General features: G+C 35.5%; 9 protein-coding genes and 2 long non-coding RNA genes across 37 annotated transcripts; 4 read left to right on the top strand and 7 right to left on the bottom strand.

The window, feature by feature from the left end:
- Positions 1-22,807: 22,807 nt before the first annotated feature.
- Positions 22,808-128,244, bottom strand: LOC100644011. The gene is made up of 25 exons (XM_048404770.1): positions 127,822-128,244; positions 125,489-127,323; positions 124,219-125,243; positions 116,954-124,153; positions 53,408-53,461; positions 40,717-43,350; positions 39,355-39,629; positions 38,407-38,754; positions 37,637-37,957; positions 36,882-37,229; positions 36,412-36,718; positions 35,360-36,000; positions 34,656-35,033; positions 33,672-34,508; positions 31,361-33,349; positions 30,821-31,107; positions 29,890-30,436; positions 29,171-29,455; positions 28,807-29,047; positions 28,289-28,632; positions 27,909-28,200; positions 27,237-27,551; positions 26,531-26,808; positions 25,591-25,998; positions 22,808-25,192 (listed from the first exon to the last, which is right to left on the bottom strand). Exons 4-25 carry the CDS (start codon positions 117,045-117,047, stop codon positions 25,157-25,159), a joined length of 11,259 nt encoding a protein of 3,752 aa, XP_048260727.1. The 5' UTR covers positions 117,048-124,153; positions 124,219-125,243; positions 125,489-127,323; positions 127,822-128,244; the 3' UTR covers positions 22,808-25,156.
- Positions 128,245-128,549: 305 nt separating this feature from the next.
- On the bottom strand, positions 128,550-129,443 carry LOC100649688 (translation machinery-associated protein 16). The gene is made up of 4 exons (XM_012308203.3): positions 129,361-129,443; positions 129,103-129,243; positions 128,867-129,015; positions 128,550-128,800 (listed from the first exon to the last, which is right to left on the bottom strand). Exons 1-4 carry the CDS (start codon positions 129,441-129,443, stop codon positions 128,550-128,552), a joined length of 624 nt encoding a protein of 207 aa, XP_012163593.2.
- A 455-nt stretch (positions 129,444-129,898) lies between these two features.
- Positions 129,899-131,938, top strand: LOC100644126. The gene is made up of 5 exons (XM_012308342.3): positions 129,899-130,186; positions 131,158-131,264; positions 131,438-131,536; positions 131,613-131,729; positions 131,809-131,938. Exons 1-5 carry the CDS (start codon positions 129,899-129,901, stop codon positions 131,936-131,938), a joined length of 741 nt encoding a protein of 246 aa, XP_012163732.2.
- A 418-nt stretch (positions 131,939-132,356) lies between these two features.
- On the bottom strand, positions 132,357-143,656 carry LOC100644249. Its single transcript, XM_003395213.4, has 9 exons — positions 143,432-143,656; positions 142,949-143,133; positions 141,637-141,821; positions 139,795-140,184; positions 136,292-136,459; positions 135,031-135,257; positions 134,219-134,421; positions 133,873-134,138; positions 132,357-133,422 (listed from the first exon to the last, which is right to left on the bottom strand). Exons 1-9 carry the CDS (start codon positions 143,580-143,582, stop codon positions 132,774-132,776), a joined length of 2,424 nt encoding a protein of 807 aa, XP_003395261.4. The 5' UTR covers positions 143,583-143,656; the 3' UTR covers positions 132,357-132,773.
- A 5,175-nt stretch (positions 143,657-148,831) lies between these two features.
- On the top strand, positions 148,832-169,553 carry npve (acyl-CoA delta-9 desaturase). Its single transcript, NM_001280889.2, is given in 6 exon segments — positions 148,832-149,080; positions 166,101-166,324; positions 167,565-167,695; positions 168,149-168,354; positions 168,649-168,834; positions 169,005-169,553. Coding segments are annotated over 5 exon segments (1,056 nt in total). The 5' UTR covers positions 148,832-149,080; positions 166,101-166,113; the 3' UTR covers positions 169,327-169,553.
- LOC110119241 lies at positions 153,459-157,655 on the bottom strand. Its single transcript, XR_007223901.1, has 2 exons — positions 156,678-157,655; positions 153,459-156,389 (listed from the first exon to the last, which is right to left on the bottom strand). It is a non-coding gene; the product is annotated as an uncharacterized LOC110119241 (long non-coding RNA).
- Positions 169,405-175,798, bottom strand: LOC100650033 (acyl-CoA Delta(11) desaturase-like). 2 transcript variants are annotated; one of them, XM_012307794.3, is made up of 6 exons: positions 175,638-175,798; positions 175,146-175,288; positions 174,755-174,885; positions 174,382-174,587; positions 173,884-174,066; positions 169,405-173,361 (listed from the first exon to the last, which is right to left on the bottom strand). In XM_012307794.3, the coding sequence occupies exons 1-6, from the start codon at positions 175,745-175,747 to the stop codon at positions 173,052-173,054; spliced, it is 1,083 nt and encodes a 360-aa protein (XP_012163184.2). In that variant the 5' UTR covers positions 175,748-175,798; the 3' UTR covers positions 169,405-173,051.
- A 2,044-nt stretch (positions 175,799-177,842) lies between these two features.
- Positions 177,843-191,928, bottom strand: LOC100649922 (acyl-CoA Delta(11) desaturase-like). Of its 9 annotated transcripts, XM_048404759.1 has the most exons (11): positions 191,058-191,928; positions 190,711-190,931; positions 190,533-190,640; positions 190,245-190,427; positions 190,070-190,135; positions 189,905-189,983; positions 182,907-183,316; positions 179,885-180,015; positions 179,402-179,607; positions 179,108-179,293; positions 177,843-178,444 (listed from the first exon to the last, which is right to left on the bottom strand). In XM_048404759.1, the coding sequence occupies exons 7-11, from the start codon at positions 183,172-183,174 to the stop codon at positions 178,129-178,131; spliced, it is 1,107 nt and encodes a 368-aa protein (XP_048260716.1). In that variant the 5' UTR covers positions 183,175-183,316; positions 189,905-189,983; positions 190,070-190,135; positions 190,245-190,427; positions 190,533-190,640; positions 190,711-190,931; positions 191,058-191,928; the 3' UTR covers positions 177,843-178,128.
- On the bottom strand, positions 180,242-181,850 carry LOC110119242. Its single transcript, XR_002307658.2, has 2 exons — positions 181,657-181,850; positions 180,242-181,189 (listed from the first exon to the last, which is right to left on the bottom strand). It is a non-coding gene; the product is annotated as an uncharacterized LOC110119242 (long non-coding RNA).
- A 4,741-nt stretch (positions 191,929-196,669) lies between the features above and the next one.
- LOC100650274 (acyl-CoA Delta(11) desaturase-like) lies at positions 196,670-224,032 on the top strand. Of its 5 annotated transcripts, none has more exons than XM_048404764.1 (7): positions 196,670-196,783; positions 216,022-216,287; positions 218,121-218,251; positions 218,694-218,899; positions 219,587-219,769; positions 220,203-220,439; positions 220,786-224,032. In XM_048404764.1, exons 2-7 carry the CDS (start codon positions 216,032-216,034, stop codon positions 220,904-220,906), a joined length of 1,134 nt encoding a protein of 377 aa, XP_048260721.1. In that variant the 5' UTR covers positions 196,670-196,783; positions 216,022-216,031; the 3' UTR covers positions 220,907-224,032.
- A 1,282-nt stretch (positions 224,033-225,314) lies between these two features.
- On the top strand, positions 225,315-233,228 carry LOC100650479 (glutamyl aminopeptidase). 14 transcript variants are annotated; one of them, XM_048405408.1, is made up of 14 exons: positions 225,315-225,659; positions 225,882-225,984; positions 227,140-227,232; positions 227,693-227,778; positions 227,855-227,955; positions 228,169-228,303; positions 228,378-228,676; positions 228,745-228,830; positions 228,920-229,047; positions 229,136-229,342; positions 229,475-229,569; positions 229,673-229,839; positions 229,971-230,103; positions 230,344-233,228. In XM_048405408.1, the coding sequence occupies exons 3-14, from the start codon at positions 227,147-227,149 to the stop codon at positions 230,717-230,719; spliced, it is 1,899 nt and encodes a 632-aa protein (XP_048261365.1). In that variant the 5' UTR covers positions 225,315-225,659; positions 225,882-225,984; positions 227,140-227,146; the 3' UTR covers positions 230,720-233,228. The 14 variants fall into 14 exon arrangements, with proteins under 14 accessions (XP_048261365.1, XP_048261364.1, XP_012163594.2 ...); XM_048405407.1 differs by having other exon boundaries at positions 225,882-226,043; XM_048405412.1 differs by lacking the exons at positions 225,315-225,659; positions 225,882-225,984 and adding exons at positions 226,704-226,858; positions 227,346-227,408.
- Positions 233,229-244,498: the final 11,270 nt, after the last annotated feature.

Below are 244,498 nucleotides of genomic sequence, written 5' to 3'. Positions count from 1 at the left end.
GCGATGTCGACGGACAGAGAAGGACGGAGAACGCGTGTCAGCTCGACAACTCAACTAGCACCAGCCGTCCCTGACTCCCACCTCGGGGCTCTTTCTCCACTCCAGCCTCCCGTACCCTTCGACCGCGAAGGCGTACGAGGCGGAGATCCAAGGGGAAGGGAGAGAGTGCGTGGGTGACACGCGGGGGAACACGAAACTATTCCAGAGGGAGAGACTATCCATCAGAGCACGGATAGAAGGGCCCGTGCCCACGGTGATGGCTACGATTAGCGAGGTCCGTGTCCTCTGCGTTCAGTGACGGAAAGAGTTTTGGAAGGATGAGTCCTTTTTTTTCTTTTTTAGCAGATAAAGACAAGTCTCCTGGGTGGATTTAGAAGTGGCGTGGGGATAATTTGAGTTACAAGGAGAATTAATTGCGGTAAAAGCGGTTGATTTCCGAGGTTTAATTAGAAGCAATGAAAAGGGGTTGCTGAATGAATTTTGGAACGAGAAGAACAAGAAGATGGTACGAGAAGAACAGAGAAGTAGGTGAGGATAATTGAAGTTGAAGCGATTGGTTTCTGAGGATTGATTAAGGGAATGAGAAGAAGCGCTGCATAAATTTTGGAGTGGAATGAGATTGTTCAAGAAGCTTCGAATAGAGATATGAATATACACTATGTAGTATACACCATTATACACTATCTTTTAATATTGATTATTGTTGAATCCGAAGGTGTTCTATCAATGCAATGATCTGTCTACTAGTATCTACTACTAATATTGAAGAACTACACATGTCTTATCCACTTTTACGGCATCCACTTCAAGCTACAATCACACGATCGAAAGCAACTTTTACTACTCGTTAATATGTCAACAAAATTCAATTTACAATTTGCTATGTAATCAATTAAATTGCATACGTATCTTCACGAGAGCAATTAAACATTCGATTGCTTCATAATACAATTTCTCACAATTTAACGCAACATAAATTGATGTTTGCTGTAGAAAAGAAGTTTCCATGCGTAAGATGCCCGTTTGTTACACATGTGCTTTGCAACGAGTCCGAGGAAACACGAAACCGGCGCAGTCGAAAATGCGAGGAAAGACAGGACACATACCGTTGACAGTAGGCAGTTTAGGTTTCAAAGAATTCGTGTCGTCGGCCAGTCACATTTCTCCACGCTTTTCGGATTCACGCGCTGGAAAAGATCGTTTCCAGGGTAGGAAAAAATATTTGGCCGGCTGTTCCTGTGAAACTTCTTACCTACCGGAAGCTAAACACTCGATGACCATTTGTGTTTATCGTCCTAGAGAAAGTTCAACATTTTTGCACATGTTTTTAGTTTCATTTATTTTAATAGTAACATAATTCATATCTACTCCAACGTTATACTTGCGAATAACAATTTAGTACCACTGCCTCACTATATTCTCAAAGTAACTACAAACCTAAGTAAATAGCATTCAGTGATCTCAAAGCTGAATCATTCAAACCACCCCCGATGCATTGTACCAACACCAAAATACTCAAACATAATTTTATTCGACTAACTATCTCAAGGACCTACAGTAGCACTTGAATTCCTCTTTCTTAGGTCACACTCATCCCTTCCATCGTAAATTTCAAGGAGCAGAAAGACGCTTGATCGCAATCCCTTGACATTCAAATTAACCGTTTCCACTATAATCGGCCATTAGAGTAGAACCAGGTTGTTTCATTTCATTCGACGGTGACGCAGCCCCCGGAGGAAGCCATCATCGTCGAGCAGTATCATCATCAGGGCGAGCGGCGCAATTAGGGCGGCGAGGATTTTAGCGAAACGAGCCGCTCTAAACGCGTTGCTCGTCTTTCAACGATCTACCCGGTTGAAGGAACACGAGACACGGTGGCAAGAGAGCGCAAGAGCTGTCGTTTTCGTGCGTTGATTGGCCGGTCGTTTCAGGATAATTAGGTCCCTGGAACGGGATCAGCTCTGGGTGGGTGAGGTCCTGGCAAAATCAACAAAATAATAAGAGTCCACGGGTGTTTGCCAGAGACGCGAACGTGACGCGTTCTCGCTGATGAAGAGATGTATCTGAACGAGAGAATTACGACGCGACGATTGGTCAAGGGGATGAGGTTCTCTCTGATTCAACTCTTCTCTCTGATGACTCTATACAGGGTTCAATCGTTTCGTTGATTGTTGGACTTCTGTCGAAGGTAGATGGTTAGGTTGATCAAAGTTGTTAATTTTGGGTGATCGTGAGTTTGAAGTGATATTCGGAGCAAATATTAACAGCAATTTTGGTAGAATTTTGGTATGTCAGGGACGAATCCATAATTGATAACTTTGATAGAAATTGATGTGTATCGATAATTTTCGAGAAATAAACTGTTCAAAATTTGGATTCAGTCGGAGATAAATATTGAGACGATTTAGCATCTTGAGAAGCTTTTGTACATTTACTGGTTATGTCGATAGAAACATAAATTTGCATAAATATTCGCAGTTTGGTCACCGCATTTATAGCAACTGTAACTCTCACGAAATCAGTAAACCATTTCGTTGCGTTTCATCTTCATATTATACCAACTTCACCAAGGATAAAAATATACACGTGTGTATATCATTTCCAGAAAGGCTACCAATTCTACAGACACTACACAATCGACTCAAACCTTCCCATACGCGTCTACAATCCTCCGATAAAGAACACACAAAGAAACCTATCCAACAACATGCTCCGACATATTCCTCCGATTTCCTGGTACGTTAACTCGTCTACAGTCGACTAGAACTCGTACAAATCGGTAGATCGCGCCAGAACACGTATCCTCATCGATAGCTGGAACAACCCTGCGGATGGTAGAGTCGCGGTTGTCCAGCAGATCGAATCGATCCCCCTTGAGTGAATCGCTGTTGCAGCTATGGCAAAAAGCGGTTGCCTCGCTTCATGCGGTAGCCGTGTAACGCAGTGTAAACAAAAAAGAACGCGTGTTACATGTTCTATCCGAGTGTACGAGTGAGTTGGCAACAACGCCGCTCGTTACGTCGGACGCCAACAGCCATCCTCCTTCCGTTTTCATCCTTGGATCTCCTTTTGCGCGAGCTTCCAGTATTCCACGTCAGCGGCTATCCAACTCGAGACACGCTTTTACCAGGCGAGAGGATATCGCTTGGTGTTGGCATCGATCGTCGAGTCATTGATAGAACATGGTACATCGACGAGGACGGTGAAAGCTTCTGATTGATATCTTTCTTACCGCGGGACAGGGATAAGCAAGCGATCCCTCGCTTGACTAATCGCTGCCTTCTTGCCGGATCGCTCGACAGTCAGCCTATCTAGGAAATGTTTCGTTTAACTGGATTCTAATATCGATCTGATGTCACGTAACAGGAAGACTCGAGCGTGACCAGAAATCTGAATAATTTCAAGGGTGTGTTATTGAGAGAACTTGGCGCCAGTGTGACGTTGGATTTTGGTTTTATCTTTTTTCGGGTTTCTTTGATTCCCGATGGGATACGCTATCGGTAGAGAATTTTGAATCGATGCTAATTTTTGTATTAATTTGAAGCTAATGCCATGGATACGTAAAAAGTTTATAAAAAGAACTTTCACATCGATGAAGCTTTGTACAGTATTTTAAAAAGTTTTCTGAACCATCAAAATTTTAAGATAACTCTTTCTTTTTTAATTCTTCAATTCTGCGTAATACTACTGTCAAAAGATTGGTTAGAATTGTAAGAAGCAAATAAAATGTTGTTTCATAGAAGAAAATCTCAAGATATCTGCTTGACTGGTTAAAAATTTAAAAACCCACGAAATCTCAAAAATATTAGGTAAATTGTAAAGGAAAACAATTTTCTATTTCCAAATAGTTGAGTGTAAATAATTAATAATTTTATGTTTTAAACCTTCCATTTCGAACCAATTTCCTAAAAAGTTTACTTTCCTTGGCCATTATGAAATTCGTCTGACAAACTGGACACGCTATATCTTTGAATACTTCTAAGATAAAAATAGAGTAAATACATGATTGATTCTGAGAATCAGTCGCTACAAAACATGATCCCCATTAAATACACGTCGATAAACTCTTCGACAAGAGTGACTTAATTAGACGACGAAATTACGTTAAAAAAAAAGATTCTCATTATCCACGATCTCAGGTGATCAGAGAGCCATCCTAGCTAGGGTGCTGACTGCAGAAAGGGAGGACTGGAACCCTTTAGCCTGACTGTTCGGTGGTGGGAGAGTGGGCCGGGTCAATGATGAGACTCCTTATGGGGGGCCTTACCAGGTACCTGTTGGTCAGGTGGGCCCCACTATTGCCCCATAGCCTTCTCATCTCTTTCCATCTACCAAACAAACCTACGTTTCATCCTTTTCTCTCTTCTTCTCCTCGTCAATCCCTTGGTACACCATCTCCTTTTGTTCCGATCCAGGCACTGGACCATCGCGAGGATTATTCTTCGGATCCGCTTTGATCTTTCGGCACTGTTGCTTCTCATCCAAGAAGGGGCCCCCGATGGAAGTTCCTGGAGTCGCGCGAACAGTGATTTCTCAATGCGTTGATTCCTCTACCGGTGTTCCCTTTGAAGTAACACGGCTCGTACGGCCGCTTTATGGCTCTGAATAATAATGACGAATGTTTAATGAGAGGAAATGAAGTTGTTGCTCTTAACAGGATGATCGGTTTGGTAATCATCAGGCGTTTGGGTTCTGTTTCATCGTACATCCCCGATCATAAGTATCAGGAAATTTGCAGAAAGTTGGAAAATTTCGTTCTATATTTTTGAAACACTGTCGCGTGTGATGAGAATACAAGAAAAACTTTGATGTGTTTTATCTTCCATTTTTTATAAAAAAAAAAAAGAACAATTTTAACCCTCTGTGGGCAAGCTGAGTCGCTTATGTTTACGCTTAATTCTCGAAAATTAGACAAAATTTTGGGGTATTTATCGAAGTCTATACTACGTTAGGCAATTGGCCTTTAAGTCAGTCACTAGAGAAAAGTTCTGTAGAAAACATAAAAATTCGCTGCGAAGAAATTTACGGGTGTTCTGAGCGCTAAACGACATGTCAGAGCGACTACACTCTTTACGCAGAACGTTTGTTCTCCTGAACTTGAGATATCATAAATTACCTCCTTTATTACTGAACAAAATACTTGGTGTAAAAGTACATGCGAAGATCGAACAGTTTTTCTCCCTTAAAAGAAACATTCTCGTTCCTCGTAAACTCAAATCGTCTGGCTCAAATGAACGTGTAACATCAACATCTAAACCGTAATCTTCCTGCTGTGTTGGCTGGTTGCGTTTCATCCGGGTGATTGCAAAAATAGAAGAGACCGTTTCGTAACTTCTGGCCACGGTGCAACTCGGGTTCCCGCGAGTACAAACGAGCTGGGCTGGAATTCATTATCGTTAATCACTTCGATCCTCGACCCCCTCAACGAGCCATCGTCATCAGCTCGTACATCTCCGGAAAGCCGTGGTTGTCTCGGTCTCGGTAGTCCAGAACGCTCATAAAAGCGGCCAAAGGTTTCACGCGAGAAACGGAACCCGAGGATCTCTTCGCGAGTGATAGAGAAGAAGAAAGAAAAGAAGAAGAGGATGAAGCTTGTAAAAAGAGAAACAGCGAGAAGGAGAGAGCGAAGGAGAGCAGCAGGCCGCAATTCGTGACTTCCCAGAAAGGTGGAGGAGAGCCTCCGGGGCCTGGAGCAGCTCCCCCGTGGTTCTAGCTCATTAACCGTCATCCTTCCCTCTACCCTGCCCTCATCATCCTCTTCTGCACGTCGTTGGCGTGACGGCGGGCCTCTCGAAGACGTGCGTGTGCGTCTGTACGCGCTCATCAGGTAAGAAAGAAGCCGCCTGTGCCGACACGCGGGGCGCTAGGCGCTGGGTCAGTTAGTTAGCGAGGGAAGAGGGGATCGAAAGGGGCCTTACGCGAGTCGTAGTGGGGAATCGATACGTATGGTGGGGCGCGTAGTCACGTGATGGGACTAATGCCACTGGAGACGAGCGCGTGGTAGGGGAAACGGGCCCCGTTACCCCCTCTACTCAGAAAAGTTGGCCGCAACGAACGATCTCGTCGCTTTAAACCGGTGTGCGTCCGTCTGACGAGATAATTTGTTCCTCGTTTCCTGGGATTTCGTGAGCGGTAGACGGCAACGACTGTGTCCAGAGGCCTGCGAAACGAGGCTGGTCAACCTGCGATTGGCCATTCGACTGGACTTTCGTCGATGCGCCGAAATTTCCTTTCTCGATACGATGATTATACTTTGATACATGGAAATCTTCGGTTTTCGGCTAATTGTACGGCTAACCGACTCGAATTACGGTTTAACTTCATTCCATGTTATCCGACGAAGGCTTTTAAAGAGAAGTCAAGACACAGGGTGCAACGACGATCCTTTTTCGATCGTTACGAGTCCCTGGACACGTTCATCCGTGGGAAAACGAGAACTCGGTGACTTTCGGATTTCTCCTTTTTACGGTCGTTACGATAACTCAGCGTCGTTAAAGAATACGTTATCTGGCAACCTGCCTCGATTTTCTAAGGAAGATATACGAGCTGGGGAATTGGAGTGCGGCATCTGTGTACAACGTTCCTGCATGCGTTGTAAATCTGATTCGAATCCTCTGATCCGGGACGGATTAAGATAAACTTATGGTTGTATTAGATACCAATCAATCAAGTTTCAAGTATATCCGAAAAATTCTAAATTCTACTCCTCTAGAATGCTGTACTATATCTTCAACATAAAAAACTCTTGGTGCAGTGTACAAAGACTCCTACCAGAAAATACATCGATATCTCATTGTCAATCTAAAACTTTCAGTATTCAAGAAAATCCTGAAAAATAATCTAAAATTCATCAAAGGGAACCAGTTTGCCTTCTTGACATGTTCTTACAACAAAAATCAATAATGATGAATCACCCTTTGATAGTTTGACCCTTCGAGCATTGAGCTATTTACGAAAATTGACTTTTGTAAAACTTCGGAAGATGAAAGTAGAGTTCAGGAAGTCTAACCGATTCGTTAAAATTCTTAAAATTTCCAACGACTTTTGCGTCTGAGAATGCGAGCCTTCGTCTTCCATGGCGAAAGACGAAGTCAGGTGCCTCGCAGAAAAGAAGAAGAAGAAAAGGCAGAAAGGGAGAGGAAGCACAGCAAGAGGATTGGACCAGAGGTGGCGCGAGGCAGACAGGTTGGTCCGTTCGCCACCCGGGGGCGCCCCAAGGTGGCCGGTGCTCGCACGCCGTGGTGCGGATGAAGATGGAGCGAATAGGGTGTCAAGAGCGCGACAAGGAAGACAAGAGATTCGAAAAGACCCGAAGAAACATGGTGGCCTCGCCCCACGCGAAGACCTCCCGAACACAAGGGCCCGAGAGACTTTGGCTCCTTCGTTCGACAAGTTTATCGATGATGCCTGGCGAAATTCTGCCTCGCAAGTTCGGTGTAACTTCCGTTGTCGAGAATCTCATCTTTTTGTAGCAGAGTCTTGCATGAATTACTGTATCGTCTATTGAAGGGAAGGTCATATTATTTATTACGAGCTTCGTCGGCACATTAAGGACCAACATCGTGTTTCATTTACAATTTTTCTTCGGTATTTATATCACGAAATTTTCATATTTATTTGCTCTTTATTTTATATTTGATTATGGTCATGTAAGAGGATTCAAAAAGGGGGGGTTGATAGGTACCTTTTAGTCAGTATTTCTTCTTCTATTTTAAATCCGGAATTTTATGAGGATCGATTAAATTAAGACATTTATAGTTCTGTGATAAATATGTGTGAATTCTTCTTACATCATAAGAATATTTTTAGGTATTTCATTTGTGAAATGAATTTTTACGAAATGTCTGTTATTTTAATACGTTTCAGTTTGTTTGTTTATGTTTATTTGTTTGTATGTTTATGTTTGTATGTTTATCAATAACATCGCATCTATGGAATCCTTATGCATTTGATCCTCCTTGATCCTTAATGAATTAAAGAACTAGACAAGTTTTCGCTATAAAGCTACGTTAACTAAAAAATAGTGAAATAGAAAGAAGTAGGTTAAGTCAAGTTGATCCGTTGAATTATGGGTGTGTATTGAAAATGTAAAGATGAAGATGAGAGAATCGTTGGATGGATAAGGTTGAGTAAGTTCGAAGCAGAGCGTCCATCTTGATCGCAGGAATTCCTGTTCGGGTTAAAAAGGCAACGCGTCAAGTGGAAACACGAGAAATCGGTGGATTCGTTCTAGTCGATACGGATTATCTCGGCCGTGGACAGAAAAATCCACCTGTCTTTTATTTATGTATCCTTCTTCTCGTGGCTGACGCAAACATCTTTGTCGGCCGTCCCAAGATATTGCCGTGGTCCTATTTACGTCCTATCCTCGGCAATCCGACCGCAACGCTAATCTCGTCCTTATTTCGCCCACGACCGTCCACGAGCATCTTTTTCTCGATCGTTTTGGCCTAGAATCCTAAAACTCTATTCACACCGCTCGTTTTCCTTAGGTCTTTACCGACAGGATGTCAAACAATTGCTGTTCTACGGAGTCAAAGCTAAACCTTATACTTTTATATTTTTGTCAAACTTTAATCTTTTTATACTTTTACTTAAACATAATAAGATTCAACATCATTCTCGTGCTAGAAATGAATATCACTCGTCATCACAAAATTACCGATTAAGAGATTGCAATGCCTTAACTGGATCTATTTTATTCATTGAGAGCAAAGTAATGAATATTTTGTTACCAAACGATTAATAAATTAATGAAGTTGTAATACTGTTATAATTTAGGCTGTAATTCGATTTAATTCTATCCTAGAATAACAGAAATGAATATTCACTTTGCATACTTGCATTAGCAAGTATATTTTTCATCCACTTTAATGGTCAATAATTCTAGCACTAAGTCATAGCTAAATTAAGAGACGTGGCATTATTATGCGGCAGTTGCGTAAAACTCGGTCGAAGTCGGGTCCAAAGAGGTTCGAGGGGGGTGAACAGTGTGGAGTAGGCCTTAATCTTGCGATGGACGTGGCGCGGGGCCCCCACCGCGCGTGTATGTCCTCTAATCATGGCTGGAAAGGCCGCCGCGGTCCAGGATAGAGACGTTCCACGGCCTAATTGCTATATATATGCCAAGAGGGGGCCTCCCGACTCGGTCTCGCTCAGTTATTCTCGGGCCCACGGTGTTATTAAACCCTCGGGGCCCTGGCCCCACCTTCCTCCACGTGGAAACGCATGCTGCGCATCCGCCGAATATCCGACACGGACGAAAAACCGCGTCGAAATTAGAGATTCGTGCGTCGACCACAAACGAGTGTGGAGGAAGTTTCTGTTTCTCTGATTGTTTCCAAGCCCAAGGTTTTTCTTGAAGAATTTTTCAACCGACAGTGGTGATCGCATATAGATGAAAAATTAGTGAAAAGATTTAGAGACGATATTATTATTTAGAGTCGATGCAATTAAGTTTTCGCCAGATTTTTGTATACTTGTATCACATGACGAACAGAATGTAATATTAATATACAAGGATAAAAGAAATCTGTTAGAGGCTAGTGAAAATTCGTAACGCGTGAGCGATACGAGCCAGCAGAAATCAAAATGTTGTAGGATTGAAAATGTACGATTAAAGTGTATATAGTACGCTGTTTAATATATCGTTTCTACAGCGACGTTACGAAATTTATCAAGAATTTGCATATGTATAAAGTACAATAACACAAGAGTACCAACTTATTGGACTATAACCAATTAAACGGTTTATTTCATTAATTTTTGGCTGAATTTGTAACATGTTATGACTTTATAGAAAGTTATATTTTTAACTTTTCAAAAGAATTATAATTGACTACACATTTTCTCATTAATTCCCTAAGATGTTTAAATTAGTAACAGATACGCTCGATCATATTGTCCACACGATTCATATAACACCCATCAATCATGTACCCAAATTTCCCACCCAGCACCTATACTTTATGAAAAAAGGAAGGAAACAAACGAAACATAGAAACAACGGCATTTGCATAACCGCACAAACTATCCTAAGCATTTCCGACGGTACAAATGAACATGACTAATATTCGATACGAACAGGGTCCCGGGGCACGGTCCGCGGTTACAACTCGGGGCACGCTGTTCGACGTGTAACAGGTTTCGAATCCGACTTGTAGCTCCGAAGAAGTGTCGCGCGTGGAGGAAAGCCGGTAATAAACTTATAATGGGTCTGCCCGCTAGATTTACAGCCCCATTTACCACGTTCCTCAATCCTCTGTCTTTCGTCCTTCTTCTTCTGTTTGCCATTGTTTCCCTTTTTTACCGTGGAGCCACGGCCTCTTCCAGTTTCTTCATTTCTTCCCGCGTTACAAAACGAAACTATTCGCACCGTAAGAAAAGGAAACTGAACGCTGACCGCATAAACCGTGAAGAAGAAAAAAAAAACGAAGTACAGAAGAACGGCACAGTGAAAAGTCTGCAGGGGGCGTCCTTCGTTCGACGTCCATGAGATTTCACTTCCACGCGACGAAAATCGTCGAATCGCAATTTATGACGGTACTTGTCGCTTTTCAAGACAAATCTTCTCACGACGTGCGATTCCCTGAAGAGGATGCTGGGTATCTTCGCCAGCTACGAGCTATCTGACCGACCGATCTGCACGCTGCAAGCTGAGATACGTCCAATGCGACCGATCTCTACCTCTGTCCTGCTTACGCTCGAATGGCTGGCACGAGGTCGCCTGGACACGGGGTAACCGGGGAGCTGGTAAGGGAGAATTTACCACCGAGGTGTCGAGAGTTAGTAGCTTGCTCCCAAACGAGATCTCGAGATAAGCTCGTCCACGAATTAGCGAGAATCGGAGGAGGAGGCTACTAGCAGAACGAGAGAGACGTTTCGAGTCTCAAGAAAGTCACACTTTCAGAGGGATCCGCTGGCTGCACGACGGACTTCCAGACACGGAAAGCTCGCCTCCGGAGTGGAATCCGAGGACGCCTTTAAGCGCTCGTCGATCGACATTTTTATTGGTGTGGATTGTAGCTGGTTCTTCTTTCAGTTGTACACTTTGTTCAGGTTTATGGGAAGTTTAATGCGTGTGATGTGCTTGGGATGTTTCGAGTTTTATATCGGGGCAGGTTAGTGTCGATATCTTTCAGAAGGAATGTTTTCAGTACTGTGATGTGGTTGATCCACTTTGATTTTTCATCAAATCGGACGAGCAGCCTCTTTTTTTACAAAGAATCTTGAAGGTTTCGTCTTTAAAGGTGCGAAAGTTTTATCTTTCTCTCGTACTTTAAATGTGTGGATGTGAATATCAGAATAGCTTTAGGTATAGCAAGATTCAACAAGATACAAGAGCTAGCTTGATCTTGTCAATGTTAAAATATAATATTGCAAGGGCTGATTAGAAACCTACAAATTTTCACGCATATTTAAATTGAAGACTTCTAAAGATTGACATCTATACCTGACCAAAAATTCTCATATGTTTAAGAACATGTAACTAAGAACCCTGAAAAATCCAGAAATATTAATTATGAATTCTCAGAATCCTAATGAGTATTCGACTGTGTGCGAATTCTCGGAAACTCAGAAACGTGCTTACTTACGAAATACCTCAGGAACCCAATACTCGATCTAAAAATCTTTGAAAACCTGCCATCTCTCAACTACCTTTCTCAAAAATTCTCATAATTTTGATCTTTCGCAACCATCGGTGAAACTATCGATACCAATCGAAATCCATCATCGTTTCCTCGAAATACAACGTTTCTTGCTCCGAAAGAGTCCTGCTTTCCTCCATGTTCCGCGTAAACGTCGTCAGCGGTTTCCTTTAGCTGTGAGAAAGGAGCAGAGGGAGGAAGGACGAACGACGGCAGATGCGCGGCCGGTGAAGCAGCCATCGTTCTCGATTTCTTGTTTGCTTCATGGCGAATCAGAAGGGCCGCGCAGCGAGTCCAAGTCCGATCGGGGCCGCCTCATTGTTTTTCCACGGCTGAGGCCCCTCTCGCGGCCTTTATGAACGTCGAAGGGCCCCACGACTCCCAGGAGCGTAAGAAGCCTCAGGGGCGATGCCGAGTTTCGCAAGTCACCCGTTGGTAGTTGGTAGCCTCTTTGTCTTCGCGTTTGCTCTGTTTGCCGTTCGTTCGCGCCGGTCACATCACGGAAAAAAGCAAAATTGATTCTTCCGAGGCTTTCTCGTCGTTCGTTCTACCTTGAACCATCTAATTCGAAACGCCAAGCGATCATTCTTGCGGGAATGTGTTAATCACAGATTCCTCTGATTATTTCACGTAAATTGTGTTCCACCACCCCCCTTAAGAGTGAATGATTCCGTAATGAGAAGATTCAAGGTGGAGATATTCAACTCTACAAGAAAGGGAGGAAAATTTCAACCCTAGAAGTGGTTAAATCGTAGCTTCGAAAATGCTGAACATATAAACGTTGAATTTATGCTAATACCACACGCACGAATAAAAATATCATGTACTCGTTTCAGAGTCCGTAGCGTAGTCTCGATTATTTGCATACTTGTTTATCGATAGATAAAATCGAACACTTCAAAAATTCTTCCAAAATTGCAACAGAATTGCAAGATAGCATTACGATTCTCGCTACAACGTCATGATTAACCGCAAACCCAAGAACAGAGCGTCGAATCTCCCATAGTTATTTTTCACCTGAAGCTTCCCCTTCACCACCGCCAACGATCTTCAGGAACTCGTAAGCAGAATTCTTCCCGGAATGCTGGTATTTCACTTGGAGCGCATTCGTTCCAATAGCTTGCTCCTCTTTCCGGGGCAGCAACCCCCGCGCGCCCTGTCCTGCAGAAGAGAACGTAATTAGCGCCAGTTCGATCCTTTGTGTTATTCACCGGGCGTCGAGAACAAGATGATTACTGGCTCTCCACGGGTCCCTGCCAGGCGTTGCCTGCCTGTTCGAAAATGAAAAATCGCGTCCGTGCTCTCCTTCTTCCCTCTACCCTGTCTTCGTCACGCTGTTGACCGCTTCTTTTGTACGCTGTCCCGCCCCGGCCCCCTACGAATTCGCTCATTTTAGATGTTTCTGAACACCTTCAGCAATTGATGAGAGAAAAATCCACAGAACCACCAGGAAACAAAGGGAAATCTTGGAGGAGCAGAAGTAATCATGGACCGTAATTGAGGTATATAGGGTGAGATGGTGGATGTTAGCTAAGGGGTGAGGAATTTCAAGGCTTTCTTTAAAAGATGATATCGTGTGTATATTTAAGGTTGTTCATGGGGAAGTTTTATTGCCTTTTTGGTAAGGGATTGGTGGTTCTTTTTGGGGATTTTAAGATAGTGGTTGTCGTAAAGTATAAAAGTGGTAGGAAGAGATATTGGAATTGTTTAAGGATTACTATAAATAGCCAATAAATATCAATATCAAAAGGTAAGTTAAGTCGAGGAAATTTGCCTACACATGCAGAATGTTAATACGTTTTAAATATAAACAACTAACGATGTTGCACATTAAAATTCCAACGTACAGAACGATTAACAAACGATTCGATATTTTAAACTGCGCATGTATTTCATCCTTGAAATCACCAGAAATAATTTCCTACGTCACGACCCTTTTCTAGATCCAAATAATAAAAGACTAGCCCAAGATACAAATAACAGTTTGACACTTCTTTAATCATCCTCAAACAGCGTTCAATTACCACAAACCTAAAAGGAATTTGAAACCCACAGCTTGAAAACGATCGTATACTATTGTAAGAGAGTTAGACATGCAATGATGGCGTATAAATCGTGAAAGAGGATGTTTCCCTGCGAAGCGTGTCACGGCTGAAAATTCCTCGATTTCCCAGCCACGTTCGATACACCGGCTCCCTTTATTGCGACACGTTCCGGAGATTTAGGAATGCCGCGTGGAAAATAGATGCCGGGTTGATGCGCCGGGAAACGTGTTTCTCGAATAGCAGGCCACCGTAGAAAATCGAATTTCATCGTCTGTTTGTTATTTTCGCGGCAGGCTGAAACGTTAATGACCGTCGAGGCGAAGACGTGTCGATGTACGATCGTCCGAAAAGCGCCGACTCTGTGGCGAATCGATGCACGCCGCCTCAAACTCATAAACTGACGCCTCGAAAGCAACTTTTGTTGCCGTTTGATGATCTACTATTGACCAGCTGGTATCGGTTTCGTCGTTGTTTCCGATCGTTTCGATCATCCGCGAGTGTCTCAGATGAATGAATCGGTTATTTAGCGTTATTCACGATGATCGATGAGGCTAGTTACACATTTTATATTTCTTTATATTGATAGAATTTGCAAGATGTTCACGTTCAAGGAAACGAATTAGTTCTATGTCATTTGCGATGGTCGATGAAATTTTTTTTTAATTTGATGTCTCTTTCGTGGATCAATGGAATCTGTGTTATATAATTTTATTAGTGAAATTTTGCAATTTCGTTCAACGGTCGTTGATCTGTCTGACCTGAATTTACGTGGCTCGTATACGTTTCACATAATTATTCAAGAATTATCGTACAAGTTTCTCTCAAACTTTCATAACCTTTAATTTGTACCTTGCAAACGTATTTAACTTGAGACATATGCAACGAACGTTTTAAATAAACCTTCTTCGCACTCTATAGGGATGATTAATCGTTCGACAGTTTCCGTTACTTATTAAATTCGATCTTACTCCATTTCGAAATATCCAATCGTATTTTTGTCTCGTCCATACCCATATCTCACGTCGTTTTCTCGTTGTCAGTATGGTTGCACAACGTGCTCTTTCCAGGGTTGCACAACCAGTCAACACGTCGATAATGAAGTCGTTGTATCAAAGGATAAAGTGCGGCCGTAACGAACTGTAAATGCGAGAGTCTTGAAATTCCAACAACTCCAAACTCGTAAAAGCCTAAGATGTCTCACCGTCGCGATATTCAGTGGACCAAAATCGAAATAATCGTAGCTCGATTTTGATTTTATTGTTCGACGACATCATTAATCTCTAAGTAATATAAATGAAAATAATAATTCCCCCCAAAATCGATAGTGGATTAGTAAAAATCTTTCGTACATCAAACTCTAATCGCTTGAAAATTGACACATGCATTCATTGTACACTCTTGTTTATTAATATTTGATAAAGGGTGTTTGTTACACCTTAATTATGAAAAATTTGATATGTATAATTTTGATTCCCAATTTAAAAATTTCTTTCTTTCTTTAAGAAGCGATTTAAGAAGACGACTCAAACCATCTTGCACTTTTGACTCTTCTGTGTTAAAAAGGTATTACATTGCACCATAATTTTTTTCTACTACAAACTGTTATACTGCATGCCTTTTATTTTTTTGGTAAAATCCACCCATAATTGCGATTTGCCTGAAAAGTGGATTTCTGATCATTTACTTTACACGGCTTCGGCGCTGTTTACTGAAACATCCATTAAAACATCATTTTCAAAATTAAACATCATTAAAAATAAATAAATCAATATTTAAGACATTTAAACCCCAAAGCCAGGCAATAGAGAAAATTCTAATAAAGATTTGTTAAACAGACGATTACACGCAGATTGTATGTATTTTTTTATCTTTATCTCGAGCCCTCGTTCAAATATCTAGCGAATATGGACAATAAACGTGATCCACGAATTTTGATGTTCGTCCCGAATCCTCACTCAAATGTCTCGCTATGGATCGATTCGAGAAAAAGGATATGGAAAGAATCTAAATGTAACAATTAACTTTGAATCGTGCAGGAGGATTCAGATGTCAAGTACAAAGATTAAAATACTCGAAACTAAAATTTTCTCGAAATAAAACATTCCTTCTTCCAATTAGACGAGAAAATGTATTAAAAACGCAACAACAACGCAAATAAATAAAATTGGAATTTTTTCTCAAACAATCCTCGATTATTCGCAAAATCTCACCACTCATAGGCATCGTTCACGGTTGTTACTTCGTTCCAGGCACACAAGCGGCCATTAACAACGTTACAAGGTGACAGGCATTCCAATTGAAAGGCGACGAACGAGACAAACCGCTCCAATAGCCATTCCGAATTCCTCCAGCTCTCTAATATCCCTTTTTCGAGAGGCCGTGTAATTTCAGCGTCGAATTCGAATGGCGTGTCGCGAACGAACCGTGAGACGACAGCCGCGATTGTCGCGCTCATCGTTCACGCTGAATCCTGTCCATGAAACGCCGAATACCGTGCATCGGACCGTGACACCCGTTACACGTAATTTCCCTTGCAAAAATGATGAATCGCTCCAACGAACTCGCGCGAGCGCCGGAGTAGTCTCGCGGCGTGTTCAGTTCGCGACGATGAAAGCCAGGCAAACCTCCGTGGCAAATGACAGGATCCGTCCGGCTAATGTTCCGTCATTGTGTCACTCATCACCTTGACGTTCGGTGCCTGTTCACGGTGACGGCTTGCAAATCGCAAGCGCCCCGGCAAGCGTCACGCTTGTTAGCAAACTGGGAAATCGGGGAAAGTCGACAGGTGTTGGGTATATGTGCGTTTAAGTGTAAATGGGAAGAATTCGATGAAAAGGGGAAGGGATAGAGACTCGATGTTTGGAATGGAGGTGAGGGATTTGAGGATAAAAGAGCGTTCGATGGAAGATGCAGATAAATTTGAAATTTTCTAAATTCCTTTCGATTCAGGTAAGGAAGCAATCATAAATAAGTGGAACAATGCTGTGGATATTACAGAACAGTATTAAGGTTAACGTATGTTCTTCCATTTATCTGTATTTATGTCCTCGTTTCATAAACATAGAAATACATAAAATGTATTATAACAAAGAACGAGTGAATGTCACGTATTTAGAATAGAAACGTGAATATAAGAGGTGATTTGTCGTTCCTTTTAGTAAAATACTTCTGATATAAATTAACCTTTTGTAGTTAGAATTCCTTTACTATTAGATCACGATGCTTTAATACAATTCAACGAAAGAAAAAGTCCGATACAATAATCTAATTAGTAAAAATATGACAGTGAAATACGAATAAAAAAGAATGTTGAAAATGTAGACACGGGGTACGTGATTGCCAGGTTACAAGGGTTTTTAAGCCTCGTTGAGGATTGTGAAACAAGAACGCACATATAAATGACAAATTACTGCTCGGAACTTGTTTCTTTCTTTTTAATAAAGTAATCCTTCTGATATAAACACAGTCCTCCTTAATACTTCATGCGTGTCCCAAAAGATAAAAAGTAACACAGAAAACGAGGGATATTATGTTATGATGTAGAAAAGAAATTCATTAGCGAACCGTGCACGATCGATTTGAATTTTGCAATATGGCATTACCCGCAATTTACAGTAACGAGACCAATATATATATATAGGATGCATAAAGGACGCAGAAGACGTTGTCGAATATTATAGAGTGCCGCGAAATAAAACCTGAAAGAAACTGGCTGCTCAAAATCGAGACGAGTCTATTAGCTGGAAAGTACCGCGTCATCTCTTCGTCTTCAAAGAACTTCCCGGATCCCTCATTATCGTTAACGATTTCCGGCAGTCAAAGCCTTCCAACAATGCCACTACCCGGGAATTTTCTAAGATTTTCCGAACAAAGAGCAAGAAACAATTTCCTTGGAACCGTCGCCCGCGTCGTCGGTCGATCGTCAGAGTTTTCAGCGCCAACAGCTCATCAATTCTTTCCACGGCCAGGGAAAAAGGTATCAAAAAGTCGTTCGCTCGATCTCCGGATGAAATTGCTCCCCTCTATCGGCATTCCCCTCTTAACAGCACGGTGACTTCACAGTTTTGTAATGAGCTGCAATTGCCTCGCAAGTGGGAACATTGGTTACATTGTTTCTTACTCGTTTCTTACCCTTTTGCACGGTATTCTTGCAATATTTTTGTTTCGTTTTGTTAGAGAAAAATGACCGTAAGTCCGTTTTAATGTAACGTCTTATTAGACAATCCAACTGGTTGGATAGCATGCATGTAGGTAGCGTTTCGATTAACTTGTCAAGTCTTTTTTATTCTTTCGGAATAAATGTCTGGACAAGAATGTATTAAATGTTCATTTAACGACGAGGAATTTAAACTATGAAATTGATTATTGTAATGTATATAATAGCAATGTGCAAGAATAGAGAATTTCGTAGAATACGAATTAATTCTTTCGAAGCAATTTCAAATTTTAATTCTTGTAAAATCATAGAAAAATTCTAGCGAGGATCTCAAACGAACCTCTTTACGTATTTCTATTTTATAATATTTTAAAAATGATTAAATAATAATCATTCCAAAAAAAAAAATTAAATAACCTTATCAGTCTGCCACAACATAGCAAAACCGTAAATGTAACACAAGAACGCAACTTTTTCAACACTTTAGAATTGATTAAATAATGATCGTAACTATGATCTATAAACTCCCCAAAATGACCATAACTTCATTGATCTATTGCTCAATCCCCAAAACATCAGAAATCTCGTTCAAACACCGTATCCACGAAAAGCTCCTAGCTAAACTAGCTTTTCTAAAAAAGAAAAAATCCACTAAAACCATAAAAAAAGATGAAAAAGGAAAAATTCTATACAAAGAGCAAATCGTGTCACAGAGGGTTCACCCAACGTCGATGAACGCCTTACTCAGCAAAGACCAGACAACACACACGAGCAGAACGAGCCAAAAATGACGACATTCTTCACGTTCGAATATTCTGTGAAATCCTTTTCACGCGTCTCTGTTCCGCGCGAGCTGCACGAGGGGCAGGTAATTCTGCGGGGGTGAAGAGAGCCGTGGGCTATCGTCGGATGGCACTGTGTTCTGCTCCATAGATCACGGCCAGCTTTCTTTTTCGTTCCCCTTTCAGGAAGCGGCACAATGCTAGCTTCGCCGGTATTATACGAGGTCGTAGCCGACAATGGACGCGAACTTGCCCATTGTACCGGTCGATTCCGAACCTGGAGCCAGGCCAGAGCGGCCCTCCCTTTTCCTCGGTCGTGTTACCGACGAGATGTCTTCATTAGCGCGACCTGCGTGTCGTTCTGCACAGTTACGTAGACGCCGTGCGATTTAGGAGAGATGTTAAGTGCTTCTTGGAGAACGTGAGGTAACTTCTGCGAAGTTCATAGCGTGGGCATGTGGAGTTTTGAGTTTCAGTGTTATAGGGAAAAAAGGTTTTGTAAAATAAAGATTCTGACAGAATGTATTATTGGTACGTTTTTGGCGTGATTTGTGTGCAGATTGAATTAGGGAATGGTTGGAGGTTTTCTCCAATTCAATTAAAAGAATGAGTGACTTCTACAATTCGTAAACTGTACTATTTAAATATTTTCTTCTTTCTACTTTCACCTTGTCTTTTTTCGCAGTGAATTTAACATTGTAGCATTTTGCATCTTAGCGTACCTAACTGTTAGATTCGTGAATTATCTCCTATGTAGATATGACACATAGTTAGAAAATGTAGCATAATTAGTTGTAATATTCAATAAATAACATGTCAGTTGATGAAGACTCAGCCTACATTATTTTCCTTCGAACTTGATACCGATCATATTACTCCCATAAGTTTCCCTTAACTCCTCACTTTTCCATGCTAACTTTGCTCTAAAATTAACGACTTTTCCTTTATCTGCAAACGTTGTCCTATAATACCTTTCTTCCAACCCTCAACGATCATCGTTCCATCAAAAGTCCCCAGAGTCCAGAGTCCCATGAGAAACCCGTTCACGCGTCCTCATCGAGATCTCAACGATCTTTCAAAGCAACGTGGCTCCCTCGACACAGGTAGCCAAGAGGAATTTCCACGCCGGTTGAGCGGTTCGATCGCGGTGGAACGCTTTTATGATGGCAATCGATTCAACGCGAGGATAGAGAAAGAGGCAGAGGTCTGAACGATCGTGAATAAATCGTTGGTTGGAGGCTGTGATCGTGGCTGGTTTACAAACAATACAGCAAGCACGCAGCTTGGTCCACAATGGCGATGAGGATTCACGCGTGGATCGCAATAATTCCAGCGTGTAGCCAGGCCACGTGATAGGTGGTAACTGGTAACTGGTACCTGGTGATTTGTAACTGGTAGCCAGCGGTGCCCGACTAATCCCACAAAGAGCGCCGACCTTTGAAATTTCTGGACAATTTATCTCGTGGCATGCAGCATGCGCGCGAGCGCCTTCCTTCTGCTGCCATTGTGACAGGCAATCGGAAACGAACCCGCTATTTGAGGATCGGTTTTTCTTTCCTTCTTGTTACAAATATTGATGGTACGTATGGATCGCTTTTTAACGAAAAATAGAAGAAATTTTATAATTGTTATTTAGTTCTTGCCTAGGCTGGGTATTTTAAATTGTCCTATGAGTTTTGTTTAAATCTTTTCTATAAATTTCAATAGAATTCTTGCCTTTTTTTCAGTAATGACAAAGAATATGGAAAATGTTTTACTAAACGATGACTCCTCTTGTTTCCCTTTTCTTCTCTCATTCTTAATTCTCTCCTTCTCTTTCATTCTTACCCTTCTTTCCCTCTTACCACTCTTCATTCCTCACATTTCCCCATTCCTTCTTGCTTTGTTAAGTATGCTCTTGGCATTTCTCACTATTACGACAACTACCTAAGACTTCTAAGCGGGAACACATCCTTTGTACGGATTACGTAATCATTATCTACCAATAAACCGAAGAAAAATGAAGGTGTTAGGAAACGAGTTTAAAAAATATATGTGAATCCAACTAAATCGGAGAAAAGCCATGCACTTGTAATGATAAGTTAAACCAGACCCTCTATAGATCAAACCTGTTCCTGGATCCACAAATTGGAATTCTCAAAAACTCGGTTACAAATTTCTTTCACGGTTCCCAGGAGAGCATGGCGCACGAGAACTACTCTCGACTGATCTCTCGAGGGACTACTCGTATTTTCCTTCGATGAAATCTTATCTGAAAGATCGGAGAGGAGTGGACCGTCGAGAGAGCGAGAGAGGAAGGGAAACGTGGCACCGAGAAATCGGCGGGGGTCCATGGTCAGAAACACGAGGCTCGAGGGTTCCAATTTCTCCGGGCGCGCGCAACGTGTCGCAAAAACGCGTCGAGGCCGACTATTCCGGGGAAAAAAGGCCACTGTGTCTTCTCTCTCTCGCATCGGACCAGTATCCACGGTTGTTTATGCTTCGCTTTTGCTACAAAATTTGTCACAAAGAAGATTCAATGAGAACTTGAGAACTTATAATTGGATTTGAATCGTTCCGTGATAAAGTGCTTTTAATTTAGATTTCAGCATCGAATTAAACATAGCGGAACGAACATTTTATTGATCTACTTCTCTAAAATGTATATCACTCATCATCGTCATCGTCATCATCGCCACATACAGAAGATCCTATCTAAAAGTATCTCGAACCACTCATCACATTCCTTCACATGTCACCATGTATCTTATCACGGATAATAAAACGGCGCTTAAAATAACTCCAATTCGTTCTTGTGTAAACACTTTTCATTATTGACAATAAAATTTCCATCTCAAACAATTGATCATACTCCTTTACATTTTACCATATTCATCTCGCTACAGATATTACAGCAGCCTTAGAAATAAATCTTTTGCACGTTATCTACAGATTATCTCGATTAACACTACAACCACTAAAAGGTCAAAATGGCCAATCATCAGTAATCTTTCAGAAATTGTCTAGATTTACAACCACGATTCTTCACAAAACATATTCTTCTTCCATTATATGCATTTGTATACATCTACCATTTCTAATTTCTTCGCTATAAGCTTCATACCTTCATCATCAGTAGCCTTAGCTTCAAATCCTATCCAATGAGCAACCTCATCCACCAACACATCGAAATCTACTTACTCTTAACCCTATCTACCTCTAAAACCATCAGAAATCCTCTCAAGATAGCGCGGGAAGGCATCAGGCTACGCCACTGAAACGAGGACAACTTGATTCTCGCGCGGACAAAAAGCGGGGACGTGCGGCGGTCCGCGTTTCTCGATTCGTCGCGGCGCGAGCCGTGGCCTGCAAGCTAAAACGAGCCTAATCCGCAAAACAAACCGATCGTGGTCCACGACGGGCAGTTCGGGGCCCCTGTTCCACGGGCCCGCGAACAACCGTACGCGACGAAAGGGCCGATTCGTCGAAGGGGCCCGCTCCGGACGACGAGCGGCGACTACCGCAAATGACTTTATTTATACCGTCGCCCCTTATTAGGCACTCCCCTGAGCCGTGGCCGTGTAAGGTTGTCGGAAGGTAATTTCGCCGGTATCGGGGGCTTCTTTTGTCGGACTCGGCTTTTTGCACCGACCCCCACGTCCACCGGTCTGAAATTACTACCGACCAGAGGCGTGCAAGTTTTTCGAGAGCGAGCGTTACGTGAACACGCCGCGCCCTGTGCAACACTCGGCATGTGTCGTTGTTGCTTGTTGTGTTACTTGGCTGGTTGCGTTTCGTTGGAAAAGTACCTCGTAATGGAGATCGGTTCTTCTGCACGTTCCTATGGGGTTGCAACTGGATGGACGTTTGGTGGATTCTAAGGATGTCGTAGAGGTTGGATGTGCGGAGGTTTGATACTGTGGTGAAGGTTGAGGAGCTGGTTACAAATTTATCTACAAAGTTTGTGCACAGTTAGAAATGAGGAACAAACGGATTTAGGGAATTTTATGTGACACGTGTATAGGTCAGAATGCTGCGTCAGAGATGTTATGAATCTTTGATCGTTTGTCAAACCTTGTAGTAACATTTTGTTACTTGATAAGCTGTAATTGATAAGATTCTTCTGAATTGATGGAGAGATCTTTGACGTTAGTGCGAACAGTGATAAGTTTGCTGATTCCTCTCGATTCTATCGCACCGAGTGCTGCTCCTAATTGATAATTCATTGTTAGTTTCTACGCTTTCAATGGATCATTTGTATTATTCACTTTTATTAAAATTACAAAGAAGTATACAGATTCTAAGTATACAAAAATTACAATAACATTAAGTAGAAGAGGTTCTTCTTGAGACGGTATGTACAACAGAATATATTTATATGCATTATTATATTATATTATATTATGTATATTATATATATATAGATCAAATATCTATGCGTACACATGTGGTATGTATAAAAGAGTAGTTTCATTTTGGACGTAGAAAAAGGACGAGTTAGTTAGTTTCGTGCGATAATACAAGGTACGAGCTTCGTTCGTTCGTCTTCGTTTACGAAACGATCACCGACGTATGTATATTTTATTTCATTTGGTTAACACGCGCAGTTTTACGACACTGAAAGAAAATAAAAAAAAAAAGAAGGAGTCAGACACATAGAAAGTATTATCGTTAATGATACACCTGTCCTCCGCTTAATACATCCGCTTACGCTATCTATTGAGCTAAAGAAAGTAAAAATCAAGTTAAATGCACGTGCGGCTGCGTTATGCAACACGTTCTGCTCGCTCTTCCTCGAGTCTGGTTTAGCGACGTTGCTGCGGCTTCGTCACAATCAATACATAATTAACGAACATTTCATTCACATTTCACGCGTTCAAAATTCCATTGATTCTTTTTTATCCCATTTTGATTCGTCCGATACATCTCGAGCACATTTGGTAAGGAATGATTGACATTAACAGGTAGTACAATCAAGGAGATTGCAGATTGGTTGAATTTACAATTAAAATTTTCCTTTTTCATTTAAAGGATTAATTAAATTGTTGAAATGTTCATTGGTAAAATTGCGATTGTTATCGTCACAAGTTCCTGCGTACAAGCTACGTTCTATAGAATTTTTTTTTTAAATACAGTCTGTACTCATAGTCAATGAGGCTTCTAAATGATACAATTTTCGAGGATATTGTAAAGGTATGAATCGCTATGAATTTACCGCGCCCCGACGTACGAATTTGTAAACTGACGAAGCCGGGCAACATGACAGGACCCGCCAGAAAATAGACTAAACAAACAAACAATAACAACAATTAATAATAATGTCCGCCTCCGCGGCGATCGGCGCCGTTCGCACGACTTATGACACTGTATTGAGTCACGCGTCGATTCGCGTGCAGCGTTTATCGAGGACTGTAAAACGCTTATAGAAAATTCGATTATGACATCGAGAAATATCATTTTTATTCGTATTCATAATTCAAATAATCTCGTTATTCGTCGCAAGAAAAAGTAACATTATTTTATACTTAAAAAACCTTGCTATAAATCTATTTCAAAGAGCATCATATTCAAAAGTTGGCGAATATCTAATGACTTATAAACGAGATTACATATATTATTCATACAAATAAGTACATGTAAAAAAATATATATGAATATACCGCCAATTAGACTGCAGATGTTTATGCAGTTATGGGAAATTACAAAAATCCAAAGCAAAATAACAATAAATTGTATAAAAATCAGCAATCTACTGATAGTAAATAAATAGGGTTACCGAAGATATCTCTCGACGATAATCAAATTTCCGAAACGACATGATCGAGTACTCGGCGACCAGTTAAAAAAAGAAAAAGTATAAGAAACGAGGATAAAAAAAAAATGAAAACGACAGTGGGAAAGGCGAGGGACAATTTCCCTCGCGACCCTTCCCAATCATTGGTTGTATTTTGGCACGGGAATGAGTAACCAGCGCGTCTCTTTGAATCTGACAAAGCTACGTTCGCGTTTGATCGAACTTGATATCTTTTTCTCAAATCCCGCCGACGGCAAAGAGAGCGCCTTCTGAAACGTTTCTACGTATCTAAAATCTTTGAACGAATAGATAAATAAATAGAGGAAAGCGTTGCTTATAAATTTGTCTTCTTCTTGATCAAATTTCTTTTTAATCACTTTGGTTTATCGCTAAGATCGTTATTTTATTGTTAACAATATAAATATATTTATATGTGCTTTTTTGAGACGCTTCCCCTTCAATAAATATCGTATTAATTTAATAAAATAGACGATTAAAGCTTCCGAACAAAAGGATTAAAAATATGTTTCTAATTTGTTTGCATCGATTAAATTAAAATAACTTGTTCGATTTCGACCTTTGTTTTAACGTACTTAAGCTTCGACGTTTTTCGACATAGTTGCATCGTTGAAGAAATTTGTTTCATGTTTTATCTGTTCGATTCGCGAACTTGTGGAGGCTACCGTCCAGCGGTCACATCCACAACCTCCCGTCGACCGGATTTCCTTTATTACTTGTACGATCTTCGGTGTCTAGAGGGAGTCGAAGTTCGATTCTCGATCGCTGGTCTGGAAGAATCGTACTTTATGATTAGGACCATTTCCTAATTAAATATAGCAAAGATAGTACTTTTATACGATTACTTTTTGACTAGTTGCATTATACTGCAGCAACTATAGCAGAAACTGCAAAAAGTTTAAAATGAATATCTTTACGTCTTTTAATCAATCATTACAAAAATGAAATAAAACATTTCTAATCAAAATAAAATTGTTGCCTCTGAACAAAACTTATCTGTAAAAATCTATATCAATTGGCCGCAAATTAATTAATATTTAGCAGATATTTTTTTTTTTATGTTTTATGCTGATAGATATGATAACTACACAAACATTGAACATAGGAAACAGTTAACGAAAACAACGTAGAAATTTTAAGTGGAGCTCGAATTTCGCTCGTAACTCACCTTGTCCGGGCTATAAAGAGGCGGATGCTGCGCCGGAAGTCTCAGCGTGCTTCCCAGATCCCTCTCGGCCATTGTGTGCCCCTCGCTGGCACTGTCTCTAGTGTCTCTGTTGTCTCTGGCGTCCTTAACGCTGTTTCTTCTGGCATCGGCGACTTTCGTAGGCGGTTGGATCGTCGTTTCACCGCAAGATCTGGCGAGAGTCGAGCCAGCCTCGCCTAAATCAAGCCTCAACAGCTTCGTCGGTGCTTGGATGGTCGTCTCGCCACAGGAACGCGCCAACGTCGAGCACAGATCGCCCTGGAGATCCCCGGTTCGCAGCACTTTCGTCGCTGTTTCAACCGTGGTCTCGCCACAGGAGCGAGCTAACGTCGAGTCTGCGTCCATTTGTCGAGTTACCGTTGCGGATACCTAACGTACAAAATAATCAGATTTTTATACGAGAATTATACGAATATATACATTTCAGGAATAGCTATGAACGCTTGGCAGTACTTTACGGTGCGATTTTGTAACTAGTAGATTTTGAAACTTTGTTTGATTGATCATTTTATAAGTAGCTTCGGAATTGATTATATCGTAAGTAAGCTTTCATACTTTCTAAATTACAGCTACTTTGTATTTGTAGCGCTCCCCCCTCCCCCCTCCGTTATATTGTACTGTTTTTTATTTCTCAATATCAGCTTCAAGATCGTAAATTGTAAAGTATGAAATTTTCAACGAATCATTGCATTCCGAGAAATATACGTTTGTATACGTTAAAAAATGAAAATTATATATGAAAAAGAAAATTATTCATTTCAAAACCATATACAAAATGTAACATATAAAATAAAAAACATTTGTTAAAGGAAAGAGATGAATCATTTTTTTCAGATATTATTTAATGTTAATTTCCTGAAGGAAGATTCGCTGTTAAATAATAATTAATAACAGAACACACCTGAAAACCAGCGCTAACAAGGGCGCCACTCGGTGCAGCCGGCGTTCTGACGATCTGCACATCAGAATCCTTGCAATCTTTCGCGCTGGATACGCTCTGCTTCCTGTTTCCGGTGTTATGCGTGCCGCTTTCAAGGTAATTGAGCAGCTTGTGCTCTTCTGTCGAGAACGTGCTCATACCGGATTTGTAATTCTGCGGAGACTGGGGTGCTGATCGATATTTGGCGCGCGGGATCATCACTGTCAACGAACGATCTCGTTGTTCGTCGTTCATTGTCACTGTAGCAATTCGATAATACAAAATTGAAATGCCTTAATATTATATAAAGATGGTCTTCGTTCATTTATTATTATTGACAAAATATACTGTAAGATAACAACAAAAATTTCCACTGTTCTAATGTGTCTTTACCCAACGATTTTTTAACATAATATTTTACTTCTTTCTCCTTGAATATTCTTAAATAACTTTAAATTTTTTCTTTTTCTTTAATTCTTAGATACCATAACTCACAATTTCTTTTTTCTTGAAGCGTCTTAAATAATTTATAAATAAGTTCTCCAACAATTCTAAATTTTCTCTCCGTTAAAAATTCTCGTGTTCCTTGGAATAAATAAATTCCGAATATAATATTCCGAAAAAAATATTCCGAATCTTTGATCAATTTTTCATGAATTCAATATAATTTTTAAAACAAAAAGCCTACCTGATGCAGGTACCATGGTAGCTTTTCTTGGTGGATGCCTGGGTTTAGTACTGATCTTTCGAGCAGGCCTCTTTGTCGGTGGCAAGGGTGCGATCATCTGTGGGGGTGGTGGGAGAACGTGCGGCACGTGGTGTGGAATAGCTAAGTCTGTCACACTACCCTCGCTACTGGTGTCCCCGCCCGTTCCAGGAATCATAGCCCTTCTGTCGCCAGTTCTTCGTTTCCGACTCGGCTGACGGAAACATGCCATACCGACACAAACCGCCAGAAGGCCCAGTAATATTGCACCCGTTGTAACAAGAGCTATCAGGAGCACTGCAACCAGATTTACGATTAAGTGTTGCATTGGAAAACTTCGTGAAATATATACAAATAATTTCCACGCTACTTTTTGAAATAATTCCAATTAGATAATGTATAATTTCATAATGTAAAGATAAGGTATAGATCAGTATTTCATTATCATATTAACGTTCATCTTTTCCTTATGTCAATTCGACACCTTACTATCGATGTTAACTGTCTTATTATTTCTTTAAAATAATTTTTATTTGCGGAGATCGTTTTTAATCTACATTTTATTATTAATTGGGCTACGGAAGATCTTATGGTTTAACGTATGGACGCTTTTTCTAGTTTTCCTATAGTTTAGATTTGAGTAAGCAAATTTACCTTTCAGATTAACTTGACACCGCTGACCACTGTGCCAGGGGAAGCACTCGCAAACCTCTTGACCATTGGTGTTCGTAACGCAGTGTCCTTTGTTGTTACAACTAGGGCAACCTAAGGGCGCTTGAGAGCAGAATCTTCCAGGATACGCGGGGTTTTCAGACAAATCTGCCCAACCCTCTTTACAAGAACACTGATAAGAACCTCGTAGATTGAAACAGGCTGCGTTTGGCGAGCAATCGTGATGTGGTCCTCCTTCTTCTGTCGCGCATTCGTCGAAATCAATTGCCTCAATCTGAAATAAAATGTGCTTTCTTTATTTACGAAAATTTCAGGTCTCCTCCTCGATTGATAATTTTTTTGCTTAGAAAAACGAAACTTACGACGTCAAGATTTTTCAAGGCATAAACCTCAGTGCCTCCTAAGCTATAATTGCTACCAATAAGATACTTTCGAAGAACTTCTTTTAGTCTCGTTTCATTAGCGTTGTCGCTGAGCTGAACGTGAAACTCCACTTTCGTTGGGTCAGGCGAGAAACCAGCTATTTTCAATCCTCTGTAGACATCTCTGAGATCACTCTGCATCAGAGTTCTATCTAGGGCGTCTTTAGTAGGACCTAACAGTTTTCTGAAAGCTGTCGACGTCGAATCGTTCATGCCGGCTTCGTATATTACTGGTTCGTGTCCAATACGGTCCAAGCCAACTCGTAACGTGTAAGTGTAAGTGGCTATAATTACATATTAAAAGAGTATAAAAATAAAGAAACAATTGCCAAATATTTTTTAGAAATCCTAGTAATATTTTCAAATCCTTTATCAATACATTTTTCAAATTCTACAACATCAGCTATACGACTTAATTTAATTAATTTAACTTAATAAATTCAAATGTAATAACTCACGTTTGCAAGGTCGATCAGGGAACATTCTAGCGAAGCCCGGACGGCAAACGCATCGCATTTCACCTCCAACTTCCGCGCATATTTCAGACCTAGACGCTCTACATTCTGGTGTACACTGATTGACAATAGGTTGAAGCGATACCACGGGTGCTCCAAGAACTCCACCAGCCAGAACTCTATGAACTTCGTTTCCAGTTGGATCTTGTTCGTCTCTCGAAATATCACCGTATTCAGCCTCAACCTGAGAAAAATTAATACTTTTGTAATATGACTTCATATAATTTTTTTAATGTAATCATTAAATACAAATTAAATGGATTACATAATACATTACGAAATAATTAAAATGTATTTTTACATTTACCTCTTCAGCACCAGGTGCCGGTGGCTTCTGATCGCTCATCACCACAAAGATGGAATCATTGTCGACTACGTTTTCATAGGATGATGGTATTCTAGTTACTACCGATTGCAAGATCGTTGATGTGACCGTGGATATTACACTGGTTGGACGCAATAATGTTTCCGTTACTGTTTCCACAGTGGTCGATGTCAATGTGTGGGTGAGCAGTAATGTTCGAGTTGTAGGCGGTGAACCCAATACAGATGTTTCCGTCCTCGTTACTGTTGACGTCTGGAATCGTGTCACCTGTGTGATAAACGATTGTAACGCTAACTGAAGCACAGTAACTTTTCTTATAATTTTTCTTCTCTTTTTACTGTAGACAGATTTACTTTTTAAATATTATCAATGAGGCAAAAGGTATAGCGAAATGCCTTAGAAAATAGATGAAATAGACAAGACTAATTTTCGAGAAATCCACTGACCTCTCGAGTGATATTTTCTTTTCCTGTTTCTAATATTTCAAAACAGACAGGACACGCATCTCCAAAGTTAAATTACTATAGTATCAAGTACGCTATATAGATATAACAAATAAATTAAACAGTAAACTGAAAACAACCATGAACAATCATTTTCCCTGAGTATCTATAACGGCTCGTGTTCTTTAACAAACATATAAAATAAATATAAATTACCCTCTATCACAGTTCAAAGTATCAAAATTTGATCCAACTCACCTCTTTAGGCTTCATACGCGTGGTCGTCGTTGTCCTATTAGCAGCCTCGCGTGTCACGTTGCTAACATCCTTCGTCATCTTGATCACCGACTCATTTCTCCTGTCAATATTTCCGGACAACGTACTCGTTACCTTCGTTATCGAACTGTCAACCCTGGTCACAACACTAGGCAATTCCTTCGATGTGGTTTCGTTCTTTCGTTTGCGTTCTGTCGCCGACGAAACGACCACCTTTGAAGCTTCGTTTTTCGTCATTGTAGGTCGTGACTCTTTCTTCTGACTCGTGCTGACCACGTGGTGAGTCAAACTTTCCGTAGCTTCTACCTTTGTCGATGGTAGAACATTATCGTGACTGGATTCCAAAAATACTGGATGCTCCGGACGTTTTACAGGGTTTCGAGGAATATCAAAGTTATGAGATCGAGTTGGTTCCACGTCTCTGGTTGTCGAGGATCGGCTTGGTTGTATATGGTCTACTTGCAATGGTCTTAGCTTCGTTGGGATTACCAGGTTCGTCGTTAGCATTGGTGTTGGTTGTACCGATATTCTACGAGATTTTATCATAATTGGAGGATGCATAAACGTTCAAAAGCTTCGAACTAGTAAGTATCCTATAAAACTTAACAGAACTCAATATCGACTATTCAAAACCTCATGGGACCCAAAAGTTTGAAAGAAGGTTGTCTTAAAATTTTGCCATCTTAGAAAACTTATCGAAACAAAGAAAATAAAAATGTTTAAAAACGAATTTAGAATAGTAAATCCGATTTTGAATAATGTGACAATATTTGAGCCGAAAACACGTTGAAAACTTAACTATGTTAAATTTGATCAATAATTAGATTTGAAAATAGTAGCGTACATACTTTTGTTAGATAAACTGTACATATATAAATTTTCAATGGAAATTGACAATAAAATACAAAAATACCTAGATACTGGTCTCGTGTCAAATGGTCGCACGGTATAAATGCTAACGTGCTCCGTCATCCTGGTTTCCACTGGCCTAAGAATCTCAGGCACGTCTACCACCACTGGGAGATCGACAGTGCCGTGTATGATCGGTATCTTCGATTCGATATCCTGAACCACTGGTATGTGGGATGTTGCGACGGCTGTCGCGATTTGAATCGATCCAGACACCGCCACCGCTGGCCTCACCGTGGCAATTTCAAGTGGTTTGGTAGTTTGAGTTACTGGTGGTGGAGGTACCATATCCTAAAAAGTATAAAATTTACAATAAATCCTCAGAAATAATAAAAAAGAAAAAAAAAAAGAAAAAAGAAAAATAAGAAGAGAAAAAACTATCAAATTCAAAATATTGTTTTTCAGATCATTTATTTATAACTCTAATCATCATCATAACTTTGAGATTTGGACGATTTTTGATCTGCAATTCCCAGTCGAAAAGAACCGAGTTAGAAAGACTCAAAAATTTCAAAAACCCAATAATAAACTATTTAAACTTCACCTGAGACAGCAATTCCACTATGAAAGGCCTAGCAAGAGAAGGTCTTGGACTAGGAGGCACCATGCTAACGCTAGGTAAAGGTGCAACAGAAGACTCCTTCAGTGGAATATATTTAGGCGGAGGTTTCAACCCAGATTCGTTGACATTTGCAAACGGGAATCTATCTTCCGTGGGACCACTGGTCGTCGTAATATCAACTGGTGGAGGTGATAATCCAACTACATCCCTCGAAGTTATAGGTGGTGGTTTCAAATCCTCTTCTTCATTCTTATTCGATTGATTCAACCCAATAACAGGTCTTAATGGCGGAGGCATCATGTCCCTAGAAGGCACGCTCATTCCTTCCATACTACTCAACATATCCCCAGTAGACGTCTCAATAGGTCTAACTCTAATTTTGCTCTCATGATTCATAGAATCATCCTTATTCGCATCTGAAGCCGCGAAATTCGTCTGATAAGAACCATCTACCTTTTCCACGTTCTTCTTCTTATCGTTAGAACTACTCGTGATTAACATACTTGGTGGTCGCTCAGTTTGCGTTTTGCTATCAACTTCTTCGCCCATAGCCTCCACAGGCATGGAGAACCTAATATTGGGCCTAGTTTCAACTTTGTTAGCTGTTGAGATAGTAATTGGTCCAGGTACTTGAGGCTTAGGCTTGGTGATAATATGAGGATACTCAGGATGAATTCTGGTTCCTGAATACTCCTGTTGATTCACCACAGGACGAGTCTTTTCCAAACTTACTTTAACGCTCTCAGTGCTCGTCTGAGGATACTGATCTTCTATTTTCTGAGAAATAGAACTGTTTCTAAAATGATTCTTCATAATTTCACCCTTGTTAATTAGAATCTCCTGTTTATCAGGTCTTTGGTCTCTAATCTTCATTCCCCCATCCCAATTAAGATCCATGAAACCTCCTAACTGGAAGTGACTCTGATTCAAGTTACCTGCATGACTCAAACTATTATTTACAAATGGTTCCAGGCTTCCTGGCTTGCCTTCGTTGGATTGTTTCACTTGATCCGGTCTAGCTTCTGAAGTTTGACTTACAATTTCTGGTCCAGGATATAGTACAGGCCTGGTTTCCACTTTGTTAATTATAGATGGTCGAGGATATGGTCTCTTAGGTTTATTTGATTCAGGGACAAATTGAGGAATGATCGCTGGTGGTTTTAAATCTATGGTATCGTCGTGTTCACGACTTGGTAGAGTCGATGTCTGTTCGTTCTGATTTTGATTCTTGTGGCTGATTGGAGATATTTTGCTTCCATAATATGTCGATGGTACACCTTGTACTATGTCGTATTCAGGCTTGTTCTCTTTCCATTTGTAACCATAATTCGATTCTTCGTGGCCACTGTATACGCCAAACGGTTTTCCTTGAACTACTGGTGTTTCATGAAGCTTAGTATTGTAATAATTAGGGCCATATGGTATTTGAGATTGTGTATTCATTTCATTTTTATGAGAAAATGGAGAGCCCGGATTTATCCAAAATGGTTTTTCTTTCTGATCTTGTTGGAAATCAATTTCTCCAGCTGGTTTTTCAATCACTGTATTACCAGAGGCTACATTTCCGTAGGAATTTTTTATATTGGATGTTACATTGTTATGTTGATTAACGAAAGACGTGCCTTTTTCGGTTTCATTGTATTTTTGAATCTCCTTGACTCGATTGTGATAGTTTATTGGTTCTGAGGCACCGATTTCTGAATCTAACGTCTTCTCTGTTTGCGTACCGCTATGCCAGATTTCTGCTGCTTTATTATCTTGATTAGGTGGAGCCTGATCGAAGTTTTGAACTTGCGTATTTGTTGTAACTGGTCTGTTATCTTGCTTTATTTTAGGATTCGAAGGATTGTGATATTCTACTGCTCCCGTGGGCACGTGTTCTTGTGTCCTTTCAGTTTGAGGTCTCAGTTGTTCTATGTTTGATGGCCTCTTCTCAGGATAAAAGTGAGGCGGTCTGTCTTGAAGATCAATCTGTTGGAAGAATGGAAGAATTGTAAAATTGACTGTCTCTGTACAACCTGTTTAATGTTTATCTAATATTGGTGTTAATACAAATAACACATTTAAAAATAGAAGAAATAAAACTAAAAAATACCAAGATATCGAAATAGCTATGTATGGAAGTATCAAAATATTGAAATGATCAAGACACTGAAATTTCGAAATATTAAAATATTGTTCTTTTCAAATATCTCAATACCCAAATATTAGATATCCAAATGAACAAATATCCTAATATCCAAATACCAAAATGTCTAAATATCTAAGTAAAAATAACATAAAATTCATTTACGTGAGGACGAGATCCGAACGAAGGCTGTCTCTCAGTTGCCACGTCCTTCACCGCATCTCCAGGCGTCGGAGTGGTCATCCTCGGTGGTTCATGGTAAATTTGAGGATTACTGACTGGCCGGTGAGGAAGCACAAATGTATTCTGTGTCTTTGTCGGAGGCCTCTGAGGTCCGCTGTAAACTGGTTTCCTAATACCCGGCCTTTCCGGGTAAATCGGCCTATCCAAAGGACGACTAGTCGTCGATCTCAACGGTGGACGTGGTCTCAACCTGTTATTCATCAGAATTCGCGGTGGTTTCTTGTCCGCCTTCCAATTGGAATTCAAGACGATCTCGTTTCCCGAGTCTGGCTTAGGCAATAAGATATATCGATGGGAATTGTCCGATGAACTCGACATTTCTGTCCTTCTGGGTGGAGTTCCGGATTCTACAGGTTTTGGAATTTTTGGAAATTGTCCGCGTGACGGTATATGATTGTTGGAGTGCATGTGAGGATGAATAGGAGGATAAGGAACGCTTTGTGGGCGAACGTTTATAGTTTCTGGTCTGTGATGGACCAGAATTTCAGTGTGTACGTGTCCTTGGCCGCCGAGGACACCAGAATGGTCAGGATGTTTAATCAAATGTACGTCTGATGGCATCTTTTCTGGTCTGTTTAAAGGAGCTTCTAATTTGTCTTGTGGTCTTTCATAATCGAAACGACCTGGCGATAAGGGGATGGTTGCTGGACGATTGGAAGGGTGTTTTTCTGGTAACCCCTTGAAACTGTGAAGTGGCGATGGCGGAACCATATAATCTGCTGGGTCCTTTCCATTGGAATATTGAGGCAGGTCCTCTACCTGAATACAATTAATGTTTCTAAATTAAATTTCGAACTAATTGAATAAAATTTGTATTTTATTAAAGAATTATTCAATTAAGCACTTCAATATGAAATTTAAAGCGGAAGAGTCGAAAAAGTAAACACTATGTTGCGAGTGACTTACTCTTTGGATTCCAACAAATCCCAAACCAACTTCTGATTCAGGATATGGAGATGGATCGTCGAAATATTGTCCACTGATGTGTGGCTCGCTGGTGTCACCGAATATCAGTGCCTGAGTACCACCTTGAGGAATTACCACGTTAGCAACCTGACTGGGTTGAATATTTACTAATAAAGGTTGTCCCGTTGATCTGTCGATGACGTGTGGTACTTGATGAACTATAGGTTCCGCTGGTGTCGGTTTGGATTCCGAAGATTGAATGACAACAGGAGCATCAGGGAGCAAAGGATCTTTCTGAGCCCACGGTAATCGTTTCTGATCTTCAGATGGAACAGTGGGCCAAGGTTTCTCTATTGGAGATATTCCTGAGTCGATTTTCTGGAATGTTTGTAATAATGCAAAATTTTAAAACACTGATAGCGTTCATAGCTATATTAAACCACAATTTATAATTATATCATGGAAGTTAACTGAAAAGTTAAGTATCGAAGAATATTTTTTAAACTTCCTTTATATCAATATTCACAATGATCCAATATTTATTTACCTGAAACTTCGAACTTCTCTAATATTTTATATTATCAAAACCATATTTGATCCAAAATAATTCTTTTATTATTCCGGAAAGAGAAACCTAACCATAAAATGGCTCACGTATCACACTAAAAATTCCAAAATCGAGGAACTGAAAGATCCATATGTACCTGATCAAATTGTGGATGTAATGGAAGGAGCTTTAAAGGATCCTTAGCACTCCACGGTCGCCTAGATTTCTCAGGACTCCATTCCGGCTCCTTAGGATTTGAATTTGGATTTGCATACTGTTCCACGTTAGGTCTATCAGGTGGCTTTAACAAAGGATCATTTTCCAGTACATCTTGCTTAGAACCTATTCTCTTTGGCGGAGACGCTTGAACTGGAAGTAGCTTCTGAGGTTGTTTCGATATCAATGTAGGATTCGCATCGATAGGTATGGAAACCGGAATTTTCAAATGTTCTTCGTAAATCTGATGCGCAGGATATATCTGTATTTGTGGACCTTTGTGAGCTTGAAGAATCTGCTGAGACTGAGCATCGTCTCGATCGTTCTCCACGACTTCGAGAACTGGATGAACTGGAATGTTGGGGACTGGTAACGGCGGCGGTTTCATTCCAATGTGTTCTTCGTCCTCTAAGAACGTTTGAGGTGGTCTGGGTGCCATTTTCCCTGGTTTTCCTATGATTACGTCGCTGTTCGCAGTGATTACTTCGCCCGGGGAAATTGGAATTCCATCTGCCAGGCTGGATGCAACTTTGTGACGGATTTCAGCGATGTAATTGTGGTTAAGGTTCGCTAGATGTGTACCTTGAAAAGGATGTTATGATCATTAATGTGTTTATTAGCCTATTAGCCCATTATCTGATAATTGTATAATCAAGTGGTTGATATTTTTTAAAAATTAGATAAGGAAGTTGTTAATTCATTCTTTTTATTACTAAACATTTTTATATTATTAAACAATCGGAAAATATTTTTTGTGAAAACTAACATCATTTTTATTGGACTACTACTATTTTATCGCATGCTCTATTTACTATCTATCCTTAGAAATATTACCATACACGTTTTCTTTCAACAATCTGAACTGTTATGAAAGCAGAAGTTTTGTAGTATAAAAATAGTAAACATTTTAATAGAGTCACACTTGTTTGCAAATTTCACATTATTAACAAACTCTAACCATAATAAAAATTTTTACAAAAGTATAATAATTACCTATATTTTGACTCTCAGCCGCTTCGATGTCTCCATCAGCGAACTCAGCGACTGGTATATAAATGGGGGATCTTTGCGTGGTCACTTCCTGTGTCTCCACCTGTGGCATCGAATCGTTTCTTCGCGTAGCTGTTGTTTTTCCTTGTAGTAAACCAGCCATCGCCGTAATCACTGGTCCTAGAGCCGACAAACTATTGATTCCCAAAGACCCTAGGCTTAGAAGATTGCTCACTTGAAGATCACTCGTGTTCTGACTCGCAGGCTTTTTGTTCTGTCCAGACTCTGCAGAAACTGTTACGTTGTTCTCCTACAAATAGAACAATAGAGTTATTTTATTATCTCTGATAACATAATAAATTTAATAATCTAAAAATAATATAAAATTTAAAAAACTTTTTTAGTATTCATAAATTCGTATTTCAGATATTCATCACAAATTATTCATCACAAATTATTCATCTATTAATTACTTGATTAATCTGTTCAACTGGCTTCAAACTTGGCTCATTGGCAGCTGGAGAAGATTCAGTAGATATGAAGCTGGCGGAAATCGATTCATTGTTCTGGATCTCCACCGAGGAGGTCGCTTCCTGGAAGCCAGTGCTCGAAGTAGGATCGATCTGGTCTTCTTCGTCAAAAAATATGATTGTTGATCCAGTGACCACGTTTTTCACCGGATCTGAATGATGAGCAGTTGTTAACAAAGCGTTCATATAGCCAGCGTCTAGCAAACTCGGTGCTATCGATTCTGTCACTACGTTCTCTACGATGTGCGATCTCGAAGACACTGTTGTTGAAGTTTCTCCATCTGGTCCAGCCTGAAATTGAACAAAGATTTTCAAAGTCAAGACCTATCCTAGACCACAATAGTACATATGACTATTTGCATTAATCGTTTCGCATCTAAACATCAATTAACGTTTATTAACATTACCAATACGATGGCGAATTAAAAATCCTTTAACTCAATAATGTTCTATATTCATACTTCTAATATTTTCTATCATTTCATCTGATCCATAAATAAATAGGTTTTAAGGATTGAAAACCGAATAAATATCAAGCATACTATATGTATATCCTATATAGATATAAAAATTCATAAATTATATCTCGGTCGTTGAAACAAAAATTATTATCTTCTATAATTTAATTATGCCTTTTCTTATTATAAATTCTATCAGGAATTTACAATTTTTCCTAATAGATTCACTAATGAATTTACCTGAAGCAAAGTTGTGAAGTATGTAAACGTGGTCAGATACGTCTTCGTCGCAAAAATTTGAATAGGTTCTGGAGTAGGATTCACCGTGGCTGTCTTCGTGGTCTTCTTAGCAGGTGCTTTCTCCAACACAACGTCAGTTGATGTCGCTACGTTCGTACGGACCACGGTGCTACCTTTCTCCAGGAAGGTATTATAATAAGTGTAGGTAATGTAGTATGTTTTCATGAGGTCTGTCATGTTTTCCTCTGTACTGTCTAGCGCCGTTAACGTGGTCGTGACGCTGGTTGGACGAGGAGGCGGTGCAGATTCTGTTACTATGAGCTGAAAGAAATATTAACATTCATTATTCACTGTTGCTAAAATACAGTTAATCCGCAATTACCTTACGAAAATCATAAAACGAAGCGTCACAAGGATTTTTATTAAGGGAAAGACAAAATGTCATATTATTTATTATTAATTTAAATAAATACAAAAATTTCCCTTTCCCCTACAATCATTAATAATACCTACGTAAGAATATCTTACTCATCAAAAGAACCTAATGCTACAGTGATCACTAATCAAAATGCAAATTATATTTGCATCTGTTCTAATTTCAAAGCATTCTTATTGAAATACACAAAAATTAAAATGTGGGAATTACAAGTAGATCGTTGAATCGACGAGCCACATGCGTCAGTAGTATTAAATACATTAAAAATCCTACATACTCGTCGAATGAGTTCGTTGTAAAATCTTTGTAAAGCCATCTATCATTTTCCACGAACCTGAGTAATTGTATCGCTGGTGGTTTCTATTCTGGTACGTCCATCTTCCATGAAAGTCTTTTCCAGCATCCTGGTGCTGAGATACGTGTTCGTTTCCGGTCGAGGCGCTTCTGATGGTTCAAGGATCATGTCTAAATAATGTTGCGGTGCAGTGACCGTGTTTGTGATTACTTTCGTGCTGCTTTCCAACGCGTCATTTATATTAGAATGATCGGTGTTTAATGTTAAATAGGTATAAGTGGTTTTGAAGACTTCTGTGCGTAATGTTGGGGATGCTTCTAATGTTACCGCGGCGGTTTCAGATCCCGGCTTCCTGTGACGTTCTTCGGTCGCTGTATTCGCTATCACCTGCAGGAATTTATTAGTGATACGAATGATTATTCTGTTTTATCGATTGTTTCAATGTGTATAAGCTGGCATGGAAATGAAATGTAAACGTAAAAGAATTTGTAGCTGATTTTGGTATTGGAGTCGTATAGTGTCAATGGTGTAAAAGATAGATTTGTATTAACATAATATTACGTTATTGAAGTTTTAAAGAAAATATCGAAGTTACATGAAATTTATTAGATTTTTTAGAAATTTTCCCCATTTCCAAACGTATGGTATTCTTTGATTCGTATATAATCAGAGTATTTAACGACTGGAATATTTTTTGTAGTAGTGGTAAAGTTATTCCTGGTATTGAAAAGAATCAAGAAAGGTTAACTGTAAACTGGGCGCTAGAGAAGAATAAAAAGGACGAATAGAATTAAAAAGAACCTGAAAAAATTCATTCCTTTAAGAAAGATCAACGCCTGAAGACAAGAAAAATACAGATAAAAAGAATTAAAATTAAAAAACGTCTCATATTCGAAGAATAAGTAACCAAGATTCAAAGCCAGAAAAGGCGTGGGAATGTAATGAAATAAAAAAGTGAAGAACGTCCAACAAAATTTGTATTTCTACCTGCTGCTCCGTCGAAACGATAGTTGTCCCGTCTTTCGTAATGGTAGTAAGGTACGTGAAGGTGGTGGTACATGTCTTAGTGACAAATTCATTGGGTTTATCTTGTGGAAGCATCATGACGACAGCATCGGACAATGTCAGCGTAGGCTGTGGCACCGAGTTCTCCCATCGTAACGCTGGCGTTGGTCCAGCAACGATCACTTCGACTCCGTTTGACATGACACGCGTGGCTAGGTTTAACCTTCGCCCTTCTTCATCTTTTCCTTCGTGCTCTCCTGTCGTTACAATTCCACGATCAAAAGATTACGATGTGATAAATGAATATCAAAACTTCCACTTTGGCAATGTAAAATTATTATTTAATTACTTATACAATAGAAATAAATACATCTGAAATAAACGTGAAATAACAGAAGATTTACAAGAGAGTATATATACGCCTGAATAATTATGCTCTTCACGGCGGATCTGTTGACTGGCAACGGTTATTCAGGCGTTAGAACATAGACGGTCACTGTACACGATTAAAACGTATTTTAGAAGAAACAAAAAATATACAGAATAGACTACAGGAATAAAACAAACGATAAGGAATTGTAGTATGTACAAGATCAGACTTCATTTACAAGTATGTACAGTTCACTCAAGAGTTCTATTGTACAGAAAACAATTTAGATTGCCATAAGCCAATCCAAGTGAGACTCGGAAGAGCGTCTGTACAGTCTCGAACGTGCTAGGCGCGCGAGAAAAGATATCATATTAGTTTAAAGAAGAATATTATTTTTTACATCGATCGGCTAGTGTCCTGAACAAATTGTTCTTCAAATATTATCAGTTCTATGATTTCAGAATTTATTCAATTCGATTATCTCATTGTTACATCATATACTTTTGCTATTTCTATACATATACATTTTTTGTAATTAATACATTGCCAATATTTTACAAAATACCTTTCATTTACATTATATTATACAAAAACTTTTTCTACTTCTATATAATTTCAAAAATCAATTTTTTATAGTGACTTTCGAAAAATCACAGTCACGATTTTCACTTAAAATTTATACATACATCCAAAAATCTTTCAATTCTCTTTAATTGGCAATGCGTTAAATACAGATTTTAGAAAAATCATATTCATGATCTTTACTTTCGATTTCTGCGCACCACTATTCTTCATTACATCGGTAACGCATCAACGATTCTTAAAAAAAAAGTGGGAAGAGAAAATAGGAAAAAATAGAAAAGAAATTTTTGAAAGATCGCAAAAATAGTTCTAAAAATACTACGAATCAGTTCAGGACACTGGAAGATCGTGGATAGAGAAGGCTTATCGCAGAGCTAGTTGTAGCTACTCACCAACAGCGGGCACCGGGCTATACACAGACGAAACGGCGTGCGCTGACGACTCCACGGTAGGAGTGACAGTCACCGTGACGGGCACCGTCAATGTAAGCGTCGTCACTCTCGGTCGGACCGTCGTCGAGGACGTCACTTTCGTCTCCAGTCCATTCAGTTGCGTCACTACGTATGTATACGTCCTCAGTCTCGTCGATGTCACCACTGTCTCTGTATAATAAACGCTCGTGCTCGGTTCTAAGTCTGGTGTTTCGGACTTGGTCTCGTGCTCCACGTGAACCGGTTTCGATGGCAGTATCTCAGGGAAATCTGGCCTCGACAGGGACAAATAAAGATCGTCGGCTAATCCTGCTTCGATTTCTTCGGGGGTCGGTGACGAGATCGACGTCGTTACCGAATCAATGCTGGAAGTCGTCTCGAGAACCATCGAGGTCCTCTTCGAGTCTGGCAACGACGTATATTCGACTCCTAGGGGAATCACGCTTGGGATCTCGGAGTTATCCAAGTAGCTAAGGGTACTGGAGTCGTACGATGTCGATTGGGACGTTTCTAAAGGCAGGACGCTGGTGAAATCGGGGTACTCGTCGAAGAAAATTGTCGTAGCAGACGAGATGATTTCGGTAATCGATGGTATGGGCTGCACTGTCAGGTTCTCTTCATTTTCCTCGAGTTTTGGTGTGGTTTCTGGAACCTGGTTCAGGGTAGTGATATCTATTATGTCTGGGAAAGATCTTTCAGTTTCTGGTCTTGAACTTGGGTCGAGTGTTATACTAGGGTGGCTATCGGGAATTTGTGTGTCTTTCTTGGGTACATTTTCAATTTTGGGAATATCTTCAATTTTGGGAATGTCTTCGACTTTGGGAGAGTCTTCGTGTTTGGTTTGAATCATCGTGACTTGGGGTTCGATCTCTTTGTTAACAGGATCTTCAGAGTCTTTTGATATAGACTCCTTGGGATCAATTTCTATTATGGTGGTATTTGATTTTGTGTCTTTCTCCAGGGAATCTTCACTGTCTTTCAGTGAAATGTCTTCAAGTTCGGGTGAAATAGTTGTAACGTGAGTTTCAATATCTTTTTCGAGTGATTCTTCGTTTGAAGAATTTTCAGATTCCGATTTAAATTCACTAGGCAGCGAAGGGTGTTCAGCGCTAGTATGTTCTTCTTCTTTATTAATTATTGTAATCTCTTTATCAGAAACTGTAGTTGTCTGTACTTCTTCAGGAACACTAATCACTGTCGTTTCTTCCATAAATGTCGTAGTCTCTATCATTTCTGTCGTTGTACGGTCTTCTTCCCCATCCTCTTTCTCATTTTCATTAATCTCAGGATAAACAGTCGTTCCAACATCTTCTGATTTTTCTTCCAAACTTATCTGCGTCGTAGTAATTTCTTCTCCCTCTTCTATTGACTTTTCAGTTGTCAAAGACTCAGATTTCTCTTCTTCTTTCAAATCAGTTGACTCTGTACTCTCGTGATCAGCGACACTATGTGAAACTTCTTCGGGCTTTTCTGACGTTGGTTCCTCTTTCTCTAACAAATCAGGAGCTGTAGACATGCTTGAAGTATCATCTTTATCCAAACCATCCTCAATTTTCGTAGATTTAACTGTCGTTAGAATATCTTCATTCTCAGAATCATTCTTCCCACTTTCAGTCGTGGTATCGGTATATTCATCTTCGTATTCTTCATACTCATCGTCAGACGCAGGGAGGAAGAAATTATCAGTGATAATAACAGGTGAACTCACACTACTATCTTCTATAACCTTCGGTTCAGTCTCCTCGGTCTTAGTTTCAATCTCATCTGGCTTCTTATCAATTATATTAAGATGTTCCTTTAACTCAGGCGTGTCTGTCGAACTAACATCCTCCTTACTTTCAATCTCAACCTCATCTGGTTTCTTATCGATTATATTAGGAGGTTCCTTTAACTCAGGGATATCTGTTGAACTAACATCCTCCTTACTTTCAATCTCAACCTCGTCCGGTTTGCTATCGATAACATCGGGCGGTTCCTTTAACTCAGGCGTGGCAGTCGAAGTAACATCATCTTCATTCACCTCTTCTTCACCTTCATCCTCCTCGGAGAACTCTTCATCGTATTCAGAAGATGGGGCAGTGAAGAATCCAGTCGTGATAATAGCGAAACTGGGCGTAGGTTGCAGCGGTCTAACAGCGACCAATTTTTTTCTAGTGATTCTTACTCTTCTCTCGCTGCTCGCAGGCGAAACGGTAGTCGACGCAATTTTTCTACGTCTAGTAATAGTCACTTTATGTCTTCCAATCTCTGGTTTTACACTATCAGATTCCAAATCATTGTGAATGGTATTAGCTAATCCCAAAGACCTCACTCTAGTCACCACGATCCTCCTCGGTGTATGACTCGCCATAGTCAATTGATTCTGGGTGGGATTTTCGATCTTGGACGAAAAAGGACGCAATCTTCTGACTACCGTTAGCTTATGCTGCCTTCCACTCTTTCTGACCACAGGGACGCGAATTCTGACGCGTTTTCTGGGCGTTTCCTCGAGGTAATCGTCGTTAATCTCTGGAGCGAGATTTCTAGCGTTCTCTCGGGGCGATTTGCTAGCGAAGTCGCTGGTTAGTCGGTAGAAGTCGTCGTGGTAGTAGTCATCTGAAAAGGCGACGTGTCTCTCGCTTGCGTGCACGCACTTGTAATCCTTTGCCATGGAGTACATTCAGGACATGTGTGTGTGAGTTACAGCAAATGTAGGGCAGCCGTGAGCAACAGGCGGGGGTTTCGTCTCGAGTGTTAGGCGAGTCATCCGAGGTGGGGTTAAACAACAAGACAGATCATCGTGTGTCAGACATATCCCACCCTTGTTCGTTTTCGTGCACTTAGTAGAGCCGGGTGTTATCGATCTATCACGCGATCCACGGGCAAAATCGCGTCGATCCGACAAATACCAGAGACAAAGAGAGTACCATGCGTCACGTGTAGACTTTATCGCGTGTGGGCGCGCGTGCGGCGGCGGATTCGAGGCTGTATTAGTAGACTGGACCAGTGGAGGACCATATCAAAGGATAGAATCGGAGGGAAGATAAAAAGAAGAAAGATTGGGGAAGAGCGAACAGGGCGTGAGATGGGCATGAAGAGAATGATGGATCATTGTCGATCAACCGAAGCTGCGAGCTTTATTTTTCTTCTTTCACGAAGGACTTCCTTTCTTCCGTGAACAATCCTCCGGAAGAATTCGATCTATGGTACATCATATGTATATCGTGAGTGTTGTGGAATTCCTGCACGAAAATGCGCACAAAATACGAACCCGAGAAAGGTTCATCAAAGGTCATCAGCTTCGGTCTAGGTGGGATTCTCATAATGGATCTCGTAGATGGGCTTACATATTAATTAATCGAATGACAACAGTTAAAAGTAGAAAAAGGGAAGGATTATCTAAAGTGTGTGTATTTGAGGGTTAGGTGTGGATGGACGTGGAAATGTGCCGTCCTACGTCACCCACTACGCTCTCGAGACTTTGTGTCGGCGCATGCGCTTCTAGCGAGTCCACACTTCCCGCCAGAACCGTGATGTCTTCCGATCCCTCGTGCAACGACGGTGGGATCGAGGGTCGAACCTCAACAACTAAATCCTCCCCGGTGTCTCGTCGTCTTCGAGACGTGTCGCTTACTTTCACGGTGCTCAAAACAGTACTGAACTCCCCTGGCCGTCTCCCAGAAACGTATAACGTTACTACACTAGATTCTTCTCTAGCCGCACTGGAATGATCCTCTTTCCTATCGTTCGCTTTACCGCGACCACTTCTAGACCTGGAAGGCTTCTGATACTCCTGAACGTCATCTTCTTCGTCGGAATACTCATAATTATCGTGTTTATAATCCAAGTCAGCTGGCTGGTGCCTTCTCTCCACCTCTCCAGGCAAAGTATTGCTCTGAGTGAATGGAGGAGCAGCGAACAAAGGGTCCAGCAAAGGATTAGCATTCTTTTGTGGTTGAGGCTGCTGAAGTAACAGTAACAATGAGTTCAAATTCGCCGCTGGCAACGCTGCAGTAGGCGTAACCACCACTGTATCCGTAATGAACTCTGTAGCAGTCACCACATCTGTCGAAGTATCCACCAAGGTCGTTAGAATCTCCTTGCCTCGGAAAGTGAGTGGGATCACGGTACTCTGCTGCTTAGTGATCGTAGTAACGTACGAAGTCGTACGCGTATTATACTGAGTAGATGGTGTACCTTGAGACTGCAGCAGAGGATTTGCCTGACCTAATTGACCGAGGAGCAACTGCGATAGAAGGATGTTCGCGAGAGGCGCATTTCCAGGGAGAGAAGGTTGCACCGTGGAGACCACGTTCTCTACAGAATAGACTGTGGTGGGTACAATTACGGATTGAGAGGCTCTACGACCACCTAATGTGGTTAATGTGTGGGAGACACGAGTGGTGGGCGTCTCGTGGAGTAGGAATCGGGTTACTTCGGTCTGACCTTGAGGATTGGTACCGGTTACCTCACTAACAATCACCACTAACGGCTTGCCGTCTCCACCTGTCACTGTACTATACTGCGATGGACTTAAAATCTCTGTACTGGGTTGTGCCGTTATTATGTTCCTGTGCTCTGTGATACCATTGTTCACCACGGGAATAGTGACTTCCGTGGGCACGTAATGAGTCACTGTGATCGTTCCATCGAAGTCAGGATACACGGTAGGTGCTTCTCGGATATCTTCTAGAGATCCTCTTGATCTACTAGAAGAACCTCTTCTGCTGCTATTTCTATTGGGGGATCTATTCGAGGAAGTGCGACTAGAAGGAGGTGTTCGTCTTGTACTGGTATTCTCTGACGATTTATTGGAACCGTTTCGTAATCGTGGAGGCCTTACTCGATCTGAATTAGTAGTAGTAGTCGATCGTCCATTTGTCCTGGAATTTGAAGAACTAGGTCTTTTGTAATTCGTCCTGGTAGAAGAAGATCCATCTTTTTCTCTTAAAGTAAACTGTCTACCATTATTTGAAGTTGAAGAAGGTTTTATTCTGGAGGCAACGTTTCTGTCTCCATTATTGGTTTGTTTAGACCTATTCCTATTTTTATTTTGACTCGACTCTGTAGACTCTGCAGATGTTTTCTCAGGATTATTAGACTTGGACGTTGGTCTAGTCGCTGTAAGAGACCTTGCACGATTGTTGTACCGAGCAATAGGTTTGGAACTAGACTTGGAAGTCTCCTCTTTGCTAGACACGTTTTCGCTAGCATCAGATTTTTCTTCGGACTTCGACGAGCTCTGACTAGGTCTTCTAAATCGACTGGTCAAAGATCTCAACTGACTCGCCTGTCGACGTATTCTTCGTCCTCTGTTAAACGGCCTGATCTGTACAGTGGGTCTGGCAGATTTTCCAGACCGACGATTGATTCTATCTTCATGCTCAGATCCTTCGTAATCATTGTCAGCTATTTCTTCCACAGGCTCATCCTCCAAATTCTCTTCTCCTTCTTCTTCTAGATCTTCGTTTGGTTCTATCTGTTCCTCGATAGGTAGTTCCGGCTTTCTCCCAAGTAGGCCTCGAGGCGGAAATAACCCCGTGCCACCCTGTCTTGGTCTAGTTGAAATTGGAGAATTTCCCCTTCCATTGGTTCTCGTATTAGTCACTTTAGGAACAGTCGGCGAAGTGGCTCTATTTAAATTTCCATTTCTCCGAGTAGTCGTTGGCGGTCTCGGCGTAGTACCAGATCTGCCGGAATTATTCAAGTTAATAGGTCTACGGAATCTGAGTAAGGGATTCGTGGATCTTCTCGAGGATTCTGTGGTCGTCTGCAAAGGTGTCGTCACGGTCTCTCCATCCTCTATATCCTCTGTATAAGGTGTCTCCTCGGTCACCAACGTAGTCGTAGTGAATTCATTAGCATCGTTTTCTTGGTCGTCGTGTTTAACCGTAGCCTGACCTCTTGACAAGGTCGACGAAGGTCTGATTGGAGATCTATATCTAGTAGAGACTCCAGGATAAGCTGAGCTTGAGGCACGAGATGCAACTCTGGCTGAAGATCCTCTAATCGACGTAGGTCCTCTTCTGTTTCCTTGGAAAACAGAGGATGGAGATATTCTGGATTGGGCTCTGCCTCTGGTACTTCCAGTTATAGTTGATGCATAACTACTAGCTGTATTTGGTGAACCCCTTCTTCCTGAGAACCTCCTAGAACCGGACTGAGACAACGTAGAAGAATATGGACCTATTGGTGAACTGACTCGACCTCTAGAAGATGCGAATCTATTTCCTTTCCCAGCCAAGGTCGCAGTTATTGTGGGTGTTATGTCTGTTCTGGTAATCGTCGTTGCACCCTGGGCACCTTTTCTTTTGGGATTAAACGTGGGTCTGTTTCTGGAGGCGAATGGTCTGATCACTGGAGTGAAAGTTCTTTTTCTAGTAGAAAAGGTCAGTCTAGATTTCTTCTTGGAACTTTGTCCATCTTCCCCTTCTTCATCCTCTTCTTCACTCTCTTCATTCTGTTCTGAGTCTTCATCTTGTTCTGGGGATTCCGTCGTTGGGTCTTCCGATAAGGAAGATTGAATGACAGCAGGCGAAGGTGAGATTTCTGCGATTTGAGTTGGTTTGCCAGGTGGCAGAGTGGAAGTAGGCGCGATGTTTGCCGTTGGAGTCGAAGATAGAAAACTGGATGTGCTTTCTATGATCTGAGCGTATCTACCTTCGATACTGGTACCAATCACCTTAGATTGATAGAATGTCGTAGTTCCATTATTCGCGATTTGACCTTGAATTAGTCTGACCAAACCAGTTCTGTGACCTTGAGTAGGTAAAATAGTCGCTTTTCTCTCTTCGTTAATCTTCGTACTCGAAGTACTTTCGATAACCTTCGCATAAAGGCCATCAAACAAAGTTCCAATCTGCTTCGTCGTAAAATAAATAGTAGTAATCTCATCGGCGTCTACCACGATACCCTTGTTCATCGATAAAATTCCTGTTGGTAGGACTGGAGTAACTACGGACGAAGGCAGAGGCGGTGTCTCTACTTTTGTCGAGCTTTCTACAATCTGAGCGTACAATCCATTAATATATGTACCATGAACATCAGTCATAAAATGAGTAGTGGTTCCATCATTTACTTGACTTGATCTGATCGTCGAGATTAAACCAATTTTTGGAAGTTCAGTAGGTTTTGCGGGAATGACTGGTTTTTCGTCGGTGGCTAAAGTTTGTTTAAACACTGATCCATCAATTGCTCTTCCTGTTGCCACTTGTGAAGTTGCAAGGATATCAGGAACAGAGACACTAGTGACAGTCTCCAATCTGCTATTCAAAATAGTCTCATTACCAATGTAAGAAGTTGTGAAATATGTGTAAGTAGTATAATAAGTGGTAGGTTCAGGTGAAATTGTAGTTGATTGTAGAACATTCTCAGAAGATGAAGTAGTAATATCTTTGGAACTTGTAGTTTCTGATTCCTCAGCTTTCGAATTTTCAATAGGAACGGCGACTGAGGGCGTCACTTCATTGTCGGCAGTGATTTTGGATTCTTTTTCGCTAGATTGGCTGTCTTCTATGTTTGCCGTCGTTGGTCTGTAAGTCATAATCACGCCTAACTCTACGGTAGGCGTAGGTGCTACACCCGGTGTCATAACATTGCTGACAGTCTCTTCTCGACTGGTAGTGACAGTGTCGCCTCCTCTGTAGAACGTGGTCCAATAAGTGAACGTCGTGAAATACGTAACTGGCAGTGTACTCGTTTCTTCAGGGATCACAGCTGTTGGTCTAATTGTCTCTGTGACTACATTTGTAACTGTTTCTAGACGGCTAACTATGTTAGATTCGTCACCTTTGTACATCGTTGTAAAATATGTAAAGGTAGTATAACTTGTTTGAAGTAGGAGAGTTGGTGCTGGTTCTACGTCGTGATGATTAGATTCTGAAAGCTCCTGGTCTTCAGGAACTGCGTTTCTTTTATCCATCACGTCTAGAACGGTGCCACTTCCAGCACTGGAGGAAGATACGACATCAGTGATCATAGAACCCAAGATTTCGCCTTCCATTGGTGGATTTGGCGTCACTTGCGCGTTCACTTCGAAACCGCGAAACAAATTTTCTGTAGTCGATTGTTCTTCCAAAGTGTCTGAATCCTCTGTCGTAGTTTCTTTAGTTACAGGCGCATTTGTGGTTTCCTCAGTTTTACTGTTTCCTTGTTGTTGTACCTTTTTGGCAAGAAGGAGCGCTTCTTCTTGAGACTTCTGCCTCTGAATGGCTTCCAAATAGGCCAAGATCTCCGGTGGAACGGCTGGTTTATTGGCTGGTTCCTCTCTGGGTGTAGTTGGTCGCTCTGTTTCTTGAATAATAGGCACCACAGCTGTTGGTTGAATGGTCTCAGTGACTACATTGGTAAACACCTCTGTCCTTGTTTCAATCTCTGTTTCATCATCAACAAAGATTGTGGTAAAGTAAGTGTATGTTGTATAATAAGTTTTGATCTGTTCCTTTACTTCTTGAGTGGGTAAGGCTGGAGTTGGACTTGGTTCAATGTCAGGTATCGTGTGTTTGGTGTCTTCAAATTCCTTAACAGTTGTTCCCGGTTCTGTTGGAATATTCTGATCAGTAGTAGTATCTTGTTCTTGCAACGTGGTAAGAATGTCTTCTGTCGTTTGTTCCATAGTCGTTGGATACTTTTCAGTCCCTTCTTCATGTTCAACAGTAGTCGAAGGCAAAATTTTATCCGAAATTTTGGTTGGTAATATCAAACTGGATTCATCCTTCTCAAACAATCCAGCAACCACTGCAGACACTCCATTAGGTCCAACAGTCTGAGTAATCACATTTGTTTCAACGACTTCTCTACTAGAAATACTCGAAGTGCTTTCCTGGAAGTACGTCGTCAGATAAGTATACGTAGTGTACAAGGTCTTGAATATCAGCTCTATCTCTTCGTCCTGCTTCGTTGTTTGCTCTTCTTCCAAGGCAGTAATCGAAATAGGAGTTGTCCTTGTCGTCACAGGTTCAGGCAACGTCGTTTGAAGAATCGGAGACGCAGTTTCGCTAGGCAGAATCAACTCTGTCAGGTAAGTAACGTCGGAAGACACTACTTCATTAGAAATAACGGAAGTTGTAGTTTCATCGCCTTTCGGTACGAAGAAAGTAGTGAAGTAGGTGAACGTCTTGTACACTGTGGAAGGAAGTAGCCTGGTAGCTAAAGTAATCTTACCTTCTTGTTCAAATTCGTTCTCCTTGTGATTCTGATGACCAAGATCGTTCTTCGAGCTGCCACCTTTGATACTACGACCTTGAGGGTCCCCAGGAACAATATCATTAGGAATTTCATCATCTAACGTTGGAGCAGCCGATTCCGTGGTACCAAGAACTCTTCTAGCACTCTCCAAAATATCTTTCAAGGTCGTTAATACGCTATCAGTGGTGTCTTTAATTGGAGTGGTCAGTTCGTTCATTTCTGGAAGAGATTCCTCGCTCGTAGCAATTACCCTTGGTGTAGTACCAGTAGTTATTTCTAATGTAGTGTCCTGTTCATGTTCAGGCTCTTCAGTAGCAGTCGTTCCATAATCTACGGTAGTATCTTCGGCATCGTAAGTCGCAGTGGCTTCGTCAGGGAAAAAGTACACGTTCGACGACGTATGTATAATCTGAGCGTAATTTGTACCAATATATGTTCCATAAATTAAACTCTTATAGTGAGTGGTAGTGCCATCAAGGGAAGTAGTAGAGTCTACAACTTTTAGAAGTCCTGTAGGGTTTAACGAGCCAGTTTCAACATCTGGTATTAAAAGAAGGGGGTCCGTAGATGTTGTTGAAGATTCTACTTCGAAATCTTCGGTGACACTTGGCTGAATATTAGCTCTATTAATAGCGTCTAACAAAGGATCGCCTGTTTCGCTTTTTGAATCAGATTTACGTCCAGGATGTTGCTTGGTCCTCTCTTGACCAGTGACCACGCTGGTTGGCCTGATCTTTACTACTGCGATTCCGTCGTCAGGTCTCAAGGTCGCGTCTCCTTTGATCGTAGTAGCTGGGCGACCGACTGGAGCTGGTGACGTACTTGGAGAGAAAACTATGACAGTTTCTCCCACAGTCGTAGTGAATTCAGCGAAACCATGGTACGTTACAGTAGCCAGAGGCTTTATGTCTAATTTCTTGGGCGTAGAAGGAGCTTTTGGCTGAGGTTTAAAGATTTTAGGCGCTCGAGGTCTGAAACTCTTAGGTTGATCGTCTTCAAAATTGTTCGCGACATATTCATGAGTAACAGTGTACGTAGGAAGATTATCCGCTGGCCTGACCTTAGCAGGTTTGAATCTCTGCGAATCTGACCCCAATTCTCTTCTGCTAAATATATCATTCTCCCTAGATAACTCGTCCAATTTCGTTGACGATTTTCCTTCATTACTTTGATTCCCAGAATCTCCCTCCTGATTTTCTTCTAATTTAGATTCTTCGATATCCCTTAATGCTTTGATGGGTGCGTTGTCGAGAGCCACTTTCAGCTGCCAATCGTTGTCAGAGGATCTCGAGGGATAAACCACATAAGGTGTAGGTGAATCTGGTGCTGGTTCCTTATCGTAGAATACTCTGCTAGACGTAGATAATATCCTAGCATACAGACGACCGTTGTCCAACGTGGTACCGAGTACCTGAGTAGCGAACTCCGTGCTGGCTCCATCTTGGACGAAGGTTCGAGCGGTTTTCGTTAATAGACCGACCGGAGGAATGGATTTACCGGGTCGAGCCGAGACTAGGAGGACCGTGGTAACACCTGAGGACGATCATCGAGTATGGAACGAGTCAGGAGGATTTTAGGATCATTCAGAAACACCGGGGTCAATCGCCGCACGAGGAGCACGTATTTCGGTGACCGTTATAATTGATCGATTATCCATGTATAATTGTATTAATAGAGAACAAGAGAATAGTCCAAGTCATGTGGTAAATTCGTTTAAGTCATTTAACAGTCGCAATTACCGTCAGTATTAATTGGTTTCAGTTCAGCCAATCGGTTTTTCATTCGTTCATATGTGTACATATATATAGTTATATAAATATATTTGTTGGTTTGTTTGGTTTGATTATTTGTATTTTTAGTTTTAGATAATGTAGGTCGTCGGAGAGACGGAGTGGCGGGCGGACGTTGGAGGCAGACGGCATCCAGTTGTTGAGAAGAGTTGAAGAGGCGAGGAGCAGGCGGGAGCAGTAACAGAAACAGAAAAAAAAGAGACAGACGATCTTAGTGGACGAGTCATCCTGTTGGTATATAGACTATAGAGAGCAACCTGCTACGTCCCCGTTTCTCTACCCTCTGTCCACGAGTATCGATTTCCGATCGTCGCACTGTTCACGGACCCGAATCATATCGTTTCGTTTCGTTCCGTTTCGTGCTACCGGAAACGGGACTCCGTGAATTAATGCGCGCAAGGAAACGACGATAAGAGGCGCGCCAGACGTTCAAAAGTTGTCCAGTATCGGTATTATGTATATATAATATAATATGTACAGCTCGAGGGACTTGAAAGGGAGTTACAGAGGATCTGTGTTTTGCTCGGTCACAATGAAGCCGTGTCTAATTCGTGCTCGATTTATGGGTCCGTGCGAACCGTGAAATGAATTTCACGTTTCGTATAGTGAAAGTTTCTTCTATGTATCTATAATCGTGTTCATTGTTGATATACTTGTCTCATTTTTGTTTATTGTTTGGTTTTATTCTTTCTTTTCTCGAATCGTTTTGTTAGATTGATTATCAAATCCCTCGAGACTATATACAGTCTGTAATACGAGTTCCTGGACGCGATATTTCTTTGTGGAAAATAATTCTGTTTGTAAGAAGCTCTAAGTAAATTTAAGATATGTCTTAGAAGATAATATGTTTTCAATAGTGGTTCGACTGCCTCAAATTTTCTGTGAAAAATTATAAATTGTTGCAATTCTAGCGTTCGATGATTCGCCATGATTGGACAGTAATAAATTGCTGAAAGCCACCGTAATTTCATATTCTATCTTCGTATTCTAGAAAGATAACTTTACGCGACGCGTACTGTAATAACAATAACTCGGGAAATAATTTTACCTGGTTCGATAGAAACTGAGCAACAGGCTAGTCATTTTGTTAAATTACTTTTAATCTGTCTAAAGCTTTTTACGAAAGCACTTAATTTTCACAAAGAGATATTGCATCTTCGATCTTGTGTGACAAACTGTATTTTCTGTGAGTCGTTGGTCAGCGATTTTGAGCCCATTTACCCACGGAAACGTAACGCAAGGTGGCATGTACGTGAGAGAAGGGAATAAAGTAGAATTAAAGACAAAGTATTACAAAAAAAAAGAAAAAAAAAAAGAAAAATAAAGAAAAGACACATAGACAGATAGAAACATGTATGTATTTCGAAATAAGTATAACTTTTGATTATGTACACGGCCGCACCTCGCGTCGACACGCACAATGCAAGTTTTTAGAGATAGGACGATCGGTTTTAACTGTGAGAAGAGAAAGGCCAGACAGCGGAGACGAGAGAGGAAAGCGAAAGAGAGAATCGTTGTTGCCGATAGAATTACGCTCGAACGTGGTACTCGTCGCGAATAATGTAACTATCGAATAATAAGGTTGATGAAATGTATTAATTTCAGGCTACGAAATCTGTATTCGAGCGAAATTCTATTGGAGAAAACAGACATGAGTTGGATGCAAGACAGGCACGCTGAGAGGGTGAAACGCTCACCTTGCAGATCCCTTTCTATCCTAGATGCTCTCACTTCTGATAGCGATTCTACATCTGTAAATAAACAATTTCTTGATTATTTTCATGAGAAATAAGTTTTTGTATTTAATATTACAATTTATCTTTATTATATTGTATCATACGTATTATGTTGATTGCTTTTAAAGAGATTCGAGTCTTCGTGTAAATTCGTACAAATTTTAGTAATGCTACACTTATTTTGGCAGCATTACAGAGATTTTAGGTATACTATATTTATTATTACGATCAGAATATGACAATTTTGTTTTCTGTAACAGATTACCCGATTCTGAAAAGTTTACGCGTTTGATATATTCATCAAGAACACTTAATAGCACCCGTAGGAAAGGAAGCGGTGGGTGGTGAATGATGATGTTTGCTCGAGAAATTATGTTTGATCAACCTAACGTTCAATCGATGTCACGTTGTTAAACGCGCAGAAACGAGCAATTACGCGTCACATACATTTCGTAATAAAAAATACATATACGTAAATGTTGAACAATCGGCAAATAAAACATGAATATGCAAAATTAGTGTATTAAAATCAAAGAAATATCGTAATTTAATATTATCTTCTATTCATTTCTTGCTCTATTCTATTTACGCAATTGTAAGAAAACGCAAGAAAAACTAATAATCTCGTAAACGGAAGACAATGGTCGTACGGTGTCGACTTAATGCCATTGAAGTGTCGTTCTTGGAAAACAACCGACGGCAAAGTGTACCGGTTGTTTTAGACTAAGACCTCGAATTGCACGATGCCGGTAAGTAAGTAAACCAGCCAACAGACAAAGATTAGACGACGTCCAAGCATGTGTTGAACGAAGACTAAAGATCAAATCGGGAATCGTTGTATAAGGCATATACTGTATCCGTATGGGAATGAGAGGAGAAGAGGTCCCAGGCTTCGACGATGCTGAAGATGTCGTCCAGAGGCCGCGACGTACAGTTATCTGACCGACTCCTTTCTTCTTCTCGCGAGAATATTTCCCCTTCCGTCTCGGCTCGTGCCACGTGCACACCGGCTAAATCTACTGGAAACCTTCGCACGCGCGACGTACCGCACCAGGCTTTTCCACTTGGTCGTTTTGTTTTACATAAACGCATCGATATACTGTCGAGGAAAATAGGTCAGTATAGATGTTCATTATGAAACTGAAAGTAAATTCTTTTGATCCATTTCTTCTCTTCTTCTTTCTGACTGTGTCGATGAAAGTGAAGTATACAGTTTGGTATACGCAAAAATCGTTTAACGACAAGTAATCGAATTATTGGCAAACTTTTGTAGAATTTGAGTATGGACGCAAGATTTTGTGAATACAGAATTTTTAAACAAAAAGATCACAAAATAGTAGATAATCTACTTTACTGTACCACTCATATTGGCTGATTGTCAAACCCTGTGTTGAATCAAAAATATGAAATCGAAATTAATCGAGGTTCCTATCAAAAAATCTTGCAACCTGGCAATTCCAAATTCTAATATCTTAAATTAGAAATCCTAAATCGCTATTACAAAAATTTGCAACCAAGAAATGATTCGAAATCTTAATATTCATCGAAAATTCGATCGAAAGCGATTCGAAATTTCACCGCCATTGTTTCGAACATTCTTGGACCAAACGAGTCGAGGAAAAATCCAGACAGTCGGCTTGTTTTTCATCGTCGTGTCGTGGTACACCTGCAGGATCCAACGTCATCTGAGATCAAGCGGATTCTTTCCACGCTGGTGTTTCATTCATTCGATATACTCGATTTGCCGAGTTCACCGATTTCGCAGAATTTCGTTGGTCTTGAATGGCTATAGTCGCGACAAGGCCTGTCCTACTACCTCTCTCACCTGTTCCATTGGATCGCCGTTAACTTTTAGCGCTATTTGAATCGCTGTTACATCACTGTTAAGTAGGATCAGTCGGGGAATTTGTTCGTCGAGGCAGGATTTATGGCTGGCAATTTCATGCAGATATAATTTCTTGGATTATCGAGTTTCTGATACTTTCCGGATTCTTGTAACGGATGTAGAAACGAAACTTGACGATTTTCGAAGAATTATTGAATGTTCAGCTTCGTTTGAAACAAAATGAATTCTCTTATTAGAGAGATAATCGATTAATTATTGATTTCGAAAGATCCTGGAGATATATTATGAAATTTCCTAGTGGTTTCATGAAAACTCTGCTGCAATCGGCTTGAAAAATTCCTCGTTGTTCGTTGTAATGCGGATTAAATTGCTATCTAATTAATAATTAGCGAATTCGTCAGATACACGTCGTTTTAATTTAATTATCGATGCACGTAAAAACTTGATATATGAACATTGCATCTTTTACAGATAAACAAAGACAAAGATTTAAATATCATGTTATCTACGTACATGTCGTTGTAAAATTAAATAATATTAAAAATGAATAAAACTCGATTCTACATATGTTAATATCGTTCGAGCAAACAATATGGCTAGCCGATTCTTTCTGATCGACGATAACAATTGTTTCACTGAAACTTTTTCTCCAAGCGCTTTGAGCGGTTTGCATTTATACTCGAGCTCCTTTATTACAACGTTACAATGTCCACAATATTACGGTAAACAGAGCGTGTAAGCTATCCTTCGGTATTACGGCACATGATTACGAAACCCTGGCTACTGACGATACGTATTTGTCGAACGAGATCGATCAGTGATTTCTTTAATTGCCAACTACTCGATTCTTAACGATCTCCGCGAATTCATTCGGCCGATACTTCACGAAACCATTGGTATAACGATGAAAACGATTTCATAGTTAGTTAGTTCTCTAGAAAACTGTATAAGAATGAATTCTATGGAAATAAAATAATAAAAAGATTATATTTATACGAAAAATGATAATACATTCTACTGCGATCTATTATTATTGCCCATTTATGTATGCTTATGCGATTACAAAGGATAATTACTCTAGATTACCACATTAATTCGCCTGGTTGCTTCCTTACAGCGTTAATGAGAAGACCACGTTTCAATATTACTTTTCATGCGATTTGAATACTTCTATCATTTGCTGCATTATGCTTTCTTATATACTAACCCACTAAAGCATTCTCTATATGAATATTCATAAATAAATTGTTTGTTTCGATTGTGTCGAACATTGCCTACATTTCCTTTAATTATAATTTTAATGATACGATTAATCTTATGAAAGTACTAATTTCTCCGAAAATCCAGAGAACTTTTTATCTTTCGAAGCAAAAATGTATGTAATTCCACGATACTTGATACTTCCAATTTGATGCTGAGATCGTTCTAAAGGAAACTGTTACGGTTTCGACACAGGTAACAAACTTTCTTCGCTTTGTTCATGAGACGCGCATTTCCTTCATGAAGAATCGATGAGCATGATCGTTGTCGATCATTGAGCAACAGCATGGCCCCCTTGGCAGCGACTGCGAAACGGACCCAGTTGGCCTGAGGCCAGATCGTCGGAGAAAGAAGGGCGACACGAAGTCGACCAGCTGACCCAATGCACCTGGACGAGGATGACCTCGAACCATGAGAGTACGTCGATCTCGATCGATGGACTACCAAGAAGTGGCCACCGGTTGGATAACCGGATGTCATCTCGTTCGGTCATCGTCAATTTTTGACCGTTGGCTTATCATCAATTTGGCGCAATGAACAGTTAAATAAAGAAAGAATAGATGAATAAGGTTTCTTTCTTTTGACAAAGTTCTATAGAATTCAAAGAATTAAGAAACGGAACCTAAGAATTAAGAAACTTGAGGTAAAAAGAAGAGCGTACTTATCGTCTTACCTTTACAAGCGAATTTCGCTGCTGGAAATCAACGCTAATCAAATGACAAATTCCACCTCTTTTGATTTCGCAGTTACTAAAAACATGGAGCTACTTTGAGATTAATGTTGATTTTTGTGAAGATAGAAACACTTATTTTCATCGCGCTGCTTTAATTGTAATCATCCATGTATGGTATATTACGAGACAGTATCTACAACATTAACAACCTTCGTCAGAGAATATGACATGAGCCATTTAATTACAATCCCTTAATGATTCGCGATAAAAAGAACTTTAGACTCCAAGGTATATGAAATACGATGTAGATTAAGAAACAAGTGAAATATCATAACTAAAGGATAACATTCGTTCGCAATAATGTTCGTTATACCTTTCTGAAATGGTTCAATGAATCATTTTTATATCCTTCAAAAGATTGAATACTATTGAAACCGACGAAATAGAGAGATCAAAATCCAAAGAACCACATCTGCTATATACAAGCACGCTCTCGATTACGCGATTGCAGTTGCATACGCGGGCGTCTCCTTGAGCTGCTTTTTCACCGAAGCAAGAGAAGAGAAATCCCTCTGGAATTCCACGACTTTCGCAATATGCAATTCGTCCATTGATATCCTATGTATCGAAGAGAGACGCGGATCTCTTTTCCTCCGATTTCTGAATCGTACTTGCGATCGTTTTTAGACTTATTCGCACTAGATTCTTCCAATACACGACAGGGATAATAAACGACGAAAACGTAACGGCTTGGGGACGTTATAATGGATCCTCCTAGGAATCCAATGTTCCAGGTGAACGCGTGAACGCTTCACCACGTTTCTTCCGCATCGCGGAGATTCACAAAGACGAGATAAAATTGGAGCGTGCAAATCGAAAGAGAGATCGCGAATTTTTCAAATTTATCGTCATTTGTCTCAGTGGGAGAATTACATGGTAGGTGAAAAAGTATTTAAGCAATAGGACTGTAGGAGTCAATTAGTAAACGTTAATAGAAAAGATGTTCAGAGAGTAGATTTCAGAAAAAAGTAATTACCCGAAGGAAAGCGGAGATTGGACAGCAAAGTTCAATTGTAAGAAATAAATCTTCTGAAGAAAAATATTGAACTGGCGAAAAAGTGGGATATCTCTGTTCTGGAGCAACGATAAAGAACAATTGCTAGAAAATAATTTTATAGTTGCTGTATTTGTACGATAATTAAGTAACGAGGTAAATTTTTCACAACGTTAAAAACTAGACAATATACGTAATACATTTGAGTTAGCTTGTCTTATTAAAAGAATTAGTCATTTCTGTGGCCAGTAACGCATGTTATCTAACACCTTTCAATTTTTCACTTATGTCATTGATCTACTAAAACTACGATACGTATACGTTACGTATACACCAATATATTATCTTCTCAATACGGATTAATTCTCACACTACACGTTGACATTTACAAAGTATATTACATTATAGAGTACTGCGAGTATTAATCCACGTTCGTGACCCGAATACGTTTCTGATCTCTTTATAAGGATCGCGCAGAAAAGTGTATCACGAACGATGCGGCCATTAATTAAGACATAAATCCATCAAATTGCGAAGGAACGTACAATTTTCCAATTTCAAAGGAGACTCGGGTTCGTTTTTTCTCAGAGACCAGTTATCACAGGCTTCGTTGAACGCATTTTACCACTTATACCAAAAGAATAGATCTTGGCAAACACGAGCATAGAACATAGAACCCAAAGAATTAAAATGACGAAAAGAGAACGAGTGGATATTTCACGAAAGTAGAAACAGATTTGAATCTCAGAATTAAATTTAAAACATGGAAACGGACTACTTAAATTTGTCGCAAACAGTGTCTAGAAATACTTCATGGAAGCGTGTTCCTTTTTATTTCTGTTTTATATTAATCCAGCTTCATGTCACGATCTAACAAGTGTCGTGGTCTGTTGTACGTCTCGAATGAATTTTCTGGACAGGAACGCGAGTTGATCGTGAGCATAGGTAGCATCGGACGTGACCGCGCATACGCTGTGCACGTCCGTTTCGAGTGCGAAGTCGCCGACACGCTGACCCTGAGGAAAACGTGTCGCAAGTTTCAACAATCTCACCGACGACGTAACCCACTTGGCGATCGAAAACGCGAGATCTCACTTTCCGCCGTGGGCGAAACTGCTTACCCACTATTCCCGTAAAACACCTATTCGATGTTTTAATAGCTGTGTATTTCGATGAATCGTCTATTGCTTTTAATTTCCATTAATTTCCTATTTCGTTTCTGTTAGCTTCTAATAACGAAACAACATGTTTAATGTTGAGACAGGCAATGGAATATTAGAGGTATTTTGAAAGAAACTGACGACTGAAGCGTTTATAAATATACTTTGAAGTTTACAGAGGTTACGGAAGCTTCGTGGTTAAAGCTTGTGGCATGCTGGCTGCTATTGGATTATTAGATGTTTTTTATTTTTGCTGTTTTAACATTTATAAATTATTATCGAGTCATTGATTTTTCTGCTGTTCTTATGTTATTATTGCTGCATATTTGGCGATTATTACATCTGTATATAGCATTTTTTAGTGTTAAAATTACCAAATCTAGGGATATAATGAATTTGAGCCTATAGTGGTTGTAGAGAAAAACTTCTCAACATTAAAAATTTTATTATTCATGTTTGCTCGTTAGGAAATGCAAAGATAATTTGCATAATTTAAATTAAAGGAACTAAGTATATCGCAGTATGTAATATAAATATTTCAATCACTACAAACTGTAAAACATTTATAGTTTATTATTTATACAAATACAAAACTATGAAATCCAAGTGAACAAAGATATTGTATTTCGAAAAATTCGTTCATTATAAGAACATCAAAATCCAGAATACAATGATATAAATTGATCGGAAAAGAAAAAAATTGCAAATGAAATGTAGCTGTAACTCAACATTGGCCTTAATGAGTTCGATTATAAGAATCTTGTAGATAGATTGTTAGGATTTAGGATGATGCTTCGTTGCGAAAGTTGATTAAACACGCATCAAACAGCAAACCAGGAAAAGGGCAACCTAACAGGATTCGATTTACTCTTTCGAAACTGAACGCTATAGTTGAATGCACGAATTAAATACTGACACAGCATTGGCTTAACTACTTGTACTTGCACATATGTATGTATAATATGTTAGTTAACTAACTCCGGATAGTTCTTCGCGAGCGTAAAGCCATCTTTGAAGACTTGTCCACGCGTGTGCGTTTAATCATGTCAGGATGATGATCGCTCTCACTTGCTCAATAAGTTTTCGCAATCGAAACATCATGTACATTCGTTCGTCACCATGTTTAGCGATTGTAAGGGTGGTTTTGACGCGAAAGGATACGTTTTAACGCTTTTTCTCCTTTTCTTTCGTGATAAAATACCTTGTTCGTCGCGTGACATAATCGTGACGTGAGCAACAGAGATAATTCAAGCGTTAAGCTTCGAGTTTTTAGCGACTGACGTGGAAAAGGTCAGTCCGGTTTTCTTATATAATGGACACTTGGACGGTTTGAAACGTGATTTTCTACAACTCCTTTAAGATGTTGATAGAATGACAATTTTATACCATGTGTTAGAGGAAATATTAACAAATTATAAGTATTATAGGAAGTATTAATGAATTATAAGTTTCTCTTCTTGCATCAGTTTTCTTTGATAGAAATCTTTTTTAAGTTTCTTCCCATCCTTCTCTATCCTTAATAAATATAAACGATTCTCTCGAATATCGATATACAAATGCAATATTCATCATTGACAATTGATCTCCTTGTACATCGACAGCTCGCGTATCATTTGTCAACGTATCATTAATTTATGATTTATTAAGTAGGTTATTATATTCTTGAATACTAATGGAAACAAAGACAAGGCACAAGACTGTCATTTATTTCTATCAAGCAATGATCATTTATGACAGTTTAATAACGATTTAATTTTCCAACCAAATTGAGTAAATCTATTTATAAAGGCAGCTTGGTACCGAAACCAATTCATCTAAAACTCTTTAGCAATAGCTTACTACTGTAGGAAAATTGTCTCCATTTATTTAAAAACAATTTACCACTAACCGAGTCGTGTTAGTACATATCTGCTTTAGAACAGTTTATTACCAATTTATATTTACTAACTTGATATTATAGAAGGAATAGGAAGAACCTTATGACCTTATTATTGAACCAAAATGTTTAAATATGTTTAAGAATATTTTACTACCACTTAAATCGACTAAATCGAACAAAACTTCGATATTAAAAAATTTCTTTTATCTTCCCCACGAGTTAACAAACAGAGGATTGTTTTCGACTTACAACAAGAATTTCCCATGTTCACGGAAATGGAGAACCATGTCGCGGGACGGAAGAGGATCGTCGAACGAGGAATACATTTGTTTTGCATGCTTAACCGTCAAAGAACGTGAAATCCTGTGCATCCAACGTACGGAGCTGGTTCGACGGAGAAAGTGTTCGATCGTGGGAACCGGTAACAGCGCTATCAACGCGGCACATTAATTTCTTCCAGAATTGTCTCTGAACATTTTTTCGCTGAAACTTTGTACGCTGAAACCATTTCCATTCTTCGCCATCTTCATTAATTCTGTGTCATATAAATTAAGTTTAAGGAAAGAAACTAAATTTCCAATTCTTCTAATTCACAATTTTCATTAACCATACCGCTATATAAATTAGATTTAAGAAAGTACAAAATAAATTTCAAACGTTTATAACGCACAGTTATCATTCGCTTCTTCCACTAAACATCGATTTAAAAGTTAATTAATTAATGCAATTAATTAAGAATGCAAACACATAACTCAATTTGGAATAAATTGAGATTAACTGTCATTTATTATGTCTAGATTTCCTCCTAATTAACTGCGAAAACCCAGCGTTCTTTGATAACTGCAAAGAAACATCTAGTTTGCTGTAATTTTATTCGTTTACTTCCTTATATTCCGTATTATAATCCATACATTAAGAGTTAAAAGAAAAATTCGCCTTGAAAGGATTAAAAAAGTCTTATTTACTACAATCTTCCTATTTTTCTGCGCCTACCAACAGTCGACAATTTTTATCGTGAACTTGTAATCCACACTTACACAGTTCAACAACCTCGTAATACATCGAACAGTTCGGTAAATTCCATGAACTGCCAAAAAAACCTTCCAAGTGGTTAATTGTATCTGTGATTCACGCTTTATCGAGGATTATTAATCTCGTTGGTTTTACGAGATAAGCACGTGTACGTCGCGGAAACCTACCTCAATATATCGGTCTTGCGAACGCGCGACGCGATTCGATCACCGCTTACGATATCTCGATCGGTGGCTTTCACAGCCGTTCAACCAGGAGGAACGGAGATCAAAACGATACATTATCAGGCTCCCGAGTCGGAACAAGGATCCGCTGGATTGGCTCGAGCCACACGCGAACTGGAGTAGCGAGCAATACCGTTAAAAGCAGTCCTCGTGTCTGCGATTACCTTTTACTCCTCTTTCTGACTTCCTTTTTCTGGTCAGGGACGCCGACCACGACTGCAGCAATTATCGCGAGACCTGGACCTCATTCAGGGCACTGGATTATATTCGAGACTGCTTGGTACGTAGAGAAGTTGGCATTGGCGCGAGGAAGTTAAAAATTTTGGTAGAATTTTGTCGGAAATATTGAAGAAGTTTGGCATTGGCATGATAAAATTATTTCTACACATTTGCTTCATATTATTCGCAGACTGCTATTACACGCTGTCAAAAAATCCACGAGTTCACCACCAATAAAAATCTTCGTAAAGAAACTAAATTAGAATCATAGAGGAAATTTCAAAAATTCTTATCAATATCACAATTATATTTCTAGGATTAAAAGTTGGAATATTTTCTCTTGGTTAAAATATCGTTAGTGAAATTATATGCATTTCGAAAATTATATAACCTAACTTGACGTAACCTAAACCTTTTTATAGTTACCTGTAAGGAAATGTTTTCAATAGAAGATTAATGCTCTCTAATGATTTTCAAATACTTTCCTGCTCCGCCCCCTTCCAAAAATAAGGAAAAATATCGCACATTGCAAGTAAAAACACGTGTACTCGTCGTATGATTAAAAATGCGGTTTTCTCGTTTTTCAAGTGACATTTCCGACTACAGGAGAAATGAAATAACACCTAGTCCGTATGGTAATTCTGAAAGTCGCTGGAACCGATTGGAAACGGATACGAGATTAGAGGGGAGAACGACCCTGGCGCTGCTCGCTGTCACGTTTCGACCTTAAGAAACAAACGACAGTGTCTCTCGGTTCAACCGCTATATTTTATTACTAAAATGAAGCCAACAACGAAAGCCGAGGTTCACGGACCTTGTTGCGCGCCAATTGCATACGCGAGACTCGAGTAATCGCCAGTGGAAACGAACGTTTCCTCGATTATGCGTTCCGTGATTCACATTTGCCGCGGTAAAGATAGTGCTTGCATCTCTTCCGTGGAAAACGTACTGTGTCTTCCTGATGTTATTGCAAATTAGAGAAAGCACACACACGCATCAGGAAACTGTAGAATACCAGGCGATTTGATTGGAACGTGCGTTCCCTCTTGAGATGAAATAGGAAAAATTCGCGACAAATTGCAAATAACTTAATAAGAATTATGCTTCTACGATGATACAATTTTTCCCACGTATAATTATGCAAGTACCGTACGCGCTTTCACTTTCCATTTAGTAACATTTGCGTGATTTATGTAACAAATATATTTTTCTTTAGTCTAGTTTGGGTTTCAATACAGAATCGCTGTAGTATTCCAACAAAAACTGGTCTACGTAAAATATTTTCATGCAATTACTTTAGGTCCCTGGCACAAATTTAACGTAAGATATTTGATATTTGAGTACGGAATTCAGTACCATATTGAAACTCGATGAAGTAGGAATTTGAGTACGAAATAATCTTACTAGCGTTTTAAAAATTTGGCGATGTAAAATATTTGAACACAGAATATGATACTGTACCAACCATTGAGTATAATATTTTAACCATTTATATTTTTATCCCAATTCTCTGCCAAAACTTTGGCTATACAAAGCATCAGAATAGACAAAACCTTAGTACTCTAGATCAAGAATCTATCAAAGCAAATCGACAAATTTCATATCATATTGAACAAAAATCAAGACACCTGTATTCTCTTCAACGCTGAAAAGTCAGACGGTAACCACGCGAAGGTAGCAATATCTGAGAACCACGGCAAGAAGGAGCTGTGCACGAAGCATGACCACCGCCACGTGACCTGTCGGACGCACGTGACCGACAGCGTGTCAGAGAGTCAGACAAACGGATAGACAGACAGATACACGCAGTATACTCGATCGCGCAACCACCGCTTCTTGCATCTTTCGACTGACCAACGATTTGCGTCACAACGTGTTGCAGATGGAGACAACCTAAATACAATCTTACTCGTTATTAGGTCAGCGACAGACACAACCGCTCACAATATATTTAATGAATTTCTACGTTCGTCTTGGTTTCGATCGATCGCGATACCAGAGGACCCGATGTGACGTTATTGGAGCGAAACAGAACACGTTGTAGTTTGCAGCTAGTAGATAAATGCGTCACAGAAAAATATGGGATGCAGATTGAAGTTGAAGATTTCAACTTCTAGTTCCACAAGGTGTCGCAATGACAAGGAAGTGATATTTGAATATTTAGAATACTCCAAATAGTATCCAAGTTGCGATACGAGATCACTGAAACGTTCATAGAAAATCGAGCAAATCGCTGTCCTGCTTCATAAATCCATCGGTCGTATCATCGATCCACCTGCGTCAGGTTCGAGTCGATCGACGGAGGATACGCTTCTCCTTCGAGTTTTCGCGGCGAAAGGCGTCTCGGCCTTGACTGTTTTGAAAAAGCGCCGCGAGTCACCCAGGCGGCACGCGGTTTTCAACGAGTCTCTATCGAGATCCTCCTGCGGCTAAATGGAAAACCGGTGTGAAAAGATCGTTCTGCAAGGGTGAATCTTTTTGCGTGGAAATCCGCGATAACAAGCAGATCATCCAGCGATGGAAAGTTCTGATATCACCTTTGATAACCATCCAACGAAGGTCTGGGGTGACAGATACTTTCATATTTTCAGGCTTAATTGTCGAAATCTGACATTGAATCATGTTGTAAAGGTCGAATCATTTCCGTACTCGCTACTTTTTTTTTTTTAATGCGACGTATTTCGTGTATTCCTTCATAGATTTGAAGAAGCATAAGATTCGAATGAAAAGAGGAAAAAAGGCAGTAAAAGAGGAAATATCAAACGAAATTTGATAGCAAAATCGTTATCAGAAAATTGTAAGCAGCGTTGTCAATATTGGATTTACACATATCTTTGACAATTTTTGACATTAATTCAAAATCCATCGCTACAGGTAGATTTAATATTACGTTGATAACAAAACATTTATAAAAAACCTTTTCCTCAATTTTGTTCGTATATTATGCTTTTGCAATTTGTTCAGAAAAATGAGAAGCATCCTATAAACATACCGTTACGTATCCTTCTTCAAATTTCCTCATCTATATTACAACTTCTGAGCAGAAGCAATTGAAACAGAACATTTTCAATCTATTTCCATCTGTCCCGATGAAATGAGATTTTAACGAAAAAAGCTACTTAACTCAAGATCAAACTACTCTTACAACACATTACCTGTTACTTCTGAGTCATTCTATTTTCCGTATGATTTATACTAACCGTAGACCGTGCTAACGAGCCACCTTGCTGCAATTGCCACTATCTCGGCAAATAATTTCGTTCTCAAACATCGGCAAGAACTGTCAATCGACGCGGTAGCCGTGTCACGCCAAACACACGACCGCGTGTTTGCCGTTTCCGTTCTCCATTCGAATTCCTCGGACAGCGATCTCGTTTGAATCGTTTCGTGAGCATCCGCTCTCCCGATTCCGCAATCCTTCTCAGACCACCTGCGATCTGTTTCATACAATTTCCGCTGCGAACACCGTCGTTTTCATTTTCATTTGTTACCATTTCACGCATTATAATTTTTGTAAAATACGAAGAAAGAAAATTACCACAGAGAATTATGGATTATTCTTATTAATAATTCGTCTTTGAACCTAGTAATAAATTATAGTAATTAATAACTATAACATATAAATATCACAATAATAGAACAAACGTCGTGACATATTTTAATTTAATGTATCGATAAATATATCATACTAAAGATAATTTCAACGTTTAATTGAATTTTATATGAAACGTAAAGATATTTTAATTTGTCCTCCAAAAATTTAAGTTTGATTCATAAATTAATTGTCCTCGTAAATCGATTCAGTTCTTTCCATTAAAGATTCGAAAAATGGTCTTTTTATTAATATCACAGCATGCATTTTATATGTTTTCAATTCACGAATCGTATACAGAATTTTATAAGCTTTTCTGTATCAAATTTTATGGGAAAAAACGTTTAGTGTCATTAGAAATTAGAGTATGTGAATAAAAAAATAGGCGATCAAGAATTCAAAACAAAATTTCTAGAACAAAAGGCAATTAATTTCCGCGACAATTAACTATCAATTTACCCAAATTATCACACGTGTATCCAATTAGCAATATCTTGTTAACATTCATGAATTTAAAACAAGACAAGATACTAGTATCAACAAGATTCTGTTATTCTTTTCACCATCCGGAGCGCAATGCTTGATATACGATCGTTAGAGACGATCAACAACGATCCCCTAAGGATAAATCGTTATTCTCTTCGAAGCGGAGATCGAGAACATCGATTCATAGACTCGTAGTTAGGATGTCGGGCAATTATCGGCCGATTCTCGTGTGTAGCTGGTATGTATAATCCGGTTGATCGAAATAATTGGATGGCGATCACGAGAGGTCCGGCATAGATCGGTCGCACAGCTTGATCTCGATACGCGAAACTTTCGAGATAAACTGGTTCCCCGTACGCAGTTCGGAATTTGTCCCCGATACATCTCATTAGCTTCGAGCATCCTATCCTGAGATATCGATAACGAACAGCTTTGCATTCCGCCGTTTAAACGAAACGCGCCGTTTCTCGTGCAATTTCGCATACCATTTCGCTAGACGAGTAATGCGATTTACTATATCAAGGTAATTCGATTTACTACATGAGGATAGTTCTAGGAAATTTTAACAGTTAAGAGATACTTGATTCGAGATAGTTAAGAGTGTTGAACTGAACCATTGTTATGGAGGGTACTTTTGATTTGTAGAACATAGAGAAAGAAGTATTAACAATAGAGCAAACTATTTTAGCCTGGCCTGGCGTTTAACACTATTCTGCGGATCTATTATTCCGAGGCAAACTAGTTTTTTAAATGTAGAATCCAGAAAACAAAGAACCGTAACAGTTTGATAGAAGAAAATGTAGAAATATGCATGCTATAAGCTTTTATGCGAATTACAGTTATCTGGAATATTCTGGTTTTTTAAATTTGTTTTCTTTAGTCTACTAGATCCTCTAACCTGTATGTGTATATTACTGCATTGTACTTATTATACTGGGAAAATTATGTAGCGAAAACTGGGTAATAGAATTGTGCAGAATTTATGTGAATTTAGTGATTTCATAGCATTCGGTGCAATATTATATCGATCAATAGATTTAATTCGATCCGCTACCGATCATGCTTTAATTGCGAGCATTGGAGAAAATCAGTGAAAGTTAACAAGCCTTTCTATCTTTCAACATACTAATCCTGAACAAGGGAACCACTTTTAGATTTCTTATAAACCTGTCGGATATACAACAATGAAACGTGACAATAGTCGCGTAACAATTATCACACTTTCGAAAATCTTAAAAAACAAGCTAAAAAGCAACACAATAGAAAACAAAAACACGAATCGTAGTAAGATGGAGCTAAAAAAACTTTTATACACTATTAAGAAATCTTTTCAGTTAAGAAACTCTCTAAGTAACCGATTGTTCAAATAACAGCAGGCAGAAGAAATCAAGAAACGGAATGTACACGCATTCCTTATGCACTATTCGACTAGTTACTTACACCAAGTCTGTTAATTACTCTATCAACAAAGAAAGTTCACGAAGCATCCACAAAGAATTCACGAAAGCAGCAGAGATCGAATGCAGCATCCAAAAGAAAGTATTGAACGAATCATGAATCATTCATATCGAACTTTTACTTCGAAATTTTATTAATTTCTGCAATTTTATGTATTATTAATTAATATTTAATATTGCACATACATAGATTGTCAGAATGATAATCGGAATGATAATGATGTTTGGCTATGAAAAATAAAACGATATATTTAAAACAATACAAAGGCATAACTCTTCTCTTCACTTATTATGATCTGATCATAAAAGCAAATACCACTTCAATAAATAAATCAGCTCCTCTTTAGCGCGGTATGTCTTATATCTTGTTTGCCCTGTTTTGCTGTTTACAACAGCAATTTTATTGCGATTAAACGTGAAATCTTGGCCGTTGGAGGAAAGACGTCCAGCAAGCAGACCGTACAATTTATTAGAAGCTTAAAGACGATGTGATCCGTGTAAAATTTTTCACGTGTCATTAGCCACGACGGAAGGAGGTGCAGATAGCGCGACTACGTGCACGCAATAATTCCGCTATCTTGGGATAAATTATGAAGAAAACGATTCGTTTAAAAGATAGGAAAGAAAGTAGGATCGTGGGTGCGACGATTCCGATCGAAGTTCCGGATTCTAGTGAAATCTTTTGGACTACTTAATTATTATACGATTCTGTTTTCTCCTGCGCCATACTATGTTGATAGCATATAATAGTTGTCGATTTTACATAGAATTAGGTTCAACTGATAATTCACATTCAGATAAATTAATTTGTCTGTTTCACTTAATAGATTAAGATATTCTAAATAATTAAGATGTAATATTTAAAAACAACATGGCAACAGAGATTTAAAACACTGCGATTCCTCGTAAAAAGAAATTGCTTTACATTTTTTTAAAGTTGTGTTCTTGAAAGCTAGGAACAATGGAACCATAATTGAACTAATAAATCACGAAAAACTGAAACGCAGAATCTGCTTCATCTATTGATCTATTCTATCAAGTATCAAATACTTCCAATACAAGACCAAAACAGCGAAACAAACAATAATTAAAGAAACTCTGCGATAATTGGTATTTGGTACAAAATGAAGGTTTCACGGTATTTCATCGCAAGTATCAAAAATACAACGCATCGTCTATGACATCACAAGATCTAACGTTTCCGTGGACTATCTTGCAAACCATTACAAACTGGTCTGACAAAGTAACAGACCGTGAACGTCTCTCGCTGAATCTCCTAGCCACATTTCTTTCTTCTTTTCTTTCGACTCGCTATATTCGATTCGTGCACCCGTTGCATCGTGTCCAGTTCTTTCTCATTCTTTTTCCTCTTTCCCATTTTCCTGTTCTTCTTCTTACCCGCTCTTTTTTCGTCACTGATCGCCACATGAAAAATCGATTCACGGACCGTTACGCATTCGGCTCAGAGAGACCCCAGCTGAGAAATGACTGTTACGGGGCGGCGAGCGCGCATCCGCCTCGAAATAGGAAGCCTCGTAGGACGCACAATGAAACAATGAGACTGTTACGTGCAAGGAAGGAAAGACGAGGAGCCCCGTGCCCTCGAAAGATCCCCTTTCGTTCATTCGCGAGTACATCGGTGAAACTTCTCACTATACTGTGAATTTTAGCATTTATGGGAACTTTTAAGGTGCGAAAGCCTACGAAATGTATGTAATATACAAAAATGTATTTCTTGTAAAATATATGTTCATAACGATAAACCTTGCTATTCTTCTTTTACATTATATCTTCTATTACATCATATATCTTGCATTTCGATTTCTTTCATACGAAAATTTCATATACACCCTCTATCTTGTCGAAAACTGTACGACATACTTTTACGTATAAAGTAATCTGCTAAATGATTTACGTATTCGTCTACATCCTACGTAGGACACTCAATTTTTAAATCCTATAAGATACTTAAGACCTACACTTGCTTCCTTAAAATATACGAAACATACAAACGAATTCTAGCATGTCGTTCAGTACTGTACGATCATGTAATTGTGCATTGTTCCAAACGACATTATTCTCTTTGTCCTACATCATGTTCGAGATTTAGTTAGAAGGAACGATTTGACAAAATGATTTTGTCCTTGGCCGGTTCATCGTGGTTTCTACGGTCCCTGTGATTTTCAGCGGCTCGATACTTTCGAAACAATAGCCGACGTTCGATTTGATCTTCGTCGAAAGATGCCGGACGAGGCGTTAATAATCGTTGGCCATTCATCCTCGTTTTTCAGCATCCTCACAGGGAATTAGAAAGTGAGTAGCCGATATTTGGGTCATACGGGGCCATTAATTGTTGCCACGGTTCGGATGAGTAACCTCGGTTCAGTTTACGAACCGATGCCTCTAATTATTAATTGCACGTTTTGTAAGTATATCCTGCAACGCGTTCAACCGTCTCGAATAATTGACATAAGCTTCTGTACTGCGGATGGCTATTAGTTGTCGAGGCTGTTATTAATTTTGCAAATGAAGCAACGATGAAAAAGTGACTTCGCAACTTTGTCAGAGAATTTGACAGACTTGTATTGAAAAGGATGTTTCCATGCTTGAACTGGTGAAGAAGTGTTTTACCTTTTGTTCATTCCCTTTACCATTGAATAATATATCGTTATGGCTGATCTGATGTTAGGTTTTATATTGATTAGTATAGTGTACACGTAACAGTTAATTTATTTTCTATCTTTTATCATCTTTCTTTGAATAAATTTCTCTGTTCCATTAGTTATATTTTAAAACAATTTGACATGCCTAAATATTCTGCGAAATTCCATTGTTTCAATCCAAGGCAATTAATTTTCACCCTATTAATTCTCAATTAATTTCTCGGCATTCGAAGTAGGCTACGGAGGCTATCATTACCGATACGGATATAAAAGTATATGCATATAGGTGCTTATTGCACGTTCGATGAAAGTATACGGATCTCGCTTGGTGCAGAGAGAGGAAAACACTTTCACATTTGTGTCGTTCGACAATACAAACCATTTATTCGGAGGACCTGTTACTTCCAATAAAATCCATTTCATTTCTGTTACAACTTCCAACAATAGTAATTCTAAACTATATAATGAATCTATTTCTCGATTCGTTGAATTTTTAAAACATAAAATTGATTAGGTTTCAAGGCTTATTAACCTGTTAATGGCAAACCAGATAATAGAGTATTTGCGATTCCTTATATAAGTATAGGAATAACATCGCCGACGAGACTATGCAAATTGCTTAAAAATTCTTGTCTTTAATAGTGTTGCGTGGATGTTTCTTGATGTACTGTTACACGAGGACTTCCTTTGCAGGTGCTTGTAACGCGGACGTACTCCTGGGGAAAGTTTTCGTGTCTGCAAGGTGCAATATAGGCCGTGAATATTTATGCACCTGGTTGTCTTTGTTAATAGAAGGGATAGGTGCTGCATTGCCAGGTAGAAAGTATTTTGTCGCTTTTCATTTGAATAGATTACAATTTCATTTATTCACCAAAATTGAATAACGATTTCTCCTAATCCGAGAATTAATTAAGTTTCTTCGTTGAGTAGAAACTGTTTGTCGATAAATATTATTTTAGCAATTTCACAAGTAAATAAAGTAGAAAAAGTGGTTATGCAAAAATATGACTATATGATCATAATCTGTCAAGTCATTAATATTCCTTTCATACGGCGTCATCCGCAAAATGTTCTATTACAATGTTAATTATGCGAATCTGTAATTTGAACAACTTGCTAATAAACTGCCATATCACGAATGACACGCATCAATAATATCTGTGTTTTTTCGTACAGCCTTGTCATTTATCTATACTACGTATATTTATACTTAAAAACATTCCATTGCTGAAGTTAAAAAGTAATTAGTATTCCATAATATACGTATGTATATTATGTATGTATGTATGTATTCCATAATATACGTATATATTCCCTAATAAACAATAATCTATATATATATATTATACAATTTAGAATGAACATCAAAGAAATGATTATATACTAGCCTATAAACTACAACCACGATGATTCTCTGTAATTAACGAACGAGATAAACTTATGTAAAAGAACTTGGTTAAAGCAACCCATAAAATTCTTGAACACACCTTTTCTATCTGACTACAACTTTCCTCATCCACTTTTTCATCCATTCCTTAGCACCATTTAATCTAATTGACGTATCTTATTATTCAATTATTTACTGATTGTAACGAACAACCGAGTTCGCAATATAATTAGTATATTCTCGTATTAAGTGAAGACCGCAGGAGCAAAATATAAGCTACGTAACTATAGTTTTATAGAATAATTCTTGCCGATCCATTTCTACAAGGCTTATACCTTTGGCCCTAACAAATCGTTCCCATTTCCAATTATATTATATTAAACTATTTCACCTTGATAGTCGAACAGCACAAAAATTAGAAAATAACAAAAAATGGAGTTATCGTATTTTTTCAACGTAATTTTAAATTCCACCGAACGACGACTCGATGAGTAAGAAACACAGTACACGCGTTACAGATACTCCAAACGTGACCAACTTTGCGATTCGGATGAGCAGGGCCACGTGGTCCCACGGGGCCCTATGTGGGCCGTGTGTTCCACCGAAATTCTCAGATCGCCTCGGGCCCATAACGGGCCGGCACACTGACTCCTTCTCCAACGACCACGCTTCTTCGTAATTGGCCAATGCAAATCACCATACCGACTACCCACTCGTACACTTAATCGACCCCTTTGTGCTTGTTCGTTGCTGCTACAGTCACAAGTTGCAATTTGCATCGAATTTATTATGTGTCCCCGGTGCGTGTTCTCTTTCGTTCGGTCTTACTTTCGAACGCCGACTACCTCCTCCTCGTCTGGCTATCTCGCATTCCCCACGGTCTTCCAGTGGCACAGATCTCTTTAGATCTATCGGGTTATCTATCAGCCGCTGTTTCCTTTCGAGGATTTGTATTTACTCTGATTTATGGTGACTAGTATCCGCGACGTTTCTATGGGGAGAATGTTAGAAAGCGCAGCTTTCTGGGATTTGACCACCATGAAGAAATGCAACTTGTGTTGCAAGCAATGAAAATTGACAATTTTTAAGCGGAAGAAGATGGGAACGGTTGATTATGATTTTTAGTTATATTATCGTAACGTATCATACCGTATTCAAAGTTTTACGAATTGTTTGTGAGTGTTTTTAGAAAATTCAAGACACAAAAATCTATATAAATAGGTATATCTCGTAAGTTAAAAATATTAGAATGAAAACAGTAGATGCAGTAACTCTTTTCGTATTAATTATATTCACAGAACGTGAACAGTGACTTGCTAAATCTCGATTTAGATTTGCTAAATCTTTTAATAAGGAGCTACAAAAAAATACAAACTGCTGCGTCAGTTTTTAGTAATTATACTTTTAAAAAATAAATAGAATATTAAAACATAGGTGTTTCATGTTTTTTATATAATTACATTCTTGAGATATAATTGATAAAATATTCAAAGTTACTTCCTTTTAGTTTGTTTTCTGGAAGATTCTAAAAAGTAACAAAACATTTAAGAAATCAATGTTTGATATTTCATGGCTTAGATAAGTAAAATAAGGATAACTAAGTTTGTAAATGAACATACTCAGTGAAAAACATTGCAGAGTAATTATTTATCGATTAAAATAGGCTTCAACAAGGTCGATGAATCGGAATATTTTTTATAGACCATGAATCCCGGTATAAGGATCGTGATCTGATTTTCGTGACAGCTTTCTCCTTGAAGCGCAATGCTCATCGTAGAATCGAAAGCAAAATTACCGTCTCGAAATTGAAGAGACTGGCATTCGACACTTGCGAGTGACGATGCCTGAAACGTGACTAATTTCGCCAGAGAGAACTACGATAATAGTATTCACGCACGACTAAATTGTTCTATGTTTCGTGTTAACGATCCATCATTGAAATTTTGCTTTACGACGCGAAAGATAATAAATCTGATAATGAGGTACATCATCATTAGAAAAATCATAAAATTTAAATGGTGATAAGATTGGCATTTGAAAATCCTTGTAATATACATGAAACGTTATTAAATTTTTCTACACAATGTAAAGTACAATATTTTATAGAGACAAATCAAAAACTTTAAATGAAATTTGAAGACGTCGTATAAAACGTAATATTATCGTATTAATTGAAAAATTATCCCTATTTTACACAGAGATTTCAAAGATTTTATATATATTGCAAAATCACACTTTATGGAGAAGAATTCGGAAATTGTCAAAAATCTAAAACTTGGCATTCGAGCTAGAGATTTCTTAACAGCAATCGAATATTCAAGTACGTCGTCACGCATGGAAAAATAGAAAAACGACCGAGAATGTAAAAAGGATAGAATCACACTAGTATGCAGAACGGTGCTGGAATGTGGCATGGTATTTCAATGCATAACAAAAACCAGTGGATAAGTCGTTTGCACGCTAGCCAGGGAAAGATTTATCGCGGTGACGTTCACGGCTCGCGAGAATCGCCCAAGTACGTAGGTGTCCCTGAAGAGAAGACTCTATGCGTTATGTGGCGGTGGTAAAGGAATGGAGAAAGGTAATTTATATCGAAAGAGCAATGATGGCACGTGTATAACACGAAGACATCATAATAGTTGTTTGGTCATATGGAAAAGTTGCGAAGAATTTTTCATTAATTAGTCGATATCTACAGTATAAATACACATATTTCTGCTGTACGTACATATATAATTACACGTATAATTAGACAGAATACGTTTACGAAGATTTTAATTATAGTATATTAACTCAGGCATATCTGAATTTTGTTTAAGAAATTTTTCTAAATAAGGAAGGGAGAATAATAGACATATCTAGGTTAATAGAAAACTAAATTGTGGAGAAAGGAATTTTGTTTCTCCTTGAAACAATTATGCTTATTCTTGAGAGAAATATAATCGATAATTCGAGTGAAAGAGATATCAAATCGCCACGGATACACTATTTTCCTTAGGTAACCGGACTTTTCCACGATCTTAACGCGGAGTATGGGAAAGGAATAGGCGTCTGTAGCTTTCGTTCCCAAGAAGAAACACTTGCCTTCTCTTTAGTGACCGATACCAAGATATTTTCCGCGCGAAAACTCTCAGAACCAGATATGACTCACCATGAATCACTAATTGTAGACACTTCTGACTCTGATAGACCATTTGCGACAAATCATATTATTATCATACACCATTAAATAGCAAACTATTCTACTTTCAAATATGATCAAAATTACTATTCCAATTGATACGTCCCTCTATAACTACACTACAAAATTTTCTTGTAATGAGGATAAAAATATCGGATGTCGCAGAATACGCAAGGATAATCTTCGCACCTAAATAATCTCGGGCTAGAAAAAAAGGAAAGGATGAATGTAACCATACGATGGTACTTTGCATACCAAATAACTTTTTGTCAAAAAATATTTCTCTTATTCCTATGATTATGTAACAAATATTTAAAATAACAATTCTCATCGATCTACTTTATATATTCATAATTCCTTATTTAAGCACACAAGTAATATCACAAATAAAAAAAATTTTTCCTTTCGAAACAATCACATACATATCGCTTCAAATATTTCACAAAATCATCATTGAAATCACCATGTGAAGAACTAAAATAAATTCCAACGATTATGATGTTACATATAACTAACTCCAAAACATCGAAAATAAGGAATGATAACGTTTCGTGATCTGTAAAAATGCGATGCCATTGAAACGGCACCGCGAGTTTGCACGTCCCGGTGTGTTCGAGGGTATGAACGTAGAAAGGCGCGGTATTTGTGCTAGTAGGTCGTTTATGGACCAAGCCCATAGAAGTTCCTTGGCTTGAGCGGGATCTCGTAATGACGTAGCACCGATCATGTTACCGAGGCCGAAGGAACCGAAAGTCTTCGATTTACGTAGCTTCGACCTTCCCCATAATAGATTTCATCTTGATGATCCACATGTGCTTCCTCCTCGCTTCTATCGTTCTGTGTATCCTTTTAATACACGATCAACGAGATTTTGGGTCACGTTCCTTTGTCTCGATACTGTGATGCTTATACTTTCACGTTTCTTTGCTGTGTGATTAGATGTGTGAGGTAGAAATTGGCATGGTTTTACCAATGATGGAGAGGAATCGGTTGATTTGGTTTATCAAGATGTTTTATAGCGTCCAGTGACTTTAATGGGTATTGAATGGAATTTTTTATTGTGATAGAAGTGAGAGTCGTAGATATCGTGAAATCGATAATTGTTCGGTTTAATTTATGCGATGGTATCTCGTTTCTTCTTTACAAATTATTGACTATAATATAGAAAATATAACATGTTAGATAGACACATCTAATGTGAACGTCTTCTTGCGCAATGTATCAATCTGCAAATGACAAATTGTAGATGTCTATTTCAGAAACAGCTTTTAGAATTCTACGATTACATATCGAATAAGACCATATAATTTCTTAACTCTGCTTGTATACTTTCTTTCTGTTATATAAAAGAACTTATATTAATACTGATAATTTGTAACTTGAAACTTGTAGCTTGTAAAACCTCGCTAATAAGATTAGTTCGATTATTCATGCAAGAAGAATGATCATGTTACAGAATTATTTTTCTATGAAGTAAAATTGAACAACAATTATCAATGAACTAAAGATCTTTGAAAATCCCATCGACGTACGCTATCTACTATCTACCCACTCTCTTGCGATGTTAGACCTTTAGCTTACTCTCACTCTTCAACACGTCTGTACTCAACCTCATCCACTGAAAGTAAATTTTAAAGTATACCTCTTCGTAAACGTATAATCCATAGATGATTATCAACTTTAGCTTTACAAAACTCCACTATCCACAAAATAACAATAATCACTTGCTTTCCATTCTTGTTAACATTAATTTTTCACCTATCTGATCCACGTCTCTAATCTATCAAATTATACACGTATATAACAATGTTTCGCCGGAAAGTAAATTACAATATTCACGCCAAAGATTTTTACCATCTTAGGTTAATATACTATCGCCTTTTTATTTTCCGTCTGCTGGTATTCGCGTGCACGGGAAACGCAGCGAGCATAAAGAACGGCGGATCCACGCGAATTCGCGTAACTCGCATCAATTTAGCGGAGTGAACTCGCTTTAATTAGAAATCGACACGGTCGTCGGCCTCGCCGGCACTCGATTTCATTATCATAACATCCCGCGGTCGTTCATACCGATCGCGCACACGCGACCTGGCATCTCCAAGTGAAAACGCTTTCTACCGATCGAACCAATCAAATTCCACCGGATCGAAAGGAGTCTTCGTCGGCCGACCATGTCTACCTATTTATCGTTCCTACTTCTCTCTTTAGTCTCTCTTTATTTTCTCGTTAGAGGCTATATGTACCGTCATTTCTTTATAAAGAACCAAAGGAAGACATGTATTTTCCATATGTAGCACGAAATTTCCATTTCTTTGGGAGATGTTAATAGAGAGAGGGATCGGTGAAGATTCTTATGTGTTGAGTGAAAGAAAATAGAATTTTTCTAGATATTTTTTAAATCAACATTAAGATTCCTTTCTTTTTTTCTGAGTATTTTGAAAGTAAAGTAGAAAATTAAATTGAATCAATCTTTGTCGATTGACAATATTGACTTATTTATGGTCTCTGTATCTCTTTTTATTGGCTCGTTAGAAGAACTACATCTTCTTTTGTTTCTTTATTAATAGAGCGTTCGAACATAGAAATCTCTATTTCTTTGAGAGATTCCAACGTAAGAAAATTGGAAAAGACTTTTTGATTGATAGAATATCGAGGTTTCTCAAATGCTTAGATTTCGATCATCGTAAAGATTGCCTCTTTTGTCAGTCTTTTGGTATCAAACAAAATAGCGATCAATCATTTTACATTACATCAATTTATATTACATTAACGTGAAGCTACTTTAAAACGACAGTTAAAAACTGACTGGTTAAAACATGGATGAAACGTAAAAATAGAAATTGAATTACTTCGAACCTCGTAAAATTCAGGTCTAACGGGACTTCACCTACTCGTAAGACACGAAGTCTCTTAAATTAAACGTCTCTTAAATCCTCTAGCAATGTAAACATATGGGCAACGTTCCTTGTTAAGAGTACGTTGACAATCGATCACTAAAAGATAGAGAGCGAAGGATGCGCACGATAGTTTCTCTTACCATAAACGTGTCAAAGGTTGTGGCTACTTTCTCATCGGGATGAATTTAATCCTTGCGCGCATGTAATCTAGTGTACACGTTAACTTGGAAATAAGTGAGCGGATGCCTTGTTCGAGATCGTGCTGACTGATCAGACCTCGATTCCTCGGCACGGAATCTCGATGTGACCCACTGTGGGTGCAAAACCACTCGTGTACCCTCTTTTTAGCTTCGTTAGTCGATGAAATTAAAAGATTCATGCCACTATATGCATGCGTGTATGCATAAATTCACGAAGCTCGGTTTCTACGGTAAATCACTGACACTTAAGGTTCCATGCAAAGCACGACAATCTTTGAAGAAATTATCGAATCCCATCTCTTGATTTATCATTTCTTTTTCGTCCTTAGAAGCTATCATCGAAGGAAATTACGTTCATTCGTCACTGTTGGTAAAATTTTACAGTGGTTGTAAATTGGACAAAGATTTGTGTAACAGACGTATTAAATACGTTTATATTCCAAAATTAAAATCTGAAGGTTCGATATCAAAACATCGTAAAAAATTTGGCTTCAACGATTTGTGGTGGCACTCGACAACAAATACCGCCACTCGACACTAACTAGCAACGGACACGGTAGCGAAATGGTTAGCGCTCTAGGACTGTCCTGTTTTTGCTACCAGGTTTTCAGGACAGAGATAGAAAGAAGAAAAAACAATATTGTATATAAGCACCGCTCTACAGCGACTTAAATTTAAGTTACAATTGTAAACCTAAGAAATGTAATTCCGACACACAAAATATTGCATGGCTATGTTGTACCGTCACGTATCGGCACTTTTACCTGAACTACCCCACAACAGAATTCATTGTTTATTATGGACCACACATATGTAATATTTACACACATACTGGTCAATAAACGCTATAAAAAAAAAAGCGCTCTAGGTTTCGAACGTTCGGGACCAGGGTTCGATTCCCGGCGCCCGTATTCTTGTTTTTCTTCCACGCATCAAAAATAGAAGAATAATAGCAGTACCCCAACAGCGACATCTACAGCCGGCAACTACAATTATCACGGATAACACATATCACCTCTTCATCGCGAGTCTGACTCGCTAAAGTACCGGAAAGGGTTAAAGCAGAAACCAAAATTAGAACTGAAACTGAACTTTCTCTCAAATACATTTTCATCGCAAACAATATTTCAAGCGTGAAAACTACCACAGAATCCAATAATGCAGTAGCAACCTTTTATACTTCTAATTCCCAAGATGTAATCAAGACCTCCAAGTCGAGCAGCATCTCATTAAAAAAGAATCACATTTCTTTCAGAAATTTCTCGTCACTCTCCACACTTTCTGATTTTCCAACCGTCAAATTCTGCTCGTAAAGGAATCTCTGTCACGAGGAGGAGGACAACTTCTCATCTTCTCGATGTAAGTCAAAATACGGTTGCTTTCACGAGACGCTTTCTCGGCTTCGGATCTGTGCACGGCCCGTTCTCTAGGAAGCGAAGATCTCCGTGCTGAATCCTCGGAGAAAAGGACACGCGGTCGAAGCCAGTCTAGTTGCGTAAGCGGCTATCGGTTTCACTTGCGATGCAATTTATCGTGTACGCAAGTGCACGATAATTTGTCGAGGGCAATGTCTCTTCCTTTTTCCACGCAGAAAATAAGAGATGAAAACCAGTCAGATCGTTAAGAAATCATCGTTCGAATGACTAAGAATCGCGAAATTTTGCTAATTTTAATATGCTGATAAATTGAAATGTAAATTGACTGAAATATACAATTCATACTGCAATATTGGACATTTGTTTGTTTTGATTAAAAATAAAACATAAGAAAATGATTTATTCGGAAATTACCTTGCAATTAAAAGACAGATGAATTCGTCAGTGATAGTCAGACGCTACAAGTAGCTGCGCTTCAAATGTAAGATAATTAGATGCATAGTATTTTTTTCCAGGAAAATCAACATTCTCTATTATTGCTTCGATGCTATGGAAGCTAAAGGTAAATAAAGACTCGAAATCTCGGTTATACAATCGTTGCGCAGAGTCAATGGAGTGGGTGAGGTCGGGGCATGATTCTCCGATCATTTCCTTCGCCTCGTTCCAGCTCTGTGTGAAGGGAAACAAACGAACTTTAACGTGAGAATCTTAGAAACTCTGAATGTAGCACAGACTCTAGAATTTATGACGAAACTCGAAAGTAAAATTTTCCAATTTATAATTTTGTTTGCACACAACGAACACATTTCATAATTATATCATATACATAACCAAGATTTCGAAGTAGAAGAACCATTCAGCTATATCAGCTATAGTTTATTCGGCCATTCAATGATAATTAGCATTCTATATCTTATGGCATGATAATATATGTATATTGTACAAGTACATAAAACAATTCGAAAAAGATCTTTTGCTTTCTTTGGTATTTAGAGCATTCAAGCTGTACGGATCCGAATATACAGATAGAGGAATCTCGAGCTCTCGCGACTGCCTCGCCCACGAAATCGAGTTCGCAACAACACGAGTTGGCATTCGTGACGAATGCTTAAGCGAGTATTCACCGTTTACCGATGCAGGGGAGATCGGCTGGATGCCAGGGAAATATCAATGCTTGTCAAACGTTGAATTCGGAATATTCGATGATGGCGGGGCGAAGAAAATTGTAGCGCAACAGACGACGCTCCTTCGTCTTTCGCGAGTTGACACCACGAGTTTCTTAATGGCAAATGCGACGCGCAAAGAGAGACAATTGCCTCGATGATAATGGCTGTCGCGTGCGTTTTCGAAAGAGAAATTTAAACTTGAGAAAGGTATAAATTCTTCTATGAATTTCTGTATGATATACGCACGACTCCGATTATTAAAAACCAGCTAAAATATCAGATATTTCCTATGCAATTTTGCAATAAAGAAATTCAATGTATCACACGAAAGAATAAGGCTGGATGAATCGTTAGGCGTCTTTTCTTCGGCGAATTTTAATTTGCTAGCAACGATGATGATGAACCAAGGGAAAGCACCAGAGTTACGTCACAACGTGGACGTGCATCCACGCAGTTTCCCAGACACTTTCTACGCAATCTTTCGCCCCGAACCTGGTGGTTTCGCATCATTAAGAGGCTATGTAAAAGACAAGTGAAGCAATGAGAAATTAAATACGAGCGAAATAATCGTCTCTGATGCGAATGTTTGATATTCCATTTACGAGATCGTCCGTGGCTTAAGGAGTAACGAATTATGATAATTGCGTATAATAACGTTGCTAATCGCACATTAGTCGAATCATATTGTTATGCGGAATATTTAACAATCCTTACCTATTATAGTAACACTAATATTAAGCAAAAGTACTTTCCTAATTTCGTAATCGTTCTTTTTATTTGAAGAAGAATTATAAGAGAAATCATACTAGAAAATCGTTTAGAAATATGAATAAATTTTCGTTAGAAACTATCGAAACTCAGTTTAATTTACAATATGCGTATACAAGGTGCGACGTTCGTCTTCATAGAATTTTGATTAACGATTTGAGTATTGCGAGGCCCTGTCACGAGGGATTCTCAAGTGATGAAACAAGAAATTTGTCACGTTGCCCCTGTGAACCGTGCTTTACGAAATTCAACGACGAAGCGCGAGAATACGAATAAGAATGGATATCTAAAGTATACCGAGCGTCATCTGAAGTAATTCTACGACAACTTTAATTAATGACTTTCGTGGCTAATCGCAATCTAGCTTTTTATGCCAACTACGCAATTATACCAGCGGTGGTTCTTTGCTATTCTGAAACGCAACTTTACCTTCCAGGCTAATTGCGGGGAGGTGGGGCCCGTCCATTCCACGTGTCGTTAATTAAGGGGATTGTACGATGTTTAATTGATTCAGATCTATTTCGAATAACTCAAGATCTGATGGATAAAATCTTTGAGGATTCGTCCAAGTGGAAGTTCTTATAAATCTATGAATTTTGATGGATTGAATTTGTATTTAACATTTAGTATTTTTATCGTTTAAACTAAATTAAAGTTGTCCACTTCTTTGTTCATAGAATTTGGTATTTAGGTTTCTTAAACGAGAAAGATGAAGCCGATTATCGTTGATTTCAAAATTCGGTATCCAAATTTGGATTCCATTAACGATATACTTAATTATCTAAATCTCCAGCGTTTACGATCTCCTATCCAAGAATTTAAATGTTTACGTGTACCATCTAGACCTTCTATGGAGTCAGCTCACGCAACACCATAGTTCGAGTTATTCACGAGACAAACGAGAAAAAAATACGCAATATCACCTGGAAAATTTTGTTACCTTTGGATCTTTTATGTCCACAATGATCAAATGATATTATATAATAAAACATTTAAATGTTTGCAGGTATACAGAGTTCTATTAAAATTTAACTTTCTTCAACTAAAAATTTTGCCACTCGTACTACTTTTTCGTTGAGATTCTCGATTAAATGCCATTAGAGTTCAGAGATTAAGTAGAAACGAGAGAATCGTACAGAGAGATCAAGAATTCCTTGGTTCTGTAAATAGCTAAAAATAATCGCGTCAGCTGCGAATGCGATCCACGAAGACGATTACGGTAAATTATTCCAACCAGTCGGATTCTACGTTCGTGGATTTACGTGTTGCCACTGGCATGCGTTTCGAAAGTGCAAGTGCACGTGCCTGAGGATGCGCCTCACGTTGCTACGTCCCTGCCACTGACATTTTCGCCGCGGACACGCGAAACACCAACGCAACAGACTCTGACTCATGTGCATCGGAGTTTGCATACGCATGAATTACGTGGAACCATGGGAATTCTTGCATGTCCTCGAAATTCTCTTTTTATTTGTTTAACTAATCGCGGACAAAATAATTGTAAGCTAAAGTTTCGTTTAAATTAATCGAATTGTCTATATCGGGTGACTTTATCAATGTTATCCCATTGTCTCACTTAACTTGAAATGCTCCTTTAAATGTCAAGCGAGGTTCAAGATCTTTTAACTACAACTTAACTTGAAAGGAACGATAGTTGCTAAACGATATAACGTGCGTTTACTTTCATCTTTATTGATATCGGATACTAAAATCGAATCGACTTTAGATACGCGTCATTTTAAATATCCACTTTGTATTAATACGTATAGTGGTTTCACGCTACTTGAATATAAATGAGCGATCTAAAGTCAAGTAACCCGAATAATAAAAAATATAAAAATATCAAAGATATCAAGTCAGGAAATTAATACTATTCGCATATTCACTATTGATGGAGTAGTTCTAAGTTTCTTGAATTCGAACGATTTCAAGCCACGTAACTTCGCCAAACTAACTAAATCAGACTTACGACTACAGTTCAGAATTCAAGCAGCTTAACTTTGTATCGCTTGAGTTCGAAGCGCAAATCGTGTAAAATCCAACGCGATTTCTATAGAAATTCCATGTTTCACAATTCTGCATTTCTAACGTCGTTGCTTTTCGATTCGATTCATTGCAGCCGTTTCCTAAGCAGGAACGTCGCTAAATATACGATCACGATCAGAATGCCGTTCGTTCCACGAATGGAATTATCACGAATTGAATTACCTCGAATCGATGAGATTTGTCATATCGGATACAAGAGATATAAAACACTTTCGATTCAAAAACTTGCCTCCGGCCGAGGGAGACGGTTGGAATGTGTAGAAATTACGCAACTTTTTCATCTCACTGTTTCTACTGACAAAACTGCTTAATCTTATTTAATCGACTGATAGCTGTTTAAATAAAATAAAACTTTAACAGTTTAATATAACGCAGAACGTACTCAGAACCTATTCGAAACACACTGAAACCACTGACTTCAATCTGCATTGGTAAACATTACTTAACATTCTGGAAACACATATTGCGATCTCTTGTGCCTGCCCATCTAATTTCACATTTTCCTGAATAATAAATACCGCGTAGTTCGAAACAATAATATTTTCACGAAACGACTATCGAATTTTTCACGGTCGCGCATAAAATGGTCGCGTAAAACATGCCTAGACTTTCAAGCAGTACGTTAAATAGAAAATTGATGAAAATTGGATAAACATGCTGTCGTAATAACAGAGAGTCGATGGTTGAACAGTGAGCATTATCGTTGCTTTGGTACTCACCTATTGAACTCGAATCATCGACAATGAAACAGAACGGTACTCACCTGAAACAAGAAAAAAACGAAAATACTGTAATTATTTGCTAACATGCAGTTCGTTCTACGATTGCTGTTTCGTATCTACGTGTGATGTGTGTTTCTGGTAAAGCCGTAATCGTAGAAATGCACAGTAGCGATTCTAAACTTAAAATAACTGACATTACGTAGCTGTGAATGCATTTAGCGGTAATACTTGTGTATGTTTATAGTGAAACGATGATGTTGTACTATATGTTTGGTTATAATGAAAATTAAGATAAATTTAGATCGAGTTTAAGTTACAGAAATTCATAGATATTAAAGGATGTATGAAAATATTACAGGCGATTAGAACGATGCAAATTTTCATTAATAAAGTAGAACGCGCTGCTCACTGAATGGAGAAATGAACAGCCGAGTTTTATAGGATTCTAAATCGTTCATTAATCCTTCTATATAAGGCTTTAAATAACGTTTCAGACTAATTATTATCGACTACTCGTGAAGCAGCCCATGATTCTTTCACTTTGAATGTAACTTTAAATTTACCATTTTTAATTATCACACATATTGCTTCAATATACAAAGTTAAGCTATAAAAGTCTATCAAATGTTCTACACAACATTTTTTCCTAAGTAGAGTGTTTTCAAGGGCAATAAACGATTATTTCAATAAGTATTCCATGTAATTTTAATAACTAAAAATACTTCAAAATAGCAACCTAATTTATTAGATTATTATTAATTTATTAAATTAAAATTATTATTAATTTAAAAATTAAATTATTTTTTAATCAAAATAAGAACCATCTTAATCGAGTCTACTATAACTGAGCACATAATTTAGATATTCACTCGATGTTAGCTTACTTCAATTCAATTTTTATTTAACTTTTACGAACACAAAACTTGTCTAATTCGAACGAGATTGAAACGACATTTATTATGCAACAAGCTAAGTAGAATGTTTCGGAAGACTCGGGAGGAAAACAAAAGGAAGCGGCAGTGAAACTAAAACAGGAGGTTGCATCGAGACACGATGCGTCGAGTACACGCTATGCGTGCAATTTCGTTCGCGTGTAAAGCCGTGTTTACACGGTTCGAGGAACACACTTGCGGCAGCATCTCGCAGATCTTATCGAATCCACCGTGTTTCGTGCAACGCGATCGTTTCTATCAATGTCCATGCTCCCCAAGGGAAAGTCCATTATCGACTTTTCGTTTCGATAGAATTTTCGATTAAGTAATTTTTCAACTCGATAGAAAGTCCAATTCCTTTCGTAATTTGTAATTACTATCAACTATCATTTCCACAAGAACGATTCTACTACTAGATTTCATTTATAATTTATGTTGAAATTTATAATTTCTAACAAGAACAAATCGTCTACTAGAAAATTAGGATTTAGCTGGTAGCGAGTGAAAGACCAGTGATGATTGAAATACCTCAAATTAACACATTCGTTAATTACCAGTCAGGGATGAACATATTTGAATTTCAGCTTCAAAGCAGATGTTATGATCATTACGAATCGCTCTCTGTGATCTATATGGTAAAACAAATCTAAGCATCATGCGTGTAATTCACCTTCCGCGTGGAAGGATGTAGAACCTCGTTTGCAGGAGGGAACGCAACGCGGCAGCCTTTCCGGAAACTCTTCACGCGACTGGGAACGATGATTACACGTCGCTGTAAAACAACTACTTTGCGGAAGTTGCAGCGCTACGATGAACGCAAACAAATTGTACTTAACAACCGACCGCTGTTTGCTCTTGATCCTTGAACCTGATGCCACATGCGCGACGTCCTTTTTACTTTTCTTTTCCCCCTTGTCAGTTTAGTATTAAGCAAGCTTCGTTGAAATTTTTAATTACTAGTATTATCATGAAACTAGAAATGTGAATCAAACGATTACTAAACGATCACTGGTTGATTATTATCTGTTAAAGTAGATAGCTTCGTAACATTTTCATTAATTTAATCACTATCGTTTGTGTAGGCAAATTGAACAATTATCTTGCTTGAACATCTTGTTTTTTTAAGGAAGTGTATAACTGTAGCAAAGAAAATGGGGAAAGATCACATCGTTCCTTATGTAAGTGAGTTCCAAAACAACAAAGGAAAATACTATTATTCACGCGATTTCTCAAGAGAACAATACGCGTCATTTTGTACGGATAACACACTCTCACCACCAAAAGTTCGTCAAAAAGGGAAATAATATTTCTATCAAAGTGCACTATGAGAAACTTTCTTCAAACTCTCTGCGACTCGTCTACTGATTTAAACAACTTCATAGTCACTTCAAGGCACGTGAAATTTTTACAATAGGAATGATTCCTTCAAATTACATATCTCAAAAAGAATCCAGCCAAATTATACACGAAATATTCCAGGATTCAAGCAGCTTCGATTCACATGAAATACATACTTTAATAGAATTTGTCCCAGATCAGACACCATTTCGCAAGAAGTTCAACCAAAGTCCACCAAATCTTGAAAAATTCAAACATCTTCAAACATCTTCAAACATCTTCAAACATCTTCAAACATACACCAATTCGTATAAAATTCATGCGATGAAAGAATTTCTTCCCGATCACATTCTCATAGAATTGTAAGTTCTATGGAATCCATAACGATTCAAGCAACTTCATATACACTTCGATCCACGTGGAGTCGGTACAACGAAAGAAAATCAAAGAAACCAGAGTAACTGGCGATTTCGAGCGCGTGGTCGATTCACGGCCGACGCGCGGGAATGGTCATTGCACAGTGGCAACGATAATTGCCCTCCGCGCAGTCCGTGACGATCAATGGGCCCGGTTTCGTGAAGGATCCCACGGTGCACGCCGCGCCGGGACACCATGCTACGACCACTCATTACGGTGTTTTTCAGCGAAGAGGAGCCCGTCTTCGCTACGTAACCGTTATTATTTACTCAGTCGCTCGCTACTTTCATCCTTATGCAACCAGCCTAGATCCTATCTGCCTTCCTCTCCAACCTCTCCGTCTCTCTTCTACGCCTCCTCCAGCAAGCATTGCGAAATCGACACTCGGCTGAGAACACGCGGAGCTTCGTACGATCCGATTCTCGATCAAAGATCGAACGGTCGAAACTTATAAGCCTTTGCTCGTATAACTTAAATACTATATATACGACAAATTATATTTCCAATTTTTTCAGTTTTTTCTATCGCTTGATTCTCAGGAGATATCGTCGGATTTGGAAATTTTTAATTTCAATTTTAAACTTCAAATCACGAATATTTATACAATTTTATCGTCGCTAAAAATAAAGAGGGGACACGTGTAACGAACTACAAGTTAAACATCTCTGTTTTCTACTTAATTATTCTTCACTTCGTTAGTCAAACCGTCTGAGCGAACACGCCACGAGAGGATTACACAACTTAGTGCAACGTTAAACATCTCGCGCAATGTTCCTTTTTTCCCTGCAGTAGTATCAAGATAAATGACGCGACCATCGTATGGAGTATAATCATAGGAGAAATAGTCATCACTGTATCGTTGAAAAATCTTGCAGAAGTAAACTGAACGTTAATAACTGCTCCAACGTTGACGGATAAGATTCGAAATAATTGAAGCGATTAATAGAAAAGCGGTATAACTACATATTTTTCCCCCTCTATCTTTGATACTTTACTCTTAAAACTTATCGTAGTCTGACACATTTATCCATTAAAATAGATGAGTCGGATGGTTCATAAAAATTAATCTTAATTAACAACATAAATATATACATGACATATCAAGAACCTTTTTACATCGATCTGTTTTACGATAATGATTAAACGATTCGACCGACCGACTTTGACGTAACGCGATTTTTTTTTCTATTCTATGGTCACGTTAAATGCCACACGATCTGTAGCGTTAGATTCGGTGGTTACCGATCGCCTTTCCTGTTTCTTATCCTGTCTATTCTGGGTAAGTTCTAGTTCCTTGACATGCGTTTATGCCAGTAATGTGAACGCCTACGCGGCTGTTACTCACTTTCCGATAGCCGTGAGAAGGGCGACGCACTTTTGCGATGCTTTCACTGACGCTTAAGTCAATCTACCTTTCAACTCATTGAAACATATTGAAAATAATTTCTGAAATAATAATTGGATATATGGTTTTTATTTCACAGCTGTTTTTTCTTTTTATCATTCTTGTAATCACTTTGACTTTCTTTTCGGTGGATTATTTTAGTATATTCTCCATTTTGCGTAAGAAGCGTCGTATAAGTGGTAAAAATATAAATACAAAAATATAAAGATTTATTAAACAACTAGTATTTCTTTTTATTGAAATAATCCGATAATAAAAAAAATTTAGTCACATAATGGATATTTATTGATGCTATATATATAAAAAATCATAGAATCAAATAGATAAATATCCAAGTTCAATAAGCTTTTATATGAATTGGACGTATTTTATAAAATGTCCTTCCTTATAAAAGTGGAGAATGTAAGATATGAAAAATTAAAAAAAAAAAAAAAGAAACAATTATATCATACTCGGTGAGATTTACATCACATAAGATGAAGTAAAATATTTTTCATCTAATCGCGATTCCAACGCAAAACATGTAAATTGCACCAATGCGAATGATCAAGATCCTCCATTTGACGATTGTATAGTAGCATTGCAATCGCTCCATCACGATAGTCTGTCTTTTTCTTCAACGTCGTTCCTAGTTTTCTCGTCGAGCCATGTTGCAGAGGTGGCTAGGTGGCCGAGTTTAGATATTTTTTACGAGAACACGGCGACTCGTAGACGTCCTATCGCAGACGAGCGTATGTACTGTTAGCTGAATCTGGGATACGCGAAGTAGATGTTCATCGTCACGGCTGTCTCCATCATCACACTCAAATACGATGGTGACCGATCTCAAACGATTATAATATCACGATATAATATTAACATCACGTTCTATCGAATCTCCTGTTTCTAATTTTTTCTTTTTTAATAACTGAAGAATGTTGACTGTGTGCTTCTTTATTTAATCCTCTAATTTTGTAAATTATAGAAAGAGAGCGAATTATTCCTTCCCTCTTTAGGAATAGCAACTCTGCCCTGTTCAATCATCTAACTTAAATAGATAGTGAATTATTTCTTTTTCGTTTAAATTAAAAGATTTTCAATATTTAATATCGATATAAATTAATATTTTCAATTCCGTATCAACCAGGTTTGTTTGGTTAAAAAATCCAGCATATTTAGTCAGTTGAGCGGCTTTTGGTTTTCTCAAATCGACAACAGGTTTCCATTCCTACCAGCAGTACTGACGACAATAAAAAAGGCGCCAAAATGTTAACCACTTTCTAGAGCAGAGACGAGGCACATGTTATACGACAAATTGGTTAACCGAAATGCGTTCAACCACATTATGTTCCTTTCCCACACAACGGCAAGCGCACATAATCATACACGTTGATGCGTTAATTTCATATTTACAATTCGTTCGTCTGAAAGCTGAGGATGAGCGACGATTCACACGAGTTGCAACAATAACATCGCCTAGTTTCAACGCTTGTCTCCCCCGATTCATACTTCGTGCATACGACGCTGCTAGAACAAGTTGATTACATAATAGTAGTTGAAGTGACTTATTGATAACCATCTTTGAGCTCATCATTGTTAAAAAGATTGAGATAGGAAGTAAAACAGGATGATTTTGAAAAAAAAAGAACATTGAATTGAAAGAATCACTGATTATCCATCTGCGATGGAAGTTTTAACCTTAATTGGATGCACGATATTGTTGAGAATATTGTTTTATAAGCAACAGAAAGACAATTTGTAGAAAACTTAAGAAATACTGAAGAATTACTAAAAAATTTAAAGAGGCAAGAAGAAGAAAAAGAAGAAGAAGAAAGATTGAAACTCATATGTTTCCCATCTTCTCAAAGGAGGATCTTACGTCATTTCAAAGTACTACGAAATATTCATAAATGCATTAATATTCATAACTTCCCAAAATTTCGAAGCTGTTATTCTAAAATTTTCTTTAAGATATTAAATCTTTTTGTTTGTCAAATATAAAACTAAATTAGAATATAAGCATTTGAAAACCGTAAAAAACCGAATTTCCTTCTTTATGATACTCTTATATCAAGTTATGAATATTTTTACTCTCGAAACTGATGTCACAAGTTAAATTAGAAAGTAATATTTCTCATCAATTCTATCCGCCATCCAAATCTAGTTTTCAACCAACGAGTTAGACACGTAATCCATAAATTTATGAGAGAAATCACTGCATTCTCCGTCAAGTTCTTCGTTCTTCATGGCCAATTAGCGACAAGGTTACAGGAATTGATTCGCCATCGAATGAAAGTCTCTGAAGGGATCATCGAATCGTCACGGGCAGCAGCGTTGTTCCGCGTTGAAAACTCTCGTTTTTCTTTCTCTTCCTCGCCTTCGATTGTTTTCCACGGCTTCACGAGCTAACGACAGGTTCCATGGTTCCGCGTAAGCATTACCGTTATAAACGTGACGATTGTCACGGTACAGGTTGACATTCCGCCTCGTGCCGTTATATAAAAGCGTGATAATGGAAATCTCTCCACACAGACGCGCGTTCGATTCAGTGAAACTATTCCTTACGACTATAACATTTTTTTAATTCGTTTCTGGAACATAAACTGTGAACATAAACTGTGTGAACGATCAATGAAAAAAAGTATATGAGCAGTCATTACATTTCGATGGTTTAAACTTTCACCGATTTGTAATACTTGTTTGCTGTGACAGGGTATCAGATTTTAAGAGACGATATTAACGTCGACTGAATTGCAAAAATTGACGTGAAAAAGACTATGATTTAATATTATAGCGGAAGAAGAGTATTTTTACATTTTTCATTTTACAATCAGAGATTATGAAGTATAAAATGAATTTTCAACGTTGATATGGCTCTAATCTTTCTTGATTCTATTTTTTTTTTCTTTTTTTTTCAAGACAATGACAGAAAAAGGAATCTAGTCTTCGAAACTATACTATGGAATGCATCCTTAACTAAAAACAATATTTAAGTAAAATTTACTTGTATATTTCCTAAGCTTACTAACAATAAATACTAACTAATACTTCATGAATTTATATTGACACTAAAAAAAAAAAATGGTTTTTATTTCATCTAGATAAAACCACCTATTGCAAATATGGGAGACTCTGAAGTTGTTCATGGTTCCCGAGGGATAATGAATGGATCGGTGTAGTACGATGTGGGAAACTGGATCACACGCGATCGTAGATAAAAGAAGTAGGTACTTCTGCGTACACACGCGATACGATTTACTCGAGGGATGTGTGAAAAAAAGCGCTGACAGACGGCTACCAATAGGTTCTAGGTGATAAAAGTTGTCCCCCGTTATATTGTCTGGCTGAGCACGACTGAACACACTACTAGCATAATTTTTGTCCGCAGCTTTAACCTTTCCCAAGCAAGGACTCCGTAAAATACCTGGGCATGACCCTGGACAGGAGGCTAACTTGGAAAAAACATATCTCAGAGAAATCAAAGCAATTAAGGGAAAAACTAAGAAAACTCTATTGGCTCACGGGCCGACGCTCCAAACTAAACATACAGAACAAAATAACCCTCCACAAGGCCGTAATAAAACCTGTCTGGACCTACGGAATCCAACTATGGGGAACAGCAAGTAATTCCAACATTGAAATACTCCAACGCTTCCAATCGAAAACGCTAAGATCCCTATTAAATGCACCCTGGTATGTTACCAACGAAACAATCCACCGTGACCTCAAGATACCTACAGTCAAAGATGAAATACACAAGTTCAGAAGCAGATATAACACAAGAGTCAACAACCACCACAACCCACTAGTCACCCAACTACTGGACACGACGGACCAGATCCGCAGACTAAAAAGAAAATACCCTCTAGATTAAATCCTTAGTTTCTACTAGAACCAACAATATAAAACTATTATAATCCATGCCATTGTATCACGTCAAACTAAGTTACTGAAAATTCTCAACGAGAATTAATTGTAAATATTCTAATAAATAAAAAAAAAGCTTTAACCTTCCTTTTACCTTCCTACCTTTTACTATCCTAGTGTCGCTTGCAATTTTAAGAATTCAACATAGGATAATTAAATTGATAACGATTGAAATCAAAACTAAAGCAACTATGAAATTAATAGTAAACAAGTACAAAATCGTAATGGCATCTCATAATCATAAACGAAGTAAATTCTATGACTAACTTTAATCAAAATCCTATTACCTAAGTGAACCAATTACGTGTGTATGAAATTGTGTATGACGATGCAATGAAATTAAAGACTGTTATCAATTACAAATTGTAAGTCTGCCCTTTCGTAAGGAAGTGAAAGAAAAGTTTCTGTAATACTTTTCTATCGTATTGTACATTCGGTAGGTCGGGCGTTTGAGGCATTTCTCAATAAAAATAAAAATAATTCAGAGGTAATAAGTTCAAGAGTAAAATCTCAGTCTTTATTTTACAAATTCGTCTCTAAAGACATGGAAATATTTCTAAAATGGAAAATTCCTAACTCAAGAGTGTTGTACACGTCAAAAGCATGATTTACAGAAAAAAGCAATAACTGGTTGAAACGGATAGCCGACTTTCAGTTGTAGCACGTATGGAATTATCGAGCGGCACGCTCTCGTATACCGAGGGAAACCGGAACATAAAATCCAAGAAATCCTAGCCCGTTTCCCCTAATGATAATTAGCGGCGGGAACGCAATGATACTAGCCTAATACTTAGCTAACGCGAGCATGTTGCACGATGTAACGCCCGCGGTGAAATTATCGCGATAATAAAACCCGCATCCGCGACCTAAGAGAATTCTACGAGCGCATGGAAACTCTTGCTTTGCCCGACACCGTTTCCGAGACTGGGTCAACAGGAAATTTTAAGCAATGTGTTACAACAAATTGCCGTACAATCGATACAAAATTACACAGTTAGTAAATTCTTCGCTAAATATCTGTGTATCCCACCACGTGATTAACCGAATAAACTCGAGCTACTTTCGTCTTTCTACAAAAATATGTACGTGTCGTTCGTTCGAATGATGGATTATACAAATCACGATATTACGAGTGGAATAATTGAGCAAAAAGCGACTAGTTCAGGAAAGTAAATTACAGATATGGAATACAAATTTTATATAGGAATTCATTTGCGATATAAGATATAAATAAATGGTTTTATTAACTGATAAAATTCCAAAAGATAGGAATAAATGTGATTGAGGGAATATCAAGAATTGATTTCATTTTTCAAGAGGCGATCACGTTCTTCTCGTTAAGATTAATCTGTGTCTGACTATAAAATTCTATTTGGCTATGTCTACTGTGACGCAAACGGTTCATATTATCGAAGTTCACCGATTCTCTCCGCATTTTTATCCAAATGAAATTACAAATAAAATAAAATTCCAAAAGATAGGAATAAATGTGAGGGAATATTAAGAATTGATTTCATTTTTCAAGAGGCGATCACGTTCTTCTCGTGAAGATTAGTCTGTGTCTGACTATAAAATTCTACTTGTCTGTGTCTACTGTGACGCAAACGGTTCATATTATCGAAGTTCATCGATTCTCTCCGCGTTTTTATCCAAATGAAATTACAAATAAAATAAAATTCCAAAAGATAGGAATAAATGTGAGGGAATATTAGGAATTGATTTCATTTTTCAAGAGGCGATCACGTTCTTCTCGTGAAGATTAGTCTGTGTCTGACTATAAAATTCTATTTGTCTGTGTCTACTGTGGCACAGACGGTTCATATTACCGAAGCTCACCGATTCTCTCCGTGTTTTTATTCAAATGATAGAAATTCGTATACAATTACTCGGATTCAATTGGCAGGAATTTATTTAATTGGCTGCTAATTAAAATTTCGTTCCAGTAAATGAGGTTCTACTAGATAGTTACGTATAATATTTTCACGGTTTTTACACGCGTCTTAAAAAAAGATTTCTACATGAATTATTTCAAAAAATCATTCACATCCTTAAGAGCATGATGTTGTTAACTTACAACATTTTTGTAACGAATTATCAATTTATCATTTTGATCGCTTTCACAATTCTAATGTCGACGAGTTTAAATGATATACGTTGTGGATAATCCACAATAATGTGGATTAACTAAACCGCGATGGACCAAATTAAAGGTTAAAAATGCCAATCGTCGATTAAAGATTCCTTTCAAAAATTAAAAAATTTATCTCATAAGAGTCAATTCACGTTAATGTAGTTATAAAATCCATGCTATTTGCATAAATTTCTTTCTAGTAGGGCCGGGTTAGGCAGGTCGAACATTTTTCACCAGTAGAAATTGCTCGCCGTTTGCCAAAAAAAAAATGTTGTGAGCTGGTTCGATGTGATAAATGAAACGCGACGCGGACCGGTTTCCCCGTTGACTCCGTTTCGAAAGCAGCGTCGTCGCGTCGGGACGCGTACACCAAACGGATTCTGGATCGGTTCACTGTGTTACTGTGACGTTCGCCAGCGCATGTGGAATCGATTGTTCGGAATACCGATCAACGCGCGTGCCTCGTGAGTCGATGAGAGTACGCACGATTTTTGCATCGCGATTGGGTCAGTAGAATTCGAGAATTTAGAACAAAATGCCGACGCTGTGATGATTCACTTGAAAGTATTATACGGCTTGTCACGTTAAGTATTCGGTATATTTGATATAAAACTATACATATAGGTATAAAAAAGAAAAAATGGCTCGAAATTTTTGTTCAATTCATATTCCTTATTTGTTACTGTTATAATCACCTAATCGCTTGAGATTAAAATGGAATCTAAAGTGAACGATTATATTTTCAAAACTGGATATAAATAATATTTTTGAGGCCAACTGTATTATCATTGTTTCGAAAAAGTAATAATACAACTACAGCAACAAATGATTTTTCAACAAGTAAAAAGAGAAAGTAAGTTTTAATGAAAATAACGTTTGCTGATGTTCAGAACGAAACATTTCCTGGCGTATTTTGACTTTAATGCAATTATGGAACCAATGAATATTCCTTTGATTGTATTAAGCTTCTGCAAGTTCTATCGTACTAATTCTATCAGAATACTTTGCTAAGACATTACCAAGCCTTCCAACCTTCCGAAAATGGAAAGGAATCTGTCAATCTCGTTATTCGATTCTTTAGAGTACCAGATAAAATCGAAGGCAGCAACATTGAAGTTTACGATATTTCTCCGGTTTCTGAAGGTCCCAAACCGAATCTCGGTTTATTATTAACTGGACCGTAATTGCGATACAGCTGAGGTAGTGCATAATGGTATCGTCTATAAACGAATAATGTTGAAAATTTCCGTTCCGGTAAAATATTTAATTATACAGTTGCCCGTTAGAATCTGTGTAGAAACTGATTTTATCTTAAAGTGTATACTTTGAAAAGTTTTGATGTTATTAAAATTATAGACTGTATAGATCATTAAAAAATTAAGCAAAATAATCCTACGGAATATGAGAAATTAGGATACGCACAGTCGCAAGAAATTGATATGTATTTCATGGAATTAACGATGAATATCTTATACATTGCATTCATATGCATTTTAAAATTTTCTAAACACGAACTCGTACCTAGCTAATCTAACTGGTCATTTTTTGTACCTACAATCGTCAATTAATTTAAAAGGCATAAAATAACGGTGAGCATACAGGATTACGTAATACACTTAAAACGTAGAAAAGCAGCCATGCGGTGGCTCTAATTGCGGTCGCAATGGGTCGAGTGTAAAAACGTGCATTGAAATCTACGTTCCGGGAACTAGCTCGGCAGAAGCCGTTCCAACTCCCGTTTTCCCTAGTTTTCCACGTTTTTCGATAAACAAACAACGCTTTTTACAAACTACATTTGTCTAGCAATTTTCTATCCTTTATTACTTTCCCAAAAATATAGAGATAAATGCATCACGACGATTCGACTAAGACGTTCAATTTCTTTCTCATTATTCTGTTGCTCTTCAGGTTAAACTACCCAATTACATAACTCTGTTCTTATTCCTACAGATGATACAGGCTATTGTTACATTTATCTATACTCCTAACTTTTTAACTTTCTAATATAAACGAAACATTATAAATCGTCGATTCAGAATCTTAAAACATTCTGTCCAAAAAATTTTCTCAAATATGAACAAGAATTTCTTCTAAGCAGTATGTGTAGATAGCGAAAAGGGTCGGAAATTTAAAAGAACAAAACCGCAAATACAGGTGGAGAGGTAACTAAGTACTGTAACGATTATCTAGCGACGATCAGAGTTGCTCGAAACACCCACCTTGCCTAGATAACCGCTTGCTGTGTAATGGACAATGGTAACAACTGCATCGCGGGGGCAACGATGCGCCGCCAGAAAAACAAACGGTGGGTTTGATGTTGAAGGCGCGAAAGTACGTGGGTTGGCAAATATGCCGGCGTGTCAAAGTACACCCACGCGAATTTCCACGTGGAACGTCACGCTAGGTATTTCCACGTAGGAACGCGTAAGTAAACGGTTTTCTCTATGCGTTTTGTTCTAACGTGTACAGGTATGTTCAAAGCATCGGCGACTAATAATTTTATCGTAAGTCGATTCTAAGGCGGTAAGACACAGAATTTTATAAAATGAATACGAACACCGTAAGAATATTATTTGTCTTAATTTTGTATAACTACATACATTTTCAGCAAACATTACTGTTAAATATCTTCTCGTTGCATCCTTCTCAACAGATTCACGATCACGTAACCATTTGTTTTTTTAGCGAAGAACCGCATAGATCATGGAAATTTAAAGAACGAACAATCAGTCCTTGAGTATGTGATTTTTAAAGATCGAGATAATTAATGTACATATTTTATGTAAATATAACACTGTCAATTGAATTGCTATGTGGTGTTTCTCTTCCTATATCTGGAAAGAATTCTCAAGGGACAATCTGCTATTATTTTAAACAAAATACGAAAGAAACGTTCATTTTGCTTCAAAATCAAAAACTTGTAAATAATCATATTTGTTAGTGAAGATAGTAACTTTTACCGCTCGTTCAAAATAACTCACAGTCAGGTGATCTTTCTAGTGTTAGTAAAGCATAATACATATAGATATAATGCTTCCTCTTTGCATATGTTTCATCACGCTTCATGCAAATAAGAATTTCTTAAGCATAAAGTTTCATGCCACGATGAATCTAAGATAGGACGGGCAAAAATCTTTATCGTTTCACGAACCAAATGTTCATTTTAACTCTCAGAAACGGTGGACAGTCGATTGTTGGAAATAAAATGAAATCGGAGAAGAGATAATAGTGGCTTGTCTGTCTGTGGTGCACGAGAATGCGGGCAAATAGGGGTTTCTTCGCTGTACCGTGAAAATTCCGAGCATACCGTTAGAAATTTTCGAGCGATAGAGAAGTCTCGTGATGGCTGATATACAGCTAATAACGCCGTTCGTTCCATATCTGCAGCCCATCGTAAATAAAAAAGGAGAACGTGGCGTTAGGAAGTTTCTCGAGGAAACTATACATATGCGTCCAAGTTTAATTACAAGAAAAAAAGTTCTTTTGCGTTTTATTTATTACTCTATTCGTTAATGATTACTTATTTCTTCTTAAGATCGTTAAATAAGTATTTCTGAATATCGTTAAATATTAATTCCTAGATAGTCTAGTCTAATAGAAATCCATGCTCTGTGACTAAACAATTACAATATAGTCGTATCGTTGAAACGATCGAAATCTGAAACTCGATCGGTAAATAATACTGTAAAAATGTATAACATTGACGCTAATAGAAGAGAAAAATTGAACGTTAATCCTGACAATGACATAGGCCCATTCATTTGATTCTAGTTTCTAAATTGAACCGAAATACGCGTTTAATTTAATGAGCTACCTATTATTCCACGATTTCTTTAACGAGTATTTCTAACAATACACAGACGTGCTATACCAAGATAATTAAATAATATCAGGTACATTAGAATTAATAATTAGATCAGGGTAATTCAACTTGTCAACGTCAATTTTTCCACCGTCATCAAATTCAACTTCTAAAAGCCAACCACTTTTTACGAACTACTTGAAAGATTACAAAATGCTCGTGTTGCATGTCATAGTAACACGAACCACCAACTTGTTGCAAACCAGACACTTATGTCATCCAGCGGAAATTGAGCGAGTCGAAAAAGAAATAATTGCCTTCGCGTTACACGGTCGTGTACACGATCGGTCTCTTATACAGTTTAATTAATCGTCTTCCGTGATCACCCGCGAATATTACAGTTAGTCGGTCGTTAAAGCACGTGCCAAGACGTACTGTCAAGTCGCCTACATGTTAGTCAAATTGGAACATCATCCGAGGGCCAATGTTAGTATGTCAACACGTGTACAAGTAATTCAACGAAGAAACTACAATATAGTTATAATAATTTTGATAAAAATTAAAAATTCTTAGCGACACATTTTTCGAGATTTGATTGATTTTTTCTAAAATATAAAAATTTTGGATATGTTTGTCATACTTTTTCATGTACCTTTAATTCTGATTTCTTTGCTACAAGTCTTATATTATAGAAATAAAAATTTATATTAAGCATCACTTACGACAGTAATTATAATAATAGAAACTGAATTCGTAGTTATAGGTTTCACGATCAGAGGAAAGTTAAAGGTTTCGCAAAACAATTTAATGTTATCAATCTACATAATTAACAAATAATAAGCCGCGTACATAAATATACAATTATTATCAGTGAATCTAATATTAATTACAAAGCGAAAAACACAAGTTGCAAACTTTCTACTATCGCTTTAGGCGGCCACAGGCTCGCGAATCCTTCAGCCTCACGAATTAAAGTTCAACGATCTCGTTCGCTACAATTTTCGCGTTCCCAAGATTTCCTTCGCTGCGCCGTTTGATCGCACCATTGCCCGCATATGACAAACAACTTTCTACGTTTCTTGCGTAACGCAGCATGTACACTGTATCACCTCCTCCTTTTTATCTCGAAATTTCAATTCACCAACTCTAATGAAAAGGAAGGATCATAAACAAAGAAGAATTGTGCTATTTCTCACGATCTAGGATCCGAAGAAGAGGGGATATTTCTAAAAATATTATAGGCGTCTTCTCCCAATCGTCTTAAAATCTCCATCCATCAACTATAACGAGAAGAGAGGATCATAAAGAAGGATCGTGCTGTTAATTGCGATCTAGGGCTCAAAGAAGGGAGCATTATTTCTAAAAAAATATTCTAGATGTCCTCTCTTATTCATCTCACCAACATTATAAAATTTCAATTAATCAATTCTAATGAGCAGAAAGGATCGGAAAGAAGGATCGTGTTTCTTGTCGTGATTTCGAGATCCAAGAATAATGAATATTTCTAAAAAATGATCGATAACCGGATATAAGTATACGCGTGTTACTGATCCGTGACACGAGGTTCGCTATACACTTGTCGGAGAGTTCAAATACTATTCCGCATTCCACACGGATTGCATACTTTCGTCATTTTGCACCGTGGACGACGATCGTGCGTGACGCCACTTATCATTTTCTTCATTTCGTTCGTCGTTAATCACAATCGTCAATCTGTTAACTGGAAAGAAGTAGTCAACTTAATAATTTAATTATTTTCACTCCGGGGTCTTTTAATGGTAATATATTTTGCTTGAGGATCCTCTGTTTTTTAACGCGTCGATAACTTGAATAATAATCTATTTCCTTTGCATAATTTATTTCTCGGACGTTTCAATGCATCGACATTTTGCACTTCATAATTTATTTTCTCAAGATCCTTCGACCTTTTTTGCATCGGAACTTTTAATGCAGTAATTAATTAATTTTCTCAGAAATTCTTTAGCTTCTAATTTTTATTGTATCAATATCGTGGATATAAAAATTTGCTTTTTTTTTACAAAATTTTAATTATACATTTAAAAAGACATTTCCTAATCAAACATTGACGATGAATTAACAAAAATCAACTTTAGAATATTGGATGTAAGTTAACTGTCACCTCTACACGAATTAAGAAATTGATACATTAAAACTTGGATATCACTACCTTCGTTAAAGTTCATGATAAATGTACACGTTGTTTAACAATGAAACTTGCATGATAAATATGTAACAACAAATTCTTAAGGTAGACAGCATATCGAATGAGAATAAAGTTCGAGAGGGGATAGGAATTTCAGGGTTGCATCACAACTGTGGGGAAAATATGAAAATTCTCGAACGCAAGTTGCTAATCTATGATCGCAGGAATGGAAGGACGTCTATTATAATTACAAAGTGGCTGATCTTTACGAGCCGGTTGCTGCACCGATCGTTTGTCTTACTTTCTTCTTACGTAAAAATATCGTTGACGTTTGCAGCGGTTCGATACCGCGGATCGATAATGTCTTCCGTGTTCGAACACCGTCAGCAGATATGTTAGTTTAATTAGAGATGAGCTAAGCCACTCTTAAGAGAAGCGACAAAAACTTACGATCTATTCGACGAGTGCTTTCACGCTTCCATAAAGATGCAATGTTTCAGATAAATCTTCAAGATAGATATGTAGATAGAGATAAGTAAAAAAGATGCGTATTTTAATGTAATCTAATCTTCATACTTTGAACGTTGATAATGGTAAAAGGTTCACAGTCTGTTATGTCAATATTTCGTGTAGAAAAAACATGTAGAGGTTTCAGATAATTAATTTGAAAATGAATATAAAAATACTTAGAGAATGAACCAGTTCTTGCCTTAAAATGTAGAACATATGCAAATAAAATGTATGTACATTTCTGTCCATGTTCTATCAAACAAAAATTATTATTCTTTTACAACTAGCTAATAAATCTAAGAAGTATCGTAAAAAATCGACGATACAACCAATCTTATGTCAATAAATATTTTTGGAATATACAAAAGGCTGACCAAAACATATACTTAATTCCTAGCTTGCCACATTTCCCTCCATAATCTTCAAACTAAATCAACTTTCATACCTTCCTATCTTCATCCCGAAGAATCACAACGTCAAGTGTTAAAAAAGAAGAGGCTGTCAGTCGTCCGATTAATATATGCATATAATAAAATTCCTTTCGTCTGAATCGCCACTGACGTCACTGTTGAACATCAACGATAATGAACTTACTATTACCATCCATTGACGCAACTCGAAATAAAATGAGAAAAGAAAATTGCATCGTCAATGCCAAAGATTCTCACTTGGAAGAGGTCTTGATACTCAACAGGAAGGTGGAGGCGGAAGAAGAAAGATGACAGCGGATGACGAAGGCCTTGTTAAAGCGATAAACGACGTCGACGACGTCCCAGAACGAAGGACATCGGCCTATTGATTCCATTGTCCATCGACAGATCGTTAAAACAACGAGAGACTACGAGCAACGGTATTACGCATACGCGGATGTGAAATCTCGATGATCATCCCAGTCAGGATGGTTCAAAAACAGTAATCTATCCAAGGATGACGCACTCTTCTTCTTGGCCACAGCCTTGTCGTCGATCGACTATCGATGCGTGGGTCATGGCCGATTATTTGTTGCGTAGCCAGAGTAACAGGAAGATGACAGGTATCGACAGGTGGTTGAGTTCAACGATAGCCGCAGGAAGCGGATTTCTAAATTTACAAGATACGCCAAGAGGATATCGAAACTAGAGGATATCGGGACTAAAGGATATCCTTCATCGAGAATATTATTGCATTCTTTGGAAAATTCGTAATTGAGCATCGATCGATTATAGTATTTAATTTGATTGATTCGAAGAGATTAATCGATAATAATCGCGAATGGTTTAACCGATTGATAAAATTCATGACGAAGAGAATCCCATTAAATCGTTGAATGAAAATTTAATCGTCGATAGCGATTTCTTGGGAAGTTTGAAGATGCAAGTATAAGCAGAATATGTAAGTATAACGTACGTATTTCTCTACGATCTTTCTACACAACGCAATATCATAAATTCTAGCAAAATTTTATAGCTTCCGAAGCTCTACATTGCGACATAGATTCTGGATAATTGCAACAAGATTTGTCATAATTAGCGTAGAGGAATATCGAAAGAAAAAACATGGGAAATTATGGGTAATGAAACTCTAAGAAGAATATTGAAATCATCAAATAAATTAGAGCTAATTTTATGTTAGGTTTTATGAGAAATTGTGGCGAAATTCGTGTTACAGAATCTTGAGATAATAGTGGTCGGTACAGAGAAATAATCGACAAATTACAAAGTACACGAGAAGAATGCAAAGATTGAAGCCAGATGTAGGTAGCATCTCGAGAAATCGTGGTAATATAACTTTTACGGTTGTTCGCAATACGATCTCCTCATTTATCGTTTGCAGAATCTTGAAAACTTGAGGAATTCTAGAATTCTGGTATGAAATTTATATCGACAGCGCCTGTCCATACTCGAGACAGTAATCGTACAGGAGTAAATGGAATTCTGAAACCTGATGCACAGGATGTTGTCTATGCTGGATATAACAGTCTTTAGCTACAAAGTTATGAGAACGAGACTAGCGTTACATTAGGATATACAGCACGCCATACACAGGAATAGATAACTTGGAGAAAGAAATCCCCTACAATTCCAAAAAATTGAAAGATATAAAGAAGGTTCTAAGAGATAAAAAAATTTCCAAAAATATAAAAAAAGACATTCGAAATATAATTTCAGATGACTAATATAATAAAGATAATCAGATATCGTATAACCTGACAAAAAAATATCACTAAGAAATTTAGCTCGAAATGAAGGATAAGCTGAGTAATATTAAGGATTCGCCGTGTAACATTAGAAGAAACGGATATTCCCGAAAAATCCGTGACACAGTCTCGTTCAGGCTCCACTTTACGACGATTTTGTCCCATTCAGTTCTCCCATTCAACACGATATTGTCCAGGAAAAGTATAGTGAAATCAGCCAAGACATTATAAAGGAGTACCTCGAGAATTTCAGAAAGCTGATCTTCGGATTACTGGCTACTTTTGGAAGAATTCGCCAATAACAGGATGACCAAGTGTCATTATACTCCTTTTTAGAATTTAAAGAATTTCGATACCTGCTAGAATTTTATGTGATTCGAGCATTGCGATAAATCATATGTTATCGCCGATTATCTTTTCCTTTTAAGATTAAAATTTTTTTTAATTTATTTGCAATAGAGTTCTTTATCGGGTTCCGCGTGGCCATTAAGCTACATTCGCATGGAGCTCCTTTTCCTTCATCGCCATACGCAGAACACGACTGGATCACGGATAAATTTAGAACACCGTGGCGACATCGAACACTTTATATTTTCAGGTTATATACGACAGGAAAGATTCGACGAAACAAATGACGAATACGATTTGTGGACGACGTGGGAAGTTTTAACCGTCCATATCAAGTCTCATAGAAAGGCTACGCGTCCGCTACATCCAATTACCATATTTATTGCAATCCTATAAAAAATAATAACAAGATTTACAAATTTCTCTTCATTCCAATTCCGATAAAAATGAGAAAATTTGTAGAAAATAGAACGTAGATTTTTCATTATCTAACACTGATGGATGACGACATGCATCGTTGAATATCAGTCAAACTTCTTTTCATAAAAAGTTTAGAAATAAACTTTTGTATATAAAAACACTAATATGAAATGAGAAATTTATAGAAAGTTGATCAATATGGTTTCCGAGAAGCTAAAATATAAAACTGGCCAACTGTGACCGGATTTTTCCTGATTCTGCGTTCACGCACGATTATATCCGAGTTCGTTTGCTATTATCTAACCAATGGTTGTGAAATTGAATTATAGAGAATTCCTGCGTCACGAGATTCTTGCGAACCGCTTGGATTTCTTTTCTTACGCGTACTTTCTCCGTCGACGAGAAAAGAATCTTGCGCTCTCCGTCCACATCTCTCTCTCTCTCTCTCTCTCTCTCAATTTCAATGCTTGTTAATATTCTGACATCTTCAAAGGAGAGAGTGTTCAATAACCGATCGGCCATCGTTTTTTGCCAAACAGCAAAAGATTCGAAGCGATCGGGCCATCGTTCGAGAAATATCGAGCTCGTGTCCGCTAGTTTCCTGTTTTTTCGTTCGTTGTTTCATTCGTAACTTTCTTTGACCGTCTTGTGCAAACGTATCGCGTTCGGTTGTTAAACGTTATTCGATCAGCTTCCGTATAAGAAAGAACTCGACTGACTCGAAACCTGATGTTGTTTCGTTACTTTCTGCAGTGTTTCGTATGGGTATTATTGCACAGAGTATGGTACAATGGAAAAAGAGATTTTCTACATACAAATATGCATTGAACATTTGCAATAAGGTATTTTTGAAGCTTCACTTTCCAGCAAATCGGAATCAAACCATCGGAAGCAAAGTTCTTGACTGAACATGTTCATGATTGATTCACAATTGTTAAAAATTTAAATAATTTCTTGTAATGTGGAACAATACTCGAAAATATACAGACGATGGGAATTGCAGTCCGTCGATTTTTTTTAATTTAAAAATCCATCCAACTTTTTAATGGATCTGGCCGATAAAAATATTGCGAAAAGTTATTGAAAAAAATATAACAATTATATACAATTACTCACAACTTCGTTTCATACAATACATATCTCTTTCCAACGGTGAAATTTGTCCAAAGATAGGTTGAGATTTCTGAAATGACCTAATAGTCTGAAAATCCTCGTTAAAAATCAACGTAACATACCTAAGTTTCGAATTCTATGCAAACGGAATAGGCTTTTCGAGGTCGTGGCCATTGAGGAGCTGTTGTAAAATCAAAATTCACTTCGAGTCGTGGATCTTCGAGGCCGTGCGGCACACGCGAAACACGTAAATAGGTTTCTAGCTTATGGGGGATTTTTTACGCAAACTGGTTTAGTGACAGGGGTTCGTAAGGCTGAATCAGATCGATCATTGATGTTGCGACACACTGTTAAGGTAAATTACGAAATTCGTACTGTGTGATAGTCATACTCTGTGTCATAACACTGTCTGTCGTCGTAAATTAATCGTCTGAGAACAAACAGACGTTCGACATTAAACAGAAACCTTTATCTGATTGGGCGAGGATCGACAGATCGATCTACATCTCTTGTCAAGTAGAAATAGCAATTCGATTGCTCGAACGAGTGTTCGAAAAGAAAGTTTATCGAACGAGTCAAATATACTTTAAATTGGATATAAATTTAAATTGGGGAAAAAGCAATTGAATTTTATCACAGCAAAGCTTTTTGCTCTATAGTAAAAATCAAATACTGTTATAGCTCTTTATAGCAATACGAAAAAAAGAAGATGGTATCAATGAATTTCGATCGAACTGGGATACGAAATATTATTCTCGGAAGAAAATCTTTCCAACCAAAAAGAATATTTTTAAAAAATCACTTCGCTTCTGAAATAGAAAAATATTTATATATAATATTTCTCAAGACACAATGTCATTTCTCTTCCGTTCTAAATTCAACTTAAACATTACTGTTTATCGTTAATTTATCGTTCTAACTGTCTAAATAAAAGAATATCATTTAGTTTATATTCGTTAGCCATAAATAGGATTAAATTGAAATCAGATAAATAATAACACAATAAACAAATGGGGACAAAAACGAAATAGAATGAAATTTTGCTTAAAAAGGACACCGACTTTGTTTACACACCTAATATAAAATACGCATATAAAAGAAGTGAAAAAAAAGGGGAACACGGATCTAATCATCGCAAAAAGATACATTTTTCCAGTCCCCTGTCCTTAATTTCCATCGGACACCGTGAACTTGAATTCCTGTCCCAGACAAGAAGCGTTCCACTCTCGTGTCGCCATTCAAAGACGAGGAAGCAGAGCTTTGCCAGTGATGTCACGTAACGACCCGTTAGGAGGAGGGCCTTTTGTTTAACACGGTTGCATAAGATTATGCAAAAATCTGGGTCACTGATCGAGCGAAACCAATCTGGATCGAGCATGGCGCTGGCAGCCCTGTTATTACGACGCATCCGTCATCACGGCGATACCTTTGTTTAGCCTGCAAATATGCACGACACGTATCGATAGTCCGTTAACGTTGATCGCCTCTCGATCCGTTCTCCAGCAAATTTCATCATAAATTTGTTTCGGCCTGTCGTACTACTGCTTTGATCGCTAATAGAAAAAAGAACAATGGATCGATGAAAGTACGAAAAATTCGCACGCGAAACGGTGAACGCGGAAGTGGAACGATGCGAATGACCGCGTGGAAAATTAGCTTCGATCGAAGATATTTGGATCGTTTGGATTTGGTAACATTGTGAGGAGCTGATTGAAATGTTCGTGATTTTTTTGGAAGGAAAGCAATGCATTTAAATGGAGAAAATGCTGTATAATTTTGATTTCTGTAGACTTTTTAAAAAATTTCCAAAGATTAGCAGTTCTTCGTTGAAATATCGACTCTTTTACTGAGAATTTATTTGTATAACAATTTTAGCGTTCTTTTGCAATAAAACTTTATGAAATCAAAAATTATGTGACCTTTCTTTCCCTACTTTTATCGTTGGTAGTATTGCAACGGCAGCTTACTTTTACAACTAAAGAAAGCTTCTTAAATTCACAAGAAACAAATAAGATCTCGATTGAGTCAGCAAAACAGTTTCTTGAAAGTTTGTAGCTCATCAAACCAAATCATACAGGGGCGAGTAATAGAGAAAAGGAGAAAGAGGAAGCACCCAGAAACGTGTTTTTCTTGGCCGAGCCCACGGATGAGTTCACGTTCGTGAAATTAGGACCTGGTCCGAGCACTCGATACCAGGGAATGCAAACTTTCATCGCCCGCAGCATTCGGACGATGGGAGAGTGATATTCACGTGTCCACTTTCATGAATCCAGTCCCCGCGTGGCACATTTTTTCATGCACACGAGACTGTCTTTCTTCCAAATAAAATACGTTCTTTGACTAAGAGAATCTTATCCTTTATGAAGCATAACGTACTTCATGATATGTTAATTTTCACTGCACGTAGTAAAAACTACATTCAACAAAATAAGATTATCACACGAATCATCTGTGTTGCAAATTTCTCCTCACTGAAGATATAAATACATATTTCGAGTTCATTCGAAAACCAGTCTATTCTAAATCGACGAGATAAATCCAAGATTCTCATAGTTAACAAAACCGTGTAATTATAAACGATGTTTAAATATGAAGAACTTAAAGTTTAATAGAAAAATAATAATGGCAATTAATAATTACAATTTTTAGAAAAGACGTATTCTTTCTCCGTTAATAAAATAACATTATAAGTTATAACAATCTTAGGATAAAAAGGGGATTTTAAGGAGAAGAGCATCGTTAAATTATAAATAAATATATCTAAATTTCTTACAACATGGATGAACTTTTCAGAGTCTAAATTGGCATAAAGTATTCTACAAAGAAAAAGGAAATTTGGATGTACTTCCACTTTCCCTGCGACACTCTCAATGGAATCGACCCGTAACGAGAGCAAAAAGCATCATCGAGGTTATCGTGGCTGGGAAACCAGCGGGAAATGTCGATTAACGTCATCGAAGTAAGGACGCCGATTCACGATGACCGTGACATGAAGCGTCCCTTTCGAATTCTCGTCCTTGATCAAGTCTGAAATCTGTCTTACTGTTACTCCACTAGTTATATTCAACTTGCTCGCATTTTAAATACAATTCTCGCCGTGTTCTGTTCGATGGCCTTCCAATGCACTCGCTGTCCTTTCATTCCTCCTGTCCTTTCTAACAGGAGGTTGTTGCTCGAACCAACCGATCCTGATCTTTCTTTTTTTTTTTTTATGGCCAAGATATTTAATTCCTTTAAAATTAAAGTGCTCACAAAAAATGGACTTTCCGGAAAATGTTAATTTTTGACATTTTTAATCATAGATCAATTGTATTTAAATTCTTATTTAAGGAAAATTCAATTTCTTCGAGAGGAGAATATTCGTTAATTCCGAACATTTTGTAGAATTCTAAGTGTCGAAATCTTTATACGAAAATTGACAAAATTTAATTTTAATTTAAACGAAAATCTTATCGCTCACCGAAGAATTGGAAAATCAACTTCAAATCATTCTTCGAAAATTTCTCTGAGATGTATGAGATTACTGACTTATAGGTAACGTGTTCTCGTAACATTGACAATGCAACAAGATGAAATACAGCTGACGTTTTCACGGCCAACATTTCGCCAAGAAGAATGCGATTGGTACAAATGGCAGAAACTGCCTTAACGCTTCTAATTGGCTTCGTGTCGAGAGCTCATGCAGCGCGTCGTCGTGATCCTTTGGAGAAAACGGGGCTACCTGATATTTCGTCGTGGTTTCACTTCGATCGGTTCTGCAGTATTTACAACGTGGCTCTTAACTTTCAATTAATCGAAATATCTCATCCTTTCCATGTCAAAATTTCCAGACATCCAATTTTTATATCGAATAACATCGATAATAAAATATACTGCTCTGTTAATAACGAACTGGTTAATAAGGAGCTAAATAAAACAAACGTTTAATTATATTACCATTACCGTAATATATTATTGTTATGCACCGTCATAATTGCACCTTGCTGCTCCATAATATGTGTATTTCTGTAGATCGTATCCTCTTACATAGGCAATTCAAAGCTATAACGCAAATGCCACGAAAATGTCGCTGCACTGTCTCTTGGCCAATCGAACTTTGCGTGCAACACCGTTAAATGAGCTGGGTGGGTTACCAGAGTGACACTTAGACAGTTAGAAAGACAAAGAATTTGACATTTAATTCCCAGGAAGTAAAGCAAAAATAGTAAGACGCAAGAAAAACATGCGTGCTAATAATTATGACTTTGTCAAAAAAAACCTAAAATTTTATTATTCTTTTTGCTCTAAATTTATATCTAGTTCTCTGAAATTTATACAGGATGACCGGTTTTAATCTGTAAATGCAAATCACTCGTACATTATGTGTTGTCTAAAAAAAAATAGTGTTAGGTAAGAAGTGGACGCATTTTGTAGACGCGTTTGTCTACAAAAAAAGCTACTTCACACCTTATCTGAACTATTTTCTTATGCGACACATACTTTAGAGGTAATTTACGTTTGCGCCGGTTAAAACTGGCCAACCTCTAGAATAAACGTGTTTCGTTTCATAGCCACAAAAACGCTGGCACACGTCACGAAATCCTGCAAGAAGAAAGCTAAAGAGAAGAATTTTTCAAAGAAATAGGTCCAAGTAATTTTCAACAACCTCGACAAACATCACGAATATTCTGAAGAAAGAGAATTCATCCACTGTACAAAAATACCTAAAAAGATGTTATTAATTATCTAAAGAACAAAGGCACCCCATTATTCAAAATGTTCTAGAAGCTTAAGGAGTTGAAAAAAGACTATGTCTAAGTCTATAAAATTATACATTGCTTTAAAACAATTACTTATTTTCCAGAAGTTTCGAGGGTTACCACGAGTATTCTGAAGAAAGCTCCAGCACCAAATTTCCATCATATTAAAGGGGAATTTTTCTACATTGCCTAAAAAAGAAAGTCGAGCTAGTTTCCAAAGAGGATCATGTTTACCGGATTACTGAAAGGGACAAAAATCTAGTCGTAGCGTAACGTTCGAGTTCCTGGCGGTGTGCGTAAGCGGCACATTCTTGCAGAGACTTAAACGCGTCTCCGCTCCGTTTCGCGGCACGGCAGCTCGGCAAATTAAACGGCACTGAAAAAAGGAGTGTCTCCCATAGATGGTTGGCCGGACAATTGCGCAAAACGGACAGAAGCGGCATTTCTCGCGAGTACCGAGCCATCGTTCGGTTTTTTCCCCTTCGGGTGGAGAAAGTTCTCGCGCCAAACCGAGCATATAAAGGGGAGAGAAAAGCGTTTAAATACTGTTGCAACGGTAAGCTTACCATTTCCAATCTTCTCTCCAAACAAAGGAGTCTTTTCTTTCAGATTTGTTCGTCTTTCTTTTCGTCGTCTCGTTCTTTTTGCCAGAGAATACTCAATTCGGTGAAATTAATGACACGTTTTGTGTATTTGAAGATCTGTTTTCTATTTCTTTAGTATCGAAGAAGATTTAAGTGGATTGTTGAATAATTTTACGGGTTTTTTAATGTTTTAAAAGATATATATGTATATTATTGGACGAGGTGAAAGGAATTGATAATGTCTCAAGTTGCGAAATGAATTTTTAATGAAACTTAATCTTTAATTTGTAATTTAGACGAGATATGACTGACTTAATAGTTTCTTTCAAATATATATATAGTTGAACTAATTCAAATACAAACTTTTCTTGTATGCTACTTCAATTTACCAATAGAACTGTGTTGCGTAGAATTGAAACTAGTCAAAGCTCAATGTCTCTACACTTAGAAAAAAAATCGTATTTATTACATCTTAAGTTGTAATTCTCTGCGTTAATTCTGATATCATGTTACCTTAATTAGCTTGAATAAACGGAATTCGTATGAACGGATTAAATTTGTTAATAAATATGCTTTCTCTGTCTCTCCAAGAGATATCTGAGACATTTTCTAGTTAACTGTAACTTTCAAACAAGGATATTTATCATTTTCTGTGTCCATCACCAATATAATATTCTTCAATTGGTTTACTTTCCAGAGAATTTCCCAATGATCGAAACTGATCGAATGATCAGGAAAGGTAGACTAAACTCACTTTTCTTGCAGTCTGCGACCGAGATTTCCACTTACATTAATATGCAATCGGAGCTTTCCCCGTGGTTTATTCCAATAGAAGAACGCTAGGCTTTCCCATGATCGGTAAAAAGGAGGCGCCCAGCGATTTTCATTAACCCTAAATAATATTCGTTTGCGACGAGAATCGAGCTTCTCATAGTTTCTCACATCGATTCTATCATCTTTTTTTAAATAAAAATCGTATTCACGATATAAGTACGATATTTTGTATATAACTAACATCATGATAGATCTTTTCCAACAAAAATTGATTTTATTAGGAACATTTTTAATTGTTTATCATTTGTATCATTACGAAATTATCATAAAAGTAAACGCTCAAAAAGTATCGTCTAAAACGTTCGCGTTCTAGAAATCAAATTCTTCACAGATTTGTACATTTCTTTAAAACTCTTTATAGAATTTAATAATATTTAACTCTTCGTAGGCAAACTTGATCGTTTGTACCCAAGCCTGATTTCTTTACTCCCCTACGTTTTCACAAAACCTGAGAAAGTTCTACGATATCTGACTCATACAACCTTCCGTCAAGTCAAATGTTTTAACCTTTTTTCAATAAAAATGAAAATCCAGTGGGATGAAATTCCCAGGTGAAATTACGCTAATTCCCTTACAGACGATTAGAAGTGTGCAACTTATCATTCACCACCATTTACTACGTTTTCCATCTGTTATCACAGAAAGTAGAAGCGAAACAGGAAATGTCCTAGACTTGACGATGCGAACCAAAATCCAAGAATCCGTCGTCAGTTACTTCATAAAATCTAACTCTTAGGAACGGTTGCACCATAAGCAACAAAATCAGGATGGAAAACGAGGTTCGCGCGCGGAACAGAGGCGGCTAGTTGCATTATTCGTGGCATTTTTATCGACGCCGGTTGGCCTTGCGGACATTACCTCCGTGTTCCATTCACTACTGCAAAACAGGAGAGATCGTCGCTCGAGTCGAAGATCTCTGCTAACGAGCCACGATTCCTGCTGGCTCGTTCGTCTTCGCGGTGAAAGAGTCGTCCGCGGCTCGCGATTCTCTGATATACGATGATCCTCTTGTCTAGGTTTGCGTGTGTAAAAGGATTCCGCGTCAAGCCTGCTAAAGCCCGTGCTAACGGCGATCTTATCGCCAACACAGTTTGTTTTCCACCACGCATTAGATCTTTCTCAGTTGATTATATTCTGGGAAACTTATGGATGGCGTTAAACCTTTGAACTTGGAGACTGAAGTAGGTTGATCATTGTAAAGCAACAAGTTGGCTATTAATATCCCTTTCTGTTGTTGAGAAAGATTCTCCAATTACAGAAACGAAAAGTTGAATTTAATACAATGCTTAATGGATAATAATATGTCTAAAATGTTAGAAATCGTTGACCTAACGAAAGATTTTTGATTGAAGAATCGAAGAAGTTAAGTTAACCCGTCGATGAGAGTAAACGATCTCGCAATGTTTGAGTTTGCACTTGTACTGACTTCGCAATCGATGTATCTTGATGTTTGAAACCTGAGTAACACGAATTTTTCACAGTTTTTAAGTAAATTTCATAGTCGGATCTCGAAACCACGAACTATGTATTTCATAAAATTCCTACTTTCAAAAACACCTTTCAAATAATAACAATATTCATATTAATCATACGATTATATCTAGTTTTCAAGGGGATTAGCATACATCAACCATTAACCAACCGCAATTTCCAACTGTAACCACCCTATCAAACATCTCTTCAAATCATATACGTAAAATCCGTGAAAGGAAAAAGCATTACTCTCGATTGAAACTCGTTGCACACAAACACAGAATTTCCTGGATCGTTTCATTCTTTAGTTGCCTGGTTTCACCGCCAACAAGATACAACGGAAGATAGAGCCACGACGGAAGGACTAATTCGCACCACGTCGCTTCCGAGACGTTCAATTAGAGATGGCGGTGAGCAACGTATCTCGTAGTTTGTTTTTCTGATTCTACAGGTAGTTCGTTTCGCCGGTGAACGTCGAGTCATCGTTCGTTATTCCGTTCTTGAATTAATTGAGGAATTACGTGAGCTGACTCGTGCTGGCAAATGATTACATGCATATTTAATCAAGATCCGAGCAAAGTAGTCTGTTCTCATCAGTGGGCACCAACCGCGAAATCATTCGCGAGTCTTTCAAAGAAAGCATTTTCAAGAAAGGAAATTTTTTTACTAGAGCTGTAGCAACGTTCATAAAATCTGTGAATGCCCCGTTAAATGAAGAAACCAGTTGAATTTTTGGAAACCAGTTGAATGTTTGGAAACTAGTTGGATTTTTGGAGACCTGTCTCATCGGAACTGTTTATGGCATTTCATTAAGTTGTTGGTATTTCTATAGTGGATAGTTTTCATAAGAGAATGTGTCAGTAACATATGGTAGACAGGTAGTTAATAATGCTACCTCTGATAAGTCAAGGACATATGACTGGTAAGTGAGGAATTTGGAATTTCTAGTCACTGCTCTATGTAAAAATTCGATTCGGTTTAATAACTTAGCAGATGATACGATTGATAACAATGCTACAAAACAATATAAAATAATAAATTTAGAATCTCTGATCACTATTCCTCCCCTATTAAGAAAATTCCATAGAATTCGACCACTCGCTATATATTATACCCTCTCTTCTTATTATCATTCTCTTCGAAAATCTGTTAAAATTTTCAACTAAAACACTATTCTAACCATCTGTAATATCCTCGTTTAACTTCCAAAGAAACGAAAACGCTTCCTTCTAGCGCGAATATTCCGTACTAAACTCACGACCGTAAACGAAGAGTGCGTCATAACATTAAACATCCCGCGCATTTCTGCAGGTTCGTTTCGATTAACGATAAGAATCTTAAAGACGTTATCGAACGATCTACACCGGCTCTAGACGTCTGATCGATGATGGACGGTAGCGTGCGCGCATGGCATCGTCGATCTTGTATTCGATCGAGGAATCGAACAAGCGGATACCAGAGTAGAACGCGCGCGACTGAGCGCCATAAGCCGCTTGAACCGTTATACCGTTCGTAACACACAAAGTATCGGCATTATTTTCTAATGTAGTAGTTCGCAGGTCCTAATTTCTCTCGAGTTTTAATGCATCGGCCTCGCGAAGATCGGTTTCGTTCGCCGCTGTTTCCGTTCTGTTTTCATGTGGAACGATCATTCATCGGCTACGTCGATAGAGATTGTTCGTCTTTGATACGGGTTAATTAATGTAACTGGGACGCTTGTCTGTCTTTAATCAAGTGGGAATATTTTGGAAGGTTCTTGTGTTGAGACTGTTTTGTTGTTGACACGTGTGCCGGCCATGGGAAATTGATATAGTATTTTTTATACGTAACAATAAGTAACAAGATCTTTTACAGGTAGCAATTTATAGTCTTCGAAATGAATATTTTAAGAAATTCTTGCACGCCGTAGTCTAAAAATGTTCTAGTATAAATTTGATACTTAATGAGAGGATTTCTAGGTCGTTTAAAAAATACTTTATTCATTCGCATTTAATTCATTGATGAAGTAATCTTTTGACTTATTCTAGCGCGTTTCTTACGTTTTATTTCGCGTTGAAACGTAGAAACGTTTGTCTGTACGGAACGTTTTCGACGAGGTATTGCTTCATCGTCTTTCTACTTATTTTCTGGATCATTTGGGTCACAAGAATTTACGCGACGTATTGTTACGTCGCGCACACCGTTACGCGGTTTGCAACACCTCCGACCGCAGTATTATCTCTTTAATGTATTCCTTAGCTCTTAACGTTAATTCCATTGAACTTATGCAATGTGTTCCTCAAAATTACCTTCATTCACTAATTCCTACAGATGAGACCGCCCGCTGTCCCCTTATCAATCTCCATCTAACACTTGTTCTTGTCTTCTTTCCCACGAATATATTCAATTATTCCTCGATTCTTGCACAGAATTTTTAATATTTTTGAATATCTTATTCTATCTTCTCGCTACGCTCTTACTCTAACTCTGTTCGCTTCTTCGTTCGTATAAGCAGCTGATCAACGTTGTAATAAACATAATATAAACATAACATAATAAACATAATAGGATAAAATATAACGCAATTATATAACACTGATAACAAATATAGTACCGTTTTCATTGCAAAATGACTAACTGTAAATTCATCAAGGAAAACAGTGTGAATTTCGTATACATTCGTTATATCTTATTATATCTATGTGAATATCTCGGAGAAGATATAGAACCAAAGAAGCACAAATCGACATCCAAATTTCCATAAACCTTACTGTGAATACACGACGCACTTCCTAGTATCTATACAAAAAATCTGTAGTGTTCTAACGAATATGTCATATGACAACCTAATAATTGAATCGATGCAGCTTATGGATCAATACTAAGAAACGTGTTAAATTATTTCCCTCTACTTGTTGCTCTATTTTTCTTAACAGCGAATATCTTAACAATAAAGACACGCAAGGCGGCTGATAATTCTTGGCCTCGTCTTAAACATAGGAAAACAGTTGCACGTACACATGGTACGCGAACAATTCCTCGTTGGTGAGAGCTACAGCTACGATAGAGTCGTGTAAAAGTGGATGTCCTATTAATGGGAAGACAACCGCGTTATATCGACTTGCACGCGGAAGAACAGCTGTCACAACGAAGGAATTGTTGTTCGACCAGCTAGCTTCCTATTCGTCATGTTTCTTCAACGTGGAACACGACCAAAATCGTGGTACCCGTGCGACGAAATTCTTCCTACATCGCGGAATTGCACAACGCGTTCCGCGACAAGTATTTTCTCCCTTCTCGAGGCGACGAATTAGAAAGTGTTTAACGCGTTTCCAACCACGACTGGCTTGCACGATGCAAATGTCGTCGTTTGCATAAGCGCAATGAGGCTCGGGAAAACTCTGCCAAACAAGCTTGCGCTACCAAACGTTTTTCGTTTCATGAAACTTCGATTCGACGATTCGATAGTCACGCAACTTCATGTATTCTCTCTGTTTTCAGTGGTATGGAAATTTTGTAAGATAATTTAAATATGACTGTTCAAATATTACAGAAGTGATAAATTTCGTAAAATACTAAACTTGCCTTTACTGTTCCTCGAAATGGAATAGCAATCTTGAACTGAAAACGGCGTACGACATTGGTATTTAAAATTAGTAATATAAAAAATAGAAATTTAAGTTAAAAGTTTCATGAATTTGAAAGAATTCTATTGTAAATTTCCAAGGCTTCGTAGCTACGCATACTAAAATATTTTAATGTTTGGAGAAACAGATTCGCAGATTCAAAGACTCTACCCACAGTTTCTTCAAATTGAAGATTTTGTCACTGGTAGCACAATGTATCACTTCATCGTCCGAGTCCCTCATTTTCGAAGACGCACTACAACGCATAGAAGATTCTCAAAGTGTAGAACAGCGAATACGACACCAAAACAAGAGAACTCACCCTCAGATCGCGTTTCCACGGCGGCGAAGAGTAACACAGCCGCCAGCAGCAGCAGCAGTTTCGTGAACCAGAGCCTCCACATGTCTTTGCCCATCTGTTTCCCCGCTGGCAGGGAGCTGCGCTGCACGAAATTACCAACAGAAGATGTACACTCTCATGTAAATCGGTCCGATACGAACAACGTTAGCCCGTTACATCAGCACCAAAATCGTCGACGTTCTTATCTTACACACTTCGAATTATTCTCACCTTCGACGTGACCGAATAAAAAAGATCTTTCGAAAAATGTAACCAAAATCTACACGGACGGAAAGACGAAACGTTAAACAAACGAAGGACAAACCGATTGGACGATGAACTAAATTTCTTTTCTGTTATTTGAACAACGAAAAAATATTGTTTAAAATCGTCGACGAGTCTCTTTTTCCTTTAATCACAGTCTATCCACGGAGATACGAAGAGGAAAAATTTGTCCACCTAGTCACCAGACAGAGCAGTTAACGAGAGCTCTGGTACTCGACGAGCAGAGCAGCCGACCGATTGACCTTTCTCCGGGTGCGTAACTTTGTCTGTGTCCCGGTGAGGACTGAAGGGGAAGCAAGGCCCACCGCCGGCTGTTGGGAACCGGAGAAAGGTGTATCGAGAGAGAGGCCAGAGGCGAGCCGGTAAGGCCCCTTCTTCTATCGCTTCTCTTCCCCTTCTCTCAATCACAGATTATACACGTTTCTCTCTTCTATCACTGGATCGTGAAGATTATACATATATATGGATACCATTTAAATAAAAACCTTACTAAGTTATTAACTTTTGTTGAGTAATATAACTTCCGAATGAATTGAATCAGCGAGAATTGAGTAAGAATGAATAAAATTCGTCGCTATAGGAGCTCTATGAAAGAAGGGTGGATTATACACACGATTATGTATGTTTCTTTCTTCCATTAATAAGATCTTAGGCATTTTATAGGAAACATTTAGATAAAATATTTAGAATATAATTATTTGGATAATATTACTCTTGGCGCGTAATTTAGCTTTTCTTCGAATTGAGTTTATAGCAATGAAATTTGTCGATCTACGATTTAACAATACGATTTGAAGGCGTCGTCAACCAAACCAATAAAGTATTTTTCGAAAGTACTTCCTAGCTACTTTTATTTCGGCTAAAATTTTCTCGGATGTGCTGTGGGTCAAGTTCTTTCTTAATCTCATTATCGTCATCTTCTTCATGGCGAGAAGAACCGTTTGTCGCATTATTCTTTCCTCCTTGCTAGATTGTTATTGTCATTGTAATTGCGCGAGCGCATGTATATTTGCGCCAACTTACAGTCGACTACGACGCGGCCTTGCATACTATCTCTTTGAAGTATCCTTGTCTTGGAAGGATGACAGTAGAAGTAGGTAGGAGTTTGGGGACGGAGAAAGAGTGGGAGGAATGAGGATTTGAGGGAGAATCAAGAGGATTTGTATCGTGTGGGGGTGTAATTATTGGACGACGAAAATGGGTATAATGGGATTGAAGATACATAATTAAAGAAATGTGCGTTCGCTATGAAAATTGAAATGTTGAAAAATGTGTAAATGATAGAAATTATTAGGTTGTAACATACATTCGTCCTATTTTTATATTTACCATATAAACGAAGAAGGCAAGAGGAATTTATATTACAATCCAGCCTTCGTGGATTGAAGAAATGATAAGAAGGATAAGGGCAATGGAAAAATTGGGAACTGGGAAAACACAGAGACAGCGTAATTAAAAGGATATACAAATATTGGAATCGAAACTTAATAGCCGTGGAATTGGAAACTATAAAAGCGTGAAAATGGTATAATGTTGAAAAGTGAACAATTTGAAGTACACAAAAATCAGAGATATTTCGTACAAAATTTTGCTAAGAGTTTCTTAACGAAAGACCAGAATCAAAAAGAATTCCAAAAAAGATCTGTGTACGATTAAAGACTAAAACATCACGTAGCTAAGTACTATGGAAAATATTCCGGAAGAAAGGTGCTCGATTAATTCGTGCAGCGAGATTCGTTCTTTTTCGTCTCTTTCGCGACTCACCCGTCGTTCCACTCAGTCATCCAGTTAGCCATTTTCGAGCTGTATTACAGGACCACCCGTTATGTGGTAATTCAAGCCGGTGCACTAGTGTGATACGTCGGCACAGCTGTTACATTCGCTTTAATTTGCTTGTCAAACCTCTGTTTTGCTAATTGAAAAACCCATTCCTGATCATTTTCCATGACGATAAACCGCAAGCTCGCCATTGTCTGTTGCTGAATTGTTAAGAAGATGATAGGCAACGAGCATGAATAGTAGTCGTTTTGGTTCCTTCGACGATAGTACTCTCAGAGATCCAATTTAAAGATTGAACCATGTGTTGATTATGTTTGAGCATTTTATCTATTTGATTTATACAATACCTAACTTATTGATCTTTTAATTTTAAGATGTATATATACTTGTAAGTCTGGTGATTATAGAATATGAGTGTTTGATAGATGAATATTTCTCTACGAAATAAATATGAAAGAATATTATAGTCCTCAACATACTTTACTATTTAGACAGCCATATAGAATTCAACAAAAATTACTTTCAAAAATAACGGATCTTCGATTTACTTTTTCTAAAAGAGAAAAGTAATTTATGCAGAAACGAAGACCCACCTGTGAGGTATCCCTTTCAAGCGTCGAAGTTTCATGTAAAATGTTTGGTCGAAGTTTCATGTAAAATGTTCGGTCGAAGATTTCACTATAAACTGTTCGAGTGAATAAAGATTCATCGAAAAAACGAATTTAAATTTGAAGTAAGAAACGATACTGAAGAAGGCATTTGTGATATTTTATCGAAGAAATGGAAAAGATATTTAATAGCTTTTTTAATTTTTTAATTTTTCTCACCTTAGGAATGCTATTTATTACAAAAGGAATGCTATTGGCTTGGACATTAAAGTAGATGATACATTAATTGACTAATAGGTACTCCACTTTCTAAAGATTATTCGATAATACCAATAAACCACAATAAAAGCCAGATTATAAAAGGCTATATTTACCAAGAAATTCCATTGAACTCATTGTTCGAATCTTTTGAATACAATTTCTTTATTCATAGATCTTCTATTTTCTAATACGTCGTGTCATTTAAAAAAGAAATTTGTACTTAAAAGAACAATTTTAATTAAGCATTTTACAATTATACAAATTACTGATTCAAAAGTGGCTGATTTAAAGCGTTTAGATTTCCGAAAATCGAAACATCTTTTTCACCTCAACAGAATCACTAAATTTACCTGCTACGCTTTTTAAATATCAAAATATCCTTCTGAATCACCAAAATCCCAATACACGACCGATTAAAAACCTCAGTTTCCTTCTGAACCAACGAAATGATTATAAAAATTCGAACAAAAACATCGAAATCAATAAAACAAAACCTAAGTTTCGATACACCCTACTTCCTACGACCTTGCCGCCCACGAAGCAGAGAAATATCCCATTTCCTACGAATCGCTCGACGCGGTTTTAGGAACATCCTGTACGCGTTCAAGATTCTATCTCTTGGAACGCTCCTGTTAAAGTCAACCTTGCTTCGAGTCTCCCGATAAGGTGGTCCACCTGTTGACCGGGCTGAACTGAATGAACTCGACGGTGAAACGGGCACGTTCTTCTTGAAGGAAGCTGTAAGATAGTGGCACGACTCCCTCGAGGTGGGAGGTTCGTATTATAGGTGGCGACCCGGGGGACCTACATTCACGAGCTAAGTCTTCTTCTCCTTCCAGCTGTCTGGCTCGTCTCCGCTGAGATATTCGTGTCGATGTCGGTTGACTCGCTTACCAACCGATTCTCGAATTCCGTCGCCGAGATTCCACTGGAGAAATTACTCCCTTCCTTCGCCTCTTTCTCTTTTCCGCGTTCCTTTTTTTTCTCTCCTCTTCCCATTTGCTTCTTTCTTTGCATCTTGCGGAGGAGCCGCCGGTCACGCTTATAGACCGCGAAATTGAACGACGATGGCGGAGAAAATGAGCCCCGAGAGAGATCTACAAGAGTCGATTAACGCCTTATCGACGGGGCGCTTTTATCATGAACGATGGTTTTGTTCGAATTATCGTTCTACTTGTACATTATACTCTAATGTTTAAACTGCTTTCAAACTTTTTTAACGACCATATAAACTGTTAAGGCATAGAATTATTGCGACACATGAGCGATTATGTATTTCCTGTTCTAACCAATAGCGAAATGAGTATACATCAAATCGATATAAAATAATTTTTCTTAAGTTCTACAACACAGTTATTGCAGCGCATAGTCATCTTAATCCACAGTGAAAGGATTAATCCTCGGACGACGAAGGTTCTGACAATTGTGATAGCTACATATATACAACAGACGTTTCACGTTCACTTTCTAAGCTACATTTAGGTGTCAGTATTTTATCACACTGGACTAAATGAAGTGGGATCTTTGATAAGCACCTTAACGACGAATAACGTGGAAGTAAAGCTTGAATCAGGATATGTGGTATCCTCTAAATTTTATAACTTTTATTATTTGGTTATATAATTTTCTCTACTTAATTATTTACTTATATAATTTATTATTTATGTTGCATAATTTACTTTTAACATTCTTTGTTTTCCTGCATTTATGTTCGTATTTGCCATGAACATCCTCATTCTAGCCATCAAATTCGTAGCCTAGTCACGTATTCACCCTTGCGGTGGCTAGAAAGAGGTTCATAACGATGCAGAGGATTTATTTATTGAATTACCTTCATTGTTAAAGCATGTTGCCAGGAAACAAAATTTAAGATTCGTTAATTGATTCACTAAATAATTCCTTAATTCGTGGTTCAAATATTTGTCTTATTCCATAGATTGCGGAGACGTGAATTGTAACCCAACTAAAAATACACATTACGATATAAATCAAGATTAGCAATGTATTAGTAAGAACGTGTACATGTTAATAACTGAAAATTGTCAATGTTAAATTTCCAACAATACATAATTCATCAGAGCTATTTCATTTATATTATTTCGAACAAATTGCAAAATTTATGAGGCATAATTTTACTACTCAATAAAGCCATTCGTTCACAATTTGACCCCAATCAACGAACCACTGCATCGCGAATACTCTCAGTAAATCTTAACCGCATCAACATCTGCATAAACAAACTCATCTTTTCTCTCATCAATAGTTTGAATTTCACGCCCTATGTACGCGTTTTCCATCGCCTCGTCATTTTTCCGCATGGATGGACGAAGGAAGACAAAAGTCAAAAAGTCACAGCTAGACAACGAACTTTCTAATTCGACAGCAGCGGCCCGTCAAACAAGTGGGAGGATTAGCGTCGAGTATAATTGAGAATGCAAGGACGTCGGGAGATCGTAAAGCTCAAGCGAGCGTAAAAATGGCCGATGTGGTAAATTCGATGCTATCTGAGTACTACTTGCCGAATAGGAATCGAAACGCGATTACGATGGAATCGTAGATAGTAAGAAACGTCTGAATGATAATTTCGAAACAATTGACAAATCAACGATACTTTAGAGATTCAAGTCACTTCGAATATGGTTCAATAAAGGACCAAGATTCAGTATAGAACCTTGGAGACCTGGATAATTTATGAATTTCCAGCTTCGGTAGGTCATCAGTGAAGCGTTATTTAACAAGCACTCCACCCATTTACTTCGATACCAAATGCCAATCATCCTCAGATATTGTAGTTCCATTTGTAACTAATGGCAACGCAAATGAATTTCTAGTTACAGTTCATGTAATCGGTAAACTGAAGATTCTATCTGACATCTCGCGAATTTTTAGCTTTCTGTTAACAAACCGAACGAAAGTTTGGGAAGTTGACGGTAATTGGAAATTCCGATCGATAAGTTGAAGATTTTTATGAATATAATTAAAGAAATAATATCTAAGTAAAGATTTGTTTCACCCTCTCAATTTTTTAACGAATACTTCACTTTGAATATTTTGGGCATTTTTTAATATACTGATCAATATTGAATATCCAAATACGTGAAAATGATAATAGGTATATTCTCATCCTTATTGTAATTATTCCATGACCTATATACTATATTTTCAGAATTATGAATTTGAAGAACTGCACTATCCGGATATCGTCAATTTGCAGAAATATTTAAGAGCTTGTCGCATACTCCTGTAATCAATGACCTACTATGTCGCCTTAATCTCTTCCTGAAATTCTACCGGTTCGGTCGATCGAATTAATGTTAACTTAGCTAAAAGACCTCGTTAGATTTGTCGTATTTTCGCTTAATTTGCAACGAGCCATGGATTGGACGCTGCACTCGTGAGACGAATTCGATTAGACGCGTGGTAATTGAGAACAGTGGGCAGAGTGAAAGTTAATTAACTTACGAACGAATTTGGAATGTAAATCGTAGCAATTACTAACTATCCTTTAAAAGGTAATAATAAATAAATTTTGACTACATAATTATGTAAAACTAATCGCGATCGCAGCCAATCAGCTCATATTATCATTTACTACACAATTCATAATTGTATTATGGTACATTAAATATTAATATGATTATCCGCATCTCACCGTGTGGGGGTTGCTGCAAATGGAGACTCACCTAAAACTAAAAATTGAATTAGATCTTAAGATAATCATGTAAATAAAAATTACATTAAATCATAAACTAATCGTATAATTCTATGTGAGACTCTTTTTCCTATTTTCATTTCAAGTGTAATTTTACACTTCTATTACCATTTTTAATTTCAAAATGACCTATCTATCACACACATACAGGGATACAGTGCTTCCTACATTATTAGGTTTTCTATTTAGTATCTACCTGAGTCTGAGTTGGGGCTTTAATTTGAGAATGATCAAGTTAACCACAGATCTCATTCATAAAATTAATTCACAAATGCCTTACCTAACAGTAAAAATTAAATTTCAACTTCTTACCTGATTACAAATCTAATTTAACCAGTCTCTCAAACATTCAAAGATCTTCATGAATCCTATCTACATAAATATCTGAATATAATAAATAAAATTGAAGAGGAAATATTGCGTTGAAGTACAGAATGAATATATCTTTCACAACTGAACACGTTGATCTTGAATATGTTGAATATGTTGATTGTACCATGAGAGAGTATTTTCTTTCCATTGGTCCCGTAGAGGTTCCTGAAATAAACTTAAATTGAAATTAATTTCATCAAAACTTTAAATTTTTTGTCGTCTCTACTTACATAAAAATTATACAATTTCTGTACAAGTTCTACCTATTAGAAGTCTAAAGATTTCATTTCATAGACTTTCACCTACAACCAATTTGAACAATTTCTCTGTAAACTCTGAGCATCAGACATCTAAATGTTTATTCATAGAATACTACCTAGATACAAATTTGAAGATTTATTTATGGATTCTATCTACCTCACAAGCTAAAGGTTTGTTGATGGATCCTACCTAACAATTTAAAACTTTGTTTGTGGGCCCTGCCTACCTAAAAATCTGAAAATTTATTTATGGATCCTACCTGTCTAAAAATCTAAAAATTTTTAAAACATTTTGTATATCTAAACATTTAAATATCTGCCATTACAACTTCAAATATTTTATGCATTACGTGACTTCCTTCTAACGCAACATGGCGCTCTTTTTCTAAGCGTTAAGGGGTATTCTAGTCTACAAATTTGAAAAAATCGAAAAATTTTTTTTCATATTTCCAAAGTTTAGACATTCAAGAATATGCCCTTAAAGGATTTTTCAAAATTTCAATTATTTTTATGAGTTACAGCAATTTTTGTGACGCGGCATCTGCTCAGGTCCGACAATGTTATATTACAGACAATTTACGAATAATGAAACAAAATGAAAAAGTTATTTGAATTTCTTATTCAAATGAAATAGAATCGAGAGAATCTATGTTAAATTTATGTTAAACAGTCTATTCAATTTCTTCGGAAACATAATTTAATATATTCGAAAGAAAAAAGTAATTTCCTTAATCTTGCATTTTTCATCTTGGTATCCTTAATAAACTGTGAATTTAGAATTTGTTATATTAGATATTAATTACATTAATATAATGAAATACTTATAAGAAATGGAGTTAATTTAATAATGAATAAATATTACCACCTTTTGACGAAAAGTTATCAAATTTATCATTAATCACCATGGCGTCCTTTTCACTTTCATCCCGTCCTTTCGAATTTCGCAGCATCCCTCTAATACATCACAGCTTCCCTCGGAATCAAATAATAGTAATCTGCACAAAAAAACAGCAAGATATTAAAACAAATGTATAAAAAGAATAAATTATTTGAAAATAAAACAATGATCATGGTCAAATTGTGTTTCGAAAACTCACTGTACGAGCTACCGGCAAATGGAACAACCAAAAAGACAGTTGAAGAAACAAAGGTAATTAAATAATAGATTACGACGAAGTATTGAAGAAAAACGTACAAAAAGTAAAAATAGTGTGAGTTTGAACGGTAGAAAAATGTTTACCAAAGTGCCAAAGCCACCTGTCGCGAAATGACATGGATGGATATACGTCTAGTCCCTCTGATTGTCCACGCTAAACTGACACCCCGCACCGCGATTTACCCAACGAGTTTGGGTTGGGGAGGAGTAGGAATGTAGAGTTGTCGGCTATTCGTACATACACAAATAGGACTCGTCAAATTCCTGGAACACCTACACTAAAGGATGTGTTTTCAGTAATAGACATATTATGTTTCAAAACAAGAAACAATACGTTAAGCTGAGCAGTGAGATGAAAGTAAAAGGTATAGAGAGTAAACACAAATGATCAAATATCATTTTTATGAATAAAAATGAATTTGAAACGAAGATATCTGCGCTTATACGTTGTCACTTGATTAAACAAAATTGATTAATAGATAAAAAGTTGGAAAGATAAAATTTTTTCAAACATAACGTGTAATAGAATACTATAAAATATTGATAGCAATGCCCTTAGGCGATTCCATTATCAAAGCACGCCTTTGAAAACGTAAAAGTGAATCTAATAATAAAATATTAAATTATAAAAAAATTACGTAGCAAACACTGACTCTAAGATCGTATTGCGCCCGGTCACAAAAAATTTCCGAAAGTAAAACTACATTAACAGAAAAGGATGGGGGAAGTGAGCGTTTTTTTGGAAAATACTGTTGTTTCTAATTAATTTATTCATCAATAAAGAATATATTACGGAAATAAAATATATTTGAAATATTATTTGTGCTTTGTAAGATATTTCCTAATATTGACAAGTATTTATAAAGATTCTAAATGTAATACAATCTATCTGAAAGAATTGTACTGCGTATGTTCGTTTCTTACACATAAACTACATTTATTTCATAATTATTCGAAAATGCTTGCGACAGACCAAAATTCTATACGTAAACATATCCAAGGATAAGGCGATAACAGTGTGAAAGAGCCGCGATTATTAATGAATCGAAACGTGTTTGCACGTGTCTGGTACTGTAAAGCTCTCGTGGAAACAAGAAGTTGTTGACAAAGATTTAGTGACGCTGCGATGTTCTCGTCAAGAATTTACAATTCATATAATATATGAAATATTTCAATTTTTATTTTAATTTCAATTGAGAATGTCTTAATTATTTTATCGAATTGTTCAAAACTCTATTTTGTAATACAGATCGAGGAAAAAAATTATTTAAAATAAAAAAAACGTTGAAAATATTTGAACTCTTTCTAAAAAGTAATGATATTTTGTTTAATCACGTCTAGTTCCACGTTAGTATTCTTACAAGAAATCATAGAATTACGTATAATTTAGTCGTATTACGTTAAATATTGCATGCCTATGTGTGTATATATATATATATATATATATATATATATATATATGATTGTCATATCATAAATGTGCGTATCATAAAACAAACGTTACTAAACGTTACTGTATGAAAAACGTTAAAGTGAAATAATAGTCGAACCTATATTCTATTTCAAAAGTTTATGATACAAGCTATCGGTAATGAAAACGATCAGACTACCAATGGAGGAAAACAGAAAAAAGTTCAAAAAATTGTATAAACTTTTGTTAATAATATCTAATAAATAACTAAATAGGTAGGCATTGATTCAACAAACCTAATAATAATGTATGTAATGTAATAACAGCAATTGAAGTACTAAGAAATTCAGATTATACGCTTCGAACGGCGATACATCTTAACGATTCGCTCTTCGACAGTAGAATGGCGGTATTCCGTCAAAAGTGAACCTAGCCGATTTTGGATTGGCTGAGACGGCGAGGCTTCGTTTCTATACAATGCGCGCGAGAAATTGAAATACCAAACACCCTAAAAATTTTTATATTTTGCAAACTGATGAACTAGACATTTTCATGATTTTAAAATGCGAATTTTAAGTATTATGTGAGGACAGATAATTACCGAATTACAAATTGCTGTTACAGGTGAAATATAAAAAATTTTATGCTTATTCGTACTATGTAACAATCCATATACGTAATCTTTTTACTTACTATTCTATTACTACTAATATAAAATAAAATTAAAATATAGTCCATCAAATCTAATATATCCACCATGAAATAAGGTTATGGTCATATAGATAATTTCTAAAATTTTCTAACAAAGAAAAGTTACTGTATGATGCATTAAATCCATATACTAAGATTAATCTTTGGAAAGCGAAAGTAATCTAACCTAAAAACTACTAAATTTGAAACGTATACGATACGTTAAAATTTTTAAGTTTCAGGCTTCAGATATTTAATCTAAATTAGAGATATATTAGTAAAACATAAAATGAGATATATATATATATATACTTACGTTATAATTTTTAAACACATTCGTATTTTTAAACATCATTAAATAAATTTCTAAATAACTAAGAATATACTGCTTCTTATTAAATAGTTACGAATTGTTTTTATTAACGAGAAGCTATTAAGTGATGGTTGACAAGTTGTATCGATATACCACAAGTTGACGAAGTATACCAATAATAATTTAACAAAACAAATTCTTCACCGCGAGCTTCGAGAGAAATTCCTTGGAATTGCAGTTGTTGCAACAAACGCAGCTGCAATTATAACATGCGACATAAGTTCACTCTTTTATATACTAAGCTATTTGATTAATTCTAAGCATGTAAATAATTTAAAAAATTTGTTAAATCGTATATTTATCATTAGTACTATTGATTTTCTTACCATTTTGAAATATAAAACTTTTAGAATAATTACTATATCTTCGTTCTTAAATAATGAAGTAACTAGCGGAAAAAATGAAAAAAAGGCAAAGAAACGATGCAAAATATTCATGACGTGCACGTGATTCATTTACATGTTTCAGTTTTATTGAGTATTTCACAATCAAACAGCTTCTTTTCTCTTCTATCGTACTCTTGTACCCTGTGACATGACTGATTTTTTGTTGGAGATAAGAGCAAGACGAAATGCAGTCTCTAGCATTTTGCAAACAAAAAAGGACGAAACTGTTCGCTTTTCTTCTTTTTAAATAGAGGTGAAGGTAAAAAAGACGTGTATCTACAGAATTTATTCTATTTTCATTACACATTCTGTCGATTGATTATTTTCATTTGATTCAATTGACTTACTTAATAAATTCTTCTCGTTTACAGGCATAGCTAATATTGGATAGTCTGGCATTCTTTCTTTTAGCACTAACGCTTTGTTTAAATCATTCTTACCAAACCTTATAAATTTAAAATTATTGATATACTGTAATTCATTATTCCAATTCATTAACATTTTACACTGAGTTGCATTTAAAATATCAGGAATTTCTGAAAAATAAAGGAGGGTTTGTATATCAGCATATATTAAAAATAAATTTGACAGTAATTCTTTACCTATCCCACATGTATCATATTCTTCTTGTTCTCTCTCCTTGGTTATTCTAATTATATTTTCCCTGCTGGCATGTTGTCTACTCCTATTGTTACCTATAGATCTTTTAATAGCAATTTGTTCCATTTCTTCATCATTTCTTGCTATGTACCTTTGGATCAAACATAGGACTATAACTAATCAAATCTTTAATGCACAATCTCTGTATCATCATGTACATACACCTTGTTTTACCTACGTTTCTAACAAACTTGCAGTTAACTCTGGAGTATAGGGACACACACCTGGAATCATATTGTTTCTGATCCACAACATTTTTTCTCCTATTAAATTCTGTTTTATCAAGCGGGACATTTTCCCTTTCTGTCTATTTGATATTCTGAAACAAAACACATTGACCATTTCCTTCATTAGTACACAAGAGTATTATATAATCATATAAAATAAATAAAATGTACATAATAAAATCATATAATTTAATAGTAATTCTATTTACTTTTTGACTTTTTTCGTAATAGCGATAGACTTTCTACTATTTGGATGTATCATTTTCTTTGACTTCAGAAACTCTTTTCTCATTGCTGTGGCCTATAAAAAAAAAATAACACACTCAAATAGTCTTTCTAAGATAATTTATTTTGTATACGTATAAATTGGTAAAAATATTACCATGGTTGTGAATTGTTTCGATTATCCTAACCTTCAAAACTCCAACTTAAGCTATGCGTTTACTCAAGGTATAATCTTGCGCAGGCGAATCGTTGATAGCAACTACGGCGACGCCTATCGAGAGTAGAAGTAATATCGAAGTATACCTTACCATGACATTTCCGGGCCAACAAACTTCAAAATTTGTTTCTTCTGTTTCAAGATATTCTTAGCTATTTTTTTTAAATCTTATAATGGTAACCTATTTTAAAATGTGTAATCTTTGATAAATGCATATTAGTAAAATTTCATATGAAGAAAGTTTTTTGGGAATCTGTATCATATCCAGTGAGCAGAAAACGGAGACGTGACGGAAGTCGACGACAATGGAGATAAAAGTTTTTATCGTAATATTGCTTTTATTGATTTTAACCTCAGATGGAACGGGCTTCGGCAGAAAGCGATCCGCCAAATGTCAAAAAGGCAACGAGCAGACTTTAAGTAGAAACGAGCAGAATTCAACATCCGATTATTATTATTACTGTGACCCAACAGAGTTTGGAGTAGTACAAAAGATTCCGTATTTGCGTTCTTGTTCACCATGCGACATGATAGAAATCGATTTCTCTTCTGCTTGTATCAGATGCGGGATGTGCCTTGCCATTGCTGAAAAGGTTGATCCTTTTTCACCGGTTTCGATTATCCTAGTTCTCTCTATTCGCGTATTTTTTAAATACAAATATAGATGTTTTACAATTATTTATTTTGTTAATGATATCATTTAACGAATTCTTTGAGAAGTTCGCAAGGGAATCCACACATAAATGATATTTAAAATGTTTATAGTAGTTCTGAAGTAAAGAAAAGCGATATGAATTTGAAATGATGAATCATTTCAATGATTTTATTATTCCCACTTTAGATATAACACAGGGGAACTTTATAATTTTTAAATCTCTTTGATTTTATATATCTTTCTACATTTATTTTTCTTTTTGCATATTTGCATGTTACCTTAATCGCTATCTACATGTTATTTTAGTTGCATTTATTTTGCATCGGAAATGGCTGTCCCGTGTTTCGTCAATAATTTGTCTTGTTTCTCTTGCATTTCTAAAAGTAATATTGGCATAAATGAACTTTTGACTCCAAGAGACAACATTGCTTTTTTCCGACTTTTTTTTTAGTTTACAAGAGTTCAAAGTTACATATAGGCCTTTTAACATTTTCTTACTTTTTTGCTACTTAATATCTTCAAAAACACGTAAACATCCGCAGGCTATTTCTCACTTTATTCGATTATATACATACTTTCACTACACATACAAAAGTACATTTACACAAACATCCTTTCGTAAGTTTGCTATTTAATCAATTTAATTCAAACAGAATCGATATTTGTCCAAACCCAGCGTTTTATTATTTAAGAGACATTCACGATAAATAATTATCTTCCAATTTAGTCAAATACACAATAGAAATTAATATTGATTATCAAAAACACTAGAAACTCTCGTTCACGAATAAAAGCAGAAATACATAACAAAACCTTGGAATAAATGGGTATCAATTGCATAATGAATTACATTATATTTGCAACAGATTGATAGAAAAACTCCTGAAATATCGTATCTATACCTTTTAGATAAATCAAACATTGCTGGATGTTCACGAAGCGTTACCTAACGCGTGTTTAAATGACACTGAGATCGAAGTTCTGTTGAGGACCATATGTGATTATTCTTTTCAATTGTAAATATCCGATGAGTAAAGTAATCTTTATGTATATACATACAAGAATGTACAAAATATCAAAACTAAAGTACTCATTAATACTATAACATATATGAATTCCCATTTTTCATAAAAACACATAGCTTACAAATAAGAAAAGAAAGGAACATATATTTATGATTTTTTGATAGCTATGGTCTTCGCGAACTAGACGGAAAAAGGTACATTTCTGATAAATTACCTGGTTCTATCATGGTATCCACGTCAGCCGATGGACTTTGGGGAGAGAAGTCTGTATACAAAGATATTTTGTGCGTGTATTCTATTTTCTTACGACGGCTTCTTTTGATACCGGATTTTATTTAGATTCAGAGATCTTTGCCATTATTATCTCGATGAAATCGGAGAAGTCTCATTGTACGAACAATGGCAGCGATGTAACAACGATGAAAAACTTCACGACTTGTCGAACATTATGTGCCGGTAATAAGAAAAATGAAATATCTGGCCTTAATAACAAAATATTATTGAAAAACTTTTTCACCTGTTTACGTCATTTCAGAAACGTGCACGGTATATTACGAGATTGTAAGAGCATGCAGGATACGGAAAAATACGAATCCCCGTTTAAGACTTATTACGCAAAAGTAAAAATCACCGCAACTTACGATAAATACGGCAAACATGATTGAGAGTAATATTTCTAAAACTTTTTATTCTGCACAGCAAATAAATACAATATATTTGTAATTATGCCACTAAGAGATCGTTATATCGTAACTCATTATAGCTGTATTTGTAATATTTATTTATTCAAATAAATAAGAGTTATATTTCTTACAAGGTATACATAAATATAAAAAAACATAAACAAATATCTAAACGCTTAATCAATGCATAATTCATTTTTTTTGATCTTGAACATAAATTTCAAAAACGTACGATATGTTACATCAAAGATACATTCTATAAATTCATGCAAATGATAAAATCTTTCAACTGGAAATTCCAGCGTATTATAACATAAACATTTTCTTCTAACGTCATTCAGTGTTTTTTACCAAACGGGCAAATTATAATATTAGAAGTAAATGATAATTTACGACTCGATTAGATTGTAATAAGAAATTATATTGCACACACATACAGAATATACTGAATAATTAATATTTCTTTTACCCAGCTTAAAGGACACAGCAGAAAAAACACTTATGCGAAATCAACATTAGATATTTAGTTTCCAGATTAACCTATATCTTGAAACGTTGTACAAATACTACCTGAAGAATGTCTACAAAGAAGCTATAGTATATCGACTATCCAGATAACTCTACGTTCTTGCCAAAACAATTCGCCTCTTCGTCGACAATTTTAGCCGCACAGAAACCATTTAAAGATTGATCAAGCGCATTAAAGTTACACGATTGATTTCGAACAGAAACGAGGCTCTAATATATTGATACTAAAATTATGACACTTATGACAATTATGACTCGTGAATTCCTTGATACATAACGTCCTTTCTTGTCATTGATGAAAAGGAAAGACCGTGTTATCCTTAGATCTACTCTTCTGACTTCTGCCAAGCCTGGTTCTTGGCAATCCCGAAAACGGGCTCCAATTCGTTCGCTTGAAATTGCTACGTCTCCTCCAGTTGAAAAATTTCGGCTCGAAACGAGGTCGATTGATGTCTTCATCCGAATGCACATAGCGTTCCTGGTTATAATTCCTTTGTCTAATTTGTTCTCGCGATTCTTGCGTGGAATCGGAAGGATTCGCTGCTACGCATTCGTTGTTTATCGTTAAATTCGATCGCGAATCACGATCGAGAGAAAAATCATTTCGACGATCGTCCCGGAAATGCAAATGCGATAAATGAGGAAAATGAGAGAAACGAGGTAAATGTGGCAGATGTGGCAAGTGAGAGGGCATTAGGCGATGTTGACGCATTCCACGAACGATCGTTTCCTTCATTTGTCGCCTCTTGTGCCAAATTCTCTCGACGATCCCGATAGAAACGGCCGATACGCCTCCAGCGATCAAGATGAAGAAAGCGGAATAAACATCGGCCAGCCTGGCACTGTGAAATGTGGTCGGCGATTTGCATCGAGGCATCTCTGGCAGCATTTGTTCTGTTATCCTGTTCAGGACGCCTCGTTCTCGTATTTTCAAAATGCTAGAAAACATATGGTTGATTAATGTTTCCATTGACTGAGAAGCTCTATGTGAAATTCGTTTAGCAATTCTTTCGTTTTTTTTTCTTTTTCTTTCTGAACGCCGTTGGACGTGAGAATATTGACAATAAATAAAATACATTTATGAGACTTGACGGAAAAGTGGCGTATAATTTGTAAGATATTTTAAAATCACACTTCCATTTACTTCCTCGTGACATGCCCTTGATCAAAGCAGACGAGATTTCTCAATTTAGGTATTTTTAGCTTCACTGACGGTTTATCCAACATAAATACTTCTTATTCATACCACTTTTCCACCGAGCCCTTCGACTTTAAGAAAGAATAGAAAATAAATAAAATATAAGTCTAAGGTCGTATTACTATATCGAATACGATTCTCATTCTCCCTCTAAAATTGAAATACGATATTTTTTTAACATTTCACGTACTTTAAATTAATAATTTTTTTATAAGGACAAGAATTAGCCATTGGTAGAGCCACCATTGTGAATGTTTGTGGAAGAGGTAATTCTTTTAGAGTACATCGTTCTTGAATCAGTGTAGACCTGAGGGCGCGTCGTGCGAGAGTTGCACTTACGAAGAAGCCATAATGGCCTTTCACGGCCTTTGTAAGACCAGAAGTAGTATCCAATTTAGATTCCCGATTGTTATACGCTCTTATATACAACTGTCGAAGATTGCTATCATTCACGTTCTGTGAAATAAACAGGAGAATATTTCGATGGTGAAAAATTTGATATATTACATTTTTATTTGTTTTTTAAATAAACTTACTCTAATGTATTCATCATCGGTGATGCTGTATCCCAATTTGAAATTGTGCGACAAAATATCGGTAATAGATTTGATACCACTAGCCTGCACCGATAAGATCGAAGTGATGAAACCAGCATAAGCATTGTACGTTACTAAGGCGAACATTAGACTGAATAATAATATTGTCTTCCCTGATGGATTTCGCGGTGTCCATGGAGTACCTGCAATTGGAATTCGTTAAATTCATGAAAAATTAATTAAAACGAGTCGATTCTTAAGAATGAAATAATCATTGAGAAGACAAACGTTACGACATCTTATTTCATCCCTTCTTTCTTCCTACAAACTTGTAACTTGCGTGATTATATGAATATTCAAAAACGTGTCACTGTAGAAGTCAGAGAACTGTCTGTACGAATTAACTTTTGACTAGTGTGTTCTGAGTCAAATGATTTACAAGCATAACATTATTCATGACATTTTTTATTCTTTCCGCTAGATTATTGCGCTGTTTTTGATAACCTTACAAGATATACTTTAATAATTAATTCTCTACTTATTGCTTATTAGCGGATTTATCCATGCAAAACAATTTGTAGGAAAATAAACGCAATTCTCCATAATATATGTATTATACTTATACAATAACTTACAGATATGCAGAAAGAAATTTGAACGCTCGATAAACAAGTATGAATATTTAGTAGGATCATCTCTCGTCACTATGTATGCGTGTAAACGTGTTACTAAAAATTTTTAACTAAAAATTGATAAAATACTCTTTTAAGAAATTCCTAATTGCCCTTTTGAAAAAATTTAAGGGATATAACCTTGCATGCACATTATGCTGATACACCAAAGCGCAGCCTCCCCTATTCCAACGCGTTTAGCTTCTTCATTGTGTAAAATAGTTTTCGCTGTGTAAATGATCAACCCCATCGCTACTAGTATGGCGAAATAAGTAGATGCGACACAACTCAGTAAACAGTTATTAAACGGTTGGCGAAATATGTCCCTCATGGTACCAGTTTCCAGTGGATGATAGTAAACATTCCTCCTATGTAAAAATATTCATCGTGTAGAACATAGATCATTCGTTTAATAAAAAATACATTTCATTATACAGTTTAAATAGGTTTCTATATAAAATCTTGTTTATGTGTTTTATGGACAAAAATAAGATAAATCTCACAAACATCTTACTTAAAATTCGTTTAAAAAATATGAAGTGTGACCTAAGAAGATCTATTTTTTCTTCTTTACATTAATTAGTTTCTGTGAGTATTTGTTAAAGACGAAGAAACCAACATTTTTATTAATTAGGCGGGTAGTTCAACATAAGATAAAGAACAAAATAAAAGTGACGAACAGATAATAACTTTTAACTTGAAGAAAATGAAACAAGCTAATGTACAGATTAAACTACGTGTGATGTTATACATTGCTAAACGTAAATTTATCAGCCAATCACAGTGCACTAGTTTTTTACATTATATAATCGCGCGATCCATTCTCATCTTTCTTGAAATTATGTACATAATATGAATAAATGGTGCGGCTTCGTTTATTTTTCATTTAAAGAAATATATTTAATAAATTACATTTTTACTAAAATTCGTGGTATCTAATAGTAGACGACTAAAGGTGAAGTGTTCAAAAATTTTTTTGCTTGATACATCAACTAGAGCAACTTTAAATTTATCAAGTAGAATTCACCAAGTTATTTATGTAGATGCTCGCATATATTGTTACACTTCGAAGTGTTATCCCACCTTTCTTCGTATAATATCGACATACCGTAGTATCAATTTATTCGACAAATCAAACATTAATTCAACAGACGTAACTTATATTGACACATAATTTATATTATAATAAAACCTTCCTTTTAACATTTCCTTCGAATTATATATTTTTGTTACTGCTTCATAACAAAACATTCAAGAACCTTTGTCCATATCAAGCTTTCGTATTTTTAATAATAAAAGGCTACAGCAAAATTTATAAACCTAGGAGACACCCTGTACGTTCTCGAAAAATCTGTTAGTCACTATTATCGGATAATTTAGATATTATAAAATATTTTCTTACATATAACGAATTAGGGGATGACTAAAGGACATTTCAGCTTGTCGTTCTTTGTTGACGGTAATATATCCTAGACCAATGTCCACGTCACCAGTGACGACATCTCCGAGCAGATTATTCCACATTTTATTATTCAAGGTACCTAACTTCTCGTGTGGCACCAGCTCTATGCTGAAAATATGGCATTCTATTAGTTATTTATCCATTCCTTTTTAATTGCAAAGTAATAAAAAAAAAGAGATAAATATACTCTATAAAAATATTGCACGCTATGTTCAAAAATATGTTTACTCATCTGAATTTTTTGCTCACATTGAGAAAACACAACAAAAAAACTGCAAAAGAGTTATTTTCCTGATACGATTTCATACATATTTATATAGCTACTTGTCAATATTCCACGTGTTTGCTTCTACGTCAGAATTATACTTATTTTGGCATTAGAATATGAATTGAATGAGGAATTATTGAATGTTTATACATCTTTCATAAATTAATGACCTATCCTTTCCCAATTTTTATAATCCAGTCATTCAGTAGTCACCAGTAGTATGGTTCGCATATTTAATATTTATCTGTATATTTAAAAAATTGTGCGTGTAGCATAAAATTAGAGGGACAAATTCTAGAAATGTTTACATTATTTCAATCTTTTTTATACGTACAAGGAAAATGTTAACTATCTCGCTATTACACATTACCACATACACGGGTACACATTACTTATTGATTAATATATATCTATGTATTCTTCGTGTGATAGAATTTGAAACAATTATTATGTCCTAAGACTGTATACAGGCAATGCGTAGCAGACCCATGAGGCATCTACTGTAAAATAGACTGTTATATTGTTAACCTTGCCTTCTGTTTTTGTATATGGTTTGTTTTTACCGATAACTTAGACTCTTTCTTTCTTCGTTTCTACATTCTACAATCGCCACAAGCTCTCCCAACGAAAGAATATCTTCCTGACGACACTGTCGCAGCTCGCTTTTCGAGTAGCTGTTTACTCGGATAGAAAAGCTTGAGAGAATTTTGAGTCGCGTCTTACAACATAACACAAGAAATATATAATTCCTCATTTGTTCGTTACAAAAATTATATTGTGCGTGGTCCACGTTGATCGTGAGCAATGATCTCGCCCTACTGTATCCTATTCCCATGAAAAACAAAGAAAACAAATACAAAAGCAGTATCTTACATACATTTTTCCTTGTCTTTGGTATGTCAGGTTTTACGAAACAAAAGTTCAGATATTTACTAAACTAATGGTTTTTCGACATAAATAGGTTAATAACTTTTTACAGGAGATATAAAGACGGATTGGTTAACATATTAAAAAATATATAAACATATTAAGAAAATTAAGGCCGATCTTTATATATTCTCTACGTTTCTATCTACGCGAAATCTATTGACATCAAATTATACCACTTTCAAAACCATTTAATTTTTAATCGAAATATTTTCTGGCGAATGAAGATTGTTTGTATTATATATCCATGATTTGTCAGTCAGCCTGCATATATAAACATAAAATATTTAATGTTAAGGAACAAATCCGATAAATTCTATCAACATTTATAAATGACATTGCTGTTCATAGTCCAATTAATAGCTACTTTGCACTTTACAGAAAAAGAGTAATCGATATGAAGAACTGTGGGAACGTAGCGATAAATTACGAGGATAACTGATCGTCGTTAAAAATAACTGATGGGTCGTTAAAAATAATTAATTTGTCTAAAACTTAAAATAGAAAATTTCAACAAAAATGATCGATCAAGGCGTGTGTCACTATTTTCGTCAAATATAAAGCGTGCTGTTTTCGGAGAGACATAAAAAACTATAGACCTCTGCTTTAAAATTATGAATCACTTAACTCGAAATGTGGCTAATCTTGTAAAGAAGGAAACTGCAGAATTCTGCCAAGTCGAAATATCAGAAATGTTCGTGGAAACCAATATTAAAAAAGCGTCATATCAATTTATAGAAACACTGAGATTTGATAAAAAAAAAAAAAAAAAAAAAAAAAATACATTGAACGAAAAATTCAAAATCTTTATTTCGAACAACGAAATAACACTTTTTATATGATCAGTGGGAAAATCGATAACCAGAGCAGGTCGGAATAAAAAGGGCTGAAATCATACACGCTCATTAATAAAATAGCAATATCAAAGCTTCATTGCCATTTTCATCTGTCATATCGTGATAACGATTACACGAACGTTGAGAAACTGGACGTTGGATTTTGTACACTGTGTAACATACGACTTTATCGTCGTCATCGTACGACTATTTTCAATGCGGACGTCTTTACACTTTACGTATTGATGTATTTCTGCAGATCTAAATGTGTAAAAAATGATTTCAATAATCAGGTAAATTACTTATTATTTAAATTATAATTAATTATCATTTTCAGAGAAAATTTATGAACGTTTAATTCGCATTTGTCTTTTCAATTGATATTATAATGTATCATGTGTTATGATGTAACTGATATATATTTGACATATACATATATACATAGAATTGCATAATTTGTTAGATTTATGGACGACACTATCTAACACGCAATTAGAAATTTCAAGATTCTGTATCACCGTCAATGAACCTACTAATGGATTTCGATAAACTCATGATTTATTTGATGAATGTTATTCGTTAGATTTAATTACGGAAAAATATATTTAGTTAACATTGATTTATCCAGAAATTAGAATTCAATTACAATTATTTAAAAATACAAATAAAACTGTAATATAATATAATATATGTAAGACAGTTTCAAAAGGAAAAGCTCTATTAAAGAGGAAATGCGAAGTACGTAAGTAAATACAAAAGTAACAAAGTGCATGATTCACTTAGAAACTTAGTCATTCAAGATACGACTTAATATTCATCAGAGGATACTATTAACGATTTATCTGCCTAATAAATAATTCACAGTTAACGCACAAAACTGCGCAAATTAAACGAAAAGTCATTTTATCGATATCAATTGAGTTCTATGATTTAATGATTCTCACCTCTTTTAAACTATTTCACGTTCCCACATTTGAAGTATAGTACTATGTTGCATGATTAATGCTAAAAAATTTTATATACACCTAAATATATTATATTGTATATAAATGATCATATTCGACCAATCGATTAATTACGGTAAAAACAAATAAGCAAATATAATAGTATTTTTATCTCGAGAAAAGTCAATATCAATTTTATCAAAAAAGTCTATACATGTATTTAATTAAAATCCACAATATATCGTTTCAACAGTACTCTAAACTATCTCCTAGGCACTCAAAATTTATCTATTGTATAATCACGAATACATATTTTCCATTGGATTCCCAGATACTGTTCTTTATCGGAACCATCGCCACGCTGTAACTTATCCCTCGCCTACGATTCATATACAAATTCAACAATCAAGCACACTTGTAGCCGTTGCGAATCGTTTCGTCAATGCATATATTATCTTATTCCAATACCTGGCGTTCACGCTGCTAGCAACGAATTTGGCGAAATCGAGAAAAGGTGCGATGTCATTCGTCTCCTCCTCGTTTACATCCATTTGTCCATCAATGGTTCCATTGAGAACGCCAAAGACGATCGGTTGCCCTTTGAACTCGTTTCTCAATTTCACGCTAATTGGACTATTCAACGACCACGAGTCCAAATACCAAGAACCAAGGAAATTTGTCACTAGACTGGTGTTATCCGAATATCGGATTTTATACACGTGAACGAAGTGGTAGAGCACTGTTTTATTCTCGAGTACCGCATAATTTAAATTGAGAGACGCGTTCTCGTCGAACCTTCTGACCGGTGGCTCCCCGAACTTGAAGCTCGTCCCGTAGTGTTGCAGAGATACGCACGTTCTAGAAGACACGATAGAAACACGGAGAAAATAATAACAAAGATTGGTTAGTTGTAATTACATGTAAATGAATGACGAGCAACGAATAACGAATATAACTTGAATTCTAAAAGTTTGTATCCTCGTTCTCGATGGTAATTAATTATCCATTACGTCAATAAATTGCAAGGATAAAATTATCATTAAAAGTAGGGAAATTAGGTTTCGAATTAAATAGAACTATGAATATGGATTTTAAAATTTTGGTAAGCATGACGTGACAGTTTAGAATCAAAATTGACTCAAGAGAGTTAATATGTGAATTTTAACAAGTCCATATTTATGGTATATTTACAAAACATCGAGGAAACCATAATTGCCACGTACGTTACGAAAAATAGTACATTTCGTTTATCTTGCGAAAACTAGTGCTCTGTTCTTTCTGATAGCATGTTACGCTTTCTTATGACAAAAATAGCATACTTCGTAACTTTTCTACGAAAAATAGGATGCTTTGCCTTTAATCGCGTATAACATAGATTATCTAGAATTCTACAGGATTGCCAACAAATCCTTTTTAGATAATTAAATTATGACAATTTGTCAGACGTGTATCAGTAATTTATTAGATAATAATTCAATTTTAGTATCGTATGTATTTTGCCGTGTATTTTAATTTGTTCTTACAATACGGCTATACATGGGATCACCAAAATTTTCAAAACTCAATGAATCAGTAATAAACAATAATGAAGACAACTGGTAGCCACAGAAGTTGAACGTGAGTTGTTTGGGAACCACAATGCAATATCCTACTGTTAACAAAATAAATGAAACGTGCTACTTTTCGCTGAAGCGTTTGAGACAAACTACTATTCGTGACGAAATGCGAATCATGTTTGTTATCATCATATGTCCGAGACGTGTTTATTATCAGCAGCAACATTAAACGGCGTTTCTTCTCGTGATAGATTGACTTATGTTACTCTTTGTAAGACAAGTAAGACGTAATACTTTTCGTAACGCACGTCGATTTAGCGTAACCATAATTTAACAATATCCACGATAATCTTCGCATTTGTGTTCTCTCGAATTCCATACAAGGTTAAGGATAGTGATAAAGAAAAATTTACCAGCGAACTTTGAGTTTTACATAAACGGCACAATAAATCTTAAATAATTCGTTTCGAATATTAAATTCTCGATAAGAGCGCCACAATGTTGGAAAATCTTTCGATACTTAACGATGTATAGGTACAATCTATATGGTGGATTAGTCGTTTTCGATTATTTATATTTTTAGATTTATCTTAACAAGTCTTCCCCACTTTTTTCCCGATCTTTCTTCTCCGTCGTTTAAACTATCTCGAAACCATGAGAACGTGCCATGAACGTGACATTTATCACGTTCCTTATTCAGACGATCGATAATCAATGAACATACTAGATGCATTGTTCGACGAATATAAGCTACCTGTTCCAGTACGTTCGAGACATTTTCTGAATCACTTCGTACGTCGACGAAGGCGTTGCAACGATCACGTCACTATCGATACCGATATTCAAGTGGCGAAGTACGGTATCGATCGTCGCATCCGTGTTTCTCATGGTTATCATCAGCCAAGACACGTAATAATTAAACTGAAATTTCTGCGACGCCTGGAATTAAATTTTCATTAAGAATAGTTAATTACCGAGCTTGAAGCAAGACGGGTGACTTATGAAAGAGAAACAACAACATGGAGTAATAATAATTACGAAATTAAACCAACGATATTTTCCATACTTTATCATGTGAGTTTACTCCAACTGCAACTAATTACAAATGATATTGCTATGCGATACCTTATCTCTTGTCTGATAATAAATGTAGCAATTATTGTGAAAGATACAAGATAATTTTACACGAAACGGTAATTAGTTATTCAAGAAACCATAACATAATCGATGTATTATAGTCAGATATGTGGATTAATTAACTAACACAATTAGTTATAGTATGTCGAACAAGTAACAGGGAAAGATCGTGGTACCGAATAAACGAATGAATAAAGTCGAAGACAAGTAGATATTATTAAGTTATTGATATGTCTTACTTCCTTTCAAACACTTTTTCTGTACAGTTCATAAATTTTTAATTATAAAATAACTAAATACATTTTTTTATTTATTTAACTAACGTATTTCTTAATTGATTGTTTATAACCGCCGTAGACCACTGCAATGAATTATTCACTATTTGTCCGCAAAATCTATTAAGTATTATGACTTTGCTATAAATATTAATTATCGCTTAAACATTTTATTACCGTATGCATGCAAAATATTTTCATGAATATCTCGGAAACTGGTGTCGGGCGGCCATTACATGCATAAACGAAATTTCTCGAAATTCTGACCTTGACAATGTATTTGAAGATCATTAAAATCGGTGAAACGTGCCCCTTTCGATATACAAAACATTTCTAACAATAAAAATGCGCTGTTATAGCAGAGAACTAATCGCATTACAGTGAATGTTGTATAGTCAAATGGTTATTTAAGAAAAGAAAAGTGTTCCAACATCATCATATGAGCCTATGCAGTCTGTCACTGTGTAGATACTGTACAGAGGCATCTCCGATAAAGATAAATGAGAGTTTATCTATTTTTCTTGAAGAAAATTGAAAGACAATTTCCTTCACAGGAATATGAAGCTGGCTCTTAAAGTTCGTGATGTTCCGCAGCGAACGTGTTAAAAAGTAAATTTTAAACATATAACGTGTTACTGCATAGCCTCTCCTCACCACATGAAGAATATTATCAGGGGAAGTGAGATTAAGCCCATCCAGTAGAACGATCGATCCGATTCGATGCTTCTGGATCACAAGGACGTCAGGTATGTTCGGGTTGGCAGCCGATTGAATCGACACGGCGATTCCCTCGTCGGAGAGACACGCGATCAAAGGTCTTGTGTAAGTAAAGACGCAATCTAAGGTAAAAGAAAAATGAAAAGAAAACGTGTAAAATAGGAAATACTACGTCGAAGCAAGGAAATAAAGAAATTGAATAATATTACGAAGGTCACGCTGTTGCGACCTCCGTTTAATCGCCAGTAACGTTATATTATAAATTCTTGAAAACATTTAAAAAAGAGTCGCTATACGTGATTAATCGGATAGATCTATAAGATCTAATTAATCTAAGTAATACATTGCGAGAGAAACATACGATAAGTGTCTTTTTATTTGAAGCAGGAAAAAAGTACATAAAGATTTGATCGTACTCACCAAAAGAAGTTAAATCCTGGAATAGTACTACTTGGTCCCAATCTTTCCATTTAGCAAATTCCAAGATCAATTGCAATATCAACGGCGAGGGTAAGATGCAGGTGCTCGTGACCATGTAAAATGTCGCCGCCATGAAAAATTCTACTTTCATTTTTGTATAAATTTTGAAGGGAAATAGAGCTATGGATAAGTTTTGAAGAATCTTCTTTATTTCTATCGAGCTATGGATCTCGTACGAGACTCTTTAATTGTGAATAATTATAAGAATCGATGATGCTGTTTCCATTGACGTTGATTATTCTACTGAAGAAACTCGTGGAAATAGTTGGACAGCATTTCCATCTTGAAATATGTAGATACGTAATTACGACTATTTGTCTAATAAGAAAATTTAATTTAACGAACGAATCTTTTTATTAGGGATATATACTCGTTTGATAGAAAAATCTTTAAAACATTTCACATAAGGTACCTTTCAGAAGAGTTAAAATCACGAGAAACGACCTCGGTCGTTGCAATCAAACGTTGCAATCACGTTGTCAGCAGGTAGCACTTTTACACGTCAAATGAGACTTCGAATTATCATTGATAAATAAATTCTTATTCTAATAACATTTTCATTCATTTATTCACTTCATTCGATACATTAATTTTTTTTAGAAAGATGTTACGTAAGACGAAAAAGCGGCTACTTGCATTAAGTCCATCGATATCTGTACGAAACACGAAACGCTCCAGACAGCGATCGAATGTAGACTGAGAATCATCTTAACGTAGTCCTTTCGTCCTTACTTTCAACGCATGCGGTAAAAGTTACCTTCCATACAGAGATCGAGAAAATGTTCTGTTTTTTACATCATTTCTAGCGTATTAATTAAATGGATGGTGTCCCGTATCGTTGTTAGACATCGCCCCCCGGGGAAATGAAAGACGATCGAAGATTACAATCGAAGTAAAAAATTATGTTGGAAATTAATGCTCTACTTTCTTCGATATAGCACGAATTTTAAAGAATTCTAGACAATATTGAAGTATTGCTCGAAGGAAGGATGCCCTCAGACAACCACTTTTGAATACGAGGCACTATGTTTGGAGGAAGAATTTTCCATAATTTAACGAACCATGCACTTTTCTCTAAGAGCCACATCGAATATAAAGTCGTAAATGGCTTCCATTTCGATTTTCACCTCTGTAATCGTCTTCAACCGTATCAGAATTGAACTTTCCTTGACCTGTGAAAAGATCTTCGTTTTTTTCCTTGTATCGTTCTAAAAAGGGAACGGTCTGTTAAAATATTATTTTTATCCATCTTGTCAAGTTATATAACTTCATTTCGATAAGGTTTGTGTTAGATTTTCCGATTAAATTTGAGGGATTCTAAACAAAGTTTGTTGAAAACGAAAGTATGTATAGTTGTTTATAAAGATTACAAAATGATTCCCTGAGAAAGAAGATGGCAATAAAGGAATCGGGTTACTGTGTTTGAAAAAATGAGCACGGCAGGTGTATTATTGACGTTTGTACTCAAAACCCGTGAACGAAGACAATGATGCGTCGATAATAGTATTTACCCCGCGACGACAGCAAATCGATAGAATTGATGCTATCGATTCGACCGATGAAAAGAATCGGTGCGTCCCATGAACGCTTATTTATAAAGCTTGTTCGTGAACTGCATCGATAAGAAACATTGAAAGTTCATTTGTGAAATTTTAAAAAACTTTCCTAAACAAGCTAGTTCATAATATTCCTCCGATCGATATTCTATTAAACGTAGTTATTAAATCGCAGATATTTATACCTTTAAGGGGAAATGTAGAAAAATATTTTAAAAATAAAGTGTCTGTTATTATATTTAAAGGGCGAAACAAAATTTTATATTAAAGCTCCATTTTCTTTTTCATCGTGTTGTAGTAATTATTTTCGATGAAATTATATTACACAATTTCATAATCAGTCTAAATGATTTTCCTTATCTTCAGAAAATTTAGCTTCAGTTTGCGATTTGACGAGACAACAATTTATATTATAAATCTTTCCAATTATATTCACTTTTTATCATTTAATTAACTTTTCTTTATTCTAGATTGCTAATGATTGGTCGCTTTTATAATGCTCGTGTTTATTCAAGCTGGAAGCTGTTAGGCATATATCACACTTTACTATTAGGGTAATTCGCATATCCTCTATCTTATTATTTATGCGTCTTTAATGTGATGCGAAATTGTTTTCAATAAGGATTACGTGAATTGCAAATTTACTGAACAACCGCCCGAGTGACGCAGTATAATTGGTGATGAAACCACAATAAAGATCTTTTATGAAAAAGTTTCATAAGTAACATTCAGTCTTCATAGATATTTTAACTAAAAAGTTAATCATAAAAATTAATCGAATATATTATGTTGCAGTATGTTTTACATTAATCTCGTGAAATTATTTTCAAAATTAAAGATTTCCTTTTTATATTTTTGTAAAGAATATGATTTAAATATATGGATATGAAGATCAACGAAATCATATCCGTTTGAAGATGTGAAAATTTTTTAATTTTGTGCATTTGAGGCTTCTATGACATTGTAAACATAACAACTAGTACACACAAAAGGAAATTATAATTATAATAAACAAATGATACATTGTCAATACCGAATTACCAATACCGAATTAATCAATACCAATTAACCGAAGGTTAAACATAAATTCAATAAAGATGAGAAACACTTTCCTCTAACAAGGTATTGCTTTCATTGTAACGCTTTATAATTAAAAAGACAAATTTGTCCTACTTATTCCATTAAATCTTTCCAACACATCTCCTACCACTTACGTATTGCTACTGTACTGTACAGATTGCGATACAGAGTGCGGCCGAATAACATGTACAAGCAAGGATGAGGCGATTCCTTACGAAAAAATGAAAAGATATAAAATAAAATTTTTTGCTCGAGGCTTAATTCTCGAAAGAATTGACTTTGGAAATTCGTTCGATATATATGACTTGTTCAGTTACTGACTAGGCAAAAGCCGACAATTGAAAGGAGGTTTATTCTGCGTATGGAAATATGTGAAAAATACGTGAAAAATGTACAATACAATTCTTTCGTGTAAGGCTTCATTTTCAAGGAAATACGGACATGACAAATTTTCAAATTTAGTTTTCTTGGAAACAAAATCTTTTATGCCACATTTTCGACTTAGTTTCATATGTAGAATAATATCTTACCAGTTATTTATTTCTATTTAGTCTGAAATCAACCATGTTCAAGTATACTTGACAAATTTTCTCAAATTTCTCGAATTTCTCAAAAACTAAACTTCGGACGAAAAGATTTTATTCCATATTTTCTTCTTGTTCTTGTATAATTTGTATGTGTACATTTCTCGTATATTTTAGTATATAGTAATACAGTTAAGTGGAACAAACCTAGAGTTCAAGACAAAATACGTACCAACAAAAAGTACTATACAAGTTCTCTGTTAAAAATAATACCAATTCGAATTTAAATATCTATATCTGAAACTAAATATAATATACAAGGTTAGAACTAAAGATGAGATATATAGCTATACTATAAATTCTGTTGTTGTTTCGACGAAAGATTTTTATTTCATTCCGCGGCGAAATGAATCAATATATAATTATTATTAATTTTGTTTGACTATAACTATGTTTTTAGTATTACTCCAAAACCTATACGTCTCTATCTACATGCTTTTAATAATTACAAAAATGATAGATTCATTCTTTCGCTGTTGCACAAATACATCATAATATTACATAAAATTCGTCATCGTTATTATGTATGACTTATTGTAATTTTTCTAAACTATTCCCAATAGCTCTTCCTATATTTTCTCTTCCCAGCTATTCAACCTTTCGATAATTCAAGTTCAATATAAAAGACGACTCGTGGCAAAACTTATTACAATTACTTGCTCAAAATGATTCAACAAATTTCTATTCGCGTTACGTTAAAGACATGCACAGTTCCACGAAGATATCTGAATAAGGATTTACGGCCCCAGTTCATGAAATGTTATGTGATTCGCGTGATCATGCATTGAACTTTGAATTTTAAATTAGATTTACTATGTAAATCTAAGAAAAATTAAGCAAGAAATAACGGCTTACTGTGATTTTGTTTCCCGATTTAAGTATAAGAGATGAATTTATAAATATATCATAAATGACGCATCTTTTAAGATATTTTTCTTTGTTCATATGCAATTCCAATTATTCATAGTTTGTATAAGGGAAGAACATACATATGTGTATTTATAATCTAATTACATTTAGTTATATCCTAAATTCCTTCTGAATCATTATAAAACAATTGAAACTATTACATATTATTAAGTATATTTTTTAAAAAGCTTTCGATAATTTTGTATTTTTTTAGAATATGCGCAAAATATTTATTTATAGGTAAAAAAAAACATATTCATTTACTTCATAAGTATATATTCTGTTATGCGTCATAAAAAGGGCAAGTTAACCGACTGAAGGTAACAATTCTTACAAATGAAATATTGCATATATTTGTAAATACTAGATTCATCTTATTACGAATAAGTATTCAGAGCATTAAACAACAGAGATCGAAAGATTTAAATCAATACTATGAATATTAAAGCTATATTGATGATGATTAATATTCAAAATGTAAATAAATTACCACTACATAATGTTAATGATAATCGCTATTAAGTAACCTTACTATTACAGCGAGTAACATGACCTTAATAATAGTGTTAAAGAAATGTTTTATACTCTAATTTCTTAGAATATAAAAGAGGTTATAAAGGAAATAGATAGAAGGTTACTATAATTGAGTACTAAATGTTATCGAAACGCATTTAACATATTATTCCATTTATCGGTTCCCAAATTTTTAAATGAGAAATAGTAGCAATGGTACAAAATAAGAAGATATCTTTTCTAGAGGAATTTTTCTAACAATACAAAGGGCTTACGTATATTCTAATTTTCTTTATTTACGCGTTCAGGATCATCAGCGTATCTATAAAAAAATCTATAAAAGAATTTAAAAAAAGAAATGAAACGTTTTGGATAAAGCCTTTCTTATCTCCAATCTCATAACTTAACCGAAACCAAAAGACAAAAAAGGTTCATACAAAAATGTGTTTTATTTTCATTAACACAGAAGAATATGTACATATATTGAATACTGCGTAAAGAATTATGTGCATATGTACTTTCTTCGATATAGGTGCATATATATATATATATATATATATATATATAGAACCACGCATACTTACGCATTTGCCGGTAAGGTCACAGGATGAACGCGGGGAGGCGCCACTAGTTCTTTCGTCTAACGATGAGCGCGCTTGTGCTTGTGTTTGTCGGCTATTTAGCTCTTGCCTCGTGTTGCCGGCGTTTCAGTCTTGCTTTGCTGTCAGATCGTTCAATTTCGAGACTGGGAATCCATTCGCGAGCGATAATAGTGCATCTCAAAGAGTCAATTTGGACGATTAGAAGAGAAAGACCTTTGTGTAACAGTAATTAATTTATAAAATCGTGTCACATCGACGACGTAAGGCGATAACATTCATTAAGTTGGTTAAACGAGAAAGGTTAACCGGCGAATAATTCAACAAGGGTAGTAATAGAGCTAACAGGTATGTTTTCTTTACTGTTCTATCTCCATTGTTCGTCTCTTACATACGATCGTATATATTCATCGTTAAGAATCTTCGAATTATTCCATTTAGTAAAATTAAAAATTTCGAACTTTCTGTAAGACGAGAGAAAAAAAAGAGAGAGAGAAGATAAGAAGGAAGAGATAGATAAAAAAGAGAGAGAAGAAATCAAAGTTTATAGGATAATCTCCTTCTTTCACAGTCATTTCTTATAAAACATTTGCGAATTGATAAAAGACTGGGATAATTCCGTTTGTGTTTCTCAATTCGGCAGACGGCCGGTCATCACAACATCGCGTGATCAGATCTTTCGTACGTTTGAGAATTTATCAGTGTTCAAGATGATGTAATAGTGTTATAGTGTGTGCTGTATATGTTCGTTGTTCCAAAATAATTCGATTTTAAAACTATTTACAACTACGATACAGTATTTTTAGCAAATAAATCAAGATAGAAGAAACGTATGTAGATATATATACATGTGTATATAAATATAAAATTTGTATTTGTATGTATAAAATCATCAAAACAATCGCAGTTTTAAGAATGCCTTATAAACCAAGAACATTTTTTTTCAAGTTCAAAATTACAAATAAGTCATTTCAATTTTGATAATTATAGTGTTAACGGATGAACTAGAATAGCGTTAAATAATGTACCGTTAATTTCAATTTTGCTAGCTCTATAATACCGGATTTGCGTATTACCTATTTCACGCATATACATGTATAATAAGGAAATTTCTCCCTTCGCGTGAATCGTACCATAGCAATAGCAATAAAAAAACCTTAATTTAACGTTTAAGGAGTGATGAACACTGAGTGACAAACATTCAATTTCTTTTTTCCCATGAAAGTTCGAATCGAAATTCGAAAAACTCACGAAACGAAAAAAAGAAAACTCACGATTGCTTGATTTGGATGAGACAAGCAAGTCACGCGTTTTTTAATTAATATAACTTGAAAAAAATAAACGACCGCAGGTAACGTAAGGCCATCCATCCAAGATAAATTTCATTGACGCGTGCTAGATATGACAGCTTTAATTACGTTTCTGTGTATCTTGTCTACAATATAAAGTCTCAATATCACGTTTGCCACAGTCTTTAATCGTTATGGCGTCTAAATAAATCATCATACACGTTGTTTCTAGCGTTGAGTACTTTGTTTGAGTACATGCTAGTCGTAAGATCTTTCGTATAATTAGTTGTAAACTATATTATCCTCTGTTGATTCTTTTGCGACTATAAACATCTTTTAAGCAATTTCTCTTTTATATATAACGAGTCAAATACTATAATGTTATGTTGACTTTAGTATTGAAATTACCAGATTTTTTATCGCTTGATATTGCTGTAAGTAATATAAGTCTGTTTTAGACTTTGTAGACAAAAATACAAATTTTTAACTTTTCCTTCCTTCGATACGGTATGAGAACACGCACATGAAATGACATTTCTTGAATTTCAAATTCGTATACGTTTCTAGTATGTTGCAATATATGCACATATATGTGATCCTAGTAACTTTAGGAACGGGGTACTACGGTCGCACGAACATTCGCCTGAGAGTTATGAAGCGATAACAAGATTTACGATACCGCGCGACAAGTAGTAAAAATAGTTACGCTTTCCTTGTTCTCTTTTATGTTTTTATTTAGATGTAAACCTGGCTACGTGCCTTTCTTCTTTCTTTTTTTGTTACTGTCTTTTCGTGGCATTGCTTACTATTTGAAACCTAAATATTTATCTATTCTTATCTGTATTTCCCGCCATCCCGGAGATGGTTTGTTTCGCATAACTTAAGCCATTTAAAATAAACTAGTACTTTTAATTCCGAGCGTGGTATAATATTTGATCTTTTACTTTACGTTTACAATATCGATTTGTCGGAAATTTTCGAAGAGAAGATAATGCACTTTTTACAGTGCTTAGATAGTATAGATAGTGGTTACAAGATAGTGTAAGATATTGTGAAAGTAGTGATCGTAATCAGTAATATGAGTAATTATAAATAATTGGGTATTATAATTTCTTAAAAATTTCAGCTTCATTGTATATCTCGGTAGAATAACGTATATAATATTAATTCAAATATTTTTAGTCAGTATAGGAATTATGAGATAGTAGACGAAATTTAATGTAATATATCTATATTCACACTATAATTTCACCACTCAATGCAAAGGTTTTCTCATCGATCTTACAATATTCATAATTCTGCACATATTTTTCTATTACTTTGATATGTTCTATTTGTATAAGATATGGCACTGACATGATTTATTCGAAACATGTTCAAGGCCATTGAATTCGAAGTACGAATTACCAATTCTTTAACGAGGTTGAAGGATACAGTGCGTGCCAATCCTCGGACCAGCGTCTCAGCGGTGTCAAACCTGTTGAGCTGTTTGGAAACATTTCTTCGATTCACTTGTTATTGGCAAAGGTTGACCGTTGATCTAAGTAGATCCAGTGTGTTTATTCCGCTTCTACTTCGGGTAGCCAAGTATTTCTCTCAACGCACACTGTTACTGGGCCTACAAATTTAGAAAAGTTGACCGATGCGTACCACAATATTCATATTATAATTTAATCTCTCAAAAATTCGTTCAATTTTAACGAAATAAAACACTCTCTTTTTTATTTCATAACTTTATTACACTAATACTTACAAAATTACATAAGAACCTATTTTTTTTTTTTAATTTAATGAAATTCAAAGATGGATCTTAAGAACCTGAAACAAATATTACTTTATGTTCTCGGTAAATTCGTTCGTCAAAAATTTAACTCGGGTATTTTTATTAGATGTTATCTCACGGTTTTGAACTTTTTTTTCTGCGTATAACAGTTTCTCATTTTCTGAGAGTGAAAGCTATATTTATAATCTAGTTGGAAGTAGTTGCAATTTTTAAGACGAATGATACATTCGCGGCGCGTCGTTTACAATTTCATTCTTGATCAAATACGAGGATGTAATCGGCCACCGGAAACGTCGATTCGATTAAAGTCGATTAGTAGCAGCGGTTCGATCCAGCTCCCATATACTGCACTTCCGACCATAGAAAATATTTTTGTGCGTCAGTTATTTTACATGTCCTATCGTTGAAAAAATCGAATAAGCTCTTATCAATAATAGATTTTCATGTTTGAAATTCTCACACTATTTCATAATTGTTGTTTATTTCCTCAGTTAGTTACATAACAAATATTAGCATTATTTGACGCATTATTTTAAAGTACATACATCATTTATATTGTTAAATATTGTATTGAAAACTTACTTCTATTTAGATTTCTTAATTACTACTGTATTGACAAATCTGCACACCATATTGGACTACAAGTATAAAATTAATAATAATATATAATACATATTATAAAACATATATAAATAATATTAGATAATAATATTTTAATTATTACCTTCGAATTTCTATAACTAGAATGTTTCAGTTTTCAGGTGTTTCGTAATATATAGGTGTTAATTAGTTAGGCTATATACATATCTTTGTAAACTTCAACGACTGCAATAACTCATTCAGTCATGTTCATTTTGAACCTGCTTTGCATTTAAAATAATTTCAATTTACTTACTATAAAATCTCGAAATTACTCCATTTTATCCTAAGTATTTTACGAATTCTTCAAATAGCGACAATTGTTCGGGAAAAGAAGAAATAAAAATAAGGAATAATTTTTTCATAGCATAGCAATACGTCATGCGACTTCGGAATCAAAATTAATTTTTGAATTATAATATGGTGGGGCAGTACCATCATGCATGCATACATTAAATAAAGAATTATCATAATCAGTTATGAGCATGTTTCGCAAAGGTAAACAGAAATATATTTATACGCTGTACGGTTAAAACATGTACTACTCACACCTATAATACATCTACAACACATATACTAAAAAAATGTTACTACAGATTATATGAAAATCGGATTATATGAAAAAACGGGATAATCTTTTTCCTAAGAATTTAATACATGCATTTCCATAAAATATAGAAATTCCGAATTAGAATTTCGTGCAATGTCACCTACGATTAATGTATTTAGTCGGGCAACTTTTTCCATGTAATTTTCTTGAACATCTGTAACATTTTTAGCATAGTCATTATGATCGATATTAGTATTACGTAGTTTCAATACCACTGTTATGCTTGATTTTATCGGATGTACGCAGGAAAGATTATGAGACCGTGGTTATACGTTATCAGAAGTGTGTCGTTCTAAATTGTAAACGATTACTTCCTGAATATAGTTGCGATAATATGCAAATATGTATGTGTGCGAGTGCCCCAACCTTGAACGTTAATTGCCCATTACGTTTTATTTAACATTGCTATAAAAAAGCGGCACCCTATGACATTTATTTGTCATTATCTTGTTTCAATGGACTAATGTTAAAGCTGCACGCTGAATTTACTGACCATATACATGATACAGTATTACACAAATATACAAAATGGCATGCAGCTATATATTATGCACAAGTCTTTTTTTACGCTTCTTAAAGTTATTCATTTATTCATAATGTCAAAGTAAATAATAGGATTACTGGAAGCTGTTGTTTTTAAACAACTATTAGTTTAATTATTTTTAATGATCCAATATTACGTGGATGTAGCTGTTTGTCCCAATAGTGCAGTTCAAATTGTCAGAAATTCACATCTCACAGAGACTATCTCAAAATTACTAAATTATCAAAAATTCCTAAATTTCCAAGTTGCCGAATTTTTTAAAATTTGATAATTATGCGTATACTTTGCTCGATAAGTTTATTCGCGCGAATTCTCTCGTCTCGCAACACCTTTCTCTTGTTATTTTACATCGGAAGTATCACAGCTCGGTATTTTCTTCTATTACGGCTCGCAATCAGCTCATTATACGACACAAAGAAACTGAAATCAGTTGAAAGTACGAGTCTACAATACCTCATAATGCTCGAACAACTTCTATTCACTTGACTGCCTCTTTAAACTCCTCTCGAACGTATTTCAAGTTGATTCAATCAACTATGCCCTCGGTTTGATCTCGGAAGTTCAATGACAAAATCGCAATGATGTAGCGAATAATAAAGGATGTATGTTTGCTTCATACACTCAATGACTCAATATTCATAACCCTGTAAATGATAATAGTTTGCAACGTGTTATTCGCATTATTACATCGCATTAAGACACGATTTAAATATAGTGCGCAAATTACGCGTGAAATTTTGCAGCTATTCCACATAAGACAATTTAATCTTAAGTACGTGAGATCATCACCGGTGTTATTGCATTTGCGCCTTTCCTTGCCTCAACCGATGACGATTGACAATCTCATACGTGGACTTTAACTCTGAAATTCTGTGAAGAAAATCTTTGAACATCGACATGATGGACTTCGAACATTTTGTAAGTAGACTCTCCGTAATTCCTGGATGAAAATGCAAATTGTTCGAAACAAGAATCCGTATATACATAAAGTCTTCAAATATCAAAGACGATGAGTGTTCATTTTTGCCATGTATGTAACTTAAATCGTGATCTACTATACGTCGATCATATAACGATATATAAACTTGAACTTGCCGGGGGACAAGTTGATTCATATAACTAAGTCGTTGATATGATAGGAGTGCCACGTATTTCTCCCTACCATCTGTGATTTTTCGTTCTGTTAATAGAAGTTCGTTCGTATAAGAGAATTCCACCGAACATTTGCTCTTGAATATATAACAATGTTGTAATTAAAATTATATCAGTTGTAAAGCATGAAAGTATTTCACGTAACACCTGTTTCTACTGTTTACATTTCAATGTTAGACGCTCATATAAGTGGATTGACGCCTGGCAATAATTTAGATAATAGGAAATCAGCTAAAATGTAGTGAATTAAAATCTACGATATCGTTCATGTAAATGGAGTGCCACTTTAATTATAAACATCCGATATTTTACATAAAGTTATAATAAATCTTACTTAATTACTTTATGTTTGAATACGAGATTTGTACGATATGCTATATGCGTACGCATATGCTACATGCTATGTGTACACCATTCTTCGCTTACAATCCCCGGTGTTATCTTACTTTGGCTCACTCTACTGCGAATACGTGATCGTGAATGAGACATAACAACGTCCTACCTTCATAACATCGAGTTTTACGTTCTGCCATATGGAATTCATATTCAGAGAGTCGACAATGTTTAAGAATTAGAAATTAATTACCGCGCAATTAACATTGATTGTTGCTTATGGTATTGTTTCGATGGTACGCATCTCAACAATTTAATTGTAAGGTTGCATCATCAACGTACTTATACAGTTCCAAGATTGCTTGGAACGTACAGTTCTAAAAAGTAGTGGGGACGTCGTTAATCAAAACTCGGGGTCATTTAAGCGTGTAGTATTTATATGCACAGTTGAACTATTTAATAGATTTGATAACGTGTCTGTTAAAATATTTTTCTTTAAAGAACGCATAATTAGATCGACCACGTAATAACGCTTTTCACTTTTCAAATTAATGTCTAGTCAACAACTGAGTCACGTAATACGCGGACGAGGAAGCGAACGAAGCCTCGTGATTCTCTCGCACGCAGCATCTCGTGCTTCTCGTCATTCGCGTGTGACGTTCGTTGCCTACACATTTATTACACCATATAGTATACTCCGTTGTGCATTTGTTCAACGTTCACGCATGCACGTTCATTGTTACTGGACATGGTGTGATAAGCTTATTTAATACATGTACGTATATATATTTTGAGCGTTGATTGGAGATGTAGTTGAAGTTTCATTGCTTTAATTTTTCCATTTTCTGATTTATGCGAATCAATTGTATCTCCAGATTAACCTTTACCTTCCGACATACGACTTTAGCTCCAAGTTCAAAGTTTAGTTTAGCTATACCTTTCTTCCGCTTGTAATTCTAATGTAATTTACGTGTCGTTAAAATTCATTCCCCTTCTCTATAGGACTGCTGATGTTATGTGCGTTATCTATTAACATAAAATTTTCGTTTGAAATTGAAGACTCTTAAGAGCGTTTAGAAAAATCAATTACGCACCGTGAAGTTCAAACATGTCGACTGCCATGACAGTCGCCAATATTCGACGATACAAAAAGTTAATTTACGTGAAATGAACAGTTATGTTCCTAAAGAATTTGCAATACGCTCAATGTTGGACGCGTAATAAAGCGATTAAACAATTTATTTTTTGGTGGGATATAGACAAATTTTTGTAAAGGAGAATTTTTCTTCTTTTTTAAATTCTTGGATCTAAAACGTTAGAATATGCGAATTTCTTTGTCAAAAGGATATAAAATCGATATAGATAGAAGAGTTAACATTTTTAATAGCTTCTCGCGGTGTAACGAAGCTCTCAAAAACGCGGAAAGAATGAATTGATAGAATGTTTTGGTACGTGTATTTATTTTATATCAACGATATAAATATGCAACTCTAACAATAATTGTACATCTTACGAATTTGGATAAACACTTTATGGTACGGTTTAAAATATGAAATATACGAACAAGTAAACATAGTGAGTATATGTATACCTACTTGATGTATAATTGCGCAAATACCAATATTGTTAATTCGTAGGAATTCGGTAAGAGTTTGCCATTTTAGTTATTAATACAATAAGATCCATTCAATATTTGAAGCGACATGTAAGTATACATATTTGTCGAACGTTTAAAATATCAAGTTTGCATAGGCTAATTTAGTTTAAGATGAACACCTATATTTTTCGTATACTTCCTAAACTGTAAAATATGTAATGTATGTATAAATGACTACAGTACATAATAATAGTTTGATTAGCATTTGAAATTAATTAGAAAGAGATCATGTAGAAATTTCATAAATGTACTTAATCACGCTTGGGGGTTTTCCTTTTATTTGCATTTTATAGTTACGTTTTCCACGTTTTTTGACGCTTTATGCATGCCTCTATGTCGTATAAGGTAACCCATATACCTGCGTAAATCTTACGTGTCATGCGCATTTCAACGTTTCTGAAAGTTTCCTCCTCACTTATTTCGCATCTGCCTTTTGTCTAAATCAACTCAATTTTTTAATTATAGAAAATTGCGTTATTCGACGATCTCGTTAAGAGCAATCAGATTCTCGTAAATTATTTAAATCAAGATAATTATCAATTATTTTTCAAGTTGTACTAGTTACAACTTGTACAGTGTACAAGTTACACTTTCTGATGTAACGAAGTTCCGCCATGTGTGTTTTTGTTAGATCTGAAGTAAATCCAAAAAATAAAATACATTGATTCTTATGCCCACATAAATTGCATACCAGTGCAAATATGCGGACACAATGCGAGCTATTGCTTTTAAGTCTCGGATATCGGATGAAGCGATATGAAAGCGGGTCAAAACTACCTGCTATATATCGTCAGTTTGCTGGAAGAGGAACAATTTCGAGAATTAAACATTTATTATTTTATGCAATGAAATTATATTATTTAAGAAAATATCATAGGTTCAAAAATTATTTTAATTCTGTAGCTCTTTTCTTATTAGTGAGTTACATGCATGGATAATATTGTATTAAAGACTTTTTTGTATTAAAGTCACTTTTCTATCAAACCAAAGATATATATATATATATAGATTTTGTTATATCCATTTGTATGTATTATAAAAATTTTATATTGAAATCTTCTTTCATTAATTTTTGTTTTCAAAAAATATATGTCTGATAATAGAAGTGAAAATATAGTAGGGTAAAATTGATCTGGGAAAACTCAATCACCAGTGAACGTATTAAGTCAATAGGTGAATAGCAGAACGCGTTCGAGATCTATTGGCACAAAATTCTTTATAAGCTTGGCTATAAGACCTCATACAGTTATCATTGAGTTGAATCTTCGCCAGAGTGTGAATTAAGGAACATAACGAAACCTGTACTGTATATGAAGTTACGACAATTGTATCAACGTCATCAATTACGTTTTATAATTGCGCTAGTTGTTATGACAAATTGCACGCAATACGAAAGAGATTTATTTATCGATTATTTAAATATTTCGTATAAACGAAGTTTCCCAGTTATTGCTATTGAAATACATTGAATTCGTGGAAAAAGCACAGGTTTGAGAGAAATATATCTACAAAGTAATGTTTTATAAAGTTCCAGACTTTTTTATTTTTGTAATGTAGAATTATAGAAATATAAGTAATATTTGGTAATGGAAGTATAAAGAAAGATAAAGAAACAAATAATATATTTTATCCTGTTCACATATAACTGAAAAAGCAATAGTCAAAGCAAAATCATTCTCCGAGCCAAAGGCACAAACTCAGATACCTGTGGAAACCTCGAATAAAACTACGGTTACGTGTTAACGATTTCTACACCTGCCAACCCAAACGTAAAACATAATATGTATAATTGATGAGTGCCACATGTTGATATCGTAGATTAAATTACTTCCACTTAAAGAAATATTGTTGAATGAGTATGCTAAGCCCATAATATAATTCTTTGTCATTAATTTTTTTTTAATCTTTCTGGAGATCAATATCTCTGATATCTTTTACGAACATCGTGAGTTTTATTCACATAGTTTTGAAGTGTTAGTAGATAAAACTGATTCATTATATGGTAAAAACAATTTTCTGAATTAACATCCAACTGCGAAATAACTCTACTAAGATTTAACATCTTACAGTTTCTGTCGACTATACGTGCGGCGTGTATTTATATCATCTTATGCGGTAACGAAATTGCTTTATTCCAATCTCCCACTCTTTTAGCCATAATTTTCTTACAACTCTTTCGTGTATACCCGAAATACTAGAAATCCTTTTTCCGAATCTAAATCTTCTTAGTTTCATGCTCAAGGTTGCTCTATGGAGGTTCATCGATTGAGCGTGTTTTCCGTACGATTCAGAGCGTGTTACGTTTGCATTCACCGTTCGAAAATCAGTCTTCCGATATAATTCGACTCGCTTCGAACGGAGAATCAGTCTATTCTCCCTTCTCCGGCTCTCGATTCATTTTTCTCGATTGTTCGGCCCGGTAAATTCACGTTTCCCCGTTCTCAAAGCGTATGGCGCTCACCTCACACGTATTCTGCCAACACACAGACACGTGGCCGTTGCGGATTGCGAGTTCCACGAGGTATATGTATTCTAGTATACGGTGCAGAAACACGTCGATACTATTCTAGTGTGGTGCGCGACCAGCCGCACGTATTTCAACGAACACCATTCGCTGGTTTGAAGTGGCGAGAGCAGCAATGCGCAGCGTGATTGGCTCAGACCATCTCAGCTGAGCCGTAGTTCGAGGGGCGTCGCAACGTGTCTGATTTTAGGTGTCCCTCTATCAAGCAGAAACTCACTATTATCGAAGCGGTTCTGCGTTTGTTGGCGTTTACTCTGCCTATACTACTTTATACTCTGCTAATACTACTTGAATTTCCCGCGTAATTCAGAAAATCTTGGTAAACATTAATTCATTTTTTACCTCCTTTCATGATTCTTATTGCTCGTTACAGTTCGAACGATTTACGATTATTATTCATTCATTCAGAAATTTGTTTCCTAGAACAGATACAGATATCATGGATGATTGAACGAAATATGATACTTATGTGTGTATAATGTGTATTTTTTATACTATATATCTATTGGACGTTATTACGAAATGTAAGGTATTTAATCCTTTTTATAGACTCGATTTATATTTTACTCAATTTTTCCTAGGATTAACATTGTACCACTGCATTTTGTTACCAAGTCTTGTACGTATTTGTAGCAATAGCTAATTTTAATGTTTTCAATGACAACAGAAAATTGTAACAAAAAGAACTATACATATGCATATATCTACAAATGTTTTTCTAATATTGCACGCGCATTTACGTAATTTATAATTAAAATACAATTACATGTAAATCCGTTTTTTCTTTCCTGGTTTTTATTTGTAACTTCAAATCAGACGAAATTATTTCTAGCCTTTTATCATTTATATTTAATACAAGTAAATATTATCTGAAGTTTTATTATTGTCAGACATCGAATATTAATGAGGAGCAGCTTTGCGTCAGATTTTGCAATAAATCTAAGGGACAAAAGTCATTGATAACTCCACAATATATCTAGGTTTTAACTTTGCACATTTAGTGTTAAGACATATTCAGAGTCACTTTAGATTAGATTACCAGTTCACGTGCTTGTGGTTTGATTCAAATATTTCTATAATTCAAATTTTTGCAAATTAAATGTAACAGTGTATAATGTTACAAGGAGTGCGGTCATAGCTCTTACACATCTTAATCTTTTTAATGAGTTTTTGCACAATAATAACGTTTGAAAAACTGAAACTAATGGTAACAATAGATAGATCATGAATGAATCAAGAGTAGAGTCTGACAAATTGAAGTTAATGATATTAATCAATAATTTATAAGATTTCTAAACTTTCAAGCCTCTCAGTTATAAGTGTTATAAAATAACGAAAGATTTATGATAAGTGATATGAAAAATAACTATCTTATTTTCGTAAAGCTTTCTTTTGCATTTCTGCTTTCACAATATTTTGTGGAGGGATAAATATTATCCCGTAGTATAAACAACTACGTTACGTAATTGGTGGTATTTATTAGCAACCTATACGCATAAATATCGTAGAATTTTTCACGTTATGAAAGAGTTAATATCAAAATTTTATTTTCTAAAGTGAAACTGTGATTGTAACTGAAATGACAGTGGCGTGATCTGTAAGATGCCAGCCGTACTGGTATGCAGTCTATTGCAAATTCAAATCCTATTCGAAGAATTTTCAAGACAATATCCTTTTTTTCATACATTTACCATTTATAAATTATCTTTAATATGAGAACTGTCCAAAATAACCAGCTGGTGGAATATTTGACAGATTTGTTATCTTTACGATACACATAGACTATTGTTGTCACTGTAAAAAAAAAATTAATGTTAATTTTTATCAAGATAAGACCATGCCTGTTTATTTTTAACATATCATTTCAATTACAATCATCTATGCGATGTTATAATATACTTACAGGTACGTACATTACATGTGTGTAGCTTGCTTCCTAATATCGAATATTTTCTTTATTGATATGTAAAGAAACTTAGATGGTTGTAAATACATATTTTATTAATTTTTTACAGGTTTTCATATATAGCATTATATATTGAATTCTTGTCATATCTCCATTTATTCTTATTCTGTTTTTCTTTTATTCATTTATAACCGATATGAATTCATGAAGCTGGATATTATTAGCTTTAACTCTTCGAGCAGCAGGTACCGGTGGCTAATCAAATAATTAAAGTTACACACGAGAACCTTTTCTTGGTAGGTCGAGGATAGACACTATAAATGTAAAAGATAAAGAGTCGACATTGACCGATCACGTATCAATGGAAAATTGATAAAAAGTCGAACGTTATTGTATCTATCATTTGTTTCACTGATACTACAATGATAATGTTTGAAAGATATATGTGACAAAATATTGAAAAATTATAAACAAATGGTATTGATTAAACGTGGATTAGAATAGAACACAAGTTTCTAAATATTTAGCCGCGCGTGTTCGTGCATTCATAAATAGTCTAAGAATGTATTCGTTCACGTTTCTATTCAATTCGACATAATTCCTACTTTCATCTGTTTATGAATTTCTTTGACCGCTAAATTGGTTGTCCATTTAATCATCATATCATCATGACATAATTCGGTTATTTCATCAAGATCTTATATTGGTATAGTCGGTATCTACCTGTGAATAAGTTGAGAATAAATTATATGCACTCGACGAAATGATCGATTGAAATTTTAGAACTATATATATATTTCGATGTAGTCAAGGTGTATCGCATGTAAGCATAGAAAAGTATTTTATTAGGCGAATTACGTAAATGCGATTAGCTTTATGTAATCACGCGATACGTTTGTTTGGTACGTAATCTCTCCTTATCTTCATACCATTAGAAAATCTCTATGATCCTTGATCACTATCGAATTAACGCACGAATAGTCTAATATCGATCGGTATCGTTGTCCTGCTTCCGATTACTTTATTATTCTAAATAAAATAATGCTTATAAATAATAAAATAAAAAGTTAATTTATTTTATATAATAAATTGTTATATAGTAGATTGTATATAGTAAAAGGTTAAACAAGAAGTGAAAAGATACAATAACTAAAATATTGTAATTATAGTGCCCATAGCAAATTGTACGTTATCTGAGAAGAGTGCTAGATTCTAAAGAAGTCAAAGAATTAAATTTCCAATTTAATTGCGTTTCGACTGATGATTCCTTTAATTTATGGCATATGTATCATTTTTTATTAACAAATTGTTGACGAATATGGATCAATAATTTGTGTTATAACGCTATCGCTATAAATGCAAACACGTTAACAGTTAATTATGTAATTGTCACAGAAACAATATCGTAAGACGTTATTTATGTTACATGGATATGATACTGTTTTTTATGGCTTGGACAAAACATTATATTCTGAATATATCAACCTTTTCCTTGTGAGGAATATACTTCCATAAATTGTACATTATAAATAAATTTATATAAATAACGATTTTATAATTCCGTCGCTAGTTATATATCACACATTGTGTAATATATAAATTGTTGTGATATTTTTTATCTGCGGAAAAAGTGAATTGCAATTTTACACATATTTTTATTTTCCACTGTGTAATTTTACACAAGGTCATTCAAAAATTCATTGTGATGAATGTACGAGGTTATCAACGTCGACAAATCAGTCATTTTCCGACCTTTTAATTTCAGCCAATATAACGAACAGAATATGTATAATTGATAATTGGTTAATGTAACGTAAATGATTGACAATTGCCTATGACTTACGGATGTGACCTGCGATTCAAATTCAATAAAGAAATTCGATTACAAAATATGGAGATTCTTCCTTTAGTATGGATCATACATTTGATGTTTAATAATTGCATATGTATGTGTATTTAGGAATAATCAGTACAAGTAGTATAACAGTAATACGAAGTTAATTTCGCTTTCATGTACTGAACATGTTAAATTATGAACAAACGTTTCTTAATAAAAATGATAAAAAACCGGAAAAAACGGTAATTGTTATGTTGAAATTCTGATTTTGTTGATAAAAATTGTAATATTCATCTATTCTTTATCTTTCGTTCTAGCATATCTCGCTATATTTTATACCCAAAATTTTGCGTTTACTGCTATAAAATTTCTAATGAATTGTCCTTCGCTCTTTGTCCTAGTGATTCGACTTTCTGTACATAAGATACTAAACGACATTCCATTCCGTAATCTCTATCATTTTCAACCCCATTTCATGGCACCCCATTCTCCGCTATATCTCTGCCTCCTATTCAGCAATTTCTTTTCAAAGCAAACAGTCTCCGTTACTTTCTAAAAATTCTGCAGCCACATCTCCGCCATTTCATTCCCGATGCTAACCCTATCCTTACACTCGCTCTCCTTTATATTCCCCCCCATAACGTTATCATTCAACATTTTCTGTCTTCTATAGCAACACTTTTACCCTCTCGTACCTTCATAACCTCCATTGTCTGTCTTTCTCTCTCCGAACTTTTTTTCTCAACTCCCCTAAACCTTCGTCTCTACCCCAACTTGTTCAACTGAACTTGTGTCAAGGTTCTGGACGATGTACGTTCTAGTCGGTTTTATGGTCTTTGATATGAATCAACGGACCCTAGGAAAGAATTTCAACCAACGAAACTCCGTTGCGAAGAAGAAGATGTACATATTTCGGTGGTGTCGCGTCGGTACGCGGTACGGACGAGCCTGCGTACCAAGGAGGGCGCGCGTCTCGCGATCTAGCCTTCAGTCGATAGACGACCACGTTCGGGCATCGACGAAATATTTCATTCTCCTTTTCTACCCCAGTAGCATATTTTTCATTGACTCGGTTTACTGCCACCACCTCTTCCACCCCTTTGCTGTCTCTGGACCCGTAGTGGAGGTTACAGGTGTTGCCAAACGGGCGTCTGGCAGCTGTTGTCCCTGAATATATGTATAGACGTTACGGGTCGACGACTGTGATAAACCCGTGATAATAGTGAAAGTGGCGACTTTTGAGGACGATTTAAATACGATCTAAGGTTCATTAAACATATCTAGGTAAAAGAGAGTGAATTTTCGAACTGTAAAATATTAACGGTGGACACTTTTGTTTAAATTTCAAATGAGAGACGTTATTAGCAAAAGGAGATGGTAAAAGAATCAGTTAATCGTAGGATTAAATCGTTGAATCATGGACGAGTAGAGTCGCAGGTGATGGATTGAATTTGTAAGGTTGGTCGGGGAAGCTGTTTTCACTGCTGGTGTTATCGATTTCGTCGGGATGTCCTGTTTTGACGGGACGAAGGGATGGTTGTTCGGTTTCATGTCGGGAAATATTTCGCAACGTTTGCACGAGATTCCATGTATGAGGATGTAGAATGTACTTAGGCGACACGTCTGTAAACCGATGAACAGGTATGGTTTTTTGTTATTACGGAGAAAGGAGGTTTGGTGAGTGCTAGAATTTTTTTTCCTTCGGTTCTCTTATTCTTTGCTCTCTTGTGTTTTCTTCGATGTTCTCTGCGTTTCCTGCGGCATACTTTTGTATTTCCAAGGATAAGAATTCTAGTAAATTTCTTAGTTAGGTATTTTATTTTTCAGGTGAATGGAGAGTTATTATTATTTGATATTTCTTTCGTTCGTGTCATTTTGTCATTAATTGAGCGACCATATTGTAATGAGTTTGTTGTATTTCATGTCATTTCGTATTATGACTTCTTAATAAATGTATATTGGTTCAACGAAACAAGTAGAAGTGTGATTTTTCTATTACAGCATTCAATTGCCATTTTGAATAAAGAATGAAATGTTTTAATGTTCAGTTGAATACAATTGAAGTTAATGCATGTCAGTTTATTAGAAAAAAAATTCGATTTATAATCGTTTTATGGAACAATTTTCTGCTTTATGAAGAGATATAAATTTCGGTGAATAAAGATTTTTCATTATATCATCGTGTCAATTACTGGAATAAAAAGATTTACAGAGTAATTTAATTGATACTCTTATATCGAAGAAATACCTCAGGGGTCACATATGTTAATAAATTGATTTGAAAATTGCCCTCTTGTGTAATAATTGCACGATAATCATCAACTTTACCAACACGTTCAAAGAACTGTGCCGATGAATTAATAACTGACTAATATTCGAGTTTCTCAGTAAAATATCATTTTATTATCACGCATTATTAATTAGTGTTGGTCGAACCTACCATATATATATTCCATGCTATCGTATCGGAGTTTTTCAGTTTTTGGTGATTCTGATTAGCCGAGAGTAACCTTGATACACCTATATCGTCGTAAGATAGCAGAAAAGGAAACAGAAAATCATTATAGTTGAACTTTCGTTAGAATTTAATATGCGTTATTTATATCTTTTAAGATGTTTCAACAGTTTAACGTTACAACATTATGTAATAGCTTATACATACGTAATTGAATTTAAATATGTGTCAAGAAAGTTCTTCCAAACATTGTTTTTTATGTCACATTGTTAAGCTGCGAAAGGAAAAGAATCACCATTGTAAATAATAATTCCATTCTGCGTAAGAAATGTATACTTAATGTTGCACATTTTTCATTCTAATTCCAATGATTCATTTCTCATATACATATATCATGCGTCACATATTTGTGTATACCTACGTTGACGTCAATTCTTTCGATTGTGTCGAGTTAAAATGTATAAAAACATAACAGGATTTGATTAGTATTTCTGCATTCATTATAACGTAATACTATTACGAAGTTGAAATGTTAAATTATGTAGATAAATTTGCACTCTTTATTAATATCCATGTGAATTTCTTGTAGCTTTGTACGAATTGTTTCAGTAATTCTAATACACTGTTTTCCCTTTTTAGGAAGAAAGGAGGTATGGCGCCGAATATAACGAGTAGCCCGACAGGTGTACTGTTTGAGGGTGAAACTTTGGATGAGTCCTCAAGGGTGATCGACGCGCCTAAAACGAAATACAAGAGACAAATCGTTTGGAGGAATGTGATTATTTTCGCGTATCTTCATATAGGCGCCGTCTATGGATTATACCTCGCTCTTACATCGGCAAAATGGGCGACGCTGTTATTTGGTGAGTGAAAGCCTGAAAATATTTTTCGTCGATTACCTAATACTGATATTTATAATATTTTGTAACCAGGATTGGCTTGTTATAAGTCAACAACCAAACCATTCAACTTATCTCTCGTAATATTCCTACTATGCTAATTCATTCCATACTTCACCACTTTGCTTATGTATGAAATATAAGGGTAATAATCGCGTAAAATTTCTGGCAGACATGATAAGCAATTTATCGACGTGATTAATACACTACGAAGTTCAAGCGTTTTGCTTAGCTTTCAACATGACTTGTTTAAAGACCAAAGGGATTTGACTTCACTTTAAATTTCTAAAATTTTAGTGCCAAAGTATTTGATTTCATTAATGGTCATATTTTTTTTTCTTTTTTTGAATGATTGGGAAGATAAGCGCTTAAAGAGAACACATGTATATTAATTTGGATTGACTAACATAGTAAGTTGCTAGTTGCGATACAAGGATCGACATTAATTCAAAAATTATGAATTCCGCAATCAATATAATTCAGTTGAATGAATTTAATTCGCCTCTTCACTCTCTTTCACTTTATTGTACCGTTACCGTTTTGAAAGAAATTCTCTTAATTACCTGTAAATTCGTGACAACTTCTGTGGAATTGTCTAGACCCAGTCATATTGTCTATGCGATAAAATGACCTCGTAAAATGGCATCGTACCAAATTCGAGTTCAGAAATCGTACGTTCGGTGGGTTGTATGCCAACGAAACCAAAGCTTGTACGAATAAGTTAGTCAGCGTTAATTAATTATTTGAAAGAGGAAGATGGGAAGTAATAATATGCGTCAGTGAGACGTTAAATTGCACACACATGTTGACATGTTGACGTACTCAGATTTCCTTGTTTGTTCTAGAAAGAATTCTTTCTGTATTGTTGTTCACTCTGATAATAATTATTATCGTGATAAAATTGAAATTACAAACGTAATTATCAACAGATTGTAAAGTAACAATTAATTTTTTACTTGATCCTCTTTTATTCTTGATTTTCTTTGATAAGATTTTTTCTTCATTTTGAAAAAGTTTTAATTATTGAACAATGGTATATGCAACGTAATAAACATGTCGATAAAAATTTTATCGTACTTAATGAAACTTACAAAACCCAGTTTATAAATGGTCAACTCTAGTTCGTTCTTTCAGAAGATTCAATAATTCCTACGTATCGATACGGTCAAGATCAGTATCCTTAACGTTTGTTTTTGTTTTGCAGCGCTCTGCTTGCATTTGTTCAGTGCTTTGGGGATTACAGCTGGCGCTCACAGATTATGGGCACACAGATCATACAAAGCGAAATGGCCCCTGCAGTTGTTTCTGATGATTGGCAACACAATAGCCTTCCAAGTAAGCAGTCGATCGAGTAATTACTGAACGGTGAACCGTATGATGACTTCGCTATATGATAAGACTGGGAAAGAAAAGAGAAAAAAAATTATTATCCTGACGGCTTTTGAATCATTTTAATACGAACTGTATTGTATCTAGTGGATGAAATTATTGAATCTTAGATTTCGTTTGCTTACATTAAGTAGATATGACAACATTGAGAGATAAAAAAATATTTGAATCATTGGATTATCCGAAAAGTTCTTCTACTAGAAGTACAAGTTCTTAGAGTATTCGATTTCTCCAAATTGAAATCAAACGTAAACGAGATCTCTAAATCTCTAATTAGATCAAAGATCGTGTAGCGATACTTCCCGTAATGCCCGACTCTTGGTGCAACTAGAAATGGTTCAGAGTAAATAAATGTTTGTTTTTAAATTATTTTTTTTCTAATACGTTTATCCTCGATAGGATGCGGCAATCGATTGGGCTAGAGATCACAGACTTCACCATAAATACAGCGAGACGAACGCAGACCCTCATAACGCAAAGAGGGGATTCTTCTTCGCGCATGTTGGTTGGTTGCTGTGTAGGAAACATCCGGACATTCGCGCGAAAGGCAAAGGAATTGATCTTAGTGATCTGAAGAACAATCCTATACTGTCTTTCCAGAAAAAGTGAGTACCCTTTATCGATTCCTTTTGCGACCCACTGAAATGAAAAATTTGATCTTCTTTCTACATTCAATATTAAATTACAAGATTTTTAAGAATCGATTCGAAACATTCAGGAAGGTTGATCACTATGGCAGAAGATTGTAGTGTTACAGTATTTTTAACTAGAATGAAGCGATCTTGAGTTCTTTTTTTTTTAGATAATTTAATTATATTTTATATACTAAATAAATATAAATAAAAATGAACAAATAAAGAAAGATAAGATTTCTAATGCGTTGTACAATGTGTTTGCAGATATTACGCGATTCTGATGCCTCTACTGTGTTTTATTGTACCTACTCTAATTCCTGTCTACTGCTGGGACGAGTCTTGGGGGAACGCTTACTTCGTCCCTACTGTTTTGCGCTACGTCTATACGCTGAATATGACTTGGCTGGTCAACTCTGCGGCCCATATGTTTGGAAACAAACCATATGACAAGTTAGTATTATTTGTCATAGTTTTGGTTCTATTTATCGAGTTAGTCGGTTTCGAAAAAAAGACGTCGTATATTTCGCGTTAAAAAAAATCAATGACAAAAATCTCTAATTTTCTAAAAAGCTATATTAAGAAAAAATGTAATGGAAGAGGAATTAAATGATATTTTTTAGGTATATCAACCCCGTGGAAAATAAAATGGTAGCCATAACGGCTTTAGGTGAGGGTTGGCACAACTATCATCACGTATTTCCATGGGACTACAAAACGGCAGAATTGGGCAATTACAAAGTTAACATAACAACTTTATTCATTGACGCCTGCTCAAAACTTGGCCTCGCTTACGATATGAAGATAGTACCTCAAGATCTGGTGCGGAAACGAGTAGAGAGAACCGGCGACGGAAGCCATAACGTGTGGGGTTGGGGTGACAAAGATCAGACGCAACAAGATAGAGATGTGACAATGGTGGTGAATTTGAAGAAAGATCATTAACGGACACAAATATTGTGCTAGGCTTATCGTTTTCTCAATGGAAAATAGTAAACGATAGCCTACTTTTTTGTACAGTTCTTTACGGAAGGGGTGGTATATAAGTTATCCGGTAATCAATTGAAATATTTTGGGATAGCTCTTAATATTCGTAGTTAGCCGGTTATATTAGCATCAGTTATATCCAATTTTTTCCGATATTGGTTTACAATAAAGGATAAAACATTGTATATTGTTTCGTTGCGTGTTTCCGCCAAGATTGATATTCGCCCCAAGTGTACAAAAGTACGCGTTACTATCGAACAAAGATCTATTCTATTTTATTAGTCTTATGTTATTGTAATGTAATCTTAAAATAATAATTAACGTACTTTGAATATCAATTTCTACAAAATAAAAAATATTTATATCTTGATTGACGGCATAGGCTGTCTTGCGGATTACTGATCACAGTCGATATGATTACGTGAACTCTCAGTGATTATGGGTGAAAATCGATATTTCGATTAGGCACTTTAACGACGTCCTAGATCGTAAAGATAGACTCGCAGGCGATGATAATTTAAAACTATATATATATATATAAATATATATGTGTATATGTATATATATATATATATATACCAAACTCCGAAGAACATTGATGCTTGTAATAGCTGGTGAAACTGTTCCATAGGATTTATGGATACTGAATTAAATTTCTGTTCTTGAGTTCTCTATCCGATGGCAGTGTGGATTCTATCCTTAGAAAGCTTCTTTACTGTCTTTGTCTTTTATTTATTTCATATTAATAGTCGATATCAGAGCTGCGAAGGATAAAAGGAGATAGATATGAATGCTTTTAGCATGTTTAATCAGAAAAAATGTTATGTTAACGCTAGTTATTATAGCGACCGCACAATTAGGACGCGTTAAACGTTTTCTCATAAAGAACCGAGTGAATCGAGAGAAACTCTTCGAGGATTTTATGCTTTATGATAATATGCCTCTTTAGCCCTTTTAGTGCTATAAATCATTCGTTCTTTCAAAAATTGAAAATTTTTCGTAACTCTGATTCGTACGGTTTCACTATTGTTTTTCGCCTCACACATTTCCCTTTTTCCTTTTATGATCGTTCCTTAATTCTTCCAAGATGCTTGCTATCATCCTACTTATATAATAGCATGCTATTTTTGTAATAAAAATTCTATCTTTCGTTTCTACTTTCTCTTTCCTCTCTTTCTTTTTATTTTTATTTGGAAATTTAATTACAATACAACGTAAATTATTTAGTAGTGATGTTTGAGTCAATTATGGGGACACTGGAATTTAATATATATTCCTTTTCCTCTCGTTTGACTCGCTATCGGGTCGAATTTAACCTTAGAAAGCGGAAACTAGAAGGAGAATGTAAAAAAATATAGCTTTAGTTGATCTTTCTCCGAACATTTTCTTTTTTCTTCTTTTATATTTACTTTTTTTTTTACTGAATACAACATTAATTATCTTCATCTATTATTACTGATATGGTCCTAAATATTTTTCTATACGTATGGTAGGAAGCAATGTTCTTTTCGTTTTTGGAAATTGACATTATAATTTGTGATATGTAGAATTGCAAAAGATAGTACAATACATTTCTTCAATTAAAGATGTTTAAAAAATAGAAGAATCGTCACGCCTTCTCGGGTTAAAGACTAAGAAAGATAAAAGAAACAGAATATGATATCTTTCTAATTTGTTCTCTCTCCCTAATAAGAAGTGAGCGTGTAAAAAACACAATAATATTTGTACTCTACGACACTATTTGAAAAAACACATTAGAAGGCGTGATTGTAAAAAAGAAGAAAAAGCCGAACGAAACTAAGATGATGTCGATCAATACGAAGGCCTCTGGTACCTTTAAGAAAAGCATGTCGTGCTCAGCAACGATTTGCACGTGTATATTTGTAAAATTATTTGCAACGTAGTCGATTGCAAGAAAGATTGTAAAGGAAGTGAAGAAAACATTGTACGCTTAATGTAAATGTAAACGACTGTCAGTTTTCTACTTGAACCTCTTACTTTGAATATTTTTTGTTATCGTGCGGACGCTTGTGAAATTTGTTGATATTTAATATTTGTTTTTCTAAGAGACATTCCATCCTTGACAAAATATCCTTCTCTATGTAAAGAATTAAAAAATTAGTTAAACGAATTCTCAGGCAAGGCTCTCCTTCGTTATCTTCAGAACTTCATTAAAAAAAGGAACAGTAGGCAGCAAAATTATTACTACGTTCAAACATATGGTGAATTTTTCTTTGCCAAAAATGTCTTAGAACATTAATTTCGAAGTATCACTTCAAGAAACAAAATCCTCTCTCTTCGTTGATTTATTAAAAAAAAGGATGCTCAACATGTTTCTCATCGATCTGCACACTTTTAGAGAACATTCGCCGTATCCATCATATATGTTTTTCTGAAAATTGGTTGTCGCTATGACAACCAATTGTTTCTGACCAATTCTTCGTTTCCATATATAGCATCTACTTATTTTCCTTCACCCTACTGGCTTTTCGGATATTCACTTGTGAGTATAAGAAGTGTGATAATTGTATGAATTCGCGTTACGACGGCGGTACGACGGTGTACACAGAAGATTGATATCAAAGATTGCATAAAGATTAGCAATTAATGTGAAAAAAGACGAGGGGGGCAAATTTCGCTAACGTTGTGCGAAATTTTGAAGAAAGTATATATGACGGTATTTTTCACGAGATCGCCCTCGTTTTTTCTATGTGTTTTTTCCCATATGTATAAAGAACTCGCATACAAGTATACTAAGATCTTTTCGCAGACATACAAATATGTCCATTCGCAGACGTTTACTATGCAAGGAACTATCTGAGATTAGTTCTAAGATTTAATCTTAACTTTAAATAAAAGTGTGATGTGTTACCAGATTTTAAGAGACAAATATATATATATGTTGTTTTGTTACCAGATCAGGACGAAATGATTGATTTTATTCCATTTCGTAGCATGCCGATAATTATATAAGAGCATTCAAGGTAATCATTTCTTTCGTTTGATTAATTTTTTTCTCGTTGCATGAGTAGTAACGTAACCGGACGTTTACCGAACGATTCATTTTGATAAATATGTTGCATTTAGAACGGACATACTTTCTCGTTTCTTCCTTAATCCTCTTTCTTTCTGTTCTTTTTTGTTTTGCTTTTTTTTTTGTTTTTATTGAATTCAAAATTAAATTCGTTGTGTGAATTTAATTGTAATTTCGTTTAAACTATAATTTGATGGAATGGCGATTTAGTAATTTAAGCTTGTTTCACATGGTGGTTTCTCTTCCGTTATATTTCGTCGCCTTATTATTCTTCTAACACCGATCAACCTAGAGCAATTGATAGTTTCCCAATTTTCAATTGAGACGAAATGCTCTAATTAACTAATATATTATTCTCTACACAAAATGATTAATAAACTAAAGGTAGTTGAATGAAATTTCAATTATAAATGTTTAATGATCTTTTCTTCTTTGTATGGTTTTGTCATCAAAAATTATATAATTGTTATTATAAAATTAATATATTATCATAATGTAACAAAGGTTTATATTCGTCAGTGAGTAATAATTTGTACGATTTGTCGATGCTCAGAATCATATGAAATAACGTTGGTAAAGAAAGACGATAAAAGAACAATTAAATCTATCGTTTTAAGCTGCGACAAATCGGTACACTTTTATTTTCAGCTCAGTTCCTAACCATCAGCTTCATTCTTTTTGCGTTGTACATAGATTTTTCTTTCAGCTTTCCAAGGCCCTCCGCAAGCGTCATTTTCTTCTTGCTCACCTCGTGAAGCATTTCTCTAACATCCTCGGAATCAGTTGTTTGCAGTAAAGTAACATAACCGAGCTCGTGCCATATTTTGATGAAAAACGTGGCCCAACCGTCCGCGTAGCTGCCGAATTCACCGCATTTCCAGTCCCATGGTACCATGTAGTGATACATCGGCCAAAATGACTTCGTTAGGAAGTATATACTGATGTTGTCTTGTGGCAATCTGCAACCGTGAGTAGTTTGCTTTGGATTTGATACTTGATCATGCAAAAATTTTCGATACAAAGATTTCTTTAATTTTTTATTGCGATATCAATGCAAGATCTTTTCTCTAATTTCCAATTTTTCTATAAAAATTTATTTGTACGAAACTTCATGATTCTTTCGTGTTGCTTGAATATTAAGAAGAGAATTTCTTTCTCGTTAACTAATGCATAGTGTTTTATCGAATAATGGACATGGATATGAAGCGATATTGACAACTAAAGAAAATAAATTTCTAATTAAATTTACATTGTATTTTACGAATTCAAGGAATTTGTTAATTTTGTCGAACGATTACAGCGAAATGATTAATCAGAGCGTCGTTTGTATTAGTTTCATCAAGCTTCTTATATTTTCAACGAATTTAACATTTTATTGAACGGTGATTCCATCGTTGTCTATCCTGACAGTGCCGTGGCTACCAGGCATTTTAAAGAACAGTTTGTACAATATGCTAAAGGTATCTGAAATTTGCATTAACTTTTGCGTTTCCATACTCCAGACCAAGCGTGCACTGTTCACCAGCCAAGATACGTTCACCGTAATGGCGAATCGTAGCACTCCCGTGATCAGTATGCTTTCAGTCATCGATTCGTCCCAGTATTCCAGCGGCGCGTTCAATGGCAATATTAGTCCGAATATTATGAATAATGGCCAGTAGAATCTGTAAATACAAAGAAGAGAAATTGGGTTACGAAGATGCGTGAAAAATTAGGCAAAAAGTTAAATATCGAACGAAAATATGTATGCTCGAAGAAATGGAATTGTGCGAAGAAGAGTCAGCGCCAGAAATTATTAGGGGAGTGTTATATTGCCAAAAAACGAGGGTCTCTTGTTTGGAAAGAGTAGAAAGAGCAATGCAAGTTATTAGAAATGAAATTTAAACAAGTGGAAGCAAAGAGTCAAAAATAATTTTTGATAGAATAATAAGAAATGTAAGGAAATTAGACATTTTTTGCGTTCGTTAAGAAAATCTTACTTCTTTTGAAACCAAACATAGCCATCTTGCTCGATATCACGCATATCGATCTCACGTTTGATTTCTTCAATGTCCATACTCGGTGACAATATATTAGCTACATAGTGACTATAGAAAAATCCTTTTTTATGATTGTAAGGGTCTTTATCTGTCCCATAATACTTGTGATGAAGCCTGTGATATAATACCCAGTCGTATATTGAACCCTGTAAACAAAATATAATTTACTAGGATAAGAACATGACAGGTAAGTATATTGAACCCTGTAAACAAAATATGATTTACTAGGATAAGAACATGACAGTTAAGCTGTAGTAATAACAATTAACTTATTAACCGGTTCATCCCTTAAGCAGAAATTTCAGATACCTACCACTCCTGCTATGGTGTGAAACAACACGAGGAGAAGCCTAAGAGATCCCGTGGCTTCGTACGTACGGTGAGCCCATAATCTATGGGCACCTGCTGTCACTCCAAGGCAACCAAGGATCGTTATAAACAATGCTGGAAAATTTATTGACTGATCACAAAAGGTATACGCTAGAATTTGATTATTGTTTTAATAGAATGAAAGAATAAAGCAATATGGATCATAAACTGCAATAATTTTATTACCGTTTGTTCCTCGAACAAATAATAAATTAAACTCTTGAAAGGACTATATTTTAGTGAAGGGGCACAGAACGATTGAAGCGATAAATGTATCACAAGTTACAAAATTCGTCGTGTCAAACAAAAGAATAATAAAGTACGTATTTTCTTACTAAAAATCACAGTCATCCATTTAGCGGAAGTGAACAAAAACCAGATAGCGTATATTCCAAGGACGTGTATATAAATGTACCACAAAATGGCCGCCCATATTATTTCTTGTTTCCTTGCTGGTTGTTTCTCGTCCAACATCGCGCTGTTTTTAAACAAATTGAAGATTACGCATGTCGCTCGACGAAATACAATCGGCACACATCTTCATCTATTCAGAATACTAACTTAGATCATTAAAAAATAAAGTTCGATAAAAGTTACATAAAGTTAAAAAGGAAAAGTCGAAAAATGCATTTTAGGAACACCAAATTGAAGTCTCCATGAAGGAATCTAAAAGATTTCGAAGAACGTTTACAGCTTAAAAATTTAATTTTCTTTATATTTTCTCTTAGCTAAGAATGCTACGAAATTAAACAACACACTGGAAACGAGAGGCAATACAATTTGGAAAGTGAATTCACGTGTTCAGGCAGTTGTGGATCGAAATTTACCTTTTTTTGTAGCACGAGACACGCTTCTGAATAGTTGGAAAAGAACTACTTAAACGAATGCGAACCATAAGCCTCGTCGTCCGACCTTTTGGCTTCTGTTTGAATCTCATTAATGACTAAGATTTCACTTCGTCATTTCCTTTGTTTCAGTGTTCTTTAATTTGAAAATGAGTTTAAAGAATCGTTTCTAACTTGATCTCGATTGACGATAACTATCGCCCCCTTGATACGATGTTTAGTATTAGTTACAGTTGAAACTGCCTTTGAGATTTTTGCTATTGGATGGAATTACTAGGAAACATCATAACGAATAGACGAAAAATCAGTAATTTCAAAAACAGGAAAATAGAAATTAAAAGGGCTACATTGCGTTGTCCAAAATTTTTATATCAAGAAACTTTTCAATTAGAAGATTAAACAATTTTTAAGATATGTGCAAATCTAAGAACACATAATTTCATTATTGCCACTTATTGCGCTATATTGTTTATAAACTGAATCACCAGATTAATTATTCGTCTTCATCAAAATATCTAAGGACGTGTGAAAATATCAATATTAATTTAGAATACAACTGCAAAGGTAACTTTTGAACAATTCTTGAAAAATTTCTAAATAATACACAAAGCATCATAAATTATTAAAATTTTCTTTGTAATCAAATAAATAAGCGCATGGGAAAAATGTTAACCAGATCGAAATTAAAATGGAAATTTAGTAAGAAATATATAACGAGGAGGAGAGTTTCATGACTTATCGATTTATGATCAGTAAAAATTGTTTATAGGTATGAATATTTTATTCCTTTACTTACAGGTCGATAATAATTTTTGTGATTTTCATTACTTTCTTTCTCTTAATTCGATTCTAACAGTAGTTTAATTAGATTTTATACAGTACAGACTTTTTTTACATTCAAATTAACATAGAATGCATTTCAATCCCATAATATCGTGGGGCATTCGTATCCTGACCTGTTGTGCGATTCATGGATTCTTTAGAGTATGTAAAAACGAACAGAAAGTAATTCTCAAGGTAATAAAAAGAAATTGAATATTTATACCTCATGTGCATATGGCCTTTGTTCAATTTCACACAATCGATTTTTTAATACAATAATTAAAAAGTTACATGCAATTGCACCATTTACAGTTATATGCGGACATTTAATGTCGCACAGCTGTGTTTTGCAATTTTCTATATTTATTTTCTAGATTTATTTTCTAGATTCGTTAGAATTTTTTACAAATAGTTGTTGAAAGCTTAGGTATTAAAACTTGCTCTAACTAATCCCTAGAATATTTTAATTATGGTAACTGGAATTCTGGTAACAAGCATCGCAATATAAACAAAATTAAATATACGTTCTGTAAAGAAGTCCAAGTGCATTCATTGATATTGTATATATATTTTATTTCTTATTTAAAAATAGAAACTATTTTGTACATTATGCCCACAAAGACAGCTTGTCTTAATCGACTCAAAATCAATTAACAATAGGTTCATTAACTTATGAGACCAACTTACAAGTTTCTCAAGTACCAAAAGTTGCAAATTATTTCAAAGAACACATAGTGAATTCTTCTATCAACAGTCTCGTGAAGATTATACATCCAAAAAGAAAGTATCATAAAAGACGAAATTAACCTAACGTCTTCCAAGTTTCTTAATACGTTCAATGCGGGAGGATTCTTAAAATCCCAACCCCAGTGATGAAAATTTTCTCAGTTTTTTTTTTGTCGTTTAATTGTATTTGAAAATAGTTGGAAATGTATTATTCAATATTGAAATTATTAATTTGGTTAGAAATATTTAAAAATACCGATATTGATATATATATATATATATATATATATATATATATATATCAAATTCTGGAATTTGTCACTGGAAAACAATAAATTAAAAGGAGACACAAATTAGGTCTATATCATAAGAATAATGCGCGATCAAGAATCGTAGAAACAAAGCAGGAACTGTTGGAAGACAAAGCGATAGATGATCGAGCATGAAGATCTAAGGGGGTTTACAGATTTTCGATATACATTGTACTTCAAGGTTCCCAACTAAAAGGATCAATATATAGTGCCAATATTTATTGACAAACCACATTTTCGTTAAAAACCTTGAAATACTGACAATATTATTGTTCGTCTAATGGCATAAAGTGGCTATCACCTGGCCGTAGAATCATTAATACATTGATACGCTTGATACATTTATCGATTTCGTCACACTAAAGCAGCTTCTGCTCGATACATATAATACTTACAACAGTAACATACACATACACATATATATGTATGTATATATATATATATATATATACATATAAAACAATAACATATAAAATTCACCGAACGACACAAGAAAAAATAACAACATGGTGATTCATAATTCGTGTCACACACTCCTGTACGTTTAATTGTTCGCAACACTCGCGGAAATAGAAGGAACATAACGTCGACGTGTAATCACTAAAAATACATTATCACTCTTTCTTCCTGTCCATCTGTTTTAATTCTTGGAGATCCTCAATTGGAATGTCGGCATCACCGTAGCCCCAAACATGACTGCCATCGCCAGATCTGATCGCTCTGCGCCGAACCATCGCTGGTGACACGTATTTGCGATTGTAAGCCCAACCGATGTGTGCAAAAGCGTCGATGAAGCCCGTAGTCAAGTTGAACGTGTAGTTTCCAAGTTCTCCAGTCTTGTAATCCCACGGAAATACGTGATGAAAGTTGTGCCAACCTTCGCCTAGGGCCGCGATCGAAACCACCACGTTCTCCACCGGAGAGATGTATCTGAAAAATTTGCAAAATTTTTATTTGATCTTGAAGAAAATATTCTACTAGAATCAACAATATAAACTATTATAAACCATGTCATTGTATCACGCCAAATGGAGTTACTGAAAATTCTCAACGAGAATTGATTGTAAATATTCTATCAAATAAAAAAAAAAAAATCTTGAAAAAGAAAACTCTATCGGTAGAAGCAATATCATTTGAAGTATTTTATGACGAAGGAGAATATACATAGAATGCAAGTTTCACGATACGAGAAATCTGATCGCAAGAGTGTGGGTACTTAGTTCCGAAACTAAAAGTCATATGAATATATAATGCTACTTTCAGACTTAAAATAATGACGCAGAATTAAATTAATAAATCCCCTCTGAAATGTATGGAGAATTTTTGTGATCTCGTGAGAAAGTTTCTTTGATAGAGGTAATTTTGTGCAAAGTATTGATTTTGTGATATTGGAGAAGCTTGGATCTTTGTACAAATTTATATTCTGATAAACACTTAAATAAATGGATTCTAATCAGAGATTTATCTCGCTGATTGAAACGAACGGAGAACTGAAATTTCACACGTGCAAGCTTGTGATGTCGTCTTCAAGTAACTCGAAACATCGTAATTTCGATATTTGTGATTTGGAATTTATTGAAATTGATTGCTTACTTATCGTAAGGTCGTTGGCCCCACATGTGAGCCACGCTATTCACGAAGAAAGCTATGTTGAGCGTAACGCAGAAACGAAAGTTGAAGTTCACCCAGAAGGATGTCCAGACAGATTCTGACCAGAAGTAGCAAGGCACGCCGACCGGAAATCCAATGGTTAGAAGTGCAAACAGAGGTATGTAGTATCTGTAAAAGAATATATCACTCAACGAAACTTATCAAATTATTGGAATTAATTCTTAGAATTCAGAATCATAAATTCTCGAACAATATTTTTTTTCTCGATGGATTTACCTTTTTTGCCACATGACAAGTGGATCAGCTTCCAAGTCGCTCATGTCCACTGCTTTTCGTTTTGCGACAACATCAGGATGAGGTGTTGTAAAAAGCCAGCCCACGTGGGCGAAGAAGAAACCCCTTTTCGCATTGTGGGGATCCGCATCGGTTTCGCTGTATTTATGATGTACCCTGTGGTCCAACGCCCACGCGTATACGTGTTTCTGTAGATGAAAAGTGTTTGTAATTCATTTAGAAGTTGTTGAATATTTAGGGAAATTAAAAAAGAATAATTATATTTCGAAGTTCGAATTTTTTTTACAAATATGTTGGAATAATTTAGCTGCGGGAAATTAATTTCTTAGATATTTTGGTCGCAGAAAATTAATCTTTCAGTAATTGGTTATTGAATATTCATTTTTAAAGAATTAATTAAGTTAATTATCGGAAGATAATTTTATAAAAATTCATAAAAATTGGGATGAAGAGAAAATTACGAACTTGTCCAGTTATGGTGAATAGTAATATTAGTAAGAATCGAAGAGGCCATTTCGCTTTGTACGCCCTGTGGGACCACAACCTGTGCGCCCCCGCGGTTATACCGAATCCGGAAGTGTATATAACCACGAACGCTGCAACAAAACGCATCATAATATTCATAGCCCTGGCTTTTGAGTCGAACGTAACAAGTGTATTTCTAGTTCTACTCTCGCATCAGATATATTTATAATCTGAACTTGATCACATACAATGTATTCACAGTACAGACATATTTATATTATGCAATATATCTAATTTAATCATCTAAGCAGTAATCTGAAATTCTCCGAATGATAAAACAAAAATTTATCTCTGTCGTCTGTGTTTAAAATTTTTATTATCGTACCGATTATCAAATTTGATACCATTAATTACACCTTTAGTTTTCTCAATCTCTTTTATCCTCTCAAATTCTAAGAAAAATTCTAAAATTTAATTTAATGCCGACTAATTCTCGTTCATACAAATCATTCGAGCCATCAAACTTACTTACGATGTACTTTGCCAATTCGAAAAAATATTCCACGATGATCAACAGTTGTTCGTTACAACAGCCTTACATAATGTTTCGGAAGCATAAGAAACGGATTAAATTTGCGTATTTCTAACTCCACGCAATCGGATTGTTTCCAGTTCGTTCATATTCTCGCTTTCATTCATCTTCCTGCCTGTTTTGATTATCGCGTGAATCATCACCAAATATTCGAGGGTTTGGGCATTCCACACGCGCGGTTAACCAAAATCAAGAGGAATGTTCTGATTCTAATATTAGAAGGTGATTAAACTCGAGAACGATTTGCTTCTGTACTCTCATTCATGCTTTTTCTTTCGGGTTTTCCACATATTTAAATATTACGCTCTACATCCAAGATCCTAATGTTTTAAAGATATAACAGTTTAAACGGACGAAAGAATTTTTTAATTTCTATTTCTCGAAACGAAACGAAACGAAACGAAAATTTTGTAAATTTCTATTTCTTAATGAAAATAATTATTTAGAGATTGTGTCGTGGATTTCAACAAAAATTTTTTTATTTTATCGTATTTTGCGCTGTACGTCAGAGTTATTCGTGTTATGGTCGAGAATTAGTTCGGCTTGTCGAGCATCGATGACGAAGTCCACGTAATTTGCGAGGCCAAGAACAGTGTCATAGATTAATAATAATCAGAAAATGGCCTCGGTTTATTTCTGTCGTCGGTTCGAATTTTTGCAGCAGAACCGTTCCGAAGTCAGCACGCAACGCACTTCCGTCGCGGCTCTCGTTTCTGAAATGCATTATGTAATGATCGAGACACAAAAGCTTCATCTAATGAATTACATGTCACTTTCTATCGTTCCTAATCATAATGAAAGTATGTTAAAATGTTAGTAGAATTTATAAACGTGCGTAAAGAACAAGGATATTATTTAGAAGCAAGATATTATTGGAGAAGTTTTTACAAAACCGTTGTAGAAGACCCACCTCCGGTGATCTTAACTTCGGCTTAAAAACTTATTAACAAAATAACTTATTAACTTATAAACTTATTAACAAATAACATTTAAGGAGTCAGCACGTGGTACATACGTGTTGTATACAATTGTTCTCACATTTATCGATTTGTTTCGATTCGTATTAGATTTGAGTCAGTTTGACCTTACTCAGAAGTGTGATCCTGATAACGTATGTGATGGTCAAGGTCACTGGAGGAGAGTTCTTTAAATAGCAGTTTTATCGAATTTTTTCCTATACCTCGAATTTTCCCGTTTTATTCCTTCGATTTTTTATTTTTCTAATTGCTAATACAACTTTGACAAGAATATTGTAGAATCGGAATTGGAATCATCGATGACCAATAATATATATTTACATAATCCCTTGCGTGAACCTGCGCGATCGATGCTTAATCTGATTGTTGAGTACTTCGTAGAATTTTCGCAGCCCAGTTAACTATTTTTCAGTACGACACGTAACGTATGATAGCACAATACAATATTGATTTCAGATTCTGACCTATAAACACAATACGTATGCATATGTATATTAATTATTGAGAATGTTGAATAATAATAAATAATAACCGATGAATCAGACAGACATTAAAATTTCAATGTTTTATCGACTTGATAAACGAATTATCTGAATATCTGAATATCTGAAGAAATATGGTCTTCTATCCTGAATGAGAGTCATGAAAAAGTAATATTGAAGTATTGAAAAGAGTAGGGGTGATTACATCGCTACTACTGCTTTATTCTTTAATTTAATCTTCTGTTATGTCATACAATCTACCGTGCTGATACTGTATCATCTTCGATGTAGAGTATTGTGAAACGATTCTTACACTGTGGATTACTCACTCCTTTTGCATTGAATTTTAGTTCGATTAAACTTAATTTTTATTTTCCGTTATATATTTATTTCTATTATCTATTTTTTATACGATATACTTATTTTTTGCTATTAAACAATCCGTCCTCCGATCCAGCAATTTCATGCTCAAGGATATTTTTTTTACCCTTGGTTGACGAAAAATAAATATTATCCTTCCAGCAGCTTTCTAGGTTATAAAAAAATCAATTTCTTTCCTGGATTCATACGGTGCATCATCGATCGTATACAATATACAGTCACCCACAAAAGTCTTCGTACATTCTATAAAAAGTTTCTTCGAAAATCAATTTCATCTAAACGAAGCACATTGGAACGTCGTACAACGACCACATATTGTTACACAGGTACATCGTTAATTATTTTTACACGCAAAGCAATGATATAACAGTCCTTAGTCATATTAATTAATACAGAGTGCAATAACTTGGCAGTGAAATTTTCTAGCATGTCATTTGAACAGCAATGACTTTTCGTACATGGTAAACGAAGATGTTCGTAAGTAATTGTATGTACACGGTATATCGTTGAATACGACACCGTGAAAGATACGGAATATTTCCTCATCGATAATAACAACCACGAACAAACATAATTTCGATTACACTTACCCCATAACGTGGTAAGAAGCTTAGCTTCGGTGAAGATAAGGTATAATCCGTAAATGCAGCCTACGTGAACGAAAATTAACGCGATCAAATCCGGCCACGTGATACGAGGAACATATTCCACTTTACTGCTACGATAAGTTTCGTCAACCGCCAAATAGTCGTCTGTTTCAGCCAACTTACGATTCTTCGAATCGTTTTCCTTATATTCATCTTTCAACTGCGACACTTCGCACGCAGTGGCTGGAACTCGATCCTTGCTCGAAGACATTTTTATTTCACTTTTCACGAATTCGTCAGAAAATTCTAATCCAATGGAGGAAGAAGATATTCAGATGTTATTCAAATTTATTTCTTGCATCGTAGTTTCCTTCGAAGGTGGCGATATCAGTTGGGTGGACGAAAAATATTTTCTGTAACAATAGGTGAAGCGATTATTTTCAACTTTTTATCCTATAGTTATTATGCAATCGAAGCTTAATGGAAATATAATTTGAATGCAAAGTATATGTCCTTCGGGAAGAGCAATTCTCTCGTGACTTTTCATTTGACTTAGTCATTCGTTAAGAATTAATGTCGCGTTACACCGAAAAGTTAGACGAGATTGATAGCTGTTATGAACGATTCGGCTTTCAACCATCATTCTGCAAGTTTCATTCGATTTTGAAATATACTTCACACGTCTTTTAAGAAAATTTCATAATTTACATTCCGTCTTTTCATATATTATATATTAGTTCAGTATTAGATTATTCGGACGTTTATTAAACCAAACGGGTCGTGTATTTTCCAATGATAGATTTTCCTTTTGGCAACTTAATTCGAATTATAATCACGTGTCTTCGAATAATATTCCGGAATTTGTATTACTTCCTTTACTATAAGTTATATATTATTTAGGAAATGCGTTAAACAACTGCCATAGTTTATCAATAATAAATTTCTTCCCTTTTTTATCTAATAAATTATTGAAACAATGTTACACACGAAACAACGTACAATGTTTCTTCCGGCTATGCGATCTGTGTAGGTCGGTTCTACAATAAGTGAATATCTATGAATCGTTCAATCACTGTAGGATATCACTATACGCAACCAATGGTTGAGAAAGACTGAGTGATACAGCCCGACTGAATGTTAAACGATAAACTCTATCGATCGTAGATATTGCCATGTGTGGTATCACTACATGCGTTGATAAAATAATTTATTTTCAGATACTCATTACCATCGCACGTGATTGTATCCTTGTATTTTGTGAGTATTTTTTTAGTTTAGTTTACGTATCAGTTCCGACGATCTGCAGAAAGTTCATTGACGACCTTTATAGATATTTTGCAAAACGAAAAATTACATTGAGAAAGAAGAAAAAAATAAAGTTGGAAAATTACAACACTGAATTTTTCTATTGCAATTTGCGAGAAAGTTTCTAGATATTCAAGTTCCTGGTTCGAATTAAATCGTCACTTGTCGTTTTAATAGATAATAATTGTTGCAGTAGAAACACTGTTACATATTATATATATACTGACAATGTTTTAAGTGGTGTACGTTTATCGCAATTTGTGCTTTCCGATGATATTTACACCTGGTTCGAAGAAATGCCCTATGTTATGTTAGGTTATTGGTAATATTCTCCGAAACGTGGCACCGAGGTTCAAGTTTCTGTCCTTTATAAGAAATATATTGGCTAAAATCTATTATTTACTAGATAAAATATAGATAGATAATCGGGTCACGCATTAGTCTTGAAAATGAAGGACAAGCAAACGAAATATTTCAACACTTCTACAATGACACATTGAACTAGAAATAACTTAGAATCATAAATAATAATGCCGAAAATCAATTTAAACTAAATTAAATAAAATGCTTCTTGTTCGAATCGTCGATATCGTAACGAAAAATTATGAAAAATATTCAACTTTTAATTTGTTTCATTTCTAAATATTTAAGTCTTAATTATAGAAATTTTGTTGCTATTATCGCAAATAATTTTTCTTCTTAATACGTGCGTAATCATCTTTTTTACAAATCCCAAAATTCTCCACCGTGTTGTATTATATCACTAAACTGAAAACTCAAAGTCATTTCAGAGACAATTGGTTCATGCCTAAAACATAAATTTTTCACCAAATGATTTGGTTTTGCTTCAACTTTCTTTTATATTGTGTACCACGTAGAGTATTAAAGGGACGGGAATGTTATCGAAAAACGTTCTATTAGAAAGACGAAAAATAGCGGAGGGTAATGTGTCTGGCGCCAGTCTTTCCGAGTGTACGGATTTCATATTCGTGTTCTTACTTACACGTATCGTGATTCTCGTAAAAGTTGACGTAGTTACGAACGTTGATGAACACTCAATAAAGGAAACGGATACAGGAACGATACGACTGGCGCCACGTATCTTGAACACTAGGGGGTGGAGGTAATATTCCTTTGCCATAGGTGATGTTGCTCGTTTTTATGTTGATGCGTTAGAAAAAGATGTACATTAAAACGAAGAGAAAGCATTCCGTTGGAATAATTAATTAAGAATATTTTAATTAAGAAGATAGTGAAATTTTCTAAAGCACAATTGATATTCAGGGAAGATATTATTCTCTGTTCGGTTTCCGATTATGTGGATGATGGATATTATTCCCATAACATTCAACAATATGAATATACTTTCTTTTTCACAATTTTCGACTTTTCCACTCTTCTAATACAAGATAGTTATATAATCTGGTAAATAGTTATTTTTATCACGGTCCTTACGAAATGTGTTTATAGCCCTTGTATTTCAATCGCTTCGTTATTTTTCAATCAGCGCGTCCAGTTCGTTCTCGGAACTCGATCAGATGTTCACGGAAAATTACGTTACGAATCGAAACGGTATTTACGAATCTCGTTAACGACCCCTTGATTGGACAATACGTGCCGCCTATATGTAGACGACTCGTAAATAAGTGTAAAACTACTGTGTCAGACTTCGACCAAAAACGTTTGGCCACATTTCCATGACGAAGAAGATACTCCTTGGAGCTTTTATACGTAGCAAATGCAAAACTTGCTTTGCTAATACGCTCGGTTAACGTCCGACTGCGAATCGATACGGTACATTTGCCGTTTCGGAAAGGATCGACCCTGTTGCAAAATGCAAGAACTCCCGTCTACTAGTAGATGGTGCAAACTCTTTCGCCACCCTCTGCCTATTGCTCGACACCTTTTTGTATATAGAATACCTGCGCGTATTGTATACCTCTGAGATGTTGAAAGAAGCATAAAAGGAGCATAAATACTAGGACAAATACGGGTCAAATACAGTCGTCGATTCTGAGAAATATTTTCTTGCGTGACGTGATGATACAACGGCCGTAACATTTAACGATCTAAATATTATCCGTATTATTATATCGATTTCACGAAGATATTCAGAGAAATGTGTAACAGGCATTCAGAGTATTAAGAGCGACATGTAAAATTTATCTTTAACTTATAGAAGCCTCAATATGAATTTCATGCAATGAATTATACAAAGTCGTACGAATGAATTATTTAGAACAGAATACTTCCGGAAACTATTTTCGAACAAAGATTGACACAGCTCTGCATCGTTTGCTTCAAAGATACCGAGCAGAGGTTTACAAAGTTCCACCAGGATTTTAGCGTAGAAAGTTACGACGGAAATTTGCTTCAGTAATAGACTGTTTATACCGCGTGACTTGGAAAATTTTCGCCAAGTTTTATACGTCGTATTGTTTTATACGAAGTATTGTTCTTCACAGGTACGATCTAAATAGTTAAAATAATGGCATTGACGAATCATGGACAATACATGGTGGAAGTTGGAAAATTCACAAAGTCTTGCACGTTGATTTCGTAAAAAAGTGCAGACTTCTCAATCTAACTGTAGCCAAGTCTGTCGGAGTGATAAACATGCCAAAGCGATGAACTTTATGTAATGTTTCTTATGGAATTTGATGTTGATTTTGATTGAACTATGTAATAGAATTGAAATGTTGAATCTCAGTTTTCTATTGACAAATTTGTCTCATTTATTTAGTTAAAAAATGTATTCGAAATTAACGTGTACAATTAGCGCCGAGTTATTCCTGGCCAATGTTATATCAACTTGTAATAAACGTTTCTTTTTACACTTATCAAACAAACTATAATATACTATTAACGTGCAAATACTATTTTTTCCAATAATTAGCATTGAAATTTTACACCCCAAGAATACTTCATAAAGAACTATGCATTAATTTCCTGATCAAATACATACACGTTTTACATATCAATTGCGTTTTAGAATTTTCACCATAGTGTCAATCTTCTCCGCAAACATTTCATGCTGTCTTCGTTATTAATTTCTTTTTTTAGATCTATTTTAGATTTATCAGCTCTCAAAGAAACACGAATAAATATCCAGTAAGATCTAATACAATCTAAAATTGAATTTAATCATCGTAAAACGATCGTGCGCGTAATAAGAAACTTGATTAAGAATAATTACGTCGAGTACACGGTTGGAGCTTCGTCCATTATTTTTCTTTTATTAAACATTCGATATAGCCATGTCCTTTGGTAAATGATGATTAATTAAAACGCAACACGGCAAATGTTGGTAATTAGCTAATGTAAAGAGTCACAGCATGTAACGAATGGGGAAAAAGGAGAATCTAAGGCAAATGCTGCAGTCGATGTAGATAAATAAATACAATAGCGATCGTATTTGATCGAGAAAAAACCGGAATAAGGACGACAGGAACGATTTTCCTTCTTCGTCGTCGCGGGAGGGTGGGCGTCTTAATGGAAAAAGACACCGTTCAGAAGAGACAATTTAGAAACTCGTAAGAAGGCGTGAAGCACTTGACATCACGAAACTGCAAAAAGATTATTTTCAGAGTTTTGCCGCGCAATAGTTTATCAACTAATATCACTAATATTAAGGAATCAACAAGTTATATATAATAAGTGGTAGATATCTTCTTTACAACTTTTGTTATTTTACTTGTAACACTTGTCACTTACGAAATGCTTAATAACTTCTAATTTCTAATTTGTAATATTCTCTCGAATAATTTTCCATATTTTCGATACTGGACGTAGCTTTATGGTTGTTAGTAGCAAAGAATTCTGTGATTCATAAATTTGCAACGATCTAAAAAATTTCATTTTGCAATTTTTCTACTTTTTATCGTAACAAAGCGAAAAACAATCGATCAGCTTTCGATATTACAAACGCATTATCCGCTTACAATCCTATTTTAAACGACATTTAAGGACAAATAAGAAGCATAAAGAAGGAAAATAGATTATCAACAATGTGTTTATACAAGGCAGTACGTGAATGAATACATCAAGATCGATTAGTGACGCACGAGACTAATAACTATGTGTTTTTACAAATGTGGGACACAATTTCTGTGTCGTGCTTGCCTTCCATTTACGACGATATAATCTTTAATCAGAATTCATTGTTGAGAATTCATAGTTCACGGCCGAATCGTTCTTCCTTTTGGTAGGTCGTGATTCTCTATTGAAGTTGATGTGAAACAATCAACCGATGACAATCGAAATAATATCGTTCGTAAACTTAAATAATTGCATTGAACACTTTTTATTTTTCATTGATCTTTGTTGTTTTTAAATTTACGTTCTATCACAGAAAAAAAACAGAAAATGAAATAAAAAAGACTGAGGTCAAAATTTGCAGTGATCTTTAACTAATCGCAGGTCTCATAATCGAAAATGAATAGGTGCCCGCGCCTGATATTACGCCACTTACGAGTAATAACGTATACTCTTTGTATCTATAAAGACTTGTTACGAGTCTCTTAAGGCTATCTGATACAGTGATGAATCATTTGAACATACAAATAAAAGATGGATACACGCGCTGTATTTAAGACGCAACCAAATAAGACCAATCATCGATCTGGATTCCTATGTAACGTTTTGTAAACGAATGACGAGCTGATCTTTTTGCCTTCGGTCTCGCTTCTTACGTGTACGTTAGCATTTACGATTACATAATTGAAAAAAATGGCAGCTTTGTACTTTAATAAAATATTGATCAATCGTGTGATCGAACTTGAGCAAATTCAGTTCAGCCAAAGGAGCATACTGTTTTGCGAATCTTCAAATAGGATAAGATAAAATTTATAATAAAAAATCTCGTAATTGCGATCCATTGAAAGTTTATCAAACTACTTATTAGAACTAAATATAAGCATCGCGTAATTCGCGATCGAAATACGTGTTTTATGTTACTATGAAATCATATCTCGATTATGCTAGAATTTCATTCATAATCGAGAAACGGTTTAACCATCAATCACTACTGATTTATGTTTCCTGTTTATGGTAATTTCCATTGGAATGCCTGACTTAAAGGAGCAGATAACTTCTAACCTTGATTATCTTAAATCATTGAAGTTGTAACAAATTTATTTCCGTTCATAGAACTCATATTTTCCATTAGGGTAGATTAGTACGAGACGAATATTTCACTTTAAAATTGTTAACAATTTTCTGTCATATGTACGCAATCGTTATATGAGACATTTGTTACATTTTGAAACTTTAAAACTTACAATTATCGAAACCATGAAAGTATCTACATATGTAGATACTGGCAATTTTGGCAAAGTTATTATTGTTTTTTATTAAGATAAAAAGATATATTCTATATATTTGTCCATTCTCATTTGTTCATGTTTATTTCAAACACACTAAACATTGGTAGTTCTAATGTTGATAAAATAAAACGAAACACGTGATGCTTCTAAACAGACGTTTACGTAGTATTATATAGCACAGTAACACATTACACCAATTTCCTGCGAAGTGTACGTAGCTAAAAAATTATTTGATTAAATAAGAATTCCACAACGCATACGGAGCCAGCGCCTATAAATAATTATTCTCATCATCGCGCTCCAAGGCTGAATCTAACATGAACCACGTACGAGTACAAGCATATTATATATACGTGGTACAGGTGCACGTACTATGCAGCTGATGATGATCCAGCAGATCACGTCGATATTTTCATGTATCTCTTCAAGCCAAATCTAACCAGACGTCGATCTAAAAATATACTCGAAAAATAGAAACATCGCTGTCCATGGTATTGGCATAGTCGTCTATCATATTAGCGTGCATCGAATGCGTACCTCGCGAAGGTATTGTCATTGGACTGGCGCAGATAGGCGTTGCGATATCGTTCGTGTAATTAGGATCTAAAGGGGCGTTTAGATTAATATTATTACCAAAATATTTAAGGTTTTCGACATTGTATCGTTAATATATTGACGGATATATATATCGATGGTCTAGAAAGACTCTTACGTAGGATACTATTGAGAACCATAAATATCGACAATAACATTGATCGTCTTTAATTCTCCTCTACAATAAGATTGCGTCGAACGCAGTTAGGGTATCCCATATTGCAGGCTGGTTGGAATACGGTTAGTAGTTTAGCCAAGTAGCAAGTAAAGCTGAATTTACATTGCTGGCTTTGGAGGATCACTGTGAATGAAATGTGAATGAAAACGACGTTTTTTTTATTAATCGTTCATAGTGATCATCTGCAATGATACAGTGTAAATATGGCTTTATTTGCTATATACCTACATATACTTTAAACTACTTGCCGTGCCTGAACCAGTCTGAGGAGGCCAATCCTTGTCAACAATTTCCGAGGTCACTCAAGCCAGATAAGAAAAAGATTCCGCTTTGACTCTTACAAATTGTCAAGGCAAGGCGTGGATCAATTAAACTGACGTGTGTGTAAACTCTCATACATACTTACATAAATTGACGGTAGAATTAGATATTCAAGAAGTACGTAGAAGTTGATAAGAGATATTGGTTCGTTGTCTCGCCTATGTCTCTATACGCTTCTTTATTGCTTATCAATTTAACGAAGAAAAATGTACAAATTTATCATAGTGGTTATGAGTTGCACCTGTTTACCTTCCACTTGTATGACGACGTCGCTTTATGAATCATTTCTTCCTCTAATATTCGATTCTGTTTATTAAGAGTGATCGAACAGTCACAATTTAACACGTGCATATCGTTGACAGCTATCAGTTATATGTATTTTATCACCGGTATGATGATTATCTAATCGATCATCCTTTGCAGTACACTTACCTTTCCAATATAATTCTCTGTCGAATACCCACATGCAAAATCCATCAAAATTCGCATAATACATCCGTAGTAGGCTTCTTTATTTAACTGATTTTCAGATCAAATAATTCATCGTCATATTTATCATATCGTATTATATCACTATTCCAATGATTATCTGATCTATCACTCACTATAACATGCTTGAATCTTAAACATGGTTTTCCAAATTTCCATTAAACACGTCTTATTTGAAAATTCGGAGGAACTTCGCGTCAGAGAAGCATTTCATAGGATTTATCAGTTCACATTTAATCACCATTTAATAAGAGTATCTGATCGCTTATGATTCATAATATCCGCTTCTTCGACACGATTTTGTACTTTTTCACCTCGCAAACTCTAAGAAACTTTCAGAAAGCAGATTTCTCTAAGGATCTGATTAGAACCGAATTGAAACACCTGCGATGACGCGGCTACTATCACGACGAATACGTAGAATTTAACACAGGTGTTCTCTTCAGGTGTTTCGCGGTTCTTTCAAGTCAGTCAATTAGATCATGATAACTCGCAACTGGAAATTCTGGAAATTGGGGTTTTACGATCGCGACATCGCATCAGTTGGAACGATCTCTGATAGCGACGAAGATTCTTCGAAATAAGGAGGAGAACTTTTTCGAAGAATTTCGGATGCCGATTGAATGAAAGTATTTAGATATGTGGTAGAAATGGATTACAGTGTGACACCTGTTCCTTCGTGTGATCTCTAGCCGGTTCCATGCTTCGTTCCGCGATCCGCGTGGAATAAACACTGTCCTGATCGCAAACTCGCGCGCCTCGAGTAACAAACTCGTTCGTTCCGTGCGCGTGTACTCACGCCGCCACGAAACACGCCGACTAGACACGGATTGGCACGAAGCATGGGAATCTTTGGTTAAATCTGATTCCTTGTGTTACACAATACGTTATTTGCTAATAAATAATAATTAGCTATATTTTTATAAATGGGTACGCATCACGTGAAAGACTTCTAGTAAAAACTTTATAAATATATCTTAGAATTCAATAGATACGTGAAAAGTGATATTTAAATTTCTGTATAATATATACATATGCTCGTTTTGTGAATAGAAAATTATGTGTGTTTTTCAATGTTCGAATATTATTTTATAAAAAATTTCCTTGAATCCATCGCGGATGATGACAGATGTAAGAGGTATACGCAATACCTCTTTAGAAATAATTATAGAGCTTGACGATGAAGAGTTTCTACGGTATGTGTTTTTATTTTTATATAACATAGTCGACATAACATAGGGTCCTTCAGTGAAATTGAAATTTCTTTACTCGACGAAATAGTCGCTGGTGCACGTAACTCTTCGTTGAATTTCACACGATATTTTGCAGGCAGGGAAGGTATAATTCTGCCACGAATTTTACTTAAACTTAACTTAAATACAGGATGCAAATTAATCCTTTGCGTTCGCGAAAATTTGTGCGATACGATCGATCCGCAACTCGAGAGAAGATTTTATACGGCAAACGAATTGATCAATTTCATCGACGTTAACCGTTTCTGAAAAATGAAATATTAATCGTATATTCTGATCCTAAAATTAAGGAACTTTTAGAAAGTGGGTCGTAATCGATAGAAATTCAATTAATTTGAATTTACAAAATTCTATTTATTTCTTTGCGAATTCAAATCGCCAACTAGTGGTACTTCTGGCAGCAAAGTTCTCGTGTAATTTCTTCTTTTTCATCGTACAATATTCATACTCCGAGCCATCATAAAACGAAAAATCTCAGGAAGATCTGGAGATCAGTGATGTGATAAAATTTAAAGATAACTAGAGATAGAGACATATAAAATGCTACATTTTGCTACAGTGCTACGCGACTAGTAACGTTTCTCAGTATGTTCTTTGATAATTGACTATTATAAATACACTAAGAATAGATGACACACATGCTACAAGTTACGCGAAATTCTAGCGGTTTTGAAAAACATCAACGATTATCAATATAATGAGGAAACAAAAAGTAACGTCGATTTCATAATTGTTGATGCATTTACGTGTGAACATCCTCTTTGTTAGTGCAAGGACGAAAAAAACAAAGCATTTATCTTTATTATTATTCGCGGGAGATTTATCGGAAAGATATCGTTGTGTTTTATTAGAAAAATATTGAAAAATATTTATTTCTATATAACTGTAATAATATAACTTGATTTTTATCACTTTTAAATATCTTGTTTACACAAAAACTGATCTATAAGTCTGATTCATGTATAAAATAGCGTTTTTAATTCCATGATGTCAGATGTTTATTTTTTAAGATTATACGTCAGTCTGTAGCAGCAGTTACACAAGAATCAACCTTGCAAGCCTATTATACCAGTTTGAATTCAAAAGACGCGTTTAAGCAAATGTAAGAATGTTTCGAATGTCTTCTATCAATCTTATCCTTCGTTATTATCAATAAACATTTCGAAGATTATTTCAAATTCGTATCTTCATTAATAATCCTATGCCTGATCATCGATATTATACAATTTTGAGAACATTGGACAAATGTGTCAATTCCATCGTAGATTCTCTTATTTCAAAGATTATTTCGACGAACTCTTTATCCCTCGTTAATAATACCTTAAATCTGATTACTCGGAATATCGTTAAATATTGGTTTGAAACATCTGATAATAATGGGAATACATCATTTTTCTGTCGTGTCAAATAATTAAGAGATTAAAGTTTGTAATAACAGGTGGCTAGTTCGTAATCGGTATCGAGTTTAGATCTGTCTTAGCTTCAAAAATCTAAATATAATGCGCTGAAGGCAAATTATAATCTTTGCAGAGTTAATCTTATCGAGAATTTATGCTTTGCGGTTTATGCAAATTCATATTTTAATGAACGTAAGTAAAGAAATGACACATAACTAGAAATTGGTTTTATTCTTCAAATGTTATGGCCACTACTCTACTTTGCGTATCTTTAAGTATTATGTCTATTTTGTACGTTTTAGTGTATTTCAGTTCGCTATGTATGCATAAACATCCGGAATTAAGTTATTATAGTTATTTAACAGAAAGAGACGACGAAGGCTGTTATCATTGTTACGTTGCGTGCGATCGTAACGTAAAATTATTACAGAGCCACTAAGAGAACTGATTCTTTGATTTCTTATCAAGTAACGAGTCACTAAGATATTAAGTACGAATAATCCCACAACAAAATGAATCACGGATATAATATTGAAAAAGAAGATTGTTTATTGTTTCCATTTAGAGTACAAATGTCAATAGTCGTTTTATCGTTATGTATTACCATCCTATTTTAAATGTACAATATCATTCTATTTTACAGTCGTTCAATGTTTCCATGCTTACAATTAGCGACTTGATGCGTACACAACAGTTGAATCGTTTAATTATAATCTTAAGAAATTTCAATCGTAAAAAAATTATTCGTGGACGAATTGGTATAAAAAATTCTCAAAAATTTACTACGATGATATTGATTGAATTCATGAAATCTTTACCTAGGTTTCATTTCCTTAATTACGTCCATAAACGTATAAAGATACATAAACTAAAATAACTGAATTTGAAAATTCGAAAGTAAATGTAACCATAGCAAGAGAGAAACTTCTTATCATCGATCAGACAAAGGAGAGATCTGGTCACCTCGTTCAACTCGTATCACATTCTCTGAGATACAATCGTTCAAGAGATAATACACGTTTCGTTATCTCTGCTTTCACAATGAACCTCTACGGTCTAGAGCGGTGAACGTTAGAATTACATATAAACTGTTAAACAGCGGTATCTGCTTCACATTAAGACCCAAGACAAATTTAATCCAAAATGACTTCGACCTTAACAGAATCAATTGCATTATCGATAGACTTATCGGAGAGAAATCTCCCGAGAATACAAATTCGCAAGACAACTCAAACGCAATTCAACTTTCCTGCCTCGCTGTTTTCTTCCCACACTGTTCTGTCGAGGATGCAACAGATCTCATCGAAGGAATCTCCCACAAGTACGATATGAAAACAGTTTTCTTTATACATATTGAGATATTATAAATAATCAGCTCCTCGGACTGAGGAGCCTACTCCAATAGCTAGAGACGCTAGGTCTCTGTAAAAAATCCTGCTCACGTGGGAAACGTGAAACTGGAGGAGTGTGAGCACATTGGTCACAGAACACGAAAGTTACATGAGACCGAAGTAATACGACTGTGTATATGACAGCAATAGCAGAATAGAAATTAATTACGGGGCAATTTTTATTTTCTAAGCGATCAGCGGACAAATTAAAAATTCCGTTAACTGATCAGCGAATCCGGAAATCCACGTCATCTTAATCACCGGCTCAGAAGTCCCAATCGGAAATCGTCGTCATCCTGATTACCGTTCCGGAACGACCTACTTAAAAGAGTGTTTTTCCAGAATCATAGCAGTATCAGTGCGACACCCTGATGGAGCCAATCGCAATGCTGGAAAAAGTTTGGAATTCTTTTCCTTCTGATATCGGCCTTTTTTCGAAAACCTCAAACAGTGTTAGACGAAGCAGCGTTAAATGTACGAACGTTAGGCGCAACAGAGTGAATATTTATCAGAAGAAATTACGATAGATAATGAAAACCAAAGGTTAATAAGAAATTATGAGAAATCTATAAATTGTTACGTATTGAAATGATATATAAATTGCATTTTTCTTTTACAATTTTAAATTTTTACAAATCAGAGTTTCCGTATATGTATATCGATGCTCGCTGGTCATTTCGATTTTTAACTGTTATGCGTGATTATTCTTGTGCTAATCTGCCATTCGATAAATTTCATCACAGTGATAAGTGGAAGATTAATACTTGGCAAAAAATATACAAACTATAATAATTATTATGATTGCCACGAATTTTACCACATTTGTATTTTTATTGAAAGATATTTGAAAGATATCTGTACTCTCATCAACAAATTTTATTTTTAATGAATTTCTTTCGAATTTTTGTTTTAACGATTTATTGTCATAAATTATAGTATTCTCCGCTTTTGTAGACATAATTAATGAAACTATCCGAAAGTCAAATGTAACGCGGTTCTCTGTTACCAGCAATTTTCTACAGACTGTGCCCTATTCCCTTCAACAAACTAGATATTAAATTATAATTAATAACGAAATATAACATTGCGTATGAAGGACACATATTTTACAAACATATAATATGTACTAATTTGCGTTTTATATTTTAAACTTTAAACGCCATTTTAAACTTGCAACAATTTCAAATTTTCAAGAAATCTTCCAAGAACATTTCAAATCTCTCAAAAAAAGTCAATTTCGTTATCCTCCGTGAATGTTATCGACGCAGTCGAACGAATAAATAGTTCCCAACGCCTCCGTCATTGACATGGGTGGCGCTATGCTGAATCGTGCGCTCCTGATGTCCGGGTACGCTGGGCTTTTCGAATCCATTAAATATTTCTTACGATTCTTTCGCTTTTTTTACGGCAGTGACGCGCATGTACCGAGGGGTAGCTACCCCCACGCAGACAACACGGTTTCGACACGGTAGAGGGAGAGAAAAGAGCAGGTCGGGAGATAGAAAACCGCAGTCGAGCTAAGGGGGTGGTTCGATGGTCGCAACCCCAGATATCACAGCGCAGTTAGGCTCGTTTTCCATACTGATTCGAAGTTATCGACTGATTTTTTCACCAGGTGATCCATGAAGGTGGTTTTTCTGTCTGATCAAATATCGGTGATTTACTTACTCTGGAATTAGAAAGTGTATATAATTGCATGTTAAGGATTGCTCATAGACAATGTTGTTGCTAGGTTATGATAAATCGTATCGAGGTGATAATTGACGTGACTGCTTGCTATTTGAATTTTAAGTGGATAATATTGGGTAGAAGTTCGTTTTGATCGATGATGGGAGATATTCATAAAAATAAATAGGATATAGTATCGAAGTGAATTGTACACGCGATTTAAAGGATTAATAAGCTACCGGGTGGTGAAATTTGTGTTGTGTAAGTTGTCAAACATCGGTCGTGATATTTAACTCGGATAATTTTCATCTTTATTCGCGTTGCACTAAAGTTAAAGTCTCGTGAAAGTTGATGTGGGAAGTTCGTTAATTAAAGAGTTCAATTTTTAATCGAAGCAAATTGTTCAAGAATCGCGGTATATCTTTTTCATTTCCTAGGCGAGACAGGTAACATTATTTATGAGTATCTTTAACAGTGTGTCGCTAGTCGCTGAAAAATAATGCACGTATTCATGAAAAGCAATTTCTATTCTAATTTCAATTTGTTTTTCATATAACATCTCATCTCGTCAAATTAGTAGAATTGAACTCCTAGCTTTATTCGACATTTCTAGCAGTTGATTGCTGTAACATTTTGAGGGATGTAAAATATAGAAATTTATTACTACACAAATACTGATAATATTGTATTGGAATTACGCGGACGTATAACTTAACGTATAATATAATTATAATATACTGTTAATATTTGTATAGTACAAAATTTTTACACGATAATACATTGTAATATTTTTCACTTAATAGTCAACAGTATAATATATAATATATATTACGTTATAGTTTACGATTATATTATTATAATTATAAAATCTTTTATATTATCTTTGTTAAATAATACATTGTAAAATTTTTCACTTAATAGTCAACAGTATAATATATAATATATATTACGTTACAGTTTACGATTATATTATTATAATTATAAAATCTTTTATATTATCTTTGTTAAATAATACATTGTAATATTTTTCACTTTATAGTCAACAGTATAATATATAATATATATTACGTTACAGTTTACGATTATATTATTATAATTATAAAATCTTTTATATTATCTTTGTTAAATAATATATTGTAATATTTTTCGCTTAATAGTCAACAGTATAATATATAATATATATTACGTTACAGTTTACGATTATATTATTATAATTATAAAATCTTTTATATTATCTTTGTTAAATAATACATTGTAATATTTTTCACTTAATAGTCAACAGTATAATATATAATATATATTACGTTACAGATTACGATTATATTATTAATAGTCAACAATATAATATATATTATGTTGCAGTTCACGATTATATTATTATAATTATAAAATCTTTTATATTATCTTTGTTAAATTTATAATTCACTAGTGTGACCGAATGTTATAAGGCAAGAAATTAAATCACACAATGCTCCAATGTTGCTGCGTCTATTGTGGCGTTCAATATCATTATTATTTCGAGGAAAAGTTATTTAAACACATAAGAATGCTTCAATGCTCATTCACTTTCCTAGAAAAAAAGTTTGAAAATTTGGCTTTTATCTTGTTTCACGTCCCATGCATGTGTACATGGACTTAATTACTAGTTACTAGGCAGAGCCACAATTTTGCCCATACGATGTTTGAAACTTCTTAAATTTTTATTTTCAGCTACTAGTTATTTTACTGTATATTTTTGCCAACTTTTATGTAGGGATTCGCTTATAGACAGCTGCAGATAGTAACGATATTCGTACATTTATAATTTCCAATTTACTTATATTTATTTCATTTGTAATTATGCTTATCGATCTACATTCCCATTCCAAACGTTCACTCACGATATAATATATCCATGCATATTCATCCCGTCGAACACTTATAGAACCATAAATCTAATAACGCCGCCATACCGTTCGTCATAATTAAAGTAATTAATAAAATACAATTGTTAATTGCTCGAGCTAAAGCCTGTAATCTCGCATTGTAAGAAAGTAAATTGCTAAATGCGTGTATCGCGAAATAACACAATATTTTAGAACTTAAACACTAAATTGAAGAAATTCGCAGAAACTTTGATCGGTTTCGTCATTTTAATAGCTCTACGTAAACTTCACAAACATAAAATATATCTTCTTGCTTCGAATCTTAGAAATTTGTTCATTTTCATTATTTACCGTGATAAACGTTTGGCAATCGCCTTTAGCTTGAAAGACAAAACCTGTGCTTCGGTAATCTTTGCTAGCAAGAATATTGTTATTAAAAGCACTAAATACCATGCCTGATATTGACAAAACCACGAACGTGGAAAGTTCTTCTACCCGCAAATTATGCGCTAGACTCCCGTTATTCACCGCTAACAAGAAATATATTAGAAATTTTTTAACGAAACAACCTTATGTAAAACAACGAATGCAGAGCTTGGATTGGCTACAACAACATTTTGTCAGCAAAAAGCTCCTTATCGGAGACACGAAGTTCGCGGTCATGTGTCAATGGAGCGCAATCTCTGACACGTGAATCACGTCTGCTGGAACTGCACACTTTCTAAAGCATTATACGAGACTCGCTCAATTTTATTTTCAACCTAAACCAGCCGTGTGTTCTTCTCGCGCGTAATAGCAGATGTGTACGAGAGCTGAGTACCGTTTAACAGGTATGAATTGCCTGAGGGCAACTCGAAAGTCCAGCTGGTTTCGTTCGAAACGGAACTTCATCTCTGAACTTTGTGTTCCCTTTTTCATACTCTCCCACAGACATCCTCTACACTTATTTCTGTGTTCCGCTTCTTCATCGACGACGAATTACATTGGATCATTGAACAGGTTCGATCAGATTCGATCGCTGAAGAAAGTTTCACTACTGATTTTTCCTTTTTCGTTGCCAAGATAATTGGAGCAGCCGTTGAGGACATTTCGTTGTGGTTCTCGATGCTTATAATTTGTTCGCCAAGCTCTTGGTGCTTGTTGCCTTTCGACGTGGACGCGAAAGATATTAAAAGAACTGCTGAAACTCGTTTTTCGGCTGTAGATCAAGTTGATTTTCAGTGCGATGCACGAAATCGTATGCTATAAACTAAATGGCTTCTAATCTTGATTAACGCGATGTTAATTTGTCTTGGTTCGCAGGGTAATCTTGCAACACTAATACAACTTTATGATAATGATTATCGATGTTAGCGCTGTTTGGAACTTGGGACAGTAGTTGGGCTTGGTACTGAATGTGATTTAATTAATAAAATGAATTGCATTTACTCCTTTAAACGTGGTTTATTTGTGGAAAAATAATTATTAGAGTTAGAATTATTCGGAATTTATGGCGATAGTCGGATTTCTTCATAGTTCTTTTAACTAGCATTATTAATTGCGTTTGGTTTCGAATATTATACGTATACCAGGCCGATAGTTTTCAGGTCCAAGTTAGGTATTTAGAGAGATCGATATTTCTATGCACTTTGTGGCCGCACTTATTCGCCACCTCATTCTGCGTGTCAGATGTAACTGTAGGTTAGTATCTCTTCGTGATTATAGTATCTCTGAGTACTTGGTAATACTTGCAATCGAAGATACTGTCAGCTTTTAGTTCCACTTAACTTCCATAACAATATAAATTCGTATCCCTAATCTACCGATAACAATTCGTATGATTAATATCATATTTAATAACATTTCTAATGTAATTTTCGTGTAAATTCGGACGAGATTTAGATTTTAATAGATTGGCTTCCGAATATTCTGTCATTCTTATATCTAGGCCATTTTAGTGTTCGGTCAAGGATACATTTTTTTACTCTCGACTCGAAATTACACTCTCTTCATTCGCGTTTATAATCACTTGTTGACGAGAAGTCGCGTTTGTAGGAAAATAATGATAATTATTTAACTTTAATTAGAGACGAAAGAAAGATAAAATACTAACGATAAGATACATTAATAGTTTGTTATATATATATATGGATGATAATTCTGATATTTATTTTATTAGTAATTCCAACATTACATTTATATATTTATAATTCTGATAATTATTCTATTAGTAATTCCAAAATTACATTTATATATTTATAATTTTGGAATTGTTATCAGGAAACGTTTGCAAATAGTTTCCTCCTATTTCCAGAAAGATTTGCATTTGTCTTTTCGTTGGCGAAAAATCAAGTGCGAGGATGAAGTCATCTCTTGTTCTGGTTCCTAATATTGTCTCTTAAACTAATTCACTTGTGTATCTTTTGGGTATGTACGTTTACGGATCAATATTTTTCTTTCGAGCCTGATATTGATAACTATCATGTAAATTGACTGTTACCGCGAAATCGATAAGAGCTGATACGTGCGAAACAATACGATTATCATTCGAGATAGTTTTCAATTTGCGACTAACAATTTGCCATTGGAAGAATTTTAATAAATTCAATTTTACAAGCAATATTTTACAAATAATATTACGAAAAGTAATTAAGCAATTAAATAAATTACAAATTACCGGTGTTTAGAGATATCTTTATTCGTAAGGTAGCTAGCTGTTTCTTTCTTTAATAATTCAAGAATGAAATTGCATAAATGTAGTAATGAAGAATTAACTTACTCAATGATTTCGCAGAGCGATATTTTAACCGGAAACCGCGCTATTGGCTGATCGATGACTCAATGTTAGCCATTGCACTGGAAGTTTATGCCCGACAAATGTTTGCAGGCGAACTTTTCATAGTGTTTCATTATTTGGAACGCGCGCCAATAGTTTCGATGAGATAGATGACAATTTGTTTCCGTTGACCAAAACGACCGTGAAGAAATCAGAAATATTCGATGGTAATGATTTGATGCCACTTTGAAATACGACTGTACTGTCAGCGTCCTTCTTTATTTTAATTTAGTAACTCTTTCAATTCGTTCTGTAACTGTACTCTTTCTCTTTTTCGTTTATGTCCCATTTGGTGTTTTAATGTTCACGCGTTGTGCTAGTTGAGACCGAACTATTATCTTTCCTTTTATTATTACTATATGCTCTATTTATTATATGTTATTATACTTTATTTTATCCATTAATAATCAGTTGAAAGACAATTTTCATTGCGTTCTCATGGAATAATGTCTAACAACGTAAATAAACAAATATTTGTTTACCCGATCAATGCGATAGAACTGTTGAGACACGCATAACGAACTTTGGATTATATCTTGCAGTGTTTTCTTTTTTTTCTTTATTTTATCCCCTACCCATACTGTTGTTTATCCTTATTCTTGATTTGTCTATTTGCGTTTGTAAATGTTAATTAATATCGATTAAACTTCATTGTATTTAGTATAAGAAAAAGAAGAGGAAAAGATGTTAATCAATACATCAGCCTTCATATCGACGAAGATAAATTGCGACCTTTTGTTAAACGAAACTAATCTACGATCGAAATATATTCTGCGTTTACAATGCCATTTCTCTTTTTTTCTTATAAATTTGTTAAATAATCGGAGATAAATCATGCAGTTTTACAACGGCTTCAATAATTTAGTCTTTTTACACATTTAGTCATACTTTTGCAAGTTCACTTTTCTATTTGAATCTGAAGCGTGAATTTTACATTTCGTAAGTGAATGTTTTCGTATAATGCGAAAATTCTTAAAAAATGTCACAAAACTTAGTCAATAATCGTAATTAAGAAACAAATGCATGTGGGAAACGTTTAACAATGATCATTGAATATCAGATTTACGTAATCGATCGATCATGTGTCAACGGTGGATATAGAAATATTCATATCTATCGACAATAACGACAATTGTGCCAATTGCACATTATGCACATTTGCACCTGTATTACTATGCCAATTCTGTTTACTATGGCAATTTCATCAGTGGATTATTGCGACATTGATTTACGAAATAATCTCTTTCAAATGATCGAGCAATCCGAACTCCTTTTGAGAAAATTGAATCGGATATTTTACTTTCTGGAGTAATTGGATTTTGCCAATTTTGTCTATCCTGAAGGTAATTCACGAAGCGCTGAAGCTCGATTCTAAAATTTACCAAATAAATGAATCATCCAACCTATTTTAAGAGAGTCGAATAAAAATGCTTACTTTTCTGTGTTATTGAATTTAGAAATGTCTTTTGTTCCAAAAATGATCTTCGAGGTACATTGAAGTTTCTACTTGAGGAAAAGCAATATTTTACTAGGCACATTTAAAATCTACAGACTACTATCTCAACGATGAAATTGTTAATCTTCCGCTTGGAACTTCTAATTTGAATACTAATTTACTGGAAAATGTATCTTTTCTTTCGCATTATCACTCACTGTCATTCGGTGCCAGTTTCTTAGTAAACCGGTGAAATGGAAAATATTACGTTCGAGAATTTGCCAGATTCCAAGTTTAATTCTACTTCAATCGGTTTAATTTTTAATTCCCTCTAAACGAAGTGTTAAAGTATTTGCGCCTTAAAAAAATATTTTCGATTTTACTAAATCTAATACACAAAGAGCAAGCTATTTGGTATACAATGAAGAATACAATGAAGAATAGCGACTTTTTAACATTGGAGGAAATGCTAATGAAGCAGAAAATTGAATGGCTTCGAAAAAACAGAATTGTTACTTGCTGTAAGAAAAGTATAGAACTATTTACGCGGAAAAGATTATCATTTTAATTCACTATTATTTAAAAATCGGCGATTCCCTATATAATTGTTTATTTGACATTTGTATTACTCTCGTATTTCTACATGTGTTATTTGTAACATGTTTCTCTGATAGCCGGTAGAAATAATAGTGTGCATCAATTTTTGACATGTAGATCACGATTTACATTCCACCTGAAAATAATTCACGATATTCGTCAGTCTCTTCTTTCGTCGTGGCAAGCGTGTTTTGCCCGTAGATATGTACATCTTCTAAATTTCCAAGAACAGAGAGAATTGGGACACGAGAAAAACAGACAAGGAAACGAACGAAAATCAGTGGGACAGGTCGCTAAGAAACTTACGACGTACTGATTACACGTTTGTTCGAGCTTCGTGCACTTACTGGACTTATGTCAAAAAATTGAACTACGTTCCCGTTCTTGAGTTACAAAGATGCATTTATAACCTAAGTTTTTTTTACGTTTTTATGAATTTACAGTTAGGTGGCAACAGTAAATTAAATGATTCGAATTTTTTACTCTTTTACTTAGGATAGATAATTTAGTATAATTTTTATGTACTGTACGATCCACTCAGAAACTAGATTCCATCAACTTTCATCAATTCAAGATAAATACATACGTACATACATGTTTATTATTTCTTTCAAATTTATCTTTCATAGTCCTTCCTGTCTGTGGTACATGGATATGAATTAATACGATGCGTAGAATATCCAATCATAACGTATAGAATCTTTTTCATTTTCAATAAAAATTATATTATATTATGATATATATATATTATTATTATTTCAATATTTCCAATATACGGACTAAAAAATAATCGATGTTGATATATGTGGTATTATCAGATATCATTTGAATGGTTAATTGGAAGTTAATTGATCTTTAAATCAGTCGAACTGCTTTCTGAAGAATATAAATCATATATTATATTTACCGTGTTTTCATTAGATTCTCTACGTGGAATAACATTATTAGTAGCCAAGTAAGAAAGAAGGAAATTTTTCGTTTTGTGGAAAACATCTTTTCTTTATTTTTCAAATACTCGTCTATATAATGCTTGGTATTCCTTAAGGAGCTAATTTAAGAGTTAATTTTAAACCTCGGCCGACAGTGTCAAAGCTCTTTGAGCAGTCCTTTTATTTATCGTGGTCAAATTGATTTAATATCGTCGAACAGTGTTACATTCATTTCATACGTGTCTCGAATAGACATGCAAATTGTCACGGTAACGAGACGAAATTTTTTTTTGTATGGACGCTTCGCCTTGAACGTCAGCCGAGGATTTCCTTTATTCGGTTCACGACACCGGACGAATATTACTCAATGTCCCTTTAAGCCTCTTTCGTCTGCTATTTCGCATTTGTCCGTTTAAACTGAAAGACAACGATGCGCAAACGAAACGATAGAAATGCCGATTTTGCATCCTTTTATCCGGTTCTTTCTTTCTTTCTTTGACATTTTCCACGTCGATGAGTAGATGAAAGTGAAGTGAAGCTTAAATATGTTGTTTTACGCGAGACCAACTCTCGAGTAAACACTGTGGGATTTCCAATGATTTCTGTCGAACCTACATTTTATTGAATTTTCCAAACAATTTCAAGATATTTATAACGCACTTAGAATCATAATCCAACGGCAAGAACAACGTTCAAATCGGTTGTTTCGAAAATAGGGAATTGGAAATAGCCACCGAAAAAGACCACCTTAATACGATCTGTTCTTCCAACGTAACGTGAAACTTGATTCAAACCAATTCCAAAAAAGGACACTATTCTCGAATCTCTTATGGAGATTTCTCGTAAGCTATATCAAAGAACAATTTCCAATTACATTTATCGTGATCCAAATTCAGCCGAAAGAGGAATTCGAGCTTATCTAAAAAAGCATCTTCTAAACTACGCTGGAACTAAAGTACGAATTATCCGACGTAATTCACGATTCAACTGAAACCTACCGCAGAAACGAACACTATAGTCCAAGTTATTCGAAAATTTCTTTCTAAACTACACTAGGGAAAAACACAAAATATCCGCACCGTAACTCTTAACTGAAAGAACCGAGTAGCGATAAAATACCAAAATAAAATCGAACCTATTCTAAAAATTCTTAAATAAATAAATAAAAACAAATAATAATAATAATTTCAAAATATTTTTCTTCTTCACTCGCAGACTGCAAGTCCAAGCGAATCGCTTCATTGGCTCTACACTTGTCGAAACAGTACTGTTCGATGTACATTGAGTGCCGTTCGTCGTGTCTCTTTCCAACTTTGAAGACCATCGATATCTTTCGCAACAAAAAGCCTGCGCGCACTATTCAAATCATTTCCTATACTTCGCTACTTCGCTACACCGACTAATATTTCATTAAACGGCACTGTTTCCGATCGGAACATTCTTTCCCATGTCCAGATCACACCGACATACCGATCGTGTGGGGGATTTCGTCGACGTGGTTTTATGGGTCGTCGCGGAGTTGATAAGTGGGACATACGCTCTTGCATCTCCGTATTTCGTAGTGAACTCGCCATCAGGTCGGATCATCAGCAGCCTAGGTGACTACTTCGGAACAGATCCTTAGAGCAACATCGTGCCCAAACGGATTCTATTATTTGGGTGAACTAGCGACGAGCGATAACAGTAAGTCGATGTTATCCTTCGAGACTTTGAGTTTCATTCCGTTTGAAGATTCGGGAGCAACGTTTAGCAAATCGAAATTTTGGATATATAGGATTTTTAGTTGACATTTCAGTGGTGTCAACTTTTTGGACAAATTTTTATTTTAACTTACGTTTTAAGTTTGATTACGTTTTAAATTGGAGGGAAAGAGAGTTAAACAGGTTGTTTGGCAAATTTATCGATTGTTTGGATAAACAGGAGCATAGATTTGTATTTTTATTTTCACTCAAATTTCCAGCTTTCTCTTTCGAGCTTACCTCGTGCACGAAGAATTCGATAGATTTTACTTGGGTTCGTATGAAGAAATGTTTGACGGTATCGAAGGGCGGGAATGGAGAATTTTGACGAACTGCGATGATAGGGTTTTTAAATTTTGGGTTACCAAAGGATAAGAATAGAACGGAAACTTTTATAAACGAGGATCGAGTAGCATTATGGTTTAGATTCAGATGATATGAAACAGTGATTTTAAGTTAGGTGATTTAACGATAGTATTGCGCGATTTTTATGAATCTGCGGTGCAATAAGTAGCTTGCTAATTTGCATATCGATGCAGAATTGAAGTATGGAATTTCATCGAGTAAAATTTTTATACAGTGACGACTGTACGATACAAATTTTATTCGAGTGAACGTGGAAAAATGAATTTTTTAAGATAAAAGAATTATGTGGAGTAAAAATTGCGCTTTACATAAATAAAAATAAATATAAAATATAACTGATATAAATAACAATCGACTGATTCGAATACAAAATTCGTTTTATTTCGAAGCTGTTGTTCAACCGAGGCGGCAAATTTATCAAAGTGTAAAGACAACTTGATCTTCGTGCCACGTAATATCAAAGATGCTATTATAGTTTATATCGTATCTAACGTTTCTTTTTTATAAAAGATGCAACAACGACGAAGTTCGTATTTCCTCGCGATCGGTTTATATTTTCACGAACCAGCAGGTTTCGAATTTCATCGAATCAGGCTTCTAACGTGTTCGTTTCTCGATGGGAAAAGGAAGGTAGGAAGAACGAACAATCGCAGTTAACTTTAGGAAACAAAATCGATTTCTATGAAAGAACAGGCTAATTCTAATTTCTAATTGCCGAGGGTTCGAATCACTCGAAAAGTAGATAGCTCTTCCTATCAAAGTAAAATTATTTTGAAATTCCTCAAATTTTGTATATCCTTGTTGTACGTAGCTCTATGTTAAATGTTCGATGAACTTCAAGATTTTTGATTCCTTTTCCTTTTTCTTTTTCAACTCGAGAACATGTGCCATTCTGAAAATTTACAAGTTCCAGAACCAGAATTATTTGTAAGGAATTGTGAGATTCAAAAGATGAAATTCTCGTTTTCGATTTTCTTTCCGAAATTTCTTTTATTTGTGTAACATGTACGTTCGGGATTTATCCTATCGGAAGGAAACCCATAATCGATATGTCACAAGCTTTACTAAGCTTTTTCTAATTCGCTTCTTCTAAGCAGACACGATTCTCTCGAAATCGATTTACATCGATTTTCTGAGCTGAATCATAAATTTTCAAATATAATAAATTCTAAAATTCATAAACGAAATAACATAACATCAAACGAAAGAATATTGTTTGTTTCGTCGAAAGAGACACGTGCATTTGATTAAATGACTTTATGACAACGTTTCTAACATGCATACGAATAGATAGAAGCACGTGAACGCAAAAGGACTTTTTTTTTGAAATGATGGTTCATAGTTCGTTGCCGAGAGTAGTAGCGTGCTACATGTCAGGATATTGAGTTTAGTCATCGTCTCGAGGTTTCGCCAACGTCCATCAGCCGGAATTGATAAGAAACTGGGAAAACGGGTCTCTGTCACAGCATCTTGACATTCTATTGTTGTATAACTTTCTAGGGGAAAATCGGAACATCAGAAACGTTCCAAGAAAGGACTCACCACGAAGGAAAATGTTAAGGGGGGATTTAGTGACAGTAAATAATTAAATCCATAGGGATGCGTTTGTCTTACAATTCTTTACACTTATCCGTCCACACCTGTTCGTATTTGAAACGATTACACACTGATCCAGCGGTAAAGTTTAGTGACATGAATCTAGAAATATGAAAATCCAGAATCTAGAAAAAATTGAGTAAAACCGTGATAGAGAAATCTGCATTGTAGGAGAATTTTCTTCAAAATTGGAAAATTGAATATTTCTTAGTTAATTTTGTTTAGCGTAATTTAATTCGATTTAATTAGCTTCGTAATTTATTCGATGTACAACGTAATTGGCGTCTGTATACCTTGTGACATGATATTCGAAGGGTGGGTAAGAAAGGTATTGGTATAATAATATTTTCAGAACTGTAATAGACAGATTTTTCTAATTTTAGAGAAGTGAATTTATATTTTTGTAATTGGTGCCTATGCTTTATTACGTTCGCAGCGTGGGATACTAACGCGTATTCGAATTTTATAGGAGAAGTGAAAATATGGCATTGTATCGTTTTGCAGTGTTTTTATTAGAATTTTGATCTGTTTGTTAATACGTATTAATTGAAAAGATTTTTGAGAATAGAATCGTATAGAGAAGCATACTTGAATGTAAAAATTCAAAACTCATTCATTCAAATCATAACACATCCTCATTCAGATTGAGGTCTCTATAAACGTGTATTATATGATTCTGATCACTCTATTTCTTTTCTTCTGAATAAAATCCATATTAATATTTTTTTATAAACTCGTTTTCAATGCTACGATATTTTCATAATATTTTCTTAATAGTAAACAAGATTTGTTGTGCGTTATGCGTATCATCACCTACGTTATTATCACGCTACATCGTGATAAAATTATTTATTAATCGAATTGACACTAGAACGAAATTAATATTAAAAAATATATCTATATTAATTTGTAAAGTTATATCCAAATCTTAGGTACTTTGTCTATTCGTTTTTTTCGCTATGTTACTATAAAATTTATTAATTTTAACTGTAATGCCTTCAACATCTATTTTCAAAGAAATTGATTTAAATTCGAAGAAAAACATTCTTCCTAACTTTTTTCTCTTCTTGGACTCAAAACATCGGAACTTTTCCCTGGAGATTTCCGAACGAATCCGTTTCGTTTCGGGGCATATAACTAGTCTTTCTGTTCGGCATACTTTTCTCAGTGTCTGCTTACTAGACTGGAATTGAATCATCGTTGAAGATCCGCAACACCGAAGCGAGGTCATTTGCAATTTTGATATCGAGTCTTCGACGCGCAGAATCGTATCACGATTTTTCTTATCCCCTGTCTTTAATTCGAACAGCTTTCGTTTTATGTCCTCGGTGTTGTTTGTCCAATCAAGTTGATCAATATCACAACTCCGAACGTAGCCATTTCATCTATTTCCATATTTGTCGTTCTCGTCGTTTCACTATTTTACCTCTGGACGCTCGATGCTCAATCGTTTTTTATGTTTTATCATCAGCGTGGATCTTATTTTTAACAAATTAATTTATTTTCTTTTTTCAGCAAGATCATTTTGATATTTCTTTAGGGAGATATTGAAAATCATGATTTATTTGTGATTTGATGTTTGTGAATCATATACAGAATTTTATATAAAACACGTTTGTTATTTGGCCTTTTGAAAAATAGTTGGAAACAAATTTAGACAGTGATATCAGATATAAACTTTACGAATATAATAATTAAATATAATAATTAAGAATTAAGTAAAATAAATTAGTACAAGTATATAGAATGTTGGTTGATGAGATTCTAACGAAGATTAAAATATCGATAGCAGATGAGTAGTTGAGCACATGAGCAAGTGACTTATGAAAAATAAATTATATTATTTTACTGATAACCGTATAATATTTTTAACGACGATAATATTCACCGAGCCGTGCAACATTGTATGCAAATATATTAAATATATTCAAATGAAATACGATGCTATGAATAATTACTAGAAAATGTGCGAGTCCATAATGAATTTTGAGATAAGCATGGGAATATATTATGGCCAAGTATTGTATGGTTATTTAAAAGGCCAAACTCGATTTAATTAATTAATATTTTCCACTTTGATTCAATGCAAAACAGCAATGAAATACGATATTCTATCAAAAAGATTGGTGATATATTAATTGCTTAATACGTTGGAAAATTGGCCGCTTAATGCTAGAATTGATTTTTTTAGGCCATACGAGTAACAACGACGAAACTGTTAACATTTTTATATAACGTTATTAGCAGAAGGAGGAATTGAACTTTTGATTGACGCGAACGACGACAACAACAAAAGTGTCGCGCGTTTGTTGCGAATTGTCAGTAGCGCGTGGCCGATCTTAACGTCACAAACCTGTGAAAATTGCAGGCTTCATATTTTCAAATATTAACATTGAACGTAGTACGCATTGCAAGTAGTACGAATACACAATATCGAATATACAATACAATATATCAAATATCTGTCAGATATCTGTTACATTAGAAAATAAGAGTATACTGCCAAGTGCCAAAAATGATGCATTTAGGAATTTAATTTCTATTATTATTCGACTACTTTTACCAAAAGAAAATCCAATAGAATACTGTTCGTTGTCATTTAGGAGAATGATCCTATCACTCTTCAACAATTTTTTTCCATTTCAAGCTATTTTTGTTCATTTCGCATGATAATCTGCTTACAAATCAAATCTATTATTTTCACAGTAAGTTGCGTTAATTATTGCTAGACAATCATGCGTAACGAATACTTTCAGCATCTCCATGTTTCTGTAGCATTCTGTAAAAAATTATTCTATTCTTATCCATTTCGAAACTTATCCGTCTCTGTTCCGTTTCGAGATCGTCTGTCGCCAATCAGAAACAAATACTTGGTCGCCTGCAGATTCCTTCGGTGCACCATCGTGGATTGCCGTAATTACGCCTCCCATCTGACGTAATTTAAACATCTGACGATTGCGACAGGATGACTGCGAGACAGTACAAAGGAGAATTCGGTGGAGCAATGAGAAGATTCTCGCTCGTTTCGCGGTTTGTATTGTCTACGACCTCGTTGGCGAAAACTTTGGCCACGAGCTCATTCCCCAATTACACTATCTTTTCATTTTGCTTTTCGTAGGAATCGGTTCGAAAAATTCGCGAACTTTCGTCGACGATGTTTCCAAGTGAATTCGTGCCTTTGGATTCCCCAAAGTTTTGGAATATCGAAAGCTTGCAAAATTTTCAGCATCTCAAACTTGTGCAAGTTTTCAAATTTGTCCAAGTTTGGAATCCTAGACAAGATTCGAAAGTGTCGTAGAATGTCTTTTTATGTGGAGAAAGGAGTCGAGAATGAACGATGGTGATGTTATGCACGTGATTGGTTATAGTTAAATTGAATGGTCGAGATTCTAACGACGAAAGGCTTTATTTTTTTTAAAGAAAGTATCGTAGATTTTACGAGTTTACCGAGCTCGATTTAACGTCCACCAGGTGCCAATTTCTATGTAGCGTACAGTGTAGTGCATCGTTCCAAGAGTTTTCTTTCAAAACTTATTAGTGCGTTTCGCGGTTAAAGTATAAATTGCAAAATTATAATACTACGTAGAACTAGTTACTAATTACATACACTATCATTATTAATTTGTTGTACTATAATTATTACTAAACTGTAATATATTAGAAAAGATAATGCCATTTTTCTTTTATTTCGATATTTGGCAAGGTGAGAAACGGGCTGATTACTTCAAGATATTGACAGAATTTTATCGGAAACGATCAAAATTATTCATACATTCTCCAAATAAATTTACAATTACAAATACATTTCTCTTGGATTACTCATAATACCAACAAATTCATTTCGATTTAAAATCGACATTACAAATTTGAGTAGGAATACTGAAATGAAAATTGTAAGCGGAATTTAGTTTCCATCTCGATTCCCATTTCTTGGCGGCAATGAGCTAGAATCTAGATCTAGATGATAGCGAATCAAACGTTTATCGTCGACTTCGTAGTTTTTCGTCGTCGTTTCACCTTTCAACATCGGGTAGTCATGCAATGCTTTCGGTTTGAAAATACGCTGAAGTCTGTGATTTCTTTTTCTTTTTTTTTTTAGAGGAATTCGCATTCTAGCATTTGATATCGATCTACCGATTTGTTCAGGGTCGATTCAAATATCTCGAAACTTAAAACCACGAGTCCACATTTATATCGCGAGAGTTATTCGTAACGCACTTTGACAGTACGTCGAATAAAATTCGAATTCTCTACAGTCAGGATTTCCAATGATTACATTCATAAATAAATTTAAGAGGAAGTGCAGACACTTGGACGTGTAAGTAGCATAGTATGAATCAGGTTTAATAGATTTAATAGGACTTTGAATTCAATCGGAAATTTAAGTCGCATGATTCTATTCGTTTTATCTAGTACGTACGTGTACATATATAAATATACGAAACAATCAAAAAGGTACAAATGGGAATCGATAATTTATGAAATCAAAGTTACTTGAAACGAAAGTTTATGGGATCGAAGGATACCGGAGCGCATTGACCCAGGTTTCTCAATCGGTTCTTTGACGATTACAAGCAGGTTTCGTTCAACCGTTGACCTGAATATATTTCCATTAAACTGTACTCGTTCGAGATTGATCCTTGTATGTGTATATGATTTCACATTGAAAGTTATGATAGTAACATCGCATTTATCAAATTTCCAAATGATTCTCAAATTGAAAATACATCATTCGCGATACATCGACATTAATCAAAGATGTTGTTGTTATTTATCGATATATCTTTTATCGGACATTTGCTATGTTTTTTCTGCTGATCCACCTTTTGATTCCAAATGTATATTTGACGTATTTTTGTTCCGACAAATAAGAGAATTTCTAACGTTAATCATAAGATCGAAGTAAGAAGTCAGGAATGTGAATAACGATCGCAGCATATTTTCTCAAAATTACAAATATTTTGAAATTATTTTCTTTGCACTGGTGCTCAGAAACAGGCAAAAAGATGTTGACACATGTTCAATATCTTCTTTTCTTTCCAAACATCGACATGCTCGCTTTCGCGACGTTCGTCTTTCCGGTAATCTCTCCAAACGTATTAATAGCCCTCGGAAAGCTAACTAGGCGATTTCGAAATCGCCATTCGTCTTCTTTTCAAACGGCACCGCGCGTACCAATGTCAAAGATGATCTGAAAAAGGCAACGAGTCACAACTGACACGTGATCAACAGCGATTTCAATGTCGCTCATTAGCGTGCCTTGAAAGAAAGCTTGCTTTCTTGCGACAAATTGTCATCCCCGTTATTATTCTAATTATTATTCCATTATCATCAATAATACGTCGAACACACGAACGAAACAATGATTTCCTCGCGTCGGTAAGGTCGCGTGAAACACAGGAGACAGGGTAGAACTCTTTCTGAGGATTGATAATGACCTCAAACGCGCCATTGACCTCCTTTATGGAGAACCTGTTCCCAGCTCGAAACTCCATTTCTTTTCTTCCTGCTTTTTCTCTCTTCTGCGTTCTACGAATCTTGATCTTTGCTCGTCACTCGGCCCCTTTCTCTGCGGATACTCCCTTCCTCATACGCAGCATGTACCGTTCATTTCGAATTCTATCGTCGAGCACTTTTACTAGGACGACCATTCGTTACAAATGGTCCAAACTCTGAACAACGTCCTTAACTTTCACATAATTGGTGGATGGTTAAGGAAATCCGATGAAAGATTAGCGATACGTTTAGATTGGCTTTTTTAGTTTCTACTTCTTTTTTGGTTATTTCTTTTTTTTTCTTTCCCCCTTGTTTTGTTAGAATTAATTAGTAAGTCGTTTGTTGCCCAGATTTTCAGGTCTTCGTACGAGCGATTGTTAAGCCTATGTGTTTTCTGGTGCGAAGGATTTGCATGTCAAAATATTATGAACGAATGATTGGAAAGTTTGATTAAAGTTTTAAATATTCTGTGACGTATGATGGTTAGACAGCGCGTGTTTATGCGTATATAAATTTTTGTACACGTCATTAAATAGGTAGAACCTAGGTAAACATTGAAACTATTATGAATAATATCACACTTTACTTGAATATTTCATATATTCTTACATACTCTACGTATTCTAAACATTTTTGCATACGTCAAACTTTTATGAATGCGCAAATATCCACAGTGTAACGATAACAGTCCCGCAAATTTATGTTTTTGTATATTTTGTATTTTACGTGGAAGCGACGGAACTTGAATGGAAATTTTCTGCGCACTTGACATATGATAATGATCGATAAACCTTTCCTGTTTGATATTTTTCTATGAATCGAATTCCATGTAAGGAAGAAGAATGTAGGGAGACGAGGCGAGAGTTTATGAGAAAAAAATTTCATTAGACTGCCTAAATCTTGTTTGAATTTTCTTATTTCTACTTGATACTGCGATTGTATTATTGTAAATAATACTTGATTGTAATTGTTCTTATTTCTACTTGATACTGCGTAATTGAAGATATAATAACGCGATTCGAGGAGAGATCTGCTACTAAATTGAGCGATTGGTAAACTTGTTGAGAACAAGAGGATGTTTCAGTTTTCACCAGAATGCAATATAGAGGACTGCAATTTCACAAAATCTGTATAATCGACCAATTATAAATGATCGAAGACCTAGTCCAGTGGTAGATCGTTTAATCTCATTTCGAAGATGTGCAATAACGCTTTCAACAATATAATCCACCGGTGTCAACCAGAAAATTGTAGTTCGAGAAAATATTTCCGAAAGTTAATACTTTTAATCAGATAATCTAATGTCAATTCAAAACTAAAAAAAAAGACGAAATGCTTCAAATTGCGCTATCTAAAATTGAAAATATTCTGAAAGTCCAATTTCAAGAGTAAACTACTCCTCTTTTTCCTTTCAGATAAAAGAAAGAAGCGAAAAGGAAAGATCATCTATATTGTTCGAAAAACACTGAACGAAACGTGGAATGTATCTAAAATACAATTTTGGACACACGTTGGAAATTAATCTGACAGTCACAATGAAGTGCAAACTTTCACGCGTCTAAAAACGCGTCGCAAGTGGAACGAGACTCGCTTCGCGGTTCTGCATTTTTTGAAAGTGTTTATTACTAGGTCACTGGGTCTCGATTATGAAGACGTTTTGTCGCAACCAGTAAAGACCACGCGTTTCCAAACGATTTGTCCTTGATCGATACCTGATCGATAATGGAACCAACAAGACGATCCTCTCATTAGATCGCCTTAAGTGACTTGTGTAAAACCTACCCAGTCCACTTGTTAGAACATCTTATTTTTCCTTATAAATGGTCAATCGTACTTATGGTTATTATGGTCATTAGAGCGATTTAGCAGAGTGTTTTCAGTTTTTCGAAACTCCGGATTCGCTCATTTACTATGATCAACGATGTTCACGTTTAGATATTTGTTTAAAAGAGAAATAAAATAGCCTGTGATATGATTTAATAAAGCTAAAGTAGAAAACTTTGAATGTATTTGAAGTTGGAAGATTTGGAGTATTTAGTGGAACGTTGGAACATTTTCATTAACCAGAATCCTGGAGAATATCAAATTTTTGAATTGCTTTCCGTTGTTTACAGTATACCGGTGAGGCTTTTGGTTTAATAAACGTCTTGGTTGAATGTCGTTTAAGAAAATTCCCGAGCTGAATTTCCAGTCTTCCGAAGCTTTAAAAACATTATTTAGCTGTTACGAAGGGTTTTCTAGATCGTAAAATAATAACGTAAAATATATACAGTGATACAGGACATTTCTTTTGTTTTGAACGAACCTGTACATGTAATCGGTAACACGCGAGACATTACAGAAACCGATATATGTTTCAGATTGTTCAAGATGGCACCAAACTTGTTTGGTACATCGGCCACGTTGTATTTGGAGGCATCTCAGCAAAATATTCATCAAAAGAAATCGACGGCAGAGAAGACGAACAATCAGGAATTGCTGGTCGAAAAGTCATCGAATACCGAGTCGAGCTATGAATGGAAAATCGTTTGGAGAAACGTGATTGCATTCATCTATCTTCACATTGGAGCTATCTATGGAGTATACCTTACCTTTACTTCAACTAAATTCCAGACAAATATATGGCGTAAGTATAAATTGTTCGATGAAACGTGCAGGTAGTTTAGGAAGAAAATTAAGAAGAAAAGATGACTCTTTCTAAATTTAACTTTTTTTTAAATACAATCTTTTTATGGGTGATATAATTAATCGTTGGGTGAATGGAAAAGAAAAGAAGGAAAAAGATTGAAAGTTAATGACTGGAATTCTTACAACTAGAATTTCAATTTCATCGCAAATATATAGAAGAAACACAAGAAACTTCATTCTTTTGCTATCCTGAAATTGGTATCGCGCATCACGTGCCTCGCATTCGCTCGGTTACAAAAATGATCATCTTTCCTGACTAGACGATATTCTTCTTCTCTCTCCGCTATTATGTTTATACGATGCGATTACAGTTATTAATAACAGCCGCGCGTAACTGGGTCGAATATAGAAACTTTGAAGATAGAAATCTTAAGAATGCATGACCTCGAATACCGTGGTTGCAATTTTGAAAAAGCTATCTACGTCTAAGTTGCCAACGCGCGCAACTATTTTTCAAAGACCTAAATGCTACACAACATTTTACAGAAGATCCTATTACAATGAAGATCTTCGACAACAACATTTCACTTTCTTATTGATAGAAATCGATGGGATGAAAGCGTGATCGTGAACTGCGTTAGAGTCCTATACATCTGGCTGCATTTTAAACTATGGTTTTCTGACTGTTTTACACGGGTTCATTGTGAACGAACAAATCACGTGTTTGTACAATTGTTATTATTATTGGTATTATTATTAAACGTTTTTATAAGTTCAGGAATTTTTAAATTGTAATAAAGTAATATACAATCAATATTTTGATGGGTATTGGATATGAGAAAATATTTTATCTAGTGTGGCGTGATTTTCGGGTTGGAAATTATTTGGAGCTTAGGAAATGATCTCTCGTGGTTGTATGTATTTGAATTTAATGAAATTTTGTGTTAGAGATTTTGTCTCTACTTAGGGTAGAAGGGGAAGAAAGTAGAGGGGAATCAATGTAGAATGGGACAATACAGTAGCGGAATGAAATGAGATGAACTGGCGTAAATAGAGTAAAGCGAAGCGAAAGTAAGTAGAACAGGAAAAGGTAGAATACGACAAAAGTTAAAGTAGTATAGGATAAAGCAGAGTCAAGTACAATAAGATTTTCGTGAAATCAAATACGACATGCTAACGAGAAATAAAGTGTAATTAAAGGAGAAGAGGCTAGAATAGAAACGAACAGGAAAAGAATCACATAAATAGACTAACCAAATAATGTAAACAGGATATATTATGTTAGAGTAAAATGAGTTAGAGTAGAATCAGACAGAATGGGACGGTAGTAAAATTAAACAAAATAATATATGCAGTGTAAATAGATTACAATAGAATTAAGCGGAACAAGTTAAAGTAAGATACTGTGGAATAATTTAAACGAATAGAACAATAAACAATAGAGTATAATAAGGTAAAATAGAGGAAAAATAAAGTTGAGTAGAATGAAATAAAATAGCGGACATATTAATAGGGTTAAGTAGAGGACAGCAAGATGAAACACAATAAGGTAGGAAATGTTGATATCATAATATAACATAGAACGAAGGTTAATAAGAAAGAAAGTCGAGTGGAATGAAGATAATCAAGTATAATTCAAGCAGTAGAATGAAATAGAGAAACAAAATATAGTATAGTAGGGACGAAAATAGATCAAGTTTAAACAATGTAAAATATACAAAAATACATATGATATAAAGTAATATGCACAGTTGAATTCTAATGAAATACAATATAATATAGATGTGATGTAGGGGAATAAAATGAAATAAATGAACTGTAATACTTTCAGTTGTCAGCCTGATATTATTTGGAGGGGTTGGTGTCACAGCTGGTGCCCATAGACTTTGGGCCCACAGAACGTATAAAGCGAAGTGGCCCATGCGTCTCCTATTGATGATCCTCCAGACAATTGCCTTCCAAGTGAGTTTTTATTTCCCTGCTTTCTCTTCTTTATGAGAAATTAAAAAATTAAAACGTAAGTACTTAAAATGTAGGAGGCATCGTTATGATATTTAGAGAATAAAAAAAATCTTCATATTTAAATTATTTACTTCTTTAATACTGTTCATAAAACATGGATTTACATAAAAATTCGCATTCTAATTACCACGTTCGTATACGAATTGATTCTATATTTCTTTTCATCCTTGATGGTTAATGTTTCGTAAATCCTGTCATATCGTTCGTAGAAAAATAATTCTAAGATTCGAAATATCTTTTGTGTATCGAGATCATGATCAGGCTTCTCGTAACTCTAAGAAAATAATTTTATATCGCTTTTTCATTGCAACATGTTCCAATAATTACCTCGGCAATATTACTAAAAATCAGAACGTTTGAGAACTTCAATATTGCTTCGTAGAATCACATTTACGAATGGGTGAGAGATCACAGAGTTCATCACAAATTCACGGACACCAATGCAGATCCACATAACGCAAAACGAGGATTCTTCTTCTCGCACATAGGCTGGCTTCTAGTTCGAAAGCACCCGGATGTATTGAAGAAAGGTGCGACAATTGACATGAGTGATCTCGAAAACGATCCCATCGTTGTTTGGCAAAGAAGGTGAAGAATGACTACGAATTATAATTTTTCATTTCTAATAACAGTCATCCAGCAAGGAGTGAAAAGATATCTTAAAGTTGAGCCTTAAAAAATTATATTTTCTGGAATATTCTCGACAAGGAAAGCTAATTTTTATTTAGAATGGTTGTTACTAAAAATGGGAAGTACAGTGTCCACTCAAAGAAAGTAAAAAAGAAGAAAATCACACGTTAAAATTTGAGTTGTTTATTTGATTTTCTTTACTAAAATACATACATACTACATACTACATACTACATACTAAAATACATACATACTTTACTAAAATACATAAAATACATACATTATTTGATTTTCTTTACTAAAACATTTTTATATTTGGTCTTTGAGAAATATTTGCTAGCACACAAATAAATAAAACTAAGTTAAATTTTTTTACTTTCAGTGATTTTTAAAATCAGGATTCTATTTCTCATCGCGATGATTTTATGAACATAAAAATAAATTTCATTAAATTGTAGAAAATATTTGTTAAATCTGTAAAGTAATCATAATAGAGGACTTGCTCCTCTACCTGTAATGTTAAGTATCGCGTAACAAGCCAACTTGTTTCTAATGAAAGTAGCTCTTGATGCGTGTCAAGAAGCCAAATGGAAACTGTTTACGACACGGGATGTGCCTTGAACCTTTCTCTTTGACGTTTTACAGGCTGTATCTTTTACTGGTGCCAACAATATGCTTCCTGTTTCCCGTGTGGGTGCCCTGTTATTTCTGGAAAGAGACGTTATTTAATTCCTGGTACAGTACTCTAACTAGATACGCACTGACCTTGAACGGAACGTGGCTGGTGAACTCTGCGGCTCATATCTGGGGCGTTAAACCTTATGACAAGTAAGCGATTAATTTACTTGTATTTTTAATGATTAAGTAATAATTATTATTAATAATATTTAATTAAGTAATTTTTTATCTTTTTGGGTAACGATCAATAGTAATTGTATTATAATACCTAATTAAATTAAAAATCAGAAGAACTTGATTCACTCATATTAATTTTCTTTAAAAATTACAATGGTATATTAAATTATATTATAAATTTGCAGTTGTACATTAAATTGATTTCTAATTATTTTATTACAATTATCACAGTTTATACAATTTTGTAACTTTCACATTGCATTTAAAACTTTCCAAAATCATTATAGACAATAGATACAATTCTATGAAATTCTAAATCGAATTAAATGGAACTGTATAAATTTCCAGGGTTATTACAGAAAATACAATTTATAAATTGTTCAAAGCATTACTTTATCAATTTAAGGAATATTGGTCCGACCGAAAATAAAGGCGTTGCCATACTGGCATTCGGTGAGGGATGGCACAATTACCACCATGTTTTCCCATGGGACTACAAAGCCGCCGAACTCGGCAACTATAAGTTCAACTTCACTACCGCATTTATCGATTTCTGTGCTTGGTTGGGTTTGGCGTATGACTTGAAAACCGTTCCCGTGGAGGCGATTAAAAGACGAGCGATCAGAACTGGCGATGGAACTAAGTACAGAAATTATCGTTATGAATATCTTAAAACAGAGAATCTCGTCGAACTGCAAAATTTCGATTTTTCCAATTACAATTTTCCAAATTTTCTATATTTTTAAATATTCTTCATTAAATCGAGGCAAATATAGATCAAGAAGATCAAGAATCTCCAAGATCTTTTGATCTTGGAGAAAAAGGAGCGAACTTCGAAAATGTTTAAAAATAAAAAAATTGGAAACAATTCGTCTATTTTTGCACAGTAATTTTTGATACTTCAAAAATATCACGGTTCAAGGTTTTGCTTCTTACTGTTTGAAAGATAATATTGATAGAATTTTGAAATCTGAAATTTCAATTTTCAGGTACAGTAAACACGACGACTCTCATCATCATATGCATGTGGACATGAAATGGGGCTGGGGTGACGTGGATATGAAGCCGGAAGAAATCCAGGAGGTTGACATCATTAATAAGAGGAACTAAACGATCATTTGTGCTAGATATCGCTAATCGACACGCGATCAATCGTTCACTACGTCAATTAATATTCGTTATATGTTATCAGTGGTCTATGGTTATCGTTCCTCTGTGGAAAGATCGGCTGCTTAATCGAAATTGTTTCATTTAAAATAAGCTCCAGAAATCCAGCAAACTGAAACGTAGGTAAACAAACAATTCGACACAAACAACACACGGCAATATAATTTCCGTCATAATCAGCTTGCGCTTATAGCGCGAAACATATTAGGAAGAAAAATAAATTAACAAGAAAGGAATTAAACTGTAGATTTTTATGCATTTATATAAAACTTGATTCTAATAGGTAGAACAATTCTATATTTCGGTTCTATCTCTATTTAAATCTATTTATAAAAAAATATAAATTTGCATAAAAATCCGCTGTTTAAATAATACAAATAAAAATACAAACGAAAGGAATGAGAACGAAAAAGGATAGACAAATTTTATGAATCTCTTGGCAGCAGTCAACTGTTAGCTCACGGAATCGGACTACATTCGTGGCCTTTGTGTCGCGATAGTCCGAAGCGTCGCGAGTCTTTTATTTTTCGTACTTTCGAGCGTTCCCTAGATACTTTGATCCGGAGAATCGGGTGTATGGTAGTTTGAACAATTGATCGGTTGATCACATCGATTCGATGTTATACAATGTTTGTTATACAACACGGTGGATCGTGGTGTTTTTCAAGCCGCATAGATTTATCGTAACCAAAGTAACCAAGTAAACTGTATATCGATTGATCGACTAGTTCTTGGACCCACAAACGGAAAAGACACTTTACGCGTTGGAGATCGAATCTTGACGATGGTTAATCGCCTGGGATCACGTAAGACCTCCTCTCACGTTCCGCCAACGCAAGCAAGTAGAATGGAACGGTCAAAGACAGACGACTGTTACTCGTTGCCTCTCCGAATTTTACGCTTGTAAATTGTTACTATTGCAAACGATACATAGTCTTTCTTGCCACGAATAACGTAAACGATACGTGTAATAGGGAAACGCGGTTGGTCGTGTCATACTTAAAAATTTCATGCAATGCCGCTCGATCGATTTAATTTTGATACACTGATTATTATCGAATCGAGACGAAACTATCAAATGTTACTACACTTATTTTGCTGAATATTTATTACAAAAACTATAATAGGCTTACATATCTAAACTTGGAAATACAGTATATATGGTCCACTTGTATACGAGGATTTTTAGCTACGATATTTTCTAAAGGACCAGCTATATTTTTTTGTAAAGATACAAGGTTACGAATACACGAAAGATTAATTATTCTATAAGGATCACTTCCACTAATATTTTCAAAAATAGAATCACGCACAATCTACGCACACCTGACACATATTACACGATATCGACGATTTATGAAATTCAGCAACCAGGAATATTCTTCCATTAGAAGTTTCCAATCTCGTCAAGTATTTTACTGTATACTATTAATGTAATACCTTGAATTTTTAAGATTACGCGAAAGGGAGAAATAATCGCAGGATCCTAGGCATCGTGAGCGACGATTCGACGACAACGATCGATCGTAGATAGAATGGAAGGACTCGGGCTCGATGTTCGTTCGTTGGTCTTCCGTCAAATGTTTCTTGAAGAATTCGGGCCCGAGTTGCTCGCGATCACCTCATCATAAGACAAAGCGTCAATTAAATGTACAATTCGATCGTAAGGCGATCGACGGTCGTGGAAACGGATCGATTCACGAATACGTGTCATACAGTTCGACAATCGTCCCTCGAAAAGACGGATAACAGCGATCAAGTGCGATAATTCAATATCGACGACTTGTCTTAAGAATCCTGTCTTGTGAGAGACTCTCCTGTCGCATGAATCCATCACATAGAATTTGTTAAAAAATATATTACACAGGAATAATTTGTTAAAAATTATTTGTAGAGTGGCCTGAAAAGGGAATCGAAGAATTCAGAGATTCTTTGAGAGAATTTTAATCCGACATAATTTTTTTTTATATAAACAAGCTTTATTTGATGGAAATGCAGATATCCTTTTTATTTAGAAAATTCGAAATTGAACAGTAGTTAAACGTAAAATCGATAGTATAAAATATAATTAAATTCGCAATTTAGTAATAAGAATTTTTGAAATTTGATCCACGAGGTTACTCGAAGATTGACCTGTAAACCATACAACGATACAGATACATTCTCCGTGATTGCTAGGAGTTTTGAATTTCTTCGATTTCTTTTGCCAACCTTGTTATCAATCGTGTTTTCCTATAGTTAAAATATGTTTTAAGCTGGAAGAAAAATGTGAAAGAATCGTTTTTTATACGAATGATCATCTCGTGGTAAAATTTAAGAAAAGATCTCTTTATTCGAACGAAAGTGAGATTGAGCCATAAAAATTCGTGAAATCAGGACCGTATCAGGATTAGATCTCCTTATGCTTGTTTCAGATGGGCGATTCGATTTCGCAAAATACGATTCCAAAACTTCGATCGTTGAATCGAACGAGAATGAACACGGTCGTGGGTTTTTTCTCTGTTCAACGCCTGTTATGTATTTATTGTCGAGAATACGAAAATCCATTGCTGGTTATATAATTTATACCGTTCAATTTGATAGTGATAAAAGAAATATGGGAAAGGGACGAGCAGGTGCGGCTGTAAATTGTTTCTTCCAAATCCTGTCTCGATTACGATTTTCAGCTTCTTTTAATTTATTGCGTTTGTTTGTAAATATGGATTTCTACGACAACAGGACTTCATCTATCTAGTGATCACAAAAATAGTGTCAGCATCTCTAACGCGTTTATTATCTAATCGTGAGTTTCGAAAGCGTTCCTGAACGTTCGTAAACGTTCTTCTGACAAAAGAGACGTGAAAAGACTAAAAACAGTGATGTATATATTTATTCGCGTAGAGAAGGGAATGCGCGTAAGGAAGGTTGCCCGTAGTTCTCAAATATTACGAAGTCCTGACAAAGACAGTGTACGTGAATAAATCGATAATTATTTTTAACATATAAAACATATTTACATGTAGCTATGTTATACAGAGTGTTATTTATGCTCGATTATTTAAATATTATTAAAAAAAAACAAGCATCGTATTTGTTTCTCTTTTTAATACCTAGTATATTGTACTACATAGAGGTTTAAGTTAAACATTTTTTCGCCAATAATTTTTCTAGTAAAACAGAATGAACATATAAGGTTCTAAATAATTTCTTTATAAAAAAATACAGGAAAATGTGTCACGATTAAAGTAGAGAAAAGTGAAGATATTGTAGTACTTGAATTATATATAATTCATTTGACAGACAGTTTTCAAGAGATAGTCAGAAGGAAGGAAACGCTGCAAGACGTTAACTAAAGAAAAAGAACTCAAAGATCTCACAGAAGAATACTTATGGGTCCAAGGCGCGGAACGGCGAGCATTGTCCGACTCGTAAAGTCTATGTTAATGGAAGCAACGCAAAAGAAAAAAAGAAACTCGAAAAAAAGATATGTTAAAAAATATGAATAGAATGTAGGGAATATAAACACGAGGTTAATTACGAGCGAAAAGGAAACGGTATTGTTTTCGTTGCGTATGTAAGCTTTACTGTGGACAATATTGACAATTTTCAGTGTATTTATAAATAAATTATTGTTATCCGTAGAAATACGCATGCTTTTTGTCACCTATGCAACGTTTAATATCGGATACCGAATTAGGAAAATCCTCGTTTTTCTACCTATCGATCTAACATACGTTGATTCACGTGCTGTTTTTACTCTTTTTCCATAAACCTCTTATCGTAACGAATTACATTGTTTCGAATTTAGTTTACACAGAAACCTCTTCACATGGTTAAGTACATATGGGATGGTCTAATACTATCCCAATGCTTAGTTTATTTGCTCTACGGATTTCTTATGCAAACTTTTTCCTCGTGTACTCAGTGTTCCCAGTTTGCAAACACGTTTTGTCATAGCATTTGTCTCGAAGGTGATTATCGTGAAATTTACATGTATCGAATTTGCATTTGACGAATTCCTTTGTCCTACTTCGATGGACAGTGAGAAACTGCGACTGAAGACAAAGTAATTAGTCCGTGAAGCAGTGTTAGAAGCACGTCGCCTTAATATTCGTTCCATTTATTCCCACTTATCTAGTATTGGTATTACAGCGTGTCATATCTCGTTATAAAGTTTCAAAATGTTTTTTCTATAAATATCATTCATGAAAGCTTCCCTATAAATTTCTAAATACTTTCGTGTGTCGTTTTACTCTACTTACTCTGTTTACATTCCTTCACAGATTTCACGCTCGACTAATTCAATAGAATGTCAGCAACGTCGAAGGAAACCAAAGAAAAACGCACAATTCGAAATCTTTCCAATTTCCAGCAGAAACTTCTCTATTAAGAAACGTTTCAAATGCTCTTGTCGAATTTATTAAATTTGCTAATACATTTATTGTTGAATTTGTTTAAGGATCAAATGCATCACGAGAGACAAGTAGCTGCGAACAATTTCCATAACGTGGACAAGGTCGCTGCTTCATCTAATGCGTAATTCAACCGGGTGCCAGCGTTGATTTTGATTAAGATCTAGTCACGTTTGAAGCCCAAAGTAAGAAGAACGTGAAACTGGTGAAAATTTCGAGTTTCGTTTAGAGTCACATCAAAAGTCGAAATTATCGCGAAATTTGCTGTTGATCGTCGTAGAGGAGGCGTTCACCGGAAATCAAAGGTAATTGGATTGCTTTTTAATAGTAGAATGATAAAATAATTACTTGATGGTCAATTAAATGCCTAATCTCGATGATCGTTATCGATGGTTCGAGGAAAATTTTCATTACCAAATATTTATTGTGGCTCGTTTAACCTAACCGGCTTTGATTGATCATTATTCAATTTCACAGACAGAGAAAACTGATTCAATAACTGTTATAAACTCATTCAGTGTTGTCAGTTTACTTGTTTCAGTGTTGTGCAGATATGGAACCGTGCGTTCATTTCATTTCATTCCAGTCTGGTCGAGTTTCCCAGCTTCGCTGCATCTACTAGTTATCCACGTTCGTTCCGTATCTGTTTGAATATTTGTTCCGGTCGTTGTCGCTCGTGCCATAATAAAGTAATAAACGTTAATACTTAACGGATTCGAAATTTAAGGAAAGTGTTAATTATTTGTGAAAAATAGAGGAATAGATTCTGAGATTGATTTGAATTAAATTTATTAAAATTACATATTTAAATGAAACGAAGAAATTAAAGTTGAATAAATGAATGATTAAATGAATCTGTTTGCAATGTATTCTTTCTATTGAACTAAATGTCACATGTCAGAACTGGATTTTTATAAATTATTAATTAACTAAACGACAATATATTTGTCCTGAAACTGGTTTCGCAAAACTACTCCAAAAATATGGTTCCACTCTTAATAAATAATAAAAAATAACTTCTCTCACAGGTTCAAACTATCGATAAAAAATAGTGAACAACGTTGATATCTTTTGTTAACAACGTTGATATCTTAACAAAATTTATATAAATGACTGTTTCCTAACAATATATTAACTATTGGAAATCTACCAAGAACGTTCTTTCCTACCATATATTTTCTCGAACTGAAATTCTATTTCAAATCTCCCGCCTAAACTTTTTTCTTCGATCATCTTTGAAAAATGCAATTTCCATAATCGTATCGTAGTTAATACATAGAAAATTGTTTCACGATTCTTTCTTGCTATATTACAAAAAGAGAAATTGCAACGAACACGTGATGTTCCAGGTGAAATAAACATTCAGATCCACTCCTCGGCGACGCATGCGCTCGAATGGCAACAAAGATGTCGAGACGCAGTTCTAGTGGCGCTGAAAACTATGCCATAATGTTTTCAGCAATGAGAATTCTTTTTATATTATAATAACAACGAGTTTACTCCCGTATGAGTTTTATTCCCTTTTGTTGGTTATTACTAAATCAATAGACTACACGTAGTGCATTTTTGGAGAAGTTTCATGTACGCATCCATAACCACCACCACCACACCAACAACAACAACAACAACAACACAACAACAAATCCCTCGTATATGGTGCACCATCAACATTGATCATATTCATCAATGAATTGCATAATCTTATTTCAGCATAATTTTCATTGTTATATTACAAATAATTAAAAATATTTATTCTAAATATTAATTATTTATTATACTTTTTAGCATTCAAATGTATCCCCATTTGCAAGAAATGACATCGATGACTTTTGAACAAGGCATGCCGATATCCGATATACTTAATCTGCCTCTTAATCGGTAAGTTCATGTTCTTCACAAAAAGGTGAAGGGCCTGAATGATTGCCAATTCCCCATTAACGTATACACAACGTATGCTAAATGAAATAAGACCAAAGTTGCTTTTGGTGCAGTCACGAGAACCATGAAGTACAATATTAATTTGTTTCGCATTGATTATCCTATGGAAAAGTTAGGTAAGTGTCAGGGATATCATCAATGAGAAATAAATTGATTTCAAGATCATTCAAGTTTCATAACGAACGTTTTCTGTTTCTTTAGATTTTAGAGTAAAGAAAGTTTCGAAAATTCAAATAATTCAAAATAGTCAAAAGAAAAGTTTGAAACTGAATATCAATTTTTTTGTTTTCTTTTTTTTTTATACATTTCACATTTTACATTAAATGTTTCACACTAAATATGATCAGAAATTGACTGGCTGAATATTTTTAAAATTTAGAGTTTTAATTTAATTTTCCAGATATTTTGGGGATTGGTTTGATACAAAGATGAAAGATGATTGCACAATCAATCATAAACTCCCACACGTGTGGTATGGAAATTTAGGTAAATGCAGTTAGTTATTGCGGTAATAAGAAGAAAATTTATTTTCAAAAGGATTAAAACGTTCTTATTAATTCAGTTACTATGTCCTGGTGGGATGACTTATGGCTAAGCAAAGGTTTTGCTTTTTTTCTGAAGCATAAGGTCACAGAAGATGCAATTCTTCCTGGTTGCCAAGTCGTTAGTTATTCACTTTATAGCTATTTCGACTCACTTTTTCTTAGATTATCTAATTAATTAATTATTTTTATTGATAATTTCATTACAAAGTTGTTTCTGCTTCTTAATTAAAAGATGTACTTAGAAGGAATTATTTTACTTGAAAAGAATCGACATATCAATAGAATATTGGTTAAATCAATACGTAATATTATTGAATAAATTTATTTACAGACGGATCTGTTCTTAGTCGAACAAATGCATTCTGCTCTTGCAACCGACGCGGAACTGAGCTCGCACCCTATCGTTCAAACTGTTAAGAACATCGACAAAGTAACTGCAATATTCGATGAAATATCTTACAAAAAGGTAACTTTATCGTGGAAAAATATTTGATTTTTATACTCCACATTTTACATGTATATTGTTCCTTTATTTTCAAGATGTTCTCGTTAATTAGAATGATGGAGAATTCCATAAAACCAACAATTTTCGAAAATGAAAATTACTTAGATCTAAAGAAACTTATGTACCAAAACCCGGAGGCCGCTTATCTCTTCAAAATATTACAAGAATGCTCGCTGGATAACTTGAACGTGACAGCTATAACAGATACGTGGACCAGACAGAAAGGATTTCCGGTGGTGAACGTGAAGAAATCTGGTAATAAATATATATTGACGCAGAAACGATTCTTGAACGATCCGGATGCTGACTGTGATCCATCGGAATCTGAATACAGGTAACATAATAAATTCAGTCAAAATAGATTTAAAAAAAAATAAAGAAAGATTATCTTTTTTGTTTAAGGTACAGATGGACCATTCCTATTACTTACATCACTAACAAGATATCCACACCTACTCTTGTATGGTTCGATAAAGATGCCAAAGATCGTAAATATTATTTTACACCTAGTATAATTCGGAAATTTCATGTATTTTTTCAACAATGTAAGTATCATCTAATTATATGAATTTTGCAGTGGTGATTGAATTGGACGACCCAGTTGAGTGGATCAAGTTCAACGCACACGAAGTCGGATATTATCGTGTTAACTATGAAGAAAAAGAGTGGAATACTCTTTACAATATTCTTCGATGCCAACATGAGGTAAAACATGTAATATATTCTGGTCATTTATTCAATTCTTGATAATTAATTAAATAATCAATTAATTAAATTCTTGTCGTATTCTTAGACATTGTCGGCGCTTGATAGAGCGCATCTTCTGGAAGACGCGTTCAGTTTAGCCTACACTGGGCAACTCGATTATATTCTGGTTATGAATATGATGAAGTACCTGAAACGAGAAAAACACCCTATTCCATGGTGCGTGGCTTCCTCGAAGTTAATGTACATTTATACTCTCTTGAACGATGGGAGGATTTTCTCGAAGGCATTCAGGGTAAAAGAACAATTAATTTCATTTCTATATTTTTTCAAGTATTTACGATTTTATCTAGGCCCAACCAAACCGTGTTGTTTCGTAGAATTGTGAAACGAAGTGATTTTATCATTTCGCTAAATTGTTTTGTAGAGATATGCGGGAGACTTGGTAGACAACACGTACCGTGAAATAGGATGGGAATTGAAGGAAGTAACAGACACTAAAAGCAAAAGTTATGCAGATATGTAGGTAAAAATTCTTTGTTCTGAAACAAGTAGTCGTTATTTTTTAATTTTTATTTTTATCACTATTTTTACATTCTTTCGAATTTTACTTTGGTTCACGTAGAAGACTTCAAAAGACAATCTTGGAATTCGCCCTCGCTGTGGAACACATAGATTGTTGTATCGCAACCGAACGAATATTCATAAAATATTTCTGTGGTGCGTTTGAACAAGATCAAATAGAATACGTTCCAGCAAACCCTTATGTCCGTGATCTTTTCTGTTATTACGGTAAACATCTTAACTTTTATATTTTAATATTCAACATTTACATTTCACAAGAAAGATTCAATTGATATTGAAATTTTACATTTACATAATATTTACACTGAATTTATTAACCATACATTGTACTCTTCTAGGAATGCATTACTTTGGCGATTTATCAGTATGGGAAGTAGTATTCAAACAATTTATAGCTGAAAACGATAGGATGGAAAAACTGATGTTGATGCGTACGCTCACCGCGATCAAGGACACTTCGATTTTGGAACAGTAACTCACTTGCTTCTTTTAAAAGTAGCTTTAAAGATCTCAAAATATTTCTGTATAAATTTCACACAATATGTTTTATTTTTATACGAAAATTAGAAATTAAAGAAATATAAAAAAATAAATTTAAATAAACTACAAAGATCTATGGAAATAAATTTCAAACTGTGGTACTCTAAGAAAATAAATTTATAGAAATATAATAGGCTTTTACATTGTATTTTCTTTATATTTTCTTCGCAGATTCATCGTAACGGCCACAGACGAGAAATACGTCGGCGCCCAAGACTTCCTCAGTTGTTTAATCGCCATGTCGGAAAATCCCGTAGGAACACCAGTAGTCTGGGAATGGGTGCGTTCCAATTGGGAGTTCCTAGTGGACAGATATACCCTGACCGACCGGCATCTCGGTTCGTTGATCCCATCAATCACGAAGACGTTCGCCACGCAGACAAGTTTAGACGAAATGGAATGCTTCTTCGCCAAGTATCCCGATGCTGGTGCTGGCGCCATGCATCGCGCGAAAGCATTAGAGACAGTATCCAATAACATAAAATGGCGAGCCAGGTCGTGTGATAAGCTGGGAATGTGGTTACTTCGATACAGAATAGAAAAGTGAAGAAGGTCGATATAAAGGCGTTTATTATTATTGCAAATTATATCAAAAGCATGTAAAATTTTGTCTTAATCGACGGAATTTGCAAAGGAAAGAAGAAGTTTTATACGCAGGATGGTACTATTATGAAAGTGAGAAGAAGAATAAGATTTACGTTTGTCTTTTGTTAATTTAACTCAAGAAAGACTAAAGAGAAGGAGAAATATGTTGTGTAATCATTTTCTAGAAGAATTATCAAAGATTGTAATTTCTTGCAATTTGAAAATTTACTTTTAGTTCGTTACTTTAGTTGAGTTAGTATTGTGTAAAAAAGAGAAATATGTGCAAGAATTTCATTAGAAGATAATTGTTTCAAGAACGGAAGAACATCGGGGAAATAATATACACGTATATTATAATACAACAATATTTATACTTATTTGTAAGCAATCCGTATTCTTTCTTTGATAAACAAAACGTCCTGAAGCAAACGAAGTTGCTCGTCGTTTCAACGAATGAAATCGATGCTATGTTTCGTTCCACGGATCAAAGGGTAATCAACAGGATAAATCGAGCCATTATAATTGTTCTTCCCTCCCGGATCGTACAATTGGATTCACTTCTATTGGACGATCATGATCAACGTTGTCAACAAAGACAAGCGGAACTTTAATTCATCCTGTCTGTCGCGTTTCCGTGTCTTCGTGACTTTATAGAACGTGTTTTACCTTCGCCTGTCTTCGACAGTTAATGGCTTGACATATAACCATGTTCTATATCCGTCAATGTCGTCAGTTTAGAATAGTCCACACTGAAAAGGGCAACTATTAAAGTCACTGCATAGAATGAAATGTTAGCTTTGTCGAGCTATGGTCGGAGTTTCTACTAGAATTGAAAATATTGTGGACGAATAACTGTATTAGCGAGAAATTATATTGTCAATGATTTTTTATTTCATCATATCTTTTTATATTTCTTATTCAAATCTTTCTGTCGTCACCTGGAAGATATAGAAATACATACATCTAATAGGAAAAGATACAAAACTAATTGAATGATATTAGATTCACTTTGTTTCTATGAATAATACCAGTTTTTTTAACAAATTTGCAGAGACTTCTTTACCTTAATAATAATATTTGTACTTTATATATTAAAATAGTATTTCTATTCTATCTATAACTCTAAACTCTATTTCATATAACGCTCGAACGCAATTTTTAATTGAAGTTCTACTTTCGTAGAATATTTTTACAAAATTGAAGAACAACTTCAAATAAATGGCAACAAGTCGAATAGTAAACCGCAGAAAAATTTCACAATTGTAATTTAACCAATCATTAGAATTTGGTGGAACATTTATATCACGAAAATTGATCGTTAAGTACATAATTCAAACCTCTGAATTTCTTAAATGCTTGCAATCGTTATTGTATACAACTATCTATTTGTTCTTCCGCTATCATCGATTTCCCGCACAACCCAGGGGTCTCATAATCTGTCAATTGATCCGTCATTGACAAAACGAGCTGCACAAATTGATTCGTTGCACAAATGGAGGTCGAAATTAAGCCTCCGCAAATATCGAAGCTCAATTATGAGAGTAAGCTTACAGATCTCTTTTCGAAGAAATAAACCGAGTAAAAAGTTGCTCGTACAATTAAATTTATGTTTCAGTAAATTAACAAATCGAAAAACTTTTACAATTTTAGATATTATCAGATTTTAATTTAATACTAAAATAACTTTGCAATTTTCTTACCAAAATAATTCTGATAGTAAAGAATATTATAAAAATTCTTTTACAGCAAATTCTGTTACTACTAATCCGTCGAAGAATTGAATTTTAATCATACATTTGTACAGTGCGAAAAGATTGTCTAGAAATGAATAAGTGTTTGGATTGATATGATTGGGATGGTGCAAATGATGCACATGATCAAAGTGCATGATCAAGTGCAAATGATCTGGATGGTGCAAATATTTTCGTTTTCTTCAAACATGTTCGTGAGGCAAAACAGATAAAATTCGTGGCTGTCCCCCGCGATCCAAGATCTAGTTATCCGAATGAGGTCAATGATAATTCATTGCGTAATCAACTGCCAAAGGTTAATTCATGAATATCGAGGAAGATTCGGCGTTGATAACGCTGCGCAAACTCGATCACACGACTATTTTCGTTCGCCAAATAAGCAACAAATTTGCATATCATTTATCCTGTATTGCGAGAAATTTAAAAAAGCAAGAACTGAAACAACGAATCTACTTGAACATCATTTTATCAACATCTTTTAATCGGCGAATTTAACAAACCAATTATTGAACAATAAATTTCAACAATTTTCCAACATTAGTAATTATATAGAAAGAAAATGACTAAGAAACTAACTGATATTTTCGTGCATTGCGGTGGATTTAAGAAACCAAATATCTGATGGTGTAATGTAATTTGAATAGTCTTTTTTCAATATCTATTAATCAACGAAGTAAGTACGACTAAGTAACATCGAGTAATAAATTTTGTTAAACGATCTTTCAATTATTTTCTCCTAAAATTACCGCAATTATCTAAAAAGAAACCCAATAAAATAGGATTGAATATATCGAATATTCGATATATTCAATTTGATCTGAAGCTTTTTGTCTGTATCTACCAAATGTTAATCATTAGGTATCCAAAAGAAAAAAGATGATCGTTCAAGATTATTTCTACCTTTTTAGGAAAGAAGCATAATAGTAACATCCTCATCCCTCTGAAAGCGGTGCTCTCTTATCAGAAAATAATTTATAGGCTATTTTGTCCGGTTTCCACGTAATCTAGCTAATTTTTTCATCTGTTATCCTCTATCCTGTGATATCATAGGTATCCAGCGGAAGCGTGACGCGGCAGCATTTCGATTTCCTGTCCGGTGAAAGTGTATTTGCAACAATGGGATCACTATACGCCATTTCCTATCTATCACTTATCTTCAGCCTGCGTTATTCTCTTTCGTACCTTTTTTATTTAGGATGTATATTAGAGAAATGTCGGTGCTCGTTATTCGATTCGAGAAAGAGTCTTTAATTAATATTTTCGATAGTTCTTAGTCTTTCCAAGTGATGTTTTTATGAACAAGTGCTTTCAAATAATCGATTGATTACCTTCTGTAGAATATCGTAGTCTTTCGTCAGTGATGTTGTAGTATTTTCCATTTGGTCAAACTTTGTTGAAATATTTTATGCGCGAGGTAAGGAAAGGTTTTATAAGCGATCGAATTCGAGAAATTTATTTATTGCTTTTTAAAAAAAAATATACAGGTTTTAGTTCTTCTGAGGTGATCGAACTTTGTTAGAATATTTTATGTACACAAGAATGTATTATGGATATGAGAATTTGATTAGTGACTGGTTTCGAAAAATTAATTTATTAGCAACGATCAAATAAGTTCCAGGAGTTTCTATTTGTCGAAGTATTCCTGTTATCAAACTCGATGAACAAAATTAACGAAGCTTCTGTGGAAAAGATGTTTCACAAATGATTATCGTTTATATTTATCTTGTATCGAAGTGGCCGTGAATTTTTCTTGTGGATTTTTTTCATTTTGAGAGACAAGTAAAATGCACATGAAGCTTCATGGAAATTCTGCTCGTTTATCAAATCTTATCGATAGATAAGATTATGTATATTCGTATTCTATGTTCTATGTATGAACGCTGGACGTTCTTGAGCTTTTAATCTGTCAACCTGTGTTTGTATAATACACAAGACCTATTTTTCGAAATGTGAGTAAAGGATTATTACCGAACGATCAAGCATTATCGACTTTTCCTTTACGTATAGTCATACTCTTCCAGTATATCTCTATAGTGAATTTTCCATAGATTCTATAAATATTTTATAATTCACTAAATTTGATTATACTTAAAATTTATATTTAATATGCATATTATTATTATTGTTTAAAATTGTCTCTTTCGTTATTTCTTTGATTCCCTATTTCATTCCTATGCTTAACAACTTTTGGATAAGTATTATATCTACAATTAATTATGGAAAATTTAACTCTGGAATTCTTTGGAATTAAAGACCCAAATTTTTAATTTCTGCATGATGAAAATCGCGCGTAGATTTCTGTTGCCATAAAAATTCAAGTCTTTAATCACAATAGGTCAAAAATTGCTCCCAACAATTGCCGTCATTTTAAAAATTCCATTCGGCCCTCGAATTTTCGATCGAAAATGTAAGATGATTCTTGTCAATGTTCCCCGATTTTTTCTTTCCTCCTAGTCTTCAAAATTCTCTTTTCCAACTCTCGTATTAACGACTTCGACGAATTTCGAAATTTGCATGGAACTCACCCGATTGGAAATTATTTCCGCTCCATTGAGAAGCTGAGCGGAAGTTTGAAAAATCGGAATCTCCATCATGTAACTTTCACCTTTCCTTTATGTAGCGTGGCGACCTTTTTAAAGTTCAACAGCAAACTATTTACACGCACAATCGAGTTTCTTCTACCTTCTTGTCACTGAGATTTTCCGCCACCCAGAACATTACGAATCGAAGAGATCGAAGAAACCGATATAAAACGACAAAAGCTTTTCCCTTATGTTATCAAACTTTTTGATTCGAATTGAAGGATTTCTTCGAGGGATCGTCACTAAAAAACACATTCGGAATATCTCAGTATTCGTGATAGAATTAACTTCACGTGAAAAGAATACATTTAAAATCAGTAATAAAATTTTATCGTACAACATTTCGTTTTCTGGTAAATCGAGCTTGAGAATTTAATCATTCATAAAACATAATACAAAAATAGGTTGAACATGAACGTAAGACAAAAGTATAGCATACAATCTTTTTACGTTTAAGCTGGTAAGAAGATGTTGCATCAAAGTCACAATTTTACTATAAATTGGCTTTTGAAAAAAATAACAGCCAATAAATTTCAAATATTTATTATGTAATACTGAAATTATGCAGTAATATTGGCATTTCTCTGCGTTATTCTAATTTCTTAATTAAATTTTTTAAAAGGTCAACGATAATTAATGTATTTATTTTATTGCAGTAACTATAAAATTTCAGATTATTATAATCATTTCGATATCGAAAGAATTTTGTTGCTTGAAGGTCTGTACAAAACGAGAGATAGCGACAGATTAATTGGTCAGAAATCATTGAGGACAGCACAGTCTTGACAAATCACCGAAACATATACTTATTCTTCGTATTTCTACCTTTTAATGCTGTGTTACACGTTTTGAATTAACTTTATCTTCGTTCAATTTGTTCGGTTTGACAAAATAAAACTGGCGTCGAAAAAATAACGATAATTTTTCGCTCGTAATAAATGTATCAGAGTTAAGAGATAGCCTGACACGGTGTTATACGACGAAATCATGCTACTTGTCTTCAGATATAGTTCCACTTAACTTCGATCATTTCATCGAAACTAAGTTTAAACAACGAATATAAATAAAAAATTAAGATGAACAACTTTCTTCGAAAAAACGCATGAATCCATTCTTCTTTCCCTATTTTCTTATTGCATCGAAATTTTTTAACCGTTCCTCAACAGTTCTAATTTATTCCGTGTTTTTCCGAATGTTCTTTTTACGTTTCTTCTTACTCTTTTTCTTCTTTGAGTATTTCAAGCTCCGTTGAATATTTTATTGGAAAATGCAAGAAAGAGAGAGAGAATCACATTATTCTGCATTTCGATTCTCTGATTTCATACATTGTCCATTGCCACTACGTCACGTGTAATTTAATAACAGATCGTTTCGTGGGAACAATCGGGGCTCGTCCCCTTAGCACACGCGTCGAGAATTTTGTCGAACAGAATAGGAAACAAGCAATTGTTTTCAAACTTCAAAACGAATTATCAACTCCTTGTTGCTTCGTTATACGCTACGTGGTTTCTGACGCTTCGTCGTTTTTATTTCTGCCTGATAAATCATTCCCTGGAAATTTTTACTGACTCACGAAGTTTCTATTACTTTCGTTAAAAATATTTCGAATTTCTGTTACAAGATTTATTCTATCTATTCCAATATTATTATTTTATCACTTAGGAGAATTACCCTAAAATACAAGTAATCTTAAAATTCAAAAATTCGTCAAAGATCATCCGACCATCGTATTATTCATATTATCTTCATCGACAAAATTCTTTCTAAAAAATTTATATTATTACAATACGATATGATCGCGTCGTGAAGAAATGTTCGATCGTGTGAATAATTTTGCACAGTTAATCATCGTGGAATATGTAAATCTATCGTTTTCAAGGCGAACTGGCGACAAATTTCAGTCGAATTAAAACATTTCGTGTTAATTGCGCTTCTGGCGATCACGAACAGATTTATCCATTGCAAGACGCAGCCGGTCCCGCGGGCTTCCGCCCGATTGAAAAGCTCGATGCATTATAATTATTGGCAAGCTGCCCGCGTCTAAAATCAGAATGCAGCTCCTTTCGCACGTTCGCCTGTTGTTACAGCAACAACCGTCTATTGACGTGTAAATTATCGTCGCGTGGACGAAAAACTGCAGGAACATCTGTCCAGATTTGCCACGCCAAAAGTATTTTTCTCTGGTCGAAATAGAAAGTAATTTTACGAAAGCTTTTTTCTACGAAGCAAAGATTCGCTCGCGAAAATTCCGCTTTATTTGTAATTCCTGCAAATTCTATTTGGTAGAAATATTTAGGTTTTATACAATAATTGTATAATTTAGTATAATTTCAGTAACTTTCGCACGAATAATATTTCAAATTTATTCCTACGAATAATAAATTACCCGATTATTTACATTAACATTAAAATATAACTGCTATCTCCTAAGAAATTCGAAATGGCACTACGAAGCTACAGAACCTTTCGTCATTCTGCTTTCAGCACAATAAATCCCATATCTACATATTGTAATATCTTATCGTTTAAAGTCATCAACGCGCGTTGATTCCTCGATCTCCGAAAAGACAGCAAAAGAAAAAAAAAAAGGAGGAAGTCGCACCAAGCAACACGAGTGCTTAAAATTCTCTTAAATGACGATAAACATCTGCTAGAAACCTATTTGCACGATCAACAGAACTAGATCAGTAAACCACAATAGCACGTGTTCTCCATGAATTGATCAAAGCAAAACAGATCTTAGCTTTCAATAGAAATAAACAAACAAACAAGCAAGCAAAAACAGCTACGCAAGGAACTGCGGTATATTGAAGCTGAATTATCGCCAATTATGAGCACAGAGGAAAAGCTTAATTGGTAATAAGGAAAAGACATTTTTTCTTATTCTGTTGATTCAAAGCGACACTTCGTTCGACAAAGCAATAGAACGTATCTGATGAAAGTCAGAAATAAAAGTCGGAAATAATAATCAAAGCAATGTATGTAAAAGCGGTACAAAATAATAAGCTCGTAATTCGCTAAAAGGAAAGAGAAAAAAGATGAATCGGAGATCTTGATATTATTATATAAACGATACGAAACAGAAGAGAACTAAACAAACACTCGTCAAAACACGAATAGAATCGTTGGAAATTTATCGATATTATCCAGATCACGTAATCGAACAGGCGACTATTTGTCGATACGATACAAAACAATTAGCAGCTTCGTTTCACGTACTGAAAGTCCCTGATTATTGAAAATTCAGTAGAACGATCCGATATGCGGCGCACCTTTCATTGAAACACAATATTTTCCACGCGTAATTAATTATTCAACGATTTGTGATCGGAACATATGGTTTGTTCTGGCTGACGGCGTAAATACAGCTCGCCGTTAATTGGTTTTCGCCGAAAGCTATGTTGTGACCGGTTAATTAAAATTCGTTCTCGTTTCCACGCCATTTTTACTCTCTGTTGTGGTCAGCGACGCGTGGACTCGTGATTTATGCTGTGCATATTAAGTACAGAGCAAAGCTGTTTCAAAGTCTCGTTTCACGATCTTTCAACGATCCATAATTCATCTCAAACGTGGATTCCGCGAAATAGAATCTGAAAGTTGGTCGGGTGATTTTTAAGTGATCTACGATAACCTGCAAATAATATTTTGTAGGAAAAATTTGTATAATTTTCAATATTTCTCGTACTGTGTTAAATCGATCAGAGAACATTATCCGCACGAGTCACTTTGAGTTTGGCGCAGGTTTTGTACGCGTATCGGTATCGATGCACCAAACGATGTGGTTTCATCTTGCCACATTCTCTAGCAGGTGTTGCTAAATATCTGGTAAAACTGGAATTTGTATTCAGGAATTTATAACGAATCGTGTTTAACAGGAGATAGCAGAAATTTCTGTTATGGCCAAAACAGGTGACATTCTTACTGTGTACATTGGCCCATGGAACGACATTAACCCAAATCACATAAACATTAACGTCCGATTTGCATGGGCGAGTAATAATTCATATATTCCGTGTTCTATAGCTTCTTTTCGCTTCAAGTTTTAACGTCCGCAGTGTGCGAGTTTCATAGAATGAAATATCGTTCGAGACATCAACATCAAAGTTTAGCATTTTCAGCATATTATCTTTTTGTACGACCCACGTGTACAAAGGGCATCGTATTATACATATTTTACACGACTATTCCAATCTAAATTTTCTAACAGAGGCAACAAAGGAGCTACATCGGTGCTTTCCACTTACCTTTTCAAAGTCGACTTCCACTTTGTCGTATTTATTCGTTATAGAAGATACCAAAAGCGTAGTATGACTTCGTGAAAAATCTTGAAAAAATGGTTAACGCAAATTGAAGTTTCATAGTAATCAGTAAGGAAAGCTTTCGGAAACACAAAGTTTCGGATTTAGGTTTTATATCATGTACGATAAACACAATCTATTCAGTATTCCCTTTATTGAGTTACAATTTTATAAAGATGTACGTATGACACATATACAAAATGGACCTGTAGTTCGAAAAGTGTCTTTTCTTGGCAAACGTGTTTTTTATAACAGTGCACCTTCGTACAAACCAAGTCCGTGAAATATCGCGGTGTTTATTTCAACAGAACAAAATGAATCGTACGTAATTAATTATACTATATGTTAACAAACAGTTTTGGTGTACTGCCCATTTCTACATTTCAAGACTCTAGAGACGCGTGCTTTCCATAGATTACTATGAGATTTGTTTTCGAAACTTCACGGCCTTTAAACTGTTAGATTGGCAACTTAGTGATTGCGGATTTTGTCAATACCACCTAGTGATAAAATGCGCAATCAATTGCTAACCCAATGCATCTCGCCACACGAATGAGTTAAGCAGCGATAAAATAAAATTGAAATTGACATTAACTTCTAATCCATCGTGTAATAGCGTATTACACGATTTTGATGGGATCGTTGGCAACTTACCGAAAAAATATCGATCGAGATCGAAATCATGATTAGTAAAATCTAAGATGACCTTTGACCGCGTACTATATGATTTTTCGAGTCTTCGATCGATCATTGTAGAGCTGGAATTATTGCAGTCGAAGGAAGAATAAGACTATCTTCCTTCCTCTGTAATTTTTGTCAGCCTTAGCTGGTAAATAAACTGCGTATCCTGTTCCACAGTGATTCTGATCACTGTGCGTTACGGTATAATAATTCTAAAACACAACCAGTTTTCGGCATGAAATCATAACAGTAATTAGTCGGACCACCGAACGATTCAGCTGGGGCAAATTTTGATATATCATTGAAGTTCTAAAATTCTAGTAGGAAGCTCCGAAAGATTTAATTTGTCGTAAATTATATAATAAAATGTTTTTTATCAATCTTTGCCTTTCTACGGATCTTTCATCATAATTAATTATTCATAATTGTACCCTTATTGATAATTTGTCGTAACTCGATGCTTTTGCCCATTTCTTTTGCCACAGATTCAATATTGAAAAATGTTGTGCTCACGAAAGCAGACAAATAAATGAACGATATATTAATCAAACAGTCCTGCTTGAGATTAATCGTTCAACGGTATGATATCATAAAATTTCAAAAACGAAGCGTGGAATGTTAGAATGTTCATTCGAGATGCGATTCGAGGAAGGCTCCAGATATCATTGGACGAAAGTTGCAGTTTTCGAAGGCTTGGAGAATTTAATTTTGCGTTTGAATAATTCCAAGTGTAATAACGATCCAATGAACTTGATCAACGTTCATAAAACGCGAACAGTGACTTCACCATTTACCAAGATTTCTTCGAACGCATAATGTCGATAGTTTCAGGATCAATTACTAAGGAGAAATTATCGGAAGGTCGATCATACGATATTCCGAAGCAGAAATGTTTTTCGTAGAAGACGAGCAATAATTGAAATTAAAAATACAAAGTAGGATCCGGACTAATAAGCCAAGAATGATATTCTGTAATATATCCTGATGACATCAGACTCTGATAATGAACGGAAAATGTCCAGCGTATGGAAAATATTTGTTTAGGCAAAAATAGATCCATTATAAGTTACGTACATGTATAAAAGGTTGTCGCCTTTATATTTAGCCTTCCTCGTAAGAAAAAGTATCTCAATATAACCAGAAAAGAGGAAGAAGCCTGAAACAAAGAAATGAAAACGATCATAGAACTTCCAATGACACGGACCGAGCCAGATTTCTTGATTAAATCAAAAAGTTAACTTTGTCAGTTAGGCTAAATGTGTCGGTAGACTAAAAACGTTTACTCGTTTATGGATTAGGATTAGGATTAGGTTGTGAAACAAAGGCTAAAAAGCCAGGAAGTATATAGAAACATATCCCTTTTCATTCCTTTCTCTGCAACGAGAATTTACATTTCTCTTCTCAAGCCATTTTTTATATTCCGGTTTCTTACGATGTTATATATACATATATATCGCAGTAACGCAACAATTTCACTTGTAAGTCGTCGCATGGATTTTTAAAAAATGCTCACCCATCGATTCGCTTGAATGAATAAATATGTTAAGATAATTCTCGGATATAAAAATTCAATAGAAGAAAACGATGCCCGTCACGATCCAGTCACAATTCCAGTCGACTATCGTCCTACGCTCGTATTTTCCATATCACGTACACGCTCTGTTTTACGATTATCTTCACTCAATTCGGAGCAAGTACGCAGCCATTCCTAGAAAAAAACGTTCGATCGCGCGGACGTAAAACTTTGGATAGCCATAAACTTTCCTTTAGCACCCTAATCCCAAAAATATGCGTTCTTGGCTTTTTTCCCGCATTTGTAACACCGGAAACTTATCGTTGGTTGTACGCTATAAATTTTCTACAAGTAACGAATCAACGAAGCGTCGAAGATCTTCGCTATTATTGTTATATATCATATTTACGATTCACTTTGATTCGATTGAATATTATACTATGCGAGAATGCTAATTACTTTACAAGCCAATTAAAGTAATACAACGAAGAGATGCACCTGAAGTTGTGCTCGCTGAAATAATCCTGCTTGTAACCATTAATTACCATAGAAGCGTGAGGGGTTATTTCGCTCAAGGATCCTATTTCTAAATACCATATTCTACAAACTAAGTCCAAACAATGGTAACCATTAATTACCACGGAAACAAGAGGATGATCTTACTCGATTGTATTTCTTAATCAAATATTTTCAATATCGAACGATAATTTTAATGGTCGTAGAAAAGGAAGGGATGATTCTACTGAGAAATTGCATTTCTAGATGAAGTATTCTTCTAGATCAATTCGAAATAATGGTAACCATTTAATCAGCATAGAAAAGGGACGGGTGATTTTGCTCAAGGATTAAATTTCTAGATAAAATAAGCTTCAATATTAATTCTAAATGATAGTATCCATAAATAACGTTAAAAAATGCTATCACGATTATCAGGGCGCTATTTGCTTTCACTTATGCAGTGACCCGTTATGACGCATCGAACGCAACAGGTGACGCAGTTCCTCCGCTGCGGATTAAAATTGGAAAGCAACATGGGTAGAGCAGCTCGTTCATGTTTCGAGCAACCACCGATAGCCGAGGGAAATCGATAGTGATCGGTCGCCTAGCATCCGTTAAGTTAAAGCGTCTCGTATCCGAGAAAAATGCTCCATGGATGATCGTTTGCGTTCGATAAGTCGTGACGTTAAGAAGAATCGGGGCCCACGGTAGGTAAGTATACATATTCCGTGCAACAGGTGAGATGCAGCTCTTTTTTCTTCTTCAAATTTTCCCTGTTACATAGATTCACGTGTTTTAAGACAAGCATCCACTCGTATGTTCTTTTTCGATTGAAAAACAGCGACTGACATTTCGTTGCTAGACGCTTGGAATGGTCTAATATTTGATCGTATGTATTTATGTTGAAATATCTACGATTGAAATATCTCGTGTTTTTAATTGTTATTCATCAAGCCTATAATTCATATAGTTAAGATACATATGATAAGAATTTGAGGCTATTTAAAAGCAAAAGTACTGTCGAGAATTACATATTGTGAAATAATATTGGGACTTTATGTTTATGTATTATTAGGATACTTTCATCATACGATAGTCATCAAAAATTTTGCAGATTTCACTTTCAAGGATAGTTTACGATTAGTTCAGGTTTGAAATTAAGTTGAGGTCCAAAGAATAATCATCGTAACATAAACGTACGAATTCGAAACATGTAATCGGATGCTAGCCGTAAGATATTATAATTTCAAATTTAATTTCAAATTTCAAGAATTTCTTATAAATTTGCTAATTTATAAGAAATTAGCAAATTTATAAGAAATTCTAACTAATTGGAATTTGAAATTTGATTATTGCGTTTCGAAAATCGAAGATAATTTTAAGGTAACGATACCAGCAGGAACATTCTATTGCAAATATATTCCATTAATTATTTCATATCATTTTACATTGATTATTTCACATCGATATTTTCATATTTGCAAATATTTTAATCTCGGCATCCAATCGATTTAAATATAAAGTAGAATTTCCAATGACTGCATAAGCACAATCACGAATTCCAGTTTTCCCAACAAATTAGACGATTAATAATCCTCTGAAAGCGAGTTCCTGAACAACTATTTACTTCGCAAAAAGTTCACATACGCATTCAAGAATGCCGTGCATCCAAACATTCCTCGCACCTTCTCTGTTGAATCATCTAAATTCAATTTCCCGGTTAATCCGTCGTTCCATTAATTAAATAAATACTTACACCTCCGATCGATCTCCACTTCGATATTCCAGTCTCATAGTAAACAATTGCGTTTCAATACTGTTATGGAATAGGCTTCGATTTTATTTACATGAAATATTGGAAAAAATGATTATTAAAATGATAGGTATCCAATTCTTTGGCCAGGTATTATTTCGAAATAATTATACATTAAACAGCGAATAATTCGACGAATTGCATTATAAGCAAGTGATTTCTCTTCGAATTGTTTTATTATTTAACTATCAAATGAAATAATTATCTATTTTAATTGGTATTTTGTATATTAAACAAATGTTTCCTGCGTTAATATCTATCAACATTATCAATTGTGCAAAGAAATATCGATGTTAAATTTAGAGGTAAATTGGAATTAAAATTAAAAAAATTCCGAGGGAATGTCATATGCATGTTACGTTGTGAAATAATTCGACTAAACTGTTTGTAAGTCGAATATTCGCAAAATACAATTACTCGAAGCTTCACTTAATATTAAAATCCAAATTACTCTATTTCTGTGGATGTAATTAATTTTCATTTGAAATTTATTTGCGAGTGTTAACCGAAATAGAAAATTATTTTATCATAAGACAAAGGAAATCTGCCTCGTCTGAATATCATCTCTAAGCCAAAAATAACGGAATAATGAAGCAATAAGGAAA

The sequence above is a fragment of the Bombus terrestris genome, chromosome 4 (assembly GCF_910591885.1).
Source record: "Bombus terrestris chromosome 4, iyBomTerr1.2, whole genome shotgun sequence".
Taxonomy (NCBI): domain Eukaryota; kingdom Metazoa; phylum Arthropoda; class Insecta; order Hymenoptera; family Apidae; genus Bombus; species Bombus terrestris.
Note: the sequence above shows the minus strand (reverse complement) of the source record. Positions and strands in the feature narration are given on the sequence as shown.

Coding starts and splice junctions, on each gene's coding strand:
- LOC100644011 (XM_048404770.1), bottom strand. CDS start 117,047: ATGGGCAAAGACATGTGGAGGCTCTGGTTCACGAAACTGCTGCTGCTG. Junction 35,034..35,359: donor TACATCCACAATTTGATCAG/GTACATATGGAT, acceptor CAAACATTCCAG/AAAATCGACTCAGGAATATC. Junction 31,108..31,360: donor TAGTGGAATTGCTGTCTCAG/GTGAAGTTTAAA, acceptor TATACTTTTTAG/GATATGGTACCTCCACCACC.
- LOC100649688 (XM_012308203.3), bottom strand. CDS start 129,443: ATGAGAAAAGAGTTTCTGAAGTCAAAGAAAATGATACATCCAAATAGT. Junction 129,244..129,360: donor ATTACGAAAAAAGTCAAAAA/GTAAATAGAATT, acceptor GTTTTGTTTCAG/AATATCAAATAGACAGAAAG. Junction 129,016..129,102: donor ACTGCAAGTTTGTTAGAAAC/GTAGGTAAAACA, acceptor TTTGATCCAAAG/GTACATAGCAAGAAATGATG.
- LOC100644126 (XM_012308342.3), top strand. CDS start 129,899: ATGGAGATAAAAGTTTTTATCGTAATATTGCTTTTATTGATTTTAACC. Junction 131,537..131,612: donor GATGGACTTTGGGGAGAGAA/GTCTGTATACAA, acceptor GATTTTATTTAG/ATTCAGAGATCTTTGCCATT. Junction 131,730..131,808: donor TTGTCGAACATTATGTGCCG/GTAATAAGAAAA, acceptor ACGTCATTTCAG/AAACGTGCACGGTATATTAC.
- LOC100644249 (XM_003395213.4), bottom strand. CDS start 143,582: ATGAAAGTAGAATTTTTCATGGCGGCGACATTTTACATGGTCACGAGC. Junction 135,258..136,291: donor CATCCCCTAATTCGTTATAT/GTAAGAAAATAT, acceptor ATTTTTACATAG/GAGGAATGTTTACTATCATC. Junction 133,423..133,872: donor AAAAAAATTATTAATTTAAA/GTACGTGAAATG, acceptor TATGTTTTCTAG/CATTTTGAAAATACGAGAAC.
- LOC100650033 (XM_012307794.3), bottom strand. CDS start 175,747: ATGAGATTCAAACAGAAGCCAAAAGGTCGGACGACGAGGCTTATGGTT. Junction 174,067..174,381: donor TATGTTTGGTTTCAAAAGAA/GTAAGATTTTCT, acceptor TTGTATTTACAG/ATTCTACTGGCCATTATTCA. Junction 173,362..173,883: donor TGGAGTATGGAAACGCAAAA/GTTAATGCAAAT, acceptor TCACGGTTGCAG/ATTGCCACAAGACAACATCA.
- LOC100649922 (XM_048404759.1), bottom strand. CDS start 183,174: ATGTCTTCGAGCAAGGATCGAGTTCCAGCCACTGCGTGCGAAGTGTCG. Junction 180,016..182,906: donor GCTTCTTACCACGTTATGGG/GTAAGTGTAATC, acceptor GTTTTGTTGCAG/CGTTCGTGGTTATATACACT. Junction 178,445..179,107: donor GGCCAACGACCTTACGATAA/GTAAGCAATCAA, acceptor CAAATTTTTCAG/ATACATCTCTCCGGTGGAGA.
- LOC100650274 (XM_048404763.1), top strand. CDS start 211,131: ATGACTGCGAGACAGTACAAAGGAGAATTCGGTGGAGCAATGAGAAGA. Junction 211,196..216,021: donor AGATTCTCGCTCGTTTCGCG/GTTTGTATTGTC, acceptor TATATGTTTCAG/ATTGTTCAAGATGGCACCAA. Junction 218,252..218,693: donor TCCAGACAATTGCCTTCCAA/GTGAGTTTTTAT, acceptor ATTGCTTCGTAG/AATCACATTTACGAATGGGT.
- LOC100650479 (XM_020862652.2), top strand. CDS start 226,934: ATGTACGCATCCATAACCACCACCACCACACCAACAACAACAACAACA. Junction 227,956..228,168: donor TTCTTCCTGGTTGCCAAGTC/GTTAGTTATTCA, acceptor ATTTATTTACAG/ACGGATCTGTTCTTAGTCGA. Junction 229,048..229,135: donor TTCTTCGATGCCAACATGAG/GTAAAACATGTA, acceptor TCGTATTCTTAG/ACATTGTCGGCGCTTGATAG.